Genomic DNA, 243793 nt, shown 5'->3' with positions numbered 1-243793 from the left:
TACAAAGATCCTTTCAACCTCCCGCTCACCCTGGCAGTGCACTGGCCTGTTTGGAGCAGAATACACATTTTCCTCACTCTTGTTTGAGTGGTAGCATTTGCTGTTGGCCCCTGTGGTGTGTTTTGTGGCTTTAGTTCAAGGCCACTGTGGAGTGGGAGGTAGCACAGTGGATTGTTAGCACAGGTGAAACATAGAACTTGGGTTCAAAGAGAGAGGCATAGAGAATTTAAAAATGCATATTTCATATTTTATTTTGTAATTTATGGTTGAGTAAAAAAAAAAAAAAGATAAATTAACACCCAGGTGCATTTTAAAGAAATACCAAACAGAGCAAAACTGCTTTGAGCTGTTGTACTTGCTGATGAACTTTCACTTGACTGATACCTGAAAAACCAGGAACTGCAATGTGACACATGATCCACACTTTAGCAGGTACCACAGCAACACAAGCAAACAGCAGAATCCTTCTGAACAGTGTAGCAGTGTTACAAAAACAATCCTTAGTGTTCTGATATCCCTCTGATAGAGCTTCTACCCTGAACAAACCAAACTCTGCAGATTACAAACTCTGGAGCTGGTCAAAAAAGGGATCTTTTGCTGCACTTAAACTGCTTTTGGACTGTTGTGCTGTGGTGTTAACTACACTGTCTTTTCATGAGTGTTCATCAGCTTTAAACCCTGAGTGCTTCTGAGTTGGTGTTAATTCCTGAGCCAAGAAAATTAAGGCACAAGATAATTTTAACTAATTTTGTTGCACTGGTTTTTCTTGTTTTGTTTGGTTTTAACAGAAAATGGTCAGGACTAAAATTCACACCACAGCCTTTTTTGTTTTAAAGCTAAGATCAGTCATCCCAAACTTCCTTTTAGTTCCCCATGGAAATCTGAAGTATGACCTTTTATTTCAATGGAAAACAGGTCATCTTGCTGCTGTCCTGAAAGCTGTCAGCATCTCTCATCTCAGTTAATCAACCAGGACCTGGCAGCTTTCCTCTTGCATTGAAATTGTATTCTTTTATTAAAGTGTTACTCGAGTTAGGCATGAGGTACCCACCTCTGCTACTGCTTCTCTCCTGAGCTACAGCAAAGGCCTGAGCACAATGCAGAAATAACTCAGTAGCCAAGGATTACTTTTCTGTCCAAAGAAAAGTGATGGTATCATTCTTCACTGACTTGATTCAAAACAGTGAATTGTTAGCAGCACCATCAAGTTAAAAAGCTGTGAGGAAGCTACTCAGGGCATCACGAAGTACAGGTTAATTATCTCATAAGCTTAACTGGGTGTCTTACAGCTCTTTCTCATGAACATTAACAGTATTAAGCCTTAAGTCTTTGTGGAAAGCATTAAGTTGAGGCATGTGGACAAAATAAAATTTGCTTTTGACTCTCTAAATGTTTACTCAAATATTTCTCTTACATGCCTGATGCTACTGCAGTTCTCACAGTCAGAACTAGGCTGAAAAAAGGCCACAGGAATTACACTGGTCCTGGCTGGTTTTATCTGTAATTGCTGCTGTTCCCTAGCAGCAAAAAGCGAGGGAGACCTTGGAGAAGAGAAGTGAACACGAATACTCACACTAATCTTGCATTTCTTCTGGAGAGATGTGAATGCACTTAACAAAAGGAAACAGATTTAGAGATACTTTGCTCAGTCTGAAAATCAGCTCTGCTGGCTGGATTCTTGCTTTTAACAGTGTTATTTATATTTTAAAAATAACGCTGACTCTCCTTGAAATGTAATTTGCAGATGAACAGGTTGTGGAGCAGGCTGCCTAGTCCATGATGTATAAAAGTTCAGTGCAAGGAAACAGCAGCCATTGCATTAGCAAAGCTTTACCCAGCAACCTGCCAGGTGTGTTGGCACACTGGGACTAGACAGGCTCACTGTTCTTGTGAAAATAGATTTTCTCCCATGCAGTGAGGTGGCGTGAACAGAAGAATCTCCAGAGATTGTGGATTATCCCTTGGTCAAAGGGGTTCTCCAGCTCAGAGTGCCGCAGGTAGGAGATGCGGTGGTGTGACATGAACTCCCAGGTCGTGGTGTTGCATGAGATCAGGTACAGGTGGGAAACAAGCAGCAGCAGGACCATAATGGTGAATATGAATATCAGAAGGAAGCACACAAGGAGGAAAATGTTGTGCTGCAGCCACTCCCGAGATTGTTCAAAGTAGAGGCCTGACCTTTCAATTCAAACAGAAATAAATCTGCAGTTCACAGAATCACCAGGTTGGAAGAGACCTCTAAGATCATTGAGCCCAACCCATGCCCTAACACCTCAACTAAACCATGGCACTGAGTGCCACATCCAATCTTTTCTTAAACACATTCAGGGATGGTGATTCCACCACCCCCCTGGGCAGACAATTCCAGTACTTCACCACTCTTTACATGAAAAACTTTTTCCTAATATCCAACCTGTATTTCCCTTGGCGCAGCTTAAGACTGTGTCCTCTCGTTCTGTAAGCTGCTGCCTGGAGAAAGATACCAACCCCACCTGGCTACAGCCACCTTTCAGGGAGTTGTAGAGAGTGATAAGGTCACTCCTGAGTCTCCTTTTCTCCAGGCTAAACAATCCCAGCTCCCTCAGCTGTTCCTCATTGGGCTTGTGTTCCAAGGCCCTCACCAGCCTTGTTGCCCTCCTCCGGATGAGTTTGAGCATCTCCACGTCCTTCCCGAACTGAGGGGCCCAGAACTGGACACAGCACTCGAGGTGTGGCCTCACCAGTGCCGAGTACAGGGGAAGAATGACCTCCCTGGTCCTGCTGGTCACACTCTTCCTGATCCAAGCCAGGTGCCACTGGCCTTCTTGGCCACCTGGGCACACTGCTGGCTCACGTTCAATCGGCTGCCAACAAGTACCCCCAGGTCCCCAGGTTTCATAAACTAAACAAACCTGATGACACATTTAAGTTTGATTCATAACTAATGAGCTGCTGATAATCCTCTACTACAGAGAGTTAATATACTATGAAGTCCTGAGAGAGTGCGCCATAGGGATTGGAATCTAAGTTTAGAAGATGCTGGTTCCCCTGACAGCTGTGAGACACAATCAGCCTGGGTTAACTCCTCTCTTGAACAGCTGGAACCCTGTTGGAGTTTCCAGCACTTGAATGTGTAAACAAAGATCATGTTACAGTGACTGAAGCAAAATGAACAATGAAATCCAAATTATCAGATTCTGCTCAAGATTAGGGGGCTCCAGGATGCAAGAGAGGGTCCAAAGCCAGTCCAACCACTGCTATGTTCTCTGCCAGCCTGAGGAGCACCACAACTTTCAGCAATCTCAGAGGTCCAAATGCCATCTCCCAGCCTTACCAAGCAACATGACCTCCCCACAGCAGAACCACAAGCTGCACGCTCAAGTAGACTATGAAGAGGGGGTGATTCCTTTCTCCTACACAGTTCTCAAGCCAGGGGCAGTGATGGTCGTAGCGCCGCACGCAGTGCTGGCACAGCTGGCAGTGCCTGGCTCGCATGGGTTGCTGCAAAACACAATCAGAAAAAGAATAAACTGGCTATAGTTCATGGCTGTCCCACTCCTGTTTGGTAGAAGAGAACATCATGCAAATCTGTCTTTCTCCACAATACTGTCCCTAAAACACTCCCTTGTGAGACAACAACACATCAATATTGCTAAGACAAATCAAAGGGATTGTGATTCTCCTGGTCAAGACCCCAATGGATGGGAATCAAATTAAGTGACTCTCCCACACTCCTCTTATCTACACATTTTCTTTATTATCTACCTATTACAGGAAGTCCAGTGTGCCAAGGAGGGAGACAAAGCCAATCAGTGTAGTCAGGAAAGCATGAGCACAGCATTGAGGTGAAAAACTAGGACCACTACTATCAAACAGAGTGGGCAGGGATGGGATGTTTTTTGGGGATGCACAGAGAAGTGCCTCTATGTGAGTACAAGATACTTGCACAGAAAACAGCTCAACTGCCAGGCACAGAGAAGGTGAAAGACCTGGCTGAGAAAAGTAGTGCTTCCTAGGATTTGTCCCCTGCAGTGTATAAATGCTTTGCCAGCTTTTCCTCTTGCAATAAGCTCATTCCTCCTGATAAATACTCTTCAGGAATTTATGGAAGCTGGGGTAATGCTTAATTTCATTAAACTGATAAGGATCACTCTGAAACCAAGCCTTTCTAGGCTTTAGGCAAACTGTTTTAAGAGCTAATTTCATTGCTGTAATTTTTTCTTCATGGTGTCTTTTATCATTCAGGCCAATGTTTTGTTGTTTTAAGGCCTCTGAACAAGTTCACAGCAATGAGCAGTTCCCACATGTCACACTCAGCTGCCTTTCTGACTATGAAGGTATTTTCAAAATAACTTCTTTGACAGTACTGCAAGGTCTGGCTGACATGGCAATAAGAATATGGAATACAATCTTCCCGTGGCAAAAAAAGATTCTTGTTTCTATAAGCCAGCAGGAACTTGTTTCAGCCTTGGAAAACTGGCCTATGTGCCAGTGTCTATCACTACTACTTGTGTAGCTACACAATCTGCCCTGCCTCCTCTGAGCAGCAATGACAGACGAGAAAAACACCAGCAACAGCAGCTGAACAACAATATAAGCTTTCAAATCACTCATCCCTTCCTCTTCCAGCGTGTTCTGGATGCCCACCTTCACCAGGCAGTAACCACAGCGCCGCAGCTTAATGTCACCTGGAATCTGAGGGATCACCACACCTTGTCCTTTATCCTCACTTTCCTACAAAAAAGAGAAAGGGAGGGACTGAGGAGAGTTCCTGGGCTGCTGTCTCGGCATGACTGAGCCATCCTGCTGCATCCTTTTACTTGACAGTTACACAGTGCTTGTTATCTCTATCATTAGGAAGGTTAAAGAAAATAATTCCTTAGAATTCCTACAGAAGCTGCAGACAGTTATGGTACAGTGAGAGAGAAAAAGTTACTGTAACCCTCCAAAGAATGTTTGCACAGAGGCAGAAATAACTGTGGACAAGATACACTCTGGGACAAAACCAAGGTTACACTTCACTTCTCAACACAGTAACAATGTCTTTTCAGTACGAGCAGTGCTACTTGGTCATACACAGCCAACACTGACATTAATGATGGATGACTAAGATTGATAATGCTATTGTCCTACACAGTCTGTAAGGCAGTGAACCTCAAACTTAACTATCAGTTACTGAAACTTTGCATCTCCATTTACTTCACTGTAACTTGTTTGGGGACGTGTCCTCTGAGAGGGCAACAAATCTATAAAGAGTTCAATAAATAGAGTTGCAGAGAGCACTGTCTGCCAAGCCTGCCCTTCAGTTCGGGGCTTTTTTTTGCACTTGTACCACTTATCAGTGGTTATCATAAAATAGGTCATGTATACATTCCACAGGGCATTGCAGCCCCTGCTCTAGGAGAGGACTTGGGCTCAAATGGCACAGTCACGTACAAGGGCAGTGTGGTGTGAAAGGCACATTTAAAGCCTGTAAACCCTACTGCTATTACAAAATACCAGTGTGAGACAGTCTGTCCTCATCTCCAACGGTGTGTGCATGTGTCCTTCATGCCATCACAACAGAAACTGTGTCAGACTGCTCTTATCTACCAGAGTGGAAAAAGTAGAAAAGCCTATGGACTTTACAGCTACTCCACTTTGTTCTATTCATGAAGGGATTTACCTTCACTTCCTCTTCAGGCTTAACAAAACCCGGATCCATGAGAGACACCTTGAAGTACAGCAGGACCGAGCATAAAACCAGCAAAACGAAGATCAGCGGCTGCAGCAGCTCCCCGCGCTCCTCTTGCTTGTGCAGATCTGAAAGGTACCCAAAAAAGATAGAGAGCAGCAGCTCCTTGTGAAGAATCTGGGATTTTTCTCTCTGGCCTCAGCAAAAGGGTCCCAAATCTATGAAGAGCAAACGGGGAAAGACCAGGCGGAGAAAGAGCGCGGGGCGAGAGAGGAGAGGCTGAGAAAGGGCTCCCCAGACCCCCCCAGCCCTCGGGGCACCCCCGGGCCGCGGCCGGGCGCGGATCGCCCGTGTCCCGCAGGGGCCGCCCGGCCCGGCCGCGATCCCCATCCTCCGCCTGCCCCGGGGGCGGAGCGGCCCCGGCCCGGCCCCGGCCGCCCCCTCCCCGCCTCACCCGTGCGGTGCAGGAGGAGCCCGAGCGCCACGGCCGCGCTGAGGGCTGTGTGTGCCGCCCGCACCCAGCGCCCGCCGGGGCCCATCGCCGGCCGGCTTCACCGGCGGAGCCCGGAAGGCCTCCGGGCAGCGGTGGCAGGGCCGGACGGGACACGGGCAGCGCCCCGAGGCGGGGCCAAGGCTGCCCGGCCCTGCGGGGGAGGCTCCGCGGGGATGTGCGACTCGCTTCGCTTCCAGGCGCGGTTCTGCTGTCTCGGGCTCGGCACACGCCGTGAACCGGGGTCACCCGGCTCCTTTCGTCCCCCACAGCGCCCCGGCTTTGTTGTGCCCTGCGAGTCGGCCCTGCGGGGCCTTTCCCCGAGGAGTGTTTTTTCCCTGAGCCCTTCCCGTGTGTCCTCCCTCCCTCGCCCCGGGCTCTGGAGCGCAGGGCTGGGCAACCTGTCCAGAGCCTCCGTTACACCGGGGCAGACACTGCTGGGTGCACGGAGCATGGAAGGGTCTGGCAGTGATGGATCAGGCAGCAGATGCCGTTCAAAGGCTCCTCGAGGCGGTTCCCGAGGCGCTGCACTGCGTTAACTCTGCTCTCGCCTACGTGGTTATTCCATGGGTGGGTTTCCATCCCCCGGGAAGAACCGCAGAGAGGCTGTGCCTGGCTGGAAGCAGCTACACGGCCCCGTTAACCAAACAGAACGTGGAGAATGTCTGACACAACTCGAGGAGGGATTTGATCTGGTTGGGATGTCTGCAGTCAAGAGGCTCCTGGCTGGGTGAGGTCGCTGAACTCCCCCGAGGGCTGCCGAGGGAAGCAGGTGTGTATAAATTCTTCTCAGCTGGAACAGACACCTAAAAGCAATTGAATTGCACCTGAGATGCGTTTTTCTCTCTTGCTAACAATAAAAAAAGCCAAGGTGACTACAGCACATATCTGTTTACACTCTGAGTGTCTAAGGGAGATGAATGTCATCACAGGTCTGTAAAAGTTCCAAAATCAGTGCTTTCTCTTTTAACTCCTTTCAGTTTTAACATAGATATACCTTGCTGCTTTTGTAACCTTCTTTCCCAATAAAAGTTTGGAGAGAAGTATCATATTCTTTATAAGTTTACCCTCCAGCACCTGACAAGTAGTTGATTTCTTGGTATTGTTTGCCCACAAATTGATTATTTTAGTCTCTTCGCATAAGTCCACCTGCTGATGCCAGGAAAGCACCTGGTTGTGTGCTTAAATGGTTTACCTGAGACAGCTGGGTTGAAATGTTAATAAAAATTGTATACTAGATTTCCAGCAATCATTCAAACCCTCTTGGTTTTGTTTTTTTTTTTAATTCTAGGTAAATGCAAAGCCTATGGCTCTCTTTCCTCAGACACCTCAGCCTGTACTGGTGCTTGAAAAAAGGTAGGTAGTGTCTTTCCTTCTTCACAGAGAGGTGTAAATTTTAAAGCTTAATGAAAGAAATTTGGGTAGTAATAATATTATTCACCTGAAAGTAGAAACATTTTGATGTTCTAGAATAATCTTTCCTAAGGAATGTATTCTTAACTCTCTTTGTGATTAAAACAAATTGGTGCATGTTACTCTTTTTATCTTCTCCTTCAGCTTTGAAACCAGTCTTGCAGAGATCAGAGTTTATATCTTTCTCAAGGGTTTCAGCCTCAGTGACTGGTTGAAATTAGGCTCAGTTCCAGAAAGTCTCTACTAGCAAGTTTCTGAGCGGAATATCTTGCTTCCTATGGCATTCCAGCTAGGGACCCCGTGCTGCTGGAAGGCTGAGGTATCTCTCTGTACAACAGGGCATGTTCTCACAGGCAGTTCCATTTCATACAAATGCTCGTCCCATCCTGTTCACCTTGCTCCTTTAGACTCCTCAGTGACCACTGAATTAACTGGCACTGAGCCCTTCCAGGACCAGGGTCTTAAGAAGAAAGTCACACTGGCCTTAAAGCAGATTGGCTTTTCTTAAGTGCTCAGATCCTGCCCCTTACAAAGCCCAGGCTGTGGAGTGTGACCTGCAGATACATTACTGAGTTCAGAGCAATCTTGGCACTCAAATATTTTTTCTCCTCTTGCACAGGAGGATTTTTTTCTCCTCTTGCACAATTTCCTAATAGTGCTCTCTTCCTCCACAGCTTTTTTCTGCTGACAAGCAGTATTGTATCTTTTGGAGTGATGAAAGGCAAAGGCACTGAATGGCATCATCAACATGTGGTAGCTCCTTTCATTTTTAATTAAATATGTGACAGCCAGTGGACCAGTAATGTACCTAAATAAACCACATTCACAGAACAAAGGAAGAAGACACTCTTGAGCGCTAGGTTTAATACACAGCAGGTATCCAACGGATACAACAGAAAAGTTAATTCATTCAGAATTTTAAGGAAGCAACAGTTGTGCATTTTGATTTTTTTGCTCAGTTTCACCAGGTACAAACATTTGAACCAGGCCTCAGCATCAGGCAGGTCCATGGACAGAGTAAAAGGAGACACTTGCTCATTATAACTGAGGGTATTTTCATTGCAAAACAAGGAAATACATATTTAGTTAGCTTAAAAACCTTTTTTAAAACAAGAAAAGAGTTACAGAGAGAATCAGTGACAATTATGTGAAATCAAAACAGTCTGCTAAAGCAGAAGTGTTTCAGTTCAGCAGAATATCTCCCTCATTTCCTTAAGTGCTCTCTTCTCCTTCAGCCCCCATGTTGCTTTTCATCCATTCCTGATGACTACTGCCCTCTGTGCTTCACACACATGGTTGTTGTGGAGACCAGCTGTTTCCCTACTTTTAATTCTGTTTTTCCAGCACAAGTTGTCCTCTAACACCTGAGCTGTGGCAGACTCCTCCCTAAACAGTCTCAAGGAAATGTCTTTTCTATGGATAGTGCCTGACTGCAGTGCCCTCTAGCTCTTGCCCTACTGGAAATTAATTGCCTTCTTCAGGTAATGAGAGGGAATTGACTCACAGCTCCAAGACTTTTCTTCCCACTCATCTTTTGCAGAGACCAGAGTGACAGCAGCAGAAGCCCAGCCACGGTGACAAGCTGGGTAGGATTCAGTGCTGAAGAGAATAATTTCAGTAGGAAGGTGCAGGGAAATAGCAGCCATGGTGCAGATGAATTATCTGCAGTGTTCTGATTGCCACAAATATCAGTGCTAAACTTTCTTGGCTTGGTCTAGATGAGAAAGTCTGGTGCTGCTGGGTGTAAAACACCATCCAAGTAGATGCCAATCCTTATGAGCAATTCCTCCCACAGATCTTGTAAAATGGAAGCACTGGTGGGAAGTTGCTCACCAATTTGCTCTTATCTGCTCCAGAGAACATGGGCACCTAGCACTGCTGGGTCACTGAAAAGGGCCACTGAAGGACAGGGCAGCCTCCAGCCAGGAAGGAAACCACGCACAGTTCAGGTAGAGGGTTCCTTTGTTGGCACAGTCTCTGCAGGGAGCTACTGAGTTGCATTCATGCTTTGTTTGCCAAGCTTTGGAATATTAAAGGAAATGTAGTAGTGAAAACATGAAGAGTCTGAGTGGGCCAACAGCTACTGAGCACAAGGAGCCCCTCTGCAATATCCTTACACGCTATGAACTTCTCTCCAGCTGGATTTTCATTTGAAAAATAGAACCCCATTCTGGTTTTCTGAGCAGGGCTGGTCACTGGCTGTATAATTTTCTGTGGAGTTGAAGTTTCCTGGCTTGTTCCTTTGATCCAGCAAAGCTGGAAGGCCTGAGGGATGCATTTCAGGGTATCCAACTTCCCCTTTTACATTAAACCGTCATAAAAAATCTGCCACTTTGCCCTCCCCTCCTTTGCAGAGCATTGATACAGTATCTGCAGGCCTGTTCTGTCCTCAGCTCTGATCTATGGCACCAGTTAAATCCTTGCCACCAAAAAGTGCTTTGCAGGTCATGCATTATGCCTGTTGTTTCAGTTAGGGAAACTGAGGCCCAAACTAGTTTCAAACTTCCAGTTACAGGAATTCTTGGATTGTGCTCAGAGGATACTTTTCCCTCTTTGCTCCTTACTGAAGGGAAAATGTTATTTTTCAGCTCACAAAATCTTGAAGACACTAAAGCTTGTAGGCAAAGCTCATGTTACTCTAACAGAGATGTTATTCCTTTTAATGTGCTGCCTCAGGCATTTACTTTGCTGGTGGCCTGACTCAAAATCTTATGTGAGGCTTTCTGCAACAGCCTGGTTACAGTTCCCTCTTTCCCCTGGGATTGGTGACAGATTTCAGCAAGCTGAGCTTTTCTGGCAGCCTGGCCTTGTTCCATTCATCTCCTTATTGCTGGGAAATTGAAATCTTTTTATCCTGGTTCAGGCTGAGGTACAGCTTGCTGAGGGTCTGTGAGCAGTGAGGACAGAGGTGTGAAACACCTTTACAGTGTGAAACAGCTTTGATGCAGTGTAGATCTTGTTAGTCTGGGATGCAGCAGGTGAGACTCCAGTAACTGCTCAACTTGTGGAAGCACTGGTTTGGAAAACCCAAACCTTTGGGGCCTCAAGGCAGATAAAACCAAGTCATTGGTTGTTCACTAGCCTTGATGTAGTTGTGCCAAAATCTCAGAGTAGAGCCCAGCTGCTTGGCTTGGATTGCAGTGAGAGGCTGGGATCTGCTCCAGCTGAGATGGGAGTTCCTCAGCTCCACTGTCTCCCCAGCATAGCAGCTGCTTTCTGGGGACAAGGGTTTCTGATACCTCACATCTGTGATGTGGCCCCTTCTGCTCTACTCCCACCTTGCCAACACAGTCAAAATCTTGAGTGCTTTTTGTCAGGTGGTTAAAGATTTTAGTGGCAGGAGCTTTCACTACATGGGCATTGGAAAGGAAGCAGACACGGTGAGTGGCACTGCCACATGAAACAACTTCCCAAGGACAACAGCACTAAATGGGGAATTAAAGAACAAAGCCTGACTCCCCTAACAACCAAGGCTGTATTTGCAGCCCCTCTTAGTTTTGCATCTAGAAGGAAGATTAGCAAATGTTACACAGAAAACAGATCTTGAAATAAGCTTCCCTATCTCAAAGCTCATAGGGACACAAATTCTTGGGAAACAGGAATAAGTGAGAGAGAAAAATACATTTCAAATGACTGCAAAAAAGTATAATTTGTCAAGTTTTTCAAATCTTATGAAAACAATTTAAAAGTGACACAAAAATATATATAAGTTTGAAAAATACTTAAAAGAAAAAAGTACAGATCTCACAATACCAAAACAAATGACGTATGGTTAAAAAGAAAAAAAAAAAGACATTGAATAACACCGTATTGGCAGTAAAAGTAAACCTCTCCAGGCAGTTGTGTTCTGTCAGTTAAAGTGTCAGTTTGTGGATCAAGGATCCGTCTCTAACATGTTCACAAGGACGACATGAACTCTGTGCATTAGCAGAGCCTCATAGCAGCGACTCAAATCCGAGAGCAAAGTGTACGAGGGAAGAGAGCAGCGAGTTACTGTGCTCTGAGGCCTGAAGTGTCCCAGCCTGCATGGCCATGGGCTCATCTGCCCTCTACCAGGCACAAAATCTTTTCTGAATCCCTTCTAAGGGAAGATTTGTGAATTGTCAAAGAACTGTGGTGAGCAGTGGGCTACGATATGGACAGCTGTGCTGTTGAGTGCCTGGCTGTGAGGCAAGCCTTGGCCTTCAGCTTCTTGAGCCATTCCAGGTTACAGGTGAAGACGAGCTCAGCAGGACTCTCACCTGTGTCACACAGACTGGAGTAATGCTGCTGATGGGAGTGGGACTGCACTGCTAAGTGCTTCTGGGAGTCAGATAGAAATAGGGCCTTCTGCTTCCAAGAAAAAGGGGAAGATGTTGGGGTGGAACAAAAGGTGCTATTTCCTGGGACTGGCTGGAGACTCCCCACCTCCAACTCCAGCAGTTGTGCTGCAGTGAGCTTCCTGTGAAGGGAGATTATGATGCTACTGAGCACACCTTGTGATGACACTGAGAGAGCAGAACAGCTCCAGTCTCTTCCTGGGACTTGCACAAGGGGGTACAGCTGCTCTGGACTAGGGCCTAGCAGAGTACATTATGCAGAGGGAAATACTCTGATTGGCTTTGTAGCCCTTCCCCACAAAATAGAACACAACTAAAAAAGGTGGTGAAGGACTGGAATGCAGGTGTGTAGCCCTTTGTGAACAAACCTTGTGCCTTGCTGAACAGGCTCCCTTTGAGAGAGAAGCTGTGTGGCCAAGAACGTGTAACTGGTTTTACTGGTCACCCCATACCTTCTGAGGCTGGGTGGGCTGGCAGATCCTACTGTACTGCCAATGGGGACAAAACAGACCTCTTGAATTTATTGGGAATGTCTTACTTCCAAATGACCCACACAGAATTAGCAGTGCTTCCATTAATGTGAGCCTTCTATTAAAAAGCCCTTAAAGGAGTGAATTAGCTTGAAAGGTCTTCTCTAGTTTCTCCATTTATACATCTCACTAAAAGGTCAGTTCTTTTGGTCTGTCTCTCTTGTCCCCCAACCTCTCTAACCAAATAAATAACTCATCACTGCCTGTCACCCCACTGAGCAGCCAGTGCTGATTCAGGACTGGTGTTCTTGCAGACATCTCAGGACCTCATGCAGTACAGCAAAAGGGAATTTTCTAAAAAGTAGGAAATAGACATGTCACACTAGTGATCACACAACTAGGTCTTCAAGCTCATGGTCATTTGAGGCTCTCTGTGTGGTCTAAAATAAAAAGGTTAAAAGATACATAATGTAGTTGTCTTTGTTTTTTGTTTTCTTTTTATACAGAAATCATACACACGGAACTTCAACCTGAAACTTCATAACAAAAAAGTCCACTAAGTTAAGGAAAGCATTTTGTTGTGCAAAAAGTCCCTCCCCCCTCCCCTATTCACCTTCATCTACTGAGGGTCTCACACACACACATAAAGTTTCCTTCCAACGGGCGAGTTGGTAAGAAAGAGTCCTCCCTATGTACAGTGAGTTAGAGAGAAGCTGGATACAGTGCTGGCAAGAGGCATTGGGTGATTGCCTCTATCTGGAAGTGTCCATGTTCTCCTCCTTAAAGTTACTGCAGTGCTCTATAACTTTCCTATGGATAAAACAAGGACAAGGAGAGACGGTTTAGTTTAAAGCTTATTGCATCTCAGCTGTGAGACAGTAAGGTAAGAACTGTTCCAGAGTTGATTTCTGTGTAACTGTGTCCTGTTTGTATCTGAGACACAAACTGTGTCAAAACCAGTAAACTCCACAAACCAGTTTGGAATGTCAAGTTATGGTAGTGCACATCCAGTGCATATTCATTCAATAGTGCACATTCATCACCCCCATATTCAAAACCTTGGATGCCTTTAAATCCTACCAGGAAACCCATGAATACAAATGTTTGTCCTTCACTGTGCTGTCGCCTGTCGCATCCCACGCACTGTGTGTGACTGTGACTGTCTTCTGCAGGCTCCACTCCCCTGCAGCATTTAGCAGCCCTTCAGCTGTGGGAATACCTGCTGCCCACTCACCAGGTACGTATTCCCTGATCTCTACCTCTCTCTTCTATTCATTCTGCAGGTATGAAATTACAGCTCTCACTTTGCCAATGATCAGAAACTGCAGCTGGCTTTTACAGCTCTGAAAGGATGACTCCAAAGAAAGGTGTCATTGCGAGGGTGATGGACTCTACCTTCTGAAAAATGCTCTCATTTTAACTGTGCAGTTGGCACTTCAGTGACAGGCCAGTATGATTCTGAAGACAGGGAGCCCACCCAAGTACAGGGAAAAGTGATATTGGCTTAAGAACTGCAATTAGCCATGTGGCTCCCTTGCTCAACAAGCCAATCTACAACCCAGTTGCCTGGTAATGATCTGTGTGTACTGACCACCTATAAACATCTCTAGTCTTCTGTTTTCATCCTCTTTTTCCTCTGCTTCTCCTGTGTTCACTTCATACCTCTCATACACATCACTACAGGCCTTGCTTTGCTTCCTCTTCACGTGGAAGAATTAAAAACTAAACTAAGGGTAAAATGAGAGTTTGTGAGTTTTGTGCACTGGTGTCCTACCGGGCCATTTCCTTGGTCTCTTGTCGTGCTGAGGCCATTTTAATCATGTCCTTCAGGAGAGGAATTCCACCTTCTTTGATCAGCAGTGGGCAGTACTTGTCAGCTGCAGAGAAATGAATAAAGCAGGTCCTTGTGAACCCTCACAACAGTGGTACAAAGGGTGCCAGGAGAGGAAGGAGAAGGATCAGGACAGTGAAGGAATTTCCTACACACCAAGTCTAATTACCTTTGTTTGGCTGTGCTGCCTGGACATTTCTGAATCATTCAAAGAAGGTTTTCTCTACCTACATCGTTTATCTGGGAAGGCTTTTTCTGCTGACAGCCTCAGGTCCACTCCCTCAACTTCCACAGTGCAGGGAATATGATTTCAAAAAGAGAACTTACGGTAGACAGAGACCAGGTTATAGAGTGCCCAGGTGGCCCAGTGCTGGCTGACTGGGGAGATCCCTTGTGGAAGAAGTCGAAGGATTGGTTCAAATGACCTGCACAGAAATATTACAGAAGTTGTTAAAAATCTGAGAGCTAATTCTTTCAGCACCTTTGCCACTCACAGCAATACAAACTCTCTGCTCATACGTACCACAGCAGTAAATCCATTGGCACGTCAAAGATTTTGGCACCAAGGCTAAGTCTGTGTCCCAGGGCAGTGCTGGCAGGATTACAGACCCCACCACTTCAGCACACGCTCCCCAGAGAAATAGCTGCAATGAAGGCAACTGAGCCCAGGAACTGATTTCCATCCTCCATTAGGCATTTCCTCACAAGAGTTGAGATCCAGCAGCACTGGATGAGTTTGAGGAGGGACAAAGCCAAACCATACCCAGGCAAAGCTGGCTGCACATGTGCAAGGGTTGCTATGTTTCCTCTGACAACAATACTACACTGTCTATACTGTAAACAGGCACTGGAATGCCAGTTCTGGATCCCTGCCAAGCACTAAGGGAATTCTGAGTACCTGATACCCTCCTACAGGAAGGGGTTTAGAGGATTCCAGCAGTTGTATTAGCCTTTGAAGGGATTTCTAAGTGTCTAAATATGCCCCAGAGACGAGTGAAAGCATGTGACTTTGGGAAGCAAACAGACTTAAAAGGACAGACTGCAAAGGACAGCAGTATCAGAGGAAAATGCTCCGGCAGTCCCAGACAGATCATGGTTTTCCTGAGCTACTCAATTTCAGCAGAAACATACAGGAGAAATTCTGCTGGGCTGCCAAACTTCTCCCATAGGAATTGTCATGTAAGGTGTCTAATTTCAGCATCTTATGTAACATGTTTCAAAGGAAGATGTAAAACCCTCACTAAAGAGTATGTCCCTGAGGATGTTTCTCCTTCACTCTGAACAGAGTCTTCATACTGGGCTCTCTCTCTTCCTTTCTCTCTGTTGGTGTTTCATTCCTATGACAATCCTGGCTCCTGGGTGAGTGGGCCAAACTTTTCCATTCCTCACCTGTAATTGATATTTCTCCTGGAGTTGATATCCCAGCTCTGGATGGCTGCCCACATCCTCTTCACAACCTCCTCTCTGTGAGGCTCACAGATCCCCCAGGCCTCTGGACCATCAAACATGATATGGGAGAGCACTCCACAGGCATTATAAGACACCTCAATCCCATCAGCTTTGCTCTCCAGGAGGTTGCTGCCAAGAGAGAAGAGATCACTTAGAGCTGCTGATGCAGGAAAGATTCACAAGTCTCCAGGTGGTTCAGGAGACGAGATCAGAGCCCAGCTGGTCGCCAGCCAGGCACTCACCTGAACACACTGATGAACTGGGAGGTCATGAGCTGTGGGCGGAGCTCCTTCACCTCTGCCACATTGCCCAGGAGGCCCAGCATGTTGCGGTGTAGCTCCTGTTTCTCTGGGAACTCCTGGCCAGGCAAGGAACAGGGTTATGCACAGGTAGGACTGTGGTGATGCTGAGAACAAGCAGCCCTGGGAAAAGGCTGTACAGTGCATCTAGACAAGCTCAGTAATTTTGGGTAGTCAGCAATGGCTCCTTGGCAGGTGCCAAATGGTGCTAAAGGTATGTGCGAAAAGAGAGGATCAAAACCAGGCCCACTGTGCACTGCTGCTCTGCTTGAGGGGGCTGAGCAAAGATGGGGAAAGGGGAAGATGTGTTCACTGTAAGTTTCTCTGTTCTACTGGCTGGGTGGAATGATGTGAGAAAGAAGAACTTGCACGAGCTTTTACTTTCCTGTTTGTGCAATGTAGGAAGTAATGCTTGGAGAGGAGTAGAGCCAGGGATGCTGCCCAGGCACCTGCATCTCCACTGCTCCTGTCAGCATCTCTCCAGAGACAGACACTTACTTTCAAGCACTCCAAGAACAGTTTCATGCCACTGTAGTTAAGGAACATCTCGCAGTTATCTGGGGTCTCATCAGTGATGTTCCAGAGGGCACTCCAGGAGAACTCCATCACCTGATCACACTATAGGGAAAGGGACAGAATCAGAGCTATGCTAATGCAGGAGCCTGGTGCAAACCAATCACCTGTTTCCTCTCTGGCATCACCCTAGATGACTTCAGAGGTAAGAAAACCTTGTTCACTTACAACTTGTCAGTAAGTGGGTTTTTTGTTTAATATTTTTGCTTCCTTGTCACATTCCCCTGCCCTCACCCCGGGACAAGAAATTCTACAGTGTCAGCTGAGATGTCTTGTGTTTGTTAGAGAAGCTGAGCTGGCAGTCTGGGCTGATCTCCATGCCTAAGTCAGACTGAAGAAAAAATACTCTATGTATATGGTTTTTTTGGGAAACACTCACCGTTTTATCAGCCAACTTCTTCTGAATCAACTTTAGCATTGTCTGTGGACAAAGAAAGAGGAAGAGTGAAAAACAGTTCAAAAGTCATGGAGCTAAAACTTAACCAGCCCTGTAGTATCACAGCAGTTATGGCCAATTTTGATCTTTTGCAGAGAACCTACTTGGTATCTCTTTCTCTAAACCAGTGGGACTGGGTTATGTTCCAAGTTGCAAGTATTCACAGAGCTGAACTATGCCACAGTCCCTGAGATGTTGAGTTTGCAGTTGAGTCAGTTTTCATCTGTATGACAAGGTCTGGGATGTGGCATAACTGCACCAAAACAACAGCCTCTGCAGTTCGTGGAAAAGATGAGGGATATGGATTGAGTTGGGAAGCTGATGCAAACTTGGGGAGAAGGAGGAGCCAGTCACAAGGTGGCACCAGATCTGGAAATAACCCGATGTGGTGAGGTCAGGTGTAAGGTTACAGTGCCTTTCTGCCCTCACACCAGCCTGTCTCTGTGATCATAACTTCCAGTGTTGGTAAGCCAGTAAAGGGGTAGGTTCCAGGAGAGGTCAGCAGGGACGCTGGTTCCCTCCAGTGATATTGAGAGGTTGGATCATGGCTGGAGGCATCTCATGGACAGCTGCAAGGGAATTGTACCAGCCTGGGTTATGGATAAGTAGACACCTTGGGACCATACCAACCATGACAAACCCCATCTTGCCCACAGCTTCTTTGTGGTCGTTGTCCACCTGGCAGACCAGGGCATTGCAGAGGTGTACAGCGATGCGCTGGATGGACTCGTCCTGCCGGCTCTGGTTGAGAATGTTCAGCAGCAGCTCGTTCACTCGGCGGTACTGGAACTCCAGCTCCTCGGGAATGCTGAAGTTACACAGTGTCAGGCAGCAGTTCCGCTGTACCTGGGTCAAAAGGAAGCAAACATGGGCCAAGTGGCTACAAAATCACAGACCCCGCCACCTCATGTTTCCTTGCTGCTTGGTATTGAAACCATCTTCTTGCCTGATTGAGATTTCTGTTACCCTCTGATCTAGTGCTGTACTTTAGCCATGCTTCATGACTGTCACCCCAGCCTCATAAGGCCACCCAATTACCCAGGGCCCATTGCTTTCCGAGCCAGTTCCTCGCTGCCTCTGGGCTCTCTACACAGCTGATGTCCAGTACAGAGATTTGAGATGTTTCTTTCCATTGACTCAATACCCCCTTTACCCACAATTTCACCTCACAGTCAGTGCTGGGTGTCTGTGTGTCACATACACCCTTTGACCACTGTCCATGGATAAAAAGGAGCACCTTGCATCGAATCCTCATTGCTGAGTGGAGGCCAGGAGCAGACCTGGGCAGTAACTCCTCTGCCTTGTTTAACTCCCTGCAGGCAGAGGAAACCCAAATGCTGACACCAGGGAAAGAGGACTATGGGAACCAAAGGAGCCTGGGCTGCTCTTACTGTGACCTCCTGGTAGGACTCCATGCCGTTCAGCACCACCTGGATGACCTGGCGCCGCAGCTTCACGCTCTGCTCCATGCGGTACTCGGAGTTGGTCAAGTAGAACAGTGCCGCGCTGCCCGTCACCTGGATGTTTTTGTCATCCTTGTGGCACTTGAGGGCTGTGATCACCAGCTGCAGAGAAGCAACAGGGAGCTTTAGTGCCACAGACTCGCTGCTAATTCTTGGAGCGACTGTTAGAAGCCCACAAGGAATGTGTGGCCCAGGCATTGCAGGAACGTGCTTAGGAAATGAAGGTACCCAGTTGCACTGCGCTACAGGAAGTTTCTCTGGAATGGCCTGATACAGTGTCCCAGGGTGGAAAAAAGGACTGGAAGTGTAAAATTCCCCTTGTCAGGGTGAAGCCAAGGCTTACCTGGAGGGCTCTCAGCAGCTGGCTGCAGCGCTCGATGCGGGCAATGTCGAAAAGCAGGTTGATGGCCCGGGAAGTGATTTCCGGCCGGTGCTCAGTGTAAGCCTCAATAGCATTCAGGACTTGCTCTTCGTTCTTGTCTCCACTCACCTGGCGTGGAGGAGCAAAAAGAGTCAGGGGAGAAATTATAAAGGAGGAAAACCAACTTGAGAAGGAAACGCTGAGAGGTCGAAGGGTATACCTTCCCTCTGCCCTGAGAGTAGTTTCAGCCCAGGATGGGACAGAGGTTGAGTCACTTTTCAGTCCAGAGGGATGAGAAAAGGCATCTTTGGGGCAGGAGGATGCTATTCAAAAGTAGAACTCCTACTGTCTTAAATCCTTTTCTGTAGTCACAGACATCCTTCAGGCAGGATGATTTCTCCATGCTTTTCTCCAAGAGGCATGTTTTTCAACCCTTATAAAAACTACGTGGGGTACAGGTCTTGCTTTCTGGCATTATGAAGTAGTTATTGAAAGGTCAGAGCTCAGGTGTCACACCCAAGACCCAAAGAACTCCACTCTACTGGCAGCCAGTATTTTCATGTTCTTTCAACTTCTAACAAGTTCCTACTGCCAATATTCCTGCAGCCTCCTTACCTTGTAGGCTGGAATATGGGTCAGGCGGCAGAGGGATGTTTCAAAAAGGCCCAAGAACTGGAGTGGTCGTTTCAGACCCCGGAAGGGAGCAATGCTGCTCTTTGCTGGCTCAATGCTGGGGTGAAAAAACAAGAGATTGCTCATGTTGGTACCATGTTTCTCCAGGTGTCTCCTGCCACAAAGATGGCTGTCAGCCCTCCATTCACTCTGACTGTGCTGTTTCATACCCAGAGAAGTAAAAGCTACACTTCATTTTATACCAGTCAGCTGCTTATGAACATAACTCTAAATATTCATCCCAGGGATCGTGAGTGAAAGGTGAATGTGTTGAATGGAACCAGCAGTAAGAATTCCTGCAGACAGGATGCAGCTTGCCCAGGTAAAATTTGTCCTGGAAATTCACTAGCTGGGGTGAAAATTTCCTCTTAAAGGGATGTGTTTCACTCATCCAATGTATTTGCAATGTGACAGACAGGCTAAATCTGCTTCTGTGAGCATGCAGGAACACTGTTTTTGCTGCCATGTTCCTTGTTGACCAAGAGCCAGTGCATTTTTACCAGCTCTGGTGAAAAGGAGCCAGTACTGTCTCATTCCTGTGCTTCTGTTCAGTAAGTGCTTTATAGGAAGGGCAGAGTTCTTGGCTGATCTGGAAAACCAGACCTCCAGGTATGCCTCTACTGAGGGGGCACCAGGATTTCCAAGAGTTGATCTGCCCATTATCCAGGTCAAATCTGAAAACAGGCCTTTAGATTCCAAGTTCCTAAAACACTCAGCCCTCCTATGAATGCTATTGTATTGACTCAGTGTATAAATGTTCTGTCAGAAGAGTCTGCATCTCAGCAAGGGTAAGAATATTTTGTGTAGGAAATGTGTAAGGCTTTGGAGTCCTTTCAGAAAAAACTCCTGCAGGAGATCCCTGGGAGAATGTGTGTGGAAAAGAACTGAAATATGATATGCATGGCAGGCAGATGGGATGAATTCTTTATTACTCTTACAAGTCCTTACATGTGTTGCATACAGCAATCACAGCTGATTCTCACACCAGTCTTTACTGTCAGGGGAAGCTGGCAGGAGTTGTATCCTGCTTTTTAGTACTAATTAGACCTACAGAATTTGGGAACTTAGAAGAGGGAACTGTTCTTAATTCATCTTTGACTGATCTATCCCTCCAAACAGACCTCAGTAATTGCTGTTCCCTTACCTTGTCTGGCCCATCTTCTCCTCCATGCTGGGGATAGTGCAGTTCTCCAGCATGGTGTGCCCTGAGATGTCAAGCGAAGTGAGGTTCACCAGGTTTTCCACAAACAAGTTTAGAACCCGCCGGGTCAGCTTGAACTTGTAATAACTGGACAGATGGTCTCGGGAGATATCCAGGTGCCTGCAGGTGATAGAGAGCATCTCACAGCCTGGAAAGCATTAGCTGGGGCTTCTGCCTCCCTACCAGAGCCAAGTGTGATTATTATTTATCATTATTTCCTTCCCAAGATACAGGAATGTGGTTCTGTAGGCTCTGGCAGCAGCAGCTGGCCCTGTGTTCAACCAAAGCACACAGGTATCTGGGAGAGGGCTACTTGGAATGGACCACAGTGAATCATCTAGCCACACATCACAAAGGAAATTGCTCCAGGCTCAGAAACTGCCTTTTCCAAACTCCATCCCAGCAGCCACCTGAGCATTTCTACCTGGAGATTAAGATGCACCAGAGGATCTGTGCATCCCCAGGAACGTATCTTGCCTCATCCCACAAATTAAGTTACACAGGTTTTTGTCTGCCTCCCCAGTCTTATAATTTTTCTACCCCAGGCTATTACATTATCCTGATTTCTTTCAGGTCTTTAAATGCTTAAGCTTTGGGGAAATCTTGCTGCTAGAGGAGTGGTGGGACAAACCAACCAGCCATCGTGTGCAGGTGGGGTCCATTACAGGGCAGAGAGACTTTGCTGGCTCTTGCCTAAGACTGGAGCCAACATCCCACTCATTAAAGTGTCTTCTACCTGTTGCACACCAAGTGGGGCGATGGGGTCATGTGTGTTGTTTTTTGTTTCTCCAATGGGAAGTTTCTGCTAAGTGGTGTCTTCTTACAAGCAAAATTCAGGCTGGCTTTAGACATGTCAGTTATGTACAGTGAGTCAATGAGTGAGCCTGTTCACAGGAAGGTTTATAAGCTGAACCCAGCAGTGGGTGCCTCTTTGGTAGCAGGCAAGAAGACCATTCCTGAAAGACCTTTCCCTATCAGAACAGATCTGCTGACCTGAGCTTGCGAAGCTGTGCGATCACTTGGATGTGCTCCTCAGAAAGGTCCATGTTGTAAAGCACTAAGGAAACCAGACTGTCCTTCCACTGGGTCAGGAATCCCACATCATTCAGCTGGATCCCAGAAAGGTCAAGAGCTGCAAGGGAGGCCAAGGGCCGCAGCAGTGTCTCCACGTTTACCCCCTCGATCAGGCGGCCCAGGTTCAGGAAGCGCAGGCGGCTGAAGCCTTCAAAAGTGAAGTCCTTGACCAAGACCTGGCGAGTGGGGTTCACCAGGCAGTCGTCCTCACAGCCCCCAGGGTTCTCCTCCTCGTAGAAGATATTGCAGCAGCCAAAGAGGCTCAGGGAGATCAGTGTGTGGCTGAAGCTCACCAAGGTTTGCAGGCTCTTGGCTGTCAGCTTCTCACAGTTAGTCAGGTAGAGCTCAATAAGATCCTGAAAAAAGGGAAATCAAGGTTAGAGATATTTCACAGGTAAAGTGCCCACCCTGTTTGCTCCACACCTCCCACTGGGACAGCCTGAGACCATGTATCACCCAACTTGACCAGTCCTATGTCATTCCCAACAGTGGCTTTGGGAGCTGAGAAGGGAGAAGCTGAGGTTAGTCCAAAGAAAGCTTGGACAGTGAAGGATGGAGCCTTGGGAATCTCTGTGTGTCTGGGATTCTAGCTGGTGCCCATGCAGCAGTGCTGCTATGTGATGTGGCAGTTGTCAGTGCAACACCACCTGCTTCCTGATGGCCTCCAGGTCCTGGTCCTGCACAATGTGTTCCCGCAGGTGGATCCGAGCTAGCCTGGTGCTCCGTGGGTCTGAGAAGAGGGTGAAGAAGCTCTCATGGGGTTCAAAGATGCTGTCTGTCTTCACCAGCTCCACGTACCTGTGTGGGGCAATGGTGTTAGCACAGCACAGGCTCAGCCACAGCTCTGGCACCCGCACTGGTGACAAGGAAATGTGACCAAGGTGTGAGCACACAGCAAACCCCCCCCCCAATCACCCAGATCAGCTTTTGGGGTAAAGGAAGTCACCCACCTCTTCTGGCACAGAACTAACAATCCCTAGGAAAATCTTGGGCAAAGATTAGTGCAAGACTCTGTGTGTGGCAAGCACAGACTCCAGGATTTTTTTCACTAGCTGTTTAAACTTAGTAATGTGATTTTTTTTTTTTTTTCATTTTTCAGAAAATTAGCTGGCCAAAATTCTCTGCCAGACTTTGTGGGCACAAGTTCAGCCGAGAGAGACTGTGACAGCCAAATTACATAAATCCCTGGAGACAGGTTGCTTTATAAAACTATGGGAGCAGCAGCCTTAAAATGTAACACCTGTTAGCACTCTGTGCTCTTATTTCTCTGCTTGGAGAGAGTGTTGTAATACTTCAGTGGTGGGAAATGGGAAGGCTTCTTTGTTGCTCGCTGACATTCTAGGAAGAAGCAGTGACTGTTTCACTCTGGTTTTACTCTTTTAGTTTCCCTTTTAACAGGATCTCGTTGAGCTCTGACTAACTTGGAAAGGGTGATTACCACAGAAATTAGAATGATTGCAGTACAAAAGGGAACACCTCCTTCTGAAGTTCATGCAAACCCTTATTTGCCAGTATGATCAACTGGAAAAACAGAGCCCTATGAATTCTTCCCCATAATTCTTTTTGGAGAACTATACTCCCACTTCTCTGAGCTCCCAGCTCCTTCCCAAACCAGGCCTGAAACGTACTCGTTGACAAGTTTGTCACAGATCTCGCTTGGCAGGAAGATGTCGGGATGGAGCCGGAGTGTTTCGTTGTCCAGGAGGTAGCAGAGAGTCCCCTCCAGGTTGCGAAGGCAGTAATCGGTGCACAAGGTCATCAGTGACTCGGGACTGTCGGATGCCATTTTGAGGGAAATTACGGGAAGGAGAAGAGCAGAAGGAAGCTTTTGATGCAGGAGATCCTTCCCTCAAATGAAGTTCTGGGATGAAGCTATGGGGCCATCAGGACAGCTATAAGCAGAGGGGAAAAAAGATGCATTGAGAAAAGCACAACTGCAAGTGTCCCACGAAGCTGCCACACCAGCAGGATGTTTGTTGTATTTACAGCCCATCACTTGCTGACCTCAAAAGGACCTGCAGCACTTTGGCCTCTCTGGCAGTGTGCCTTTAATTCCTTGGTATTCCCACTCTAAGGGGATACTGTGGGAATGAGTTAGTGTGTTGTGTTTGGAAATGAGGCTACACAGCAAAATGCTTCCTCATTGCAGGGTTATCTGGCTGACAAAGGCCCTCAGAAAGGGAAGTGGCAGAAGCCACATTGCTTGGTTTCCTTCAGAGCAGGTTGGATAAACCCGCAGAACATTTATTGTCAACTTAATCCTTTGTATGGCACCAGTGGGATCTGTGGCCCTGTATTTCCTGCCTGCAATTTTCTTTGCCAACGTTCCAAGTCAAGTTTAATTTTCAAGCTCCATGTTTCTCTGTAGTGCCAAGCCAGAAGCTTCATGCAAGTCCTTGAACTAGAGCGTGAAGTGGATCAGAAGCCAGAGGGAAACACATGGACTGGCCTGGGATCCATTTGAGTGCAGTGTAACGCAAGGACTGTGACTGTGCTGGACACCTCTCCATCCAGCTCACCCTCACGATCCCAAATCTGTCACAAAGGAGTACAAGTGACTAAACTGGAAAAAGGCGAGGTGCTTTTCCCCTTCTTCATTTTGGGAACAGGATAAAGGATGGGTGAGGCAGACAACTGGCGGAAGCTATCCCTGTTTTCTGATTTGAAATGATCTGACTGCTCTGGTATCAAGACTTGCTCACTGGGGCCTTGAAGGGTTACCAGAAGAGTCGGCTTGAAGACCAACAATTACATTTCACTTTCAAAGGGTCAAATCACATAAGCAAACCAAAACTTTTCTACATATTTCCACAGACACAAAAAAATTGTGTTGAAATGTTTATTTATTATATAAAACCTCTATCTTATCAATAAGTCTGTCCCTGCTGGCCCTGAGAACACTGGTGCTGTGGAGGTAGTTGTTATTCTCTGCACTACAGCTGAGCAGCCGTTGCTGGAGAAGTTGTTGCAAAATGTCCTTAACCATATTCCGTTTCTGATCTTTATCCTGCAGCTGCAAATAGCAGGACACCTGTGTGTCACCAGCTCTCTGCTTCTCTAAAGCCTCTGCTGCTCTTTCTTTCATTCCTATGGTATCAGTACAAGAGAGGAGAGTTTAACTCCCATTCCTCAGCTTAATCACTCTAAAAGCTAATGCTGAGGTAAAAACCCCTAAAACCTCAGCAATCATAAAAATTATACTTTAAACTCTCTCCAATCATGGTGTTAAGGGTGTAACTTGCTCTTTTGGTCACAGAGTGCTGAGCTGGGAGTCACAAGAACATCTCAATAGTGCCACAATAGTTCCTTTGCGGTGCATGTGGTCCAGTCAATGAAAATTGAGGGTTTTCAGCTTTGATAAAGGAGGAGGTCCACAATCCACAATTCTCTCCTTTGGAGTTAAGTAAGGTGAGAAGACTGAAATGGGCCACTGAGTGTATTGTCTCACTGGCTGGGAGGTCCTGGCAAATGGAATGCAGGTGGGAGGAAGCTGTCCTGTGTCTGCTTTGGAGATAAATCGGCCTCACCTCCAGAACAAGTCCCTCTCGCAGATTTTGCCTGAAGGTTGCTGGAGAGAATCTTTCCCGAAAGGCAAGATTGACAGGAAGATCTGAACCAGCTGGGAAGCATGTTCTGCTGTCCCTACCAGTTCCCCTGTGCCATCAGACAGGAGGTCCCTGCAGCCAGTGTTCTTCCACTGTTTACTACTGAGGCCCAGAGAACTCGAAAACAAATTCCCATTGACAATCTGTTGTCACGTGCAGCTGGAAACGGCCAGTGCTTGGGACTTGTCCAAGCAGCTCAGAGCACCAGAGGGCAAGGACTGCCTTCCTGTGGCTCTCTGACAAGCCTCTGTTCCCTCTCTGCTGAGACCAGCACAATGCTGCCAGTTGATCTCAGCCCTGAAGAAATCAGCTGCCCTTTAACTTCTGAGCTCCCTGTGATCCACCAACACAATCCCATGCAGAAGTTTAATATCAAGAATGGTTAAACTGTCCCAGTGAAATAAGACCAGAAAAGTTTTCATCCTCCTGATTTATTACAGGTATCTGAGCAGCTGCTGTGACCTTTTGTCCAGGACACAAGCTGGCCTCTCCCTCCTTAGACTGAAGACATGACACCTTGGCAGCAGAGAGGGAAGTAAGAGTGTCAATAGCTGCCCTGAGCAATACTGTCTCTAGTTATAACCTTGGCGTGTGACACAAAGAAATGAGAGGCTGAAAAATCATTAACATTTGTCTAATTGTTCTCCTCAGGAAGCTTCACACAAGCTTCAGGATCAAGCTGCCTAGTGACGGCCACCAGTGCTTTTCCAGCAAAGAGCTACCTGGTGCCATGTGGGTTTTGGTAGAGTTAAAGACAGATGCATGAAAGATGCTGAAAATTCAAGAGCAAGAATTGAAAAGTGACCAGAACTTCAGCTGCCAGTATTTTTTCCAGTTATTTCTCTGACAGATTTGCCTCCATCTTAGTGCACCCAAGGAATTAAGTTCCTCAGAGCCTTGAGAGCAGGCGCACAAAAGCCCTTTCTGTGGGCACCCAGCCCTCTCTGTGCAGTAACAGCAACCTCCTGCCATCCACGGACCCAAAACCAGATGCAGTACAGGCAGCTCTACTTACCCCATTCCCAGCATCCAGGACCCACCAGCCTCTTTGCAAATATTGCTCATTTCCAGGCTGCATATGCATTGTTACAGCATTCCAGGCTGCACTGGCATGTGAGGCTCGGGACCTCTCCTGGCACTTCTGGGGCCACCAGTGCCAATATCCTCTCTCTTGGACTTCAGACTGATCATCTCTCCCAGCCTCTCTCCAGGCAGTGCCCAGAGCCAAGCCTGACTCACCGTGCCTCCATGCCAACCACGTAACGTTTATGCTGTTGCTACAAAAATGATTGGCAAAGCTGACTTTTCCAGCATCAGGGACTCATCCAAGGAGAGGGAAAACAATATGCACTGCCACGAGCTGATTACAGTGACTTCAGAATTATAAATGTAATGTAAATGCAGAGTTTGGCACTCTATGCAGGGTTACACTCTGAAGGGAAACTGCACTGTCACTTTAGCTGGCATCTTGCAGCTGCAAATCACTGTGACTTTATTAATTGATGGGTCATGGCTGCCTGTGTGGGGACACACCATCCCTTCTTACACTAGGGAAAGTGAAGTAGGAGGAGATCGAGCTACACTCTGTCCCAGCAAACTCCCAACCCTGTCAACCAGCCAGGACTGACATCGTAAGTGAGACAGCTCGCACTCGCCGGGGAATGTGTTCATCTTTGTATCTGCCTGCAGTAAAGATGCTTCTTCAGCTCACTGAATTACATCATGGATTTTCATTCCACAGGTCACCTGCCCAAGAAGACTATCTAGAGCCCTTGGTCACGGCTCCCTGGTCGCTGGGGCTCCATCAGCCCGCGATGGTCTCTATCAACCCCGCGGGCAGCGCTGGCCCCGAACGCGAGCCCTCCCTCGTCCCCCAGGCACTCAGAGGTCACCTCGCCGGGCAGCGCCGGAGCTGCTGCCGCGGCCCGGAGCCCTGCTCGGCGGGGCCCGGCTGCTCCTGGCCGTCCCCGGGAGGGGATGGGGACTGCGCCGGGGGCACCGTCCGGCACTGCCGGGGGCGGCGGTTCCTCCCCCCGCCCGGGCGGGCAGGCCCGGTGCCCCCGGGTCGGGCTGGGGAGGGGGGCACCGGTACTCACCTGGCGCCATGGGGGACTGGTCCTGGCTGGTCCCGGCTCCCCGGGGCGGGCCGGGGTCCGCGTCCTGCTCGGGCCCGCTCCCCCCGCCGCGGCCTCCGCTGTCAACAAACCCGCCGTCACTTCCTCCCCCCGCGCCGGAAGCGCCACCGAGTCCTTCCCCGGAAACACCGGCCCGGCCGGAACGCTCGGTCAGCGGGGACCCGGCGGGGACGGGGACGTTCCGTGACGTCACAAGGCCGTGACGCCACGCGGCGGAGGCACTGACGTCACTGCGGGGGGCAGAGCTTGGCCGCGGCGTCCCGGCAGGGCCTCCCCGGGAAGGTGCGCGCAGCCCGGCCCGTCCCTCGCTCAGGGGCCGCGGCTGCCGGCACCGCACAGCCAGGGTCCCACCGCGCCCCCTCACTGAGGGGCGCCATTCCCGCGAGCCCCGCTCACGGCTGCCATAGGCACGGGCTAGAGCGTACCCGGGACAGCGCGACCACCCCGGGAGTCTCCTCAGTGCTTGGGGGACCGGCTGCTCCAGCCCGCGGGGTCTCTCCTGGCGCTCGGTGCCTGGGGAGGGACCCACGCCGTGTCCCGGGGGGCGCGGGGAGCAGGAACAGGGCAGGGAGCGGGCCCGCGGGGCTCCAGGAGCGCCCTGAGGCGGTGAGGGGGCGGAGCTTACCGGGCAGGGGCGGGGCTTAGCGGAGAGCGAGCGCCGCGGGGGCGGGGCCGTGTGGCCACGCCCTCGGGGGCGGGCCCGGCGGTGCGGGCGGGCCCGGGGCGGGGCCCGTCCCGCATCCCCCTTCCCTGGGCAGCGTTTCCAGCCGGAGTGTTTATGCGGCGCGCGGGGAAGGGGCGTCGGGGCCGCCATGTCGCGGCTGCACCAGAGCAGGTCGGTGTTGGGGTCTGTGTAGGAACTGTGGTCTTTCCCCTCCCCACCTTGCCGGGGTTCCGCTGGGCGGGGTGGGGGCTCTCGAGAATCGGGGGCTCTGAGGGGTTGCGGGCTCTGGAGGGTCTCAGGTTGCCCGTACCAACCCTGATGACGCCCGCGGCTTCGCTCCCCTCAGGATCGCGGACTTCCAGGAGGTGCTTGGAGAACCCACGGTGGCTCTGACCAAGCTCCGCGAGCTGTGCTTCAGTGGTGAGTTCCGCGGGGACCGGCCCCAGGCTGGGGAAGGGGCTGCGGGCACGGCGGTGCCCCGGGCTGGTGACACGGGGGGTCCCCGTGGGAGACACTGTGGATAATCCCGGCAGCGTCCCAGGGGAAACTTCATGCCCCTCGGGGAGGAAAAATGTTGCCAGGCCTGTTCGTGAGGTGACATCAGCAACCCGCGGTGAGAGATGGGCTAACGTGGTTATTTCTTTGCCTGGTATTCCACAGGAATTCCCTTTGATGGTGGGCTGCGCTGCCTGTGCTGGAAGGTGGGTTTTGCTTGGGGTGCTTTTCTTTCTTGCGAGTGATGCTTTGGGTTGGTTAAGTACACGTAGCATTGTTTTTTGGTGCTTAAAGTTGTAAACAAACAAACAATAAATCCAGAGCTTAAAGGGCACTAGAAGTCAGCAGTAATTTGTGGAGATCAGCATTTTGGATGTGAACAGCGTCAGTTTTAAGCTAGCAGTGCATTTCTGTCAGGTTAGCTATTGATCAGTCCTACAAATAGTTCTGTATTGAAAGCCAGTCCCTGAAATATTCCTGACTGTTGCTTGGCAAAGTACTCGGCTTTCTGGAGAAACCTCCCAGTATTTTCCAAAAGTCAGTTCGAGCCACTGTGTTTGCTTTGCTCATCTTGCAGGTGTAACAGCTCATTGAATACTAATTCCTGTTCACCTGTTTCCTGTGCAGATACTCCTGAACTACCTCCCTTTAGAGAAAGCCTTATGGAGCTCTTTGCTGAAGAAACAGAGGTGAGGATGTTGGTACTTGTCCATTTATTTCTAAAGATATCTGCAGAAAAGGAGAATAGTCTCTAAATAATTAAGTACGTTCATAAAATAAATTGTTCTTGTGTGGAATGTGCTGTTCTCACAGCTGCCTAGTAGATTGACCCCTTCAGTTACACTGAAGAGAAAATCAGATGCCTTCTGGCTGAGCAGGGTGGGACAGAGAGATCTGTTTGAACTCTGTGTGCTCACCTTGACCTTATCTTCCTCATTGCAAATTCCTCTTTTCTTCTTTAAGGGATCTGTATTCCCAGTTCCTGAAAGAAATGATTATCCAGCCTGGGATCGCCAAAGCCAACCTGGGTGTTTCAAGGGAAGATGTGACCCTAGAAGATCATGTAAGTGTTGTTAAGCCTTTGTGCTGCAGAAAATTCCTTGGGGATTTTTCTGGCCCCCTGAGCTACTCCTGGCTCTGTTCCCAACTGTTCTGCCCTGCCAGAGGGAAGGATGGTTCCCAGGTGCCAGCCTGCCACTTTTGTCTTGGTAGCCTTGAGCGTGAATTATTGACAAAGCACCAATAGCTCTGTAGAGAGCTGTTTCCAGCTGTGCACTTTCCTTCTCCTGCCTTTTGGGACTACCTGCCTGGGCTGTGGGTCTCGTAGGGAAAGGGAAAGGCTCACAAGAGGTAGCTGGAGCTGTGAGATGCTCCCCTGGGAAGTAGGGTCCATGAGTGCATTTGGAGCAGGCTGTTGAGCAGAGGATAGAAAAGAGGCAGGAGAGTCAGGCTGGACTGTGGTATGGAAGGCAGGAGAGCTGATTATTTCTAGTAATGCTTCTGGGTTGTTATGGCAAGCCTGCATGCCTTGGTTTTCTTCTTCTGTGAAAGTGCTTTTAGGAGTGTGTGTGTGGGAGGAGTGAGTGAAGTAACTGATCAGAAGAGACTGTAAAATGATACAGCTGCTCCCATGACCATTCTGAGCGTTCACTCCCCTGCAGTCACCTGCCCCACTGTGATCTCTGGAGCCTTGGTGGTGTAAAACTGGCATGTCTGTAAAGCCACACAGGCAGGTCACAATGATCTTTGAATCCCTTGGAATGTAGCTTGTTGTTTTTTCTTGGTTAGTTGTTAACTTTGTGTGGATCTTGGTGTGGAGAGAAGAATGTGTGTGTGTAGGGGGGAGTTAAGTTTATCATATTGGGAAACTGGTCTGATACAGCATAGGTTGTAGTTCATGGAATACACTTTTTTTTTTTCCTGGGTGGTGCTTAATCAGCCATCAAAGTACTGGGTGGGTGGATAACTCTTACTGCAAGTCCAAATACCATATCCACGTTTGGAGCTGTAATCAGGAATCTTGTTAACAGAGGACAAAATACCTGATTTGGGAACAAATTCTTGAAGAGACAAATGAAAAGGGATTGAAAATGTGAGAGAAAAAATGACCCTGATGTGCTCAGATTGTGCTGGTAGCAGAGTGACAGCAGAAATGTTAAATCACTGTATGTTTACTGAGGATTTTAATATGTGTGAAAGACACTTGTTCCGTTTCTGTTGTTTCTCTCTTTAGCCCCTCAATCCAAATCCAGACAGTCGGTGGAACACTTACTTCAAGGATAATGAAGTGCTCCTCCAGATAGACAAAGATGTCAGGTGTGTGAGGCAGAACGACTCAGATTTCTGAACCCAAGAGGTTTGGTCAACAAATTGTACTTTGAAAACGAAGTTTAATATTAAACTGAGCCTCCCACTCGACATGGGGTATGTACTTCCTTCTTGTTCCTGATTTCCTTCTGTGTCCATCCTAGGAGGCTGTACCCTGACATGGCGTTTTTCCAGCGCCGCACAGATTATCCCTGCCTGTTAATCCTGGACCCCCAGAACGAGTTTGAGACACTGCGCAGACGGGTGGAGCAGACCACGCTCAAGTCGCAGACGGTGGCACGAAACCGCAGTGGGGTGACAAATGTGAGCTCTGGGCTGGGGCTGTCCTTGTCACAGGGCAGGGCCTTGGATTGGGAAGGGGAAGGGTGATTCTTGGACTGTCTCTGTTTCTCTTTCTGCCTGTGCGGTGGAATTCAGGAAACACCCCAGCAGATACTGAGCATTCTTGGGGCTGGACATTGTAGAAGCAGTTGAAGTGCCTGACAGACTGTAGGGAGTTATAGGTGCATTTAATTTTAAGGATTGTTTTTACCTGACTTCTGGTAGAATTTGGAGTCACAAGTGATTTTGTGCTTGACATACGCCTTCCTGTACGGGAACAAAACCCTGAAGAGTTAATTTACCATGAATTTATTACAAATTTCCATTGTCCTCCAGAACTGGATTTCAAACCTGGAATTAGGAGAAGAGCTGAGTATCTGTTCAAATGTGTTGTCTCTTTCCCCTTTCATGAGTGTTACAGCACATGTGCTGTTGGGGAAGGTGGCTTCTTCCACAACCATCAGTATCCTTCCCTCGTAATACTAAAGAAGTGGAACTGCTGTGGTTTTTGCTGTGTGAGATCATGTGGTACAATGATTCAGAGGGAACTGTCTGTTGCTGCACAGACTTTTTTCTTCACGGACAGCCAGCACCAGGACTTCCTTGCCTGTGTGCTCCCAGAGTTGCTTGTCTTGGTTTATGTGGTATAAACAGCCCAGATCTTTTGGGGGGGCCTATGTGTGTTAAAAGCCAACCTTGGCACATGTGCTAAAGGATCTGTGCCAGTTGGTTATCCTGATTCAGCCTTGTTTTCCAGGTGAGCTCCCCTCTTAAAAGCACCTCCAGCTCTCTGAGCGAGTACGAAGTTCTGCCCAATGGCTGCGAAGCTCACTGGGAAGTGGTGGAGCGGATCCTGTTCATCTATGCCAAGCTGAACCCCGGGATAGCCTATGTCCAGGGCATGAATGAAATTGTGGGGCCTCTTTACTACACCTTTGCTACAGACCCTAACAGCGAATGGAAAGGTGAGGGGGCCTTTTGGCTGCTCAGCAGTGGCTGTGGTACTGCGAGTTCTCTGCATGGCATGAGGAGTTTTGGGGAATTGGTAGGAGCTGAATGGGCTTCAAGTGGTGAGGACATGAAAAGTGAGGATTTTTGAGCAATTGTTGTTTGTTTAACTTAAAATCCCCTTAGAAGCTCTTGTTTCTCTGTGCTATATAGAAAAGAATGGAAAGGGAGGACTTTGCCTGTTGCTTCTGCTTCACAGTTCTGAGGGTGTGTGGTGGTGGCAGCTTATGTTGCTGGGCACAGATAACTGTTTTGTGACTTCATGTCATGAAGACCTTGTGTTGCACACAGGGTCAGTATCTCCAGTGGCTCTGTAGATGTTTCTGTTAAAAAAAAAAAAAAAAAGAAAAAAGAGTTTGTCTAGCCTTAACCCAGACCAAGCAAGCCAAGATCTGGTGGGACCTACTCCTTAAATCTAATACAGCAACTAGATTATGGAGCAAGGACAGTTTTACAGCTCTGTGCCTCTGTCAGTGATGCTTCCTCTATTCCCCCATGTTCTTACTTTCCCCAGAACATGCTGAAGCAGACACGTTTTTCTGCTTTACCAATCTAATGGCTGAAATTCGGGACAACTTCATTAAGAGCCTGGATGATTCTCAGTGTGGTATTACCTACAAAATGGAGAAGGTGTACTCCACCCTGAAGGAGAAAGATGTGGAGCTGTATTTGAAACTGGTGAGGAGCCAGGTGTTTCTCTGGGTCTTGGGTTGGATGCAAGGAGTGGCTTAACAGTGCATGTGAATGTCAGTTTTGTTAAACTGTGCTTAAGGAGAACACAGAGAGTGTATGAAGGGCTTTGCTTGTGGGGCAGAGAGACTCTTATCTGTGAGCTGAAACAGCCTCTCCTTGGAGTGAGCCCAGAGCAAGCTGACACAGCAAGGCTTCCTCCCCTGCCTGGCTCTGAAAGCAAACTATGGTTGTTGCATAGCTGCCAGCTGGGACTCTGAAGGGACTTGGCCACGATCCTTGGTCACCTGCATAGCTGGAGCTAGAGTCTTTACTGTCTTGTAGTCATCAGGCAAAACACAGGTTTTGCTGTAGAGCTTTTCAGCATCCCAGGTTACAGAAATTGTTTCTGCCTTTAAGAGCAAAACAAAAAGCATCCCCCACGCTGCACACACACACTTCTATTGCCACTGGGTGCCCTGACATCACTGACTTAAACTGCGTGAGCTCATTCCAAAGGAAAAATGAAATCAAGTGAGCTGGATGATCCCACCGGCCAAATTATACTGTTCCACTTCATCCAAAGGTTTTCAAGTGCTTTGGGTTTGTGTGAGTTTTGTAGAACATGTAGAAGGCAGCTTTCATTGCAAACATCTTCAGTCTTATAGTCCATTTGGTGTGAAAGTCCAAGGAGACTTTGGAAGGGAAAGCAATTCTTGTTACTGCAACCTTGACCAAATCACACTGTGATCTCTTTCCGTCTAGAAAAGTCAGGATATGTTTCTTTTATAATCCAAAAGATGGTTTGTCAGCACAGTGACAGAGCCCACAGTGTTGGCTGGTAGTGGGGAGAAAAACTGCTTAATGTTTGGCTGGCAGGAAATGGTCTTGGCTGTGCAGCAGCTGGTCCTTATGAATATCAGCAGAATCCTGAACTTGTCTGACCTTGAATAAACTTATGCTACCTTGGATTTAACATCAGAAAACAGGAAAGGTTCAAGTTAAAGGTGCTTATAGCATGTTTTACTGACCATCAGTGTGAACTCTATTCCATCTTTGTTTCTCTTTGTGAATAGCAAACCTTTTGATAAATACAAGGGTTCTGGAAAGGAGAGGAAATCCTGACAAACAGTGCCTGTGCTAGCGGGGGATGGCTGCAGCTTTGCAGATAAAATGCTGTTCAAACGGGAACTTTAAAATTACTTGGCAGGTTTAACGGAACACAGATAGTGCCTTTAGGGGGAAAAGCTTCCTTTACTCCCTGTTGTGGACAGAGGAGCATTTTCTGGCTTGGCTGTAGGGGTGGAGTGTGGGTGCACTGAAAATCTCTCGGTCGAGGTTGAATGGGAGAGTCTCCAAAGGATGCAGGGGTTTTCCGGCTGCTGCAAGATGAGCTTGGAGCTTAGAGCAGTGTCGGGGAGGAGACGGGGATGGAAACAGGGGGTGCATCTCTTGCCTGTAGGGAACTGGCCAGGAGCACGTATTCATTGTTTGCCTGGTGCCTGTCTGACAGCAAGAACAGAACATCAAACCCCAGTTCTTTGCCTTCCGCTGGCTGACGTTGCTCTTGTCCCAAGAGTTCCTGCTGCCAGATGTCATCCGTATCTGGGACTCCCTCTTTGCTGATGACAAGCGCTTCGATTTCCTCCTGCTCGTCTGTTGTGCCATGTTGACGTAAGTACACACATAGCCTTCCTCTTCTTCTCTTCCATGGATCCAGGAGTCTTCTATAGGCATGTGTTAGGGCATCTGGTGAAGAGGTTACAGATTTTAAAGTTTCTTCCTAAAGAGTCAAAAGTAGCTGGAATAATTTCCATCTTTCAGACTCATCCGGGATCAGTTGCTGGAAGGAGACTTCACTCTGAACATGAGGCTGCTACAGGTAAGAATTAAATAGAGTGGGCACAGAGAGCAATTGGAAAAGTCTTAAAATAGTACTGTGAGAGAGGATGACAGTATGTGAGAGGGTGGGAGGGTATGCCTGGTTCAAGACAAGTACCACATTTGTGATGTTTGCATGCAGGAAAATCTGCAGGGATTTTACAGCACCCTCATTACTGGAAGTGGGAGTCTTTTGGACATGCATCCTTTTTACCCTACAGAGAAATTATCATAGATTGGAGGTTTCTAACGTTCCTTTGGTTTGCAAAAAAAATGGAATAATTTCAAGCAAAGATGTGAAACCTTTTGTAACACTGCTGAATTTTTTTGCCAGAGGGTTCTGTTTAGTTCTGAGATCTGTGAGAGCCTCAGGTTGGAAACGTCTGCACTGCACAGTTGGATATCTCATGTTCTGCCAGTTCCTGTTTTGGGCTTTGCAAGATACGGGTTTTGATAAGGCTCTCTGGCATGAGGAGAGCCCTGTGGCAGGCCAGTTTACTGTGCCCTTGGAGAACAAAGTGAAAAAAAACCAACAACAAACCCTCTGGAAGGGTATTGAGTTTTGATCAGTTACAAAACAGGAAACTGTAGCTGTTAAAGGAGTAACTGAACATGGCATTGTGTTATAATAGGCCAAGAATGTTGTTTTCAAGGTTTGCCTTGCTTAAGCAAAACAATCTGGATCAAGAATGCTGGGAAAGTCACTGAAATCCCTTTGTTTCTTTGCCATAGGATTATCCTATCTCTGATGTTCATCTAATTTTGAAGAAGGCAAAGGAACTTCAAGATTCCAAATAGTCCATGGGCCTAACAAAAGGTGTCCAAGAACTGTGTGGCAGTGGATCCCAGGAGATGGCCCCTTGCAGTGTGATGCACTAAAGCTCCTACTGGTCTCTGCAAGGCTTCAGGTTTTGTTTGGGCTACTGGCCACCTTGAAGACTTCCTTCTACTCTATTTATTAGGTCAAGGACTGATTACTTCCCCATCTACTTGGGTCGCGCACTCCAGATTTTTCCACATCTCAAATGCCTCTCTGCTGCCAAAAGCAGTTCTTTGTATCTTTTTTTAATGACTTTGAGTTTGGGGAGAAAGAAACCTTCTGTCTGCATATCCCAGAAGGGATGGACTCCTGTATCATGGAAGTAACACACGGAGGAACTTCTGGTAGGGAAAGGACAGACTTAAGTCCAGTGAATTTTGGTGGGTGAGGATAGAAGGATCTTCCTCCTGTGAACAGAATGTATTCCAGTGAAGTCACATTCTGCCATTCGGGTAGTTTCTCCTCCCTCGTGTCTGCACTTTGCCATCCCTGAGGTGTGTGAAAAAGAAGAAGATTGCATCAGTTTCTGGTGAAGGTCACCTGGCAGTTTGCACTCCTTTGACTGGGAAAGAGTCTTGGGAAGCTGAGGTGGGAGGACACCGTGACAGCTGCTGGCTTTGTGCACTCAAACTGCCTGAATCCAGAACCGCCTTATCAGCGAGGTCTTCTTGAAAGCAAGACTGTGGTGGTTTTAATCCCCCAGGGAAGTGTAGTTCCAAGTCCAGCCTTAGTACGCACAGCCTTAGAGCAGGATTGTTACTGCAGGGAGGCCTCACGCTGCTTTCCTGGCTCTGAACTGGAGCATATCCAGCTACAATCAGGATTCTGAAACAAAAGAAATGGATACCTAATCATGTTCAGTGAAGACAGATGTATTTAGGGGCTTATACAGGTACAGAACTGGAGTTTTCTGCCTCAGTGGCTTAAATAATACTACTCACATTAAGGTCTGGTCACAGTAACCTTGCTATTGTCTCACAGTACTTCTTGTCAGAAAGAGACAGTTCTGATCTGCAGTAAGAGTCCTTCTCTAGCACAGTCCAGCAGACATACAAGCATCTGTCATGAGCTGACTGCTAGGGCTGATCCACAGTTCTGTCCTGGTCCTGTTGGAGTCACAGTCCTGAGCTGGACACTTGTTCCTCCTGAGAGGGAAACTGCTGCACTTCAGATACAGTCGAGTGGGTTCAGGTGAACAGGGACTGAGACAAACCACAGGGAGAACTGCTGACCTGCCACAGTGTTGAGCTGAGCAGAAACCCTAATCCTCAGAGGGAGAAACTGCTAGCACCCAGGTGCTTGTGTGGTGCAGAAGCTCTTGAGTGAACACTAATCCAACGTGCTTTTCCCTTTCTTTCTTTGCTGTGCTGGCTCACCTCTGCTGTTGGACGCTGCAGTTTTTGGTATTTATGAGTGTTGATTTGTTAAAGGTCAGTCAGTCTTTGTAAGACCTGCTTAAGCTGCTGCTGGCCTAGACTTGCCCTAGCAGGAGGGATGCTGGCAGCCTTCAGCTTTTTTTTACTGGTGTTATTTTCTTCACTGAAGGCCTTCACAGGCTGCTGTAATTCTCAGCAAGGTGTGTGGGGAGATGGCAGGACATGTTGGTACATGTACCCATGTTCTTATTGGCAATCCCAAGCAATCTCTGCCTCTTGAGAAGGTGCTCAAGTGCCACTTGTGCAGCCACATGTTGCTGCTGTGTTGCAAGAGCAATTGAAGGTTTAAAGCAATCTGTAATTTATACCTGTGGCAACAGTATCCCTCTCTGCTGCAACCTTTCCTTGAGGGTAAAGTTTTCCTCCAAGAAAAATGGAACAGGTAGACCAGGACAGCAGTGTGATGAAGCATCCTGGCTGCTCTAGCGACTGGATGGATGTTCTTTCTGAGCTGTTCCAGGTGGTCTTATGTCTCAGCTCTTGGGTACTTGCACTAGGGAGGCTGTTGGCCAGACCTCGTGTGGTCAAACAGTCACCTGGGAGGTTCTCTACAAACGTAGAACCAGAGGGTCACACTCCTAGGCAGAATTGTACCTGTTCCAAGCGTTTCTGCCTCAGAACTGCTATAAATACTGCTGTAGTTTTCCCATTCCATGCACAAACTCTGCTCTCATCTCCCTGAATATCTGTGCTGGGCTGTTCATTCTGGGTTCCCCTGGCAGGTGCAGGCTTTCCTTATGCTGGAATTTCTCACTGGCAACAGGACCATCCATGAGTGTTCCTGCTCTGAGCAGCAGCTGGAAGTCTCCTTAAAGTAACCTGAGGAGGCAGCAGGCAAATCAGAATGAAAGCATTAATTGGAGATGAACTTCTGCACATTTTCAGCATAGCTTTGGGCCCTGAGGGTGACCTTCCCCGCTTGGAGAAGGCATAGGGGAGGTGGCAGTACAGGTGTCATGCTGTCTTCTCCCTTCCTAGGTGTCCAAGGGCTCATGTTATGTCACCTTGCTTCAGGGGGTGACAGTGAATGCTTCTGAAAGGACTCTGCAGTGGTTTAAAGAGATGCAATGAGAGATTTGGCTGCTGGGAAGGATCTCTGGGATAAATTCTGTAGCCTTATCCAAACTATGGCTGCCAGACCTATTGAGTTCTTTGGTGAGAGCTTGCAACAACTTTGAAACATCCAGACAGGCTGTTCCATACATAAAAAGCTGTTTTATATTCCTGCTTATTTCCTTCCTGTGTGGTAGAGATTCTGTCCTGCTGTTTAAAGGAGTGGTACTTTTCATTGTCTTGGGACATCCATTTCTTTATTCTAAGACTTTCTCCTTTCTTTAAGAGCAAAACCAGATTTTTTAAGGGGGCAAAAGAAAGTCTTAACCTTTTACCAGCTTTTGAATCTCCTCATGTTTCCCTTGGCTTCATTCCTTGAAGGCTTTTGGTGATTTAATTTTGTTGTTCTTGAAGTGAGATGGTACTTAACTGATGTTTCCTTGCTCGTGTGGCCAAGTAACACCTGCTCCAGCCTTGAGATGTTTCCACTTCTGGTTTCTTATAATCCTTGCGAGAACAGCGAGGTTGGCTGAAAGAGCTGATCTTTGGGGTGAGAGGTGTTAGTCTGGGCTGCCTTGGGGACCCATTATCTCACAAGGAACAGGGGATGTTTAAATGGCTCTTACCATGTGTTCCTCCTAGGCAGGACTACTGCCAGGCAGGGGACAGGGAAATCACCTTCAGCTGGGAGGGAAAACAGGACACTCCTGGTGTGTGGGAAGAGATGAGCCTTCCCTGGGGAGGAGTGGTCTGCTCTACCTGCACCTCGCTGGAGTTCAAGCTTCGAGGAACTTTGTGGCTTTGCCAATGGGGTGGATCAAGTTGGTGGTGGTGGTGGCGGCGGCCACGCAGGAGACTGATTCTGAGTTTGAATTTTGTGACCTAACCTAGAATTATTTGCACTTTGGCATTGAGTAGAATGAAGGCCAGAAGTTGTTTTAGGGGAGTCTGGGGTGTTTGGGAATCAGAGGCTGTTTTCCCTTAAGGAATGTCAGTGACTGTTTTAGCTGTTCGGAGCAGTCTTCTAAAATGCCCTTTCCCAAAGAAAGGAACAGATAACACTTTTCCCCCCCACTTTATTTGGGAAGGATTGCCAGAAAAGGGTGTAGTGAACACTTCATCACTCTAAAACTCCTTCTTTTATGCTTCTTTTTAAAAACACTATTCTTATAACGTTTCCTTTAACTAAACGGATGTCTGTGCAAACCTCTCCTGTTGGTGTGATTCGGAGTTGGGGCTGCTCCAGGTTCCAGCTGCAGTGTCCATAGGTGTGAGAGCAGCACAGCGAGCTGCAGAGAGCCCTGGAGAACCAGCCTGGCTTCCACCGCCATCTCCCTTCGGCGATGGTTTTGCTTTGCCTTCCCCCGGTGCGGGAGCTGTGCCTTTTCCCCAGGAATACCTCGCACCGGTGCCACCGCACCTGCGAGCGCTCTCGGTGGCGGTGGGAGCGCGCGTCCCCCCGCCTCGCTGACCGCTCTGTCCTTCTGCCCCGTGTCCCGAGCCGCCCTCTCGGCCGCGGGGCCGCTCCGGTCCCGCCGTTCCCGAGGGAGCGATCCCCGCTCCCGGTGCGGCCCGGGATCGCGGTGTGCCCGCCGCTCGCCCTGTGCGCGCTCTCCCTTAAAGCGGCGATGCCGCCGGAGCAGCGCGCCCGCCCGAGGCTCAGCCGCGGCCCGTTTAAGGCCGTGCCGGGCCCCAGGGTCGCACGGCCATGCTGCGGGCCCGGTGGGTGCTGCCGCTGGGGGTGGGCGCGGGGCTGGGGGCGGCTCTGGGCCGCCGGGAGCACCGGGACCAAGGCGATGCGGCCGAGGGGCTGCTGGGCCGCTTGCCCGTGCTGCCCGCCGTGGGAGCGGCCAGCCTGCCCGCGCCGCCGGGCTCGGGGCGCACCGAGCTGAGCAAGTACGGGCTGCCCGGGTTGGCGCAGCTGCGGAGCCGCGAGTCCTACGTGCTGTGCTACGACCCGCGGAGCCGCAGCGCGCTCTGGGTCATCGAGCAGCTCAACCGGGACACGCTCAGCGGCGCTTCGGACCGCGCCGCCTGCGACTTCCAGGAGGACGACTCGGTGCACGAGTATCACCGCGCCACCAACGCCGACTACCGCGGCAGCGGCTTCGACCGCGGGCACCTGGCTGCTGCCGCCAACCACAGGTGGAGCCAGAAGGCCATGCGGGACACGTTCTACCTGAGCAACATCGCCCCGCAGGTACGGCTCGAGGCCTGCGGGGAAGCCGGAGCTGCCCGCCTTCAAGGGCAGACGCTGCTCCCTGCGGGAAACCACCCGGGAGCGTCGCTGTGTTTGTGCCTGCAGCAGTTCAGGCAGAGAGGGGCCAAAGTCAGTCGGGGGTGCTGATTCCTCCTGAATTTGACAACAGAAATCCTGCAAATGCACCGCCTGTATGTGTCTCTCAAACCATGAAAGAGACCCCGTTCAGTGCAGCTCCTGTCAGGAGCAGGTAGACAAACACTTGCAAAAAAATTGTGGCCTGAGGCAATGGGTTCCGTCCTGGGCATACAAACCAGGCCATCACAGGTCCCAAAGCAGAGGTGATAGTGGAGATCTTGTGTGGAAAGTGCTTGGGGCTCTGTGAGATGTGTTACAGAAAAGGCAGGTGGTGTTACTCTGAACAGTGAGGGAATACCCCAGCAACTGACTACTGGTTGTTTTTCTAGAATCCTCATTTAAACCAGAATGCCTGGAATAACCTTGAGAAGTACTGCAGAAGCTTGGCAAAAAACAACAGGAATGTCTATGTCTGCACAGGACCCCTCTTCCTGCCCAGGTAAACACGAGGGCTGAGCTGGACTGGCACCCAAAAGATGTGTTGTGCTGGCAAAGGAAAACAGGCTGAGGTGCTCCCAGACAGGAGAGATCTGCTAAGGGCCCTCTCAGTAGGTAAGACCAGCTGAGCATAGAGGTTCTGTGGAAAGGTACCTTCTTAGGATTAGTTTACGTATTTCCCATCCAGATGGTTATTTCATGAGTAAAGTGGGTTTCTTGAGCTACAGCATAACCAGGTTGTTTTTGTTTGCAGTCCTTAACAATTTAGTAGATAGGAGATTACCAGATTAGACTGCAAACCCCATCCCTGCAGAATAAAGCTTTCAGGTTCAATGTCATGGACTACTTTTCCACTTAAGGACATGACTTCATTTTCAAAGATCGCCATGTAGCAGCTCTGTCTCATGTTGAGATCTCTTCAGCAGCAGGAAATAGTTTGGTAAGCAGGGAGGGGATTTGGGAGCAGCCCCAATGCACCCTGTCACATAGCCTCTGCTCCAGCCATGTTTTACAGCTCTGCTGCAGGAGCAGAGCTGCTGCCTGCTGTGGGTGGGGGCTCAGGGGGTGTTGGAGGACTGAGGGGGTAGAGTGACACCAAACTAGGAGATAACCTGGGATGTTGCTGTTGGTGCAGGATGGAGGCCGATGGGAAGATGTATGTGAAGTACCAGGTGATTGGGAAGAACAATGTGGCTGTCCCCACCCATTTCTTCAAGGTGCTCATCTTGGAAAAGGAGAGTGGGGAGATTGAGTTGCGCTCCTATGTTATGCCCAATAGCCCTGTGGATGATAAAATCCCCCTGGAACGGTTCCTGGTTCCCATCGAGAGCATCGAGCGAGCCTCAGGGCTCCTCTTTGTCCCAAACATCCTCAAGAGAACAAGCAACTTGAAAGCCATCACAGCTGGAAAGCACTGAACCCTGACTAGACAAATCCAGGTAACCCCTGGCAAGGGACTGGCAGTCACCTGCAGAATCACAGTTCCTTGTGCAGTTGTAAATGTGGAAATTAAGAATGAAACGTGTGCTTTTCTCTACCCTCCCCCTTGTGGTGTCTGAAACACAGACACACAACGGAGTCTCCAGGGGGGTCCTGCAGGAGCCTCAGGGCCACCTGACACTGTAGCAACTCTCTAGGATTTGCCCCTAATCCTCTGCTGCCTTGGAGTTGTGTGAGGCTCATGCAGGCACAAAGTGAAGTCACTGTTGCTGTTTAGCAGGGAAGGAGAGGAGCAAGATGGGTGCTACGGGAGAAGTTCCTGCCTTCCTGTGGCCAAAGAATTGTATGATGTTTTCTTTCAGAAGATGCTTTTAGCAGTAAAGCTTTGAGCACACACAGTATTGGTTGGTTGTTTCTTATCTGCTCTCACCAAAGCTCTAAGTATCTCAGCAGGAGGAAGGGAGGATGGAGCCAACTTTTCCAGCTGCTTTCCTGTCTGAGCTCACTGCAGGCAGAGCTTAAAGCATCACAGATGGAGACAAACTGTAATGAGATGATGTGTTTTAGTGCTGAGGGCCAGCTGAAGCTCCAGCCCTTCCTGCTGTTGGGAGGGATGAAGCCTCGAAGAGGGGCTGGGGGAAGTCAGGCTGAGGCAGGAACAGGTTCTTGACATAAGGATTAAGTTCTGACTTTCTTTCAGTCTGAAGGCCACATCGCTCCAGAGGCACCAATTGTGCCTAGAACAAGACACACCTGGAGTTCACAGCAACTGAGGTTCCATACTGCTTTATTCCCACCCCAAATGTCTGAGCTGCTGAGACCAAGTCTGTTGTCCAGCTTGTCCCAGCTGCTGGGAAGCAGCAACCAGTGCTTGGCTGGACCATGCAGGCAGGAGGGCACAGACTTGCTGCTCCCAGCAGCAGTGAATGCCTGGTTGGGCAGTGCTGCCAGCTTCAGTCACACTGTGCCTTGGTCCCACCAGGCTCCTGGAGTGACTTGCCCAGCATCCTACATTTGAAGAGCTGCCTCCCCAAGGGCAAGGTCAGTGTTTTCCCTTCCCTCAGCTGTCTCTGGGTGTCTTCACAGCCTCCTCAATGTGGGGTCTCAGCGCAGACAGAGAGATCAGCAGTGCTTCCTGCAGCAAAGCCAAGCCAGTCAGACCACACCTGGGCCTTGTGTGTCACTGCCACAGGCAGACACCCAGCACTGCCCTGTGCACACCCAGCACCATCAGCCCTACCTCTGTCCGGATGGTTCTGCTGCCTTGGCTGGGACACGTGTTCAGGTAGAAGTCAAACAAGACACTTGGGTCAGTGACCTCCAGGTTTGGGTCCACATCAACCCCAGCTTCCAAGCCTTCAAGGCCTCCAAATACAACAAGGGCATGCCTGGGGAGAGCACAAGGACAGGGTTGAGAGGGAGACTGTCTAGGTCTGTGTCCAAGCTCCTGTGTGCTGCTGAAGCATGGAGCTGTGTCCCTACCAGAGCCCCACCGCACTTGGCCAATGTGACAGTCCCTGCTACCAACTCCAGAGAAACAGGGAAAGAACTGGCCTTGTCCTGGGGTATTTCCCCTGTTCTGCTGCCTGCAACAGCCTCACTGGGAGCTCTGAGTGGGGCCAAGCAGGCAGGACACAAACCTGAAGGAGGGGAGAGTGACCTGGTCCACAGAGCTGCCCCGCTCTGAGGTCCCAATAGAGAGATCGTAGCCTTCCTTGAACGGGCACTCAGAAAAGACCGCACCTGGAAAACAGAGTTCGGGGTTACTACTGCCATTCCTCACCCCTGTGCCTTCTGGACAGGCTAAAACACTCCATGGTTGAGTGGTGGCAGCAGAAGGAGTTGCTTTCAGTGCCACAAGTGTATCTGGAGACAGAATGATTCCTCTTTCCCACATAATTCCCTTGCTGCAAGTCTCCCACACCCTTTTCCTCAAAGCTCAAGATAGGTGCCAGGAAACCACCTCCTAATAGCTTACAGTCTTCCTACGAGGTCCAGTCAACCAGAAGACAGGAAAAGAATTTTCCAGGGCTCTTGAACTCAAATGCCACTGGCGGCTCTGATGTGAATGAGTGGGATGTAGTTATCATGGAAATGGAGAAGAGCGCCAACTCATCTCTTGCTGCTGTGCAGCCATTTGGAGCAATGGGTGAGTGGAGGTACAGGGCAGAGTCCTGGAGGGTGACTGCAGTGATTCATGCCTCGCTTCAGCCCTAAAATTTGACTGCCACATGGCTGCTGGCTGCGTGTGTAAGCTGCCCGTCAGACACAGAGATTTCTAGGAAAGAGCTGTGTGCAGCCAGTAGGCCTGAGACTGGAAGCCCAGGCAGAGAATCCCAGCAGATACTCACTCAAGCAGGAGGCCAGGCGGACGCTGTAACCCCAGTACAAGCCTGAGACTGTCCGAGGGTGGTGCGAGGACACCACGGTGCCTTTGCGCGCTTTGGCTTCTGAAAGAAAGCAGAGAGGTTTAACAGCCCCTGTGCTCTGGTGAGATTTGACCAGCCACAGACAGCTCCGTGTTCTCCAGGAACAGGGCACTGACTTGGTGTGCAACATCACCCTCCCTTTTTCCAGAATGTGAAAAAGTATTCTGGAAGTTCTGTGAGTTCTGGAAAGCATGTGTGAGTGTGTTTGGGCTGTTTATTGCTGGTCAAAGAGCTGCCAGTTCTTTCCAGTTATCAAGAGAGGCATGGTAAGGTAAGGGTGTTACTAAATTTGTGTGTGAAGTGAAGGGAACATGCAGAGGTGCTGGGTACATTCAAACCTGTCATATGGAAGGACCTGCTCCTGCAGGACTGAAGTTTACAGGTGCTACTGGAACCATGGATTACCTGGATTCTGGGGCTCCTCCAGGCGCACGGTGACTCGCAGACCGGGGTTCAGCTGTCTGTCAATCTGCACCTCCTGCAGTGACAGTCACCATCAGCACCAGAGATTCTGGAAGGGCTGGGGAAGGCAGGGAAGGAAGGGAATCCTTTGAGGAAGTGGGGGTCTATTCTGGCCTGGAGCTGGAATGAGGAGCTCTGTGGCTCAGGGGCTTGGTCATTAGTCTGAAGCTTATTTTGCTACTCAAAGGTTCAGCTGCAGCAGTAAAGCAATTATGTGCTGGAATGGGCAGGGCGTGCCAGGGGCTTGGGAAGCCACAAACACTGCAAAGTCAGAAGGAACAAGACAGCAACAGCCTTAAACCCCCACTGGCCCACTGCAGCCTTCAGAAACCCAGCAGTGCCCACCCTGCCTGCTTCAAATCTGCCAGAGAGACAAGGGAAATTGTTGGAGCATCTATGGGTAACACACACCTTCCTCATCCCACAGTTAACAAAAGAGCCTCTGCCTGGCTTCGTTGGCCGGTCCAGCACAATGCCCTCCCGGTACTCCGAGTCCTCGTCCACCCGCATGTGGTGGGGGCTGTCCAGGGGGTTGAGCAGCCCTAGAACAGCACAGAGCAAAGAGGTGCTGAGGGGAAAACATAGGTGCAGGTGTTGCCATGCTCCTTCCCTCTCAGGTCCAGCGCTGAAGTGGGGAAAAGTCCTTGTTGTCCCACACATAACGAGCCAGAGCTCAGGAAGGAGAGAGACAACTGGATCTTACCTGCAAACTGCAGATCCTCATGTTTTGGAAAAAAGGATTTCCTCAAGTACCTGTTGCCAGAGAAAGGTGAAATGTGAAAAAGTATTTTTATGGAATCTGTATTTCAATTCTAGCCCTGTTCTGACTCAAAGCAGCTGAGTATAGAGAAAAGCAAACTTACTGAGGGCACTCCAAGTACTGCAGGATCCGAGCCAGCTGCACACAAGCCTTGCCTTTCCTCCCAATTCCTTCAAAATCCCCTTCCACACTCCTGAAAATGAAAGCAAGCAGCTTGTGAACTTGCCATGAGCTTGGTCAGGTCTCCAGAAGACCAAGCCTTGCTTCTTAACCTGACAATAGCAGCACATCCCTCCAGTCTAATCCTTGTAAAAGGGCTGCTCCAGAGGCAGTCTGTTAGTTCCAAGGATGACTTGTTATCTCCATAAGCCAAGTATCTTTTTCAGTTTTGTTTTTTGGTCTTTATGTATTAATGTGACCTGGCAGGTGGATGCTACTGAGCTGGATGCTGCAGGATTGCATGGCTTGGCCAGTTAACTCAGGTACAGGTCCAAGTGAAAAACTGAAGGATAGGAAAGCATCTTCTGTAAGGATACAGGAGTGTCCTGTCCCTCCACAGCAAGGTTTAAGGGTACAGGAGAACTTGGCCTCCTGTTGCTTTGTCAACCCCATGCTGGGATAAATGATCCGAGCTGCCAGGGCAGTTAAGTCAACATCTTTTTCCCTGTGGTACAGTGGTCCCCATAATCCTGGCACTGGGGAGAGGTACATGCAGTTTGTTCTGGCTTTAGCTTAATAAAAGAGTGAAGGAACAGAAAGCTGAGAGGAAATACTGTGCAGAACAAGATAGCTCTTCCTTCAGAGAATCACAGAATGGCCTGGGTTGGAAGGGAACTTAAAAAATCATCTTGTTCCACCCCCTGCCACGCAGGGACACCTTCCACTATCCCAGGTTGCTCCAAGCCCCGTCCAACCTGGCCTTGGACACTTCCAGGGACGGTGCAGCCACAGCTTCTCTGGGCACCCTGTGCCAGGGCCTCACTGCCCCCACAGGGAGGAATTCCTTCCTAAAATCTAATCTAAGCATGCTCTCCTTCAGTCTTATCCATACTTCACATCCTCTCCATGCTCGTCGAAGACCACGATCTCATCCACGCAGAAGATGGCGCAGGCCCGGGCGATCTGTCCCGCCAGGTACGTGCGCAGCTCCAGGGACTGCGCGTTGTTCAGGATGGAGCCGGGCAGAGCCACGCTCAGTGTGTGGTGACGGCCTGGGGAGCAGAGACATGAGAGAGAGCCGCGGCCTCATAGCTGATGTACAGCGTCACATTTACTGCTTCAGCTGCACTCGTGGTGGGGGAAAAGCAACCCCTGTTTCTTAGATTTAATCACAGGTTTTCTCTTAAAGAAAGATCTCTCATGCAGTGATTGCTGCACCATGTTCGTGCCTGTTTGGGCATGTGGACCGATCCATATCGGATCGATGAAGTAACACCTTTCCTACCGACAGGAACACTGACTGCCTTTTAACAGCCAGGTTTTCTAGCACCTTCCCCCCAGGTCTCCCCACCGAGTCACAGCGGCATCACCTCTGTCTTCCTTCTGCTCCTTCTGCTTCTGGGCTTCTTGTTCTGCCAGCTCCCGCATCCGCTGTTTCTCCAGTTTCTTTAGCAGCTTCACTTCCTTCCATTTCTTCTTCTCTGCTTTCCCTGGGACGGAGAACAGCGCCTGGCGTTAAACACCGCGCAGTGACCGCCCAGCCCCCGCGTGTGCCCGGCCTTCCTTACTCTCCTGCTTCCAGCGCCGCCAGTCCACCTTCCTGTCCTCAACCTGCGGGGGACAGCGCGCGTTACCGCCGGGCTCCCCTCAGAGCCGGACCCGAGGCACCCCCGGGCCCGCCGCCCACCTGCGCGCCCTTGCACCGCTTCCCCACGCCGCTCTCCGCGTCCGCCATCTTCCCCGCGCCGCGGCCGCGCCCCGCGCTGCTGATTGGCCGGAGGGCGCGAGCGCCGCCCGCGGGGGGGAGCGGCCCCCGGTCAGGCGCTCGGTGCTCGGTGCTCTGCGCTCCGGTCGCTCTGTGCTCAGTGCTCCGTGCTCCGTGCTCGGTTCTCTGTGCTCCGGTCGCTCGGCGCTCTGCGCTCCGGTCGCTCTGTGCTCAGTGCTCCGTGCTCGGTTCTCTGTGCTCCGGTCGCTCGGTGCTCTGTGCTCGGTGCTTGGCACTCCGGTCGCTCTGTGCTCGGTGCTCTGCGCTCCGGTCGCTCTGCGCTCTGGTCGCTCGGCGTTCTGTGCTCTGTGCTCGGCGCTCTGTGCTCCGGTCGCTCTGCGCTCCGGTCGCTCGGCGCTCTGTGCTCTGCGCTCCGGTCGCTCGGTGCTCGGTGCTCTGCGCTCCGGTCGCTCGGCGCTCTGTGCTCGGTGCTCTGTGCTCCGGTCGCTCTGTGCTCGGTGCTCTGCGCTCCGGTCGCTCGGTGCTCTGTGCTCCGGTCGCTCTGTGCTCGGTGCTCTGCGCTCCGGTCGCTCGGTGCTCGGCGCTCCGGTCGCTCGGTGCTCGGCGCTCCGGTCGCTCGGTGCTCGGTGCTCCGGTCGCTCGGTGCTCGGCGCTCCGGTCGCTCGGTGCTCGGTGCTCCGGTCGCTCGGTGCTCGGCGCTCCGGTCGCTCGGCGCTCTGCGCTCCGGTCGCTCTGTGCTCGGTGCTCTGTGCTCCGGTCGTTCTGTGCTCGGTGCTCTGCGCTCCGGTCGCTCGGCGCTCTGTGCTCTGCGCTCCGGTCGCTCGGCGCTCTGCGCTCCGGTCACTCTGTGCTCGGTGCTCTGCGCTCCGGTCGCTCTGTGCTCGGTGCTCTGTGCTCGGTGCTCTGCGCTCGGTTCTCTGCGCTCGGTGCTCCGGTCGCTCGGCGCTCGGTGCTCTGTGCTCGGTGCTCTGCGCTCCGGTCGCTCGGCTCTCTCTCCGTTCCGGCAATTGTGAGTCTCGCCGTGTTTGGCACACATATATCGGTGCAAAAGCGCTTTCAGCAGCGCCCTCACCCACCCAGACTGTGCAAGCAGGTGAGGTGGGACACCAGGGAAGGCAGGTGGGGGTTTGCCTCCTTCCCTCTCTCCCTCCTTCCTGCTGGCACATGCAGCTCTGCCTCCAAGGGGATTGGTACCGCCAGATGCAGCCCAATGTGGAAAACCTGCAGAGGTCTCCCCACCAGCCTGAGACAAGCAGCCACTGCCTCAGGATCCAGCACAGGTGAGGCAGCTCTCAAGGAGAGCTCCATCAGTCCTGCAGTCATTACAGAGACAGTTACTCTTCCATGATTGCAGTAAATCCACTTTAATAATTTAACTGCTACAAATACTCATTACAGTCTGTTGCATTGACTCCCACATGGTTGATGATGGTGGTTTACACTCTTATCTAGGCTGAAATCGACACTGATGCAAGAATTACCTCTTCAGCACCGCTCATGTTACCCCACCAGCCCAGTGGATGGGAGGTTCTGGTGGTCACCCACAGCAGGAGCAGCCAAGGCTACGGTGCCTGTCCTCCCCTGCCACTGTGTTCACTTGTCAAAGGCCTGAAGGTTTTGCTCTGCAGCCGGGACAATGCTGCCAAGCCCTGAAAAAGTCCCAAGAGTAATTTGGAAGGTTTGACAATAGCCAGGCTACTGGTGAAAGCCTGTTTCCTGGGGGGAAACCAATTGTGTGGTCATCTTCCCCAGAGATGCACAGAAAAAAATAGTGGGAAAATAGTTTATGATGGGAAATGTAATTTCACTGGGTTTATTATAGTTAGGATCATAGAGTCACCTTACTGATGGCTGGTGATACTGTCCAGTCCTGTGGGAATGTGAGTGCCAGTGGAAATGCTGCCCTGAGTGGGGATGTGGAGCAAGACAAGCCATACTAACCCTCCAGCACAGCCTTAAAGGTAGGTCCTGAAACACCTTTTCAGAATTTGGTGGTGAGACAGACCCCAGGAGCCATCCTTACCTTGTGTGTTGCTGGACACATCCCAGAACTGATTAGCAGAGTCTTTACTTGTAAGAAATGTCAAATACTGTCAGTGCACACAAAGTCTCATTTCTTGCAATCATTTCACAGTGACTGAAAGTGTCCCCCAGGCCCTGGGCCTGGAAAAACTTAACCATTTGTCTGACAGAAAATGTTGTTGAAAGCACAGAAGTAAGAACATATCAAAGTTTGTAGACAAGTGAAGAAGAGCAGTCAGGGCAGATGAGGATCAAGGAGAGTCTGGTTCTCTCTCCAGTGTATTCAGGAGCTGGTTTTCTCCTGCTTCCATTTTTGCAATATGTCATTTGCTGCCTTCAGTGTAGCTTCCTCCTAAAAAATACCACAGGTTTGGTCAGTGGGTCTCAGCCAAATCCCATTTCCCTTCACTGCAGCCATTGTTGGTACAAAAGTCCTGTTCTCATTCCTGAGCATTGCAGGTTCAGTGTGAGACAGGCACAGCCACTGGGCAGCTAAAGGGACACCTAGAAAGTCCCTGCCTTGGCCAAGAAATGTAGGATGCTGATAGGACAAAGTTTAGGGTGGCCCTGGCACACCTGCTGCTCCAGCTCAGCTCGTGGGTCTGCAGGAGAGGTTGCTCCAGCTGCAACGCCATGATTGGGCTCCAATACCCAAAGCATCCTGCATTTCTTCTTGGCATTTCTCTCATTAAACCAGCCCTGATTATTACTCCCAACCTTGCCTTCCTTTGTGCTGCCATGTATCTCACCTTTGCAAAGCAGAACCGGATGAAATTGGTGTAGTTGTTCTTGTGGGCTTCGCTGTAGAAAGCGGAGAGCGGGATGGCAGCAAGTCCCTGGGAAGAGGAAGCATGTAGAGCAGAGGTTTCTGCTCTGGGGCTGGCCTGCAGCCTGCTGTGTCCCAGTGTGGGTGAACTCCACACCCCCCAACCATGAGCTTGGGTGGGCACAGCCAGCACAGTGGGTACAAACCCACCCAGGGCAAAGGCAGCAGGAAGAGCCAGACCCATTTACCTTGTTCTTGACCATCCACTTTGCAAATCTGTAGTCGTAGGGCTCATCTGAGTTGGGGACTTCGGGGACATCAGATTCTGGAGGGGAAGCGCAGCAGGACAGAGGCTGGGGCAGCTGCCAGGTGCCTTAGCTGAGTCCCAAACCCACATCCTTGCAGCTTGGATGGAGAACATGCAGTCCATCCCTGCTTTGATGATGATTTATGCAGGTTCCTGTCCCTGCCAGTAGTACCACACCCAGCCCACCTAGGCAGGACTGCAGGTGACTCACTGAACTGGGAGATGTCTGCCACCAGGAAGTAGGTGCCCTCAGGGATGATGGGTTTCATCCCCACACCATCCAGGCTCTGGACCAGCCAGTCTCTCTTCTGCTGCAGCTCCTTGGGCAGCTGGACAAAGTAGCTCTCTGGTTTTCCATAGAGCATGAGCTCCCTCTGGAAACCCTGAGCCACAGCCTCCTGTAAGGAGAGAGGAGCCAGTGCCCAGTGGGAAGATGGTCAGGGGTTTCTTGGGAACTGAAGTTCCTGCAATTCACAGAGCTCTCTGCCTCCAGCCCCTCCAAACTGCCCCTTAGATTTGTCAATGCAAGATAAGGAATATACCCCAGGCAGGCTGGACACTCCCCTTTCTCCCTGATATGGGGCAACTGTAGACAGAGAGGAAGGAGCCTCTCCAGGGAAAATCACTTGTGTGTGCCTTTCAGGTCAGCTGTGAGCAAGAGGACCATCCCTTACCCCTGCTCTGGGGGTTTGGGAATTGCAGGGCCAGGTGCAGGGAGCTGCCTTACCTGAGCAATTGTGGCACAGTGGTACACTGAGTTCTGGTGCACAGTACGGAGGTGCTGCAGCAGCCTGTTGGGTCCCACAACCCAGCCCACCTGTGGCCAGGAGAGGAGGAGGAAGGTGGTGAGTCTCTGGGTACCTGCTCAGGCTCCCCTTTCTTTGCCTGTGCTGGTTTCATTGTATTTTCCAGACAGAACTTCTATAAAGCACCTTTGGTACTTTCAGACCCTGAGGCTCAAAGCTGAGCATGGCCACAGTGTCCCTGGTGCTGTGCTATGGCAAAGGGGCAGGGATGGGGACAGAACGAGGTGCCACATGGGGTATTCACCTTCCATCCAGTGGCACTGAAGGTCTTCCCAGCACTCCCGATGATCACCGTGCGGTCCCACATCCCTTGTAAGCTGGCTGGCAATGAAAGGAGAGAAATCCCAATGGCAGAGCTCAGCATGCTCCTTTCTGGGCTGCATTAATGGCACGTGGGAGCTCTCTGCCCACTATAATCCATGGTGATCTCTTGTGTTCACAGCACATCTTTCACCTGGATGAGCCTCAAAGCACATCCCAAGCAGGCAGCCAGGTTTCTCAAGAGGATCTTCTTTTAATTAAACATTTTCACAGGCATGTACTCAGCCCCAGGGGCTCCCGCAGATGCCAAGCACCATCACCCTGCATCAAGGTGATGGCATGTTACTGCAACTGGAAGAACAGGCTAAAATCGTGTTGAAATGTATTTCCTGAAACTATAGACACTCAGAAAACTGTGGCTTTACAAAGCATGGGAAAACCATCAGTTTCGCTGGAGCCAAGGGGCTTTTTGTTCTAGATCTCCTCTCTGACTGCTCTGAAGTCAGGGCTTCTGTTTAGGACCTGGTTTGGAGGTTGAGATTGAAGCACAACAAAACACTTCCAGTGGGGATTCATGCCTAGTACAGCTGTGCATGCAGGCAGCCCCTGGGATTTCCAGCGGGTGCCAGTGAAATCCCCATTCCCAGCCCCGAGCAGCCCCCAGCCCGGCCCTGCCTGTACCGATGCGGATGTGCTGCTTCCCGTCGTAGACCAGCCACTCGTACACCTCGTCGCTGATGCACAGCACGTCGTGCTTCACACACAGCTCTGCAATCAGCCCCAGCTCCCCACGGCTGAACACCTGCAGCAGGCACAGAGTGCAGCACAGATACAGCATGGGCATTTCTGAGCCCCTGCCTGTCCCTGCTTGTCCCTGAAGGTTGTGTATCCTCCTGGCACCATCTCCCATGCCAGGGTGGGCAGGAGCTGGCTGCAGTGGTCTAAGAGGGCAAAAGCACTGCTGGCACAAAAGGCTTAAAAACACCAGGCGACTGAGCACAGCGTGTGGTGCCCCCACAACACCCACTTCCCTCGTGTGCAAGGAAAGTTGAGTCACTGCTGCACTGCAAATGTGGCTGCAGCACCCCAGCAGCTTCCAGGGCCCAGCATGGCCAGCGGTGTTACCTTGCCCAGAGGGTTGTTGGGTGAGTTCAGGACGATGGCTTTTGTCCGTTCACTGAATTTAGAAGCCAGTTCAGCTGGGTCCAGCTGCCAGTCTGCACTAGACATCAATTTTCCATCTTTTGGAGGATTCTAGAGAGAACACAGGGGAATCTTGATTTGCTTTGCTACCTCTGCACTTTCCTTACCACTCACCTCCTTGCTGACTGTGCTGTGACTCTTCCCTTCTCCACCCACTCACCGGTCTCAAAGGGACAAACACAGGTGTCCCACCAGCCATTTTCACCATTGGCTCATAGCAGTCGAAGAAGGGCTCAATGATTATCACCTGGAAGAAAGGGACATGTCAGCATCCTCCTGGTCGTGCTCAGACCTTCCCTGAGGAGTGCAGAGAGCAATGGGAGGGATAGGACATTTTAATCCCTTAATTACTGTAATGGAGAACCTGCATTGCCTGTGGGGAGTGTCAGGAAGGACACCACCACTCAGGACAAAGGGTCCTTTTGCTTTATGCAGAAATGAAGCAGTGCTCTGCAGCAGATTTCTTCCTTTGGAAGCTCAAGTACTGCAGAATGGGGATAAAACTGGTTTTGCTTTGGAAAAGGACAATGAAAACCAGCCTGCTTAAATCTTGGCTTACCTCATCACCTTCATCCACTAAAGCCTGGAAGCAGCAGAACAGGGCCTGGTATGCCCCCACAGTCACCATCACATTGGTCATAGGATCCACGTCTCGTCCAAGCAGCTTCTCGAAAAACTGGGCTAGGACCTTCACCAGAGGTGGGTGGCCCTGTGGGGTGAGAGGAGGGTGGGAACTGAGTTGCACAAGACTCCTAAACCAAGGACAAACCCCTGGAAGGGGGCTGGGAAGCCAAGAGCCCTGTGAGACATCTTCCAGCCCAGCTGCTTCAAACATCCCAGTAAAGCAGGGAGTTACAGCCCTGGGAACAGTGGGCATGGGTCGAGGCTGGATGTGTTTTGCCTCATGTTTTTTTCTATTTATTGCTGCCTGATGAGCTCTGAAGCAGTCAGGGCTGATGGATGTGAGGGGGTAGTGCTGGGGAGGGAGATCTGTCCACGCACAAAGGCACGGGTGTACTGGTGCAGCATGTGGTTCCCCCCGCCGAGGGCTCTCGTGAATGCCTCTGTCAGAAAGTCTGGTGCAGGGAAGTCGGGGAAGCCCTGGCCCAGGTTCACCTTGGAGTAGGTAGCAGCCAGTTTTACAAACTCCACCCTGGAGAGAAGGGAAAGAAAAGCACTTTCAGAGGGTCTGGGCAGTGTGCTGGCACTGGGTCTGCTCGCAGCATCCCTTTGGAAGGGAGTGGGGTTGGTGTCCCTCCTGCAGAGCCATCCTGCTGCTCACAGGCAGGCAGGACCAAGCACAGGTCATTTCAGACCTGTTGCAATTAAACCAAGGGTGATGAACTATTGCACTGGGGGAATGGTTTTAATTTATTCTCCCAGGAAACAGCTCCTGTGGTCAGTGTGTAGTCACAGCTGAAAGCCTGTGGTGTTTCTGATCACACTGGACTGAGCAGAAGGGGACTTGGAGGTTTTCAAGTTCATACCAGCTCTGCAAAATTTAGCAACTAGACACTGTGAAGGCCTCTGCAGAGGGCAAGGTGGGCTGAACTCGCTGCTCATCTCAAACCTAACAAGAGGAAGCTCACTGGCAGTTTGTAGCTTGAACCCAGGCACAGCACGGAACTTGGGGAAAGACCATTTAAATCTCTTCTTCCAACATGCAACTTTCCCAATGCCACATTGTGTCTGGCAGGATGGGAATGGCATTTGCAGCAGCCCTTCACCTGCCTCTCTGCTTGCAGTGCCCCAGGGTGAGCCTGGAGCAGGTGCCAGGCTGCAGCCAGTGTGCAGCAAACACTTGGCTCAGATTTGGGTGCCACTGGGATCATTTGGGTGGATGAGTCAGAGGGAGGGTGATGCTTCTGCCTGCCTGGTATTGCAAAATACCTGATACAGCATAAAGTGAGAGCAGCAGGTACAGAACTGACTCAGGGTAAAGTCTTCCAGGACAACTTGCTCTGTTGTGCTTCCTGAACATATACAAAGCAGTCAAGGGAAACTTCTGCTCTGTGCTGTGTGGCTGCTGTGGTTTCAATCTGATTTTAGGATCCCTAAAACCACATCTACCACCTGGGTAAACCAGATATTCTTTTAACTCACCAGATATTTTTATCTATTCCCTCCAGCCTCCGAGCTTGCACTGGCCTGGACATTTTTGCCTGCAGAGAGAAAGAAAGCGAGTTTGAAGCTTTTACTCATGAGGCCACAAAGGGGCTGTGGCCTCCCTAGGGAAGTTTTTCCCAACAGAAGGTGTGCCTTTCACTATTGTTTCATGGGCTGTTCCTGACTGACCTTAGAGCAGTAATGCTGTTGCAGTGGTTTCTGCTTTCACTTACAAGTTTCAACAAGAATTGGGAAAAGAGATGAACAAAAGAAGCTTTTGTACACTCACTAGGGAGGTGGCAATGCCTTAAACCTGTTGGGATTAGTCATGGGGTCAAGGTCAGCCAGGCTGTAACACCCAGGCCAAGGACCCCAGACCGTAGGCTTTTACCTGCCATAACCTCTCCATCTTCATGGGAAAGACCTTTTTACTCTACAAGCCATGAAATGGCCCCTTCTCCTAGAAGAACAAACTATTTTATTCCATGCTGCTCTATGAAATAGCAGAAGTAGATACTCTTCTGTCCCAATGAAGCGCTTGGTGAGGGGGCTTGCTCTAGATGCTATAAAATGTGCAGGGTTTTGTATTTCAAGTTCATGTCAAACCCAAGAAGTAACTAGGTACAGGCAAGAGAGAGACCAGCCCAGAGGTCAGTGTGATGTACAGAGACACTGAGGTACCATGCCGTGAGTGCTTTGCAATTTCCATGTACATCATGGCTCAGAGGAGTGCAAAGAAAGACAGTAGGAAACATTGAATGCAAAACCCTCCTTCCAGATGGATAAGCATAGTGGGAGAAAGTTAGATATGCTTGATGGGGAATTCATCATGAAGATGATGGAAAGTGGCAGAGGCAGAGTTTAATAACTCAGCAGTGCAGGAAAAAGGTACCCAGACAGGGAAGGGGCTGGAAACTGGAGACAAATGATGCTCAGTGCACCATGAAGAGCCAGCGTGGGGGCATGAGGAGGGCAGCCCTAAAGCAATGAGTCAAGAAAACCATTGTCACCACAGCAAATAAAATACATTTGAACTGAAACAAGGAAGGCATATGAAAGCAGCTGAGGTGAGATGGAGAGCTGGGGTGTGAGGGGTCTGTGCTCTGCTGTGCCAGGATGGTGGGGGGGATACCAGGTAAGCCTCCTCCCAACACTCAGCTGCAGCAGGAACTCCCCACTTGCCTGCTCCCCTCTGCTGTTCCCACAGCACTGCACCTGAATTTGGGTAGTGCCCCAAGGATATTTTGTGCTGAGGTCCTTAGATTTTATACAGCTTCAGGCCTTACCGGGGATCTTTGCAAACACCCTGTTGAGGAGCCAGAGCCCTGTGCTTCAGAGGGCACCAGGTGGACTCTGGTCCACCGTGGTGCCAGGCAGGCAGCCAAGGGCAAGCAGAAGTCACTGGCTCCAGGGCAGCCTCTCTCCTCTCCCTCAGCCCAGCTTTGCTCTTTTTGCACAAGCTCATGGCTGTTACAGTCACAAGACCTGGTGCCTGAGCTGATTTGGGTGGGAGCAGAAGGATTTGTGGCTTGGGAAATAAAAGATAGCTGGAGGTGAAATATTAACAGCTCCAGTGCTGTTCTTGCAAGGTGAGGCTGCTGCAGGCCACAGGCCAGAGAATTTAACAGATGAACAAGTGTCATGGGGATTGGTGGGAAGAAGGTGCCTCAAGCCTTTAAATTCCCAGTTCTGAGGAAAGGCCTTGTCTGCTTCAGGAACAGAAATAACAACTATTTTCTTTTTCTGATGGCCCCTCCATCCCATCGTATCCTCAGCCTGCGTGTGATGCTGCCATGGAGAGCAACACAGGCTCAGGACCATGCAGACCTCAAATCTGTTTCAGCCTGTTCTGGTCCCCAGACAGAAGGATGTGTTTCTCCAGGTGCAGTTTGCCTGGCAGCCACACAGGAGAGCTGAATGCCAATGCAGAAGACTTGGCATCCATGATCTTCCACCACTGACTCTGGTGTCTGTGCGTGACTGCCTTGCTCTGCATGTGGGGATCTCTGAGTGGGATGCTGATATTTTCCAAGTACTTTACAAGCCAAGAGGCTATAGTAGAGACCATCAGATGAAGCAACCCCACAAACAAGGAGCCTTCTCCTCTGTGAAGGATATCCTTTAAACAGGCTCCCTGGAAATAAGCAGGCACAGAGGAAGTTGCACCAAAGTCGCTTTTCCTGACGTGCTCTGTCTGCTCTTGCTGCCAAGGTGAGTGGCCCTGGGCAGGCTGCCAGCCAGGAACAGTCCCACTGGGCATTCCATACCTCTCTGGAGCACGATCTATGTCCAATGCTGCTGTCCCTCTCCAGCAAGAAGTGACGCAGGGATGGTCCTGCTCTCCTGAGCATGCCACGGCTCCTGCTGTCTCACTCCTATAGGCACAGACCTGCAATTCCCCGGAGACAAAGGAGAGGGCTGAGACAACCCTTGAGGGCTCAAGGGTTAAAGAAAACGTGTACCTGGGATGGGGCAGGTCCAGACCCAAAGTGGAGGTTGTTCTGCCACAGAGAGGAAAAGGCAAAATAAGCTGCTTTGTGTGTTGTCACTGCAATGTCCAGCAGTGCTCGGGCTGTACTTTGTGCCCATGACACACAGAATCAGGATCACAAGGGCAACCATGACTTCTGCCTCCTCTCTCCCAATCCACGCTTCCCCCACTTTCCTCTGCCCCGAGGAGAGTGGTATGGACACCAGCAAGAGGGCATCCTCTGGGAATTTGGTACTCAGCATCAGCTCCCCATCCAGTGTCATTGATCCCAGGTAAGTCTTGCCTCTACCCTTCCTCCCTTGCAGCACCTTTACCTTCCTGGCCCATACGGAGAATCTCTGGCCTCTCAGCTGCTGCAGCTCTGATTTAGTCACAAGTTTTATTCCAATTAACAGGATGTCACCTTCTATCTCTAAAGTGATTTTGGTGATTATCTTTCCTTCAAGGCCCCAAACAAATTAATTTCTGTGCCTAAAATGCAGCCTCTTCCTTCGCCTCAGGTTTCTTCAACTATTCTAATGTTTAAGCATCACTTAAACATTCAGTATTTAAGCTAAAATAAGTGACTCTTTTGTTAGGTACTTGAGATAAAAGCAATGAGGCTGGAGGATGCATGGACCTTTATTACGACCAGCCATGAATTAATTTACCCATGTGCCAAAAAAATTAATTAAAACAGGTTTGAGGCTGACCAGCCCACAGATAAGCTCTCAGTACTCCTGAGGGCACTGTCCACGCTTACATGCAGGATGTGAGTCCCCAGTGTCTGCATTTTTTGTTATTTCTAAAATAAGTGCAAAGCAGCTGCCAGCTGAGACCAGTGGGGTTTTACATCTTTTTGCCAAGTGGGAAAAAATAGCACAACGTATGGAAAAATGGGAAGCCAGAGCATCATATTGCTCATGACTGTGAAATCTCCACCTTGTGCTCGCATGACACTGAGATGTGGGGGGACATTGCTTTGAGATGCAAAGCAAAGGAGTCCTGGAATGAGGGGACCTACCCTGCAGGGGACAGAATCAAAGTGTGGCAGTAAAAAAGGCTTTATCAGATAGCAGCAAACTACAGAGCTGTGTAAGAGCTCTGCACAGGGCTGGGGGCAGCACCAGGGAGCAGCCGACCGGGACACCGCTCACTCTGGAAGGGTGCACTGGACCGAGCAGAGGATTTTGGAGGTGACAGCCGGAAGGTCACCTCGGGGACCGGTCACTCACCGCCTCCAGCCCGCGGGTCGCAGCCGTCTCCTCCATGCCGGTGCTCCCCAAGCCCCCACTTGGCAGCTCGGGGGTGCACCCGGGAGGCTTTGGGGACACGGGTGTCCCTGGATGTGCCCCAGGAGGGGTGCAGGACCAGGGCGGGTGCAGGGCGAGAGCAGCAGCAGCGCCAGCAGGAGCTGACACTGGGGAAAAAGCAGCTGCCAGAGGGAGAGCGGGGACAAAACCAACTTACATCGAGCTGGGCCGCGCTGCTTTACGCTGCAAGGGCAGGCACAGCCGCCCAGGCTGCCCTGGCACGCATTCTGCTTTCTCCGCCCGAAAGGCTTCATCTGCGGCTGGGACTTCCTGGGAGGAGTCGCAGAGGCCGCAGGAAGGCAGGATTGGAGCTACAACGCTGGTGGGGAAAAGCGTACCGGGCAAGGCTCTGTGGGCTCCGAGGGCTTTGGCTGCCTGGGGAAGTATCCCAGCTTGTTGTTCAGGTGGAAGCTCATGCTGGCATAACTATAGCGGCATAATTTTTGTGGTTTGGCTGTAAATACTTTAGCACGGCAAGGGCAGGGAATTTCCTTTTGAGTGAAGCCTTCGGTCGTTTTGAAAAATGAATTTTTAAGTCAAAATCCTCCCAAAAATTTAATCCTGCAGACTTAATACAATTAGAGAAGGGATGTGGTGTAAGGTCTATCAGAGGGTAAAGGCCTCCTGCCACGACACAACCTAAAGCAGATCCTGCAGCACTGCCCGACCCCTGGGCTGTGGGTGGGCAGGGATAGCAGATTTCAGTGCGGGGATGCCGGAGCTGAACTCCCCATCAGTGTTTGAGAGCTGACAGTAGCTGCAGTGAGGTGTTGAGAGAAAATCGCCCTCTCTTACTCTTCTTTCTGTGACAGGGCTTTACCTGCACCGATGAGTCAGGTCGTGTAGGTCTCCTGAGTGAGTAATTTCTGTCTCCCTTTCACAGCAGGAAAAAGTGAGCCATGGGGAAAGGAAGCGGATGCATCTGCTATACCAGAGATTCCCGATCCCAAACCGACATCCCTCAGGCATCCCTGAGGTGATTAAGCAGGAGGGAATGTCTGTGCAGGGAGAAGAAAACTCTGGTTTCTAAATTTCTTTTAAACTCAAACACTGAAACAAACAGATGGAAAGAAAACTTGGTTCTGTAAGAATGTTCACATCACATCCTGAGCCATCGAATGGCTCAGTGGCATTTTTTCCTGTGTTTTCTTTGCCCTGTCCTCCACCAGCCTTGTGCCTTCCCTGGTTGTTGCTTGCCCCTGAACTGAGCTCGTTTGATTAGATATATTAGCAAAAAGCCAGTTTGGCAGAAGAGTGGCCAATTTTCTGTCGGGTCCCTGAGTTGAACTGGCTCAAGGAAAAAGAGATGTGGGCAGGGAGGAGCAGGGAGAAAAAGGGATGGACATAAGCCCTCACCTTCTCTGTCAGGATTTATACTTTATACTGGTCCAACAGTATCATGAAACTTCACCTCAATGCCCTCTTGAAATTCAGCAGAAATTTCTGGCTGAGGTCAGTGATGTAAAGGACACATCTGACCTTGTACTTTTTACTGTAAAACTCAAGGAAAGTTACAATCCTCTTTTTCTTCAGGTCATTTTAATTTAATAAGTGCATCTGGACATGTACAATTCTTAATTAGCGTTGAGTTAAAAAAAAAAAAAATAGCTGATAAGAGTCTACAGCACTGTGTCCTGGCACTGGGATCCCAGCTCCTCTGGTACAGGTCCTGTGCCTGTGCCTGCAGGAAGTTGCCAACACTTACAATATTCCTAGAAAGCCACAGACACACTTATTTTACTGTTACAGACATTACTGGTGTATACAAGTTAAAATTGGCTGCGCTTAACTACTCAGAACCGCTTCCTGTACACTAATAAAATTACAACGAATGTCTTTGAAACATGCTTTGTGAATTTAAAAAGAAATTATGCTGCCCAGTGTCTTCCATTGCGTCAGACAAGTAAAAAAAAAAAAAAAACAACCCAATGAATCACTTTTTTCAGGCACCACAAAGTTCCCAGCAGCTGAAGGCGCTCGGCTCCGGCTGCAGATGGGGCAGCCCCTCTAATCCTGGCGCCATTTTGAGCGCTGCCCGGCAGCAAGATGGCGCCGCCGCCCTCACTGCCCCCCGTTCCCGCCCACTCCCCTACGGAGCGCGCCCTGCACAAAGATGGCGCCGCGCCGGTGCCGCCGTGCCCGCCCCCAAGATGGCGGCGGGACGGGGCGATGGTGGCAGTGCCGCCCGGGTGAGGTCAGATCCGGGGCGGGGCTGCTGCGGGCAGGGCGGACAAAAGGCGCCGGAGCGGCGTGAGGGAGGGTGGGGGCCGTGGGCAGGTGGGTTTCTTCCACGTCCGCGGCGGGCAGGTGGGTGTGCCGCACTCCCCTCATGGCACGGGCGGGCTGTGGAGACGTGTCCCACCGTGGGGCGGCGTCCCGGAGGCAATGGGGTGGGATGCCGGGTCGGGGGGGTCGGCTGGGGGGGCTCGGGAGCGGCGAGCGGAAAGGATTTGCTGAGTAATTCGGCAGCAGTTCGATTCCTCCGTGTCCCGCCGTCCCTGCCCTCACACCGCCCGGGGCAGGGGACTGCTCGCCCCGGCTGTGGGGCGAGGCAGGGCCGGGGTGTGCGCAGTGTCCCCCCAGCGAGGGGAGGGCGCCGCTGTTTGTTACCTGCGGACGGAAGCGCGGTGCGGTTTATTTATGTCTCCCGGAGGATGTTCCCGTCTGTGTCCGGAAAGCTGCGGTGGAGTAGCGGGGGCTGGTGCCGAGGTGTGCTGGGTTGGGGCTGGTGCCCATTGCCTGGAGCGGGGAGAAGGTCAGAGAGTCCTCTCCCAGTGCTGCCTTTGCGGCACTGTGGTACGGCTAAAATGCAATAGCTTTGGTTTCCAGGGTGTTGCTTCAAAATCTGTCAGCCCGAGTGGTAACTTTGGGACCAAGGGGAATGTATCCTCGGACATCTTCAGCATGATGGGGTTGGACTTTCTCCTACTGATGTCTGTTCTTTTTCATTTCCCTCTGTTGTTGACACAATGCTCTCGGATGTTCTGCAGTCCTCTCCTACATGGCTGAGAGACTGGGTGCTTGAGAGATCCCTCCAAGGATCTGCTCCCTCGCCTCTTTTCCCATGCCCCGTGCTGACATGCAGGACACAAGGAAAAAAACTAGCCCTGTTGTAATTTTTGTTGATGGTGCTAAACTGCTGCCACTTCAAGAAGGTCCATGTTGTGAGGGAAGGGGGCAGTTGCTTGAATCTGGAGTGGATCACATAGAAGTGCGATCTATGCTTTCTGATACTCTTGATGGTAACATTTAAAGTGAACCAGGCTTTTCAGATTAGAAAATAGGCAGTAATGTCATCCCTTTCTTAATCTGACAATAATTTGTTATTCTGTCTCTACCTGTGTAGGCTTAGCTATGATATTAGTATTCAGCCTCTCTTTTGGCTGGGTCTGCAACACCTGCTTTTTGGTAACTTCTGTTAGAAAAACAGATGCTGGAAATTCCTTCCTGCTTAAAGTTTTACTCGGTTCCTAGTGTTCTTGCCATCTTTCTAGGTATCAGCATGTCTCTTTCTGGCACCCAGTGATCCTCTGAGTTGTTCGTTGCTTCTTAGATACTGCTTACTGAGCTTTTACATGTCTCTCTGTGAACTCGATCCCCTCTTTTTTGCTGATAATCTGTGTTTCCTTTCAGGGAAGCTGTTCCCATGGCTTGTGGGGAGTGCAGCGCTTCAGCACTCACTTGGGATCCAGCACGTAGGAATATCAGCCACTTCCAGCACAGAGAACTGACGTGCAGATAGCAGAACTCTGCTACAAGGTGAGGGCTCTGGGCCAGCTCTGAGTGGTCAAGAAAAAAAAAAGATCAGGGTCCTGCTTAACCATAGATGCAAAGTGGAGCACATGAGATAATTGACATGGAGGAAAGGTGGTTGGTCAGAGGGTGGTATGGGGAGAGTGGTGGTATTTAATTGTGGTGGTGTTAATTAAATTCTGGGAGCCCTTAGGCAGCTTGGAGATGACAAAGGAACTGAGCCTTGTCCAAAGTAGAATATAACTGTATATAGTCACCCATAAAACCAACTCCTGGCCGCATAAACCCTGACTTATTACTGCACTTAACAGTAAATACAGAGGCTGCCCACTAAATATTTTGGTGACTGCTGCCTAAAAGGAGTCCAGCTGAAAAATAGGAAGAGCTGTTTGGTTTGGTGGGTGCCCTCCCTTTCCTGTGGGGTAATGTTTGTCCTCCTGTATAGGCGTCTCCAGGCAGCTTTTCCCAGTGCACTCACCAGTCACCTGTGTGGGTGTCAGTTAGGCAACGACAGAAACTAGTTGCAGGAATCTCTCAGCTTCCTTGGTTCTGCACTGGGACAGTGATTAAAGGGATTGCACAATTCTGTGCCCAGCTTCATGATGGGAAATTCTGTCTAGCTTGGCTGTGTTCTGAGCAGGGATGTGCAGTGTGTTGATTCCAGAATAAAAGAAACCCTTAAGGCTTGTCTGGTGTTCAGGCAGTTCACTGACTTTTTTATTTTTATTTTTTTTTGCTAATCTTGTCATAGTATTTGGAAACCCTTTTAATTCTTGTAGGTCAAAGACAATGTGCATAAATATTTCCTTAAAGCGTGCCAGAAGCCATGTGTTAAAAGATAATGTTTCCATGCTTGAGATGTGAGTGCCTGAAGCCTTCCAGTGGTGACTTTCTGAAGCTGGTTACATTCTAGTAACTGCTGCAGGCAGTCAGAGAGATGGTCTGTGGTTTGGGGTTCCCTGATGCTATTTTTTAAAAATTTTAAATAAGCAGTGGAGGTCACATGTATCAAATTATTGCGGTATGATTAGAGCAGCCTTTTTAGAAGCTTTCATGTGCTTCTCCCACATGCTAAAGAAGGATTTTGTTCAGTAGAGTACTTCAGCAGCAAGCCTTTTTGTGTTGAACTGAGCTTAACTGGTATCTCAGAAAATAGAGATGCACTATGTGGTGAGTGGTGCTGGAAAAGGGTTTTTTAGGATTTTTGTGTGGGGCTCATTAAGGTGAGGAGTGGTGTGCGCAGCTGTTGTTTTGATAATGGTTAAAATTCAAGTCTTCAGCTGCAGTGTAGTGAGTCTCCTTTACACATTTTTACTAGTGTTTTCAAATCCAGCCTCAGTTTAGGCTATGCACACTAATACTGAACAGGCATTCCACAGTCTACATGTTTTGAAGAGTGTATCTTGAATGCTTCCAAACAGCTTTTTTCCTTAAACAGCTGATGTGGTGCATGTGTCTTGTATTGCAACTGGAAATCCAGTTCCTGTAGCTGGGTTATATCTGCCCTTCCTGCTGCTGTGAAACTGCTTTTGAAACTAAAAGCTATTCAGTCCTGACCCCCCCCCCCCCCACCACTGAAGTAACAGTGCTGCCTTCACTTTGTGTACCAAACATTGTTAACGTCTGCTATAAAATTACCTTTGCAGTTCACAAAGATCCTCTGGTCACTGCTGCTCCTGTAGCTTCAGCCTACTTCTGTGCACAGTAAAGGTGTGTGCTGGACTAGTTAACAGGTTCTCCTTTAAAGTTGTGGTTTTATCAGACCTTGATGATGAGGGGTGAGGTGGTCTGTTCTTTATTAATATAGTCAGAAAATGTTCTGAGCTGGAAGTCATAGTCACAGTTTTGGAGCTGGTAGTCCTGAGGGCAAGGCCTGTAGGGTATAGGGAATTTGAAATATGAAGAGGTACTTGGTCCTCTTTGCTCAGACTGGGGCAAAATAGTCATGTGCTGATAGTTGATGTCTTAATTGTCTTGCATTGCTCTTGTCTGTGTTGTCTTTCATCCTGACTGGCTCATCTCTTGGAGCTTGAAAATTGCTGTGGCAACACCCATGGATTTGTGCATGTTGAGACAGTCTGTCAGCAATGAATTAAGTTATCCTTGCTTTTACTCACTTTGAATTTAGTGTTGATTTCTTATCTATTAGTTATGCCAAAACTCTGTCTACCCTTCCTACTGAGAACAGCTGGTTCCTCCAGCTCTCAGTGCTGGATTTAAGTGCTGAAGAGCCCTCTGCTGCATCTGGTGAGGTGCTTGGAACTGTTCTGGTTTTCTTGAGTAGTTACTAGCAGAATTAATTCAATCCCTTGTGTTAGGCAGCACAAGGGAGTGCTTCATTGTGTCCTGTTGGAAGAAGCCTTTTCCAAGACAGCTCCAGTGCCCTGTCCTTGAAACATCTTTGTTATGGCCGAGAGAAAATTAATTTTGGATAGGAAGCCTGTGGCCACATACATTCATAATTTATAAGCTGACACAGCCGTTTTGCTCTGGTTTACATCAGTGTTGCAAGTCATCTGATGGCACTTAAGTTTACAACACCAGCAGACAGTCCCTGCCCCAAGGGTCAGTGATGCTGGTAACTGCAGACTGTGCTCAGTTCTGTGCAGCTAGGGCAAAACACTGTCAGGTGGCAGAGAATGTGGCAGGCCAAGCCAAGTCCAGCATGGATTGTTCTTTTAGTGCAGCTGTTCTTCTCTGTACTTGTCAGGACACACGTGGTTGTGTGATGGTAAACAGGAGCTGTTGCACTCGACTGTTAAGACTGACAGTCTTGCATCTGACAGGAAAAGTCAACTAATGGGTAGCTGTAAAGATGATAAAATACTAACCACAGTGTAGGTGGATTATTCTTTTTAATAAACTTCAGTGAAGACAATGTGATGCAGTGGGTTCACTTCATCCTGCTGTGTCTTGTGGCTTGGGTGGGGCTGAACATTGTGAAAACCGCCTTACCCTGCTCTCAGTGTTGGGTTCACTGCCTGTTCCACTGAGAGGAGTGTAAGTTCTGGCACCTGCTGTTCCACCACTCTGCTTGTCTAAATGATAAATAACCCTTTTAACTTGACATAGAATCATAGAGTGGTTTGGGTTGGAAGGGATCTTAAAGATCACCCAGTGATCGTGTTCACTTCTCTGCCTCAGAAGATGTTTTGTCCCACAGGACGAATTTATCTTTTTAAAGCAGAAGGGGCCTGATATAGGTTTAACAGTTACTTAGGGCTTTGGCATCTGGCTTCACTGCTGTTTGTTCTAAACAGCAGAGGACAAAACAACCTGAGTTGTTCCATCTCATGTCTTGGGCTTTTCCAGTTGATCACGTGGCTGTCCTTGAGCTTAGAAGGTTTTCTGGGGGGTGCCTGAAAGCAGCTCTGTTTTCAGCCTCCTTTTTTTTTCCCCCTCTTAATTCTGGACCTAATAAACATGGGGGAGGTGACACATAAATTCCCAGTCCCATTTCTGCCCAGTAAGCTCTTGCATTTCCTGATTTTTGAACAAAGAGCTCTGTGTCATGTCCTTCTTTAGGATTTCAGGTGGCAGCATGCTGGGGAGGGAAGCTCTGTTGTGTTGAAAACTTACTGTAACATGTTGTAGCTTGTCAATAATCAGGGCTGTAGTCTTGAAAGCATCAAGGCTTTTATTTCCTTTATCCACCTCTGATGCTGTCAGCACCTGAACAACTCTGTCTTTCTCTGGGCTTCTGAGAGGTAAGAAATTCTGTCAGCAGGGTTTGACTTGTGCTTTGCAGTCCACAATCTTAAAATTAAGTCAACTGGTAATTAAAAATGTGTAGAGAAAACTAAAGGGTTGCAAGATTCAACATAAAATTCATCCACGTCTACTTACCCAGAACTGTTTTGTGAGACTGATTCACTTGAAAGCTGCACGTGACTGAAGGTGAGGATTTTCTTCAAATCAGGGAGGTTTGTGCATTCCTGTGTGTGTCCTGAGGTTGTGCATGTAAGTGCTCTTTGGCCACTAGCTTTGTTAATAACAGAATGGCCAACAGAAAAGAGGAGGAAAGAGGAGGCTGGATGAAGTATTCAGCAATGATGAGTCAAGCTGACAAACTGGCCAGTGAAACAGAACAGTGATGTTGTTTCTGTTCACTCTGTCCTGAGCTGGATGTACTGGCCAACAGCTGCAGGCAGGAATTTGAAGCACTGTTCAGCTAGGTGTCTGTTGACAATAGGTCAGTCTTCAGTTTTTTAGATTAAAGGGTTTTGGATAGAGGAATTGTCCAAATCAGAGAATAGCTACTCTGTTAATACGTGTGGTTTGTGGGAAGCATTCATGCTCTGCCAGCCTTTAAGAAGGTACTTGCTGCTTTTATGATGTCTGTCAGCCAGATACGTTTAATCTTGTTTCTGACTGGTTTTGCTGTGTAGGTGTGGCTTGCTCAGAATGTCCCTGTTATTCCAACGTGAGTGATTATCTTTCTCCTCCAGGTGTGTCTGGTAAAACATAGGATTAATACTTGGTGATGCTTATGGTTGGCTGAAGGCTGGGTAGGTTTGGCAGGCAGGTTATATAAGTCTGAAACTGCTGTTCCTTCTCTTGGATCAGCCAGTTCAGCATTAGTGGGGAGGCTGTAAGTTTGTGCCCAGCAGGCTGAGGCAGGATGCAAACCTGGATCCAGGTGAATTTGCAGACCCTGAAGAGGTATGTAGTAGCCAAACATGGCATGTGTAAGTATTTCAGGAACATATTTATGTAGGCTGGATTGATCCTGTTGTATGCTTTAGCATACAGATCTTTTACTGAACAATCTCAGATGTTGCTGATCTAAACTGTCCTGAGGTGGTTCTATATTGGATATAGAAAAGCTCAAAGTAGTGTTGCTTGATGTAGCTGAAACCCTCCAATCTAAAGTCATTTCTGAGGGGGCAGGGGCTGAGGGACTGCTCAGGGACTCTGTCGTGGCAAGGAAAGCTCTGTGGAATGCAAAACTTGAAACATCTTTGAGACAGCCACTTGTAAGATTTCTCCCCTTTCACTCCCTCCCAAAGCCTGTGTATTTAATTTTACCCTTGGAAAACTTGCTTTCTTATGTGTCTGATAAGTTGACAGGAGTTTAGACAGAGAAGTTTTATGTATCAGCTTATGCAAGTTTATTGAAGTCAACTTGTCCTTAAACTTAAGCGCTCTTTCAAAATCTCGGTATTGATGACTTCCATGGGGCAGAGGTAACTACACTGCAAGTAAATTGTCTGTTCCTGAGCTCTAACTGGAAGGTTCTGCAGTTTGAAGTATATATGATGGAGCTTGGATCCTACTTCACCAACACTGCTGTGACACTGAACTTCCTTTTCCATAGCTGTTCCTGTCCATAAACTCAGTCACTCAGTCCAGGTGTTCTGTGCTCAGCCCTTGGTGAGGCTGCGTGATTGGCAAATAAAGCTTCTCCACAGTGAATACTTTGCTGCTGACAAAGCATCCTGGAATCCAACTCTTAAAAAGAGCCGAAGCTTGAAATCTCCCATCTGCTGGTCCTGTGGATCTTGGTCTGCTCTTGGTCACAAGGGAGGTAACTTTATTTCTGGCCAACTCCCTTCATGCAAGGATTGCTCCCAGTCCTATGCCAGAATAATACCCTCCATGTAAATCCCTCTGTTCTACTGCCCATGTTGGGAGAGTCGGTGTTCCAGCTACCTGCGTGTTTTCTTCCTGTGGAGTGGTGGAAATCCCAGTCCTTGTGGGAAGAATCCTTCTGTGCATGGGAGAATCAAGTGACAAAGATGACCCCTGAGAATTTGAGTTTTAGTCTGCTGTTGTCATCACCCCAGCAGCAAAACTGCTCTAATCCAGCATGGAGAACGTTGCAACAAGAATTGTGTTCTAAAATGATTACAAGATGGAGTTCACAAAACGAAGATGACATTTGATGACATTGTAGAAACATCAGGAATTAGAATTGGATTTCATGCATAGGGAATCTGGGTGAAGAGGGATGTGACTTTCCCCATCTACTTTCTCAAGTTTTTGCTGGGTACTTTTCCCTTTTACTGCAGATGCTGGGAATAAGGTTAGATACGACATAGCCAATTCCAGCTCCTGCAAAGGTGGCCCCTAGTTTTATTGTTCCTCTTTGGGACTTGAATGGGGTCTCCACTGCTGCCAGAAGTGGGAATTTGCTGTGAATGTTCTTTTCTTCCTCTAGTGCTCCTGTCATTGTTCCTGGAAGGCAGGAGATTTCCTGCTCCACCCTGTTAATTGCTGACACTGAAATGTAATAGATTCTCTTGGGATGCTCATGGTTTTTTTTTTTTTTTTTTAGCTGTCTCGTAAGTTCACAGTGTAAAGGGGATTTCCTACACTGTGTAACTGGTAAGCAGAATTAGGGAGCCAGCTGTGCTAATTTCTTTTTGGTTTCCTTCCTACTTACCCTGAGCTACAAATCAAAGTGAGTACAAGGTTCATTTCTTGTGAGAAAAACTTAGGCGTTTTCTGGATTGAGCAAAATGAGTAAACCCAGCACTACAACTCTAGTCTGCAAATGTCATGAGACTCCAATTCCTGAAAGGAGATCATCCCAGTTTCATAAGCCTACTATGAAGTGTCTGATATTTCCTACAAGTTTCTCTCCCAAGAGGGATGAAGGAGGAAGCAGGAAGGATCTTTGAGGAGAAGTGATATCTAGTCAAGAGGAAAGAGATAAACGTATTTTTTTCCCTTGATAAGGAGTAGAAGGAGTAAGTTCTTTCATGAATAGCTGTTTAACTGCTGGATTCATTTCAGCTGTTCTGGTGTGTAAGAGAGCTTCTGTACCCCGCTTTATCCTGGAATTATTATTTCTGTAGTATGTACAGACAGCTCTTCCCAAATGTATTCTCGCACATGGGCTCTCTCCCCCCTGAGGCAGATGTATTCCGAGGAGGAAGCTGAAATACCTTGCCTAGGGCTTGCAGCACGGTAGTCACAGGGCTGGGAAGCAGGCTCTGAACGCCTTGTCAGTCTTCTCTGGCTGCTCAGGTGCTGTGCAGAAGAGGTTCAGCTTTGTCTGCTCCCTCCCGTGTGGATGTGCAATACTCCTGCTCTGTTCAGTGCAGTTGCTTCTGCAGCTGCTTCTGCAGTCCTGCAGAGTATTTTTTCCCTCTAACAGTGCTCTCGATGGCTCTTTTCATCCCTTGTTTGTGACTTTACTAGTTGATCATTAATAGATTTGCTGTTCCTTGTTTTACTGAGTTTCTAGCACAGGTAATGCCACTTTCTCTCAAAATTGCCCACTCAAAAAAAAAAAGTGGCATTTCCCCAGTCTCTTTTGCGATGGACTAACGTAGTGTTGGATCTGGATTAGATCAGGAATGGTTTTCATCTATCAATCTACCACCTGTAGTTGCTTGAAACCTTCCCAAGTAGCACTGAGCCAAAGCTGTCATTAGACCATTTATTGTTGTAAACAGCAAACCAAAGAATAGCGCTCTGTATTTAATGTCTCTAGGGAATGTGGTGCTTTTTGAGTTCATGTTAGGAATGGCTTTCTTTGCAGTTCAGTGATGGAAGTCCATTTTAAGTAAAAACTTGAATTCTACCAAAGCGGGTGGTGTGGGCACCCCCCTTGTCACAGAAAGCTTTGTCCCAGCCAGTGATACTGAGCTTTCAGCCCCCCCAGGACTTGTTGGACTGTCTGCACAAATGAAATCTTACAGCTTGGGGTAACACGATTGAATTTTTGTTTTCTCCTTTATACTTGAATTGTGTGAGTTTCAAAGTGACTGAAAGATTAGTGCTTGTCCTGTTCCCGAACTTTGCTAGAAAGATGCTGTGGTATTACTGCTTTTTCACCATCATTAGAATGAGTTACAGTGACTTCATATTCTTCTGTGTTACCTGTCAAATAGGGGAGTTTTGTGAGCTCCATTATCCATGGATCAGTCAGGCTTCAGGGCTTTCTATGGCTTGTTGAAGAGCATGCTCAAAGTTTCATCTGGAAGTCTGAAGGACATAACAAGCATTGCCATCAGGCCTGTGCTTCCCAGAACCTTTTGGTTTCCTTTGTGACACTTAAATCCCAGCTGAGATGAACTGTAGGTGGGAGTGGCTGGTCAGAGCAGAAAATTCTTCGAAATATGTTTCCCCCTTCCTCTGTTTTTCAAGTAAGTAAGGCAACAAACCCAGCTGCTACAGCATTTCAGTACTCAATTTATCAGATGGCAAGTAGCTAATCTTTCCTTGGAGAGTTTACACAAAGGAAGGAAGCCAAAGTTACTTACTTGGAAAAGTCATGATACTGAGCAATGTTTCTTCTCTTTTCCAGCTTGCTTAATGAATGTCATAATGAGTTGCATCAATGAAGTGGTTATGGGAAATACAACTGTATTGTACGTAGATCTTTTTCCTTGCCCCTTCAATCTGAGAACCAGCCATATGCAGAATTTTTATGTAGAAGCAGTAACAAAACAATGATAAATAGGCTCTGTATGTAGATTTTATCACTTCTAATGGTGCTGGCAAACTCCTTCATCCCTGAAATAAAATCCCTAGATAAAACAGTAAATTTCCAAATAGTGGTCTGGTCAAGGGAGTTAAGTCTGCCCTGTGATCTTTCTTTAAGTGTATCTTGCCCTACAGACTGCTAACAGTAAGTACCAGTTCTGAGGTTTTGTGACAATTTGTTTGTCAGGGAAGGCTGAACAAACTTCATTGCCTGGGCCATAGCCAATGACTCACAGGCAGCCTCATTCATTTTTCTCAGTTACTTGAAATTGCGTCTCAGCTAATTCCAGTCTTGCTATACCAGCACTTAATATGTGTTTTCTCCTGCCCTCTTGAAGAGCATAACAAAACCCTTTAAGCTGTTTCTGGTTTTCTTCCAGGTGAATCATGATTCCAGTCACTGAGCTGCGCTACTTTGCTGATACTCAGCCAGCCTATCGCATCCTGAAGCCGTGGTGGGACGTCTTCACGGATTACATTTCCATAGTGATGCTGATGATCGCCGTGTTTGGAGGAACGCTTCAGGTCACCCAGGACAAAATGATTTGTTTGCCCTGTAAATGGGTTACCAAAGACTCTTGCAATGACTCTGTCAGGGGATGGACAGCGGCAGCCCCGGAGCGTACCTACTACAACACTAGTCTCGTTCCCTCTGCTGATTCCGGGCCTACAGGGATCCGATATGATCTGGACCGGCACCAGTACAACTATGTGGATGCGGTGTGTTACGAGAACCGTCTTCACTGGTTTGCCAAGTATTTTCCTTATCTAGTGCTGCTACATACCCTCATATTTCTGGCTTGTAGCAACTTCTGGTTCAAGTTCCCAAGGACCAGCTCCAAGCTAGAGCATTTTGTGTCTATTTTGCTCAAGTGTTTTGACTCTCCATGGACAACGAGAGCGTTGTCTGAGACAGTGGTGGAAGAGAGTGATACCAAACCAGCATTTGGAAAAATGAATGGCTCCATGGACAAGAAATCCTCCACGGTCAGTGAGGATGTGGAAGCCACTGTTCCCATGCTGCAGAGGACAAAGTCTCGAATTGAGCAAGGGATTGTGGACAGGTCTGAGACTGGTGTCTTGGACAAAAAGGAAGGTGAGCAGGCCAAAGCACTCTTTGAGAAAGTGAAAAAGTTTCGTACTCATGTGGAAGAGGGAGACATAGTTTATCGCCTGTACATGAGACAGACCATAATCAAAGTAATCAAGTTCATTCTCATCATATGCTATACTGTGTACTATGTCAACAACATAACATTTGATGTGGACTGTAAAGTGGACATTGAGAGCTTGACTGGCTACAGAATGTACCGCTGTGCTCATCCTTTGGCCACTCTGTTCAAAATCTTGGCGTCTTTCTACATCAGTCTGGTGATTTTCTATGGTTTGATCTGCATGTACACGCTGTGGTGGATGTTGAGGCGGTCACTCAAGAAATACTCCTTTGAGTCCATCCGGGAGGAGAGCAGTTACAGTGACATTCCTGATGTGAAAAATGACTTTGCTTTTATGCTCCATCTGATTGATCAGTACGACCCCCTCTACTCCAAGCGCTTTGCTGTCTTTCTGTCAGAGGTGAGTGAGAACAAATTGCGGCAGCTGAACCTCAACAATGAGTGGACTTTGGAGAAACTACGCCAGAGGATCACCAAAAACTCTCAGGATAAGCTGGAATTGCATCTTTTCATGCTGAGTGGCATTCCTGACACAGTATTTGACCTCATTGAATTGGAGGTCTTGAAGCTGGAGCTTATCCCTGATGTCACTATTCCCCCCAGCATTGCCCAGCTCACCAGCCTTAAGGAACTGTGGCTCTACCACACAGCTGCCAAAATTGAGGCTCCAGCCCTTGCCTTTTTGAGGGAGAATTTGAAATCTCTCCACATCAAGTTCACAGACATTAAGGAGATTCCTCTTTGGATTTATAGCCTGAAGACACTAGAGGAGCTTCACCTGACAGGGAATTTGAGCGCTGAAAATAACCGGTACATTGTGATAGATGGACTGAGGGAGCTGAAGAGGCTGAAGGTGTTGAGGATGAAGAGTAACCTCACCAAGCTGCCACAGGTGGTGACAGATGTTGGTGTGCATCTTCAGAAGCTTTCCATCAACAATGAGGGCACCAAGCTCATTGTCCTCAACAGCCTTAAGAAGATGGTCAACCTGACAGAGCTTGAGCTGATCCGGTGTGACTTGGAACGCATTCCTCACTCTATCTTTAGTCTCCACAATCTGCAGGAAATAGACCTGAAGGACAACAACCTAAAGACCATTGAGGAAATCATCAGCTTCCAGCACCTACATCGTCTCACTTGCCTTAAATTGTGGTACAACCACATTGCCTACATCCCCATGCAGATAGGCAACCTGACCAACTTAGAACGCCTTTACCTGAACCGTAACAAGATAGAAAAGATCCCTACCCAGCTCTTCTATTGCCGAAAACTTCGGTACTTGGATCTCAGCCACAACAACTTAACTTTCATACCACCAGATGTTGGACTTCTTCAAAACCTGCAGAATCTGGCTGTGACAGCCAACAGGGTAAGTGAGCAAAGAGCTGAGTTGCTGTGTGAGGAAATAGCACTGGCACGTCTGTTATCTGTGTGATTAAATGTGCTACAATGGTCTGTGGATACGACTGGCACTGCTTTTGTATCTCGCTGAAGGGTTTATCTAAGGCAAGCCTGTCTTCCAAGAGCCCTTGTTCTGTTGCATTTCTTCTCTTAATGGTGAGACTGCTTCCAAGTGTCGGTTGGAGGCTGTTTAGAAACTCTGCAAGTCAGTTGTTTCTCTGCAGTTGGAAGCATGTAGTCTCTAGATTGACATTGATTTTGGGCTTAAAATGGAGATCTGAGAAACTGTAGTCTTAATCTAAAACCATGTGCTTAAACCTGTCTACTTCAGACATGTATGTACACTATGGGAGCAGCCATGTGGGGAATGCACGTCTGTGGCTTACAGCTTTCCTTAGAGTACTTTGCATTTGCAGGGAGTACTCCATAGTTTCGTCTTGTAAACATGTACTTTTTGTTTCAGTCTTAAGTGCAGGGCAGATTACAGAGGATGACCAAGTGTGCTCTGCTGCTTGGTTACCATAAGATGTTTCTTGGCTTGTGTTGGAGGGTGTTTATTTGCTTAAAGCAAACTATACCCATGTCAGGTTTTCTGTTCCTTTATTTAAGACTAAGGAGACTTCGTTTACCATGTCTGGCAAAGTTGAGACTTTCATTCATTCTGTCTACTAATTCCTGTGAGACTCTCTTTTTCCCTTTATTATCGCCTAAAGTTGAAAGAGCCTCTAACATAAGTACAAATTGCAAACAGACATAATTAGGTGCTTCTGGGTTCTTCTGGGACCAAGCAGAATTGTCCTGGAGCAGTGCTAGTTTTCACTGTCATATATCAAGGTCCTTCCTGCTATTGGCAAGATCTGTTCCTGGCTGAACACTGCCAGTTTGCTTGTGAGAGACACAGAGCAACTTGAGTGTGGTTTGGCTTTTCACAGAAGTGCTCTCAAATCAAGTATTTAATTGCTAATGCATTTCAGTATTAGGGTTCCTAAAACTCCAGCCACATTTTGAGGTTAGTGTCTGAAAGCTTGTTGTGCCTCTGCAGCATAGGGGCAGACAAGGGGCAGTTGTTCAGCAATTCCAGCTGAACAGCTGCTCACTGGGGTTTCCTGGCACTGGATGGTTGTGTGTCTGTTTGTGTGGGTGGCTGAAGCTCTGGTAAACTTTGTGGTATGTTACTGTTCAGAACTCAGATAATTCTGCACCGTTTGCCTTCTGGCAGCCTTCCTAGCACAGCTTCCCAAGGGTTAATCTGCAGTGTATCCTCTGCAGTTTTGGGGTGGAGCATTTCTTGGATGAGAGGAGTTAGAGGCAGCTCCATTTTCTGCAGCACAGTGTGGCACCACCCATTTCTCTCTGGAAAAAAAGCCCCATGCAACAGGAAAGATGGAGCAGCCTTTGCTCCGGTGTGTTCAGAAACAAAAGGTGATGAGGACCCAATGGAACAGCCAACCTGTTTGTGTCCTCTGCTGGTACCTGGGCAAGCCAGAATTACACTGGGGCTCTGACAGCCTGGTTACTCCCAGTAAATGGTGACAGCAAGAAACACAAGGACTGGTAGACTGGCACTTCCCAAGGCCAGGAATTATCTCAAATGTCCTCTCGTAGCTCAGCAGTCTTAGTAAATAGAGGCTTCTGGAGCTGGCTGGCACTACTGTCCCGTTCTGGAAAGCAGGCTGTTATAACACATTGCTTCCTTCCTAAACCAATACTTGTCCCTCAAATAACTCTATTATTTTCAAGAGTCTGTGATCATATGTTGCTATTTGCAAAGCACTCCAGTACCAGTAACAATGACTGCATTCAGTTGTCTCTAATTGGTCGGGTTTCATCTTGGCTTTTCCTTAGACTCCTCCTCATTCGGAATGGATTGCAGGCTAATTTAGCCATGAATGATACATAGTTTGAGTTTTAGAAAGGTCGTGTTTGCTTTTAAAGGCAATGATAGCCTCCAAGCTGAGACTTTGTATTAAGGGGAGACTCCGGAGTTGCTACATTTGGTTTCTAGCCTAGTGTTCGCTAAACCTTAGCCATGGAATGAAATTCTTTGGGAGGACTGGACTATTACAAGGATTTGCTAGAAATAAGCCTTATTAAATTAATGATTCATGGTTACCTGAAGGTGGTGCTGGGAAAGCTAACAGCTGGTGGCTTCATTTCTTGTTGTTGTTGTTGTTTTATTTTGGCACTGTAAAAAAACCCCTATGACTTGGAGCCTAGAAAGTCTTTGCAATGTTTCACAGCCCTACAGAAATGATGGAAGAAGATTCCCAGTTCTCAGGGCCTGGAGGTTGTACCCATGTCGCCTCTGCTCGTCTTACAGCCAAACTAGAAGTCCTGTGTAAATCCAGTCTTTGTTCAGTATAATGTCAACTGTAGAATGGCTTCTTAAAGCAAAGGAACTAAGATCCAATGACAAAGTAAAGGATTTGGGATGGAAAGAAGCCAATACAGATGGAAGCATGTGACAGCACAGGCCAGCTGTGAGCAGGTTTCTGGTCCTCTAATTCTGGCCTTGGAGACAATATCTGTTTTAGCCACCATCACTGGTGATCTCTTGTAACTAGTGCAGTGGAATCCATAAAATCATGGTGCTGGAAGCACCCAAAGCAGTAAGCTCAGAAAGCAGGAACTCGCTCAAGGGAGAAGTGGATGATTAAAAACAGTGACTCTAAACCTTGGAGCTTCGTGTTGGCTTGTCAGTCACTTGTGAACGTGTCTCCGTGTTTGCTGGTGACCTTCCCTATGATTGGTTTCTTTTTTTCAGATTGAAAGTCTCCCACCAGAGCTGTTCCAATGCAGGAAGCTGAGAACCTTGAACCTGGGAAACAACGTGCTGCAGTCACTGCCCTCCCGGGTGGGAGAGCTGACGAATCTGTCACAGATCGAGCTGCGAGGGAACCGCCTGGAGTGCCTGCCTGTGGAGCTGGGAGAGTGCCCGCTGCTGAAACGCAGTGGGCTCGTGGTGGAGGAGGACCTGTTCAACACCCTGCCCTTGGAAGTCAAAGAGCGCCTGTGGAGGGCAGACAAAGAGCAAGCTTGAACCCCCCGAGAAAAGGGAAAAGCCTCTTATCAACTAGAAGGAAGCAAAAGGCCATTTCAGTCCCCTTTCACCCAGATGCTCCCCTTTCTCCACTCCGATCACTATCAGACTGGCCAAGGAGTCCTTGACAAACATGACTCTGAATGAGTCAGCTTCTTGCCTCAGATGCAGGATGGGGGAGGCTTGGGATCAGGATGAGGATCAAGACAGATTAATTGGCCTCTGAGCAGGGCCTGGGGGGATTTAGAGGTGTTGCTGTTCTTCCAGACAGGACTTGGGGTGAGGTGGATGGTGCTGGAGAGAAGAAAAGATGTTTGGAGGAGAAAATGAATGTGGGGATTGCTGCATTGCTCCTAATAGGGCTTATATGTGTCAGGGAGTGAGGGAGTCCAGTGTCCTGCAAGCAAAGATCAAGACGAGGAAACCTCTTGAACCTCCATCTCTGTGACACCTGGTACTGCTCCCCTCTGACTCAGATTCAGTCAGTGAGGCCCCAGATTGGGGTAGGATAGGACACAGACAGCTGATTTTATCTAGATGCTGGCATTAGGATTTGGGAGATAAACATCTCGCAGCTGCTTGAAGGCAGAATTTTTTTTTTTTTTTTTACTAATTTTCTTTCCCCTTTGCACACTCCCCACCTTCTCCTCTGCTCCTGGAGAAGGAACCAAACTATCTGCTCCGTTAAGATTGCACTACTGTAATGGTTTCAAGTCACTTGTTTGGGTGAGTAGATCACAGCATCCTTCTCCAGCTGGTGTCCTGGAGGCACTAACTGACACAATTCCAGAGCTTTAGCCTGTTCTGAAATGGATGGTTATAGTGTAAGTGGGAGATCTGGATAAAAAGCAGTTGGACTGTCTATCTGCTTTCTCAGAAGCATCGAGTTGCTTCAGGATCTGGCTTTTAGTTCCAAGCTACTTTTGAATTGCTGGTATTTTGTTGCATATCAAGTAGGAATGTACAACTGGCCAGTGTGTCAGGGGCTCTCATGGGGTTGGAGAGGAAATTTGGGTTTCCTCTGTATATCTTGTCCCCCATCCTGCCTTCCCTTGTTAAATTAAGTTGTTCAATGCTCTGCCAGTGTTTTTCATGGATGCAGTCTAGAGAGCTGCTTGATTGTTCTCTTCTGTTGTTGCCCTCACTTTAAAAGCTGTCAGTTCCTGTTACACCTCTTGACCTAAATAAGAGGCTAATGCTCATTGAATCTGGTGCTGGAAAAGAAACCTTGTCCTCCTGTTTTTTCCCCTTTTCATTCCTTTGGTGTTAAGGAGGAGAATGAGAATCCTCTGTGGACTGAGCTCTTCTGGCTTCCTGGAACAGAGCAGCCTTTACTGAAACAAGTTTGACCTGTTTGGCAGTATTTGACAAAAACCCCTCAACCTTCTGGGCTGGCAGAGGTAGATAATGTGTAACAGTTACTGATAATCATGTCCTTAAGGTGGGGTGGTTAAGATGCCTCCAGGACACAAAGGTCTGTGCTTTTCCATCAGAAGGAAGAGGAGGCTCCTGGACCTACAGGTCCTGGTTGTAACACTCTGCATCAGATCAACAGGTCAGCTCCAAGGTGCAGCGCTGCAAGCTGGGGCATGAGAAGTTTGGAGGCCTCCCATGTGTACAAAGGGGGAAGCTACATCCAGCTCCAGAGTGATTCCTGACAAGCTGCCAGCAAGTGCCCTGGCTTAGTGGATTGTGGTGATCCCATGGATGTTGGGGCAATAAGACACAGTGTGGCTCTCTTCATCAGATGTAAGATATGAAATATATATATATATATTAAATATGCTGAAACCATGAACAATGTTAACTGGACTCTGGATTTATTGATGTTCAGATGCTTAAATAAAGCTACATTAAAATCAGGAGATCTGTTTATAAAACTGCTTTTAAGAAAAATGTAAATCTTGCTTCCCTTATTATTATGGAAAGTCTATTCATAATGAAAAGTCTAAACAGTCCAGGGTATAATATAATTAAATCTCCATCTGGGAGACAACGTACTGTAAAAGCTTTTCTGGCTTCTAATAGGGTTAGTGTCTTAAAATTGTGTTAGAGCTGGGGCCACAGCTAAAAGGATGAGGAAGGACTATGCTGATTGGATTGTATTTGTATCTGCCCGAGCATTTTGGATCACAGAAAGGACAGAAATTGCTAGGTGGGCTTTGCTTCTTGAGTAAAGCAGGAATGGCTTCAGGCTTAGCTACAGAAATGCTGTTTTCCAGTCAGTTCCCTGTTGTGGATGTGGGGCCTGTTTGGATGGTGAAGGCAACTTTTTTCCTTAGTCTGTGCTAAAAGATAGCACTGGAGAGTAATGGCCACTGAATGGAGACTTGGATGCTATTCAAGAATGTTTGCTATTCAGGGCCACTGGGTGACTTTTATTACACATGTATTTTAGACTAGGCAGGGATGAAAGGGCAAAGCATCTCCTGGCAGTTTCACCTGGCTCGCAGGAGCAGTGAGATTCCTCCAGGATGTCTAGATTGGAGATGAGTGCTTTGACTCTTGATTCTAGGTGTGGTCTTAGTTATACAACCTAAACTTTGCACAGCTGAGTTAGAGTTTCTATAAGCAGCTCCTGAACGTGTGCTGCAGTGCTTCTAGAAGCTTGCAAGCCTCCTGAACAGCTCTGTGTCCCAGCAGGATGGGTGAACAGCCAGGTTTTGCCGAAGGGGAGGGACTGCCTCCAATTCCTGATCAAGTCACAGTGCTGTGCTCCTGCTGCTTCCTGACTAGAGACTGCCCTGGGTCTGAGGTGTGCAAAGCAATTGTAAGACGAACTGGTATTGTTCATGCATGAAAATGCCAGCTTTGTGCTGCTTTTGCAATTGTCCAAGCTTAACTCTTTCGGTTATGGCTGCTGGGGCTTGAGGGCTCCCTGTGTGGCAAAATGGGGATGAGCAGTCTGATAACGTTTTGTACCAGAAACAGAGGTGGCGCAAATACATTGTCACTCAGAAAGATGGCAATATGTATTATTTACTTCTGATACGTGCTGCTTGGTCTCCCTTTTGATTCCAGAGTGTATGATGAGATGGAAAAAGCTTTAAAACATCCAAGAATAGGATCTAGACCACGAGTCCTGAACATGTTTATGACAGAGGACTGCTGCAAAACTCAACCCCATAGCAGAGCGAGTCACTCACTTCCCAAACTTTTCTGGATTGCTCATTCTGTGAGGGATGACCCTTACATCAACAATCCTTCCTCACTTGCAAGTATTCAATCCATGAATATTCTGTATTTTCCTTTAAGTTTCCATCAGACTGAAGCTTAGGGGGTTTATTTCTGACACAGATCTGTGCATTCACAAAAAGCATTCAGTTTAAGCAGACAGTCACTACCCTGGTCAGTGTCTTGTTCTCCTGATAGGCTTTTCAAAACAGTAGCAAACCAGATTATTTATTAGCTGCTAAACCATACAGCAACTTGAATTAAACCCACCTGTTTCCTTAATAGCACTTCTGAGCTGAACAAGTTCTTGGAGATCACAAGGACACTCGTCCCATGTTAGGATTGAAGGTTAGTGACATGCACTTTACCTTTCCTGCTAAATACCCCAAAAAGTGATAAGTTGCAATTAGTTATTTTGAACCAGCTGAAAGGCAAGGAATACCAAGCCTATTAAATGTGTAAAATTGTGCTGTACTCTGACACTATGCACTGGAATGTTAGCTGAAATTGTTCTGTGTTTCAGATTGCTTTCTGATTTTATTATTTGATTTCCAGTTAATTCAGCACCTGGAAGTAATTTACTCTGTCAGTCTGAGTGGTTAAATAGCTGTTACAGGTAACTTTCATGATGTGCTGTTCTTTCATATTAATTGTCACTTCTTTTTAATATCCTACCTCATTTTTTATTTTTTCTTATTACCATTCATACACTCCATTTAGCTCACTCCATTTTAATTAAAGTTCTTGGTGTTCATTACCGTAAATAGTATTAAGTGGTTTTCTGTTGCTGAACCACATGAAGTCCTCTTCTTCCTTTTTTTTTTTTTTTCCTCCTCTTTAACAATTGATTTTAGGAATTTTGAGAACAATAACACATCTTTTACAGAGGATGAGTTGTTTGGAAAAAAGTTTCAAATTGTATTGATTCCTAGGCTGTGACATTGTTTCCTTTTCTTATCTTTTTTCCTGCTTCAGAATGGAACTCAGATGGTTTGAGTTCTTCGGATTTTTAACCTTTTTTTTTAAAGTCATCGTTCAGGGGAGGAGTAACTGTTTTCCCCCTCATCAATAGCTGTGATTTCTCTAGAGATCTGTTAATGTAACATCTCCCCAGAGGCACTTGCTCCCTGGAGTGTATTTGTAGCAGTGCCTGCCTGAAGCCAACTCCTCCCTTGGATTCTTTTTCTTTCAACGGTATAGAGATTTCTTAACTTCTGGGGTGACTTCTCACTGCCAGACAATATTGTCATACTGTTCTGAAAGTCACCTAAGGTAAGGCTTTGGGGATGCTGACTTAGTAAAATTACTGCTTAAACTTCACTTTTTAAATTTGTCTTCCATTTTAACCCTACTGTTTGGCCACAGTGGATAATGTCCTTTTCCTGAGCATGTGCCAAAACCGAGTGAGTTTTCTGTCCTACCTCATTCTAACTGTGTATGAAGCACAACTGGAATGGGGCAGGATTGTTAAAGTTTGATTCAGACCCTTCTCTCTCCAGTGGGTTAATATTCTACTGCTTTGGGAGTACGAAACCCTTCAGAAATCTCATCTCTAAAATCCAGTTTCAGAAGTAGCAGCACTTGAATTCCGGACCCCAAGGCAAAGGTGAACTTCATGTGAGTTCACACAAAGGCTTAGTTTAGGATTCCTGGTATTTCCCATCCCTTCCTCCCTCTGTTTCCTTTAAAGGAATTTTATTGGACAATGGAAGAATTTTTCTGGAGGAAACTTAATGAGAAGGGGGGCTACTAAGCCTGAGTCATCTTTACAGCTGACAGATGTGTCCATTTCCATAAGTCACCACTCATGGCTTAAACATGGTTCACTCCCTAATTGCACGAGGAGGGCTGTGGTTTGGCATTGGGACCTGTGACTTGGTGTAACATTTCAGAATCATGACATTCACTTTGTACATGGGATTGTTTGGGCAGCTGAGCAACAGCACCTTTTTCCCCGTGAGCACTGAAGGCTGCTCGTTTGCTCTGAAAGACTTGTACGATTGGACACTTTACCAGAATAAAAGTTTTAATTTGCATTTGCTTTCTATGTCTGCTTTCTTTGGTGTTTCCTGTGTATAAAGGCATTCAGCCTTCCATGATGTCACTTTTCAAAAGACAGATGTTAATAATTCCAGCTATTGTGTGGGGTTATTGGGTTGTTTTACTCATTACACAAGTCCTTGTGGATTATGACAATCCTTTCTGAATTAAGTAGATATACAGAGAAAGGGGTGCTGCTCTGTGACAAGCTGGGGCTGTGTCATGGATTTCATTATCACTTCAACAAGTGTCTGAAACAGTTTCTGTTGCTGAATTTAAGGCTGTTGGAGCTACAGAAGTCCAGTTGTGTTTTCAAACTGCATACATGTCACCCCTTCCATAGGAAAGGGATAGGGAGTGAAGGTGATGGAGACAACTGCCTGTTGCCATAGGCATTGTCTTCAGACTGGTAAATTATTTCAGTTACCTGCCTTCCCCATGGGCTCCTTAACTGGAAATGCTGGCAGATAGTGTCTTTCCCAATTCATGATATGTTACAGAGAATCAGCCTGTGACCTGCGAAGAAAAGCTGAGTTTCTGTGCAGTTCTTTTACTGTGTAGAAAGGTGTTTTCTTGTGTTTTGCCTTCCCTCATTTCCTTTGTCCTTGACTATTTGACCACAGTGACACTGGCCCCACTGCAGACAGAGAACGTAAACAGGCTTTGAAACAGGCGAGTGGGAGTCTATAGTGTTGATTATTGATGAGTTTTAATTAAATGCAGGACTGAACCAAGAAAGGAGAGGACAAAATGCCCCTTGTCATCTAAGGCTCACCTGGACCTCAGCTTCTTTTGGCAAGGATTTACCTGGTCTTCAAGGAGCTGAGGAAATTATGCTTCCTTTGCTCCTTGTTTCTCATTAAATATTCTGTCACTTGTTGCTGATCATATCCAAGACTTCAGGAGAAGTGAGGTGGTCCAGTGGAAATTTTTCCTCTGTGATAACCCTGGCAGCTCCACAGCAGCAGTTTTGGTGAGAGTGCTGAGCTGCTTGAGCTTGCTTGGCCCCAAATAGCTTCAATAGGAACCCTTACTGAGGAGGAAATTGGGATAATCGTGCCAGTCCAAAAGGCATTTGAAACACTTGATCTGTACCTTTCCTACAGACATGGGATGGGCTTTGGCAGCCTCCAATGGAGTTTGCCAGAAGTTTTCTTGCAGAGCTGGCAGAAGAAAATGTTAAGGGTCTGCAAAAAGAGCTCTTGGAGGGGGAGGAAGGGAAAGAAAAGGAGCCATTTCTCAGTTTTGTCTAAGTACTGTCAACCTTTCTATGTAAACTTACTGAGAGAGAAGGCTTTACAATGGTGACATCCTTCTCTTTGACTTTTTTTGGGCAGTGTGTGGCCAGAGTGGTTTTCCTCTTGCTGGAAAGGTCTTTCTGAGCCTCAAAATAGGGGCGTGGCTGGAGTGGCAAAGAACAGAAGGATTCCTAATATGGAAAGCTTCTGGAACCAGGATGGGTTTTATCTCCTGGTAGTTGCTGCATTGTTTGCTGTGATCTGCTGTTTATATTGCTCAAAACATTCCATGGAACAGGAAAACTGTGGTTTGCTGTTGTGGCATGAATCAAAACAGCCTCTGGAGTCATCGTGTGTGCGTAAGGTGGGGAGTGGAGAAGGTGACGTGATAAATTGCTGGAAAAAACCACCGTGTCTGGGAATGTGAAGGGCATGACACGACAGTGACGGAGAGGGACTAAGGAGTGGCGTGGGAGTGTTTTCCAGGAGTATTTCTCCAGGATTACTGCCTCCTGGGAAGGGGTGAGGTGGGTCACATGATCAACGTGCAGGCAACAGCCTACAGCATGTTTTTTTCCCCACTGGTCACACATCTTCCTTAAAAATATTTCCACTCCATCAGTTGGTGAGAGACTGTTAAGAAGAAGAAGAAGGAACTACTGGAATATGTTTTTGGGCTTTGCAACATTGGAGACTGATTATTTTTTTTTTTCCCCCTCCTCCAGGTTTGGAGCCCAGTGATTAAAGTCGCTGGCAAAATTTAGCTTTTTCAACTACTGAATTCACATCCTCCTGTATACAGGGAAAAGCCTGAAAATAAGTTAATCCCGTAATTTCCTCTTTATTAAAAAAAAAAAAAAGGTGCAGAGTTGCTAGGATGTAAACACTTTTCTGTGAGCATTTTGCATTCCTTCCTTTTGTTGAATTTTCCTTTGGCTGGGTGAGTGATGCGGGAACCCACCCCCATGGCGTTATTTTTGTGGAGTGCTGCTGCATGGGTGTTTTCAGTGTTTCCTGTAGGAGCCAAACACATTTTCTTCTAGAGAGAAAAACCTTCCCCAGGGATTCCCGATGGGAGGAATGTGTTGGCTGGGAGCGCCACCGCTGGGCTGGCAACTGTTCCTCCCTCTCTGCCTTTTAGACCTACTTCCTGCAGTTTTGCTCTCTGGTTTGAACTTCGGGTGGATTTGGCTTTACTTATTTGTAAATATTACATGGACTTCTGGAACTGCAGGAGAGTGAACCGAGCAAGTGAAGGTGTAAATTACCAAAAACCAGCTGTGAACAAAAATAGCACAAGTATTCTTTATGGGCTGTACCAAACCCTCAGCAAAAGCTCTTTACCACCCTTTAGTCTGTTTGTCAGCTCCTGGGTTGTGGAGCCCTTTCAGGGGATATGCTGAAGTGCTGGCAGGACTCACTGACTGAGCAAAAAGGGCTCTGTAAGATCCTGAATCAGTTCTTTTAATTTGTTCTAAGACATCTTGATCTTTTATTCACACTTGCATCTTATTTTACCCCTGCCCTTATTTACCCCTGTGATTACCAGTTTAACTGCCCTATTTTTAAATCTGGGTTGTTAATTAAATGTGATTCCTCTTTGGAACTAAAACGTTCATCAAGTTTGTGATTGCACTTGAGCAGAAAATCTTTGTGTGCTTTATTACCACCAAGAGCCAAAGCAAAACTGTGCAGCCCTGAATGTCCCTGCCAGGAACAAAGAGCTGGTGATGGGGACAAAAAGCTCTGGAGCTGTGCAAGAGTCCAACTGTCCAGCACTGGCTTTTTTCACATGCTGGGACAAGGATCACGTGGAGAGGCGGAGTCAGCCCTGCAGAGCCCGGGTGGCATCGTGGTGTTGGTGGTGGGATCTGGGGAGCTTCTGCCCCAATGGCATCCATAACCCAGCATCAGATCCAGAAGGTAAGGAGCTGGTGGCCGGGGTGGGAGCGTGTCCAGAGTGCAGGCAGGTGACGCTGTGTGTAAGATACAGTCGCTGCTAGTTAACCTGTCAGCAGGTCTAGCAAAGATCTGCTTTACAAACACTTTATATTCTCCTCAGCTTCTTGTATTACGTTAATTTTAGTGTGTGAGTGTCGTGGCTACAAACTCTTCTGGGGGCAGCTTGTCCCACAGAGCTCTTGGAGGGGTTTCTCCCGTGCCCCTTCTGTCTGTGCTGCTTGGCTCTCATCCCTGAACTCGAAATCTTCCTGGCAAAGGATAATCTCCAGGGTATTCTATATAAAGAAACTGAGTTCACTGCCAACAGAGTTCATTTTGTAAAGGATTGTGTAGTGAACTGTGAGAAATCACCCAGGGATTTTTTTCCTTAGAGAGAACAAAGCTTTTCAGCTTGTAGAGGAATCTCACTCTGATTTGGCACACAGGTATGACTGCCCTGTTCGGTTACTGGCCTTGGTACTTTAATAGCTTCTGGTTACAGGTCTTAGTTAAGATATCCTTGAACCACAAAAGGCTCTAGTGATGAGCTCTTTGCTTTGTGTAGACTGAGGGATTGAGATAGATTGTTCTTAACTGTTTGGAATTTCAGCCTCTTAATGACTATTTTGCAACAGAAACCCCTCCTCAAATTAAAAGTTAAGAACACGCTGCCTGGCTGCAGAGCTGGAGCTGGGATGCTTCTCAGCCCGTAAAGGGCCAGAACTGTTTTCTCTTGCTTTGTGCTACTTCCCCCGAGGACTCTGGGGAAGAGCAGTCACCCCGTCTCTTCCAGTTCCACGAGGATGGCTTCCTTGTCCTGGAGCAGTTTTTCAGTGCAGAGGAGTGTGAGAGCATGAGGACCCAGATCCAGAGAATCGTTGCGGAGATGGAAGTGCCGCCACACTGCCGCACCACGTTCTCCACCAGGGAGGAGGAGCAGCTCCAGGCGCAGGTACCGAGAAGGGCAGGGCTGCCCCCGTTGGAGTCCTGGAAGGAGGAAGGGAAAAGGCGAATTGCTGATCAGGGTTCACTCTGGGGGAACATGACTCTTTCTCCTAACTGAACATAACACCGGGAGAGGAATTTGCTCTCCAACTTTCTGCAAATGTTTGCTGGGGTCTTATCAAGAGTCTTATCAGTGCGTGGCTCTGCCGTGCTTTCAACCCCCAGTAGCCACAAGCAGCTCTCACAGATCACTTTGTACATGTTCTGCAGACAGAAAACTGGTTATTTTCCAGGCAGCCAGCAAAAGAAAAGCAAGGATAACCTCTGTGTGAGAGGTTCTTGTAAAGCCCTGATCAGCACCAAGACATGTAGTGTTGTGGAAAGCCTTTTTATGAGTGATTTTTCACTGTGTTTTGTTTATGCTGCGGCTTGGTGGGAAAAAGATGCAGGTGAGTGTTAATGCTTTGCTTGAAGGTTCATTTTTGTTTTTACAAGGATGCTATTGTTACTGGGCTCTTATCCCTGGCAGGGCAGCTCGGATTATTTCCTAACCAGTGGAGACAAGATTAGATTCTTCTTTGAGAAAGGTGTTTTGGATGAGAAAGGTAAGCCCTGGCCTGAGCTAGCCACACAGAGGGGATGGGAAAAGGCTGAGTGAGGGATCAGGGGCCACTTTCCAGCTTAAGGAATGATTCCTACTTTGCAAACAATGTTAAATTATGATTTTGTTTTCTAGGTAACTTTCTAATTCCAAAGGAGAAGTCTGTCAGCAAGATTGGCCATGGTATGTTTAAAGGATGGGGTTTGGAGAGGGATGGACAAAAGCGATGTGGTTTTCAGACACGAGGATTTCTCCAGACCTACTCACTGTACATAACTGTCTCTGCAATTCTCTCCATACTGCCCCTCACTCTCTGCTCTCAAAGGACTTTATCTTCTGTTCCAATCCTTTTCAAAAACACCTTCTGAGAGGTTTTTCAGCAATGAATAGCTCAGAGTCACTGACATGTGAAAGTTTGGACTTCAGCCCTTGGCTCTTTTATGTAAGAAGTTTGCTCTAAAAATTTACCACCTGAGACTGGTGACATTCAGTACAGACCAAACTCTCTCCTGTATCCTGTGCTGTGTTGGGTTGGCGATGTTGAAGCTACCCTCCCTCCTGTGGTGTCACCAGCACCTTTTCTTTACCCTTAGTGGTTTCAGTTTGACCTATTTCCTCTCTCCCAGTTCCTGGACTTGCATTTTGATCCCTTTTGTTTTCAAACAGTACATGGAAAATGAGAGCAGGATTCCCCGCACCTGCAAATGTGGACTTTGTTCAGACTAAACTTTACTACGGTTGGAAATTCAGTACTAAGAGCTCTTGTTCTTTGGTTTTCTCAGAGAAACACTCTCCCCTTCCCAGGCCCGCTGCCACTCTGTCACACTTCAGCTTTTCCTCAGGGGAAGTGAAAACAACTGTAGATCCCTGCTGACCCAGCAATTTAACAATTCAAAAGCCTTCTCTAGTCTTATTTTCTGTAATTACTCATTTTGGTCAAGTCTCATCCCTTGCTCGAGAGCAGCTCCTGCTGGAGCTAGGCGTGTGTCGTTGTGGCATGATCAGCATGAGCTGGAAGCACAACTCTGAATCTTTGCTTTGTGGAGTTGTCAGAGTTGGGTTGTAGCAAGTGTCTGCACAAACACTGACCTGCTGGCTGGTGCTCTCTCAAGGGCACTAAAGATGAGCTCTAGCTCCTTTTTGCAGTACTTCACTTTTCTGGTAGGTCTTAAGAGGTGAGTTTTTAAAGGATGCATTCACCCATATGCCTCAGGGTCATGTGTAGTGGTTGTCATTTGTGTAATATAATATTGAATCACATAATATTCCATTTTGTTCACTGTTACACACTGGCTTTAATATATGTGCAGTTTGTGGCCAGGGAGTGATTATATTTATAGTCTTTAATAATGACTGTACAACCTATAAGTGTCCTATCACCTTAGGTGTGATAAGCCACATTTATCCATCTTGGGAGGGATGAAAATTTCTGCCTGCAATTTATCCTGCTTGGCTGTGGTGTCTGCAGCTCATCACTGAGAGCTGCCACGTTCCCTTTTCTTCCTGAAATCTTCCATCTGAGCCTTTTCTTTGCCCTTAGCTCTACATGCTTATGATCCTGTCTTCAAGCAAATCACCCACTCCCCCAAGGTGCAGGTGAGCTGTTACTCCTTCCTAGAATAATGGTGTGGGGGAAAAAAAAAATTGCAGAGTAGTTAATTAGTTTTCTTATGCTCCCAGGGGGAGTCATTTTGTCAGTGAAAGGAAATTTAAAGATCTTCAAAGAGTAATGTTAAATATTGTGCAGAAGACATAAATCTTGGAAAATTTTCTTGCAGGAACTGGGAAGAAAACTAGGCCTTGAGAGACCAGTAGTTGTGCAGAGCATGTATATCTTCAAGGTACAGTAATTCAAGTTGTCTTGTCACTCAAGAAATAAGACCCTGATAGGTGAGAAGCTGTGAAACTCTTCACACATCACTTTTTTTTCTTTGCAGCAACCTGGCATTGGTGGTGAAGGTGAGATTTGTGTTATCTCTATATCACACTGCAGATAATGCTCCTTTAGGAAAGGAATATTACCAAGGAAAAGGCTCAGAATCAGACTTAAACCTGTGAATTTAGTGGTCCAAACCTTCTTAAAATAATCTTTGAAATCCCCATTTTTTCAGAAAAGTTTCTACATCATATGCAGCTTGAACAAAGAGCTGTTTTTACATTTGCAGTAGGCTGAAAGGTGGTATTTTTATGTAAGATTTAATGTGTGTGATAGGTGGATGGGCAGGGGAGGGCTCTGAGTCAGGGGGATGCAACCCTGAAGTCCTTCTAGAGGAACTGAATCCCATTAAAGACCCCAATGACAGTCTCTCCTTGCAGTAACACCACACCAGGATGCCACCTTCCTGCACACGGAGCCTCTGGGCAGGATCCTGGGGTTCTGGATCGCCCTGGAAGATGCCACACAGGAGAATGGCTGTTTGTGGTTCATCCCTGGCTCTCACACCAGTAAGAGCACGTGTGTGACCACTGCTGGTCACCAGCACAGTTCTGCTTTTCCCCACCTCTAGAGCACACAGGGTGGCTTTAAACTTTTGCTCACCTGAAGAGTCCCTCAGTGAGTGTAATCAGATTTTAAGCCACTCGATCCTCAAATCCTGGAGCCGGCTGTACTCATATAATAGTTTATGCTCCTATAGAAAGCACAAATGGACCCAAGGTTGGCTTTGCATAAGTGTGTGACTATTTGTGTTCCTAAGGGTCTGTTGCAATGCACAGAAGGGGCCAGAAAGGCAAACAAAATGCAGCTGTTTTATCTGTTTCTGCCACAGCTGGAAAATCCTAAATCTCTACTTAATGAAAAAGACCCCACCCTAATTACTAAGGAAAGTGTGAATATAGTAATAATAAAGTTCCTATCATTGCCAAGAGAAATCACTGATATTGTTCCTTTTTTGCTGTGCAGAATGTAGCCAGGGGTTTAATTTTTGTGTGTTTGCTTTTTCTGTGGATTTGCAGATGGGATTACCCGGAGGATGGTCCGTGCAGCTTCAGGTGCCTCAACATGTGTAGAGTTTGTAGGGTCAGAGCCAGCCTACGAGGACAAGCAGTTCATACCTCTGCCTATAAGTAAAGGTACAAACAGCCCCAAACGGGGCACTTCACAGCTCAGGAAAACACAAGGGAGCTAAAATCATATTTTAACCCTTGCACCTTCCCTTCCACTGGAAAGGCAGAGCTCATCTTTTGGAAAACAGCAGTCCAGGTGATTCTTTCCCACAGGTGGACTCATACTCATCCATGGCGAGGTTGTCCATAAGAGTGAACTCAACAGCTCGGAGTCTTCTCGCCATGTGTTCACCTTCCACGTGATGGAAGCCAAAGGCACCACCTGGAGCAAAGAGAACTGGTAAGGTCGTGATCCTCACGAGTGGCTGAGGAAATTGAAGCCTTTCCAATGTACTACTCAGGATAACTGTTGGGGGTCTTGCCTGTCACAGTTTGTTGGTAGTGCCTCAGTTGGCATTGGTTTCATACCTGCAGAGCTGGAACAGCCTCTGAAGTTTTGTTTTTACCTCTTCTTTACTCTCTAGGCTCCAGCCAACTCCTGAACTGCCTTTTCCATCGCTCTACACTTGAAGTTAGTGACTGGCTTGTGGAGTCAATAGCTGATCAATATTCCTTCCTGATTGTTCATTCACAGTCTCTTTAAACACAGCCTTCACTAGATCAGCTCTTAATGTTCATTTATCCTCCTCCTCAAAACCAGGACCATTATCACAGCCCAAAACCCGCAGTAGACAGAAGCTTCTACTGCAGCAGGAGCCCTGCCAGTATGAGAGTAGTCACCCAGTCCTTTTGGTAAGGAAACACCTTCAGCCTTGAAAACAAACCAGTTAAGACCATTGCACCTTGACTGTAACCACTTCCCAAGTATTTCTCCTTGCAGATACTCAGTATTTTCTTGTGTTTAAGAGCTTAAGTGCATTTCTTGGCTGGTTGATTCCAGCAATGCAGGTGAACATGTTGTGGGGAGAAGCTTGATTTTCACCTCTAGGTTTCTGTCCTGTTGTTGGAATAACAGTGATTTCAAACAGCCTTGTTTGAAGCAGAAGGTCTGCTTTTTATAGTCAATCTTCTAAATACTCCTGACAGACTGTAGCTGAGTGTTTTATCTCTGGGTGTGTTGATTAAAAATATGACAATTCTTAAAGATTCATATTGAAATGATAGAAACAAAGAACCTCAATCAAACTCTTTACACTTAAATAAAAAGATAGAAATTCTCCTTTTCATCTCCATCATCTTTTCTTTGAGGAAGACACAGTGTGACCTTCTCCCAACAGATGGGGACAGTGCTAAATTGTCTTATGAGCAGTTGGAACTCTCAATATGCACAAGAACAATTTCTATCCCCAAAACCTCACCAAACCCAAACAAACTTACAGCCAGGAATGTTTGGAAATGCAAGCTACATCCCAGGCAAGCTCCAGCCTGCATCCTCAACTGAACAGAAACTGTGTAGGTGTGATTTCACCAGCACTGGTGCAGTGGCAGCCCTGAGACAGGAGCCCAGTGCCTCCAGTGCAGGAATTGCATCAGAGTAACCCTAAGGCTGCTGAGGGCTGTGGCAGAGTGAACCCAAGTCTTACTAATTCATCCCTTTCAAAAGTAAATTGGGGAGCTGGGTCATGGCAACAGCAGGAACACTAAATGCAAAGTTTCTGCATTCAAAAACTGCCTTTTCTGCAGTTTGTTTGAAAGTTGGAAGAAGGGTGGAAGGAAAGCAATTTTTTCTACCTCTGGTGCAATTTATGACATCAGTGGTGAAGGCTGTGGCTTGTGACAGAAGCAACTCAAGTGTTGTCTGTGTCTTTCCATGAGAGGAGTTAATAATTTAGAATTCTGCTGAGGAGGGATAGTTTGTCCTGACTTGCACCACTACCTGCAGTGTGCAAAGCCATCTACTTCAAGTGCCTAAATAAAATTTAAAAAGCTGAATTGATTGGCAGGATTTCCTGTTAAACGTGAAGGTAACAGCCCAGCAGTTACTGAGTCTGGTTTCCTACAGAGTATCTGACAATTTACTGTGTTAGGAACCAGCTCTGGCCAACTTTGGCATCCTCAGGAAAAGCCATATCCCAGGAGCCCTTCCCAGGCAGGGTGATGAATTGGGCAATGCTACCTCTCAGCTATTCCAGTCCTGGCTTGTTGCAGGGACACACAATATTGGATTCTGGAGCCAATTCTGCTGACCCAGAGACTAGTTTCACTCCACCCTGGTCTTATGTTTCCTCCCAAGACATGGTCTCAGAGCTACAGGGCTGCAGGACAGTGTTGTGTAAGGTACCTTGGACTTCCCCCAAACTGTTCCCAAAAGTGAATTAAAAAAGGGTCAGAAGTGAACTGCATGATGCAAACTAGAATCCTGGGATGACAATCTCCTGCTTGGACCCATCCCTGGAGACAGGAAGAGGCAGGGAGGACACTTGTGTTTTGTTCTAATGGACACTTGGCAAACCAGTGAGAAGAGACTGTTGATACAGAAGGGTTTCATACATAAAAATGGGTTTTTTGGCCACAAAATGGTAGCTGTAATTTTAATTAAATGGATGTAACTCAGTGGCTTTAGTTAGTTTGTTCATAGAAGCATTTTTATAAATTATCTGGCTGAAAAAATGTGAAAAGTAGGAAAGTGCAATAGTAGAAAATTTTATTGACTTCAACAGATTTTCTGCTTTCAGGATTAATGTGTAATTAGTTTTAGCTGTGACTTTGCTTAATTTTCCCCCCATATTCATTCCAAATTAATTTAGAGATTAAATCTTAAGAAAGATAAAACATTTTTCTTGCTGAAGCAAACTTCAGGGCAAAAAATTCATTGTTCTTATTAGTATGGTCTGGATTGAGCAGTGTCTGACATTCCCAAACCTTCACCACCCACCCTGTATAAACTCAGCTGTGACAGATTTTGGAGTCGTGTTTGTGCATCGTGGTGTGGTTTTGGCTCTTGCTGATGAGGACTGGACACAGCTGGACACTTGTACCTGGTTCCTGTGCCCACCCTCGTTATCAAACATGCTTTACATTGTGCTTATACAGAAATGAGAGCTCACACATCAAACACAAGATGCAGGACTCATTACAGAAAACAAGGTGCAGTACAGAGGTAGCAACATCTGAGAGATTTGCTTGTTTATTTTTTCCTCTCTAATTGACTTACCTCTTCTTCCTCTGCTTCCCTTGGGCACCCAGAAGAAACTTAAATTGGATTAAACACAAGTGCTGTTTTTATCAGTCATGTTTGTTGCTGCTAGAACATAAATCTGGCTATTTTCAACGGGGGTAAAAACAAGACCAAATCAAAACCTTTATTTTAAGTAAGTCTTTTTCATTCCTATTCTCAACAATTGTCTCTGCTGTACCAAAAGATAAGCTTTGAGCTTTCATTACAGTGCATTTTCTAGTACCACTTTTCTCTAGGAAGGGAGAAAACTGTTCCTGGAAATGCTTCTATGCCATGAGCATGATCTGGAGGTAGAGAGGCAACAGCAGATTATCAATTTGGGTAGTGTAAGCTTCCAAAAGAGAAACCAAACTCACAGATGCCAGAATCCAGGCATAGCTGGAGTTCAGATTCACACTGCTGTCAAAGATCAGGATGAGAGCCACAGCAATAATCTGAGCAAAAATAGCTGTCATTGTCCCTTCAAAGGTCTTCTTTGTTCCTGGCCATTTGATTTCCCCCATTGTACTGCCGAATACAGAGGCAATGGTGTCTCCTACCCCTACTGCCAACACCCCAGAGTAGGGGACCAGTGCTCCTGCCCCAGGCAAGGTGCCTTTAGGAGCACAAGATCTAGGAAACAACCACACTGGGAGAGACATGCCAAGGAGGAGATAAATATGAGTCAAGATTAGAGGTCCACTGTCTCTTTCATCCAAGAAGAGAGAGAGCAAATGCCTCAGGGTTTGTCCAAAGGGTTTGATCCTGAAGTACCGAACGTACTCTAAGAAGATGAACGCTGCCAGACACAGCACTGCAGCAACGTAGAGGAGCTGGCGGTCATAAATTAGTCCAGGAACATAAGTAGCTACAACAATGAAATGGAAATATTTCCTGGTTATAGTTGAGGCCTGGTGTTTTTTAGATTCAGATGATCTCTTGGCGTTCTGGTAGAAAACCACACCACATGCTGAGGCAGCCAAGAAAGTCCAATACACAAGAAGGTAAAGTCTTGTCTGTGTCTGAAACAGAAACTGGAGCAGCCAGAACAAAGGGTTCCTCTGGATCAGTCGGTACAGCCAAGGCATGATGACCCCTAAGCCTAACACTGCTGTCATCATGTGGAAAAACATGGAGGAGATCCACGTGCCCGAATCCAAGAAAATGAAGAGCACAGTGAAAAAAAGACCAAGAAGAACAACTCCGACAACTGCTACCAGAAGGAAGAAGTCAATGGGATCCCCTCTGCCCTCAATTACATTCAGTGAGCGTTTAATGAGCTGATTGAGAACAAAACTTACACCTCCAAGAACCAGCAGCGCTTCTCCAGGAGTAAAACATCGAGGCAACAAGTACAGCAAGATCATACTGAGGTAGACAAAAATGAGCAGCACTTCTAGAACCTCTATCACTTCAGAGACAGTCAAAGAATGTTTCATGGTGTAGATAATTATGCTGCCAGCAATACCAGTCACGATGCAAGTGTTGGTTGGCACAGGTTTGGTGATGCCAACTGCTAAGATGGACAGGAAGAGAGCGAGCAGCATTCCCGTGGAAGCCACAACAACGCCGAAGCGCTCGAAGTACACGATGCCGGCGGCCCTGCAGCGCTCCTTCATCACCACCCCCAGCAGGGGGATCACCATGCTGGCGGGCAGGAGGCCGCTGTTCGCCGCCCCCCGGAACTGGAACACGGCCCCGCCCAGCTGCAGCAGCCGGTCCCATTTGAACTGGACGTAGAAGGCCTGGACAGCCAAAGCGACGGCGCACCAGGAGAAGCGGTCCCACACCACCGCGTGCACCGACAGCACCACGGTGAACACCAGCAGCGACTCCACCAGCACTGCTTTGTTTAACATGATTCCAGCCCAGCGTGCCTCAAGCTTGCAGGATCTCAGGACTCCCACTGTGCTCAGCTGTCCATTAAGAATTCCCTTCCATACTACTGCAATTCCTATTAAAAAAAAAAAAAAAACAAACAAACAATTAAAGCAACTACTCGGACAGTTAAAGTGTTTGTGCACCTATTTTGTTCTTAAACTCAATTTAAACTGATAGTTATGTGCCCATTGCTAATGTCAACACACAGATGATTTAAAAAAACCAAACCAGTGCGGTGAGCCAATCCTGCTCTTCACTTCCTCTGAATGAAGGCTCACAGCCCACTGACAGCTGCCCTGCAAACCAAACTTTCCTTGAAACGTTTGGACTGGAAGATACGGAGTTGAAATAACCAGCAGCAGGCATATTTACTCTGTTAGGTTAAATCTCATTTATCTTCTTCAAATTGTGGGCATTGACAACATTGTGCAATTCTCACCAGCATTTATTGCTTTCTGGCAACCTTGATTTCTCTATGGATATGTAATTTGATAATCAGCCATGTGTAAGCCTCTGCCATTACACTGGTACTTCTTCTGGGGTCTTTGAAGGTCTCAGGTTCTTTATTTCTGTTGGAAATATTATGGCTGATCCAGTTGTGAAACAGTGGCTTACTTCATCCTTTCTGGTCCACCCTTAAGCTCATTAGCAGGAAACTCTGATTAAATTCTGCTCCCCAAGTCTCATTGCCAATATCTACACCAGCTCCCTCATGGAAGGCCAGAAGTTTATTTAAAGTTCTCTTTTGGGTTTTCAGCCAGTGTTGAATGGTGACACCAGATTACAAAGCTGACAAAGTAATAGCAATATTACTGAGGAACTATTACAGTTTGTAGTGTCAAACTTCCTTAGACTGTGTGTCTGCAGTGCTTAGATATTTATGACTTTGTACTGAAAACTTAATTATTAATAGATTGCTTTCTGGCATCCTTATTCATATAGCCTGAAATACATGATTGCCAAACAGCTTCATGACATGCACTGTTGCTACACAGCTCCATCAGGCCAAGTGTAATCTTTTGTCATCACAATTAATTTTTAAACAGGAGAAGAATTAATCATACAGTCAATAAAACAGAACTGGTCTGGGCAATAGCTACCTCCAACCAATAATGGTTTTGGGGTCCTACTCTTTGCTGTTTCTGAGCACTGGGGAGGGGGAAACCTAAGGCTTATTTGAGAAGAGGCAGAGTAAATGTCACCTGCCAACCAAAGACAGAGTCCTCCTACTCAGTCTGGCAACGTTAAGGTTCCACCCCAGCTCCTATATCAATGGCACATGACAGCTTCCCCGCCAGGCTGCCTGGCTGCAAGGCTAGGCAGAATTTCACCCCGGGTGAGGTTTCTCATGCAGCAGTTCTGAATGTTTAGACCTGACAATTTGCAACGCGAAATATTTCACTGCTGAATTATTTCGTTTTCTTGTGCCTGCCGCAATCCCCTCCTCCACACCTTCTTTCAGGTAATGTGAAGCTCCTCGGCACTGCCGCTCTCCCATCACCGAACGGTACCCGTCAGCCCCCGGTTCAAGCCAGACACAGCGTTTTCCGCCCGTTTCGAGATCCGCATCCCCGTTGCTCTGGGCAGGGAAGCGTCCCACTGACGTGCTGCCAAACATCCGGTAGTCCTCGCCTCGCCCCCGCCTGCTCCCTCTCTTCCCCACGTCCCCGCAGCGCTGTGGACTCCCCTCAACCCGCGGGCTGCCCGCGCCGTGCCCTTCCACGCTCCTCGCCGCCGCCTCCTCCTCTCCCACCCAGCCAGCCGCGACACCCACAACGCAGCCTCCGCTACTGGGGACCACATCCGCCCGCGGGAGGTGTCGAAGGCGGTCCCGGCCGATTGCCGATTCCAGCGCGAAGCTGCGGCCCCGCCCCCGGGAGCCCAACGCGCACCCACCTCGCAGGACGCCTCCATCTTGCCCCGCCGCGTGTCACATGACCCACGCGGGGGCGTGGTCGGGGGCGTGCCGCGTGCCGCACCACGTGACGCCGGCGTGGGCGGGGAGGTGGGGGCCGGGGTCACGTGAGAGCGGAGCGAAGATGGCGGCGGGCGGGCTGAGCGCGAGGTGCGGGGCTGCGGCCGCTGGGGCGGAGGGAACGTGGGGGCAACGCGGGGGCGGCCCCGCTCTTGCTGCGGGCGGACCCCGCTCCGCGGGACCGGGGGCCGAGAGGGGCTGGCGGGGAGGGGGCGCAGCGCCTGGCCGGGAGGGTTTAACTGCGGCGGGGCGCGCGCCGGTCTGGCCCCGCCCCCGCCTCGCGCGCGGAGCGAGGCCCCGCCCCCCCTCGCTGAGGGACCCTCAGGGACCCTCGTCCCCAAAGACCGGAGTGAGAAGCGGCTGTCGGGGATTTTGTGGTTGTTTTATTCTGTCGTACGAGATGAGAGGCTGGGCAGGACTCCGTAGGAGCCGTTGCTTTGGCGGGGCCGGGGATTTGATGTGCGCTCACTTCGCGGAGGTGCCTGACAGACGCTCAGCCCTTCCCCGAGGACGGCTGCACCTCCCGCGTGGCTCTTGCAGGCGTACAAGTCAAAATACACACGTGGAGCTGTGTAACGGAAGCGATTCAATGAATCCCATGTTCAGTGATCATCTAACTTCGGTGGTTTCGTTTCTCCAGAGCACGTTTTTGTCATTTATTATGCCGCTTTTATGCTCTGGTGTCTGTGTAAAGATGGTGCAGTTTTTCACTTCACACAGTTTTATGCTCGGCTTAGAGTGGAGGATGAAACTGATGGAAGAATTTGTTTGAAGGAGAGCTTTGAATGTAACAGTACAATACTGCTTTATGCTTTCATTAAGTTTCTTCTTAGGAGCCTTAAATGTTCAAATAGCAAAATCAAATTGAGCTGGTAGCCTGGTATCAATGTGAAGCTTTGGTATGAATTCACAGGTCTTGCTGTGTCAGTTGTCACCCTCTTCTGGATTTTTCTTTGGTTTTTCTAGGACATCTGAAACTCATTAGATAAAAGCTAATGTTCCTTAAATCATTTTTCTTGCATTGCAGTGTCGTTTGCTGCAAGTTAATTGCGGGTTTGAAAAGTGTAAGCTAAATGGAATCCTGGAATAACGTTGATGATTAAAATACTCTCCACCTTTTCCTTGTGTTTACAGGAGCAGCAGAGAATTATGGACGATTCTGCTGGGCAGATCAGCTTTAAGAGAGCCAGTAAGTTCATGTCCTGGTGAGCAGGTTTGGCCATCACTTATTTGGCTTCGTGGCCAAATACATCATTTCTACATCTCTTTGAATATTAGTGAAAATAGGTTTTGCTGCTCTTCCTTCTTTCTTAGTGTGATTTTTGTTCCCATATCTCTGCTCCTTGTTTGTTCTTCCGCTGCTTGTTTACAGCTGCTGCATGAGCTGCCTGGAAGGGTGTATGGAAAAGGTGGTTCCTCTTCTGGAGTGGCCACCTGTGTTGCTGCCTGGGGTGCCCTGGGGTGTTCATGTGTGGTACAACTGCTGTTTTATTTTGAGGGATGGAGCCTGTGCTTTCAAGAATTTGCCCAGAGGTTGGGAATCCAAATGTTTCTAAACCTGGTCCATTGCCTCCCTTTTTCCCACCCTCCCTAGGATTAGGGAATGCAGCTCACTGCCCTGTTCAGTACTGCATCTGGAATCACACCTGTCTTGTGTTGTTCCTGCCTCTTTGTGGTGGTGGAATTTCTTTGCTTTGCTTAAGTTTTAACAGACCTGATACTTGGTAATGCACTTTGAGGAGTCTGTTCAGGGGTGTTTGGTTCTGTTTTAGGCCCAGATTGCTGCAGAGTTGAACAAGCACTGGCAGAGGCTGTTAGAGGGACTGTCGTACTACAAACCACCAAGGTACAGTCACTGCCTGATTTTAGAAATGATTCTCTAATGTGGAGTTTTGTTGTAAGTAAAGAAAGGTTACAGAATATTGTTGTATGAAATATTGACAGGTCACTAAGGAAAAAGCAAATGTTCAGTTTAAACTGATAAAACTGAGAACTTTGAAATTATACCTGTTCTTTCCTTGAGACTGCTGCATTTTTAATGACTAAAATTTCTTTTTACTTTAGTACGACTTCAGCAGAAAAAATTAAAGCTGATAAGGATGTAGCTGCTCCACTAAAAGAGTTGGGTCTGAGGGTCAGCAAGTTTTTGGTGAGTGAAGCTGCTCTTGCATTATTTTTTATCCCTGGAATGGATTGTTATTGGGATTCTGGTATTGAAGCAATCTTCTTGATGTTGAGTAGAGGGAAACTTAAGGTCTTGTCTGTTCAAAATAATCTAAAGGATGTTGGAGTACATGTTGAGGCTCTAGGTCAAACTTCCAAAGTGATGAGTAACTTTGAGATGCTGTGGTTTTCCTGGTCCTTTGCAGCAGCAGCCACCTACTCCTGCTCTGAGTTGGGTTCTTCCAGGACAGCTGCTCAGCTAAAAAACTGATGTCCCTTAAATCAGTTGCTGTGTTTGACAGTCCTCTCAGTTTACCTGCAAGGTTCTGCTTCTTTAGGCCACAAGTTTAGAGTTCAATGACTGGTGGTACCTTTATTTAAATGACTGATGGTCCTTTATCTGAAGTTAAACTGCAGCTCAGTGACATTAAAGCCTGTGTATTGGGCTTTAAAAGAAGTGCTGATTAATACATGTGCCTGGTGCAAAAATATTCTTTTGGCATGTTATTTGTTTTGAAGATAAGAGCTGCTTGAGTATTTGGAGAGAATCTCAGTCTTTAATGAATTCAGTTGCCTTTTATTAATTTCAGATCATTTCTCTTTCTTCTGTTCAGGGTCTGGATGAAGAGCAGAGTGTGCAGTTGTTACAGTCTTATCTTCAAGAGGATTACAGAGGAACAAGAGACTCCCTGAAGGTCCATAGCTCCCATTTATGTTCTATTTACTCCACATCTTTCCTTAGTATCAGTTGTTTTTTGATGCAAATGTGAATTCGAATCCTGACTGGGAAATGGCTTTGTAGCTTTTCTTCTCTGAAGCTGCATCCAGGCTTATCTGTTCCTTCTTGGTTCTCTGCAGGAACTCAGCTCCCCTTTCTGTCACAGGAATACAGGAAAGCTACAGATTTGTGAATGAGAGCTGAGCTGAAAAATAAATATGTAGTTAAAAATGAGTGTTTTGGCTTTGTGCTTTTGGAATCTGTCTTTCCAAATGAACTGGAAAGAAAAATTGTCTTTTATTTGTTTCAGTCATTTTGTGAACATAAATTTTGTCAGTAGGTATTTCTCCAGTAGCTATTTATTTTGTTGTATTTTGTTTACAGACAGTTCTTCAGGACGAAAGGCAGAGTCAAGCTTTGATGCTGAAGGTTAGTCATTTCCATTTGTATTTTCTGTGGAAAAGATCTGTTGGCAGCAAACCCACCTTATTTCTGTGGAATATCTTGAAATAATTGAAGTATTCCTTCGTATAAAGGATGGCTTTTAGAAGGTGCTTCTGAAATTGAGGGATGTGCATGTAGATGTGAACGGTGCTAGTAATTGCTACAGAAATGAAATCTTAGGCTTGATATCGGGGAATTTAGCTGGGTAGATGTACACTGTCTTATTTTCCAAAACTTACAGGTTTGTGTGTCACTGTCTGACTTGACAAGATTGATGATTGTTTCTGACAGAGGGTAATAGGGTCTTTTTGCTTTTCTTTTCCACATTTTCCCACTTAACAGTGTAATTGTAGACCTGTTGTTATGGCAATGCTTGACTGAGTTCTGTAATGTTAATTAAGTGTTGGGTTTTTTTCCCCCAAATTCAAAACTGCTCAGTTGAAACTCCATCTGTAGTAACTCTGTATTCCTGTGGTGAAGGCCTTGGCGGTGGATGGGAGTTGGACACTGTCCCAGGTTGGTATTGATGGCACTTTACATTCACAGCTCGCTGACTACTACTATGAGGAGAGGATCTGCATCCTGCGCTGCGTCCTCCACCTGCTCACGTATTTCCAGGATGAGAGACACCCTTACACAGTGAGTACAGGATGTGGTGTCATTGAAATAGGCTAAATATGGAAGCTCATTCCCTACCTGTGTAAAAAGCCCACGAGTGTGCATGTGAGAAGTTCATGGACTTGTTTGTTTCTTTAAGGCACAGTACTTCCAGTGTGTTGAAAAGTTGGACAAGGAACTCCTTCCGAATTACCGCAAACAGTTTGAAGCGCTGTACAAAGCAGAAGCTCCCACGTGGGAAACGCATGGAAATCTCATGGTATTTTGTTTCTTACTATTATTTATCAGGCTTATAAAGTCTTTCCTTACATGTAGTGTATTGGAAAATACATCTGTGCAGATGCAGTTAAACAGGATGTTTCTCCTGGTCCAAGAAACTTAAAATTTGTTTTCTCTCTAACAGAACACACTTTTGCTCAGAGACAGAGAGTTTTGTGAAACTTATGGTTCCTTGTAATAAATCTGTGGAGAGCACTCGGCCAGCAGGGCCATTTATGTGTAGTTGTTCATGAACTCTGTGTACTTAGAGTGGCTTCCCTTGGCATTGACTCAATTGTTGGCTACACAAGCTGTTGAAATGCCTCCACACTTCTCAGTTTCTGACTGCTTTGGCTGCCCTGTGAGCTTCAATATGTGATGGTGGAACTTTCCTTTGTGCAGACAGAACGTCAGGTTTCCCGGTGGTTTGTGCAGTGCCTTCGGGAACAGTCCATGCTCCTGGAAGTCATCTTCCTCTACTATGCATACTTTGAAATGGCACCTGAGGAGCTTGTGGCGTTTGCAAAGATGTTCAAAGAGCAGGGATTTGGCACGAGACAGACCAACAGACATTTAGTAGATGAGAGCATGGATCACCTCGTGGATCGTATTGGGTAAGTGTTGTGTGTGTTTGTGAAGTGGGTACAGAGCAAAACAATTGCTTTTCTCAGGAAAAAATGCATTTATAAGTATGTCTTTGTTGTTCTGCATGGGCCATGACTCGAAGGGGGAATGAAAATCCTGCCATACATCCTGGTGGCAGAGAGTTATAAAGATGGAAAAGCTATTCAAATTTCAGTGACCCTTTTTTGTCTGTTCAACCAGAAAAGGTAGTTCTGAAGGTTGTAATTTGTCCTCTACCAGCATTTCAAGACAAAATTTGGATTACGTGCTGTTAATTTCTTGTAATTTCTTATTGCTTCAAAGAAAGATGGACAAAGCAAACGAAAGGTTGCTTTTTGACCACTTATAGTTTAAAAAAAGCCTTCCCTGAATTCTCGAATAAGGTTTCTGACCTACTTGTTTTTATTCTTTTACTGCTTGTAGCTACTTTAGTGCTCTTATTCTGGTGGAAGGCATGGAAATTGACTCCCTCCATGAGCGTGCTTTGGATGACAGGACGGAGGAGCACAAGTTGGCCAACAGTCAGCACATCCACCAGGTAAAACATTGGCAGAGTAACCAACCCTTTCTCAGGCCTAACAGTGCAGAACTTCCTGTGATTAGCCAGGCACTGCTGTGTCTGTAAACTTCTGGTCCTTGGGCTTGTTGGCCAAGTGTAGGAACTGGCATCCACATACCATGAGAAGGACACGATCAGCTATGTGCTTGTTGAGTATGGATTACTCTCAGATCTCAGTTATTTTGCTTTTGATTTGTCTCTGTGCAGGAGATGGACAATCAGCTGCTGCAGTTAGGGGATGTCTCACATCATGCTCCGGTGCTTTTGGCCTGGGCTCTGCTCCGTCACACCATAAACCCAGAGGAGTCCACAAACATCATCAGGAGGATGGGCAGCACTGCTATCCAGCTGAACGTCTTCCAGTATCTGACAAAGCTGCTGCGATCCCTCAGCAGTGGGGGCAAGAATGTGAGTTTCTTAGATTGTACATAGAAGCTTTTGAAGGTCTGACTGCTCCTGATGTAAAGCTGTGATGGGAAGCAGATGACTGAACCAATGTTCTTTTTAAACATGCAGTAAAGCATGTACTATCATCTTAAATTTCAGTGAGGATCAGAAATCAAGTTGGAATGAAACAGATTTTTATGTCCAGAGAATTAAGAAAAGCTTCGTAAAGCAAGGAACTACATCTCTCTTGAGCAGAATAGACTGCAGTTAATCACGTTTTTTGATTTGCCTCCATCAGTGTAATTGCCATTGTGGATCTTGAGTACTGGATGATTTAACTGCACTATTCTCTGCATATGGTTTCATTAGACAACATGGTGTATTAGGGTAAACTGCTTTGTAGACAGAAGCCAGTGAAAGCAAATCCTTTTGATTCCTAGAAGTGTTGAGTGCTTCTTTTTTTATTTTGATGGTCTGCAAGGCATTTCTGTGATAATAGTTATGTCAAGACTTCTCCTTTCAGTGAAATACTTCATATTAATGTGGAGCTTAACTAATGACTGCTCCCTATTTTGCTTCTCCTTTGCAGCAAGGATATATGAAAAGGGCAGTTACTTAGTGTGTAAAACAGACTGAGTAGAGTTACAGCATGTTTGTAGTTCATAGTCTTTCCCATAACAGCCTTGTGTACTCTTCCTTTGCAGTGTACTGCCAGCACAGCTTGTATGTGTATTTATGGACTTCTTTCCTTTGTCCTGACATCACTGGAATTGCATACATTGGGCAATCAGCAAGTAAGCATCCAAGGCACTTTGCATCTGTTACATAATTTAAAATAACCTGTCATAACTGATGCTAATTGCCTATTAAATTGTAATCCTGCATTTCAGACTGCAAGCTTTATGTGGCTTAGGTAGACCCAAATGAGTGATTTGCTGGTTTTCCTACTGCATGTACACCATGCAAACCTAGTAAACACCTTTACAGACTGGCAGATAATGAAAGTAATGAAAGAGCACATCATACCTTTGAAATCCTATGGGTATGAAACGAATTGTTGATCTGTTAGTCCCAAAACAATGGAAATAATACAAACTCCATTTCTGAGTTGGACTGGACAGCTTACAGCCTTCTGCAGATATGGACACCTTTGTTGTGGCCAGTTCGTTCATGATGAGGAGCATGGCTTTAGGTTGTGGTCTGGGAGTGAGTGTGTTGGTGTGTTTTGGCTCCAGGAGGTAGTTACATCTTGGTGGGTAAACATGGAAACTTAAATTCCAAAGATGTGGCAGAATTTGGTTGGGACGAAATCCCCCTGTGTAAAGTAGCTTTGATTTTTTCCATCCTATCATCCTTTGTAGGATATAATTGATGCTGCATGTGAAGTTCTGGCAGCTTCCAGCATTCCTCAGCTCTTCTGGAAGACGGTGAGTGTGTTTGCAACTTGTTTGACCTACCTTGTTTATAACTAAGACCTGATAAAAGTTTCTCTTTTAGGAAAGGATTAGGTTGGTTGTAATTAGTGAGTTGGTTTCTAGGAGGGCCTGAGGAGCAAATATTCATTTGCATCTATCTTTGATTTACTTTTGCCCTTTCCTGCCTTTTAGGTACAGCCTTGGCTTTACTCTTGAAAAGGATACTGGAGCGAGTTTTAATATAGGTGATAGTTGAAAGCAGGGCTGGGGCTGCAAGGATTGAACTAACTGCTGGCAAAAGCATTGTGCTTATTTTTTGTTGTCACAGAATTAGGGTGATATGTAATGCCTTACAGTCTTACTTCTTGCCTTATACTTGCAGACTGCCTCATGCTTTAGTCTGTGCCAGTGTGATCTCCAGTCACTGGAGTGATACTTTTATGCATGATTAATGTTAAATGTACAGTTTCAAAAGGAACTGTAACCTTATGCTATACTGAGACCCTTCTAGCTTTTCTTTTTAGTAATAAGACATTCGTTTCCACCACCAGGAACCTACTGCAGGTCTGGGTATTATCCTGGACAGTGTTTGTGGGATGTTCCCCCATCTTCTCACTCCTCTCCTTCAGCTGCTTCAAGCCCTTGTGTCTGATAAATCTACTGCAAAAAAGGTACAGAATCTCTCTTGGTGTTTGGGAGATGATTTATTTCAAGACAGGGATGACATGTTCTGTGATTCTTTCTTTCCATTACATGTGCTTATCTCAACTGCAGTCTTAGGTAACAGACATTAAGCTTTTGTCTAAGAACAGTGGACAGGGCTCCTTCAGAGTTGTGTGCTGTTGCAGGACGCTGTTTTCTGGCTTCTAGAAAAGTTTTCAACTTCAGTGGTTGAAGATTAAGATGCTGACTAATTTTTAGGGGATACTTACCTGATTCATTAGATGAGACTTGTCTGAACAGGTGGGCTGTGTAATAATGTTTTGGTAGGGTTGATGTATTAGAAAAATACTGTACACTTCAAGAAAACTTTCCTGTTCCTGGAAATGACCTGGTTGATAAATTTTTAAGAAGCTCTGGCTCTTCAGCTGTGTTGTTGAAGCTCTCTCTGATGCAGGTGTACAGTTTCCTGGATAAAATGTCCTTCTATATTGAACTGTACAAGCACAAACCTCCAGATGTGATCTCCCATGAGGACGGCACACTGTGGCGGAGGCAGGCTCCAAAGCTCCTCTATCCTCTTGGTAAGGAAGCTGCACTTCACCTTTTCTTACTGAAATGCTTTGGGAAATTTAGCTCTTTCTTTACCTGCCTTCTAACTTATGGATAAGTTTGTGACTTTATTTCACCTTCTTCTTCAATCTTTAGGACTAGGTCAAACAAATCTACGGATACCTCAGGGAACAGTGGGCCAAGTGATGCTGGATGATCGGGCTTATTTGGTACGGTGGGAGTATTCCTACAGCAGCTGGACTCTGTTCACCTGTGAGATTGAGATGCTGCTCCATGTTGTGTCAACAGCAGGTGAGACAGGCTGGGACTGTAAAAAGAACAAATAATTATAAATTGGTGTCAATTTGAGTTTAGTAGTAGGACTGAAAAGCTCTGAGTACTTCCGAAAGAGCATGGAATAGTTTCTCAGAAACCTGATGATGGTGATTATTATTATTCTGTAAAATTCACTGCAAAAGGCCAAGAGCATGTAGTGAAATAAGATACATTTTAGATGAGGAAGAAGTTGAGATAGATAAACAGATGTTTTTTAGTATGGGAGATGGATGGTTTTGAATCATGAAGATATGTGGTAAGATAAATGTGCATTGTTCCAGCTTGATTACTGCTGAAGTATGATTTTGCATTCTGATGTTTGGTTTTCTTGACCCAGATGTGATTCAGCATTGCCAGAGGGTCAAGCCCATAATTGATCTGGTTCATAAAGTGATCAGCACTGATGTATCAATAGCAGATTGTCTTCTGCCAATCACATCACGAATCTACATGCTCCTGCAGAGGTGAGTCACTGACAGCAGAGGTTCCTAAAGCAGATAGAGTGACCTGGAGGAATAGCTGATTACTTATTTTGCCAAGAGCTTTACAAGATGTGTGTCAGTACTTGAACTCCCCAAGACTGGTGTTCAGCTCTCAAAACTGTTCTGGTTACACATAGTTTAATGTTTTGATGCAGCAGAATGGCCCCTCTTCTACTTCTTTCCTGAAAGGTGTGCAATTTTATCAATTTAAAGGCAGTTTTGATTAGTAGTTGTATTTATGTGGAAGGGTGATAAAGCTTAGCATAAGAGCAGTAACTCCCAGGTTTTAAAACAGTTGTGCTTGCTAACTCCTCCCAGAGTTAACTGCCTGGGAATTGATGTTCAGCTGTATAGTTTTTGTTTGCTGTGACAACCTGCCGTCTTGCCAGCCTTGCTCTGGCAATAAATTGATCTGACTCAGGTGTGAGGGGGAGGTGGCAAGTCTAGATTGAAAGTGCGGACTCTGGGGTCTGTATTTATTTGCTTAAATTTTATATATGTGTACTTCAGTGAGAGGGAAAGAAGCTTTTTTGATTAAAAAACCAGACTAGACCGCAGGTGGCAGTGCTTTTCATGCATTCTGTTTCTCCTTTGTAGGCTAACAACTGTAATCTCTCCCCCTGTGGATGTTATTGCTTCTTGTGTCAATTGCTTGACAGTCCTGGCTGCTCGGATGCCAGCCAAGGTGAGGAAAGGACCTGCTGGTGAGAACTGGTACATTTATATGTAAATGAGAAGGAGTATCTGTACCTCTTCTCTTGCAGGTTTGGACTGACCTTCACCACACAGGGTTCTTGCCGTTTGTTGCCAATCCACTGTCCAGTATGAATCACATGATTAGGTATTCATGTTCCCCACCCCATTTTTTTTTGCCTAACCTATTCATAACATGCGATAAGAACTTTTTGCCAGTGTGCAATCTCTGCACTTGACATCTCTCACTCATGTCAAAATCCTGCTATTCATGTGATGAACCCTCTTGCTCATTTCACAGTGCAGAGGGAATGAATGCTGGGGGCTATGGAAACCTATTGATGAGCATGGAACAGCCCCAAGGCGAGTACAGTGTTACCATCTCCTTCCTGAACCTGGTAACAACTCTCGTCCGGGTGAGTGCTTCTGGAATGCTCTGATGTGACACCAGCTCTGAGCTGTTGTAATTGGGAAGTGAAATACAGCCCTGTCTGAGATCAATCTCTCTCAGTAATCTTTGCTTGACACTCCTTTCTGCACTGCTGTTTGTGCTTTCTCTGATCTGATTCTTACAGAAAACCATTTTGAGTCATCTCAAATGACTAGAAAAGATTAGAAATTGCTTGTACATCTGTGTCCCCGTGTTCTGTGGTTTTCTCACACTTCAAAGACCATAAGGAGTATCTTCCTCCAAAAGTTTTCTTGTCCTCCTGCTGATTAAATAATATTTCTGTTTCTCCTAGGGACAACTTGGTAGCACCCAAAGCCAAGGCCTGGTGCCCTGCATTGTGTTTGTTCTGAAGGAAATGTTACCAAATTACCACAAATGGAGATACAACTCTCATGGAGTGAGAGAGAAAATCGGTAAGAATGTTAAAAGGGGGAGTGGGAGGAGAAGGGAGTAAAAGGGATCACCTGCCTTCTGTTTTCTAGCAGCCATTTGGGATTTGCATTGTACATCTGATATTGTTAGATGCTGTGATTTGTTTGAAAATATTAGGAACGAGGCAACAGTTTTCAAAAACTGAGTAGTCCATTTCATCTCTCTTTTAGGGTGCCTAATTCTGCAGCTGATCCATGCTATACTGAACTTATGCCCTGAAATGGATCCTCGCAGCAGGTAAGACAGGTGAGAGGTCTCAGACCTGCAGTAGCCTGGTTTACAGTGCAGGAATCACTGTCATTTTGTTTCAGTTTTTGAATTCAAACAAGTAGGAGGGAGCTGGCATAGCTGTGTAGCGCTGGTTTCAGCTCTTTGCTGCATTACTGAGTACAGGAAGGGTAGAAAAGATTAGGGACAGAGCAAATCACATCACTTCTGGTAAAAAAAAAGAAAAGAGTACATAGATTTCCTGGGATACACTGCCATCCACTTGCCTATTTGGTGTACTCTGGTGAAAGTAGAAGGGAAAGTAAAGGAAGGGTTAGTGGGGATGTAGAAATGAAGAGGTTACTTTGTGGTAGTTTTCTAAGTGCGGTGTGGCAAAATGCCACAAGTGCACCTGGTGACACTGACCTGTGTTTGTGTCACAGCAATGCCCCCAGCCTGCAGTCCTTGTGTATCTTCAGCCTGGCCAACACGGAGGCAGGGCAAGCTGTCATTAACATCATGGGAATTGGGGTGGACACCATTGACATGGTAATGGCCTCCCAGTCCAGCAGGTGAGTGGGGTGTGGCTGTTTGGGCAGCTTCTGTGTGCTGGCTCTGAGTGAAAATGTCTTGTAACGCCGATGGAGTTTCCTTGTTAAATGTTGTGCAAATAATAAATGTTGATTGTGAACACAGTTCCTTACTTTGGTTTCTCTTTGGAAGCAGTGACGAGTCCCAAGGCCAAGGGCAGCTGCTGATCCAGACAGTTAAGCTGGCGTTCTCCGTTACCAACAACGTCATCCGCCTCAAGCCCCCCTCCAGCGTGGTGTCTCCCCTGGAGCAGGCACTCACTCAGCATGGTGGGTACTGCTCCCTGGGGCAGCCTGGGCTTCTGGGTGATCTGCAAATGGCACTGTGTGTCTCATCACAAACACGAGTTAAGGTTTCCAGGTTACAAAAAGTGGTTGCTACTGATGGGGGAAGGCCTCTTCTCCCTCCTCTAAGGCATTCTTCCCCTCTGGGACAGCTTTTAAAGGATTAATCAAACATGGCTTATTGTTTGCTGTTTTGTAATGGGATTAGTGTAATTACAGAATATACTAAATCAGCTGCTGTTAGTGCCTCTGGCTGGACCCATACCGTGTTCTTTTGGGAGACCAACTTAGTTCTCATCTTCTGCTGTGGAAATCATTATTTGGTAAATAGTTACATCTTGTTGCTGTTTCTTCTCTTTGATTTTATTTGTGTTCTCTCCAGGTGCTCATGGAAACAACCTTATTGCTGTCTTGGCCAAATACATCTACCACAAGCATGATCCTGCTCTTCCACGCCTGGCCATCCAGCTGCTCAAACGACTGGCTACAGTAAGATAAGACACACCAGTGCTCCTTTGCTTCTCCCCTTGGGATTGATTCCAATTTTCTCAAGATAATTTTCTCAGGCTTTTTTCTATCAGGGAGCTTAGTGCAAGTCAGTTGAAGCAGGGTGGACTGACAGCTGTAAGTTAGGGCACATGAAAAATCATCTAAAGGGTCCTTTAGTTTTTTAATGTGGTCTTCTGCTGTTTCAGAAGTCACTCAGCACTCGCTGAGAGGCATCCCATGAGTGGGGTTTTTTCTGCAAAATATTTGCACCTCCAGTTGTTCTCTTCCCAATTTTTTAGCAACTTTCACAAGTCACAGTCTTAAATACAATTCCTAGACCTTCCTATCTGGAACTTTAACATCTTACTGAGAAGAGGGTCCTATTTAAGTTTTTATCGGGACCTTTCAACTTTTAGACTTCTGTACTTAGTAAAAGTAGACTTTAGACTTACAAAGCCTTTTGTACTTGCTCTTTTTGTCTGCTAAACATCTGAGTATTTATAGTTTTCTTAAAGCATATAAATCCAGATCTGAGCTTACCTTTTTCAAGAAGTGTAATTCCCAAACTGTTTTTTTTCTTTGTCCTTTATATTTCTTTTGTAACCTGAGAGAAGTAGGTGAGGATAGAGCAGAATTGCTGAAGAGCAATACTTGGATCACTTGTCACATTTCTTCTTGCTTAATGACAACTTACTTTGATATGTTCGTAGATTCAATATTAAATATTTTTGAGTTTCAATACAATACAATCACCTTTTATGTAGAATTAAGCATTCTCTAGAGCATGTTTATTTTTCCCTCTGATGTTTGTCTCCATGGGCAGGTTGCTCCCATGTCCGTGTACGCCTGCCTGGGCAGTGATGCTGCTGCCATCCGCGACGCCTTCCTCACGCACCTGCAGAGCAAGATCGAGGACATGCGCATCAAGGTCATGATCCTGGAGTTCCTCACAGTTGCAGTGGAGACTCAACCTGGGCTCATTGAACTGTTCCTGAACTTGGAAGTGAAGGATGGCAGTGATGGGTCGAAGGTACAATAGCAGATACTTGCCTGAGGACTCACTCGCCTTTTTTTGCATATTACAGCACTGGATGCTAAAATCTGATAGTTCTTACTTGTAACCTGATGTGCTTAATGTAAAGATAAATGCAGGTTGTGCTTGTATTTAATGGATGTGGTGTATCCCAGCTTCACTTTTCCCTGTAACCAAAGAGAAACTTTCCCCAGTGTTTCAAGGCAGATACTGAGTTAGCAAAAGAACATCTGCTGAGACCAAGGGTGCCTGTGACCTGCTCTCTTCACTCTGTGTGCTGTTCTCTAAGTGACCTTAAAACACTCGTTCGTGACATTGTGGCAATGAGAAAGCTAAAGATTTGGGTACAATGGACAATATAATTCTCCAGCATTATAACCACTTGTAACCTCTTGTCTCCTTTTGCTTTAGGAATTCAGCTTAGGGGAGTGGAGTTGCCTCCAAGTGGTGTTAGAGCTGATTGACTCCAAACAGCAGGAGAGGTACTGGTGCCCTCCCCTCCTGCACCGCGCTGCCATCGCCTTCCTGCACGCGCTGTGGCAGGACCGTCGTGACAGCGCCATGCTCGTGCTAAGGACAAAGTGAGTTGGTGTTCCTCAACAAGGCATTTTCCTTCCTCTTTTCCAAGACATTCTTTCTGTGGTTTGTCAGGCTTTTCAGGAACATTTCCATTTTAGTCAACGTGTGCCCTGGTGAGGGTATGCATTGTGTGGGCTTTGAGTGTGGAAGATGAGAAGCCCCAGTGTGTCAGAAGCAAATATATTTCTGTTTCTTTAATACAAAGCTAAATAAACTTATATTTACCAAAGCATATTTTCTACGTTTGGAACACTCAAAATGCTGCTAGGCATGTGACATGAGGGAGATAACTGATACTACTTTTGTTCATATCTTTTAGGCCAAAGTTCTGGGAAAATTTAACTAATCCCCTCTTTGGGACCCTTCCTCCGCCTTCTGAATCGTCAGAGGTGAGTTACATCCAAACAAAATGAAGGGATTTATGTATTTCTCAGAAAAGGTTTCTAAGTGATGTGTGTGGCTGTTCCCTCTGCTTGCAGCTTCCTAAAAGGACTGTGACCAAGTGGGTTAAACACAGGCAGGAGGTGAAGTGAATGTTGTCTGGCTTTTCAGAGATTGGGCAGCCATGAACTGTCTTTTGAAATTCTCTGCTATTTATTCACATACGAAACAAAAACAGCTATGTGGCAGCTGTGGTAACACTCACTGTGGAAGGTGTGCTGTCTGAAATGTATCTATATTGTGGACTCAGGCTGACTGGTATTATGGAGGAATTGATTAGGTTCTTGTTCTTCCTTTCTGTGCGAGTTTTTCTCTTCGTTCTGAAAGCCCTGTGTTCTCACTGAAGAGCTTGAACTCTGAGCACAGTATTCTGTCCTTATTGTCACCTATCTGTGGACAAAATGACATAACTATTCCTATTGTGGGAGAAATAAGTCTCCTGTGGAACTGGAGTATCAGCCATCCCAAGTGGATGGGTAGGGATAAATCAGAATTTCACTCACGCTATAGAGCTCAGATTTTTTTTTTTTTAATTGCTTGGGATTTTTTTGTCTTCATAGCTCAGTGTCTTGGATACCTGTGCCTTAATAATGAAAATCATCTGCTTGGAGATCTACTATGTTGTCAAGTGAGTCTTTGGTAGTCTCCCCTTCATCCCTGTACTTTTTAGCTGTCGCAGTTGTGTGTGTTAACTCTTGATACACCATGTGGGCTTTGATGGGCAAAGCACATGTAATCCTGGGAAAATCTGGGAGTGATTCACGAGCACATTACAAACATTCATTTGAGATTCTTGCAATGTCCAATTGCAGAAAGATATTACAATCCTTCTGCAGCCTTTAGGTGAGAATGTATCAGTATTTTCCTTGTATCCTGGAATAAGAATATACAGTATTTATTAAAACTAATTGTCAACTAAGCCAAGTAAACCTGCAGTGAATGAATCACATTTAGTAATTTTCTCCTACTTGATTTGTTTTCCTGAACATAACAGCTGTTTCCTATGTTGAAAAGTCAGGATTAACTAAAATCTCTGTTTAAAAAAAAAAATTATAGATTTTCTTCAGGATTCATACTGTTCCTTCATATTTGATACAAAAAGTGGGATTCCCTGCACAGGTCTAATATGTGGAATAGCCTTCCTTGCAAACTGTGTCCTTGGCTTTCCTCCCTGAATCATAGAAGTGTATTTTCTGACCCAAGACTAAATGAAGATAACTTCTCCTCTTGATTTGGTCAGGGGCTCGCTGGATCAGTCCCTGAAAGACACGCTGAAGAATTTCTCCACCAAAAAGCGCTTTGCCTACTGGTCAGAGTACGTGAAGTCCCTGGCACAGCACGTGGCAGAGACCGAGGGCACCAGCTGTGCCTCCATCACCGAGTATCAGATGCTCATCTCGGCCTGGAGGATGCTGCTCATCATCTCCACAAGCCATGTAAGGGCTGCCTCTTATCTTCCATGAGAGTTTGAAGTGAACTTTTTGAATAATACAATATCAACAGCTTCCTAGGCCAGCTAAGCAGACTTCACTGGTTTTTTTCTTTCAGTTTTGTTGTGTGTGTGAACACAGTGCAGGTTGGCACGAGCATGGTGCAAGAGATTAGAGTGGGTGATACTTTGCTGTTTGATCAAAATGAGCATATTGTTCTCTCAGCAGAGGAGGGAGGTAGTAAATATTTTTTAGAGGGACTCTAAGTAATTCTGTAATCCTGACAAGCTTTTCCTGTGTCAAGTGAGGCAGGGATGCACCATTGGAGAATTAGTCATTACCAGCTTCTTGTTGATGGTTAATGTAGGACTAAAATGATTTCTGTAAAACTCAGCAACTATAAAATTTGATGGATTCATAAAATAACAAAACAGTAAACGGATTTTAGGCTTCTTAGAAGATGCATCTTTTGTTGTGCTGATTGATCTTTATCTTTGTGGATTTAGGCAGATATCATGCATCTGACCGATTCTGCAGTTCATCAGCAGTTGTTTCTGGATGTGCTAAATGGCACCAAGGTTTTGGTAGGTGTTGCTTCCTATCAGTTCTTTTCATTTCCTAATTGCTTATCTTCTTTGCACTGTGAGGGGTTCTATTTCTGCAGATGCTTGTGATCATAGATTTTTTAGATCCTGTGAAATTGGGCTGAAACAAAGTCTTTCTCCCTGAACTGATGAGCTGCTTAAACCTTTATTTTGTATGTGTCATTCTTGTCATCACTGCGAGGGTCCTGGCTCTGGTCCCCTCAGTTCTGCTGAACAAACCTGGTCATTTGGTGGTGGTGCTTGGGCTGAGCATTTCTGAAGTGTTTTTACATGTGTCTGTTCCAGCTGTAACTCTTGCTGTATTTCTCCTTAGCTCCAAGTTCCCATGTCAGTGTCCTGTCTGCAGCTGGGGTCTATGCTGTGTACCCTTCTTCTGATCCTGCTCAAGCAGTGGAAAAGGTAGGTATTTTGTTTAGATAATTGTTAGTCACTGCTAGAAATAAAAACTTGGGAGATCACGTTTAAATAAAAATTTGGGAGATTATGTTGAAGTGTTTTGCTTCTAGGGTGAATCCCTTAGTGGTCTGGGGAGAGAACTGAATCATTGAATTCTCTTTTGGGATGTCAAATGTCTCTTGGTTGTTGCTGAAACTGTAAGAAGTCTCTAGTAGCAATACAGTTTATTTGGTTTCCTGCTTGCTAGTGAAAAGTACCAAAAGAGCTTTTGTGATAGCTAGCCCTGCTTTCTCACTCTCATTCTCACAATGAAGGGAAAATGCATTCTCTCATTCTGTGGAATGTCTTTAGTGAGATCCAGGTGGTGACTTAAATTTTACTTTGAAGAATTGCTTTTACTTTTGGGGGTCATATAACTTATGATCCACACAGCTCATTCAAGACAATATATTTATTGAGGGATCTTGTCTAATCTGAAGAGCTCTCCCTTTTTGTTGTCAGCGAGTTGGGTTCTGTGGATAAAATCATAAACTCCTTGACGCAGATTCTGGAGGGAGTACTACAGGCAGATCAGCAGATGATGGAGAAAACCAAAGCCAAAGTGTTCTCAGCTCTTATCACTGTTCTGCAAATGAAGGAGATGAAAGGTGAGGTGGTGCATGTGCAGGTGTCGAGGTGCCAGGTTGCCAGGTCTGAACACACCTTACACCCAACACGTGCAAGATAAACACGTGTGTGGTGCTGGTAGTAGTGCAGGGTGCTGAATGTAGTCACCAGCCTGTGGGACTTCTCTCCTTTTTTCTTCCTTTCTTTAGCTGGTTTTGAAAAGAGATGAGGTTTATCATTTGTTCACTCTATGTCCATGTCTTCCCTTCTCTTGTCTTTTCCTGACAATAACCTCTGTTTGATCAGTTTGGTTCCTGCGTGTTTTTGGAAACAGCTCAGTGTATGGTGGAGAGACACCTAAATCAGGCTCTCTCAGAGTGACTGTAGAGCTTAGATTCTGACATGGGTTTCTAGTTAGAGATAACAAAAGACCCAAGCATGAGAAAGGGTACATTTTGTTAAAAACCACAGAGACCAGTCTGGTCACTACTCCTGTCCCTTGTGGGGCATCTGGCATTGCAGTGGAATCTCGGCAGTATTTCTCTGTACAGCACATGCAAAGGCCACTGGGATTAAAAGTGTGTCAGGTTACTTGTCTTATTTTCCTTGTCCCACTGCTTTGGCTCTGCAAGCCTGTTATGTTTTGAAAAATAGAAAGTGGAGGGTTGGTTTGGTTTTAATTGTTTTCTTTGCTGTTGAATTTGAGTTTCTAGTCATGCTGGTAAAAGGTGGTGCAATTTATTATAATGGTTTTGATAAGAATGTAGTATTTATATGGACTCACAGACCATAGACTACACCCAATCTGCTTGGGCTGGTACCAGCAGTCTGGAGCAATGGGTGGGAATTGCTGTGGTGGAATAATCTGTCCATAGTAGTGCTTGATTTGTGCTTTGACATGTCATGAATTTATATGACTTCTTGGTAAAACTACATGTTTTTGTTATCCAGATGAATATAATCCTTTATTATATCCTCCTAGACTTAAACATCTAACTTAGTCACAGTTCCTCCCATTGTTTTGTAGCTTTTGAAATGAGAACAGAATAAATGCTAATTCCAAGAAATGTGGCTCAGTGATGTTATCAGTTAAACTGGAAACCTGAGTACAAGGACTGTGTGTTAACTGGTGTCTGTTGTGCATGTCACAGTGAATGACATCCCCCAGTACCCCCAGCTGGTGCTGAGTGTGTGTGAGACTCTCCAGGATGAGGTCATTGCACTTTTGGACCAGACTCGGCACAGCCTGACCTTGGGAGATGCTGCAGATGACAAGGACAGTATGGAGACTGATGATGCCTCCCGAGTGAAGCACAAAGACCAGCGAGATGGGGTAAAGGACCCGTTCCTCTGCCCTGCAGCCTTGTCTCTTCTCTCTAGACAAAAGTTTCATGATGCTTGGAACAACTTTCCCTTGTAGCCTGCTGCCTTCAAAGGAAGTTTTAGCAGTTTCTATTTCAGAATTACTCGATGTTTTTTTGGCTCACATCAGTCTGGCAATTGGCTGTTGCTGCCTCTCCTTCAGATGTGTCCTAAAAAACATTGTCATGAGTGCTGATACAGCCAAGAGGTGTACAGAGTATAATGTGAGGGATACCAGGAGCCTTCATTCATGGTTCTGAGAATGATTGAACTTTAGATTGTGTTAGTAAGTGCTTTTGAGATTTTTCTTGGTACGACCCTGTACCTACCTACCTTTCCTTGTCACTGTAGGTGTGTGTTCTGGGTCTGCACCTGGCTAAGGAGCTCTGTGAAGTGGATGAAGATGGAGACTGCTGGCTGCAGATTACTAGGAAAGTCCCTGTGCTTCCTACCATCTTTGCTGCACTGGAGATCAGCCTGAGAGTTAAACAAAACCTGCACTTCACAGAGGCCTCATTACATTTGCTGCTGACCTTAGCAAGGACTCAGCAGGTGAGAGATGCAGAGAAGTGAGAGCACATAGCTGTACACTTTAAATAAGAAAAGTGTGTCTCATTTTATATCTCATTATCCAGTCTGTGATGCAGCTGCATGATAAGCTGTAGATAAAGGGGTATTTTTTGGAGGCTGGAAAGCAGCAGGTCCTGTATGTACACCTGCTTAATGTGTCTTGTTCTCTATAGTGGGATGTCTGGGAAAAGCTGAGCCAGCCAGGCAGACCTGTCATTTAGAGCAGGCACCTTCACTCAGTGGATTCTGCAATGCAAATACCCCCTTGTTAAACAGCATTGGGTGTTGGAACCTGCTTCTTCATTAGTTTTAATAAAGTGTTATTTATCTATTACAAATTCAACTTGTGTGGGGCTTTAGGTGAAAACAAGGTTATTCCAAAGCCCTTTGCAAAGATAATGTACATACCAGAGGAGGTGATAAATGGAATTCTGAGTACAGTTATGCAGGCTAGATTTTGCTTTTCTTGATGTTGAACTTTTGACAACATAGAAGTGTGTGTAGATAAAAGTTCTGTGAAAGGGTGGTGACAGTGCAAAGGACAGAAATATCTACTGCAACACAAGTCTCTTCAGTCCCTGAGAGCAGAGGCACAGATTCCAACAGTAGTCTGTTCTTGTAGGGAGCAGCAGCAATGGCTGGAGCTGGTGTCACCCAGAGTGTCTGCCTGCCCCTCCTGAGCGTGTACCAGCTCAGCACAAACGGAACCATTCAGGTGGGTGCTGCTTCCTTCATTCCAGCTGGGAATGCACCCAGAGAGCTTCCCATGCCCTCACAGGCTGTGGCTGGAGCAATGCCCTCCCAGGGTGGGAGGACAGCAGCCACCCCTAGAGACTGGAGACTGCCAGATTGGTGTGGAGGGAACAAAAGTCGCTTATTTCTCTGTGTGATTTGTTCAGACATCTGCTTCATCCCGGAAGTCCCTGGATGCCCCCTCCTGGCCCGGGGTCTATCGCCTCTCCATGTCCCTGATGGAACGTCTTCTCAAAACACTGAGATACAACTTCCTGACAGAAGCACTGGACTTTGTGGGTGTCCATCAAGAGAGGATCCTTCAGGTGTGCCACGAACTGCCTCTGTGCTTCACTTGGCTCATGTGTTCCAACAGCAGTGGAAATGATTCAGAAAGGGCAGAAGCATTGAAAAGTCACTCCTGCCTTGGGAAAGGTTACAGTGGAGATAATTGTGAGAGGAGGATGGCATGTTATCCCATCTGTCCCTTATCTGTCATGGTCCTGATTTACTTCTCTCTCCTTCCCAGTGCCTGAATGCAGTACGGACCGTGCAGAGCTTGGCCTGTCTGGAAGAGGCTGATCATACTGTTGGCTTCATTCTTCAACTCTCAAATTTCACAAAGGAGTGGCATTTCCACCTGCCACAACTTATGAGGGACATGCAGGTAGGAATAAGGATATTGCTGTGGATAATACATTGCCTTGGAGTGCAGAGATTTGGATGTCTTCAGAGAAAATGGCACTATATCACTTTTTTATTACCATTCCTTTAATGGGAATTACAGCTGAGGTTATTTAACTGCCCATTCTGTCACTACCTTGTCTCGAGTGAGGAAATATAACTGTTGGGAGAGAGAGAAGTAGTGTTGCTTGGAAAAGTAAACTTGGGGAATAGAGTGGCTTGCTTTCAGTTCTTAGTGCCAGGTGATTTCAAGAAAATACTGGGAAATTAAGAGACTTCATGGATCCTTTATGATCACAGTAGATGTGAGCTGTGTTTGGATTTTCTAGTTTCCAGCAGTGGTAGTGAATAGATGGGGTTTGAGCTTTTATGAGATTTCTCCCTGTCTTTATTTCTTTCAGGTGAATCTGTGTTACCTGTGCCAGGCCTGTACCTCCCTCCTGCACAGCCGCAAAATGCTCCAGCACTACCTACAGGTGAGTGTCCTACACCAAACTTCTAAGTTGTGTTGCATGCCTGTGCTCCCTGTTAGAAGGGAGCATTATTAAGTATCAAGGGTCTTGGATATTGAATGGATTATTGATAGTCCTCGTGGTGATTATTGACACCCATTAACAGTTAGGATTTGCATTTTTTAATGGCGAAAAAAAAAATAGTGCAAAGAGTAGTCTGGACTCTGAAAACCTCTGGACTATGTAAAGCCAGTCCTAGATAACCAGCAGCCTGTGCTGAATGGTGCTGTTGTCATAAGGAGGCTGCATTGCTGTAGGACTCTGGAGTGCCATTAATTAAGCCACTGTTGACCTGGTGTCCTTGATTTGATTTAATTTGTTAAAGGCAGATAGTTCTTGTTCTTGGGACACCTTTAGATGAATGAGGTGGAGATGATGCATTGCTGCTGCAGTGTTCCTTCTGCATGGCTCAGACTTGGTCTGTTGATCATTCTTTTTCCGGAGTGTGGAATCTAAACATTCTTTGCAGCTGCCTCCCTGCAATGCAGTGTCTCCCCAGCCCACACCAACTGTAGATTCCCAGCAGGTGACAGACTTTGGGTGCCTTATTTCCTCATTCTCTTTGTTCACAGCATATTTTTTTTGTCAAAACACTTGTCTTAGTGCAAAATAATCGTCTCTGTATTCAAGACCTTCTCTTTTCTTTCTCCACAGACAAAAAATGGCGATTCCCTTCCATCCAGTGTGACTCCCCGTGTGCAGCGTAATCCGCAGGCCTCCTCCAAACACCCCAGCCCCGAGTCAGAGGCAGCAGAGCAGAAGGCCCTGCTCACAGTGCAGTACAGCCTCCTCAAAATCCTCAGCAAATCTCTTGCTGCCCTGCGCCATTTCACCCCTGATGTCTGCCAGATCCTCCTTGACCAGGTGGGGAGAGAGGAGAGGTGCTGCTCTCCAAAGGGAAGAGTTTCCAGCATTTCCAGGGATATTCTGGGTCTGTGTGTCCTGATACAGTGACCCCACTGTATACCTGTCTGCTGTTCTGCACAGAGCAGGAAGGCAGGAGACAAGGAATTTGCCTTGGGAATGTGGCACTGCACAGTGTGAAGGGAAGACTTGGCTGAGCTTTTGTGTGATCTACACAAGGCTGTGTATGTGTGACCTTAACGGAGCAAACAATAACTTAGTTGGTTTGTACCTTCAGTACATTCTTTAGGAAAAATCCTCTTGTCATCCGCCCATGGTGGTGTGACCCAGTGCCTGGTTTCTAGGTTCAGAAAAAGAAGGTTTAGTCCTTGATTCTGGCAGCATCCTGCTGCTAACTGCTGGATAGGGCATGTCCTTCTGTGCTTCTGGGGGCAGCCAGTACCTTGGTGTGCCAGTGATGGCAGCTGTGTGAGGAGAGCCATACAGTCTGATTGTGCCGTGCTGTACAGGACATTTTACTGCTCCAGCTGTACACTTGGGATTTGGGAAATTACCACAGTTCTTCTATTTCTCCATATGAAAAGCATGATAAGGGACTGGGTATTCCTGTTCCTATGGCAACACCATACTCATGGCTTCCAGGGTCTCACTCCTCTTTCTGTTCCTCCATAGTCGCTGGACCTTGCTGAGTACAACGTGCTCTTTGTCTTGAGTTTCACCACACCAGCCTTTGATTCGGACGTTGCACCTTCCTTTGGGACCCTGCTTGCCACAGTCAACGTGGCCCTGAACATGCTGGGAGAGGTACTGGCCCTATCTGTGACTGGGAGCACAGCAGTTGCAGTGATCTCAGAGAGCTCATTCAACTGATACTTGGAAGAGCATGAGTAGTTCTTTTCTATCTCCTGTCTCTAATGCCTGTCTTTTTTTCTCTCTAAGATGGATAAGAAGAAGGAACCTTTCCCTCAGGCTGCAGGGCTAAATATGCAAGAGGGAACCAAAACCCTCAAGTAAGTTTCTAGTTACTTGATGTAGTTACAGCCAAGCAGCAGAAGTCAGAGCTCCTCAGATCAGAACTGAGGTGTAGAGGCATTTGTGTGTCTTTGTTACATCCCTTGTGCATAAAGTCCTTCAATAACTACTTGACCTGGAAACCAGAGTGTGCTGACCTTTTTGGCTCCTGCTGATTTGTGTTTCTTTGCACAGGTCTCTGCTCATGTTTACAATGGAAAACTGTTTCTACCTGCTCATCTCCCAGGCTGTTCGGTACCTGCGGGACCCGGCTGTGCACCCCCGGGATAAGCAGCGGATGAAGCAGGAGCTCAGCTCGGAGCTGGTGAGCACCTTGTGCTGTCCTCTCACGGTTCAGTGTGTCTCATCTGTGGCTGCCCATTTCCCAGCATGACTGAACAGCCTTGGGCTGCTCATACTGGCACATTCCTGTGCCACAGCCCCTGGTTTGGGGTGGGAGAGGGCGTGTGGTGGAACGACGTTGACTTGTTACACACTCTAATTTCAGAGTACGCTGCTCTCCAGCCTGTCCCGTTACTTTCGCCGGGGTGGTCCCTCTTCACCTGCCAGCGGGGTCCTTCCCTCTCCTCAAGGAAAGTCTGCCTCCAAGCTGGGTCCAGAGGGGCAGGAGCCCTTGTTTCAGCTCGTGCAGGCCTTTGTCCGGCATGTGCAGAGATAGATCCTGTCCTGGCCCTGCCTCCCTTGTCAGGACTTGCAGCGGAACAATTCACGTCCACCACAGAAGGCATCACCTTCGGCAGAGCTGTAATGAGGACTGGGAAGGGAGGGAGGCCAAGTGTGGGCAGTGGTGTCACCTGAGCAGTGAGATCCCATGGAACTCTCGCCCCCCAGGAGCAGAGTGAATGTAAGGAGAGCCCAGCTGGCTCTCCGGTGACCAGCCCGCGTGCACAGTCTGCTCACTCTGTCTGCCAGAGCATCCTGGCTGCATACAAGCACTGAGCAGTCAAAACCTTTATTTTTATAGCTTGTACCTCAGCTGGGGAAGTTGTGGCTGGATGGAGAGAGGAGACACATTCTGCTGGGCATTAACTCTGCTCCTAACACAAGGTGCAATCTGCATCTCCCACATGGATTCCAGCTAAGGCACACCCAAGGGATCAGCCAGCAATTCAGAGACCATCTTTCTACTGCTATTTTTGTACTGAATGGTTCAAGGCACGATGGTGTATGTGTGCTCATGCCTTCCCTTCACCCTGCAGTCTGTGTGTTGTGTGTGTTTCTGAAGAGCAAGCCTCACTTAAGGTTTTTACGTCAAAATTCCATTGCTCCAGTCTTGCAGTTTTTTGTAACTGTGCCCTATTTATACTGATATTAAAACCTTTATAGACAGCAGCTGTGTTCATGGGTTTGTGTTGGACACAGCAGCACCAATTCTGCAGTGTCTGGGTAGTAGTTCTGCTGAGCTGAAGTCCCAGCTAATGCTGTGACTTCTGAGTGACAATCCAGAGACTGTCTGAAATTACTGTAATTAAAGGCTGATTCCCTGAGTTCCCCACACCCACTGCCTTTCTCTTACTCTCCTGTTGGGGAACTTGTAGGAGGTTTGAAATGAGCAGCACTATAAAATATTCCTCAAGGATGATTCCCCTGCACATGGTGATGAGGGCCCTGCACAGGAATCGCTGTCTGCAGTGAAGGTGGATCATGTGGTGTAGCTCTAGATCAACAAACTTTAAGGTTCTGAGGCTCAGTGTGTAGTAAGGACAGTAAGAGAAAGTCAGTAATTGTTGCTTAAAATACAGCTGGAAATCTAGACAGACTTACCTAAGGTAAATCAAATTTCAGCGTAGCTGTGAGCTATTAACCTACCAGTTCTTTCCTAAAGAGACACTTGATTGCTTTACCAGCCAGAACCTTTTTAGTTTCAATGGTTTTAAGAGACTAGAGCTAGAAAATGAGGTTATCTTGGTTTGAGGTTGTTTGGGCTTTTTTACCTTGTAAGCTTAAGTGCTGGCAATATCCTCGTACATTTGTTTGATCTAATGTCATGTGCCCTGAGGGCTTTGGAGAGATTTGAACCGGCTGGAGTAAAGTCTTAAAGTAGAAGGGAGAGGGGCTTGTGAGGTGGTGTGACAGTCCTAAACCCAGTGGTGTTTCGCTGGGGCAGCCTCTAACCAGAAACACTTCGTGCTATGGGGGAACTGGGTGTGACCATGGAGAGTTGAAGGTGAACAATGTGCAGAGACAGCAAATGGATGAGAGGCACCATGGGGAGAGGAAGCAAGGCTGGAGCTGCTCCATCTAAGTCAGTTCAGTTACAGCAGAGGCTGGTACTTGACAGCTCTGGTTGGGATCTTTCCTTTTTGTTATGGCTTTGGAAGTTACAGTGTGCTCATCACTGTATTGGTGTTCAACAAGAACAGATTCTTCTAGATGTTTATTCAAGCACGAGAGTGAGTTGGTGCTTGGCAGGAGCCCTTGGTGCCAGACAGCAAAAGCAGTGGGTGCTGTTGGTTATGTGTATTTTAGAGCTACAGCAGCACTTCAGTCCTGAGTTGTACCTGTCCCTGTCCCTCGGGCACAGAGGGGATCCAGCCAAGGGGGGTTCCCCTGACATCTGCAAAGGAGCAGCACAAGTGTCACCTTCTGTACAGAGTCAGGAGTAGCAATGGATTTTCCACGTGCTTTCTTTTCTACTGCAGAGGGAACAGAGTGCTGGTGCCAGGAAGAGAATTCCTTCTGGCTGCTCTGAGGCCATTTTCTGCTTCATTAAGCTGCTGCTGTTTTTCCTAAAACAGTTTTTCCTCTTTAATGTACCAAGGAGAAGAATAGCAGGGGAACAGGAATGTCACTGGCCTGAGGGAAAATATACATGCTGGAAGGGAAATAGGCAGGAGTGGATCTTTAATTGATCAGGACTATGGGAGTGGTAATCCTGGCAATTTTAAAACCAACTAGAATGGGAACATCATTTGATTTCCCTGTTCTCCTTAACTAGAACAGCTAAACATTATTGCTGCACTACAGAGCATTTCAACAGCTGCTTTTCCCAGGAGTTCCTTCCAAGCTGGGTGTTAGGGACACGACTTTATGATTTTAGATTAGCAGCAGATCTAGTTTCCATAACAACTAAAAAAGTCTGTTAGATCTAGAATAGCACTTGGGTCTCTCAGCAGCTGAAGTCATGCTGCTGCTCTATTTTTGCTTCAGGTGCAGGAAGAGCTGTTGTTTCTCAGAGCCCCTGAAGCTGTAGTACAACTGAGATGCATCAGCTGGGAAAGGAACCACAAGGCTCTCACAGTGTGTTGGGAGTGTCAGGTGGGACAGGAAGGATGAGCAGCTTTGTTTTGCTTTTAACCCCAGCTTCCAAGCCTAGAGTAGCAGGAGGGCACTGCTTTCACCTGAGCTGCTCCCTTTGTCTCCCTGCTTGTCTCCACAGCCCTGTGGCTGGGGAGCAAGGACAGCCCTGAGCCCACAGAAGATGCTGAGGCAGGAGGTCAGGCAGTTTGTTTATTGGCAAATAAGTGCTGAAACCCATGAGCCCCACAACCACAGGTGCTCAGTGCCCGTTACATTAGAATGGTCACGATACCTTTGGGGAAAGTGCAAAAGATCAATAAACAAGCAAAGTTAGTTCTGACATACCCAGGGGAAGGTTGTGAACAGAGAGCTTGGTGCAGGTGAGTTTCTCTTCCATCCAGCTTGAGTGGAAAACTCATGATACATCAAGTGGAAGTCCTTTAAGTGAGCTCTAGCTAGGAGTTCATTCCGGAGTGAGCGGGCACACACACCTGAGCTAAACCAACCCATCCCTCCAGGACAGCCTGGGTCATGGTGTGTGTATGGCCAAGAACAGCTCTGTGTTGGGGGTCACAGCAGGTGGGACTGTCCCTTTCTGCACTAGGATGCACCAAGTCTGTTCACTGCTGACATGGGAGGGGAAACATTCATTAAATCAGTGATTCAGGGTGGAAATAAAGTCAGGCTAAAACATGCCTGGACAGACACACTGAAAGAAAAGCCTGGACAATAACACAGGGAGCAAAGCTTGTAAAAAGGCTTGTAAACTTTGCAGTCCAAGAGCAATTTCCCAGAGGAAATGCAAGCGAGATGCATGGTCCCTTGCACGAGGTTTGGGGTTAGGCCCTACGGTAGCAGGGTGGTTTCCACAAAGAAATCTTCCAGCTTCAGGGGACAGGGGTAGGTGGGAGCCTCCAGGCCCCAGGATGGTGAGTGTGGCTCTTGGCCAGCCGTGCACTGCTGGTCTCCCACGGGTGAGCAGGGTGGGTGGGTTTAACAGGCTCCTAAATCTCAGCTGCAGCCTTCTTGCTTTATGTGCTGGGACATGTCAGAGAGGGTGTGCAGGACACTTCCCTACTGGAGTGCTCGATGGTTGGACTTGGGCAATTCTGCTGCTGGAGAAGAGAGGAGGGGAGGGGCAGACAGGCACTAACCCACACCAGACATGAGGGAAGTGTAACTGGTGAGCAGCTGCTGAGGGACACAGCTCGCTCGCCCTGGGAAAGCCACTGTGAGGAACAAGACTGGGGCAGGGAAGGGAAAAAGTAATCAAGGAATCTTGTGCCATCAGGACTAACCTCAAAGCAGGCTGCACTGGTAGGTAACAAATTCAGTCTTGGGTGCCATCAGCCCTTTCCCAAAACCTCACCATAACAGTTTTCCCACTTCTTTCCCATAATTCCCATATTAGCAATGGAGTGTTGACCCTGAAGAGAGCAATGGTCTCGGATGAGGAAATCCGCATTAGAAGTGCCAGATGAGGGATGCATTCTGCTTGTACATTCTTCTTCCTTAACATTTAACTTAACAGTTCCAAATAAGTGACAGGAACTTTCCCTTTCTGGTTCCCTCTTTCCCCTATGAGCCAGTCTGGATCCATGCCTGGCAGGCTGTACACAGTGATCATCTGGGGAGAGAAGACAGCACATTAGACAGGACCTTACTCTGCAGACAGAGCCAAGAAATTAAGTCAGATGGGGACTGAAAGAACAGTAATTCCTGAAGTTCATTTAGCAGGCATCAGTGCCCTTTCCCTGGAGCTATCTGCAGCTTTAACACCAGATCTATGGAAAACTGCCCAGTGATGTCCCTGTTGCTTTTTCATTCTCCAAAGTGACTCAAGGTACTTCTACATGTTGCTTTGTCATCCCTTCTGAATATAGAAGTTCAGTCTAGAGAACAGAAGAGTTTCCAACGTGCTGATTTTTCTTTTTTTCTCAGCATGATTAGAGCAGGCCTCCAGCCAACAGCTTATCCTATGGCTCTGGATAAGGCAGCTGTATTTGAGGGTCACAGTGAAGATACTGAGTATTGGAGTATTTTATTTTGGGCTCCAACAGGAACTGAGGAGTTATTTGAGTGATATTAAATAGTAAATGGCAGTGAGCACAAGCTCACTGCAACTCAGCAGATACTGGTATCCAGGTAAAGACTCTATTATTTCATAAAGCAGGTTTTAGGGGCAGGAAAAGGAACCAAAGTCCTTGTTGGGCACACCACAGGCTGCTGGGCAGTTATAGCCAAATCCAACACTCAGGAAAGCCACCAACCTCATCTGCAAGAAGTGCCAGCTCGGTGCTGTCAGCCGCTTCGTAGTCGTAGAGGACTCTGGCCCTGCGTGTCCCACTGGCAGGAGGCTTGACTTCGCTGGGGTTTAGCACACCCTCTGCTACGGTGTTGGGCACCCCAACAATTGTGGGCACCACTGGAATTGTAGGCACAGCAGGGAGCGTGGCAGCAGCAACAGCTGGAGGAGAGGTAGCGGCTGCGGGAGATGCGGATTCCGCGTTGCCTACGAATGTGCCTGAAAATCTTGCACAGGAGAGAAAAGCACAGTTCAGTGAGGCTCCAGCCTGAGGAACCACGAGCTCTTCCTTTCAGCAGTTGCACTGCAGAGATGATGCTCGAGAATTGCAGCCTACATACCCAGCTGTAACATACCCACACGGCCCTTCATGTGGGGAAATACCCTCAGTTCTCAGGTGAGACTGTGCAGCAAGTGACACTTGTCTGCCTGTTTTGACTCCAGTGCCTGTTTCAACAACTTGCAGAGTACCAGACTGACATGTGACACTGCAGAGGGGGCTGGACAGGTACTGCTCTCGGCTCTGTGTGACTGGGTCCATTGTGCTGTGTCCTTGCCCTGCTCTCACACGGTCTGTGTTACCCGTTCTGCCTGCTAATTCTTCAGCAAAGGGATGGGCATTGCTGCTGTTGAACTGGATGCCACAGCTGGAGGCTCCCAGCCCTTACAGGCTCTCTAGAGAGAGACAGTAATGGAGCTCAGGCTCAGTTATCTAAGGGGGTACAGCTCTGGCCCTGGCAGTGATCACACAGAGATCCCAGAGTCACTGGGGGGAGGAGAGCCCTCAGAGATCATCCTGGCCAATATCATACTTACATTTCTCCTTTGGAGCTGCAGGCATGGAAAAAGAACAGAACAGGAGTGTGAGTGATCACATAGAGGCAACAGCCCCTCCTGGGTCAGGCCTGTGCTGGTGTGACACTACCAGACAGAACATCCCAGCCCACCCCACCCCACAGGATGTGCAGCCAGCAGCACGGAATATGGAATCTGGGATTTGTTACTGCTGCAGCAGAGCATGCTCAGGCTCATTGCTTGGCAACAGGAATTTGAGTCTCGTGTGATCTAACTAATTTAGAGGAAGAATGTTCAAACTCCTGTGGCCATCGTGCTTTGAGAGGAATGTAAAAAGCCAATGGCAACGCCTGCTCCAAATGCATCACCACCACCAGGACTGGTCACCACTCTGTAAACTCAGAAGCTCTGTCAGAGTTGTGAGGGCACTTTATAACTTCTGCCCAACATTGATGTGGGAGGGGGAAGGAGCCCTGAGCTGGGGGTAAGGAGACCAACAACCCTCAGAGAAGTAAAAGCAGTCTCTTGTCTTACCTGCCCAGTTGCTTCTGCAGGTCCAGCATGAACTGGTAGCACTGAGCATAGTAGTTGGTCTGAGACTCTACAAACTCGTGGAGACAGCGAAGATGATTCACCTGGAGGGAAAAGGACCATCAGCTTGACTGAGTTTGGTTACAAGGCACAGAAACTCTTGCTGCAGCTACTACCCCCTTGAGGTACCCCAAATTTACCACCTCTTCTACCTCTATTCCACATGCAGGACTCTATAATCCTCTTGGCAGGAGCCAAAAGTCTCTGTAGTCCCTTTCACCCCCAGGTGCCCAGGAGGACTCACGTGTGTGCTGCTGATCCCCTCCAGCAGCAGCCGGGTCACCTCTGCTTGGCGGTCGAACTCGGTCTGGGTGAGCCTCAGCTCGTGCTCCGCCTGCAAACAGGATGGGGGCTCAGGCAGCACAGGGCAGGAGCCCTGTTCTGTCTCTGCAGCCCTCTACCTTCACACCCCCTCTTTGGCAGCAAGACACAGGTGCTGCAGGATCCACGTGCAGCTGTGACACTGAGCAGCAGGCACAAGAGACCCTGGGTTGGGATCCCAGAGACCTCTGGCTGCATTTCAGCTTAATTCCTTCTTAATCCTACACTGGGTCACTGCAGGTGATGGAATGGCAGCTCAAAACTGATGCATCAAGCAGGGAAGCTCCTTTGTTAATCCTGAGCTATGTGGAAAGCCAGTCCCATGCCAGCTCCTGTCCCTTTAGTCCCCTCTTTCTGCACCTGCACGCATAGGAATGTCACAGCCTCCCTAGGCTTCTCTCTGGAAGAGCAGTAGATTCCTTTTTATCACCCCAGAACAAAGGCTGAGGCCAGGCAGTATTTACCAAACTGCTGCTGCTAATTAAATCTGCAATGGAGATGAACATCCCAATCCAACTTCTACCCAACAGTCTCCTTTGGGGCTAGTTACTGATTCTGAGCTAGGAGGAATTAAACACTGGTGAATAGCAGGCAGCTCCACAGCAGGCTTTGGGAATCCAGAGACAGACTCACACTGGAGACCCATCTCTCCCCCACCACCAAACAGTGCATTTACACTGGGGCAGTTTCTGGCAGTACCAGAATACCCAGGTGGATCCTGGTAAGGAATTCTCCAGAAGTGCTGGAGCAGCCAAGTGTTCTGGTGCCAGCTCTCCCCTCCTGCTGATGGAAAGGGGTGACAAGCAGGCCCACGTGTTCTCTCCAGCATGCAGTATTCCTCAACACCTTAATTCCTTAATTCCTTAACAGTGCTGGAGTCCTCTTGGGATGTGCTGTGGCTGGTCACAGAAGAGCAACACCCACTCAGCTCCAGCTCACTGGAAAGAGAACCCTTTCCCCTCCTCCAGGAGCGTGCAGCTCAGAGAGCTGCCCTGGTGCACGGGTTCCTTTCACTGCTTTGGGAATGCCCTGACCATTCTGGCCCAGGACTGACATGTCTGGAATTGAGCCCAGAGGGCTGATCCAGCCCGGCTGACAGTCTCAGAGCAGAGGCCACATCACTGGTGACCCCAGAGGAGACCCAGTATTCTCAGCAGGACAAGCTGGAGGTGCTGCTGGGGCCAGCACAGCTCTCTACCAGTGTAGAGCCAGGCTACAACAAAGAAATGCTCTGACTGTCTTTTAATCAGATTTGTCTATTTTAAGCTGCAACTCAACTGATCTATTTTCTTGCATCCTCTGTATGAAGGGGATTATTTAAAGGAGAAGGGGGAATGTAACAGGAAATACCAGTGCAATGCCTTCAAAACACCAAGTGATTCTTGCTCCCATGAACTGAGACTCCAGTATTCAGAACTATTTAAACTTGTGCCAGGCAGATGCAGCTCCATTTGGTGCTGCCTGGGATTTGCCTCTCCCTGCCAACTCTGAGCAGTTGCAGGATGTAGTTTCCTATAAAGCCAGAGCTGGATGGTGACCTGGGAGGCCCCTTCCAGTCTTGTGCTTCTCCAAGACATGGAGAACTTCAATATTTACTTACATACTTCGGTCTACCCAAGCAGAACAACCCAAAGAGAGAGGATAGAGGAACAGATCTTTGCATGCTCATAGCTAACTGTAGCCAGCTTGTTTGGTTGAGGGACTGAAGGATTTAAAGAACAGGAAGAGCTGGTTTGGGAACAGCCAGTCCATTCTGCAGATGCCTTTGGAATAAGGCAGCAACAGGCTGCTGTCATGCACAGCACACAGAACTTCTGCCACTCTGCACTTCAGGCTTCACGGCAATGCCTGCTGGGGGTGTTCAAGGTGTGAAAGGAACAGGATCCCAAAAGGTGTCTCTGGAAGTTCCCTGATGTGCTGGAGCTCCACAGAGAGCTCACCTTGGTCTCAGCCCTCCATCCACCTTCATGGACAAGTCACACTTCCCTTCCAGAGCCTCCATGGATCAGAAGGGTAAGTGCAGCTCACCCAGAGAGAATCAACTCCATGAGGCTTCAAACCTCCCTCCACCCTACCCCCGACCGAGCTGTTCCCTGCAGCAGCTGGGGCTGGGCACAGGAAATACTCTGTCCTTGCTCCAGCTCTGTGTAGAGCCAGCTGGATGGATTAGGCCAGGGGCTACCAGAGGCACACGGAGGATCAGAGCCTTGGCCACAGGAGCAGAGCTGGATCACACCTCAAGCATCACCTCTGCTCCTGTCACACAGTGCAGTGTTCTGAGCCTCCTTTTACCACACGCAGACACGCCTGGATGCCAGGGAAGTGTCTCCCACCAGGGACAGCCAACGGGCCCATGGCTCATCCCAAGCCGCTGTCATTGCACTGAACCACACAGAGGGATCAGGGCTGGGGCACACAACAGCAGCAGCCCCTGATCCTCCCCTGCCTGCGAGCAGGAAGGGCTCCACAGCACCCCTGTCCCCTGAACACCCCCAGAAGGTTTGAGCACAATTCCAGCTGGATACTTACTTTTTCCACCTCGTCGCTCCAAAGCTGTAGGGGCCACAGAGCAACAGGAAAGGAGATCAGTGTTGGAGACGTCGCGAAGCACTCGGCATTAACACCAACAGGCAAGGGTGCTCCATGGACAGCAGGCCAACTCCAGGGACAAGCCAGCCCTTCACCCAGCAGCAGCTGCCAGATCTATACCCCTTCCCCTCATTCCTGCACCCTCGAGCTCAGTTTCACAATGGGAGAGCAAGTTCATGCCACCAGAGCCAGCAGCACGCCAGCTCTGCTCCCTGCCAGGGCTGCTACAGCCGTTGCATTCCACAGGCTCCAGGAAAAAAAAGATTAACAGCAGAGTCCTCTGCACAGCAAGGCTCACTTCACTGAAGCTGCAGAGGTTGGTGTTGAAGGACAGCCCTTCTTTTAGGATTGTGGAGAGGCAAGTGAGCTTTTTGAGCTCAGGCTGCACAGAGGCCAGTGTTCCTCACCCATGGTCCAGAGAGCTCAGATTAGTGGGATAATCCACCCAGCCTGAAGTGCCAACAGGCCTGTTTAGCCACAGCAAGGAGGAAGCAGGGGCTGGCTGCTGCCTCTGAGCCAGGCAAAACATCACACGACTCCTTCCTACTCTCCTTCCCCACAGGGGCAGACTTGGACACCTCCAGCTGCTTGTGGGATCTGGCTTCAGGACATGAAACAATGAACAGAAGTCACACACAGCAATGGCAAAGGGAGAGAGGAGGCAGAAAAACACATTGATCCTTCCCAGAGGTCCTTGGCTTGGCCTTTACTCAGCAGCCAACTACTGCCTCAGTCCTGGCAATGTGAAATCCCCCTGGATCTGGGAGCACAGCAGCCTGCCTGCAACACCCACACCAGTGGGGCCAGGGGCATGACCCCTGTGGAGCTCAGCTTCACCACCCAGGGTCACCTCTGCAGGTCAGGGAAGGTCACCAGACACAGCTGAATTTGCACTGGGGGCGCCTGTGCTGGATGTGGGTGTCAGAGGGAGAACAGGCTCTGTTTGGACCAGGCTCTCCCAGCTGAGCTTTGCTCACCAACTGTCCTCAGGTGGGCTGTGGGAGCCCCAGGTGCAGAGAGACTTCAGCAGCCAATATAAGGAGCACCTGTAGGCCCTGCCTGTACTGGGGAGGGGTTGAAGCAGGAAGGTGTTTTGCCAGGTTCCTGGGATTGCTGCCTGCTCTGTGGTCTGTAGCCTGACTGGCATCTCTTACTTCAGTGGAATTATTGTACTGGTCTGGGTGCTGAGGTGGGTGTTTTCTTCGACTTCTATGGGGATGTTTTGTTACTGCAAATCAGGAACTGGTTGGAGTAAGGCCTGGCCAGTTTCAGCCATGTGTGGGGACATGAGTCCCTTTCCCTTCTAAGAGCTCCTGCTCTGGAAGGTGGTGGTGGAAGCATCCTGTAGGAAGCTGAGAAGCAGCTCCTGAACTGCTTCTCTGGCACAAGGCCTTTGCCAGCACACCCCCGTGTTTTTGGAGCATGGTTTACCATAGGAGCAAGGGGAAGCTTTCCCTCTGATCCCAGGCCTTCCTACTCAGACACTGTGGACAGTACTTAAGCCACATCAGGCCCATTTATCAGTGTAGCACCCATTGAATTTGTAGCCAGATTTGTTTCTCTTCTGTTGCCTTTGCTGTGCCACCTCCAGGTCTGGTCCTGTGGTGTTCTGGGACAGTCCAGCTTTGCCCAGATCTGTCCTTGGGCTAAGACTCAGTGTAGCTCCTTTTTGGACAGCTCTGAGAGCAGAAAAGGCCATGATCTGCTATTGTCTTCCTGCACCCCAGCTCAAGCCAGAGGAATCCTCTTTAAGGTACTCAATATGTTTTTTCTTGGAATCATTCCTAGGGGTACACTGCGTGGCAGGGTCTGAGAGAAAGGAATATTTAGGCTTGCACAGCCCACATACACCTTCTTACACAAAAACAAAAGGTCAGTGTGGGAGAGAGGAGAAATGGCTCCTCAGCCTCCAACTCATACAAAACAAGGGAGGTGCTTTTTTTCTTGGATTTAATTCCATCTGAGCCCTCCTGTCATGGAAGGGGAAAAAAATAAAAGCACCGTGTTATCCACCTCTCCAAAAACCAACAACGTAAATTTAGAATCCAAATCAGAGCCCTGCTGAGGGCGTGTGGTCCAGGAGAGAGCTGACCTGTTTGCTCACCTGTAAGACAAAGCTGTTACCTTGGGCATAACCAACCCCTCCCTCCAGAAAGGAGCCGAGCTCAAGAGCGAGGTGAGCAGCAGCCACTGCTCTGCACTGTCAGTGCACACTAAGAAGTAGCACAAGGACTCTGGCCTGGAAAAAAAGCAGAGCAACAGGATGAAGAGCTCCTACCTTGCTGCAGTGCCTGACTCCTTGGGATGAATGCTGGGATTAGAGAGCTTGCAGCAAAGCAGCTGCCTGTTCAGAGCTGGGGAGCAGCCTGGGCTCAGCTTGTGTTTTGCTAATTAGAGATGTAAACTGTAATTCAGGTCACCCTTGCCAGTGCAGCTGGAGTTCAGGTAGCCCTTTACCCACCGACTGCAGCCTCTGAAAGAGCTTTGGAAGCCACAAGGCCTGACACTGGTTGGGCCAGCACACTTCCCACAGGCACTTCTGGTAGGAGGCCCTGCTGTGCAATCATCAAACTCGATCGGGGTCAGTGCTGGCTGCTCTCCCAGAGCCCTGCTCTTGCTGCCCAGTGCCACCAGCACTAGCAGAGCCTGATGAGGGAGCACTGAACTAGGCACAGATGTCCCAGGCTAGACACTTGTTGGCTAAAAATCTTCACAAAATCTGTTCTCCTGTTATGTTTCTGTATGTGGCACCTGCTCCCCAGAGCAGCTTTGCAATAGAGCAGAAGCAGATCAAGGTACTCTCTGGTGAGGGCTGCACGTGTCCAACTGGGTGTCTGGGCACTCCACAAGATGCCAATGCACATTGTTCAAATGCTTGTCTTCAGGTGTGCTTTAGCCCTGGGGAACAGTCAGGATACCCATGTCTATTCAGAGGCAGCGAAAGCCCAGTTTCTCTCCTCTGGGTCTCCTAGAGCTTAACTGCAGTCTCTGGGAACAGACCTTCCCAAGGGAAAAGCCAGAGCCACAAGCTGGCTCTGAGCTGCACTAGGAGACAGGAGAACTGAGCAGTTGCTGCAGCATCATCAGTATCAGCTTCTGCAGGACTCTCATCACTGAGTCTGGGACCGATGGAAATCATTTTCTAGGTATTGTGCAAAGCTATTTCTGATCCCAGCATCACTCTCCAAGGTCAGGACAGATCGCCCTAGGAACTAACACTGATGCTGTCAGCTCAGACACACCTCTGTCTCCAAATGGGATGGGTTTCCCATTAACCAAATCCACCGTGTTTCCATAGTGTTTTTTGTTTCTGAGAAGGCCGGGCTGTCCTTTTCCATATCTGCAGATTCCACTCCCCAGCACTTCCACTCCCAGATTATTCTATTAGCAGGCATCAGTGTTGTTCTGAATGCTAGTTAGGAAGCAAGATGATCAGTTTTCAACATTTTAACGAGAAATGTGACATTGTGCAATGGGGAGCCATGAACACAGCATGGGAAGTCAAGTGCTTGGCCACATCCACTCAGTGCAACAGAGTGGAGATGCAGTGGGCTGTTCATCCACCCCAGGCACATCTGGCTGTGGAACAGCTGCCAACACAATGAAACAGTAAAAAATGACTTCTGTTTGCAGAACAGAAAAGTCTGCACTGTTATTGACACTGGTGGCAGGGAGATTCCTCCATCTTTGATTCTCTTGACCAGCTACAAAGCCTCTGACACCACGGTACAGATCAGGCAGTCACATGTGTGACGCTGCCACTGTACAGCTGGAACCATCCAGAAAGGCCACTCCTGGAGGTTTGTTCCTCTCAACTGCTCCACTAGCAATAAAAACCCATCTGAAGATCCCCACTAGAAATGTGGAAGAGGGCTGGCAGGGAAACTGGTTTGGAAAGCAAACCCAGCTGCAAAGGGCCAGACCCTGAGCAGGCACCCGCATGGGGGTGATGTGAATCCTCAAGGCCGAGTCAGAGGAACCCTGGGCAGCCCATGTCACATTAAAATGTTGAAAACAGCAGAGCACTAGGTCTGAGTTTACATCAGGTACAGAGAAGGGCAGGAGGAGGCAGTATCTGGGAGGAGGTGATCTTACCGCTGATGCGCTGGCGGAGAGCACGTAATTACGAGGTCTGGTTTCCTGAAAGTCAGGCACAGCCTGGGGGGGAATAGAGTGTCATGTACAAGGCACCAGAGGAGTCAACAGGAGTCACTGGGCGATGGGTGGAACAAGAGACCAGTGGCTTTTTTCCTGCCTGTGCTGGGAGCATTGCTCGGATTCTGATGAGAGGCAGGAGGGAGGTCTCCCGACGTCTCAGCAGTGGCACGTGGAGGCCAGGCTTGTGCAGTCACACCTGATACTCGAACAGCAGACACTCCTGCTGTTAGAAACTCTGCCTGTACTTACAGCTATCAGCTCATAGAGCACAATCCCAAGGGCATTCCCATTCCCTTACAGCCAGCAGGTTGCTCTTGTTGTATTAGCTCAGTTCCGTGGGCAGGACCTTCCTTCCCCTTGTCTCCTGCCTACAGTCACTGTACAGGGCCTTGCCCTTAAGGCAGGAGGATTTACCAGCACTGGAGCACCCCTTCCACAGTGCCTTCTACTGCTCTCACTCTCTCCAAGCCATGTTTCCTCCAAATGGAGCCAGATCTGCTGTTTTCAGGAAGGAACATGGCTTAGCCAAGCCAGGTAGAGCCAAAGGCAGTGTAGGAGTTTTCATCCCAGAGGTGAGGAAACCTCCAAGCCACATTCTCCACAGCTAAACTTCTGCCCTGGGGCAGGAAGACTTGAGCACTCTGGAGTCCAGTTTCCTCATTGGAAGTGCAACGGATTCAGTCCACTCCCACACAGTTATGGGCTCATTAACCACCACATAACGTGGTGCTTTTATTCAGTTAAGATCAGGCCTCCTCCTGGTATGGCCTTTGGCTGTAGAACCACCTGAAGAGACAAACTGAGCTGCCTGACATCAGGAATCCTCCTGGCCAGCCCTTACTGCACAGTAGCTGCTGTGCAGGGCTGGCACAGTCATGCTGGATCCCAGCTCTGGCATTAATCCCCTCAGGCCCCTCATTCTCTCTCCCAGGTTAATCTCTCTGTAGTCACCCAGATCCACTTATACACACTGACCCACTTTGCTGGGCCCCGAGCAGCCAGCTGGAATGAGTGACCAGTGTGTGGACGAGCAGTCAGGCAGTCCCAACAGTTTTTTTTTTTTTTTTCCATACCATTTAGGAGTTTTAGGGATGGCTGGAGGAAGGAATAAGGAGGAGCAATTCCTATTACAAGTTAAACCTGAGTATAGGGAGAAAAGTGCACCAGTGAGGTTTGAGGCCAGCAAAGCAAGTAGGCTGGACTCCTCCCTGTGGGGAGGAAGGATGTTTCACAGAAATAGCTGCTTATGCTTTTTGTTTTTTAAAGATCAAGAGCAACTGAAGAAACCTCTCCTCCCATTCCCTGGTCTCCAGGGAGTCCCAAAACTAGTCACAGCACATGGGATGAAGGAGGCAAGCTTCTCTTCTGTGCATGGAGAAGTTGTATTTGCAAGCAGTGGTCAAAAGGGACCCACCTCCCTCCCTCTTCCAGTCTGGTAATGGGGAAAAGGGGCAGAACAGCACCACAACCAGATCATCCTGCCTGTCATTGTCTCTGGGCTGCCCTTCCAGAGAGGGACTGGCCACCCAACCCCACCTCCTCCTGCCTGCAGCTGGAGGAGCCCGAGGGGGTCTTTAGGGGAGCCCCTGTCTCTCTTGAGCACTGCTTGCAGGCAGCGTGGATGGACCCGAGGGATGCTCCAGAGGGGCTGCAGGCAGGTCCCTGACACTCCCATCCTTCTGGAGCACCTTCCCCAGGCAGCCACAGCCCTGATCACGCTCAGAACATGCTGCAGGGCCAGTCCCAACGGGACAAAGAAGATATGAATTTTCTTTTTAAAAATGGGAGAGACAATGAGAGGTGTTAAAGAAAAAAAAAAAATCACAGCACTGTTAGCACAGTCAATACTCACATCTCCCTCACACTGAGCAAATTACAAAGAAACAAAACAAAAAGGTTAGTAAACAAAACAGCATCAACAGGAAGGACAAAGCACAGAGTCTGTGGGAAAGGCACAAGCCCAGGTACTCCACAGCAGCTCACGGGTCTGGGCAGCAGCACTCAGAGGGGCATCACGAGACAGAAGCTGTGGGAACACAGATTTGCAGTACAGAGGGGAAGAGCAGCAAGAGAGAGGTGAGCTGGGAGAGCTGGGATACTTCAGCTCGGATGGGGAGGTGTGACACAGGACTCCAGGCACGTTACAGGGAATGCTGCGATCTAGATGAGGTGTCCAGAGCAGAGGAAGCAGCTCTCCCCGGTGCTGAGAGCTTCCACCTTGTCATCCAGCAGCCAGGGAGGCACCCAGAGACCAGGGACCCCACCTTTAAACTGAGCTGGCTGAGAGATGGGTCCCCACAGCAGCAGCTGAATTTGCTCTGCTGTTGCCATCAGTGTTTCAGCCACTCTGCTGCTTTGAAGCTTGGCCTGGAGACAACACCCTGGAAAGCCTGGATCGGCTCTGCACCTGCCTGGGGCACCCCAAAAGTTCCAGTGGGAAACAAAGTTTTTCTTTTCCAGCTACAGGGGAGTCCCTCAACCAAGGGTGTGTGTGTATGTGAGAGGCCTTGGGATCATCTCCTGTAGGAAGCAAGGTAAAGAGGGTGGAAAGGGAGGAAGCACAGGAGGTATCTCAATTCCTGCTCTGATCTGAGCTTAAAGATAAAGCAAGGGCCACCAGTTCCCCCTGAGACTGGGGGCACTGACCCCTCTGGAAGGGGAATGTGGGATTCCTGAAGTTACTTTCAGAGGATCTGGGGGACCTGACTGATTAGAGGAGGCTTTTTTAAAAGGGGCAGCTACTACTGCTGTTCACAGCTGTCCTGTGTAGCTCTGAGCACTCTGTCAGACCTGCTGATGGAGGCTGCAGAGCTTAGCACAGCTTCCCCATCTGCCATGGATGTAATTGGAGCTGGAGGAAAGGGAAAACACCTGGGAACTGGCTACCCAGGGAGAGACAAGGCCAGAGGCCCAGCTGGCAGATGGTTAGAAACAGACTCATAGCAGGGCTGCTGGGCTGGTATCCCAGTGCATCCCAGAGACTGACTGACAAGGACAGTCTGATTCTGACTTGCACACATTTGCCACTTGAGCTCCTGGCCCCAAGGCAGAAGCAGAACTTGGCAGGTCCTTGTGCCAACAGCCAGAGCTCTATAGGATGACAACCAGCTCCAACCAGGCCCTCCAGGGAACCCATCAGTGCCCAAGGTGATGAATTTCCCAAAGCCAGAGGGCAAGACAAACCTGTAACCAGAGCACCATGAACTGAGTGAGCAGAGAGGCTCAGAAATGGACCTTGTAGCCAGTCGGACCCTGGCCACCCCTTACCTGCTCCCACAGCACTCCTGCCTGGGAGCTGGCAGAATCCTAACTAGTCTGACAGGCTGGGACTGCTGCAGAGCTCCAGCAGCTTTTCCCTCGTGCACCTCTCAGCTCAGCTCTCTCTTGGCTTGGCTTGAGATCCCCAGTGAAAAGCAAGTCCTCAGAAGATGCAGCCTTATAGTTACTAGCACAACTCATCCAGCAACCCTGATCAGTCAGGAGGCAGGAGCCTGGGTCAAGTGCAAGTTTCCAGACTCCAGAAGCTCAGAACTGTTTGCTTCAACAACTCCAAGGGAGGACATCTCAGAAACAGGCACATGGCTCCTGCTCCCAGTTCCCTTCCATCCCAGATGAGGAATTGCCCCACCCATGCCTGCCAGAGACAGGACACAGCAGGGTAACCTAATTTTTGACGATGTGAGCCAAGCCCTGGGGCCAGAAGGACGGGGAGGGAAATGAGGGGAGGAGTTACCGCTGCTTTTGCCTCGGCAGCTTTGGCCTTCTTCAACCTGGCTTTGCAGGCGTCCAGGTCCAGGCGTCGGTTCTGCAGGATCCTCCGCTCTTTCTGGAAGGGACAGGAGATGGGTGAGAGCAGATTGCTTAGAAGCAGGGTTGAGGAGGGGACATGGTATCACCTAGGAATCAAATCTATTTCTTTATCAAAACATGCCAGGGAGAAAGAACCCGTTGCTATGCTCATCTCCTTAGCAGGAGTTTTGGGGCTGGTTGCCAGGGATACAGGATAACCTCCTGAAAACAGGGCAGCCTGTGATGGGTGGTGCCCACAAGCTGCAGGAGTGGGGAAAGGAGTTACTTTCCTCATGCACATCAGCTGGCAATCCTTCTCTGTCAGAGGGGGAACCTGAGCAGATCTAGGGTTGGTGTTCCCTCATCCTTGCATTCTTTAAGGGGAGAGGTACGGAGTCATCCTTTGTCACAAGGAAAGATAAGGGGTTCTCTTAGCACTGTTTCTCTCTCCCCCTGCCCTCCTTGTCTCCAGGGTCGTGACAAGCTTCCCCTTCCCTGCCACCACACTTACAGAGATGGTTCTCCAATCCCCTTCCAGGAAGTTGCGCAGAGGGGTCAGGAAGTTGATGGAGGCAGAGTGGATGAATTCCCGTTCTGCTGCACCCAAGCGCCTCTGAGTCTCTCCAACTTTTATCAAAGTCTTTCCTGCAACAACGGGAACCTTCAGCTCCAGGAGAAACCAATTACCACGTGTTGCCTCCAGCCAACTCACCCAGAGCTTCCAGACTCCCATGCTGGGGGACACAGGCACAGCAGTGCCTGGCCTGAGCAAAGTCCCACACCAGCTCCAGCCATACCCACTCTGCTGTTGGCCTGAGGCGTCTTTTCACTGCTCCCAGGGCACCTCTGATCTTATCTATCTGCTGAGGCACTTATGGCACTGATGTATTTTACTGCTCTACCTGCTTGCGCAGAATGATCCTTCTTTGCCTCATAAAACAGAGGCACAGGAACAGAGCAGCAAATTAAAAAGCACCAGAGCAGAAAACATGAGTTGATTAGACAGTGTTGGCTATAGATGCAGTTACAGCTGCTCTGGCTGTAACAGGACTCACTATTGAACAACTATTGATTTGGAGAGCAGGAACAGAGCTCATGGCAGGAGCAAGGACAGCTGGAAGTGAAGGCTGTGTCTCTGTGTAGGTCTGCTGCTTAAAGAAACCCAAAATTCCCCCAGGAAGGGACAACTGTGAGAATTTAAAGAGCAGAAAGATGCTCTGTGTGGTCAAGAAGGAGCCTGCTGCATTCATCTCAATGCAAGTATTAGGGATATTCTCTTGGGAAGGGATGGATTCCCAGGACTTCTTCATTAGCCAGGCTGACTTACCATAAGGTGTCCCTGGCCCAAAGTCATTGGCTGCCTCTGTCATGTACTGTGCCAGCAGCTCCCCATTGGTGACCCGGGAAGGCACCTTCCGGTCAAGCTTCTCGTACAGGAATTCTTCTACTCTGGCACCTGGAACGAGGAGACCAGGGAGGCTGGAAGAGAGTCCCTGAGCTGGGATTCATGATAGCCCACCCCACGCAGTCCTCAGTGATGCACTGGACAGCAGGCACCAGTGCCAGGAGCAGGTGTCCCTGCCCCAGCGCACTGCCAGGCTCTGAGCTGCTCTCAGCTGCACAGCGAAGAAGGACAGGCCCTGCAAAGACACCAAGCCCCACAAACTCTACAGGGCTCTCTGCCAGAGGCCATGTCTTTCACCACTGAGTTGCAAGTGACATTTGTCCTTCAAGCCTTAGGAGAAGCTGCACTTACTCGGGTTTGGCTGTAGCAGAACTTCAGTCTGACGCAAGATCTTCTCTGTCCAGTTCTTTGTGCAGTCTGCCCTGGCCAGAAGGTTTTCAAAGTGGGCATCAAGTTCAGTCTTCTCAGCCTGGCCCAGCTTTTCTTCAGTAAACTGCAGGAAGAAGGCAGTCATTAGGTCTGTTCTCCCAAAGCAAATTTAGTGTTATAGAGCTAATAAGGGACAGTGAAGCTGCTTTTGTCTTGTGTATTTACCTTAGAACAGAGCTAAAAACCCTTCAAGATGTCATTCTTTGTTCCCAGGCATCTTTCAGGGGAAGAGGGCAAATTTTTTGCCCAAGAGTAGAACAAACATCAACCTAAAAATAGACTCCAGGTTTGAGAGGTGTTCCAGAATAAGTAACTTTTAATAAGGTCTAGTATGAAAATACTCCAGTTGTGAGGGATCTATTTAAATATGCACATGCCTTCCACTGCTTCATGCAGAACAGCAACAGACATCCTTCACATGAGGGAAGGTGCTGAATCCCTTCATATCCTCCTGACCAACTCTGTGTCCTGCAAACCCAAGGGGTTGGGAATGCCACTACCACCTCAAGCTGGGAGACTCAGGATTTAGATAAAACCACTTCCAGCACGTGACTGTTCTTCTGGGACACCCTCTGAAGCAGGGAATTGAAATATAACACTGTTCAACTCTTCTCAGCACTCAGATTCATACTGGCAATGGACAATCCCTCCCTCTGCAATTCCTTTTAAGTTTAAAATTAGCAGCAGGAAGAATTGGGCTGTGCAAGTCTCCAGTGTTTTCATACTGCACAGTGACATCTGACCAGGTTTGTCAGTCTGGAGATGCATCATCAGATGGCCTGGACACCCTCCATTGCTTCTTTGAGGGATTTCTGAGAGAAGAGCCCATTCCCCTCTCATCCCATCCCCATTTCCCACGTGCTCCTTTCAGTGAAGTTGGCCAACTTCAGTGTATTTTTAAGCACAATTTCCTGCTCTTGACAGAACCAGCATCTTGTTGGATCATGCTAAAAGACCCTTTGGTCAGCTGTGCCATTTGGGATCCTACAGAGGCTCCAGTTGTCCTTTAACCCTTGTTAATGGTCTCTGATGCTACTGCTGCACTATCAGGACATGGTACTGTGCAATACTGGCCAAAGATTAAAAGATGCCAAAGATTAAAGCCTGGCTAAAGCTCTTAGCTGAAATGCAGCTCCTGTCTGATCTACTGCTGGTACCTTCTCCTCTCTGCTTCCCTACACCAGAGCTCAGCTCTAGATAGGCTAAAATGTCCCTTCCATGGGGTCTTGCTCTGATGTCTGCTGCCCTTCCTGAAAGGCTTCCTGGCCAGCTCTGTTCCTTTCCCATCCAGCACAATGCTGGGAACAAAGTGAGATAAGGAGAGCCCAGAGCAGGAGCAAACAGCCCTTGGAGTCCTGTTACCAGATGTCTGAGATATACAAGCCCTCCAGGTATGTTTACACAGCGACCTGTTTAGCACGATTCGAGCTCCAGCCAGTGGAGTGCCTTGCCAGAGGCAGGTGGTGACAGATTCTGAGCTGCAGGGACAGGACAGTCACACTGTCCCCCGAAGCCCATTGGGGACAGAGGACCAGGGATGACTTTGCTGTTCTGTCCCCTGCACCAGCAGCCCCTGGTTACTGGCACATAATTTTAACTGGGTTTTGCCATGGTCCCCCATGCCATTTCTGGACAATGGGTAAAAGCAGATTCAAGGTGAGAGAGTGTTCGTATTGTTTGATTTCTTTGGGGGGGTCACACATGGCTCTCAGCAGCTGAGGCTGCTTTCCTCTGTCACTGCTGGGAGCCCAGAGCTGTTTTCAGACTCTGCCAGGCTGGGCTGAGTCACTGCCATGCAGCAAACTGGGACTTCCCAGGTATTTGGCACCAATTCTTGAGTCATCTGTTTAAGATCTTTCCTAAACAAGCCAAGACTCTTTGATGCAAAGATAAGTCTCTCTCATCCCCCTTTCCCAGACAGCATTCTGAGACCTCATCTCACTTTCAAGTCCAGCTCTTTTTCCTGCAGTTTAGGCTTATCCTGCACCAGCAGCTACCCTGGAGCTGTCAAATCTAAACCCAGTTTCTTATCAGCTGAATTGAGTCAGCTTCTTACAGCATTGCTGCAGTGCCAGATCACTGCTGAAGCCCTCCAGCATCTCCACAGCACTACTGCCACTGTCCTGAACCATTCCAGCTCTGGGGCCCTTTGCTTTATTAACAAGTGGCATCTTTGGCATCACTGTCCTCTGTGGCTGTTTTGTGTAACCCAGTGCAGGGGTCACAGCTCAGCACTCGCCAGGACTCAGAAACAATTCTTATCTCAAGTCAGGCAATAAAGCTGTTTGTCTTGCAACAAGGCTGAGGGCAGCACCAGGATCACAGCAAGCCTGGGGGCTATGCCAGAAGGGGAGGATGGGCAGGAATCTCAGTCACAGCCCGTGGCTCCAAAGGGTCAGGCCAGAAAACAATCTCTTATTCAGGCTTCCTTTCAGGGTTGGAAAGCAGGGCAGGAAGGTCGGGAAGCAGGTGCAAGGCATGGAAGGCTGTGACTCCACTGACACTTAACTCACTCAGTGTCTCCCTGACCCCTGCCCAGGAGCTGGGTGTGCTGAACCCAGCCCAGGCACAGCCTCGGGGGGCTGGTGCCTCACTGCAGGGGCTGCACTGGGTGCTATTGCTGCCCAGTGTTACCTCCTCCTCCCTGTGCACAGGGAGTCACTGATCCAGCTCCATTTGACCTCTAATGTGACTTTTCAGACCTATCAGAGAGCCCACCCGACTTCACAGCAGTAGTGGGGATGTGCCATGAAGTGTAGGGAGAGCAGGACCACCTCCTGCAGGAGCAGCCTGCCATGAGATCAGATGGAGCTTCTCCTGGAAGCACAGCCAGTGCAGGAGATTACAGGTGAGTTACACTGACCTACGAGCTGGCTCGTTTTTTTGTCTGGTGCAAGTGGAAATCTGAGATTTTAGGTGACAACAGGTCTCAGCTGCTGATCCCTTCTTACCTGGCTGCCCAGTGAAAAGAAGGGTAGAAGAACAGCAGTTTATGAATTTGGCTACTCAAGCACTTCAGGCAGAACTCCTCTGTAAAGGATTTCTATTCCTGAGAATTTGTTTTCATAACAGAGAAATTTGGTTGAAAAGATTTCACTGTGACACCAAGAGATGCAGAACAAATGAATTGATCATACCCTCAAGCCTCCTGACTGTAAAAAGACAGATTTTGAGTATTTTATATTTTGCTGTTCCCAGACTAGCAGCACTGCTGTCTTTCACAACAGATTGCCACAAACAGGAGTGATATTTGGTTTTATCAAGTTGATTTACAGGCTTGGTGCAGATCCCCGGGGAGGAAGGCAGGGCTGGCAAAGCACAGGCAGTTGCAGCGTTGAGAAAGAACCTCCAGCTCCTCCATCCTGCCATGGCAGAGCTACTGCTTGTTTTCTAGAACCTGAGGACTGGGTCAATAGCCCTGAACCAATTCCCAGATCTGCATCCTGGGATTGTGAGCCAGGTCACAGTGCTGAGAGGCTGCTCATCCTTGCAGCTGACCCGGCTGCTTAATAATGCAGGGCAGCCTTTTGTCAGTGCCACTCTCGCTCTCCAGGAAGTGCTGCATTCCAGGTCATCAATAATTCAGCCAAAGGTTGGGTTTCCTCTGGGAGTCTTGGCTGAACAGCAGGAACCAGAGATGCTTTATCAGGGCCCAGGTGGGCAAACAGGGTGACCCAGCAGGAGAGCAGGACTTGGGCCACAGGCCCAAAAGGAGCATGGATGTGCTGGACTACAGCTAGGGCAGCTGCCCTAAGCATTCACAGCTCGGGGAAAAGCCCCTTCCCCCAAGAGAGTTGGCAGACACACATCTGGGATGTCAGGGGGGTTGGCAAGTAGTGCTGAGCTGCAGGGGCCCCCCTGCACTACAGGTACAGATCAAACAGGCCTGTGACTAAATGCCATCAGAGTTAGGCTGTAAAATAGCCCATGGTATTTCCTTTGCTGAAAGCATCAGCACCTTCCTCTCCTTAAAAGTGAGGGGAATAAAATCCCAGTATAATAAAAGCCCAGGCCTGTATGCTGTGATCTCTAACAGGGTGGCTGCAGCGCCCTTGCAGAGGATCTGGTGGCAGAGTTCAGGCCCTTGTACCACTTGCAGGGTCCCCATTTTATCCAACTGGATGTTACTTATGACTTTCCACTTTAAATTACAATGATCAAACCAGAGCCAGGAGATTTAAACCAGGAATAGTCTCCTGTACCTGCCAGTAGATTTAGGCTGTTGGGTTTTTCAAAGCCTCCAAATAGCTCAAAATGCCCAAAACACAGTAACATTTGCTCTTTTTGATCAGAGGCACAACACAATAGGTTGAGCAAATCTGGCTCCCTCTTTGTACAGTGTTGCAGTAAGAAAGAAGCTACAGCCACTCAGCATCTGAAAACTACCTGATTTTCAGCAACTCTGGACCAGATACAGAGTCTGCTCCAAGTATTTGGTCACCAGGAGTCAGGAAAGCCAGGCTGGGAGCCAAGTGAAACTGTGCTAGAGGACAGAAGGAAGTCATTAACAGGGACAGCTTGGTTAACTCATGAGCAAGGCATCTAGGAGAGGAAAAAAAAACCACTGTTGTGGTGGGTTAAGCTTGGCTGGACATGAGGTGCCACCAAATCTCTCTATCACTTCCCTCCTCAGCAGAACAGGGGGGGTGAAAATAAGATGGAAAAACCTCATGGTGAAAGATAAAGGCAGTTTAATGAAGAAAAAGTTGTGCATGGAAGCAAAGGAAGCAAAAAAATTTTCCTGTCTCCTTCCCATCTGCAAGTGATGTGTGACCACTTCCCGGGAAGCTGGGCCTCAGTACATGGCATGGTTACCCCAAAAGACAAATGTGCTCTATAATAATGTCCCCCCTCCTCCTCTCTCTTAGGTTTTATTGCTCTGCAATGTCCTATGGTATGCAATATCCCTTTGGGCAGCTTGGGTCAGGTGTCCCTACCAAGACCTTGTCCTTTCCTTGGGTCACCTTCTGCTCTCTGAACTTTTAAAGTGTGAACACCAGTAAGGTCAGCAAGCAGAGGGTTTATTTTATCTACTAATGATAAAAGTCTATTTTATCACCAGAATTCAGGGAGCTGGGGGAGTCTGTCTGCAGGAGCTTCAAGAGAGAGTAAGTCAGCCTCTAGCTGTTCTAGTAATGACATTAGTGGGGGGATAAGCACCCAAAAGCTGTACTCACACTTAGGCATTTTCACCCAGAGCCTGTTTACATCAGAACTGACAAAAGACAGACACCTACAATTATTTCCAGACCTCTCTGAAAGAGCCTGCCTTGCAGCCTATCTAGAACAGAGACATCCAGTGTGTGGCCACACAGCTTCCACTGGCCAAGGTTTGGGATCAGACCCACTCATTGATAACGGGAAGGTGCATCTGATCAAAGGGAGAGGCCCTCCTTCAAGTGAAGATGAAGAGCGACCTGTTTGGAATCTGTCTGCAGGTGCCACATCCCCTCAGAGAATACTGATCTGATGGCTGCAACTGGTAGTGCAAGTGTCAATACAGGCCATGCTCAGGTGAGATGCTGAATCCTACACAAGCTCTATATCCTTGCAGCTGCCCCAGCCTAGAAGCTTGTTCCCCACTCCCAGGGTAGCAGAGCTGTCCACTACTTTCCTACCCCACCTTTACTGTCTGCTCTGCTTTTCTGGAGGAGCCCTGTGACTGATGCCTGAGCGAGGAAGAGCCATGTAAAGGCAGCAGTGGGTTTGAGCTGTTTTGATTGGGTTGTTTTTGTCATGAGGAGCCTAGTCCAAAATCCTTCTTCCAGCACCTATGTTGGGTTGTATTTGACAGGTTTCAAATCAGCTCCTGCCCTGAGCCAGCCCAGAGGTGTTGTGCTGACCATGCCCTGTCTCCTTTCCCCCGGCTGAGCCCCAATTCCAGTTTGAGTGAAGCTCCTGTGTGTTGGTCAGACAGCTCTGCCAGACAGCAGGAGCTAATGCTGTCTGAGTGGAACAGCACATAATGGCCAGTCCATTTATCTCCAGTTGCTGCAGTTCCAGTAAAACATCCCTTTGTTAAATGCCTGGAGCTGGAGAAAGCATCTCCAAATGCTACAGAAAACAGCTTTTTCTAGACAGCTTATTCCCGTCCGAGAAGATCTGCAGTGCTAAAGAGTGCTACAAACCCAGCCCTTACTGCCCACAGCAGACCTCAGCTGTCACTGGCGGCTCTCGGGGGAGAAAGGGCAGGGCTCACCCACACCAGGAGTCTGTGAGGACCCAAAAAGGCTGAATTCCCCCAGCAGTGACACCTCATGAGGTGGTTTTCAGCCTCAGAGATCTCTTTCCTTCCAGTTCCCCCTCCTTACACACCTGCTCACTGTCCACAAGTGCCAGTGCTCATTTGATTTCAAGAAATTACTACTGTAATTAGGCATATGAATATTCATGTACGAGACAGTGGAGTAGGTGTAGCAAGCAGAAGCCACGATTTATAAACGCCTCCTTGCTCTGGAATCACCGTGTGCAGACACTGTTCCCAGGCCTGTCTCCTTCCTACGCCTTGGAGCTAAAAAACACTTACCAGAGACTTACAATAAGGCTTCTAAACACAAGATTTCTTTCTAGCATTTCTTCTGCATCCAAGGTCATTTGCATGAGAACGGCATCTTTAGGCCTTCCATCTGCTCCTTATTTTGCACCTGTAGTTAATATCTCTCTTTTTCATAACATATGACTCACTGGCACGGCTACAGGAGCTGGTATCTGCTTACAGGAGACCAGTTCTCAATAGAGCCAGAATTACTCCCCTGCACAGAAGGTCTGGAACAAGGCAGCTCTGCTGTTTGTTTACCAGCCCCCACACAATAGGTAGAGCAAGAAGCCCAGTCCCAGAGTCTGGGCTTCACTTTCCAGGCAGGATCCCAACCAGTTCTGACCTGCCTCTCTCCTCTCCTGCTCAAACAAGAGCAATATTCCAGTTCTTATGCCCAAGAAATGAACACACTCAGCAGCCCCATCTCACCACCTGCTGCACATCTGCTGCACACGTGTACCCAAATTTCTTCACAGCTCCAGGGGGGTCAGTTCATCCCCAAGAAGCTCCTGATTGCAAGTTGTGAATATCAGAATATTCTGAGGACCCGCAAGGATCATCAAAGTACAACTGGCCCTGCTCAGAAACAGCCCAAAGAATCCCCCCTGTGCCTGAGAGCATTGTCCAAATGCTTCTTGAGCTCTATAGCCCTTGGGACTGTGACCACTGCCCTGGGGAGCCTGTTCAGTGCCCCACCACCCTCTGGGGGAAGAACCTTTTCCTAATACTCAACCTCACCCCACCTCGACTCAGCTCCAGACATTTCCTCGCATGGTCCTGATGCCTCAGCAACCCCATGAGACCTGACCTGCTCACTCTCAGCAGCTCATCCCATCCCTTGAACATCCCAGTGTCTTCCCAGGCCCTGCTCCTCCCGAGGGGCTGAAGCGCAGACCAGGTGCAAGGCACCTCCACCACCCCTCCCCAGCGACAGGGACCATTCCACAGAATCCCAGAATGACTGGGATTGGAAGGGACCTCTGGACATCATCCCATCCAATCTCCTTGCGAAGGCAGGGTCACCTGGAGCAGGTGACACAGGAGCGTGTCCAGCCGGGTTTGGAATGTCTCCAGGGTGGGAGACTCCATGCTCTCCCTGGGCACCCGTTCCAGAGCTCTGCACCCCTTCCCGCTGGGTCTGGGTACGGACAAAGCAGCCGTGTGCCAGCACCTTTGTTTCTTTAAGAGCAGCAAACCCCAGGCACGAATGTCTCCCCGCACTCCCCTCCCCATCCCGAGCACCATCCCCGCGGCTCTTCCCTTGGGACCTTCCCCGGCACCCCCGAGCTCCCGAGGTGATGCATCTGCGGGTGATGCTCCGGGGGCTGCGGCTCAGGCAGACGGACCCACCCAGCTCCGATCTCCTTCTCCAGCCTCCCCCGGGCCGGGCAAACCCCCCTGGCTCCTCCGGGGCCTGGCTCCGCGGATCCCCCGCGCCTCCCGCCCCGCGGCCTCCGGGCGATGCCGCTGCCGTGGCGACAAGCCCCGCCTCACCTGCATGGCGCGGGAGAAGAAGACCCCCGCGTCCGACGCCAGCTTCTTCACGTTGAACTCCATGGCGGCCCCGGAGCCGCCCCGGCCGCGCCGCGCCCCCGCTGTCACCGCGCCCGCCGCTCCGCCGCCTTTTATAGCGCCGGGTGACGCCCGCTCCGCGCCTCTTAAAAGGGCTGCGACTTCTTACGGGCCCGTGCGCCTCGGCAGCGCCCCGGCGGACGGGGGCGCGGATGGCGGGCGCGGCCCCTTTAAGCGCGGCGGCGGCTGCGGGGGGAGCTGTCAGCGCCCGCCAATAGAAACTCGCGCCGCGCTCCCCGCCCCTTCCCTTCCCCTCTCCGCCGCCCGCGCCGCCTCATCCCCGAGCCGGGCGCGTTCCGATTGGCGCGGCGGCGGGCGGCTCTCCTCTCTGATTGGCTGAGATGGGAGAGGGGGCGGGGTCTCCGCGCGGCCCGGCCCCTGCGCGGGGCGGGCTGCGGCGCGGGGGAAGGAGACGCTGCCCTTCCGCGGCCATGGCGCGCGGCGCGGGGACAGGGCGCCGAGCGGGGCCGCGCGCCCCCCCCGCCGCGGTGAGTGGTGCCGCCCGCGCCCGCTCGCGGGGGCCGGGCCCGCCGGCCCGCACCATCGTTAGTGGGGGGGGGGGGGGGGGGGAAGGAGGGGGAAGCGCCGAGCCGGGGACCCCCGGCTGAATCCGGTCATGGGGGTGGGGGGTACAGAGGGTGCGGGGGTGGCGGGGATGCCCCCGGGGTGAGCGAGTGCAGGGGCCCGGGGATGCCGGAGGGGTGCGAGGCACCTGAGGGCGCAGGGGGGATGCTCAGGGATGCGGGGGATGTCGGGGGTGCGGGGATGCTCCGGGGCTGCGGGGGGTGCGGGAGCCCTGCGTGCTGCAGTGCAGGTGCGGGGGGTCCCGTGGGACGCTCGCCGCCGGGCCGGTGGGTTTAAGCCCCGGCGCCGGCTGCCCACGGCGGGCAGGGCTGGGGGGAGATGCCCGGACAGAGGGGCTGCCTTGGTACGTCTGGCGCCTGTACTCCCTATCCCGGTATGGTAACCCCTAGGCTGTTTTCCGTGCCCAAAATTCCTTGCACTTTGCTCATCTCTGCTGCGGCCAGGACGTTGTGTTTAACCTTGTGGGGAGAGCCCATGGCCGGTGTCCGGTCCGTGCGGGCTCCCGGTGCCCGGAGAACATTCCGTCGGTGCTCCCGGGGCAGTGGGTGCGGGGCTCTGTCACACGCCGGTGCCTTCTGCCGCTCTGTCCTTGACGGGAGCACATCCCTCCTGCCCAGAGCACATCCCTCCTGCCCAGCCCCGCTAGCAAAGCTCCGAGGGAGCTCAGGCAGCATGGAAATCTCCTGGGAGAACCCCCTTTGGTTGGTGGCTCTTGAGCAAGGCTGTGATGCACAGACAGTTGTGTGAAAGCAGAGTTTTGGCATTGAAAACGTGTGTATGGTTATTTGGGATAATTGGGGCTTTTTTATATTGGGACTGCAAAGAAAATTCCTCCAGCCATGTGCTGGCAGTTCTGGTACATGTAGAAATTTCTGGGAGCTGCTAAATCTGAGGGTGCTGCTGCCATAGAGCAGTTTGGGAATCTGTCCCCGTGGTTGGTAGGACAAGCAAAGGAATTGCTGCTGCTGGTGAGAAGATGTTTTGTATTCGCTGTTCCAAGTGACCTGGTGTGTGTTTTGTGAAGTGCACTGCAAGGAGGAGCAGGGCGTGTGTTCCCCTCACTCACCCGATTTTTCCCCTCTTCCCGCAGGAGGATTGTTGGATGGAGGCCAATTCCAGGACTCTGAGCCACATGTCAGAGAAAAGTTGGGTTCTTTTGTGAGCAGCTCACACAGCATCTACAAGTGCCCTTCCCCGTGGCGGCTCCTGAAGGTGCCGAGGTCCTCGTGCAGACATGGCATTTAGGAGGACAGAGGGAATGTCCATCATGCAGGCCTTGGCAATGACCGTGGCAGAGATCCCCGTGTTTGTTTACACGACGTTTGGGCAGGTACAAGGAGCGGGAAAGGTCTTCCTGTCACATTCCTGGGGCTGGCTCTGCGGGGTTGTCTGCGTGAGATGGAGGCACAATTGGGGTGGTGCTGGGGGACCTGGGCAGTTTGAGGGATTGGAGGAATTTCAGGGGGAGTTCGGGGTGGTGGAAGAGACTTGTTCTGAGTGGGCTTGGAGAGGAGAGAAAAGCGCTTCCCACATTCCTCCCTGGGAGAACACCCAGGTTCAATCTTTCTCTTCATCAAAGGCGCTATAAAAAGACTTGTCTTTCAAAGAAGAGTAATACGTTCCCCACTTGTAGTGATGCAGCACTTGGAGCAATAAAGCTCAGCTTCACGCCAGGGCTTCAGAGCTGAATTTGGGTAACCTGGATTGCATCTGTCCCAGGCTGTGTGCAGATTTTGCAGTGTTTTTTGGCAATGAGGATTGAGACCAAGTTCTCCAGGTCCTGTCAAAATGATGCTTCACAGTCTCTCTGTTGCTATGTCTTAGTTGTGTAGCAGGGGGCCTGTTTTGTAGATAGGAGGGTAAAGCCAACGTGTTTCATGTTTAACACAGGTTTTAAATTTTTTTTTTTAAAAAAGGCAATGGAATTGGTTTTTCATTGTTGCTCTTCCATTTCTTTTGTGTTTAAAGTCTGTCTTCTCTCAGCTGCGACTCTCTCCAGGCCTGCGCAAGGTGCTGTTTGCCACAGCTCTGGGGACGGTTGCCTTGGCTCTTGCAGCTCATCAGCTGAAGCGGCGGCGCCGCCGAAAGAAACAAATTGCTCCGGACAAGTGTGGCTTTAAACCGGGAGGGATCACAGTGCCCATCCTGCCAACCAGGAGGGTCTCCTCTGTGAAGAAAGGTTGGCCTTACAAAAAGGGAAAAATCCCCAAAGAGGATTTTTTGTACGGGGAGGGATGGGAAGGCGGGGGGAGAGGAAAGCACAGCCATTGGTGTAGTGCTTCAATGGGGAATGAAGTGGGAATTCTGAAGTGCAGTGCCATGAGCACAGGCTTTGGGGAGCAAAGGGAGACAACTCTGAGCTCACAGTCCTCGGGAAGAAAAGGTGTCCTGAGGTTTTCCCTGAGGTTTGCATTCCCATCCCCTTTCCTGCAGGCAGCCTGTGGACAATTACCACGCTGCCCAGTAATGACCAGGGCACGCAGTGACCTGGTTCTGCATTGATCTCGTGACGTCAGTGCGGGTCCTGTGCTCTGCTCAGGGGAGGGGAGGGTGGCCTGGGCCAGGCTGGGGAGTTGGGAGTGTCCATCCAGCTCTGCGGTGACTCCCAGCTTCCTCACCTGCTTGTACTGATTTTAGGGGTAAGACTGACCCAGGCTCTCAGCAAAGCACTTTAGGGATTAAGCATTTGTTTGGTGAAATGTATGAAAATCAAGGGAGCAGTGTCTGTGTTCTGCCTGCCCTGAGGGAAGGTGGAGGAGTTTTTGCTTGATTGTTTCCACTTGTCTCTTGCTGTCCATAAGCAGTGAATTCATTCCTCAGCCTCAGATCCTCACTGACACCAGCTTTCTTAGGCTCAGAGCAAAGCAGAGCAGACAGGAGATCTGTGGCTTATTTCTAGGTGTTGGATGCTGCTTTGCCCATTCACAGTCACACTGGACAGGGTGATGTTCCCCTCCCTATTCCCTGCTGCAGTCACCTGGGCCTAAAATCCTGTTTTTGTGTGACCTTCCCAACTGCAGGATACTCCAGCAGGAGAGTCCAGAGCCCTGGCAGCAAGAGCAATGACACGCTCAGCGGGATTTCCTCCATTGAGCCCAGCAAACATTCCAGTTCCTCCCACAGCCTTGCCTCGGTAAGGACCTTGTTGGCAGGGCTGGGAGATGTCAGTGCATGTACCTGTCACGAGATCACCAAGTCCTTGGGCTTGTACTGGCTCATGGAGAATGCCAAAGCCTCTGGAGCAGAACAGGTTGCACTGTAATTGTAGGGCGGGTTCTGATATTAGCCTTGCACTGAGTGTCTGGAGTTCCCTGCAAACAGCAATTTTTTGTGGCCAAGAGCTCCAGGATTCCTTGGCCAATTCTTTGGCCGAGGAGGAGCTGCAGGAGGGATTTCCCTGTGGGACATGGCCATGGTTCCTTGGAGCTGTCTGTGACCCTCTCAAGGAGTTAGGCTGGGTTGTTTCTGGGTCCCACAGCCATGGAGAGCTTGTTTGCTTCCCTCCATGGTGGGGGTTTGGGTGGCCCAGCAGCCTCTCCCTTCTGTGCTGGGGCTGCTCACAGCTTGCTTTGTTCTTAAAACCAAATTAACTCAAATTAGCTACTAAAATCTGATGGCTCTGTTCAGGAAACAGCACAGGTTGAGAACACAGCCCAGTCACTCTGCCTCCTCCAAAGCCAAAAAGCAGCCTATCAGTACTGGTAATTCAGGCTTAACCAGGCAGGAGAAGCCATCAGTGCTTATATCCACCTTTTGTGAGACCAAAACTGGAAGCATATGTGGCTTCAAGACCTGTTTCACATCCCCATGGCCCAGAGCCTCATGTTCTGTTGGAGCAGGGGGGCACAGATGAACCTCTGTGAGTGGCTGCAAAGTCCTCCCTCGTCATCACCCAGGCTCAGAGGCTGCTTGGCAATGCTGGGGAAAGGAGAGGGAAAAATCATCCCTTCGAAGGGAGCTGTTGGGTGCCAGGACCCCACAGCACATGCTGGTGTTGCTGGTTTTAGTACAGCTAAAGCACCAGAAGTTGCCAAAATCCGTGCTGGCCAAAGTGTGTCTCCAGCAGGCGGCAGTGCCTGCACGGCGCTGGGCACGGCACAGCATTCCCTGGGGAGCTGGGGTGTGATGGGATGTGACCGTGAGCACCAAGCTGTGTCCAGCTCTGGCCTCTTTCCCCCCACAGGGACTCGCATCCACGTAATTCCCCCATGGCTTCTCAGTTCACACAGATGCTATCCAGGTTTTGTAACACTGAAATTCTGTTTCTCTTTAAATAAAAAGCAATCCGTGAATGCCTTTTCCCACTGCTGGTGCCTAGGTGGGGATATCCCCACGGACAGGCATCTGTTTCTGTACAGATGAGCTGACCCTGTACTTACAGTTTTCATATTACTTGGTGGAAAAACAAGTGATCCTTTGCACAGCTGCAGGTTTGCCTGTGCTCTCCTTTGCTTCCTGGGCTCCTCTTTGCTATCCAGTAAGTAAATTGGCAGCAGTGAGCTGATGATTTGCAGTTCTGGATCTCAAGGTGATTTATTAACATCCCACAGGGATTGATCAATGGAGGCAGGGCAGGAATTCATCTGTCAGCTGATTGTTGTAGCTTGTTTTTGGTACCAAGCTCATGTTTGGACATCCTTCTCTAAGCCACAGGAAAATGCTAGTCACTGATAGTGTTGAATCCAGCACTTTACTGGGTCAGACTTTAGAAGACATTGATACCTTGGTGTGAAACTGGACAAAGCTGACACTGCTGTGTGGATTGTTGAGCTCAGCCCTCCGAGGAGAGGGTCTGGTTACAAAGAGAAGAGTGAGGATTCCCCTTGCCCTCTGGGGAATCCTCAGCTGTATTTCTTCTGGGAAACTGTTTCTTTTGTTTGGACTGTGCTTTCTTCCTTGCCACTTCCAGTGTTTTTTGTATAGGCAGCTGGGGCTGACATGAGCTTTCCATCAAAATCCTGGTGCCTTTGTAGTGATTGCTTTGGACCTTTCGTGGGCTGTTTCCTCCATCAGTGCTCTCCTTGTAGTCCTTATCAATACAGGGGAGCACAGGGCAAACATGGGGAAGAAAAATGCCTTTTTGCTGAAGTTTAACTGGTGTTTGTTTGATCTTAGTTTGTTTGATCTTGAGAGAATTTAAATGCATTTGGTGCCCTCTGCTCCCTTCCTGCAGATGGTAGCAGTCAACTCCTCAAGTCCAATACCCCCAGGGATGTGGGAGGCCCAGGCAATGGGAGATGCTGGAGCCATTGGTGATTCCAGTGCAGAAAGCCTCTATGTTCAAGGTAAGCAGGCACAAGGTCATTCCCCTGGGGGGGTTGTTTATCACTGTGAGAGCAAGAAGGGTGTGAGAATTGACACAGAGCATCAGCACTCAATGTAGAACTCTAACAGAAAGTTCCCTTCCATTCTCAGCCTAAACTCAAATAAAAATCCCATCTTCTCTTAAAAAAAAAAAAAAGATCTTTTTTGTCAGTGAATAATTTACTTCCAAAATACTGTTCTTGAGCACAGGCTCTTCTTGTGCAGAGAACAGTACTTTGAATGTAACATGGATAATGTTCTAACCAGTTTGGGGATGTTCTCCTTCTAATCCAAAATAAACCATATTTAAACAGGAAAGAAAGGGAATATGTTTATTCTTTCAGCTGGGGAGGGATTTCCCTCTTTGCTGGATTGTCTGAGTGAGCAAAGACTCATCCTGTATCTCTTTGTTCCTGAGTGCCTTGGAACTCTCAAAGGTTTTGGTCGTGTTTCCAGGCATGGAGCTGTTTGAGGAGGCCCTGCAGAAATGGGAACAGGCACTGAGCATCAGACAAAGGGACAGTGCTTGTACCAGCACCCCTGTGCCCTGGGACAGCAGGAAGCAGCAAGAAAGCATGTCTGAGAACCTTTCAGAGGTAGGTCCCCACATGCTGAAAGGCCAGCCTGGGTGCTGGAAGCAGTAAACAGTGGGAGGTTAAAAGGAGAGCAAATTAAGGGCAGAGACAGGCCAGACTCTGTTTAAGAGCTGTCTGTATCTGCAGCTTCCTTATGCAATGGAAGTGGGTGTTTTTAATTTCTTTCTCTTTTTAATATGTCTCGCCCCCTCATTCCCCAGCTTTTCTACCCACCTTCCAGCCTTGTGTCACTCACTGTCACACGTGTCCTCCCGTGGCACAGCCTGTGGTGAGAAAAGGCTGTGATGAATGCAGCACAGCTTTGGCTGGCAGTGTTGTCTCTGTAACTTTTTAATGCATTTGAAAATGGAGATCTTGATGGTCACCGTCCCTTCTGGGAACTGGGTGGAGAGCAGAGCCCAGCTGTGTGTGTGTGGATGAGGAAAGCAGTGGTAACTTGGTAGGAGCTGAGTGTGGCCCTGGTCCCTGCAGGGAGATGTGTACCTCACTCAGCCTGCAGCTACAGAAGCCAGGATTTTAGGACAGCCCTTTGCTGTCTGAGACTTGAGGACTATGCAGGGAAGACCTGTGTTAAAGGAGATCTAAACTAGAATGGCTCAGTGACAGCCACAAAGCTAAAAAACCTGCTGTAACTCAGGGCTGTGAAAGGAGCTGAACTCCCAACTCTCCAGGAGTTCTCACTGGGAAGAAGTGTTCCCAGCCTTTTGTAAACAGTCTGGTGTAGTAAGTATGTGGGACATTTGTCTTTTGTGCTGGATAATATTTATCCAAGTAAAATCTGGATTCTGTTGTTGTTGGCTCTCCTTGAAGAGCCCTGTAGTGTTTCTAAAACTGCCTTAAGACCAGTTGATTCATTATGAAAATAGATTTTGTGCTTCTTGTTAATGCTTCTGTCTTCCGGGTGAGATACTCATGCAAACATAGGGGCATGAAGGCAAGATGCCATTCAAGTCTTATTTTCCCCACACCTTTTTTTTTTTTTCCTCCATCCTCCTGTGTTGCTTACAGCAAACTTTGCTTATACCCAGCACCTTAATCTAAATACTGTTATCCAGTTCTGGATATCCTGTTATATTCAACACAGGTTTCGTGATGCTATTTCTCCTGGAAATGAGGCTAAAGTCAAAAGGCAAGAGAATTAAGTGGTGTAGAACTTATTAAAATACCTGTTTTTCTGGGTGGCAGGTTAAAGTTCTTGAGTTCTTTCTTCCTTTTTTAAGAGGAAAACAAAATTGTGAAGCTCAAAAGCCAGAGGGTTTGAGTAGGCTGTGTGGAAGCTTCCCTCTCCGTGCATTATTAGCTGCATTGTAGGATTAACGACTCCTCTCTCTTTTTATTTTTAATCATTTAATCTGCAAACTGAAAATCCCATTTTCACTGAATTTTTCCTCCCATATTTGTGCTGTCCAATCTGTCTGTGCCCAGCTGGCTAACTAAGGGTGGCATTTATGTGTGTTCCAGGAGGAGTCCCAGAAAAGGGAGTTTGCTGAGAAGCTGGAGTCCCTCTTGCACCGAGCCTACCACCTCCAGGAAGAGTTTGGCTCCTCGCTCCCGTCGGACAGCGTGCTGCTGGATCTGGGTAGGGCATCTGACTACAGTAAAATGCCAGTTTCCTGCCTGGTTTTATGTCTTTTCTGTAAGCCAAGTAAAGGAGGAGTGACAAAGTGCGAGTGGAAGAGAGCACAGGAGCTGAGAGGAATGTTGGTCCGTGAACTCCAACACGTGTGGCTTCTTTCTCTCCTCCAGAGAAGACTTTAATGCTTCCCTTGGCGGACGGATCGTTGCGGCTGCGGACGGATGATGAGGACAGCTCGGCTTCGGAGGATTCCTTCTTCTCTGCAGCAGAGGTGACTGAAGTGTCAGCTGTGTGTCACAGCCCAGTGGCTTGGAGGGAAGGCACAAAGTCAGCAGAGCCAAACGCATCTTGGGAGAGGAAGATGATCAAACAGAGAGCAACAGCCTCAGGCTGGGAGGCTCATGATGGATGTTAGGAAAAGCTTTTTAATGAGGGGGATGGTGCAGGCTTTTCCAACCAGCACTTCATGTCATCTTCTTATCTACTGTAGAAAACATGCCATAACAGCTAGGAAAGTGCTGTTATCTAATGTAAGGTGGCTTGGTAGTGTAAATTTTATGGATCATTGGCTATGTCAGAGCTGAGACAGCTTTTGGTGGAAAAAGAAATATCTTTGCATGAAACAGTTGTCACTGACAAACTTTGCTAGCTGAAGATTCTCTGAAGAAGGCCTACCTTGCTTGTGTGCAGTCTCTTGTGTATTTGCAAATATTTAATGAGCTCATTTTTTTCTTCCCACGTCTCTTGTTACCTCTACAGCTCTTTGATTCTCTCCCCTTTGAGGAAATGCCATTCCACCTCTCCAAGCCAGTGGCAGCGTACGAAGAAGCTCTGCAGCTGGTGAAAGAAGGGAAGGTTGCGTGCCGGACGCTGAGGTGAAGAGGCAGCTGGAGCTGTGGGATCTTGTGTCCCCTGCGGCACTGTGAACACATCATTTGCCTTTGAGCAGCCCCATAACCAGAAAAACCCTTTGGGGTCATAAAATCACAGCATCCTTCCTGCTGGGGTTTGGCCTTCCCAGGGAATTAGCCCCAGATTTTAGGGACTCACATGTTAAGAAAGAGTAATTGTCCCAGGAAGTTAGTGATAGGAAGTGTGACTGTTCTGGGAGGCTGGCATAGTCCTGTACCAGCCTGGCAGAGGTCCTCTGTTCCCCCAGGGAGCTGGATAAAGAGAAAGTGACTGTTCCTTTCTCCTATGCACAAACTGGGAATTTAGTTTTGTGGTTAGTTGGTAGGAGCACCAACATCAGGAGAACTGGAATTTACGCAATTCTTCCCCTTTCCCTCTAGGACAGAGCTCCTTGGCTGCTACAGTGACCAGGATTTCCTGGCGAAGCTGCATTGTGTCAGGCAGGCATTCCAGGTGAGACTGGCTCCAGGCTCCCAGGTTTCCATGGCACATGGCTGCCAGCAGCACGTTCCTGGAGAGCGCAGTTTTGTTTCCTAGATTCCAGCTTGTTAAAGGTTAATGACACTGGTGTGTGCAGCATTGCACTGCTTCATGTCCCGTCCTTTTTTTTTCTTCCAATTCAGAATTTGAGGGTGTGTAGGTCCTCACAGGAGACATCTGTGTTCCCTTTGCAGGAGCTGCTGGAGGATGAAAGCAATCAGCTGTTTTTTGGGGAGGTTGGGAAGCAGATGGTGATAGGACTGATGACAAAAGCTGAAAAGGTAGGAAGTTTATGTAACAACTAAGCTGTGTCTTGAGTACAGGGACACTTGTTCCCCCATCCCACCCCAGAGTTTGTCCAGTATGTTGGAAGAAGAAAACTTCATCTGAGTGCTGGTGACTACTGTGATGTTGATGTCAGCTCAAATCTGAGTAGTCAAACTTCTGTTTTGTTCCTCTGCTCTCCCAGAATCCCAAAGCTTTCCTGGAAAGCTACGAGGAGATGCTGCGTTATGCCCTGAAGCAAGAGACCTGGCCGACCACTCAGCAGGAGCTGGAGGGAAGAGGGGTTGGTAAAGACATTATCTTTACAGAGTTGCAGAGGAGTTGGAAGATATTTCTTGCCCAGAGAGGTTGTGGAATTCCCATCCGTGGAAGTGCTCAAGGCCAGGCTGGAAGGGGCTTGAAGCAACCTGGTCTAGTAGAAGGTGTCCCTGCCCATGACAGGGGGTGGAACTGGATGGTTTTAAAGTCCCTTACAAGCCAAACCACTGTGATTCTATTATAATGAAAATGTAGGAATGGCCCAGGAGTGAAAGAGCTGCTGGTGAAATAAGATTACATTGACTTCAGCTTGTTACATTTTGTTGCTTCTAACCAAAAAAGCCTGTCTCTTTAAAACCCGTTCCCTTTATAGACTGTTCTGCTCCCTGACAGGTGGTGTGCATGAGCTTCTTTGATATTGTGCTGGACTTCATCCTCATGGATGCTTTTGAGGATCTGGAGAACCCTCCCTCCTCCGTGCTGGCTGTGCTGCGCAACCGCTGGCTGTCCGACAGCTTCAAGGAGACGGTGCGTGAGATGGGGAGTGCTGGTGTGAGATCAGTGCCAAGGCCAGAAAAGAGCATAACCTCATCTTTCCTGGTTCAGCTGAATTCTCTCTTTATCAATGCCACGCTTTCCTGAAGCTCTAAACAACAGTCTTCTTGTGCATGGAAATTGTTTACAGGAAAGCTTTCCTTATTTTGAAAGCATCTGGTCGGCAACCAGACTTATGGCTCTAGGGGCCTTTATCAGTGATGCCATGGAGATGTTAAAAGATGACAGCACCTATTTTTATGAATGAGAATAAAAGGGTCAAAATACAGGGAAAAATATGTGGGTTTTAGCACATGGCCATTCATTCTGGCAGTACCTCAGCAGACACTGAAGCTGAAATTGCAAAGCTTTCCTTTAGTCCTGCCCCCAGTTGTATTTTTAAGACTGATTAGTTTGATAGACTGAGAATAAAATGGCACTTTGTAACAGCTGCCTGCTTACAGGGGATTGTGGGCTGTTGGGCAACTATGTCAGATCATATTAACAATCTTCAGAAACCCTTTGGCTTCTCTGGAATGGATCTGAAGTGGCTAAATCTGCTTCCAGTTCACTTCAATTTTGTCATTTTAGAGTTGTTGGCACAAAAGGGCGACTGCTTTGATGTTTTGATGACAATGTGTTGGTAAACTTTGGGTTTTTTTAAGTAATCCCAGTAGCTAATGGGCTCTCTCTGTTAATTGTAGGCTCTAGCAACTGCTTGCTGGTCAGTTCTGAAAGCAAAAAGGAGGCTTCTGATGGTAAGCAAAATTAATCCAAAGGGAAATAATCTAATGTATTTGAGGCTGAAAAGAGGACACATAGATCTTGACAAAGTATGAAGTCTTAAGTGGTAGAAGACTGAACAGAGTCACGTTCTTTGTGATGCTTTAGAGCCCTGGGGTCCTGTGGTCACTGCTCCAGTGCTATGCCAGTATTTTACTGAATCAATCTGAGTTTATTCTCCCTTATTCTCTTAATGTGAGGATTCAAATGACAGTGTTGCCTGTCTGGTATTCCCTCTCCCTGCTCACAATACTGTAGGAGTGGCTGCTGATCCCAAGCAACAAGGGACTGCTCCTGAATTGTATTTTCCTTGCTGGCACCAAACGGAATGGTTCAGGCACTGCTCTGCTCCCTGATGCTGATGCTAATTAGCCATTACTTGATGAGTTTCACTTAAATCTGTGACTTCCTAAAGTATCACAGCAGACGAGTTTATGGAGCTGGGGAACAGGAAGCCACAACTTTACAACCCCAGTTCTGCCACAGAGTCTGTGGCCTCTGGCAAGTTTTCAGCTCAGTCCCAACAGCCAGCTGGTATGACGGGGTTTGGCTCCTGAGATGGCACAGAGAGAAATGAGAGCACTAGAAGCTCTACTGGTGCTGTCATGCAGTAGCTCTGCCTTGGATATTTGCATGTCCTTTCCTGGCTTGGTCAGCAAATTATAAATAGAGGCTATAAAGGCTGGCTGGTGATTGCTTTTCATTTTCTTCTGTTCATTTTCCTCTTGAAATAGCAGCTTAGAAACATGAAGATACAAAGCTCTAGTCATCCTTCAAGGGATCTGAAAGATAAATGTAGTTTTGCAGGAGGAGATGTTCCAAATAGCTCTTAACTTCAGTTACTGAAGCTTTCTGGCAGGGAAGTTGGTGGCTGATTTGGAATAAGCTGCTAATTCTGTCTGAGAATGAAGACCATCTAATTCTGTTCTTCCCTGTGGCAGGTACCAGATGGCTTTATCTCTCATTTCTACTCCGTATCGGAGCATGTCAGTCCTGTTCTAGCCTTTGGTTTTCTGGGGCCCAAGCAGCAGCTATCCGAAGTCTGCAGCTTCTTCAAGGTAAGGTGGCTTTTCTGTACCTCATCTGTGTGGGACTCCTGTCTGCTGGCTTAAAGCTGCTGCTATGTGCCCTTGGTGGCTGGTACCAGCAGGTGAAGGAATGTGACTGTAAACCTTCCTTTTTTTGCAGCACCAGATCGTCCAATATTTGAAGGACATGTTTGACTTCGACAATGTGAGGTACACGACGGTGCAGTTGCTGGCAGAGGACATTTTGCAGCTGTCGCGGCGGCGCAGCGAGATCCTCTTAGGATACCTGGGTACCGAGACTTCCCCAGAGATGAACGGCATGCTTCCTGGCGTAACCGAGCCGCTGAAGGAGGAGCTCATCTGATGTCAGCAGAGGAAAACGCTTTTGTACAGGGACCTTTTCCTCCCAGAGATGGATAAAACTACCTGCAAAGTGCAGCGGTGGCAGCAAGACTACATGAAGACACAGCAATCTGGCGGGACCTTCTGCTTTTTGTAGCCAGTAGTGTTTGCTGGGATGGATCCAGGACCACTTGCCAGCTTATGGTTTGAATTTCTCCTTTGTTCCACCTTCCTGTTCTTCTTATTACTATTACTTTCAATGTCTTATATATACATCGTGTCCTGAACTGCCCGGGCCCAGATTTTTGCCCAATTCTCTTGAATAGGGCAATGTATGTACCTGTTTTGCCTGTGTGTTTTCTGGGAGGTAAATCCCCGACATTTACGATTGTGCGTGGGAACAGGAATATCATTGGGAAATTCTCCACTTGACCATTACCTTCTCAAGGAAGCTTTGCTTGCTTTGGGATTTTTGTTACTGTTCTGCTCTGCTGTGTTCCTACAGACATTAATTACTGCTAATTTTTACCCTAAGTGTGTTAACACATGTAATGTGACTAGCAAAGATTTCTTTCCTGGGGAGGAAGAAACAGTTCTGTAAAGCACTGAAGTAAAATGCAGACTTCTGTAAGCAGTCTGAAGCTCTAGGGGAATTGGTCTGTTCCCTTGGTGTTGCTGCTCTTTGGAGACCAGATGATGACGAGCTCTGTGTCCTGGTCATCCTTGCTTAGGAGGTTGCTGAGGTCTGTGTTTGCCCCTAAGGCAAGTTAGTGTGAGGAGGGGAGGGATTTGCATCCTGCCTGTGTTTGCACAAAGTCTTTGGCATCCATCAAAGTGCCTTGCTGGATTTCAGAATGAGACAGCAGCAGCTTTTGCTGGGTCGGAGGTGTGGGGTGTGTACAAGCAGAGGGAAAGGGTAATAACATGGTGCTTATTGCTGTTATGCACAGGGTAGCGAGAGGTGTAGATGTTGGATGTGAGGTTATGTGTGCGGATAGTTGGAGAGCTGGGATCAAGCTTCTAGAGAGGAAATGACTCTTTACCGTCTGTCAGTCCTAAGAAATACAACATAATTTTGGGTAATGATCAAATGTGTGTATATGGTAGTGCTTCTCAAATGCTGGGATCCTGACTGCCCAGCAAGCACCTGGAATCTGGCTCCTCTGGGATGTGAGCTGAGTTGGATACTCGTGTAGGACAGCAGCAGTGGAGTGTGCTGAACTAGAGAGTCATAAAAATCACAGAATAATAGAATATGCTGAGTTGGAAGGGACCCATCGGGATTGAGTCCAACTTCTGGCTCTGCATAGGGCACCCCAACATTCCCACCATATGCTGAGAGAGTTGCCCAAACTTCTTGAACTCTGTCAGGCTTGGTGCTGTGACCACTTCCCTGGGGAGCCTGTTCAGTGCCCAACCACCCTCTGGGTAGAAAACCTTTTCCTGATATCCAACCTAAACCTCTCCCAACTCAGCGTCATGCCATTGACTTGAGGCAGTCCTGGCTTTTGTGTGAGGTTTGCAATGATTTGCTGAGTCCTCTGTGAGTACAGCGCCACAGATGAAGGTTGAGATCCAGCCTGTGCCTTCTTCTGTTTCAGTCCACATATAAGTCCAAGTCCCACCCTCGGAATGAGGAGGTCTTCAGGACTTCCACAAAAACATGAGCTTCACTGTTTTTGTTCCAGACTGATTAGTTACCCCTTGTGTCTGTTCTGGGTGAAAGACATGAGGCTTATCTGGACGTATTTTTGCAAGTGGAAAAAAATATGTAAGAATCTGGAATTTCCATATGAGTGGAAAATCAGTCCGTGGGCTTGGAGAATACAAATGCTTTCTTCCTCTTCAGATATCTATTGTGGATTCTGCTGGTAAAAGCAGGAAGGAAGTAAACAGAGAAAAAAAGTAAACAGGAGGACATAAAAGGAGCAGATAAATGTGCTGTGCCATGTGCTCTAGGGTCACCCTCCCTGAGCAGGGAGGTGGGACCAGGTGACCCACTGTGGTCCCTTCCAACCTGACCCATTCTGTGGCTCTCTGATTCCTTGAAATGCTCCTGAGATGTTTGCAGGGGGGTGCGTGTAGAGCACAGTAACATCTGGTGCTCTGTAAGCACATCAGACTGATGTGGCTTATCCTGGAAACCAGATTAATGCAATAAACAGGACCAACGCTGAGGCAGAAATTAGGAGCAGCTGCCCCAAGTGAGGCTGCATGGAATAAACTGTTATGAGAAGGATTTAAGAGACAGCAGTTGAAACTAGGAAAGGTCTCTGAGGTGTCTTGCTCCTGGCAGTGTGCAGGAAGAGAAGAAATGGAGGATGTTGTATTAGCATGTCACACCTGCTACATGTAAACTGTGATTCGAAAGTATGGTATATTCTGAAAGCAAGTTACTTTGCCAAAAAGATAATGTTGATAGTGCTTTGTGCTCTTGTATGGCTGGTTTAGAAGAAAGTCACTTCAGCAGCTTTTGTATAGTGATTAAAAAGATGCTAAAATATGAAGATTAACGTAATGAGATGGACTGTAATTCTAAACAATCAGTGCTGTTAAATTCTCATTTTTAGTGTTGTTTTATGTGTATTTATTTACTATTTTGAGTGTCTTTTGGCCTCAGTGCTTGGGCAGCCTGCCTGTTTTGTGTACAGACAAGAACACTGGCCGCTAACTTTGAGCTTTTGCATCCTTCTGGGAGAGGGTACTGAAACAGGGTCCCCCTGAAGCGAACACTAACTTGCACTGTGGCTTTTTAAGCAGAGGAATTGTAAATTCCTAATCAATCAAATGAAGAAAGACTGTTTTATTACAGCCTGATGCTTTTCCTTAGCCCTTATTGCAAGTAGGTTACACAGCCCTCCCAGTGAAGGTAAAGAGGAATTGGCCTCGGGAACATCTGCAGCTTCTTGAAAGTCGAGTTCTCTGCCTTTGCCCACCAGCAGTGACTTAGTCCTGCACCAGCCAAGGATGTTTGCCGGGACAAACTGGTTTTATCTTTACTGGGATGGATGTTAAACTTCTCTACATCTCCCCCTCATTTCCTTGCTGCTCTTTGTCCCTCCCCAATCCCAGTGTAGCTCAAGAGGAAAGGCAGAAAGGTGTCTGCAGCCTCTGAAGGGAACTGCAAGGATCAGCGGGTTCACAGGAGTTGTTCCTGTGGAAGAAGCTCTCCCTGGCCTGAGCAGTGCTGTCAGGGACCTGCTGTGTTCAACTCCTTTGGATGCAGCCCTTGGGTTGCAGGGCCCAGCCCAAAAGGTGACTCTCATACTCACCTGTATTGCAGGGAAGAGTTAAAGGGTATGATGGAACACCTGCCTGCCCTCTGGCTTCCTGAGATCCCTAGAAAATCCCTTCCCCCACCTACTGTGTTTAACAAAGGAAATTCTTCAGTATTAATAGCAGCTGAGATGTGTATTTGGGTAGAATCCCTTGAGATGAGACATTCACCTTTTTTTATGATGAACCCTTATTCTCAAGGGGTTAAATCATCCTGGGCTGACACTTGCAAGATTTTAACACTGATGGGGATTTAAAGTGGCTTAGCAGCCATGAAGTAAAATCCCTCAATAGTGTCTGATGCTTAAACAGAATTTAAAATATGCATGACTTTCATTTTTTATGTGGAGGTTGTAACAAGCGCAGTACTTTAGTATGTATGTAGAGACCATGCCAAATTGCTCTAGGAGGGTCTTTATGATCTTTAAGCACAGTAATAAAATTATGAGGAAAAATCTGCCTTGTATCTACAAAATCAGTGTGGCTTTGAAGAGCATGACTTGTGTTGTCTCATACAGGGAGGTGGGAAAGCAGGATTTTATTTATCCCTCTTCAGTAGAACATTCCTCTGCCATATCTGAAACTAATGAATGTAAACTTGTGCCTATTTTTTTCTTGATTTCTTAAAGGTGTAAAAATCTGTTCTTGATTTGCTCCTATCTTTTTCTTTGCAGCTGATTTTTAAAAAATATCTTTAATCTTAGGATGTGGGCATTACAAGTAAAATAAAACTTTCCTTCATGATTGTGGGTTTTGTTCCTGAATTTCCTGGTGAAACGTGGTAGAAACTCAGTCTTTGGTTTCTGATTTAGGTGACAGTTGTGGTGGCACCTCTGCTTCTAGTGATGGTGTCAAACTAGGCTTGCTGTTCCTAGGGCCAGAATGATGAACTTGAAAGGTTTAAATGTAAAGTTAAAGGGTTTAATTGCATGGGGAGTCTTCCTGGGTCTACTGACAAGTCCACAGATGAAGTGGGCTATAAAATAAACAAAACAACTCCTTGTACTTTGAATCATGGTTGGAAACTGTGGGGTTTAATTTTTCAGATTTTTCTGTGGTGGTTTGGCTGTGTTGGAGTGTGGTGTGAGGAGGCTGTGATGAAGTGATAACAGAAAATCCCAGTGAGGAGCAGAATCTCTTACACATTGTCCAAGTTCTTGTAGCACTTACCAGCTTCCCAAACTCTGTGAGAGAAACCCAGACTAAAGCCTGCGGGTTGGTATCAGAGCTGCCTATCTGCTGAGCAAGGCGAGAAAATCATCTTCTTGTTCTTCTGAAACAACTATAGTGGATTTAAATAGTTTCATTTTCAGATGATAGAGAAACCAGACTGAATCAGATAGGCTGTTTCTTCCACAGTGATTAAAATTTCATTCTTATGCTTAAAAATAAAAAAAGTAAAAACTAGTCTCTGTTAGCATTAATGCAAGCCTGTCATGAACTCTGATGTATGCAAATAAAATATTCGTGGATAGGAAAATTTTTGTCTCACGCCACACCCTGATCATTAGTTGAGAGAGTTAAAAGGAGTTTATCTCAGTTTCCATGGAGTCAGACTCCACACTCATTACAGCTCCAGAGCAGCTTTGTGCTTTCTTGTGCTGAGGCACAGAGCAAAGGCTGCTCCATGTATTGACACTTTTTTCTCCTGTTCAGGAAGGAGTGGGTGAATACAGCAATGAAGCCCACAATTTTCAGTACTTGTCATGGTACATAGATCAAATGTAATCCACTCTGCCAGCATAACTCTACATTCAATAGCTTGGAAAGGAGGAGATTTATTTAACTTGAATAATGAAAGCAGTAAATCACTCATGCTCCCTCATAGCAGTCTTGTGCGATGAACTGAGCTCCTGCAGTAAATATTTGCTCTTTCTTTCCAAATAATAAGACTTTAATGCTATTTTTCTTCTTGAAATGCCAGGGAGAATGTCAGCTATGAAGAGCTTGTTGAAATTAATGGGATGTAATCGTAATTGAAGCAGGTATATTACAACTGCAGGAAAAGGAGTTTCCTCCTTTTTTGAAATCTTAATTTATGGGATAGAAATCCTGATCCGTGTGCTTTCCTGACACCACTTAAAGGCAACTTCATGCCTGTGTTGATCACTTCTTGCGGGGCTCTTGCCTATTTATTTTTCTGTAAGTTTAATTTTTTTATACTGAATTAACTTTGGTTGGTTGGTCTGAAGGTGGATTTGCCTTCTGAAAGCTTTTCTGTGCAATGCTTTTCCTCAGGCTCCCCAGGTAAGTCTTATTTCTGGGGTCGCATATGGGAACATTCCTTTGGCTTTGTCTTCAAAGTGGGTGATTTTAGTAGTTAAAGGTATTTGGGGGTGAAAAAAAAGTATCACCTGGACCAGGTGTTGCCTGGCATTTGCAGAATCTTTACAGGATTTTCTGCCAGGACTTAAGGAAGAAATTGTTCCCTGTGAGGGTGGTGAGGCCCTGGCACAGGCTGCTCAGAGGAGCTGTGGCTGCCCCATCCCTGGAAGTGTCCAAGGCCAGGTTGGGCGGGGCTTGGAGCAGCCTGGGATAGTGGAAGGTGTCCCTGCCCATGGCAGGGGGTGGAACGAGATGACCTTTGAAGTCCCTTCTCAAACAAACCATTCCGAGATTCGATTACTTTATTCCAGGCTTTTATTTTCACGTATGCATGTCCACACGGGAGCTGCTCGTCCTTTACAGAGGTGGTTCCTAAGTGTTATTTAAAAAAATCCAAATGTGCATTTTCAACGGGGCTTGGATGTTACCAGTGAATCACTCCTGTGTGGGGCAAATAGAAATGTGCGCGGGCTAGTGCAGTGATGCTGTGATATAGAGCTGAATGTAGTAATACCCTTTTGAAATGAACGATTCTCATTTAAATGCACATATTTTTATGGATTTCGGTGGTTGTTTTTTTTTTTTTTCAACAGCTACTGGGGCGGCTGGGGGGTGTGAGGGCAGCACCACAGCGGGAACCCGCGGGCTCTCCCCAGCGGGGTGTGAGGATATGAGGGAAGCCTGGGCTGTTCCCGCCGGGGTGTGAGGGGAACCTGGAGCAGGTCGCGCCGGGGCGTAAGGATGTGAGGGGAGCTTGGGCCGTTCTCGCCGGGGCCTGAGGGGAACCCAGCCCGGCCATTTTCCCGCCGAGCCCCCGCCTCACCGCCCCGCGCCCGCCGCGCCAGCGCCGCCGCTGATTGGCTGAGAACTGGCGCCAGGGCGAGCTGCTGATTGGCCCATCCGCACGGCACCTCTGGCCAATGATGAAACGTCTTGCCGCCCGCCTTTCCTCCGACTGGCTGTGCCGCTCTCTGTGCCCACCCACTACCGGGCTGCGGTGCCGGCAGCCGATTGGCTGAGGCGCTCCCCGGGCTGGATGTTTAATTGGGCGGTGCTGGGCCGCCCGGCGCCTCACCTGCCGCGCGCTACCATTGGCCCGCCGCTCCCCGCGCCCCCGCCCATTGGCCGCACCGCCCCTCGAGAGCGTCCCGATTGGCCGTAGCGGCCCGGCCCGGTATCCGGGTAAGATGGCCGCAGTCGGGGAGTGCTCGCTGCCCGCGCCGTGGCGGCCGGTCTCCCTCACTCACGTCGAGTATCCCGCAGGTAACTCTCCGCTTCGCCGCCGCCGGGTCTCCCCGCCGCGCCTCCGCCCGTCGCGGGGCCCTTCCCGCCGCCCTGCGGCGCCGCCGAGGGCCGGGCTGGCGGCTGCCAAATAGTGAGCCATTGAGCAGCAGTGCTGAGGCGGCGGGGCGCGCGTGCGTGCTGGGGGCGGCGAGGCGCTCTGCCAGATGCTGAGCCGCGGCGGGAGCGGCGCTGCGCATGCGCGGTGGGGGCTCCGGGTTGGGGTGCTGCGGGGGGGGGGGACGGGGAAGGGGTCCGGGAATGGGGAGGGGAGCGGGTCCTTCCCGGGGGTCCCGGGGCCGCCCGGCCCTCCATTGCCGCCCTGCCCGCTCCACACCGCAGCCTCGCCTCCCCTGCAGCCCTCTGGCCATGTGTGGTCGCCGCCGGCCTCGAGGCGTGGGTCCCACCCACGGTGTGCAGCTCCCCGCCGCTTCCCCAGCAGCGTGCTGGGGTTGGTGTCACCTCCCTGCTCCGTGTGCTGGGGGTCTGGCTTGGCGTGTCACCGTGCCGGCGGACTCTGGGGCCCCTCGTGGCACCCCAGGGAGCGGGGATGTGGCAGGGTGGCCATGTCCCCGGGGTGCGCTCGGCTGCCACGGGAGTTCGGTGACTGTGCTGGGAGTGGAGGTGGCAGGGTGTCCCTGTCTCAGGCGGGTCTAGTGGCTTTTCTGGGAGCACTTTGGTCAGTCAGCGCCGAGGGAAATGCCCCGAGGACTCCAGTCGCGGGGTGTTTCGTGGCTCAGCTCTTGGCAAGGTGGGTTTGGGTCCTGGCAGCGTTGAGAAGCAATAGGTGCCTGAGTGCAGGATGGGCTGTTCCAGCTGGGACGGATATGATCCACAGAAGTCCTGCACACCAGCAGCCCGACCCAGGTGGAATGAATTCCTGGATCTGCCAGTGTGTGAGAGCAAATAGATCTGTGTTCAGCTGGCAGATGTCTAAACTGTGTCCCATCAGTATCTGTGGTCCTTTGGAGCTCCTCTGGGTGTTTTGTGCTGTACTGGGTTTGGGTGCTTGTTATAATCAGAGATAATAGAAAAATGAAGTGTCGGAGTGTTAGTATTAACCATTTGCGCAAAATCCAAATCTTGTCTAAACACTATTCTCAATATTTCCAGTTCTCCTAGCAAGCCCCCTATTTGCCATGAAGTGTTGCTGTATGTCCTGCCTGTTTCAATAGCTGGATTTTAGTTCCTGATGAAAGCTCCTCTCAGTAGTGCAATTCCTAAAGCTTTTAAAGTGCTTAGGGATCTTCTGGATTGAAAGTGCCGATTTAGCTAGGAGGCTTGAAATGTGACAACACTGAAAAAATATCTGGCACTGGAGGTATGTTATTTCTTGGCCCTCCCCCTTATGGCTGTTTCATGGTTTTCTGTGATGCTTTATGTGAAATACTGGCATTTCCTTTTCTGTCTTGCATTTTCCTCCACACGGTAAGCTCTTCTGCCATTCCACTTCTCAAATATATTAATGTGACAGTTTGGGAGAGATGGGGAATAATCTTGCCAGTAGTACTGATATATTCATTTTTGTATCTTATCTCTTTATCTGAACCTGGGAGTATACACAGAGCGTCCTGTGCTCCAGTTGTTGGATTGGTTTGGGAAATGGTGGTGGAAATTGCTGCACAAGGGTTATCTGTCAGATCTTGAACAATGTGACATAACCTGATTATTTTCTCTCTGTGTTGAGAGCCCTTAAACAGGCAAAGGGAGGAGATGATTGTGTGAAGGGGTAAATCACTACCCAGCTTAGGGTTGTATATGGAGGGGATGGGCACTGTGTTTATCTTGGATAAAACATCTATTTATTAAAGCCTTTAAAGTGGAGATAAAGGACTAAAACAGTAAAACAGCCAGAGGTATGAGTTTGTTAATTTATTTTCATAGACTCATTTAGGTTGGAGAAGCCCCTGACATCACAGAGTCCAGCTGTTCCCCCAGCACTGCCAAGGCCACCACTAAACCACGTCTTCAAGTGCCACATTTCCACAGCTTTTAAGTCCCTCCAGGCATGGGGAGTCCACCACTGCCCTGGGCAGCCCTGTGCCAGGGCTGGACAGCACTTTCTGTCAAGAAGCTTTTCCTAATATCCAAGTTAGATGTCCCCTGGTAAAACTTGTGACTGTTTCCCCTCCTCCTGTCCCTGTTCCCTGGGAGCAGAGCCTGACCTGCCTCTGGCTGTACACTCCTGTCCAGGAGTTGTGCAGAGCCAGAAGGTCCCCCCGAGTGTCCTTTTTGCTCTGGGCTGAGCCCCTCCAGCTCCTTCAGCCACTTTGGATGCTCCAGACCCTTCCCCAGCTTCGTTCCCTTCTCTGGATATGCTCCAGCCCCTCAATGTCCCTCTTGTTGTGAGGGGCACAAAACTGACCCCAGATTTGAGGTGGGGCCTTAGCAGTGTCCAGCTGCTGATGGTGTCATCGGTGAACTGTCTGAAAGTGCACTCGATCTCCTTGTCCAGATCATTAATAAAGATATGAAACAGAACCTGCCCCAGAACTGAGCCTTGGGGAACACCTCTGGTGCCCAGCTGCAGCTGGATTTAGCTCCATGCCAATCTCGGCCTGTACAGGTTTTTTACCCCAAAAACAGAGCACCCATCAAAGCCATGGGTGCTCTCCAGGAGGGTGCTGTGGGAAGCGGTGTCAAAGGCTTTACTAAGTCAAGGTAGACAACATTTTGGTTTAAAAAACCGACTTGCAGTAAGATGGTAGGTCTGATGCTTTTACCTGGATTTGGGGAAAGTGCTCTTAACTTTATTTAGAAAGCTGTTTACGTTCAGCCTGTGCACATCTAAAGTCCAGGTCCATAAAGCTTCTAGATAATGTATATTTATAAAGTAGTGATGTTGGCAGCGTGCTCAGCACAGTGGAGTTAATGCAGCCTTGTGCTGCTGAGAGGGGTCGGAATGAGAAATAGATCCTGCTTTTACCAACATCAATTATTAAGCTGTCTTGGCATGTCATGCACTGCTCCGTGGCAAACAGCTTCGTCTCTTGGCTGATCCCAGAGGCTGCTGAGCCACTGTGGCAACTGCCTCTGGAAATCTCACATCTTTAAAGATTTCCAGTGCAGAACTGCTGCCACCCCAGCTTGCATCTGCCACGGGTGACAGTCCCACTCTCTGGGACCGGGTCAAAAGCTGTCACTGCTGATTTATGCCTGGCAGACAAAGCCTGGATTTGGGCTTCTTCTAATTGTGAAGGGGAGAGGTGTCTCCAGAAGGGTGCTCCCTGTCCTGATCTAATGTTTCCTTATCAATAGTGGTACATCAAATCCATCTGTAGTTGCTTGTGTGGCTGCACAGCTCTCCTGGGCTTTCTGTGATGTCCACTTAGAGCAAATAAATGAGAAACAGCAGATGAACACTGTGGTAATCAACTGCAGACTGGTCTGAGGAATGGAATCTTGGAGACCTGACTGAAATACTACCCACAGGGAATGCTAGGCTTAAACATAGGGAGAAAAAAAACCAGCCATGGCAGTGCTGCCTGGGTGTGCTGAAGCACGCTTCTGCAGAGGACAGCCTGTAAAAATATCATCCTGATGGTGCTTTCAGAATTTTTTGATCCTAGAGCATTTCATATTAGCAGTTCTGCTTTGGTGAGACCAAGGAATGATCTGGCATAGTGTGAGGTTGCTGGCAGGTAGGCAGGAATAATCCTTCTTCCCTATGTCCTTCCAGTAATGAGCTGGTGATTGCATCAGGACTGTTAAGTCCTTTGATGGATGTATAAAAGCTGTATGTCTAATTGCTCTTTGAATCCATTTCCGCTTTGGATCTCACAGTATCTTTGGCACTGAGCTTTGTAGCTTAATGTGGTTGTTGTTTCTTTTCTGTTTTTAAGTCTACTGCTCAGTAGTTTCATCAAACACTCTCTCATGTGCAGTGAGAGGCAGCAATTGTTTGCTGTCAATTTCTCCATATAATTCATGACTTTATAGAACTGTTGTATCATCTGTTTTCCTTTTTCAGCTGAAAATCTGATTTATTTGATGTTTTCTGAATGGCTACTGTCACATACTTATCTTTGTCCCCATTCTATTTGCCTTTTCTGTGTGTACTCTCCCATTTTAGCTGGTGACACCAGAATTGCATAATAAATTTTTGTAGTGCTGTAACAGTATCTTCTGTTGAGCTTTTTAAAACGTTCTTCTTGCCTTTTTGACTGCTGCAGAGCACTGGATGCTCCTCTGAAGGTATTGGCACAGACTAAGTGTGAGGGTTTTTGTTTGATAACAACTGAACTAAATCCTGTCATGTCATGAGTATAATTAGGGTTGTTTTTTCCCGTATGCATTGCTTTGCATGGGATGACTTTGTGCTCCTCTTCAGGGACTTCCTGTCTGTAGGGTGAGTTTCACTGGAGAAACACTGAGTTCCTGGTTTGTTTGGGTTTTTTATTATTATTTGGAGAAAAGAAAGAAAACTTCCTCTCTTTGGTGCAGCTGGGATTCTTAGAGCTCTGAGACTTTCTGGACCTCCTCACACGGGACAAATTCTTTGAGGAGAAACCTGGTGTGCCAGACCTTTTCTCTGCAAAATGACAGAAAATATTCCCATTTTCCCAGTTTCTCCAGGATGTTTCCTACAGCCAGGCAGAGTTGGAGGGACATGTGTGCAGAATCATTCTGTGGGTGAAGAGGTTCAAAGGTGCTGGTGCTGTGTCTGTGTTTTGGCTTGGCAGTTCTTGTTGCTGTTCAGTGTCAGCACATGCAGCTCCTATAGGAATGTTTGTTCTGATAACCCTCCTGTGATTTTGTGCAGTGGGAACTCACAAGTCAGGGCTCATTCCAAGAGCTAAGCAATATCTCTTGGAAGAAGCAGATCCCACTCTTGTTTGGCTGCTTTAATGCAGGGTTTATGTTTAATCTCCCTGCAAAAGTTATGTCTGATTCCTGCCTTTATGCCATAATTTAAAGCCTCCTGCAGATATTTTTGCTGTCCCACAGCTCGTGTTATGGAGATATGCACAAGCAGAGGAAATGACTCTTTTATATCATGAATATTTAGTGATGAATATGCCCATGACACACGTACACTGCATGTTGTCTGTTCAAATTGCACACATGGACTTAGCCAAGAACACACAACCAGCGGCAGTGCCACAAATAGATCCTTCAATAGGAAGTGGCGGTGGCAAAGCTCAGTCTTGTGGTAGGATGTGGTTGGGGGCTGTTGATTCACATTTTTACATCCTATACAGGTTAAGTAGATGTGGTGAAGCTCAGATATTTCCACTGACAGGATGCTGGGTAAAATGTTGAATTGGAGCAGAAGTAGATGCTGAATGAAGGCTGAAAAAAATAGTGTGTGTCTGAGCTATGTATAGTGCTGCACGTACTTATCTCTTGGCTGCCCAAAAATGAGGTAGCTGCATCCTTTATTTTTGCTTTTTGAGCTCCAAATAATGTCCAGGGAAAGCTGGACTTCCAAAAAGCAGAATTTAAAACTAAATGAAACCCAAGATGTATATTAAGTAGAGTCTCCTTTTGCATTTTTGCAGAGATTTTTGTCTCTCTTCCTACTGGTCGGAGGAACTGCTTTAAAATTCCCAACTTTAGTAAATTAAAGGAAAATTAATTTTTCTAAAAAAAGGGACGGGTGCTGCTTGCTAGATCTGGCTGGACTTTCAACTGTGGCTCTCCTGCACGTCTCCTTTCCCTGGGAATAAGTCTCGGAGTGCACTGGAGCGTGAGAGGAGACAGGAGTGACAGAAGTAATCACGCTCCAAGGCCCCTGGAGCACTGCGCGCTGAGCAGCGCTGGCCTTTTCTCTCAGAGCTCACTTTGCCTCCTCCACTGGGGATTTCCAGTCCTTTCAGGGCTGCTTTAGTCACTGCAGCTCTGCCTTGAGCTGCTGATCCAGCGGGTCTGTTTGTGATGGCATTAGTGTGTTCCTGGGGCAGCTCCAGTGCTGCCTTCAGCTAGTGCCCAGCTGTTTATTTGCCTCCTCCCGTAGAAGAAGTGGCTTCAGAATGTGACTCTGTTTAATTGCCATTAGCCACGGGAACATGAAGTATTATTAGGGATATCTGCTCTGTTTTAAATGGACAGCTAAAATATTTGAGGAGCTTTTATGTTAAGATTGAGTAAAGAGCTCGGTGCCTGTAGGCACATCTGGGAGTGATGGTGTCTGGTTCCCCACTCAGGTGTGGGTTGTGTGCCTGTGAAGTCGGAGTGATTTGATTGATTTGGAATGTTATCACGTAACATAACAGAGGATTTTGAGTTTGCTACTGCTGATCCTATTTAAATTAAAAGACTACTTGCTTAAGTACCTTTTCACCATCTGCACAAGAAATAGAACCCCCTGAGAAGATAAATAATCTGGTTTGGTTTCTGCTTGACAAAATTATGGCTTTTCGTCTGGAAGTGCTAAGCCTTTATGTACCGTGGATTAACAGAGTGAATGATCTGAAACATGGTGATCTCTTGATGATGAGCTCTCTTCATTTGGTAATGCTGGAATTGAGACTATTGGAAAGTATTCCTAAGGCTTTCAGGATAGTTTAATTGTCTCTTGACAAGGTGGCTTGTCTCATGAATTCCCTCATCATTGATGACAAAATTCATTTTGTTGAGAGTTTGTGATTTATGTAAAACCATAAGGGGCTTGACTCTCTATTGCCAGGTAACTGGTACTGTTACTTACTTCCCCTTTACGTTACCATAATCCATTGCTTTGATAGCATTTGGAACACACCTGATGCAAGACAAACCTGCCATATGGAGCAAGAAAAGTTTCAAATTCGGAGTATTTCAACGCTTTTCAAGTTAAAACCAAAGTAGAACCTCACTTCAGTGGAAACCCAGTGTACTTGGGGGTTTTGTCCTCCAAATCTTCTCATTTCACCTAACTCCTGCTAATAATCCTTGCTGATGATGTTGCTGGTTCCCAAATTTAACTCAGAGTTTGGAATTCCAGAGGCTTCCATGCACTATGCCTGATGTAACCCCAACTATGTGGCAATAACAACAGCAGCATGAACTTTGTTGTAAAGGGGCAATAACTTCTTTTTCATCAGTTCCAGCACTCAGAGGCTGAGGTTAAAGTCCTTTTCACCACGTGCTGCTTTGAAATGTGGGTGTGTGGGCTGGGGAGACTCAGTATCTTGCAGTGGAATTGATCTAGGAATGAGTCCAGTGCTCAGCCTTGCAGAGGCATCCTGTTTCCTTTTGAGAGGAGGGAAGGAGGACAAATTTATGTGGGGGCTGATCCTTTTGTGCTCAGTGATGGGATGGAGAGAGTCTGGTCTCTGAGAACCAATACAAAAACTACCCATCTCTTCTGTTGCTCCCGGGTTCATACAGCGAGTTTGTGGGGACTTCTGTATTTAAAGAGTCTCTGGCAGACAGTTCTTGCTCTTCTGATATGAATTGGTGATCTTGGAGCAAAATTACTCTGATAATTTTTTGTTTCCTTGGAATCTGTGCTGACATCTTTTCTCCAAATACTTCTGTATGTGTCTCTTTTCTGGGAACAGAGGCAAGAGAAACTTGGATCAAAATGCACAGCTGCTCCTTACTGTTGCTGCTCACTTCTGTGTCTGTTGTAGTTCAGGATAAAGGTTTTGAGGGACCTTGTGACCTCTCTGAGGTCCCATTGCTACTGCCTGATTCTCGCTGGGGAATAACTAGACTGTTAATTATTTGGGTTGGAGGCCCAAATCCCCTTCTGTGTGCTACAAGTGGGCTACTTATTAAAAATGCAGAGCCTCCTTTATTTCCCTGACATCTCCTGCTATGTTTAGCTATTTATTTCCTTCCCATTTTGTTAATGCTAGTGTTCGTGCAGACACATGGTGAGACAGATTAGGAAGCTGATCCAGCTGAAAACTAACCCATTTTAGTGAGGGAGTGGGAAAGGATTTGTTTGGGGATTGTTTGATGGCACAGAGAGGAAATAGGAACGAGGGGAAGGGAAAGATGCTGCCTCTTTTACAGCAGCCTGTGCTTATGTTGGATTAAAGTGGCTTTGGGCCCACACCCATGGTTATTGTTGTAAATTGGGTGGCAGTAATCTCTGCTGAATGGTTCCAGGCTCCTTTCATCCCTGATTTTGAACCCGCTTGGAAGCACTGCTGTCTCCCTGCCTCGGCTCCTCTGTCACTGGAACAGGGGGACTTGGCTGCAGTGCTGAGTTTGCCCCTCTGCTCTGTGCTCCAGGTCTCTGACTGACCCACGCTGTGGTGGCAGGCAAGTACCTGTGAAGTTCAAACTGATTGGTTTCTCTTGTTTGTTTCCCCAGGTGATTTCTCTGGCCAGCTTTTAGCTTATTTGAGTCTTGGTCCAATATTCATTATTGTTGGCTTTGTAACACTCATCATATTCAAGAGAGAGCTTCACACGGTGAGTCCTTCTCTCCCTTCCCAGCCTCTCCTTATGACAAAATTCTTTTCCTTTGTCACCTGGGGCTCCTGTATTCACACTTCTTTTTCTCTCTATAAGGAGCAAGCTTAGGAAAGGCATCTTCCTGTCAGGGAACAGCAGGAGACACTTAGCACCTGTACGAGGTTAAAAGGCTGCTCAGCCTTTGCCGACTTCTCTGTTACTCTGTGCTGCGTTTTGGACATTATCTGTCCAGAACCATCAAGGGAGATGTCTGAGGAAGTACAGAATGCTGTTGCAGAGTAGGGAACACTCCCAAGATCCAGGAGGATCATAGCACTGGGCAGCATATGCAGGAAATGATGTGTGTAACACAGGAGGATGCACTTTCTTTGAACTCCTGAGGCAGAAAAGGGGTTAAAAAATAAAACCTACAGCTTTCCAAGGGAGTGTATCTGTCTTTAAGGGCTGCTTTTCAAATGTGAGTTGAATACCAGGGGCAGAAGAGACTTATTTCTGTCCAAATTCTTACAATGCTTTCTATCTGCTCTGCCAGGTAGTTGGGAATCAGTGTCATGGATCAACTCCCTATAGGTCGTATAAACCTCTAGTAACATTTGCCCTCAGTAAACAGATAAAACAGGAGCCACTGAAAGGATTTTGACAGCACATTTCAAATGTAGGGCCACAGGGTCCTGGGAAGCAGTGGCCCAAGGGACCTGGGAATAGGGCTTTTAACTAGGAAAGGCAGCTGTTTGCTTTTGGTAACTCAAAGGTTTTGTGTTGGCCCAAAAGAGAGACCAAGCCAGAGTAACTATTGCACGGGTTTATAGGTTTCTGAATACAGGAACTTGTTTGGTGTTGGTAATGAGACAAGTGTTGAGATTGATTCCCAGATCTTCATGTGGGAGATCACCACTGGGCTGGAGAGAGATACTGGCTGACTTGCAGCAGCCTGATCTGTGGCTCAGGATGTGGAGTGAAAATTTGCTTCATCACGTGGAATGGGACTGAGTGTTAAGGAGGCAGAGTGTCATCACCAGCTGGGAATTTGATCACAGCAGCAGGACTAATTTAGGGGAGGTGTATGAACTGTGGAGTTGAAGAGTAAAAATAAGTGCTGCCAGGTCTGGCTTAGCTCAGAATGTGAATTCATCTTAGACTGAAGACAGCAGCTTCAAGATGAAAATACTCATAGAGGGAAAGGCCAGAAAGCCTAAAAAGTCACCTTTGTTTTAAACTATTTACCCAAATAGCAGTGTCTGCACTCCCCCTGTTGGTCATTGGGAAAAGCCAATTCCCGAAAACCTGCCCTATTGAAAAGGTCACTTTCTGCACTTGCTGGTGCAAGGTGCTGGCAGAAGTGCCCTACTGTGTCATTTTTGTCTTTCTGTGTATCAGCTGCTGAAAAGCTGCATATACACAATGTGTTGCCAAATAGAAAGTGAGCTGAAAAGAAATGCTTTCCTTCCTCAGGTATAGAATTTGGAAGCCGTTGGTTTTAACTCTAGTAGTGAAAAAAGAAAATTAGAAACATAATGTTTGGGGTTTTGTCAACAGAGAGAGAGAGCCTGGTAAGTAGATGGATCTTTTAGAGGGGGTGACACAGCTGTCTTGCCTTCACAGATCTCTTTCTTGGGAGGGCTGGTGTTCAACGAGGGAGTGAACTGGTTAATAAAAAATGTAATCCGGGAGCCTCGGCCATGCGAAGGTAGGGTATGGACCATGAGTGTGGTGGTGTCAGGGGAGTTTTGGGTGGAATGCTGACTGTGGGGGGTTAGAGGGGTTTTCCCCCTTTGCCTCATGTTGACTGTGGATGTTTGGGTGTAAAAAGGCTGGCAGAGCCACCTGAGCAGGGACGCGTCCTGTGAGCTCTGTGCGTGCTCCAGCAGCGTGGTCTGGCTTCACATCTGGAATGTTCCATCTGCTGACTATACCTTGATCATATTCTTTCTTCTTCTCTTCCCAGAAGCCCATTCAACAGTGACCACAAAATATGGGATGCCGTCCAGCCACTCCCAATTCATGTGGTTTTTCTCTGTCTATTCCTTTCTGTTCCTTTATTTAAGGTAAAAATTCCAGGTCAGGTTATGGCTGTTAATATGTTGAAACACCTGAAATGGGTGGCTCCCTTGCTGGGTGCCACTTGAGTGGGATAATGGAATTAAATCTGAGGACCTGCGCAATTTATTGTGGCTTGGGTGGGATTGGAGCATGTCTGTCTCAATCTGAATGTAGGGCTGGAGTTACCATGGCTGAAAACTGGAGTGTGTGAGTGGGCTTCCTTTTACCTGTCAGAGTAAAGGTCTCCCAATTTTCTTTTCCTAAGCTGTGATGTTGCCCCAGTGTGAGGGAAGAGGTGGGGGATAGGGAGGAGAAATGAAGAGCTCCTTTCTCATTTTTTCTCAGTTTCAGTGGAGTTATCTACAGTCTTTTGGGTAATACCAGCTGTCCACTTGCATGACTTTTTAGTTCACCTCCCTTACCAAGGACTGGGTTTACCTGCTGTACTTTAACAAAATTCTTGCTGGGGCATGGCTTTGTCTTGTGGCTGTATGTGTGGAGTAAGACAAAACTCACAGTTCCTCCTGGCTCTGTGGGCAATGGAGGGACTCTGATGTCTTGGCTCCCTGTTGCATATGCTCAGCACATGCCTCTCACATCAGTGTGAGCATCCTGCCTTCCATCACAGCAATCCCTGTTCACAGCTGGAGAGACACACGTGTGGTTTCCTGGCTGCTCTTTAACTGCTGCCAGTGGGACAGATTGCTGCTGGGATGGGATTGAGCTGCCCGTGACCCCACTGGAGTAGAGCTTTCCTAGGGTTTCAGAGGGAGAGAGAGGTCAGGACTTTTCAGTTCCCTGCCCTGTGCTAATGGCTCTCCATCTCTTTCAGAATGCACCAAACAAACAATGCGAGGTTTCTGGATTTACTATGGCGACATGTGCTGTCCATCTGCCTCGTCACAGTGGCTTTGCTAGTCTCATATAGTAGGTATGGAGCAACTGTTTGTCTTCTGCTCTCATACAGCCCCGTGGCCTGTCCCAGCCAGCCACCCTGGCATTCTTTATCCTGCCTTTCCCACCTGATTCTCCGCTGGGCTGTACGAGTCAGAGCTTTGTAGAAGCGTTGCCATGAGACCCAATAAACAAAGGTGCTATGTGTGTGGTGCTTCACAGAAGCATTTGTAAAACCCCAAACCAGCTGAGCTTGTGCCAGTTCCCCATGGGCTCCACTGCCATGCTCCAGCCTTGCTGCCTCGCCCTTTCCAGCACTGATCATGGAAGCATTGCCCCGTGCCTTGGCACACCAGCATCTGCGGCATGTGGATCGCTACAGTTGATCAGTCCCATTGTTTTGCTTGAGCATTAGTTAATCAAAACATTTATAGCTGTTTGGCTTGCAAGGTTTAGTTGTATTAAGATGAATAAAGAAAATGGAACTTTGATCATGCATTTTTTTTCTCTTTAGTAGATTAAATGTAAAGTGAGCTCCAGTGATTGGAAAAACAGACAAATTCAAGCTAGAAATAGGGTCACATTTTCCACAGGAAAGTAATTACCTGTTGGCACAGTTGACTGTGCACTACAGCTGATTACTTGCTACTAATTATTTTAAAATTCTGACAGGACAAATTTGTCAGAGGTATATGGTCTAATTAAAACAAAATTAGAGGAAATCAAGTGGCCTGTGTTAGACAGAGGGTCAGATAAGATGATCAGAATGATATATGGGCGAAAAGAATTTTGATCGTAGCTTATGCACACATATAACAGGCCAACAGTGCAGCTCTGAGTGGCTGCAGTCACAGTGAGCACACTGGTCATGCAGCCTCTGTGCCTGTCAGATTGGAGAGCAGCAAAATCACAAAAAAAAAATGCTGTCCATGTTCTTAAAAGCCTTTAAGCCCCAGCTTTGGTGGCCTGGAGGGGACTTGTCCTGTTACGGCCTTTGGAAAAAGTCTCTTGTGGGAACTAACAGTATTGGTTCTTCAGCTGATCCAAAGATGGATGAAGGAGAATGTGGAGGGTTATTGAGTTAAGCTCAGACTAGAAGACCTCCAAGTTGAAACTGCTGTAGCAGGGAAGAATTTTTCCTAGTTTCTTCCCCCCACTATTTTTGCCAGCTTTTTACTGAAAAAAGACACCCACTTTTAACATCTGGAGGGTAATTTGCTCACACCGTCTGTGGGTCCAGTGACACCTCAGCTCCTGAGTCTTTCCTCCTGTTGTTTTAAGCCTGTCTGGTGACTCTTCTCTTCCACTGCAGGGTTTATTTGCTTTACCACACCTGGAGCCAAGTCCTATATGGAGGTGTGGCAGGAAGCATCATGGCCATAGCCTGGTTTGCCTTCACACAAGAGATCCTAACTCCCCTCTTCCCGAGGATAGCTTCGTGGTAAATCTCTTTATTCTGTGGAGGTTTGTTATGGATGTTGGAAATGAGAATTCCTGGGCTCTGTCCCAGTTTTGCATACTGGCTGTTGTGTAACCTACTTTGTTCCTCCATGTTTTCTTGTGCATGCATATATACAAAGGATGACGTGTCCTTGATAAGGGTAGGGAAGAGGGAATTCGATCAACTGCTACATTTTGTAAAGCCCTACTAAAGCTGTGAGGTGTGGCAGAGTGCTGGAGGAGCTTTGCAAGATGAACAGCAGATCTTTCTTAATGAATGTCTAATGACCTAGTAAAATTGCAGAGCCATTTACATGCAATATAGTCTGGAAATATTGTATAAGGAAAGAAGAATAAGTTTTTGATTAAATATAACAAAGAATCCTTTTCCCAGCCCGAAGTGATAAAATAGTACTGTTAACTAGAGCAGGTTTTGTGCTTTTTTTTTTTTTTTTTTTAAATCAAAATTGCAGTGGAGAAAGTCTAATTATTTCCCCCTTTCCACCACATTGTCTGTTTTCAGGCCAATTTCAGAGTTCTTTTTAATCCGAGATACCAGCCTCATTCCTAACATCCTGTGGTTTGAATACACAGTCACGAGAGCAGAAGCAAGGTAAGTTCTGTTGGGAGTGGAGGAGCGGTTGCTGCTCTGACCTTTTGGATGCAGTTATTAAATAATTTTCTGATATGTAGCTGATAATTTTCAGCTGCTGTGGGTAGAATAGCTTGGAGGAAAGAAACAGCAAGTTGTTAATGGCTGCACCTGAAAGGTGAGTGTGGAGAGGAAGTGATCCAAGAATTTAATCTCATTTAAGTAGCATTTCAGCTCCCTGGCCTGTGGTTTTTGCAAGCAGTTGTTTATAATCTTGTGTCCACATGTGAGCTTGTGTACACTGAAGATGGGGTGGATGTTCTGGAAGCGTGGAGAGTGGGAAGGGCTGATCTGCCTGGTGGGTATGGCACAGGCACTTCAGTTTTGTGTGCCTTACTTTAATCCTGCTGTATTTCCCCCCTGGTTTGTTGCAGCCTCCTGGGATGGGGTTGGGGTTGCCGTGTCACCTGTGCCTGTGTTGCCTTGCAGGAACAGACAGCGCAAGCTGGGTACGAAGCTCCAGTGACCGGGAACGTGGGGACCAGGGCGCGTTTTAATGGAGACAGACAAGAGCAGAGACCTGGGAGCAGCAAGGAGCCTTTTAACAGACGGACCAAAGGAACAGGCAGGGACCATACCCAAAACCTGAAAGCCTTTGCTCTGCTTTAGCAGCTAAGCTGGATGCTCCCTGATGCATGTGGGACCGTGCAGGAGTAGAAACTCATTTTGAACACAGATGCACATGGTTGGATGTACCATCGTGTCTACGTCAGGGGAGGGGGGAGAAAATGCCTGGTGTCGTGTTCGGGGGAGGGAAAACCAAAAATGAATCCTTTCTGTGACTTTTTTTTTCAGCATGAAATATACACACTATTTATTTATTTTTTTAAATGGAACTATTGTTTATAAGGTGGGTGAGGCATTGATTGTGTGTTTTGTTTTTTTTGCCTTTTTTTTTTTTTTTTTTTTTGTTTGGGTTTGTTTTTTTTTTTTTTTTGGAAGAAGATGACAAAACTAATCTCAAGTTGATCATGTTTAATTAGGGCTTTTAATTCTTACAAACTTCTTAGGAGGGAGGGGAACTAGGATGGGGTGACCTAGACAGAAGGGAGAGGAAGACTTTCCTTTCTGCAGTCAGTCTGGGAGATCAAAATCAATTCCAACTGTACTTTGTACAGACAGAAAGACAGACTATAAATATCTGATTTTTAACACTAGTGACAGTTCTGCAGGGAAGCCTGCACTGATACCAATTAAGGGGAGTGTGTGTGTAAAACAAAGGAAAAACACAAATATACTGACTCTTATTTTTTTTCCACTGCTGCTCCTGTTGTGTAATTAGCAAGAGTGTCCTTCTCAGAATCTCTTCTAGGTGGCAAGATTATCATACATATCTCACATTTATTCCATCTCTTCCTTTATACTTTTATTACCTCAGGGTTGCTGTGATCTGTACAGCTTTTGTTGTACTGAGTGTGCTGAGGGCACTGGGAAGCCCATTGGTTATAAGCAGTGCTGTGTTCCAGTAAGAGTCAGCCCAAAGCCTTACAAAATTCAGTTGCTGGTCTCTGTCTTAAGCACTGGATTTTTTTTTTTTTTCTGTAAAGCTTAAGGGAGGGATTTTTAAGAATGAACACAGTGACAACCACAAATGAACAACAAGGCAAATGACTAATAACTAGCTCAGCTGCTCTCTGAATTATTCCTTGAAGAGTCCTGTTAGACTCCATCTGTGAGCTCCAAGTAGCAGAGGCTCTTGCCAGTTATCACAGTAGCTTGGTTGGGGTTCTGCAGCTATAACCTTGAATGCTGAACTCCTACAAGCAAATTTTGCTTTCCATCCTTCTTCCATTCTGATTCTCCGTCTGGCCAGTGGCGCTCTGGATGCTGTGTCTCTGTGGGAGTGTGCCTGCCATCTCTGTGTGCTGGTGATGCCTACGACCTCTGTGACCCATGAGTTGACCTGGCAAGGGCTATACTCGAAGTGCTTCAGGGCTGTGCATGGACACTTTCTGTATTTCTAGTATATAATGCAGCAGTTCAAGTGTAACTACAGAGAAGTATTTATTCAAAGCACAATTGACTTGAACTTTCACAGATAAAGGACAGCTTCTGAACTGGCTCAAAGGTCATCGGTGTGCCTTCGATGCAGTCATGAGCAGAGGTAAAATGACTGTCACATCTCAGTCTTGCTGCCTGTTTTACTATCTCCACTTTAATCAGACTCCTGCATTATAAAGCTGCTTGAAATGAGTTTTTTTTCTGTTCATCTTGGTTTTGTTTTTTTTTTTTTTAAGTTTTCATGTGTGCCTGTTGCTATAGGAGTTTGTGTGTTTGTGTGGAGTGGGAGCTGCTGTTGGACACCCAGAGTGTTAACTGTAGAAAGTGATCCCGATCCAGGAGATCAGGAATAAAGGCTGTTTAAATTTGTGTTTAAATAGCTATGGGTAGTAAATTAACTGTTTTCAGTTGTTACAGCAAGTATAGGTACACATTTTTAAAGAACTGTTTAGTACTTGCATAACATGAGCAATCCTGTAACATCTGAAGGACCTAAGCACTGGATCTGCTTTGAAGGTGCATCATAATAAAGAGGCATCTTGCAGCTTTCACAAGGACATTTGATCTGACTTAGACCAGCTCTGTTGGGATGAGAGAGGACATCAGACAGGTCCCGTGACATGGTGGTACCATGTGTTTCAGTTTGAAAACTGGTACTGATCACTGACATCTTGTAAAACCATTCATTTTATCTTTATATCTCTTGTAAGGGAACTTACAAAGCCAGAAGAGAGATCACACCTCTCTTCCCCAAGGCTGCTGAAAGAGTGGATTTTTTTCAGGAGTGGCTTAGCACTTCCCCAGCCTCTCGAGCTGTTATGACAGAATGCTGGAAAAAAGAAATATGGAAACACCTATTGAGCATAGGGAAGAGGGTTCATCTCCTCATGGAGAGCAGTGCAGTGTAAAAAGCTGTTCCATTTCATGTTGGTTTCAAACCCAAGCTTCCTACAGTAATTCTTAGGAGTGAGGGAGAGGATGAAGAGCTCTTGTAAGACACTGTAATAAACTCTCCTCTGTTCTCTGTGAGTTGTTTGTAATCTGCATCTTCTGCCTACTTTTGCTGTACCTTTTCAGAAACCTTTGCAATACTTGATATACAGTAGAAATTCCTTAGTGATTCCATGGATTTTCTTAACTAAATGGTGCTGTGCAGGAAAAAGATTTGAGCTCTGCCTTATTATCCTATACTTGTATGAAGTCTCCTGCCACTAGTTTTCTGAAATGGAGTATTTTCTTTGGAATATGTGGCTTTGCAAGCAGATGCTTTCCCTTCCTCCCCTGTACTCAAGGGGGCTGGATGGAGATGTGACAATAAAAGGAAGGTGACAGAATGCTGTGGTTCACTGTTCTTGCTGTTCCCACACAAACATCCTCCCAATAAGGGCAGTTATATAACTTCTGCAGTTCAAAGAATTTTAAGCCTTTTTGTAGCATTTATCTGTTTATTGTGTCTCAGTTTATTCAATGAACGTTTCCAAACTTTGCATGACATGGATCCCACCACCCAACAGTACTTAACACAGCTAACCAGCAAAACATGCAACACTACCAGGCTGTGTCAAAAATTGCACTCATACCCCAAGAGTTATCTGAATATTTTCAGTCTGTGAATTTCTGAAATAATTTATTCCAAATCAGTAGTTCTTCTGGAGCTTTAGTTTCTTCTACTTAATGTGCCTTTAAGACAATGGACATCTCTTGATAAAACAATCAGAAACAAGGAGAACAGTATTCAGTAAGTCAACACTGAAAAAATCTAGAAGATACGAACCAGAAGGACATCACATTTTAGAACTTGTACCACAAGAAAAGACTTTTAAAAGGAAAAAAAACTTGTAATGATTTTAGTGTCCTTTCAAGCACTTTAAAAATCAGCCTCATTCATCTGAATTTCAGCTCTGTGTATCAGTAAGGATGCATTAAGTGGTTTATGAATCTCGTATCTCTTTCAGTGTGACAGTCTGCTCCTTGCAGCTGTATGCTGCTGAAGCTAGTGGGATATCCAGATTTAGATCCAGAATAGGTCAATCCCATCTTCTGAGGTACAGTCTTCAGCAGCACATGCTTATGCTTAATCTTTAATAGGCACTTTGCTTTGAGAGCCTTCCCCTTTGAGACAGAAGTGGAAAAGGGCCAGTCTCAAATACTTCAGTGGCACTACTTGTGCTTGAAGGCATTGCAGACATGGAAAAATAACTCATCCTCTGGCAACAGAGGCTGATTCAGTATGGGGGGAGGATTACTTTGGCAAAAGGAATATTTTTTCCATGTAAAAGGCTCCATAAATCCAGATGTTATTCCAGTAAGGTTTGTTCTTGTCTGTAGTATTTACACAATCACTTAGAGTTTGATAATACTGAGTATCCTCTTGCAGTTTTCAGTCTCATTGATACAGAGGAGTCACCAGACCAGGGGTTTCTGCTTGCAGGTTTGTAGTGCTCCTATTCATGTTTTTAGGCTGTCTCACTCCATTCAAGATTCTTCTAAAAGATCAACTAAATCCATGTAGATGATGTGAAAGTGGCAGTTCATACAATCACTGGCTGTGCAGGTGAGTTTCAGTTAAATTTTCCTCTTTTAAGGTTTGTTAGTAGGTATGAGATAGAAGCTTTGAAATAACATCCTTTCAGGAAAAAAAAAAAAACGCCAAAGCATTGGCTTGTATCTTTTGAGAGACAAATTAGAATGATTTCTTCTTCTTTAAACAGCTTTAGTGCAAATTTCTTCATATATGTTCATCAAGGCACTTTGATCATGTCCCTTGCAATTATTTTCCTCTTAACAAAACAGGCCATCACACTCCTAATGCTTCTTGTTTATGGTGATGTCCCAGCAGACACATCTTGAAGGGTGTGAAATTTAAATACAGAATTCCTACTGCAGAAATAGCACTACAATTCCTTATTACCATACGGTTTTACTAAATAAAAGTGTAGTCAGGAGCTTGGGTTCTGACAGATTGGTTGGAAGTACATACTATGCTACCATTGTATGTTAATGTTTATATATAATCTTTTACTGTCTCAAGTTTGTCAACTGAACATGAAAACAGGATCATGAGATCATTCTCTCACACAATAAAGCTGGCACGAATTGGAGTAATATTTCAGTAAGAAATAACTCCTCAGAGGGGCAGAAAAGGTGCTGTGCTGTTACTGCAGGAACAGTGGCTGCCACCATGCAGAAACACCTACAGGGTCCATGTGTACTCAGCTTTCTTCCTGTTTTTCAAGATTTCCTGCCTTGTTGAAGCAGAGTGATGTGAAAGAAGGGTGATTCTGCAGCTGTTTTTCCTTTGGCTTTTACAAGATTTTAACTGTGGGCCAGGAATGGAAGTATGTTCTAGAGTTCCTGATCAGAAACATCCTTATTTGTCCACAGCTCAGGCATAACGTTGTGCACAAAAAGGCTGTTTCTGAAAGCAAGGTATAAAATCACATTGGGTTAATGTGTGTATCCTGAAGGACATCAGGCATGTGGCCTTCTGGTTAGTAAACAGAGTCAGCATCTTTTTCTTTTCCTCAGCTCCAAAGAAAGGTACCATGGAGCAAGTGTACTGCCAAATGCATAGGAAATCCCTTCCCATCTCTGCAGATGTGAAGGTACATAAAGCCAAAGCTGGCAAAACTTGCGTGAGGAGAGTTTTGTAGAAGCTTTATGGGGAAAAAGCTTTAGGCTGAGCTGGAAGATCAATGGTAGGACCATGGCAGGAAGCTTAACAAAAAGCCCAGTGCAAGAACAACAACAAAAATAACCTGAAACAGTAAAAATCACCTTAGTTTGTAGCACATCATATTCTATTGTTAAGAGGGTCAGTGTAAGAAAAAGGAGATCCCAGTATCCTGAACAAGGGGAAGGGAACATTCCTGTAAAGCCTGTACTGGCTGGAGTGCCTGGGATAAGTAGTGCAGTGTGCTCTAACGAGACTGGATCTGCTCTGGCTTAACTTCCTTCTCCCCTTGCTGAAGTTCAGTGATGAAGTTTTGCTGGAGCAGTAGAAAAATCTTCAGTCAAGTTTGGAAGATGTTCTTCAGGAGATGAAACCAGGAAAAAGACTTGGTCTTACAGTAGTTCTGTCATACAATAAACATTCCCTGCTTTTCCTGGACAAGAACTACCTTCCTCACCAAATGGATTTAGATACTGGTAAGGACTGTGCTTTCTGTATTCCCTTACAGTAATTTTCATAAAAGTCATATTTGAGTCCTCTTTGAGGACAGGAAGGTGCACTTTGCATTGATGGGAGAGGCCCTGTCAGTTCTGCTTTGGTTGAGACTGTTTCCTCTCACTACAGCAGTCTGATATCTGCGGGGTGACTATTCTGTAACATCTTGCTGAAAACAAATGCTAGATATCTTCTTAGGTTCCAGGGCAAGCTGTTCTCTCAATCATTTTCTGAGGAACTGGGAGCTTCAGTGCATCAGGGATAGCCCGTTTAACTGGGGGGTTTCCCTCTTACAGTTTGGATTTGGGAGCTGCCTGGAGCAAGAACCTCATGTCTAGCAGTGCTTTCTCAAGATAATGTGCCATGCGGGCTGCGTTTGTGTCAGCACAGCTATTGAAGGCTGAAACTGCAAAGTTGATGTGTTCCTCCATAGGGTTGTAACAGACTCCATAGCCATCTGGAACCACGGGACCAAAACACATCACACAATCTGTCTTGGCTGGGACCTGTGGAGACAATGTGATTAAAACCTGCTGACCAGTCAGAGAAAAATGAAGCTACCAAATGCAAACAGCTCTGTCAACAGAGGAAACTCATCTCATTAAACTGCTCCAGAAGGGCCTTTGGTCAGCCTCACCTCCCACCACACACGAGCTGGATCCTACCATTTAGCAGCAATGTGTTTTCCTCTGCATTTGCAAAGGAGTGCTTCTCCCCAGGGTAAGCTTGTAGTAAGTCACAAGTAGACTTATTCAGTAAGAATCAGAGCACAGCACTTAATACAAAGCTGTTCTGGCTGCTGACTTCATTGATCTCACTTGGATTTAGACACCAAACGCTCTTGGTGATCCTAGCTTCGGTTATGTTAGTGTTCTACATGTCTGTGAGGGACTGTGGCAGCTGTAAGATCAGATCTGTAGCTTTGCGGGATTGGCAGCAAGCTTACAAATTTCTGACCCCAATGTAGATGAGTTTCTAACAGAAAGGAACTGAAGAGAAATGTGGAGAAGGAAGGCATGAAAAGAAACAGCACTGCTGGCTCAGATGAGTTGTACCTGGCTGGTTGAGAGATTGAAGTGCATTGCAACAGCATAGGCTGTGTCCATGAAGAGCTCGGGCATGCTCACCAGGTCCTCGATTGCCTGGAGCTTCAGTCCCAAGAGGTGCCGGTCTATTGCATTGCCCCGTATGGCCTGGAGGGAAGGGAGGATGGACAGATGAAAGCCAGGCCAGCAGCAAGTGAGCAAAACTATTTCTTTGGGTTAAAGAAAAGAACACTTCTAAAAAGTCTCTAAATGTTTAAAGTTAGAAGGAAACTAGATCTTGCCTTTAAGACCAGTAGTCTTGTTCATAAGGACTGTGAAATTAAACATACCAGCAGAAACAATCATCTTACAGTTCCTGCCCGTGGACTCCCTCTGGTTTAAGCGCTCGCCGTTCAACTTTGGCATTTATCAGCAACAATGATGGTAAGAAATGAAGCTATTTTAGTATTTGATTCTTTCCGTTAGGCCAGTCACAAGGGACACTTAACACACCAGCTAGAGAGGATTCAGTCTGTGGCTGTAGAGCACTGTCAGATCAGAGTCAGACCTTTGCAACACTAATAGCCGCACTGCTTTGTCAGAAGCAAAAGGTGTTAAGGTCTTGTCTTTCCCAGAACTCTCATTTGCTGGGTAAACCCCCAAGCCTGGCTGCAGAGAGGACACTCACCATGTCTGTGTATTCCCTGTGGGCCTGTGTGGCTCTCCTCAGCAGGTCTGCTTTCTCCTGGTCCTGAGAACACACAGATCTGTTTAGGTTTTTTTGCTGAATGGAGAACCTAATTTTGGCTGTTCTCTAGGATGGAGGACATTTCTGCCTTGTGTGTGCATGAAACTAATATTTACTAGAATTAATTTTTACATCATTTTGTTTGTCAGCATTACTTCATTCTGAATGGAGTTCATCCATCAGTAGCAGAACTTAGTTTGAGTAGCTGAACAGACTTACAGGGGACTTTTTGGTGGGCTAAGAAACAGCCACATGATGTTTCCCAGGCTTTCAGTACATGTGAAGGAAAAGTTAAATTAAACCCCTGATGTGTAAAGATACTGCAAGCTATGGTATAGTTGAATATGGGGTGCAGTCCTCCATAGCTGAAACCAGATGACACAGGGTTAGCCAAATAAGTTTTTTCTGGATTCCTCTTACTCCACTTCTTTGAGATCCTCACCGATTTGTCAGGGCTGTCCATGGATTGCACAAACTTGAGGGAGTCCACAGAGGTGGAGCGAATGGTGTCGGTGCGGCCCAGGCGGAACATCCTCAGTGACGCGCTCTCGTACGTGGCACAGGCATGGCCATACATCCTGGGACAGGGAGGAGAAAGCCACACAAGTGAGTCTGCGCTGGAAAAGCCTTGTCTGTGCCACCTTTATCAAGCTCATGTGTTTGAGTCTGTCAGTGAGGAGGCTGAGGAATGACCTATGGGTGGTCTTACCTGAAGTATGCCAGCTGCAAGGCCAGCTGGATAAAAGCATCAGGGCTTATCTTCTCTGACTTGGGGAAACCTTTCCCAAACTGATGAAAGACCATGACTTTGATATCCAGATCTTCAACCATTCTACAAGGAAAGAAAGAGGAACTGTTCCTTTGCTTGTTGCTCATTCTTGTAACACAGAGGAATGGATTTGCTTTCACAAGGCTCAGAGGGAACAGACCATCTGGATCTGACCTATGCAGGGACAGAGAGCTCCAGCACACGTGGATCTCTTTGGGCAGCACCACAGAGGTAAGAATTCTTGGCCACTGCTGAAAAACTTCACTAGGTTAGATGGTCATGTGTGTGTTCATGCTCCAGTATTCTTAGCTGGATCCAGTACAGCCTTGCTCTTTCTCAGCAAATGGGATGAATAAGTAATAACCAGGTCAGCACCTCTGACCTTATTCCTGGCAGTGCTTTTCAGCTCAGCTTAATGCTGTTGACCCCAGAAGTCACCAGGAAAACTCCCTGGCTGCAGTGGGGAAAGCCTCATTTAAACCACTGGCATGCTCCAAAGGGGGGCATGAATTACTCTTTCGGTCACCCACCCAGCTCTCCACTGCTTCATACTCACATGTTGAGGTTTTGCTTTGCCTTCTCTATGTCGTTCTTGATTTCTGGGGTGATGTTAAACCGCAGCTTTTTGGGCATTGGCAGAGGAACCATGGAGGATTTGACCACCTCCTCAGGTTTCTTCCTGCACAGAGAAATGGTTCTGTTTGACCAGACCTTTGGCATGAGGCTCAGCTAGGAATGCCAGAGCATAGAAATGCACAGGAGATCTTCCCTAACGGTGACACTGGTCACAGCCCGACAAACCCCTCACAGTGCCAATAAGGGATCTCCAACGCTGAGGAAAAGCAGGGGCAGGACTCACGTGAACTCCACAATGTGATCCAGAAGAGAAACGATGGGTGGGCCTTCGGAGGGAGCATGCTCATATACGAGACCACAGGAGCCATCTTCAGCAATGATGAACTGGGAGAGAAGCACGAGAGGACAGCGTTGAAGACAGGCAGTGTGTGAGGCACGAGATACCCGGAGAGACCTCAGTGTCTCCCTGTCTGTATCAGAGCCTGTCCTTGCACACCGAAAGGTCTCCTTTAGCAGGACAGCAGTGGAAGCCTTTCAGGAGGTGCAGAAGATCTGAGAGCACTGTTAAGAGTTCTGCAAAATTCCCTGGGTAAGGGTGTGCCTGACATATTGGTGTGCTCAGTGCTTTGGCGATACAGAGGTTCAATGGTTCTGATTTACTGAGATGCACTCACAGTACAGGAGTAACATCACCACATGCTGGCTTACCCATTCTTTTCAATCAGCTGCAACATCTGAACTTTATCCCACTGGTGAAGAGTTCCAAATAGGAACAAACCAGCTGAAAACACTATGAAGAGTTCAGCAGGTACAAGGAGAGTCCTCTAAAGCACCATTGCTACAATCTGCAAGCCAGGATATACCAACTAATGAAGGAAAAGCTCCAACAGCAGCTGCTATTGAAGGATCTTGACAAGACTGAATGGAGAAGAGATCAGAGGGATGCTGTGGGGTGGCAGTTGCATGTTTCAAAATACAAAACAAAATGCCATTGGGCAGCTTCTGGCAGAACCAGGAAAAGTGACAAGCCTGGAGGAGATCCAAGGAACAGACCTCCCATCGTTTGGGCTGCCTCCGAGCAGAGGAGGCATTGTTCACCGCAGGCAGAAAATTGATTTGTAAGGAACACAAAGACCTGCTGCACTGAATAAACTTGGGCAGAGGCAGAAAAGAAACAAGTCCCTGAGGCAGCAATGAATGCTGGTGACTGCAGGGGGAACCACAGGATCTCATGCTGTCAGACACCACTCCTTGTCTCCCTTGTTTTTCCACTCTCTTGACATGAGAACCTTGCCTGCAAAAGGTTCCTGGGATTTTTTTTGACTTTTTACTCTCAGGAAACATTTCCAGAGCCATCTCTTCAGCACCTTTAGAGCATTAGCTCTTACCTGCAGGGTTTTGTCGAACCATCGGTTGCCGCTGTTCAAGCGGCTGCCGCCACCGTGCAGCATCTGCGCGGCCACGCGGCTTTTGTAGATGTCCTCGGACACCCGGGGCATGGGGGCATCCAGGCACACGGTGCAGATGCTCTTCTCAATCGCACGCACGGATTCCTTGTTGGTCTTATCTGTGAGAGAAATGAACCACGAGTAAGAGAGGGAGTTGTGTCATTGGAAGGAGATTGAAATTTGAAAGAGTGGGTTTGAAGGATGCAGTGTTGGGTTCCCACTGTACCTCACTGGGGGTGTCCAGAGCTATTAAAATTGCAGCCAGCTGGGTTGTTACAGGTGTGAACATGCTGCATTCACCCTCCTTTTTTCACTTTTCTTACATCCTCTCCATTGCAAGGCAACAAACTCTGGGATTTCACTACACTTCACACTTTGAATCTGTACCTTCCAACCCAAAAATTACAATAGATTGTAATGATTGTTTCTTTAAGGTGGAAAGCTCATGTTATGTGTCCAAAACAAGCTTCCAGAGGAAAGAACTGAGCAGAGCACAGTGGTGAGGTTTGTTGTTCAAGGATCTGCAGTGTTTATTAACACTTGTGTATTAGGGGCTCTACAGACCTTTCAGGAGGTTGTTGTAGGCTTTTGCCCAGCTGTTTCGGTGATTGGTGGTGAGGATCCCAATAGGTTCTTTGTTTGTTTGGAGGGAGGTGTTCCAAATCTTCTCCAGCTGAATGAAGAGCTGGTCAGCAGTAAGGGGAGATCCATCACTGTTGTAAACATCCAGCTCAAAGAACTGAAGGTGAGAAGAGCAGGCAAAGACAGAGACAGAACATGAGAGATCATTATTGTCCAACCCCAGAAACCAGGAACAGCTACTTTGAGAAGGTAAGACCTGGCCTAAGAACTTAGCTTGCAAGACCTTTGAAGGATGCTCAGAATTGAGAGACCCAAGTCCAGCTTCCCTTGCAGGGCATAAATACAGTCCTGGTTTTATGAAGCCATAGTAACAAGGGCCAATGAGGAATTCCTGTTTCTGAGACTAAGCTGCAGTGGGAGTGTTTGTTATCCAATTTCCTCTTTCAGTTTCCAGTTGCAGACATGATCTTTGGGAGACAGGAATTGCAGGGACAAGAAACAGCAGAAGACAGCATTTTTCTGCCTCTAGTCTGTTGCTTACCCATGTCAATTCTGTAGCTAGGCAAAGGGGATAAAGGGAGCAGGAACAAATCCCTGGTGAGGCAAAGCTTGTGGGCAGAGACTTTGTTATTCCCTTCCCTCTGGATAACAGCTAGTGAAAGGGACAGCTGCATCTCAACAAATCTTGAAAGCCCAGCAGCTCCCCTACCTGGAAGTTGTGAACCACTGTGATGTGCCTGGACTGCTTTTTGCCTTTGGCATAGTTGACAATGGAGTCCCGCTTGGGCCCGGGAATGCGGCAGGAGGAGAGGATCTGGTAGTACTGGTTCATGCAGAGGGGCTTCCCACCCATGTACTCCACTGGAAGGGTCTCACTGGAGACACAGCAAAGTAAGGAGGAAGGAGAGAGAAAACAGATCAGTGTGAGCAGGCCTGTGCTCCCCACATGGGGCACAGGCTCAGCCCTATAGCTGCACGCACTCCCTCCCTCGCACAAAACCTAAAGGTGTTGGTGGCATAAAAAAGGGGCTGTCCTTCCCCATTCCTATCAGCTTTCTTAGTACGGGCTACAAAAAATGTCTGTTTGCTGGCCTTTCATTTGGGAAGGGGAAAAAACTGTCCTTTCTGTGACACCAGAGAATCAGATCTCTGGACCTACTCTATGGCTGTAGGGCTGAGTGACGAGTGTCTGATGTGCTGCTGTGACTCACGAACTAGGCAGCGGCTCAATCACTCGCTTCTGCAGTCATATTCCAACTACCCTGAACCTTGTCTGACTGTTGGTGTTGGTAAGCATATTTTTGGACCTTAAATAAGGCATGTCCAGCAGAGATTTGCTGGTGACCAAAAGAAAAAGGGTAAGAGAGGAACAAATTTCTCTAGAGCTCATCCCATCTAGCTGGGAGATGAGAAACACCAGGAACCCAAAATTAGAGACTCAAATTCCTGCTGCCTGAGCTGTAGCTTGTCCTGTGAGCAAACAGAAGTGCAAAGCTCCATGGGACTGTCAGTTGTGCTTGCTCCCTCCAAGCACGTTTCAGATGCCAATGAAAGCATTAAAGTAAACAATGTGAAGATGGAAGAGTAAGTTTGCTTTTTTCCAGTGGAGGGGACTGTGACAGTGAGCAGTGCTGGCCATTACAGTATCTCTCTTCAAATATGTGCCGTCATCTCTTGCCTTTCTACGTGGAAGGGAGATTTATGGACAAGGCTCAGCCTCTCTCTGACAGTAAGGAAGCTGTGTGAGCTGTCAGGAGGGTCAGTAACTCACTTGTCAATCATGGACTTGAAATCCAGGATACCCTCGATCAGCTTGGCAGCAAACCTGGAAAAATACCAAAGGTAGCAAGCTGAGATCAAGCACAGACTGTCTGGGGCTGAGGGACGAGCTGAGGAGGATTAGCAGAGCTGTTCTCTGCTCCTCAGAAAGCTCAGCCTTTCTGCCAAGCCCCCATTGTGCCCATCTCTGGTTCAATGATACAGCCACTCTGGGCTGTGATTTGAGATTGCTGGATAGTCCTACCATGTGGCACTTTCTTTTTTAATGTGTCTTACTCTACAGCCAAGGAATTCTGGACAGCTTGCAAGAAAGCAGGATTCAGTCATGCAGTAATGACCCTCTAACAGCAGCGTTTGCTACTGATGTGTTACGATTTTATCACATCTGAGTTCTGATTCTCGGCATTAAAACAGCACCAAGAGAAGGGGATTTCTGCCCTTCCCTGGCCAGGGGCCACCTTGGAGTGTCAAGCCAAGATGCAGCTGTTTCTCCCTGCATTCAAGACACCACTGCTGACTGAGTTCCTACCCCAGTGAACATCCTGCTGCTAACACAACTCCAGAGAACCTTCCTCTGGCATCGGGTGCTTGGAAACAAAGGCAGATGTGCCACATGTGGACACTGAGGTGTTGTGCTTACCAAGATCAACTCAAACACTGCCAATGCCAGCTCCCAGCAGGGTTGTGACAAGCCACATCAAACTGCTTATCTGGGAGTGACAGATCAGCCTTCTCTGACATGGGAGGTCTCACCTCTCCATGAAGGAGGCAGGAGGCCACTGGGACAGGAGGTTGTGGTTGGCTGAGTTGTGGTGCCAGCATTCGGCATTTGCAGGCAGTGTCCTTTAGATTAGCTCAGCCTACCCATCCCTAGGAAAGATCAGTGGGCACAACTCCAGGAACCTAAGGGTTCTGTTTAATGAGACATTCTGCAAAGCAGTTTTCAATGAAAATTTCTCAGCGTTATTGCAGAACCTGAGGGAAACACCAGTGAGAGAGCCATTTCCAGAGAATGAACAGCCTGGAGTTTGGGCTCAAGGAGATGGGAGAGGTTGGTCAACTTGCTTTCAGCCAGCAGTTTTGACAGGTTAAGGAGTAGAAAAGCACCAATTCCCAAATTTGCTTTCTGCTTTTGGAAGCTTTAATTTCAAGCTGCACTGTCAAACTTCTTTGTGCAGCCACAGACTACCCAAACACACATTCAGATTGTATTTCACACAGGAGCCCACATTTTTATGCAACTGATGAATTCCACTGGTTGGGCACTGGCAGTTCTCCAGATTATTTGGAAAACTTAAGAGTCAATAATATGACAGCTTTCAAAGACGTTTGTGTACTCTTGCACTGTCATAAGGCTTATCCTCTGCTGAGGTGTATCAGACAGTGGGAGGGAGGATTTGTTCCCAGCCTCACTGATCCCCTGGTACTTTTAGTCTGCCAGGGCAGTGCTGACTGGTAACTGTGGCAAAGGTAACTGTGTAAAGGTCAGTGCTAAAGTTTTGCAGGTGGATTCACCACACTCCTAGCAGTGGTTAAAAATTAAAGGGAGCCCACGAGGACAAGAGGGCATGGCAGGGTCTGATTTCAAGGAAAAGCTCACAGTGGGAAGGCTGGTCACTGTGAAGTTTCCCAAACCATAAATCACAAGTGAAATGACACAATAGGGGACAGTCCCTGTCAAGCTCCCCCATCCCTATAAACTAGCAAACTCCAGAGGCATTTCTGGGTGATCTCCTTTACATGCCTGGGCTACTTTTTATGTCTCCTTTAACTGCACATACAATCATAGTGCTTCCAGTACATCCTCACAATGTCTCCAGCCAGTGATGGGACCATTTTGCAGTGAAGATCTGTGCTTGAGCAAAGACCTAAATGTAGTTTTTCAGTCCCTGTTTAATACCTGAACCACTGGACTCTTTCTCTCCTGATTAAATATTTATAGTCTGGTGCAACCAGGAGTTTTCTTACAGCACAGACAGCTCAGACCTGGGGACCACATAGTAATTACTCTTTCCCAATCTGCCTTAATACCCTCATCCCTGTTCAGCACAGAAAGCTCATCCCACCTATAACCTAAGGGAAGGTAGAAAAGGACTTTACCTGAGCTGACCTTGTCGATCCAGAAAATCCTGCTTAGGTAAAACCACGCCTGGGCTGGAGTGGACCACAACTGGCAGGCGATATTCCAGGTAAGCTGTCTTCAGCCACCAGTCTGAGAGCTGGGATGGAGAAAGAAAACGTGCAGGGAACTGCTGCTGTCCAACCCAAGCGTGGCTGATGGGTCTCAGCATCCTTCCCCCAGTTCTGTCCCACACTTTGCAAACAAAGTGTGTGGGGTTTGTGCTATGCACATGGAAGGGGAGAGGAGGATTTGAGCAAGGCATGGGGGGCTTTTGGTGCAGGGCTTGAGCAGAGGGTTTCCTTCAACTTCTTGGGGCAGCTGTGTGATGCAGACAGGTTCAAGGCTTCAGCAGCCACAGGCAGGGCCAGTGACTCCCTGTTCTGCCATAATCTCTCTGCTCACCCAAGTCCTGGTGTGGAGTTTGCACAGCTTGGGGAGATCAGCAGCAAACTGGTCACGAAGGTGATGCCATTAAAGCACAGGTGCCCAGTGGATGCAGCTAGGACAGGGGAGAGGTGCACATCAGCCCTCCACCCTCCCTAATCGGAGCTGGGGACAGAGCCCTGACCTACCCAGTTCTCTGTTTTCCTGGCTCTTCTCTCCAGGCCTTTCTGCAGCCTCTCCCCAACGCCTCCCGGCTTGCGGAACTCAGCCACCAGCTCCTGTGTGTGGCTCAGCTCCTCGGGGCTGATGATGGGCTGCAGGGCCAGCAGGTACCGATCCAGTGTCTGCTGGAGTGGTGGCACGGGCAGGTGGGGCAGTGCTTCCTGGTGGAGCTGGAATCTGCCCGGGATCTTGTCTAGAGCTGTCGGCTTCAGCAGGCCACAGGGCCTGGCCTGCAAAGCACAGAGAAAATGTCGAGACAAAACTTTCCCCGAGGTAGCAAACAACCTGGATCCAGGAGTCTCCATCCCAGCCTCTCTGTGGGCACATGGGTGTCCCAGCCTGGGAGCAGAGCACAGCTGTGTGCTGGAGAGGGTGCAGGACATCCAGGAAAGCTGCGAAAGAGAAACTCCATCTCCCAAGATACCAATTCTCAGCTCCTCAGAGAAATAGCTGCTGGGATAATGACACACGTCCCCACTCTCTGGACACCTTCCAGCTGAGAGTCTCCATGTGATGGACAAATTCAAACTCTCCCATCCCATGGTAAGTGGGAAGAAAGTTGTGAAAGAAATAAGCATCTTATGTACTATCAGAAACTTTCATTATTTCTTACAACAGCATAAGGCTAAAAAGTTAAGCAGAATCCTTGTGCCAAACCAAACTACCCTTCTGGCTTTGAGGAGGCAGAATCTAGCTAAGTTTGGGGCAGGATTAAAATGCCTCTTCTCTGCCTGTTCAGGAAACTGGGGCTGACGCCAACAGGCTCCTGGCATCCAGTCAGGTCACATGGGAGCAAAAGCCTTAGAAAGTACCAACCACCTCCCTGGCTGGAGAAATAAAACAGAGCAAACCCAAGTGCTCGCCCGGAAGTCAACTCACCAGTTTTCCCCAAAAAGAGTAACAACATCCTTTTGAATGAACAGGGTTGGACATTCTTCAACTTGAAGATGTTTCAATATTACTCTCAAGGTTTCTAGTTCCCTCTGCACCTCCCTCTCCAATGGATCTACTGAATCAGACACTCCTGCAGGACTCTGGACTTTGCATTGTCAGTGTACTGAGGATGCAAAGCCACTGAGAACATTCCCTTTGACTTCCAAAGCAGTGAGAAAATAGCTGTCCCCATACCTCCTCCCATCAGTTAAGCACACAGAAGAAAGAGCTAAATCTACAAGGTGACAAAGCCCCCCACAGAAACTGCCCTGTGCTCTTTGTGGAACCTAGCAAGAGCTGTGAGATTGAGGTTTGGAGAAGGAATGAGAAAAACAACAGGAGGAGGAATTTTTGAAGCATGAAAAAAGAGTGGGACTGGGAAGAAGAGAAGGGTGTTGATCACAGCAGCGTGGGCATACTGTACCTTCTCTGCTTGCTTCTGCTTCCTATCCATGGCTGGTAGGACAGAAAAGACCGTAAACCTCTCCCTCGGCCTGTCTGGGTCTCCTCTTCCACCTGACAATGTGCTGCCCGTGCAGGGCGTCACCTCATTAGCCAACTGCCACATGACTGCTCCGATCAGAGGGCTCAAGGGCTGGCACTTACGAGCCCGTTGGTTTGCGACAACTGCCCTGAAGGTGCCTCTCTGAGCAGCCCTGACTGTCAGTGGCTCTGAACAGTGGTGCTGATCAATACCTGGGCAGAGCCTCTCTCTGATTAAGCTCTGGGCTCCAGCCAGGGCAGAAGTGCTGGGGGAGGTGCTGGGGATGTTGTTCCCTCAGCCTTTGCCAGGACCACAAAACTACCATGGCTGTTGGGAGAGACACCTGGATATAAGGCAGGAGAGACCCCAGTTTATGTCCTGGAGATGGCACCATGGGCAGTATCTCAACTGCCCTCACTCCCCATGCATGTGTGGTCATTATTGCAAGCTGAGACTTTGGGGAGTTCTGGGTTGTTAACTCTTAAAAAAAAATCAACCAAAAAGTAACTCCACAGCAGGGCAATAAGAGTGCCATGCAGTCACAAGGAATCTCAACCCCTCCTTCGTGTCTGTCTAATGAATTGAGGGGTAGATGAGTGCAGTCTGCATAGGTTGAATAGAGTATGATGATTCCAAACAAACAGCTGTAGATTTTCTATGGCGTAACAATGAAAATCCAAAAACAAACTCAGGGAAGCCACTGAATGTTAAAATGTGGAATGCATTTTTATCTTCCCTCTTTGCTGTCCCCTGCTTGTTTGGTTTGCAGTTAAACTCAACGATTTGGTAGGAGGAGGAACAGTGATCTGAGCCGAGGAGGCAGCTGACAGCAAACAGAGGGAACAGCCTGCCCCTCCCCACAAGCAGCAGGAAGACGAACACCAGTGGAGCAGGGTGTGCAGAGAGGGCCAGCCCATGGGCTGGCATCGCTGCCGAGCCACGTTCCCACACAGCAAAGGACCTTTTCCAGAGCCTGCAAAGCTGGTGGGAAAGGAAATCCACCTCACGGGGAGCAGGAGGAATTTCATAGCTGATTCTCAGCACAGCCACAGCATTGAGTGTTAGGATGTCAGAGGTTTGTCTTTTATTTTTAAATCAGAAGCTGGAGTACCCCTTAAGCCCAGAGACAACTGGCTCTGCCTGCTCCCTCAGTAACTCTGGGAATGGATCCACACTGTAGTTGCTGTCCTGCTGCTCTGTCTCCTCCTCTCAGGACCTGTAAGGGACTGCTCCCAGTGAGCAGCTCCCAAGCCTGACAGGGATCTGACAGCTCTGCCGTGTGTGCAGGATGGGCACGTTGGGAGCCAACGATGCAGTCTGCCTGGGCTTCCCTGGCCCCTCCCTGTCCAGCAGCCACCTTTCTGCTGTGCAGCCCCAACTGGACATCTCAGTACAAGAAAGACAAGGTACTGCTGGAGAGGGTCCAGCAGAGGACATAAAGATAATTACGGGACTTGAGCATCTCTCATATGAGGAGACTGAGAGACTGTGGGAGTTGAGCCTGTTTAACTTGAAGAGGAGGCTGAGAGGGAATCTCAATGCATATAAATATCACCAAGGTGGGTGTCAAGACGGTTGTGCCAGACTCTCTTCAGTGGTGCCCAGTGACAAGAGGGGCAGCAATGGCCATAAACTAAAAACACAGGAAGTCTGCCCTCAACATGTGGAATAACTTTTTTACCTTGGGGATGGCAGAGCACTGTGCTCAGGGAGGGCGTGGAGTCTCCCTCTCTGGAGATATTCCAAACCCACCTGGACACGTTTCTGTGTCACCTGCTCCAGGTGACCCCTGGCAGGGGGGGTTGGACTGCGTGATCTCCAGAGATCCCTTCCAAACGTAACAATTTGGGACTCTGTCATCTCCATCCCGGACAGCTTCAGCGCGCACGCTGCCGCCAGGCACGGGAGGACACCAGCGGGCCTGGGGGACTGACTTCGGCAGGGTCCCTGCCCCGCTCCCGGGGAAGGTGACACCGAGCCCATCCGAACCACTCGCCCGCCCGTCCCTGACCGGGGACCCGGGCTTGTGCCCCAGGCTGGGGCGCGGGGCCGCACACGACAGTGGCACCGCCGGGAGCCACCGCCTGCCCTGCCCCAGCTGAAGGTCCCGCACGGACCCGGGCCTGCCCTCCCGCCCTGTGCCCCGCCCGGCGCAGGGACCCTCGACCCGCTCGGCCGCCACCTCACGCCCCGTCCCCGGCCGGTCCTGGCGGAGCCGCCCCTCCCGATGTCGCTCTTACCGCAGCCCTGGCCACCCAGGCGAGCATGGCCCCGCGCCCCGGACCCCGGACCCCGGGCCCGTCGCAAGGACACCCCGGCCGCACCGGGCGCCGCCGCTCCGCCGCTCCACCGCCCCGGGGCGGGGCCGCCCCGCCGCCATCCTGGAGTAGGGCGAAGCCCGCCCTGCCATCTTTGAGAAGGGCAGAGTGATGCTTTAAGCGGAGGGCGCGCCGCGACCGGTGTCGGAGCCGTATTACAGCCCCTTTCTCCGCTGCCTTCTCCCGGGGGCGGTGAGGAGGGTCCTCCCGCTCGCCTCTCCGCGCCTCCGCTCCCTCCGCGCTCCCGTCCCGCCGCTGTGCGGGCAGCGGAGGCCGCGCCCTGCACAAACATGGCGGCGTGGGCACGACGGTGGCCGGCAGGAGCCGCTCCGCCGTGCGGCAGCCCCGGGAACGACGGGCCCGCGCGGCGTGCCCTGCTCAAAGATGGCCGCCGGCGGCTTCGGCGTGCGTGGAGGTGGGAGGTGAGGGGCGGCCGGGCCGGGCTGCGGGAAGATGGCAGAGAGCGAGCGGCGGGCAGGTGAGGGGCGGCCCGGGGGTTCCGGGAACCGCGGGGCTGTGGGCTGCGCTCTGGGCCTCTCAGGGGCGTGCTCGGGGCCGGGGAGCTCCAGCGCAGGGCCCCGCGCTCCGGGGGTGCGGGGCCGAGGGCGCCGGGCCTGGGCTGCGGGGGGGGGGGCGGTGGCAGCAGCGCCCGGCCCGCAGAGAGGATGGGAGGGGGCTGTCTGCTGAGGGTGTGGAGGGCCTGGGGCCCCGAGTCTCGGCACCACCCCAGAGCGAGGTGGGTGGTCGGGACTGGGCCTCTGGATGCGGGATCCCTGTGAGCCCCAGCCTGGTTTTGTGACTGGTTCTCGTGCTGAGCTGGGTGGCTTTTGGCGCTCTAGAAGGTCGGGGCTTGACTCCCCCTCCCCACACCATGACATTAGCCTGAAAGTGTCCCCTCTGGGCAAGCTGCTTCTCGTTATAAAGCTGACCCGCCGCGCTCCCGTCTCTATCACACCAGTAGATTTGGACTCCTATGTATTCATCCCAGAATACTGTAACTCCTGCAGCCCTCACTGTTTCCTTCCTTGAGTATTCCTGGTCTCCTCACCAAGAGGAGTTGCACAAAGTGTGGGTCAGAAGCATTGATGGCTGAGAAACAAACGCAGAGGAATGAAAGTAGTTCTGTTAAGGGCAAACACCCAGATCAGGACACTGCCCTGGGATTTATGTGTCACCTGCACTTGTCGTGATCATGGACATGTCAGTGTTTGCCTTTTCACATCACTGCTTGGGAGTTTATCATTGTTTTCATGTTATAAACTCTTAAAAGCAGAGCTCCGTTGTTATGGTGCTAGTCGCTGTGAGTTGTGTGCTGAATTTTCAGAAGAGAGACACACCTGTCTGTCATTTAATTTCATCACGTGCTGTTCCTCTCATGCTGGAAGTTTTGGTGTAACTATTGCAGGAATGAGCTGAACATCACAACATCCAGGCCAGGAAATGAGGTTGAATTTATTCTGTGCATGGGGAATGTGAAAGGCAGAGAAGTCAAATGACTGTCAAAGGTTGTATGACAAATCTGTAGCAGACTCTGTGTGGTTCTTGGGACTTTGGATTCTGTTTAATCTGATCTGCCTGCTAGAGAGCACTGTGGAAAAGGCTGCTGATGCTTCTGGATGGTGTTTTCTCTGTAAATGCAGCTGATGATATTTTAAGGAGTTGGAGTTTGGTGGTATTTGTTAGGGAGACAGTGCCTGAACTGGCTGGGTTGTGGAGAGCAGTTGCTGGAGTGTGTCAGGACAGCTGGTGCTGAATAAGTGACTGCAGATTTTCTGCGATTAAAAAGGTGGACTGAGTGACTCTGACAGGATTCATAAATTGACATTAGTGCCCAGGTTCCTTGACATTGCTCTCTGCACTGCCTCTTGCTATTTAAAGTTGCACTTACAGCAGCATAATACAAATTACTTTAAATCTCTTGGAGCTTTTGTGGTTCTGCAGGTTGGGACCTGGGTTCTGTTGCTGGGGCGAAGAGCCCCTCTAGTTCATTAGCAACTCACATTTGCATTAAATATTGCATCCTGGGCTCTGAGAGAGCTTTGAAATTAAATGATCTTCACAGTTTCCACATGAAAGAGGCTGTGTCCCATCATCCCCCAAGCCCTGGTGCTGCCTGGACCAGGGCTATGGCTCTGGGCTGCATTTGCTGCACTGCTCCAGCTTGTCCATGCAGGAATTATCCTTTCTAGAGGAATGAAGGTCAGGCTTAACACCTAAAAACAAGGCAGAGTTAGTTTGTAGGAGAGCTCAGTGCTTCAGCATGACCTGAGGCTTGGCTGCACTAGACAGAAATAATTAAACTGGCTGGATGTTGCCTTTGTTATCTCCTGCACCAGTCTCTCTGTCTGAATGGAAAATGCATCTTTAACAATGAAAACAGACATACTGCTTCTTTCTGAAGGCTTGCAGTGTCCTTAGGAGGATGTTATCCATGGATTGGGTGGATGTTGGTGAGGAGGACTTGGTGAGATTACTGCCCAGCTGGGATGGATTTGTGTGCTTTGTATCTCCTGAGAAACAAATGTTCATTTTTAAGAAAGAAAAATAGAGGATTTCTCCTTCTCCAGTGCCTGTGTCTTACCTCTCTTTTGCATCTCCCAGGTGCCTCTGAGGAGGTGGCTCCTCCTGTCCAGCAATGCTTCATGGTCCCCAAAAAGGAGATAAATGTGGTTTCTGACATGGCCAAGTGGAAGCGATCTCAGGTACGGCTCTGGGGACAGGGAAGACTGGCAAGTGCTGCTGATCTTTTGGTGGCAGCCAGGTCTGGCCTGGGAACAGCCAGGAAGTAAAGGAGGTTTGGGGAAAGAATGGGAAATAATTGAATTTGTGTTTTAAAGCAGAAGAGTTGGTGCTCGTTTGTAGGAAAATTACTTGGCGCTAATGATTACTGTTCCCTCCCAACAAGTTGGATGAGCAGCTGGTGACTGTTTCATTCTACCTAGCCTGTACTTTATAACCAAACTAGATTTACCCAGCCCTGTTTGAGCTCACCTTAAACATGGTTCTGCTGCCTGGCCCTGGTAGCACCAGCCTGGGCTGGCTCCTTCCCACTGTGCTGTTCTGGAAAGGACTCTAGAGCCGAGCCTTTCAATTTCCCAGATAATTTTTGTTTACAGCCTTTGTGGAGCTGGTGGAACAAGTAGGTTATTCCCTCTCTGCCTTTGAGGGATTGGGGTGTTGGCCCAGACCTGTCCCACCTCTTAGGAGCAAATTCTTGCTTGATGACTGACGTGAGATGTCTTGAGAGAAGCTGAGGTTATAGCCAGGTGTCAAGCAAACCTCTGGGTGCAGCTTCCAATTTAAGTCTCCTGGGTTTAAAGGTGTTGCACCTGGTCAGGATTTCGATGCAGGGAGGGAGAAGTGGCATTCTGCTGCTGTGGAGCTGCACTGGAGATGATGCATCCAAAGCAACAAATTTAAAGAGAGGAGGAGTGAGGAGCCTGGGCTGTCTCCCACTTCCCTATCATGTGTGAGCACGGGGGAAGAGTCTGAGGGCAAAAGGGAAGATAACAGCACAGGTCTGGGAGGAGCAGTGCAGAGCAGGGTGCCTGGGCACAGCCGAGACTCTGCAGAATTGAGGAGTTTGAATTTGACCTGATAGGAGTTGAGGGAATGATTTTGGGGTCAGTGTGAGCATTTTTAGGATTCTCCTTTCTGTAATTTTCGCAGCGATGCAATCGCCACCTGCCTTCTGCTGCCAGGGCTGCCAAAAAGAGCAGTAACTTCACAGCAAGCCCTGCACTCCTGAGTGTCTCCAAGGAAGCAGTGTTGTGTATTGGGAAAGGTTCTCTTGGGGTGCAGGATGCTCCTGTGCTGTGTTTTGTGCTCAGACAGAGCCTGGGCTCTCACTGAAGCTCTGCGGTCTCACTGTGTTCACAGGCATACGCAGACTACATGGGCTTCATCCTCACTCTGAACGAAGGCGTCAGGGGCAAGAAGCTGACCTGTGAATACAAAGTTTCAGAGGTAGGAGAAGAGTTTGGATCCTCTTGTTACTCCTTTCCTGCCTTTTTTTTTTTTTTTTTTTTTTTTTTTTTTTTTTGGCTCTACAGTGAGTATTTTGTGGGTGAGGAATGAATTGGTAGCTTATCTGGGAGCCAAGGGAGAATGAATGTGGTTGGGTTATGGTTGGGGATGCAAATGTCAGGGTGCCATCTTCCCACTGGATGCAGAGACTCTGGATGTGCTTGGTGGACAGGAAATTGAGCAAGTGGGCAGAAGCTGGTGGGGAACCAGTGATGCTTTGAAGATGTGATATTCCCTCCTGCTTGCAGGCAAAAGGCTGGGATGTCTGTACCATTCCTGTTCCCCAAGTGGTTTTTCTGTAGGAAAATCTGTGGGCAAACCACTTCTCTTCCTGTCCCTCCTCGTTGCTCAGACTGTGTTAGCGGCACCGATCTCCTCAGCCCAGGCTGTAGCTACACTGTGCAAGCTCTGGTTTGACAGTTGTGATCTCAGGGTGTGTCACTGGCTGTACCTGCCCTGCCCAGGGTCGTGCTAAAGGTCCCAGGGGCTGCAGAGCTCACAGGGGTGGGTGCTGGGTTGGGCTGAGAGATTGCAGCTGGGCTGGGAGATTTAAACTGTGGGGCAGGATCGCCCCTTCCAAGGTGTTAAGCAGAAAGCGCCTGGTTTTTCCCTTGCATGAATATGGGTGTCACTTGTCTCTGCCTGCTGCCATAGCCAATTTTAATGGCTGTTCACCTTCTCAGAGCACAGTGAGATCACTTGGAGCCAGAGGGAAAGGGCAGGCACCCTCAGTGGTGTCACTGCTGCCCTGAGGGTTCTCTGGGTGCTGCCAATCCACAGAGCACACACTGGCCACCAGCTTTGCTTCCTTGTTGCACACTAGATCCCCCTCCCTTGTTGCACACTGGATCCCCCTCCCTTGTTCTGCGCTGCAATGAAGAGATTCTTGGGTACATTTTTACTGATCGGGGTTGTGCAAGAAAGCTGAGAGTGGTATATAAAGATCTAGGCAAAATGGGCAGCAGACTGGGCCCTGTGTTTATAGCTTCGTTCTGATGTGGGAAGGCAGCTGATGACGGTGTTTAATCCAGTCTTCATGTTTGAAGTACTGTGTTAAGTCCAGCCGTCCCTTCTAGGAGCCAGTGTGTGAATGAGAATCTCCCCTGTAGTTCATGGAGGGGATCAGGGATAATGAGTCTCTCCCTAACAGGCTTTGTGCTCCCTTTTTGTTCCTTGCATTTCACCTTTGCGTTTTGTCTTTGTCATGATCTCGCTTGTTCCCAACCATTCACAGAGCACTTCTAGGGAAACAGAGCATTAAAAATGAATAAAACAAAGGGGGGGGAGGAACCCAACCCTCTTCGACAAGCCCTTTGAGCTGTCAGGAGAAGCTGTACCAGGGCTGTGCCTGCAGAAGAGCCCTCTTGGAGTGAATGTTTTCCATCCATGGTCCCAGTCCAAGTAACAAACAAGAGACACAATCCCAACTGCCTGGGAAGTAGCAGGGAACAAATCTCATTCCCCACACACTGAGGAGAGCAGAAGCCTGTGACTTGAGGCACAGGTGGAGCATCCCCAGGGTTGTCTTGTTGATGAGGTTGCTTGTTCACATAGGCTCCTTTGTAGATCAAACTGCTTATCTGTGCTTTTAAAGGCTCAGCCCCTCGTGGCCTCTTCTTGCATCTCTGCCCGGCTTTCTTCTCTTTTGCTGTACCTGCTGCCGATGTGCTTTTGTGCCATCCCATCTTCCTCCCTGATCAAATGCCAGGGGCACCTTCCTTTGGCAAATGACCTCCTGGAATCCTTTCTGCTGAATGCATATCCTCTCTGTGACTTACTGGTATTGCTTTGCCATGGAATAAAAAATGGAAGTATGGTCTGCTCTGCTTTGAAAGAGACAGCTTAGTGATTTCCAGAGAGTGTGTGTCGATACCAACCTTTCTGCTGGAGCAGGAGCTGGATCCTGTGGGGGCTGAGCCCCCTTGGAGACTTGCTGAGCTTGCGCTGCTGCTACTGACACGTTGCGTGGAGCTGTCCAGGGTTTGCTGGAGGCATCTGACAGGCTCTGATAGCAGACTCTGGCGCAGACACTGTGTCTGGCACAAGGTTGTGTGAGTGATAGGCTGTGACCTGCCTTCCCCTCCTAGAGGGAGTGCTTTCCATGTGGAGATCCATCAGCGACTGCTGGGGCTGCAGTCTGGGGCAGTGACTTGGATCAGAGGAGCAGTGCAGTGAGGAGGAGGAGGTTAATTTTGGCCATGCAAGGAGCAGATCTTCCCTTCAAACAGCCCAATGCACTGGGGGAAACTGGTCAATCTTGTGGCTTTGCTCTGCTTCCAGGAAGGAAGTGGAGGAAGCAGCAAATGCTGATTTTAGCAGCTCCCCATTCTGACAGGACCTGAGGAGCCAGGAGGGGGAGAGTTGGTTCCCATGGGCAGCTTTGGCTGCTGTGATGCCTCCTCAGCACCTCTGTCTGCCTGGCCCCTGCTCTTGAGAGCTGCTGACAGGTCTCTGCTCTGTAGGAAACCCTGTGGTTTGCCTTTGGGACTGGTGGCAGACTCAGGGTCAAGGAGATGCAAAATCAGCACAACAAGAAGAGCAAGGAGAGCAGGGGGGAGGCTGTCCTTGCTTTGATCACTGGAAAGGTAAAGCAAAAATAGAGCTTAAAAACCCAGCCAGGCAAAACAGGCTGCAGTGGTGTGCTGATGGCTGTGTTCCCATAAGCTCCTTTCTCCCCCACAGGGGTCGGCCCTGGATGTACAGGCTTCCTCTGCTGGACAATGGGAAGCTGCTTCTTTTAGTTACCCCCTTTTCAAAGGGCCTTGAGCCCAAAATGAGCCGCATCTCTTTAATTATTTATTGGTGTGGCTGAGCTGGCAGCTGGGTCCTGCTCTCCCGTGTTCAGTGGGGCTGGGCTTTTAATCCCTTTAAAACCAGCGAGTGGGGAAGGGGAGGTTGGACTCTCTGCTCCCCAGGGAAGGAGCTGGTCCGTGCCAGCCATTTATCCAGGCAGCACCGAGTGCTCGTGGAGAGGGTTTGAAATACGGTGGCTGCTCATAATGAGCTGCTGGTGCCGGCGGATAAATCACCAGCACGATTTAATTATTTAATGCAACCCAGTGCTGGGGATGCTGTTGCTTAATTGGAGGGGAATGCAATAGCCAGGAAGGAGTAGGGCTGAGTCCAAACCTGGCCCAGTGCAATGGGAATGTGTTTGTTTTTTACGGTGTTTTGGGAGCAGGGAGCTGGAGCAGAGGGGGCTGTGCTGCTTTGGTCCACATGCATCTGGGGCACTGGCCTGTTAGTGCCTCCAGGGCCACCCAGAGCTTTAGGCCATCTCGTCCCTTGGCTTTTTTGTGTTCTCGGTGTGCTCAGGTCTTGTCCCAGTCTCTTGTCTGCCTCAGTGGCCAAATGTCGAGTTCCTGGGGTGGGAGGATCCCTCTCCTGCTTGTTCCCACCATGTCCTTGGGGTGGCACCTCAGGAGTCACTGTTTGTGGGAGGCTGTGTCCGCCATGAGACCCTTCCTCCCAGCAGCAACCTGCAGCTGGTTCAGTGGCAGCACAGCTCTGCCATGCCTGGCTCTGCCCACCTCCTTCAAGTGGCACTTCAAGGGCTGGAAACTTGCTGGGCTCTGCTGTTTCCTTGTCCTCCCGACAGCAGCGTGAAGAATTGAACCACAGCCCAGGAGACCAGCCAGCTTCACACGGTCGATGCCTCCAGCAAAGTCAAACCAGCCGCCGCTTCTGCTGTCCTCTTTGTCCCCTTGAAGGAGGAATCCCCTCCCGAGACAGAGGAGCCTACATTGCCTGGGGCCTGGCCAGCTGCTGTGGCGGCTGACAGCTCTCCAGCTGCTTGGAGTCAGGCAAGGAGGATCCCAGAGCCTCTGGCAGGCTTGACCAGTTGTCAGCAGAGCCTCCTGAAACTGTCTGGAGCTGCTAAAAGTGCTGCCTGTGGTGTTGCCTCATGGTACGGGGGTTGTAGGTGTTCCCCAGCCATTTGGGCCAGGCAGGGAGAGGGTGTGCACTGGCCAGCCCTGGTCTGACAGCACAGCTGGAGACATTGTGCTATGTCACCTGCTGCACCTCTTTTCTCTTTCTTCATGGCCACTCTCATACATCCTACATGGGTCCCTCACTTCCAGCACTGGGTGTGAGAAACATCGCTGTGGTCTTGCTGTTGTTGCTGTCTTTCCATCAGCTTTGTGTTTGAATTGAGACATTTCTCTGAGAGCTTCTCATTCCTACTCTGATGAGAGCACTGATGGGCAAACCAGGCTGCCTCTTCCCCTGGATAGGTTGTGTTTTGCCACATGCAGTGGGTGTCCCTGGGCTGGAGCTGCCTGGTGGTCTGGCTGGTAGGAGTTTGAAGCAACAGGAATCATGCTGAGAGGGTTGACTTGCTGTACAAATGTGTCGTGGTTTAACAGCATCTGCTGCTAATCCTGGCTACTGAGAGACACTTAGGGAGGGCCTTTAAATCACATCATCAGCCACTGGTGAGGATGCATAGCACTGTATACATGCTATTCTTTATCCTGTGGGGAAGGCAGGACCCTTAAGATATAGAGCCTGAGTTATATGTTGGAGGTCCCCGAATTGTGTAGCACTTCCCTGCCTCTCAATCCTGTGAGGGCTGTTCTACAGCTGGGAGCTTGCTGTGGCTCTTCTCCAAGAGATTTTGGAGCATGGTGCTGTTACAGCTCATGAAAGACTGTGTGGGTGACTGGGGCTCAGTCTGCCTCAGGCTGGTCTTTGTACTGGACTGATCTCCTGCAGGGAAGAATGGTTTTTCTGTCCCCTCTGCATTTTGAGGAGGGTTGGCACAGCCCATTTCCACGTGCCCTCTTGGGAAGAATGGTGTGGGCTTTAATGACTCCCATCAAGGGGAGAGATGTTGGAGACTGAGGGACTGCTGTTTTACATCACTGTGACCCCTCACCCTCTTGCTCTCTGTAGCCCATTGAAAAGCTGGTGGCTCTGCTGAACACCCTTGACAGATGGATTGATGAAACCCCACCAGTGGATCAACCTTCTCGCTTTGGGAACAAAGCCTTCAGGACCTGGTACGCCAAACTGGACCAGGTGAGTAGTGTTACCTGCAGCTCCCACAGAAGGGCAGTGTGCCCAGCAGGGGTGGGAGAATGGCTCTGTCACTGTGTGGCAGCCAAGCAGCTCACAGAGGAATTGCTCGGATAAGCCTTGAAGGATCCACCTCTTGATATGCATCGTTTGCCCCTGACTTGGTGCTGTCTTTTCCTCTTGTGAGAGCATATGGGCCATGTAAATGCTCTTGGCTGGGTCTCCAAGTTCTGGATGAGCTACAAGGGCTGTCCAAGCCCAAGGAATTCCTTTGCTTTGTAACTGCCCACTGTGTCACAAAATGAGAGAAAGACTGGGGAAAACTGCTCGAATTCCTTCAGCTCAGAGCACTTGCCCTGCACCAAGCTCTGTGGGTGGCACAGCCCCAAGTCCCCACAGCAGTGGCCTTGCAGCTGCTCTGCTGCTCTAGTGGTGCTTTCATCCTGGAGATGGCTCAGTGGGTAACTGGGTCAATGTACGTGGGTGACGAGGCTTTTCTGTCTTACAGGATGTGCGTGGCCTGAATAGGTCTCAGGACAAGCTCTCCCTGACTTGTTCCATCTCTGGAGATGACTTCTCCAACAGGAGAATTTGCTCGTCTCTCGTGCTGCCTCTGGGCATTGCAGAGCACCATTGCAGCCCTCACTCTGTGACAGCATCTGAGCACAGGGTGCCTTGTCCCTGGGGACGGTGACAGGTGCTCATTTGGGGGAGTCTTTTATGTCTTTCAGGAGGCGGAAAAGTTGGTGTCAGCAGTGATTCCCAAGCATTTGGCTGATGCTGCCCCAGAAGTGGCTGTGTACCTGAAGGAATCTGTGGGCAACTCTACCCGCATTGACTACGGCACAGGTACCTGGGCTTGCACACTGGCCGAGGCTGGGTTTGTCAGGAAGGGACCCTTTGGAGTCGGGTGCTGTATTTATTTAAGTATATCATTACCACTATTTTTAGTGCCAGCTTGAAATGAACACCTTCCTTCTAGGGCTCCCTCACCCCTCTGCCCTGTGTGGGCTGTGACTGAGAGCTGGGGCTGGGAGCTGTGCTAGAGCTGTGACACCCTTTCACATCTCATCCAAGGAAATGGGAACCAAGCTGTTCTGGGATGAGCTGTAGGACCTGCTTCACTGCATGCAGCAGTCCTGCAGCAGGCAGTTTAAAGGGATAAAATATACTGGCTTGAATTGGAACTAGAGTGAGAAACATGTTCATGTTCAGTGGAAGGTGTCCCTAGAGGGACATCATAATGGCCTGGTGGTCCCTAGAAGGGAATCACTGCTTAGAGAGGGACTTGAAATTGGAAGGTAGAAGCACCTGAGGAGATACTGAATTGCAGGTTGAAGTAACCACACAGGCTTCAGTGAGAACTAAATACAGAATTGTCTATGTGCTCTGCTCCTCTCTGGAGGATAGGTGTGTCCTCACCAAAAGGCAGGAGAGCAGGATGCTGTGAGTGTAAGGAAACATGACTTTGGACTTGGGCAGGGAGAGGAAGAGGAGGCCATGGGTAAAGGCTTTAAAGGATTGGAGGCTGTGCAGTGCTGGCTGCGGCTCACTGGCACCAGGGGGAGATGTTGTCCTTGGAAAGGGACTCGATGGATGGGGTTTGGTCAGCTCAGAGAAGGAAATTCAACCTCTCCTCCCATCCCGTGTGGCCCAAGCCAGGGGCCCGTGTCCCAGCTCACGGTGTCCAGACTATGGGTGCATTTTGTTCCTACACCAGCAGCTGCACCTGCCCATTGTGTAGAGCTGCTGATCTTGTACTCTCCCTTCTTCCACAGTCCTTCCCACTAAAACACGTTTCTGGGTTTGCTGTTTGTTTCTTTTCCTTGCTGTTTGCTGGAGGACCAAGCTGTAGAGGCTCAGCCTGAGATCCCAGTACCTTCTGGGACAGACTGTTCTGGCAGTGTCATGGGATCTACATCCTTCTGACTCGGAGATATTTTTGAAGCAGGAGGAAATTTGTTTGCTTGCAGATGTGAGGTTTTCTTGCATCCCCTGAGCAGATGACTCTGCAGTGCTCCACTTCCCCTGCTGTGGCAAGCTCCTGGGAAAGTCCCTGCCTTGCTCCCAGCATGCCCAGTTGGAGCTGTTTTTCCTTAAGAACTTCTTCTTTTCTCAAAGTTCGTGATCACCTTATGAAGGTCTAGAAGGTATAATTTGGGTGAGTGCTGCAGGGGGATGAAATATTGTCGGCTCATGGCATTAACAGTGACAACAGGGTTGAGAGCAGACTGTGACTGCTGTGATTTCTGAAAAGCTGTTGTGGTGCCCACAGAAAGGTTGTCCTGGGGGCCAGAGACAGCTGTGTCATGTCTCTTTGTGTCTTTTAACTCCAGGGCACGAAGCTGCATTTGCAGCCTTTCTCTGCTGCCTCTGCAAAATCGGTGTGCTCAGAGTGGATGACCAGATGGCCATTGTCTTCAAAGTGTTTAACAGGTGAGGTAATGGGAGGAGAAGGGCTGGAAGTATTGGGCAGTTTGGGGGGAAGGGTAGAATGGGAAAGCTGAAGACAATTTTAGACAAAATTAGGAGCAGATGTACTTTTTAATGGACTGTACACTGACCCGTTATAACTGTCTCCAAAAGAGGTGATGGCCCCTTGTCTGCCAGAGGCAGAGTGTCCTTCTGGAAAGTTACTTTAGTGGAGCACAAGTTACTGAGCTCTGTGGGTGAGGCTCTGTGCTTTGTGATAGACAGGAATATCTGATCTAACATCTCTTCAGGCATCATAAACAAAATCTATGCAACTGGCAGGCCTCCACTGCTCCTCTACATGTGTTTCCAGCCCAGGAGGTAGAGTTGATAGTGATGAAACTGGTGGAATGGGTGTTTGGAGTCTGGAGATCTAATCCCAGCCATATCACTGTTTGGTGGCATGGAAACAATTTCCTTCGATAGTACTTCCAGCTTTAATTTTCCACCTGAAAAGTGGAAGTAGTGATTGCCATAAGGCAGAAAACTCTGCTCTTTTGGAAGTTGGTGAAGGGATGTGAAGTGTCAGTGTTTTCACATAACAGTGGGGATGAGGAAAGATCTGCACCAACATAAGACATTGCAGATGAAATAAACTCCTGCCACTGGATTTCTCTGTGCGTTTGGTGTGAGGTACCAGCAGGCTGCTTTCTATGGCAAAGGAGCTGAATATATATTCTGTGAACTCTGCTGCATGTGGGGGTCCTGCTTACAAGTGATAAAGTTGTGTCCTTTCCCAGACAGACTGTTCTTGTCCTCACATAAGTCAAAGACAGGAGAAGACCTTGCCTTAATGCTTCCTCTTCTCTTTGGTCTCAGGTACCTGGAAGTGATGCGAAAACTGCAGAAGACCTACAGGATGGAACCTGCTGGCAGCCAGGGCGTGTGGGGCTTGGATGACTTCCAATTCCTGCCTTTCATATGGGGCAGTTCCCAGCTGATAGGTACTAATAAAAATCTTCTTGTGTCCCAGGTTGCCCTTTTCCCCATCTGTCTAGGTTCTAAAGAGGATGGGACTTGGTGCTGACTTTTAAATTCAAATATGTCAGATTTGTGTATAATACAGCAGGAGAGTTTGGAGCTTGGATTTTTTTTTTTTTACCTCAGCTTTCCAAATAAAGCTGGTTGGGAGATGGAAGACTTCCTTGTATAGTACTTCTGTCTTTATTGCAATGACTGCAACGAAGCTTTTTAAAAGGAGAGTCTTGGTTTTGGTGCTAAAAAGTGCAATTTCTGCTCTGGGGAGTTTTGTACCTGCAGAGGCACTGGAGTGGGAGATGAGATAGAAGGGAGCAACTCTGTGCTGCCTTTTAAAGAGTTCTGATGGGAGGATTGTGTTTGTGGGGCAGGACAACACCTGGTTGAACTTGGTCTCAGGAGGGATTTGCCATACAGGTTACTTCCTATTGTCTCTTACTCTTTTTAGACCATCCAAGTCTGGAACCTCGGCACTTTGTTGATGAGAAGGTGGTAAATGAAAACCATAAGGACTTCATGTTCCTGGAGTGCATCCTCTTCATTACAGAGGTGAGGAATGGAAGCTTTGTCCCATAGGGACGTTCTCTTGACATTAGATACTTGGTTCTGGCGGTGGTTTTCTCTTCCTCCTTTGCCTGTTTGTTTGCTCTCGTGGAACTGTGCAGATGAACCATTGTTGCATGGCTGAGGTGTTCTCCTTGAATGAGCTGAGACAGGGATGTTGAGAGGAAAGTGTAATTGAGCTGGATGGGCTGTGGGTTGTAGTTGAAGGGAGCTGTAACAAGTGCAAACAAATAACCTTGGATCATCACTTGGATCAGTCAGTGGGAGCTTGGATGGAGAAGAGTGTTTCCTGCAGATACACTAGGAAGATGAAGTAGGAGCTGCAAAATGACTGGGCTTGCCAAGACAACCTCCCTTCCCTGCAGCCCTCGGGTGCTGCCTGGCAGCCCTGGGCTTCCCCTTGCTTAGGGCAGGCTCCCAAACTCCTGTGCTGCTCTGTCTCCTCCAGCTTCTACCGAAAGAGTTGCCCATTAAATGCACCTTATTTACAAGTGACCTAGAGCAGAGGTGGTGCTGAGATTCATTCAGCTGGCAGCGCTCTCAGGACTGTTTCTGCTCAGGCACTGCAGGACCCTTGCGAGAGGGGCAGGTGATCCTCAGCTCGTTGGCAGCCATGGGCTGCTTCTCAGTGAGGGAGCTCATGGCTTACTGCTGTCAGCATCAGTGGAGGATTTGGCCGTGTTTCTCCCAGTTCCCTCACTGCACAGTCTGGACAGGGAGAGCAAGAGCTACCCGCTCTGTTGTGGTGAGGGATTTCTTGTCTCTGGCAAGAGGGAGTTGATGGGATTAATTTTGAAGGACAGAGTGCGGTTCTTCCCCTTTGTTCTGTTCGCTTTCCCCCTCCTCGCCTGTCTAGTTTAGTGATTAGATGAGAAGGGAGGTTACAGACTATGAACTTAGCCTTTCATGTAGGAAATCTTCATAGGAGCCTTTGGCCCAAACCCCAGGAGGTGCTGGGTCGAGTCCTGCTGAATCTGGTAGGGTTTGTTGGTACTCAGCACCTCACAGGGTTTAACCCTTAATGCCAAGATAAATCATACCATGGATAGCAAAGAGGTGCTGGTGGAAGAGATCAAGATGAGGACAGGAAATCAGGAGCCAAGAGGGTCAAAGATTTATTTTAGTTTAGGCCTCTGTAATATCCAGACAGTGCACTGACCTGTTAAAAACATACATCTCTTGAAATGTGTGTAGAAGATTCTGCAGCTCCCAGTTGACAGGTGAAGTTTAAAATACCCAGCACCATCCTGCTGCTTCTGCCTGCAGAAAGTCAGATTTTTAGTAGGCTTTTCAAATAAGTGATTTGAGTTCCTTTTTCGAGCATTTGTTGTGGGTCATGGAATTCGGTGTTTCTTCCGAGTTCCCCAGTGCCACCTGGTGGCAAGGAGCCCTCTTGGCCCTCCTGCCGTGAGCTGAAAAGGACGGCAGCAACCTGCATTACCAAATCTATGGTATATTCAATGCATCTCCGTGCGGGTACTGCTTCATTTTTTAAAGATTTTCCTTTTAAAACTTGGGGTTTTTCCGTCCCAAGCGCCCAGGAAGGCCATGACTGCCACTAGGGGGGGCGAGGCAGCCTCAGTGCCCTCCAAATGCTTTCTCTCCAAAAACAACAACAAAACGAAATAGCAGGGAAAAAAGATAGAAGGGATTAAAGACTTTGATAAATGAACGATATTATTTTCTTCTGAGCTTGTCGTCTAGAAACAGCTCTCCTTTAAAGGTGTTAAACATGTAACAAACACCACAACAGTTCCTTGGTGGGTCTGGTACATTTTACCAACATGAGAGCAGGTTTTGTTTCAGACTATAACTGAGAAAGGTTGTTTTCTGTCAACTGAGAGAATATGCTCTTGAGCAGATACTGCTCTCAGCCCCCAGGTGATGTTTCAGGAATATGAATATACGCTGTTGTGGTGTTTGCCACGTGTGTATTTAAACCCCAGGCTCTTAAAGCAGCAGCAAGATGATGTCCAGGCTGAACCCACCACAGCATCCTCCTCAGAGCAGTGCCCAGGCACGGCACTGAATCTTGCATGAGCTGACCTGATGTTGGAAAATCTGCAGGGTGGGTTTGGACCTGAACACGTGGCTCTGGAACAGGGTGAGGATTGCAGAGCTGGCTGGGACTCGAACTGTTCCCCTACTGCTGCCTTTGCCTGCCAAAGGGGTGTGTGGGGTACCTGAAGGTGTGAGGATGAGGAGGGTTTGGGAGCACAGGGGCTGTGGAGGGCAGTGATGCAGGGCTGCCTGTGTGTGTGCAGAAGAGGGGAGCTGGGTACACCCCAGCTGTTGTGGGGGATCGGGGCACTTGCCCAGATGCTCCTCCGAGAGCTTAGGGCAGGCAGCAGGAATTTCAAGCTTCAATCTGGCTTCTAAATTTGGGAAGGGAGGGCTCAGGTTTCTGCTGGAAGGGAAGGAGCTGACAGGAAAGCACGGCCTCAGCCGTCCCCCTCCCCCCTGCACTGACAGAGGAACCATTTACAAAAGGCCGATTCTCTTGGGAACCGAGAGGCAGGAACGCCGCGTCTGTGAGTAATTTCCTGCTCAATATGGCTGCTCTGACTCACTCCGTTCCCCTGGGGTCACTGCGGGACTGCAGCGCGCTTGCCGCCTCTCGCTCTCCCCCCCAGCTCTCCCTCTTCGCCCTTTGTGGCTGGAAGGAGATGATTTTTTTTTGTTCCCCTTCTCATCCCTCTTATTTTTCCCACCCCAGCTTGAAACCATAGCCAAGCCATCCCTCGATGGGTGTCCTGGGTGAGGAGGGTCACAGTGGTGGCTGTGCCAGGCACGAGCGTGGGACTGACCAGCTGTGCCTGCCTCCTCTGTGCTCTCTGGCTTGGGAAGGGCAGAAGAGTGGGGTGGTGGTGGCTGATGCCAGCTGTGGCCCTGTGAAGGGCAGTGGTGCTGGGGGAAGGTTTGGCTTCAAAACCCAGGCAGCCAAACCTCCTGTGTGGAGAGGGGAGGCTCTGATGGAGCTGCCTGGCTCGGAGCTCCCTGGCAGCCACTGCTTTGGGTGCCCGCCGATGCCAAGTCCTGTGCTGGGTAACGCGCTGGGACTGCCAGGGAGCGCCGTGCTTTGTGTGTGTGCACATTTCATCTCGTACCCATGAGGGAAGCGTGTGGCGGAGGGGACAGGGAGCAGCTCATCCGTCATCCCTCAGCTCACGGGAACCTCCGAGGGGAAGTGGAGATGCACCCGCGCTCTCCCGGCACCAGGCACAGCTGCAGACCCACTTCCCCCGCTGCTCCAACCCCAAGGCCAGTGGGTTTTGAAGCACATCATCCTCCAAGCAGTGGGGTTTTTGGGTCCCCCCACCCTCTCCCTCTCTTTCTTTCTCTGCTGCAGGCTGGTGTCGCACAGGCATTGCAGAAAAGCAGCAGCATTTTCCCAAAGCAGATTGATTGGCCTTGCTTGCTTGTTTAGTGGGCATGGAGGTTGTTTTGGAGGCACTTTTCCCACCCTCTCTCCAGGCCTGTGCGTGCACAGAGGGAAGGGGTTAGTTGTTCGAGCCCCAAGTCGGGAATGAGAGTCCAAGAGATTCCTCTCTCCCCACGCTCCTCTTTAGCGTGAGCTTCGGCCTTGTGGTTTCTGATGTCATGGGAACTTTGCTCAGTCAGAGTGGCTGTGTTGTATTTCTTTTTCTCCCTAAGGGTCTGTTTTTGTTCATGGAGGAGAAGGAGAGACAGCTGCCCAGGGAATCTACATGTAACTGCCCCTGATTGCAGCTTCCCTCTTGCCCTCCCTTCTCCAAACTCCTCACCCTGGGAGGAGAAACAGTGGAGTATAAAAAAAAATTTAAAAAACCATTTAAGGCGTCTGCTGCAAGCCAGCAGCTCACAGCTCAGGAGCTAGTTTGGGGAGCGTGTCCCCTCCTGCTTCCCCTAGAGCCCTCCTCAGCTAGAGGCAGGTGTGGAGTGGGCTGTGGACACAGAGCTGCTGCCAACCTGCACTGCCCTCTGTATTCAGGGAAGGCAGCGACGGTTGTCGCTGCTGCTTGTTGTTGATCTGAATGGGGAGTGAGTCATTTTCTTGGAAAGCCCAGCAGTGTTGCACTGGGAGGTTTCTGGGTAGAATAGGAACAGCGTTGAGCCAAGCTCTACTCGGGGGGAGGACAGGACTTATGTGGGGCTTTTTTAATACAGTCATTAAAAGAGAGGTGTGCAGAGGGAGGTCTGATTAGGAAAGCGTGGCAGGAAGAGGCTTAATTTTATCAGGGAAGGAGGGGAGCTGGATTGCCACGGTTTCATATGATGTGGCCACAGCGGGAGGGAGCATGGAGGGAGGGAGGGAAGACGCAGTGAGGTGGCTGGTGCGTGGGTCACTGGGCTTGGTGGGAATGTTTGCTTGGAGAGAGTGTGAGCGTGAGTCACTGCTGGTGCATGAGCTTCCTGGCTGGCCTGGCTCCCTCAGCCCTGTGCTTGGGTCTCTTTCAGATGAAGACAGGCCCCTTTGCTGAGCACTCCAACCAGCTCTGGAACATCAGTGCCGTGGCCTCCTGGTCCAAGGTCAACCAGGGCCTCATCCGCATGTACAAGGCAGAGGTGAGTGCCGTGGGCAGGGGGAGGCTGCTCAGCCACACACCTCCTCTCTTCCACAGTACCATGGGTCAGCTCTTGTGTTGCTCCAGGTGTGGGGATCCCATCACAGCTATTTGTTACTTCTTGCTGACTGTGGCTTGGGAGCCCTTGGCCATTCAGGTGCTGCTGGCTAGAAGGAAGCTCCTGCCTCGTGTTTGCCCCAAAACCAATCCCAAAGTGGCCATTCCTTGCAAACATGACTTTTGCCAGGTCTTGTGTTACCGTAGTGCAAGTGCAGATCTCCAAATTAGGGCCAATGTCTTGACCGGCTTGTTCTTCTGGTCCACCACTATTTTACCAGCTAGAGGGAACTTATTTTAAATTACCATCCCATGTTTCAAGAGCCCCAGAGCAGGCTGAATGCTTCTTACTGATTTACCCTTTCTACAAGCCCCATCTGTGCCGTGTGCCAACCCAGCAAGGCCACAGCCACCTCCCTGGTTTGGCAGCCCTCCACCCACCAGCTCTGCTGGCGCTGCCCCAGGCTTTCCTGGCGAACCCTGACCTGGAGAACTGGGCAGTTTTGGCTCTCCCTTATCTTCCTTCCTGCTGAAGCTAACCCTGGATTTGAGGAAGCAGGACAGGAACCGTCACATCTGGGAGTCCGGAGGGAATGGTGCTGGCTCTGCAGGACGCACTGGCTGCACTAAAGCACTGGAGGAGCAGGGATGGTGCAACTCCCTCCTGGCACCGAGGGAGACCGGTGGTGCCTGAAGGAGTTAATCCCACACCCTGCAGTGCTGCTGGTGTCAGCCGTGCTCCTGTTGGGAGCTGGGACAAGCTCCTGTTGCTGGGACACACAGGCTCTGCAGACAGCTCTGCTCAGGCCCAGTGCACAAAGGGGTTAACTGTGCCGAGCGGCCGCTCCCTCCCCCAGCCCTTCCTCTGCACTGCACATCCTGTGTTTAGGTTCCAGGCCACATACCTCTCTAATCTGTGAGGTGTCACTCCCAGGCCCACTGGCTCCTTCCGCCCCCAGCTCACCCCCAGCTCAGTTTTCCTCCCAGCCTCCAAAGAGGAGAAGTGGGGCTGGGGGCCGACCCCCTTGCCTGGCTGCTCCTGGGAGGGGTGCTCTGGGCTGCTCCTTGGAGAGAGGGGTGTCCCTGGGCTGCAGCTCCATCACAGGGGCTGGAGACACTGCCTGCTGAAAAACCCTCAGCTGGAGGCTAAGGTATGAGAGCTGAGGGGTCTGAAGGGAGGACCAGAGCACTGTGAATGCCTTTAAAGTGAAACATGAGTCTTCTAAAACCTAGAGCTTCAGTGTGGTCTGCTGCTGCCTCAACAGCCCTGCCGTAGTCCTTCCTTTCCTTTGGATCAGTTCCTTCACAAGCTGGGTACTCCCCTGGCATCCCACATTCCCCAGCATGTTCAGGTGCTCCTGCCTGGTGCCCCACATGCTCTGTGCCATGGTTGCTCCCACCTGTTTGTGGCTGGAGGAGCTTGGCAGTGATGAGCCCACAGTGCAGTGCACACATTCACTGATGTTTTGGGGCTGCCATGTGCTGGCAGATCTACCTATCCCCTGGCTGGAGACAGCACAGCTCAGGGATCCTCTAGAGACTGAGACATTCTTTGGCTCTTCTGCGTGCACCCAAGACATGATCTTTTCTAAAGGCCTTAATCTGTTTTGAGTAGCAAAAATTTTCTGTGTGAAAATGCTGGATCCAGTACTGGTAGGTTTCTAGAAATATCTGTGAGGTAGCTGTGTCAAAGGGAGAATGCAAAAACTGCTGGGAAGGGTAATGACTTCTATTTTTAGGCTAAAGTGTAAAAAACATTGAGTCGACCAAAGAACTTTAAATTTATTTTTTTGCCTCAAATAATATTTGTAGGTCTTAAAGGACTAATCATAAAAACATGATCCTTGTGCAGTGTTGTCCTCTCCTGGCATGGCATGGCCTGGCATGGAAGCTGTGTTCACCCGGATGGGCAGAGGAGAGGGGGCACTCCTGCTTAGGAGTCCTCAGGGTTCTTTACAATAGATACATCTTTAGATATAATCTGTTCTGGGGAGTTTTCTACCCTGCTTCTTGCTCAGCCAGTTCCTGCCTGTCTTGGGAGATGATGGGGGTGTGGATGTGCACATGGCAGCATGGCTGGGCAGAGCTTTCAGTTATGGTGTGCCTGGCCCTGCAGGTTACACCAACATTTGCAACTAGAGGATCTCTTTGGCTGATTTTTTGGGAATGATGCAAGGTTAGGAGTCACTGAACCCTCATCCTTTGCAAACTGAATCCATCTGGGTGTCTTAGGCCAGGTACAAACCTTGTCTCTTTTCTGCTGGCTCCCAGCGTATTTCTGCTCTCTGTGTAGCCTTCACCAATGCAGTCTTTCTGGAATCAACCACTGCCAGCATTAGCAGAAGAGAAGTCAGCAACACCCATCAAGTGCTGACATGGGTCTTTGTCCAGCTCAAGGCAGGCAGCTTCTGTGGCAGAGCCTGGGGCATGTGATGGCAAAGAGAGGGAAGGTTTGGGGTTGTGGTGTCACTTTGTCTAACTGGCGAAGGTGAGAGCAAGATTTCAGGTTTTATTTGTTTTCCCCTCCCTTCTCCCTGCCCTACTGATCACCCATTGCAATTAGATCAGGTGAAATCAGACACTCATCTGGAGGCTCCAGCTCTGTGACACGCCTGGGGAGGCTGGAAAGCGCTGGGTGCTGGACGGCGCCGACCGGGATTGAGTGGAGGCAGCAGCAGAGGACGGGGTCACTTGCTGGAAACAGACCAGGAGAAATCCCACTTGGTGGGAGTGGGGCAGCCCCCAGACCTAGTTCATTTAAAAAGCACTCCAAAGGCTTTATCTCTTCTCTGTCTCCTCTATGGGGTGACTTTAAACAGCCGACAGAAAGCTCACATTTGTCTATGTGTCCAGGAGCTGTGGTCTGGACCAGGCACTCCAGGGTGGATGAGCAGTAGACTGAAGACAATGTGTCTTCAGCTCTGTGTGTTTATGAAATCCTGAATGTGTCTATTTATAATATAATGGGTGAAGACGTGTTTGCTTGAAAGTCCAAGGTCTTTTCTTATTCTCTCCATCAAAGGCAAGTGAAGAAGTTGACAGAATGGTGTGGTTAAAGTAGCAGCCTTGATGTTTTTCCCCTGAGCCTGCTTTTGAGTCTCCTGACCTTTCCTTCTCTGCAGTCAGTCAGGAAATACTTTCCATTGTAACTAATCTAGTTCCAGTTCCATCTTTAAAGGTTGGAGTTGGTGCATGAATCTGCTCCCCAGTTGAGTCCCAAGCAGACCTTCAGTGTGATCAAGATGGTAGCAAGAAGAAATAAACCTGAAATTGAGCTAGTGTTAGATACAGTTTCATCCACAGCTGATGCAAGGAGGGCCCTGTCGCTTGGTACATTTGATAATCCAGTAAACTCGTGCCAGTCCTTCTGGATATAGGAGAAGTTTCTCTGCTTGTCTCTTCTTGAGCTGGCGATGTGTTACATGGAATGGATACCTATTCTTCCCACTGGTGGTAAGGTTTCTTCACCTGGAGCCCAAACCAGTCTGGTCTTCCATGGGACTCCTTGGAGCTAATTGGGCTGACATTTCTAGCTGTCAGCATCTCCAGTGTTCATTTCTCTCTGCTCTCCCCTCATGTCCCTGTTACCCAGCCCTGCTTCCTCTGAGAGTTTGTGTAAGTGGTTGTGTGGAGAGACGGCAGCAGCTCTGAGCATTAGGAAGCTTTGAAGGTGACGTGGCCTGATGCTCTCAGGATTTACTTCTCCTTGGTGCCCTGCTGTGGAGATTTGTGGGTTCTGCCTGGCTATTACTCCCCAGGAATGGATACAGCCGTGTTGTGCTTTCACCACCTCCAAACTGGTTTGGCTCCAGTGTGCTTGGAACCAGTTGCCTGACCTTTGGCTCCAAAGGGATTACTGCAGGCCTGGGCTTCTGAGCACAAATCCTCCCGCTTGCCTGTGACGACAGCACGAGGGCAGGGTGCCTGTGCCCGAGTCCTGCCTTGGGGTGAGAGCTGTCTGCAGCACACAGCTTCCTCCCCAGCCCCAGAGTCTCCCCTTGCTGCAGCGAGTCCAGTTTGGCCCCATGGAGAGTGCAAGACTCCTTCCTGGAGAGAGTTGTAACCACGTTGTGGTTGGCAAACACGCACTGCTGAGGTCTCTGTGATGGAGTTGAGCCTGCTCTGTGTCCTCTGTGAGGTTTGGGCAGTCTGTGTCGGCAGTGACTCAAAAACCAGAGTTCTGAGTGGCTCTGCCAGGTGAGTGCTGGCAAACTCTGACGTGGTTATGGACCACAGTCCCTGACCTTCCTGCCATTGGGCTGGTGAGTGGAAGGGGCTGTGCCCTTGGAGCCCTGCTCACTGCACACTGAGCTCGGGTGTAGCTGCAGGAAGTAGCTCTGAGCTAATCTGCCTTGTAGTGGACCTGTATGACTGACCTGTGATCCATTCCTCTGCAATGGGAGGTGAGAATTTCAGGGCTGAGGGGTTGTTGGAAATAGGATCATATCTTAAACTATGGCAGCAAAATCACTGGTGCTTGTCCATCAAAGACGTCTGGAATGCAGTTTGGGCAGTGCCTTGCAGCTGCCGAATGGTGCCTCAAACCCAGAGTGTGGGCACTGGCCTGGGGGACAGAGTCTCTCTGCCCAGGGGGATTCTGCAGTTCTCAATGTTTGTAGGGTGAAGCTCTTCAAAGAGATCAGTTTGAGCAAGGAGAGTGGTGAGGGAGAAAGCTGCTGACATAGACATGCTGCTTCTGCTCATGCTCCAGGCCTGAATTTCAGTAAGAAAAAGACTCTGGCTGAAGGGAAAGGGATGGGGTTATGAATTGCTACTGGCCTGAGAAGCCTGATTGGAATGTGGGGAGGGGGGGAGACATGGGGCTGATCCTCTGCCTTCGTCTGAGCTGAGTGGCCCTGAACTCACTGTCTCCTGACCCTGTGGGCAGGATGCGGCTCTGGCTATGTGTGTAAGGTGGAAATGTCTCCTGAATTCACCTCTCTTTATCTCCCCTCCTGCAGTGCCTGGAGAAGTTTCCTGTGATCCAGCACTTTAAGTTCGGCAGCCTGCTCCCCATCCAGCCTGTGACATCTTAAGGAGACCGCAGGAGGAGTCGAGGCAGCGGAGGCACAGCGCAGTGCTCTTCCTCCTCCCCTCACCCCCTCCTCACCACCCAGCCCATCCATTCCTGCACATCCTCATTGGCAACCACAGATCCAAAGCACTCGCCGGCCTGGCACGGGAGATGGGACCTGGAGCAGCTCCTCCTGCACGTCCTCACCCTGGGGATGTCTCGCCAGCGGCTGAGCCGGGGCCGTGCTGCTCCGCTGTGCCGCATCTGCATGACTGCCGGGCATGGGGATGGGTTTGAGCAGGGGCTGCCCTGCAGCAAAGGCCCTCTGCTTTCTTCCCGAGAGAAAGGGGTGTGGAGGGGAGGAAGGCACGTGTGTATGTGTTGGGCAGTGGTAACTGCAATTTCCCTTTTGAATTTCATTGGAGTTTCCTGTTGCTGTTTGTTTTGGGAAGCCACTGCACGGGGTGAGGTGTGAGCCTGTGCGTGTCTTTATCAGCCGGCTCTTGCCTGCACAGGAGGTCTGAAATGGGAAAAGGGAGTTGTAGGGAATGTCTGTGGGTTGTGGAAGCCCAGGGTATGTCTCTCCCTTTTTCTGGGTGAGGAAAGCACCCTTCCTCCACCTCTTCTGCAAGGTTTCCTGGGTCTTCCTTTCCCACTAGGGCCTCTTCTCTCGGGTGAAACTGGGAACCTTCTGGGCTGTGGGGGTCTGAGCTGGCTCTGGAGCTGGAGACAAGGTCCCTGGAGGGACCCAGCTCTGTGGGAACAGCTATGCAAAGACACTGCTTGGGCTCCCTCTAAACTGGCACAAACCCTGACACATTCACACACATCCGTACCTGGGTCCAACCTGCCCTCTGCACTCCCTGTGCTTTGCTGTCCTGGGGCTGGGCTGGCCTCAGTGGCACAAGGCGACAGTGGTTGCTCCTGCTTGGTCATAAATTGTAGTGACAGCCCCATAGCAAAGGAATTTCCTCACGAAGCAGCACTATCCGCAGCTCTTCAAGGGGGACATCCCTGGAGCACAGGCAGCATGAGGGGGCAGCATGCGGCTTCTCATGCATTTATATACTCGTGCTGGAAACAAAAAGCATAAATAGCCCAGGACAGCAGGTTATACCTGGAGAAAGCTCTTTCCCTTTTTCCTTCCCTGCTGGTGTTGCTGTGCTGGATCTCAGGTAGAGGGACCACACTTGCAATGCCACCAGCAGCAGCGTGTTGAAGGCAGGTAGTCTGGATCACACCAGCAGCATCACTGGAGGGCAGAAAGGGCTGGTGCTTGTTTTGAGAAGAGCTGTCTGTCCATAGGTCTTGTCCAAGGTGGTGCACAGCTTTGCAGCTGCAGTGGGGATGTTTCTTCTTGGGGTTCCCAGGCTGGGTGTGGCAGGGACATGGCTCTGGACTGGTGTTTGCTGGGGATCAGGAGCAGCAGGAATCCTTCCTCTGGCACTCCTGCAGACCATGGAGGGGCTGCCCCCAGCCACGCTGCTCAGCTTTTGCTGCTGCACTGCTTTACTGCTGGGGTGGGGGGAAGAAACCTGGTTGTGATTTTTTTTTTTTTAAATTATTTTTAACAGACCCACTCATTCCATCTTACAAAGGTTCTTGCAGGCAGTCAGGGGAAGGAGAGTAAGAAAAGAGTCTAAGTTATGAGGTGGTGAATTGTCCACAGAGCTGAAGCAGAGCTTCCTGTCACTACAGCTGTCCTGTCTGCTCCTGGCTTGGCCCTGGGCAGGAGGTGGGGGACAAGGAGCCTTTGACCTGCCTGAAACAACACTATAAACTTGTATTTTAAATGAAAATGGAAGACTGGGGTTAAGTCTTCTTTTACTCCTAAGTGGGATGTGTTTTGTCTTGGCTTTCCAAATGGATCCACTCCTGGAATGTTGCTGGAAATCTGTGTGCTTGCTGGGACTTGATGAGTCCATCTTCAGTGGAGCAGCCCGTGCCTGGAGCAGAGACTCACAGTGTCTCCACCTGTGTCCCCTCACATTGCTGTGCCTTTTGGCAGGTGTCCCCATGCTTTAAATGACTCTGCAGCATCTGGCCAGCAATGGCTGAGCAAAAGCATCTGGTTTTCTTTATCTGCCCAAGGGTTGGGAAAACATCTCTCCAGGTCGTCTTGTGGAAATGAGGCTTCCATGCAAAAGGATGGGTGAAAGTTCTGACATTGATACATGGGAGGGACTCCAGGAATGTGGAATACAGCACCAAAATAGGGTGGAGAGGTGCTTCCTTCCCCTGCAGCTGCAGCATTGCTCCTTGGGACAGTGTCTCTGGGCTTGGGACCTGTGGAGGCGGAGGGAGGAGGCTCACGCACAGCTCTGTGTTTGTTGCTTGCCCAGATCTGCACATCTGTCCTGCTGGAGATTTTGGGATGTCAGTTCTCATTTGAGTCTTATCAGCCTGCTTGGGATGTGCCCCCATCACGTGGCAGCCACTTGCTTTGCCTTCCTCTTGCTCCCAGTGACATCCCCCAGGGGCTCAGCTCCTCTGCCCACGCGCATGGCAGCACCCAGAGCTGCTCTGTGTCTGAAGCAGCACTTCCCACCTCCCCCTGTGTTGTAGGTTTAATTAAAGTTTCTGTGTTTTGCACTGGTGACTGTGTTGGTCTCTCTCAGACTGGGTTTGCTCCTGCTTTGGGAGCAGAGCCAGCAAAGCCAAGGGCCGGAGCCTTCGGCACAGGGAAGAGGCCTTGTGGAGGCACTTGCCATGTCGGTGGTTGACCTCATGCTTGCACCAAATTTGATTCATTATTTAACTGCATGATCAACTCCATCCGGTCTGTCTTTGTGTCCTTCCAAGGTGTCTTTCTGTTTTATTGTATGGTTTATTTATTAACTTTTTTGCTGTGTCCACCCCCCATCCCAGCTGGGATTTGGCAGGTAGGTGATGTGCAAAGCCTGATCCCAGGCCAGCAAATACCTCTTGAAGGTCAGAGACTCTCATAACCAAAGGATGTTTGAGCCTTGTTTCTGAGGCAGGGTGAGAACTGCAACCTTTTTCTTCAGATGTTTTTCCTGTCCTGCTGTAGGAGCTGACTCAGGACTTCCAGCATCAGTGTAGTTCAGCAGCTTTGTTGGATTTATAATAGACCTCAATTAAATTAAACCTGGACCTTCTCACGAGTGGTTGGAGGTAGCGTAGCTGTGCTTAGCAAATGCTCCTTTTCTTGTCTCTGGGTTACATCTTCTCCATCAACACAGGCCAACTGTGTGAGCGCATGTTGCTAAAAGCGGCAGCAGTGTGGAGGGGTGGATGGTGAGCAGAAATGTCATCTTGGATCACAAATGTTTTCTTTGAAGGCACTTGAATTCGTCTTGAACGTGTCCCTTGGCGAACATGACGCGCAGTGAAGGGGAAGCAGACGTAGTGTGGGTTTCTGGCCATCTTCCCCCTCAGCCCACTGACCAAGCCATTTTTTTAAAAATTCAGTTTTCAGAGCTGGGTCTTTGGGGTTGCCATACGTAGGCCAGTTCGTGTTGCTGTTTAGCAGCTGTTGCCTTCGCACGGGGTGCGTTTCACGAATCGCCATCAGCCTTGCCCTGTCTCTTCTTTCACAGCCCTCCTTCATAAATGATTGCTCGTGGCAGCCAGTGATGGAGTAAGAGTTGAGTGAAGCAGCCTCATGTGGAGATAGAAGTAACAGAATAAAAAATAGAACTACTTAATGTCATTGTTGCTGTATTAACTTGTCCCTGGTGTGTGGCTCAGTTCCACTGTGCAGTGCTGGGATCCTGCGAGTGAATAAACAAAGCAGCCCCCACAGCAGGACCTGTAACATCTGAGCGGGCACTTGCCAAGATGAAGATGCACTTTGTACCCCAAGGACCTGGTGCTGAACCACACAAGAGCCCTGGACTCTGCACTGTGTCTGTGCAACGGCACTGGCTTCCTGAGAGAAGGAAGGAGGCAGAAATGGGTTGGAGAAGGTGAAACTGGTTGTTAATGATAACTGCTAAAGCAACCTGGACTCTACTGCTGCCAACATGCTGGTGGAAACCTTGTACGGTTGAGAAGAATCTTCTTGCTGCTTCAACAAGGACTCTCCTGGCTCAGATGTAGAATTTAACAGGGCTTTTGGAGGTCGTTTCATGCTCTAATAGCCAAGAGGACATATCTTCATCCTTTAACTTCACTTCCCCTTCGGTGGATGAGCACTCTGCCCATTGACATTGGAGAAACACCTTGAACATCCTGGGGACACACAGGGTCTTGTGAAATGGTGCCAAACTTCAAACTAGGATGAGCCAACTTGAAAAAGGGCTGTCTGCACATCAGATTCACATCAGCGAGGGCTGAACCGTGATGGGCATCATCAGCTTGGAGATGGGCTTGTTCTGAGGAGCACAAGGCTGTGAGCAGTTTTTGGAGGTTAGAAAAGGCCTTTTGGGGGTGGAGTGGTTGCTTCTGCTTGCTATAAAAAACCTGGGCTTGGGAATGTCTACATGGGCCAGCTCTATGCAGGGCATTAATGCATTTGTCGCTAAAATTGGAACGAATCCCTCCCCATGTTCCCAGTTGCAACTGTAACACGGATAATGAATAACATCCAAATCCCACATTAGAATTTGGGCTCCTTAATGCTTCGTGTGGTCACACCCATGGAAAAAAGAGTCCTCAGGAGAGGGGTCCTGTAGGAGTGGTGCTGCAGTGCCCCGACCCAGCGGGCACCAAGGTGTAGGGTTAAGTCCTCCTGAGCACATTTTTCTTCCTTTTAGAAAGTAGATTAAGGTTTTGCTGACCCTATAAATGGAGGAAAGGAGAGAGAGCAGAGGATCAGTTCTTTATTGCTTCTCCTGTGTTTTAAGGCACCTGGGAGAGATAAACGCAAGCAGACTGCACTGCACAAGTCAAGGTACCCAGATTTTCCATTTGGACAACATGAAATCCTCCCAGTTTTATGTGTGGAAATGTTGGGGTTTTTTTTTTTGAGATGGTGAAGTATGTGATGCTGGACACCAGCACCATGCTCTGACAGCTGTTGGGTAGACACAACACTTCGGGCTTCAAGTGCTGATGCTGCTAAAGGGTATCTGTGTTGTACTGTGGCTAAAAGAGCAAAGCATGACAATATTCCTAAGGCTTTATGTGTCCTATGATGATACAAACTGTAGAGAAATGACTGGTGTAGTGGTTAGAAGTTCCAGCTAGATTGTAAGATACCAGAGTGTATTCTTTTGTTGGGTACTGGCTGACCACTGGAGTGACTGCTCTGCAGAGGGCCTAACTTTTCCATGTTTAGAGCATATACCTTTAAAAATATTAGTTTAGGTATTACATACCCCCTTTGAAAAAATTCCCTTGTAGGCGAGAATAAAACTTACAAAAAGGCTGTTACAGAGATCATCAACTCTCTATTAGATAGCTTGGAATATGCTCTACTAGCACCAGAGTTTAGTCTTCTCCAAATTACTGTAGAGGATTTGACTGTATCTTGCTGATCCATCCACATTTTAATTTCCTCTGCACGGATACATATTGCAGGATGCTGGAAATCCCCAAGCCCACTGGAGCTGCAAGACTGGATATTTCATCCTGTAACACCAATAAAATGTTAATGCATACTAATAGCAACAGCAAAGGGGTTTATGGAGCGAGCTTGGAAGTATTTTATAATTGTTAGGGTATCTGTGTCACAGAGAATTTGGGGTTAGAGTCATCAAATATTGCACTTTGTCAACACAGGAAAAGAAAAACCCTCAAATATACCTCAAACCTACTATTTTTTATAATTAAAGGGGAAAGATGGGAGATGAATCCCCGGGGAGAGAGTGAAACATAAATTTCATACACATGAGAGAGCTACCACTGGTTGGGACGGATTAGGGATCTGTGAGTTCAGTTGCCTGCTCTACATGGAGCCCCACTGTGCCCTTACCTGAGGTCACTGCCTCCCTTTCCCACCTGGAGAGCAAGGATAAAAACACCGTCCTGCTGTACAAACCCGGTGAATCTGGGCACGAGGTGATGGAAATACACCAGTAAGATGAAATCCAGGGAGCTGGGCATGGGTTGGCTTCCAGCAGCTCCTTGTGTGTCCCCTCTGCCCAGCCTGGTGGTGTGGTCCTATTTACTGCAACCTGAGGTACCAAAACCAAGGAGAATTTGAAATTGGGATCAGAGGGACCAGGTTTCCTCCCTCTTGGAGCATTTCCATCTGCCAGTCTTTGGTTGCACTCCTTATCCTGCCTACCCCAATCACGCATCTGGGTGCTCTGGTCACTGCCTGTTGTTGTGGTGAGGATCATGGGACAAAGAAAGAAGATCACACCCTATCCAGAGCACCACGTGGGAATTGCTGATCCGCCCTGGCTGGCACTCGGCTCCCCTTCTCCTCCCACCAGATTGAAGCTTGTGGTCTCCATGGTCCATGAGCAGAAGGGGAAGAGCCTGGATGGCCACAGCACTGCTTGTTTTAATAGATGTGCTCCAAAACCTGAGGATTTTCCAGAGTCAACAGATTCCGAGCCCAGGTTTAAGCTGGAGGCACTGTCTGACCCTGCAGGCACCGACGGGCCAAGCTGAAAGATCTCTGGATGTAAGTGCTCCTGAAATAACCTAAGGCTGAATTAATCCAGTGGTAACTCCAGAGGGAGAAACTGGAGGCTCAATCCTCCCCCTCATCTCTCATGTGACTGAGCCGAGGTCACAGCACCACAGAGCCTGGGGTTTCCATGTCCCAGCTTCTGGGGCTTTTCAGCCATGTCCTTCCCTTCTGGTTCATGTGGGAGTGGAAGAGCCGGGATGGTCATGGTGCTGTGGGAACCACAAGCTGGGGGGAGATGGGTCATGGAAGAGAGCAGACACAGAGCCTGGATGTGGGGGTTCTCCTCTTGCCCTGAGAGTTCCCCAGACACCCTAGGTTCTACTTTACCCCTGTGCAGGGTCATCCCACATCCCAGCCTGAGTCCTGCTGGAATCTGTCTGCAGAGCTTCCCCTTGCCTCACACCAGCACAGGGCTGGTGAGGATGAAGCCTGTCCCTTTGCACGTATTTTGGGCTGGTGTTTTCTCTCCAGCACCAAAGCAAACAGAAGGGTGAGCTTCTGGAATGCCCTTCCCTGAGCTGTGCATCCAACCAGCCCTGGCTCTCTTCTGGGGGGGAGTTCATTGGAATATCCCCGAATCCTCAGCACTCTGCCAGGCGGGTAGTACCGGGCTGTGCTGGCAGCCGTGAGAGGAGGAGGAGGAGGAGGAGGAGGAGGAGGAAAAGGAGGAGGAGGAGGAGGAGGAGTGGGCATGGGCAGTGGTTGGTGTTTTGTTCATCCTCACCAGGGAGAAGAGGAGAAACAAAAGCAGGAGCAGTGCGGGGCACCGGGCTGGCTGGGTGAGGAGGAGACAAAAATAATTGTGCAGAATTTCATCGGGGAGCTTGAAAAAGGGCGATTTTGTGAGCAAACAGTCACCTCCCAGCACAGAACTTCCCTGTCTCCAATTTCAGAATTCCATTCACATCAACATCCACTTTCATGTTGCAAAACCTGGGGAAAAAGGGAGGGAAAAAAATGCAGCTTCACACGTTTCAATGCAAAAGTCTCATTTTGGTGAGGAAAAGAGAGAGAAAGCACTGCTTTGGGGGTTGTTTATTAGAAACCAAGCTCCCAGAATGGAAGTGTGGAAATAATCAGGGACCTGAGGCAGGTGGGGTTGCCCGAAAACTGCTCCTGTCTGTTGGGGTTAAGCCCAGTGGGGCCATGAAGTGTCTGCTGGAGCTTCCCACATGGGAAAGGTGGGAACAGGGGCACGGTACAGATGCTGTGCTCTGGTACGTAGGAGTCCTCATGAGTTTGGGACAACAGGTATGGAGGGAAAACATATGGATCTGGCCTGATAGGGTATCTGCCAGCCAGGCAAGAAGGGGCAGCTTCAGTCCCAGAAAAGGGAGGAGGATTGCAGGGAGTAGGAATGGTCTACAGAAGCATCATGGATGTGGGAGTTTCCCAGGGAAAACCCTTTTCCCTCCTCTGGGCAGAAGCACAGATGGGGTTAATGCCCTGCAGGTGTGGGGCAGGTGATTCTTCTCAGCTGGACCAGTCATGGGGCCAGGAGTGAGGATAAGAGCAGGCTTTGGTAGGGGCTTCCCCCCTCTGTGTTCTGCTCCTTTATCTATAGGATCTGGAGTCACTCAGTGTTTTCCCTGAGGAAAAGGAGCCAGGGCAGCTCTGCCTCTCCTCTGCCTCTGGGCTTGGCCATCTCCTTCACTCCATGCCAACCTCCGTGTGCTGTTTGGCATTGGCCAAGATCTTGGATTAAGCTCCTGCCTGCCTGGCATAGAAATCCCCGAGAGCAACTCTGCTGGAAATGTCTTTTGCCCTGAGGAGTGCTGGAGAAGCCCTCAGCCTCCAAGGGTGTTGGTCAGCAGTGCTGCAAAGCAGCTCCAGGTCTCTCTGCAGGTGACCAGGACTGTCACTGGCAGCGCAGCCCCCTCGCCCAGGACCAGCAGTGACACCAGGGGAGCCAGTGCCTAGGAGAGAAGGTGAGCCCACCACTGGCTTATGGATTTTGCTTGGCTGAGCTGTGTAAGTCCCAATGTGGAGGGGTTAGCAGCTGTTTTCCCCATTTCCCAGCTTGTGGGGGCAGCAGGTCCTTCTCTGCAGACCCCTCATTGTGTTGCTGTGATGGAAAGGTGGCTGAGGGGGTCTGTGCACCCGAGCTTTGCTGCAGGGCTCTGTCCAGCTTGTGTCTCTGGGGTGCCAGTAAACCCCCAAATCATTTGGCATCAGTGTGCTCTGAATGCTGAGGGAGGTTTTTTGCTTCTCCTGCTGTACAACCGAGCTCCTCGTGTGTCGATGGTGGTGGCAGAGTGTTGCTGAGATGGCTGCTCTGTGCTTAGTGGCTGCTGCTTCTGTGCAAAGTGCTTTTTACTCTAATTTTTCTATTGTGCTGTTTTTGCTGTTCGATGTGAGGGATAGCAGCTTCTGCCACACACAACAGCCTTCCCTTAACTTTCCCACTGCGTGCTGGTAAATCCAGGGCAGGCTTAACTCAAGGAGCAACATTAATCATCAAATCTATAAGCAGGATATAGAAAGGCCAAGTGTGAATAATTACTGCTCAGGTGCTAATTACCCAGGCCCAGACCAAACCCAACATATTAAACAGACCGCTAACAGCAGCAGCCTCTCGACCATGTTGCTGGGTCCCCCATTGCTCTCCTACTGCTCTCTCTGCAGGGGACTCCTACAAACATCTGCTAACACGTGCAGATCCCAAAATATTCTTCTGCTCATTCGTGTTTAAGCTGGGGAGATGAGATGGGAGGGATCTGACTCAAAATCAACAGATGGAAGGAAGGACAGATAGATCCTGCACTGAGTTCTGCAGAGCACAAAGTTGCTCTTCTGGGGATGGGCTGCTGGGACTGGATATGAGCTTGTTCTTGGCATTTGTGGTTTAGGAGGACATGGAGCTGCTCCAGCTGTGGGTCAGCACCTGGGAATTGGTGCTTGGCCCATGGTGTGAGGGTGGGTTTTCCTCGGGTGGGTGCCCAACCTCCCCCTGCGACCTGGGGATGAGCTGGGCTGGCAGTCTGGGAGATGAGAGGGTCAGTTCTCCATCACTGTGTCCTTCCTTGTCCCTCCTGGTGCGGACAGACCTGTTGGATGTGCAGTGACATCCTCCTCCAAGCTGAGCTGCCTCAGTGGCAAGAGGACTTGGCTGAACCGCTGGCTTTGGCACTGGGCTTGATCTATGACTCCCTAATGCCAGACCTGAGCCCTCCAAGTGCCCATGGGGTGCTGGTGGTGCAGGGCAGAGCACTGTGATGGGTGCTGGGTTTGTGCTGACCCTCTGCTGTTGGTGAGTCCAGCCCAGCCCTGCAGCCGCCTCTGCAATTGCTGCTGGGTCAGGGAAATCAAGCGAGATCTGGACCCTCCTGAGTTCTACAGGCAGCTGCCAGGTGCCTTCTGCCCTTCCTGCCCGCTCTGCTGAGGGCAGCTCTCTGGAAAAACAGGGTGGGCTCAGGCGCTGCTCCAGCCTCGGGTTGAATTTCTGCCTCTGTTACCGGAGGCAGCATCTCTGCCCGGGGTAGGGTGACTCTTCCCCCAGACCGACAGGGTTCCGTGTGGCGACATTGAGGATACCACAAGCACCGGATCTACTTGTGGAGAGCATTTTGCGCTGGGAAGGGAAAGCCACAGCTGTCTCGCAGCTGGCAGAGCGGGCGGTGCGTGCACAGAGCCGGGGCTCCCTCTGCCTTGGCACGGTGCAGGACTCCCCTCGCTCCCCTCACTCTCCCCGTCTCCCACCTCCCGCCGTTCTGTGCCAGCCACACTCCACCTGTCCCTTCCAGAGGACCCCTCCATGCCTTGTTCCTGCTCCAGGGCTGCCGGGCACAAAATGCTGGCGATGCTCGTTCACCCTCAGCCGGGAGAGCACTAAGGAGAGAGAGGATATGGAAGGATTTTTAGGGTCAAACTCTTCAGCATCAGCTAAAGGTCGGGCAGTCCTGGGGCACGCTGGACCGTGCTGGGGGCAGAGCTGGTGTGGGGACAGGCGCTGGCATGAGAGCAGAGCGCACGGCTGGGCCGGGGGGTGCGGCGGTGGCAGCTGAGCTCCCTCAGATTTTGGGTCCTCCACCCTGCTCCAGCCCATCTGTTCTGCATTTCTCACCGGAGCCAGGGACCGGAGGGGTTGGGGGGCGAGGTGGTGGGTTCCTACCGGGGTGTTGGGGGGGCACAGCCCCCTTCCCCGCAGCACCCAGGGGGTTCAGCCGACTTGTGAAGGGATCAAAACATTTTGTGCCTGGAAGACGAGGAGCGTGTGCGAGAGTGAGGATGGGCTTGTGTTGGGGGGTGCAACCTTCCCCTGTCACCTCCCTTCTAGCCTGAATGCTTCTGCCATCATGATTAATTTATCAGGTACTTATGAATATGCAGATGAGACTCTGGTTTCCAGGCTCTGCTTTCAGGAGAGGCTGTGATGGGCTTTCTGCTGCTGCCGCCTTCGTAAGAAGAGAAATGTCATGTACCAGCGTTTAAAATAAATAAATAACTGCGCCACCGAGAGCGTGTGAGTCTTCGCGGCTCCGCGGAGCTGTGGGATCTCCTCGTTCCTCAGTGACAGGGATTTTTGAGTGTCCCTGTGGCATATGCACCCCGACTCCCCCTCCCCGTGTGTGTACCGGTGATGCGGAGGCGTCTTTGCCAATTCCAGCCTTTGAAACCTTGAGTGAAGCCCCAGAAACTTCCACTGTGAAGGCGGGCGAGAGCTGGCTGCCCCCGGGAGAGGGGAGATTTGGAGGGATAGGTGCGCCTGGAGTGGTGGACTCCCGCAGGAACGGGGGTTTCTCCTGCTGATGGCCCCTTTATCACGGGAAACCCCGAGGTCTGGGAGATGGGAGGCGGTTCGGAAGAGTGATGAATGCGTGCATGTGGCTGTTGGGCTAAAGCGAGCTCTCCCCCGTCTGGCTGGGCTGCCTGGAGCAGGGGCTGTGGGAAAAGGATTTGGGTTTAAGATTCAGCAGCCGGCTGCGCTGACCTGTGGGCGTCCTCAGAAGCACCTGGGTTTTCAAACTTCCCCCAAACATCGTGTTGCAGCAGCCAGGGCTATGGATGCAGGAGCTGCTGCTTCTGCTAATCCCACTGCCGGGGCCCCTCTCCAGCCGTCTCCGTGCTGGGGAGCCTCGACTCCCGGGGCAAGGGAGCGGATGCAGCCGGTGGAGGCCCCGGGGGTCCCGGCCCAAGAGGCCGGGGCAGGGAAGGCGATCCTCGACGGCCCCATGGGTTAATTTCCCCGGGTCGAAGCATCGAGCTCTAGTCTCGCAGAGCGCTACTGCGCTCAGCAGTGCTCCCGCAGTGCCTCTGCGCCTGGGCAGGGGGTTACAGGGCTTATATTTTCAATTGTAATTTTTTTTGAGGGGAGGCTATTTGGAGGATCAGCAGCGGAGGGGAGCGGCGCTCAGCCCTGCGGCGTCCTGAGCAGGACAGGGCTGGCCCGGGGCAGCAGCACCGGGGGCTGGGGACAACGCGGCCTCCCCTGCCCCTTCCTCTGCCCCACGGTGGGGTCGGGGCCGCCCCCTCCCTCCCCGTTCCCCCGGCCCCGCGGGGCGCTGCGGGTCCCGCGGCGGGCGCCAGGGGGCGCTGCGGGCGCGGAGCGGGCGCGGGGCGCGGAGCGGGGGCGCAGCCGGGCCGGGGGCTCCGCGCTCCGGCTCCTCTGCGGCTGCGACCCCCTCCGCAACCCCTCCCCGCTCCGCAATCCCCTGGCTTCGGGCTCTCGGCCCGGGAGGAGGGAAGGTTGCGCTCCCGCGGTGATGCGCGGGGTTGGGAAGGGAGGTTTTGTCCATATGTTGATTTGGGGGGGTTCCCGAGGATGCTGGGGGTGCGGGGGCAGAGGGACGGCTCTATCTGCGGGATTTGCGCTGCATGCTAGAAACTGCGAGTTATGCTCAGAGTTAAAAGAAATAATAAATCTCCCCTCCTGAGGTGGCCGGGGGTTGTTGAGGGGGTGCGGAGCGGCCCCGGCTCGTTCCTGTGGGGTAAAGGAGGGGAGGAGAAAAACACACACACAAAAAGGGGGAAAAAAGGAAAACCCGCCCGCACCACCCAGCGGCCCCGCGCGGGGATAACAAACTCCAACTTAAAAAAAACTTCCGAGCGCGTCGGGGGGCGCGCAGGCGGCGGCGCTGCCCAGGTGCGGGTCGAGGCAGGGCCAGGGGGTCCTGGCTGCTCCCCCCGCCCCGGGGCGCGGGGAGGGGACCCGAGCCCCGGCCCCTTCCCCACCTGGGACTCGCTTTGAGCGGCACGGCCAGACCCAAGGGGGGGCTTTTGTTGCATCCTGGCAGCCGGGGAGGCTGCGGGTGTGTGTGTGGGGAGAGGGTGAATCGGGATGGTGTTGGGGAGGAGACAAAGGGGTTTTTCCGGGGCCGGGGGGTGTCGGAGTTTCGGCAAAGGCTCCCCGGTGCAGAGGGGAAGCGGTGGCTCAGGAGAGGGGCTTCAGCGGGCTGCGGGGTGAAGGAAAGCAAGGGCACAGCAACTTTATAATCGACTTTTTATTAAGATTATAAATTTAAACAAATCTGAACAGTTTTACCCGGTGATATACAATTCCATATGCACAAAAATACAGGCTTACAAACAAAGAAAAAGGAGCAGGAAAAAAAAAAAGAAGACCCCAACAGACCGTTTGGCAAAGCATCTTCAGTTACACACAGTGCTGATAGTGAAGTTGGGAGTGGGCAAAAAAAAAAGAGGGGGGACGACGACCAGAAAACCCACCTTTTTACAACAAAAGGTTTTTCTTTAAAAAAACAATGTAAAAAAAAAAATCAAGAGACTCTACAGGAGACAATCTCTTCACAAGACCAAACAATGCTGGTTTTATGATTGGGAAGGCTGAAACCAGAACAGTTAAGAAAAAAAAAAAAGGGGGGGGGGGGGGGAAGAAAAAAAAGAGTCAGACCCGACACACACACTGGAGACGTGAGTCGTGCTACACGGTTACCTGCGGCATCACAAGCACACACCGAGACGGAGGCTCCGGGCTGCCGGGGGTGGCTCGCCCCCTCCCCGGCATGGCGGGGCGCAGCCCGGAGGGACCCCCGGCCCCTGTTTTTCCCCTTCCCACCCTCCCCAAATTCAGCTCTCAGAACCCTCCAGCGCTCCCCTGGCACAAGCGGTGGGAAGAAGTCACATCGCACACATTTCTTCTGGGAGGAAAGTTGAAATGTTTTCATTTCTGCCCCTTTTTTTTTTTTTTTTTTCTCCTTTTCTTTTAAATATATAAAGAAACGCACAAAAGCGACGGGGCAGCAGCGGCTTTCCCCTGTCCGCACCCTGAAACGCGCCGAGCCGGGGGCGGCGGGACCCGCGGGGCGGCCCGGGGCGGGGAGCGGGGCCGGGGGCGCTCCCGCCGCGGGGTCCCGGGGCCGGTCCCGGCTCTCACGTGGCGCTACCGGCCGCCAGCACCGCGCCGTGAAGAGAACCCGAGCGGACACAAAGAGGATTATTTAAATAGGTGCTTCGTTGTTGTTTTTTTTTTGTTTTGTTTTCGTTTGTTTGTTTGTTTTTGTTGTTGATTTTTTCTCTCATCTCTGCAAAAATAAAGTCCCAAGATCTTAGATTTTTTTTTCTTTATTGTACAATTTATAAAACACTAGCGCGGCTCTGCCCTCCCGCCTCCCCTGCGCACCCCTCGGCACCCCCCCCTCCCCTCGCCCCAACCCCCCTCCCTGCCTTTGTTTCAGGGTCCCCCCTCCGGAGCCGCCGTCCCTCGGATCGCACCCCCGTTTTGTCAACGCCCCCCACACACCCCCTCTGCTCCCCCACTTTTCTCTAAAACGCGACGATGGCCCGAGTCCAGGCTCCCAGGCTCGCCAGCGCCTGCTTGCTGCACAGCTGCCCGTTGAGGGGCTGCTCCGAGTCCGCCTGCTGCCGGCTCACCAGCCCCGTGAAACCGGAGCCGAAGATGGAGATCAAGTTGGAGATGTTGGAAGAGTCCTGGGGGTGCTCGGCGCTGTACTCCTCGAAGCGGGCGCGTTTGGTGCACGGGGCGAAGGGGGGGCCGCCCGCCACCCCGCCTCCCCCCGGCTCCCCTTCCTCCACCCCCTCCTCTTCCTCCTCCTGCCCCGGGTAATACTTGCGCTTGGTGCCGGGCGCGGGCGGCGGGGAGGCGAGCCCCGGTGCCGGCTGGCAGCAGCAGGGGCACTGCGAGCAGCAGTCCTGGTGCAAGTACCCGTTCTCCACCGTGGTCACGACGTGAGTGTCCAAATCCAGCACCGTGGTGCGGCTGCTACAGTGCGGGGCCCCGCCGCTCCCGAAGTCACAGCCGGCGGCGTAGAGCAGCCCCGGGGCCGCGCTGCCGCCGCCACCGGGACCGGCGCTGCCGGCTGCCCGGTAGAAGCCCGGGGACGAGTCTCTGCAGGGCGCTCGCTGCAGCTCCGGGGGCGCCGCGCACACCGGCACCTCCAGCAGCTCCGCGCCGCCCCGCGCAGCCCCGCAGCTCCGCGCCTCGCGGTCCTGCGTGTCGGCGGGCAGCGGGAGTGCCGCCAGCTCCGGCGGGGCGGCGGCGGCGGGCGGTGGGCAGGCGGGCATGGCGAGGAGCGGGGCGCCGTCGGGGTAGTGCTGCTGGCGGCGGTAGAGCTCGGCGTAGCGCTCGCTCAGGTAGAGCTGCCGGGCGTTGCGGAGCACATAGGAGACGAGCAGGTTCTTGTGGAGCTTGATGCCGCCTCGCTGCGTGCGGGAGCTGTGGATCTTCCGCAGGGAAATACTGATCAAACTCTGCGCATCGAGGGTGCACTCCATCCTCCTCCGGCCCCTCAGCATCGGCTCTCGCCGCCCGCGCAGCCAGGCACCCCGGCCCGCATCCACACGGCAGCCGGGCGGGTGCGGAGGGTCGTAAGGAAGGAGGATAAAGAGGCGGGGGGGGCAGGGAATAAAGGGGAGGGGGGGAAGGGGAAAAGGGGGGACAGAGCCTGAGGTCGCTGGAGAAGGGGGGGAAATAGAGAGGGGTGTCTTCAGGGGGCGGCCCGCGGCGGGAGCAGCGCGGGCATCGCCGGGGGCTCCCGCTGCTGCCGCCGCCGCCGCCGCGCTCCGAGCACGGACGGCGCGGGCGGGCAGCGCCACCAGCGCCGCGCGCGCCCCCGCCCCGCCCTCCCGCGCGGCGCCGCCCCCCGCCCGCCCCTCCGCGCGCTCCCGCCCGCCCCGCCCACCCGCGCGCTGCCCCCCCCGCGCCCGCCCGTACCTGTCGCGCGGAGACACTGAACGCCCGCCCGCCCGGCCCCCGCCTTTTATACCGCTGCGCCGGCCCCTGGGCCCCGCCCCCCGGGGCCGGCGCCACCAATGGAAAGACGGCGGGCGGCTTGACGGGCGGACGGCGCCGCCAATAGGAGCGAGGCGGGCCCCTCGTGCCGTTCAAATGGTGTCAGGCGCGACGCGGCCCGTGAGGGCGGCGGGGGCTCCGCCGAGCCGGGCGGGGGCACCGGGGGCACCGGGAGTCCTGTCCGAGCGGCGGCGGGGCCGGGGCGCAGCCTCCCTGCGCCGCTCTCCTCGCACAGGTGAGCGAGGGGCGGTGCCGGCGCCGGTGGGCGGTCCCGAGCAGCCGCGGGGGCGGGGGCGCGTCACGCCCCGCCCCGTCCCGCCCTGTGACACCCCCGGGCGCGGCGTATTCTCAGCAGGACCCTCGGTGGTCCCGGCGCTCTCTGTGGATTTCATCTCAGGCGGTGCGGGGGGAATGCCCCGCTCCGCTTTGGGCTGTACTAGTCCCGGGAGTTCCCGGTTCGGTGCTGGCGGCATGCCAGCACTGCCGGCTCCCCCCGCGCCCCGACAGCCCTCGGCACGGACACCCCTTGTCTTGCCTGGAGAGCTCCGGCCATCACCCCGCGTTTGGAGGGGAGTCAGGGCTTTCCCCCGACGTGGGGGCAGGACCGTGTATCAGTCACTTCTCACAAAGTGCCCCAATCACACCTGGTTTTCCCCCAAAGTGAAAGCAGGACCGCGCTCGGGCTAATTATGGGCTAATTAGGGCCTCCCGTCCCGCCTCGGGACACACAGCAGTGTTGGCTTTGCAGGGCAGCGCGGCCCCTGCTCTTCCTCACAGAAGGGTGTGAGGGGAGGGGTCTGGGTTGGTCCCTATGGGGTTAGGGACTGCAGGGGCTCGGGGGTGGGTTTGGGGGATGCAGAGACTCAGGGGTGTCCCCACATTTTTTGCTTAAAAGCCACAGTCACCCAGTCACCCAACCACCGCGCCTGGGGAGCAGCAGCACCCGCGGAAGCTGGTGACACCGTAGAGCAGCAGCCCTTGTTCACCAGGTAAGAGCTGGGGAGCTCAGGGCAGAAGGCTGCAGGGAGAAGGGGCTGTGAGCTGCCAGGAAGGGGCTGCAGTGCTGGGGCAATGGGAGCTGCTTCTGAAACGGCATCTTCTGTAGAAAGCAGAAGGTAGGGGAGAGATGAGGGGGTTTCCCCACTGACTGCAGAGGGCCTCCAGGCTAGGTGCCTGCCTTGGGGTCACCCTGGCATGCATACCTTAGCAGCAGCTATGGGCAGCCTCATGCCTGTGTGTTGTGGGGAGCCCACTGGAAAGAAAGCCCCTGAAGCCCTTGCTCCTGCTGTGCAGCCCAAACGCCAAACCACAGGGGCAGTGACACAAGGTGATCACTGGGGTCATCAGCTCACTGCGCAAAACCTGGGCTCTATGGGGGGTTTTGAGGGGGATGCTTGGAGGCTTTTCTTGTTTCCTGGCCTGGCTGTATTCTGCTGGGCCAGCTTGACCATGTCCTCCACTCAAGGGAATGGGAGCAGGCCCAGCATCACCGAGGATTTTGTTCCTGTGGAAGGGTGGTTGGGGCAGCAGCTGGGCTGGGGCAGCTCATTTCTCCCTGAGGAGCAGCTGGCTAAGTCCTGCATGCTCATGGAACAACCTTCTCCACAATCTGCCTTCAGCCACGCAAACTGGGGTGAACGACACTCTGTGCATTCCCGAGCTCTGGTAGGATGCTCTTGTTCCTTGTTCATAATGCAAAAAGTGATCATTAACACCCTCCAAAGGGATGGCTGTAGCTCAAGGCAGTGGGTACAGGCAGCATTGGAGATGGGGGGGTTATGCTGTGTCCGTCCTCTCCTCCACCAGTCTCTCTCACTTGCAGTTCTCCCTGGCTGCAAGTTGGCTTTTCCAGGGCTGTGGCTGCACAGCAGCTGGGGGTCCAGGAGGTGATAACTGGAGCTGGTCTGTGCAGATACTATGGGGTGCAGCAGGACTGGGGTTTGGGCACATTGCATAGAGCAGTGCTGAGCTTTGGGTGCTTTGGTGGCTTGCGCCAGATCTTGCTGCTGCTCAGTGAGATCAAAGGCTCTGCCATCATGGGCTGTTGGGGTTGGTGCTTGTGGACTGAGCCCCAGCTGTAGCTCTGCAGCATTTTCTCTGTCCTCATGGGCACTGGGGAACCAGGGCAGCGAGCGCTGCTGCTGCCGCCAACCTGTGCCACATCCTCCACCCAGCGCAGGCAGTGATTTCTTCTCCTGCTCAGCTGGCATTTGCTGCTCTCTGGCCCATCTCCAGCTGTAGAACTCCAGCCTAGGTGGTCCAGGCTAAGAGCTTGAATTGCCCGTTGGCTGACTGTGATGGGGTGGCTTGGGCAGTGTGGATGGTGCCAGGCACAAAGCATTGCCCTGGCAGACACACTCTGCCTCGAGCTCCTGCTCACCTTCCTGCCTACAACTCAAGCATGGGCTCAGGACACTGCCCAGCGCTGGCCCTCTGCTTTTTAATCATCGAGTGGCCCTGCTGGCCTTGAGTTGGGGATTTCAGTGAAGGGTCAGATAGATTTTGCAGAGCTCTGCTTGCAGCAGTGCTGGCTTTAGGGAGGTGCAGAGGGTGGTGTATCCTCAGGGCTGGTTGGGCATTGTGGGGCAGTCCTGGATACAGGAGCTGCTGCTGTCTCTGGCTGTCAGAGAAGTGCCCTCTGCTGTAACTGCCTGAGAAGCTTCGTGGCACCAGGAAAACCCGAGAGCACAGCAGGAGCCTCTAGGAGATGAAGATGGAATTAAAACTTTAATCTTATTTAGACTCTGGGTAATTAATATAAAGGCTATAAAACGTGGGCCTGATCCTCGTGCTGACTGCCGGGCACCGTGCTGCGGCCGGCGGGGCTGTGGCAGCTGCAGGCTGGCTCTCCTCCCTGGCTGGCTCTCCTGGCAGGTGCCAATGTTTTGTTTGCAGACACGGTGGCTTTAATCCTGGAGCTGGGATGGGCTGTGCACTGCGAGAGCCACACTGCTTCAGTTTGGCCTGTGAACTCCAAAATCTCCCAGAGACAGGAATCTGGCTGATACCTGTCTTGGCACATGATTGCAAGTTCTGCTTTTCTAAAGAGGATAATGAGTTCTGTCCATTTTCTGGCTCTGCAGCAGCAAGGTGGGGCAGGATGGGTTTGGTGCTTGCCTTTCTCAGGAAAACCTGTGTGTCCTGTCCAGCATCCCTATTCCCTGGTGTTGGGGTTTGGGTGCCCTTTCCATGGGCAAGGGCCCTAAGAACCTTACTGCTGTAGCGGACAGTTCATGTAAAACCATCTTGGTTAAATGTAATTCCAGCTTTTACCTGGCTGGTTTTTATATGGTGAGAATCATTATTTCCCCAAAGAAGAAGAGGATGGGCCCAGGATTTGCTCTCTGAAGGGCTAAGCTACACATTTCCTGGTGTAGATGATGCTGGTCCTGGGGACTGCCTGTGATGTGGGCACTGTGAGGCTGCTCCTGGGCTGGGGATGGTGCAGCAGTACCACACCTGGTCCAGCCCTGCTGATGTCCTGGTGCCAGGACTGGTTTCGCAGCCATCGATCCTGCAGCGGGCTCCAGCAGCAAAACCTGGCGGTCCGCTGCTCTCAGCTGCAGAGTAAACAAGCTGGCAAGAGAAACCATTTTGCTTCAGCTAGTAGGAGAAACCCTTTTTAGGTAGCACTTCCAACTGGCAATGCTCTCCTTCATTAACCCCCTCCTTCCCTTTCCAATGAAACGTGAATTTGCAGCGATTGGAGATCAGGCGCTTGCCAGTGCAGCTTTGCCACCCAGAGCAACGAACACAGACGTGAATTTACTGCTTGATCTCATAATTTCAGTGCAATTAGACTGGCTGCTATAAAGCAATTTCCCCTTGAGCCTCGGAGTCCCGGGCCTGGGTAGTGCCCAGCTTTTCTCAGACAGGGAAAGGGAGGCCTTTGGGTATTGGCTGAAACACAAGGTTTTTTGGGTGCACCTGGAACTTGACTCCCTGGAGATGCGTCTATGAGCTGGAGCTGCGGGTGCCTGGCATGTCTGAAAAGGAGCCTGCTTTTCAGGCTTACTTATTACAAGTCAGGCACCCAAAGCTAGTGGGAAAACAAGCCAGAACAAGGTTTTCAGGCTGAGCTCTTGGAGCAGGGCTGGCCTCTGCCACCTTCTCCTCTGCGCTGGGCAGGCTTAATGTTGCCTGGCTCCCCAAGATGCTCCCCATCTTGGGGGGACTTGTAGGGCAGACCCACAGGTTCTGCTGCAGCGTGTGGGGAATGGGCCATGTCGGCTCTCAAAGCCAGCAGCCCTTGGAGAAGCGTAACCATCTGTATTGATTGAGCGGGCTGTGGGTAGGGCTGTCACCTCGCTGTTGTAGCTGTTAGCTCTTTCTCACAGCTTTGGTATCATAGTCAAATACTTTGTATAAAATCCTGGAGAAAAAGGGCTAGAAACCATACTGAAAAAGCATCCATATAATTATTTTTTCTCCATGCTCTTAGGCAGGGAGCTGTATAATGCCTCCCAAGCACGACAGTGGCACTGGGCATGGATGACATGCTCAGTATTTTGATTTGGTCTCCTCCTACCTAAATTCACCAACTCATTTCCTGTGTTCCTGGTACCCTGGGAACTGCTGTGCAGGGTATGGGTGCTTCCATAAGCTTCCCTGCCATTGGTTCATTGCCTCTTACTGCTGGGTGGCCAAGCACCTGTGCCCGACATGGTGCTTACAAACTCTCCTGGTGCCTTCTGTGCTCCTACCGTAGTGTTGGGAGGTCCCTTGGATGGGAATTGTATGATTCTTCTTTTGACTTATCCTGGAAGGGTGGAATTGAGGAGGTGATTGCTACCAGCTGATCCTCTCCACAATGGGCTCTGCTTATCCTGCTGCAAGGGGGCAAATGCTGGCTGTGTTGGCCAGCTGGTGTTGTGACCCAAAAGAGAAGGGGGTTTCTGTCTGTGCTGATGTGTTTTAGCCCATTGATGTCTTGCTGTGCCCACAGGTCAATCGGCAGTAGCAGATCTGTTCCTTGCTAGAGCTGAGGAGGGGAATGAGCTGCTGATGGTGTAAGCAGAGCTGTGGGTGTTCATGGAGAGGCTGCAGTGTCCTGGTTGGTCTTGGTGTGAGTTGCGTGGCTCACCTCATGCCCAGAGCTGCTTGTGTGATGCTCTGCATTGTAAAGCTCCTGGCACAGGCACTTCCCCATGTCTCTAACAAATCTGTCCAGCTGTGCTGATTGCTGTTGGTGCCTTGTCTCCTTATTTCTGGCATTTGAAGGCCATTGATTTCCTGCAAAACCACTGCAGAATGCTACAGCTGCTCAGGGCAAGCTCAGGAGCTGCCCTTTTTGGAAGAGGGGGTGAAGTTGGGGTCCACTCCTTCCAGTGAGCATTTCACACCTTGGACTGGGTGGTCCCCTGGGCCCTGCCAGCCAAGGAGCTCATTAAACCTCCCTAACAGACACGGCGCTCACCCTTCTTCTGGGGCCATGTGGGATCCTGGGAGTTCCTCTGACACTAGGGGGGAGAAAACAAGTCTGTGCTGGGGGACTCCCTTGACAGCTGGTGGTTCTCTGCAGCTGCTGTGGGGTCTTG

The 243793-nt window shown here is 49.1% G+C and overlaps 16 protein-coding genes and 2 long non-coding RNA genes across 39 annotated transcripts; 10 read left to right on the top strand and 8 right to left on the bottom strand.

Moving 5' to 3' along the window:
* Positions 1 to 265: 265 nt before the first annotated feature.
* On the bottom strand, positions 266 to 6275 carry ZDHHC12 (zinc finger DHHC-type palmitoyltransferase 12). Of its 2 annotated transcripts, XM_032131243.1 has the most exons (5): positions 6108 to 6275; positions 5645 to 5781; positions 4627 to 4713; positions 3314 to 3480; positions 266 to 2178 (listed from the first exon to the last, which is right to left on the bottom strand). In XM_032131243.1, exons 1-5 carry the CDS (start codon positions 6190 to 6192, stop codon positions 1869 to 1871), a joined length of 786 nt encoding a protein of 261 aa, XP_031987134.1. In that variant the 5' UTR covers positions 6193 to 6275; the 3' UTR covers positions 266 to 1868. The 2 variants fall into 2 exon arrangements, with proteins under 2 accessions (XP_031987134.1, XP_031987135.1); XM_032131244.1 differs by lacking the exon at positions 4627 to 4713.
* A 553-nt stretch (positions 6276 to 6828) lies between these two features.
* LOC116454525 lies at positions 6829 to 14072 on the top strand. Its single transcript, XR_004244128.1, has 3 exons — positions 6829 to 6915; positions 7435 to 7499; positions 13629 to 14072. It is a non-coding gene; the product is annotated as an uncharacterized LOC116454525 (long non-coding RNA).
* ZER1 (zyg-11 related cell cycle regulator) lies at positions 8311 to 28043 on the bottom strand. The gene is made up of 16 exons (XM_032131228.1): positions 27406 to 28043; positions 23333 to 23596; positions 22352 to 22502; positions 21624 to 22060; positions 20574 to 20750; positions 19373 to 19487; positions 18740 to 18886; positions 18325 to 18498; positions 17564 to 17779; positions 16877 to 16918; positions 16423 to 16542; positions 15868 to 15983; positions 15566 to 15754; positions 14504 to 14601; positions 14120 to 14222; positions 8311 to 13155 (listed from the first exon to the last, which is right to left on the bottom strand). Exons 2-16 carry the CDS (start codon positions 23488 to 23490, stop codon positions 13098 to 13100), a joined length of 2301 nt encoding a protein of 766 aa, XP_031987119.1. The 5' UTR covers positions 23491 to 23596; positions 27406 to 28043; the 3' UTR covers positions 8311 to 13097.
* Positions 28044 to 28170: 127 nt separating this feature from the next.
* TBC1D13 (TBC1 domain family member 13) lies at positions 28171 to 39313 on the top strand. The gene is made up of 12 exons (XM_032131235.1): positions 28171 to 28279; positions 28455 to 28528; positions 28769 to 28809; positions 29231 to 29292; positions 29567 to 29666; positions 30837 to 30919; positions 31075 to 31234; positions 32010 to 32217; positions 32775 to 32938; positions 34443 to 34603; positions 34754 to 34811; positions 35543 to 39313. The coding sequence occupies exons 1-12, from the start codon at positions 28257 to 28259 to the stop codon at positions 35606 to 35608; spliced, it is 1200 nt and encodes a 399-aa protein (XP_031987126.1). The 5' UTR covers positions 28171 to 28256; the 3' UTR covers positions 35609 to 39313.
* A 438-nt stretch (positions 39314 to 39751) lies between these two features.
* ENDOG (endonuclease G) lies at positions 39752 to 42235 on the top strand. The gene is made up of 3 exons (XM_032131242.1): positions 39752 to 40319; positions 40787 to 40896; positions 41530 to 42235. The coding sequence occupies exons 1-3, from the start codon at positions 39828 to 39830 to the stop codon at positions 41810 to 41812; spliced, it is 885 nt and encodes a 294-aa protein (XP_031987133.1). The 5' UTR covers positions 39752 to 39827; the 3' UTR covers positions 41813 to 42235.
* A 369-nt stretch (positions 42236 to 42604) lies between these two features.
* SPOUT1 (SPOUT domain containing methyltransferase 1) lies at positions 42605 to 47434 on the bottom strand. Its single transcript, XM_032131236.1, has 12 exons — positions 47332 to 47434; positions 47213 to 47255; positions 47015 to 47134; positions 46537 to 46696; positions 45589 to 45678; positions 45429 to 45478; positions 45137 to 45267; positions 44669 to 44741; positions 44186 to 44284; positions 43475 to 43577; positions 43075 to 43222; positions 42605 to 42969 (listed from the first exon to the last, which is right to left on the bottom strand). The coding sequence occupies exons 1-12, from the start codon at positions 47377 to 47379 to the stop codon at positions 42895 to 42897; spliced, it is 1140 nt and encodes a 379-aa protein (XP_031987127.1). The 5' UTR covers positions 47380 to 47434; the 3' UTR covers positions 42605 to 42894.
* A 1281-nt stretch (positions 47435 to 48715) lies between these two features.
* On the bottom strand, positions 48716 to 58915 carry KYAT1 (kynurenine aminotransferase 1). Of its 4 annotated transcripts, none has more exons than XM_032131231.1 (14): positions 58782 to 58915; positions 57109 to 57230; positions 54839 to 54897; positions 53738 to 53888; positions 53295 to 53444; positions 52896 to 52982; positions 52658 to 52786; positions 52214 to 52334; positions 51516 to 51592; positions 51193 to 51282; positions 50677 to 50863; positions 50407 to 50483; positions 50142 to 50228; positions 48716 to 49744 (listed from the first exon to the last, which is right to left on the bottom strand). In XM_032131231.1, the coding sequence occupies exons 2-14, from the start codon at positions 57190 to 57192 to the stop codon at positions 49676 to 49678; spliced, it is 1368 nt and encodes a 455-aa protein (XP_031987122.1). In that variant the 5' UTR covers positions 57193 to 57230; positions 58782 to 58915; the 3' UTR covers positions 48716 to 49675. The 4 variants fall into 4 exon arrangements, with proteins under 4 accessions (XP_031987122.1, XP_031987123.1, XP_031987124.1 ...); XM_032131232.1 differs by lacking the exon at positions 58782 to 58915 and adding an exon at positions 58547 to 58762; XM_032131233.1 differs by lacking the exon at positions 53738 to 53888 and having other exon boundaries at positions 58782 to 58911.
* Positions 54574 to 60467, top strand: LOC116454524. The gene is made up of 3 exons (XR_004244127.1): positions 54574 to 54988; positions 56617 to 57604; positions 59508 to 60467. It is a non-coding gene; the product is annotated as an uncharacterized LOC116454524 (long non-coding RNA).
* A 382-nt stretch (positions 60468 to 60849) lies between these two features.
* LRRC8A (leucine rich repeat containing 8 VRAC subunit A) lies at positions 60850 to 81639 on the top strand. Of its 3 annotated transcripts, none has more exons than XM_032131224.1 (4): positions 60850 to 60931; positions 62258 to 62383; positions 71194 to 73357; positions 76154 to 81639. In XM_032131224.1, exons 3-4 carry the CDS (start codon positions 71201 to 71203, stop codon positions 76427 to 76429), a joined length of 2433 nt encoding a protein of 810 aa, XP_031987115.1. In that variant the 5' UTR covers positions 60850 to 60931; positions 62258 to 62383; positions 71194 to 71200; the 3' UTR covers positions 76430 to 81639. The 3 variants fall into 3 exon arrangements, with proteins under 3 accessions (XP_031987115.1, XP_031987117.1, XP_031987118.1); XM_032131226.1 differs by having other exon boundaries at positions 60878 to 60901; XM_032131227.1 differs by lacking the exons at positions 60850 to 60931; positions 62258 to 62383 and adding an exon at positions 65986 to 66084.
* A 3026-nt stretch (positions 81640 to 84665) lies between these two features.
* Positions 84666 to 93691, top strand: PHYHD1 (phytanoyl-CoA dioxygenase domain containing 1). Of its 5 annotated transcripts, none has more exons than XM_032131239.1 (12): positions 84669 to 84804; positions 85616 to 85774; positions 86211 to 86216; positions 86297 to 86372; positions 86504 to 86551; positions 87909 to 87964; positions 88147 to 88209; positions 88306 to 88327; positions 88685 to 88813; positions 89324 to 89440; positions 89588 to 89714; positions 93563 to 93691. In XM_032131239.1, coding segments are annotated over exons 1-12 (837 nt in total). In that variant the 5' UTR covers positions 84669 to 84771; the 3' UTR covers positions 93564 to 93691. The 5 variants fall into 5 exon arrangements, with proteins under 5 accessions (XP_031987132.1, XP_031987130.1, XP_031987129.1 ...); XM_032131238.1 differs by lacking the exon at positions 93563 to 93691 and adding an exon at positions 89899 to 90598 and having other exon boundaries at positions 84672 to 84804; XM_032131240.1 differs by lacking the exons at positions 84669 to 84804; positions 93563 to 93691 and adding exons at positions 85169 to 85268; positions 89899 to 90598.
* DOLK (dolichol kinase) lies at positions 92002 to 96388 on the bottom strand. Of its 2 annotated transcripts, none has more exons than XM_032131230.1 (2): positions 96309 to 96388; positions 92002 to 94485 (listed from the first exon to the last, which is right to left on the bottom strand). In XM_032131230.1, exon 2 carries the CDS (start codon positions 94388 to 94390, stop codon positions 92819 to 92821), a length of 1572 nt encoding a protein of 523 aa, XP_031987121.1. In that variant the 5' UTR covers positions 94391 to 94485; positions 96309 to 96388; the 3' UTR covers positions 92002 to 92818. The 2 variants fall into 2 exon arrangements, with proteins under 2 accessions (XP_031987121.1, XP_031987120.1); XM_032131229.1 differs by lacking the exon at positions 96309 to 96388 and adding an exon at positions 95865 to 96125.
* A 41-nt stretch (positions 96389 to 96429) lies between these two features.
* On the top strand, positions 96430 to 120928 carry NUP188 (nucleoporin 188). The gene is made up of 44 exons (XM_032130883.1): positions 96430 to 96477; positions 97522 to 97576; positions 98160 to 98233; positions 98452 to 98536; positions 99165 to 99245; positions 99653 to 99697; positions 100259 to 100351; positions 100470 to 100589; positions 100991 to 101202; positions 101636 to 101750; positions 101979 to 102179; positions 102863 to 102952; positions 103520 to 103585; positions 104125 to 104244; positions 104691 to 104817; positions 104942 to 105097; positions 105459 to 105585; positions 106201 to 106288; positions 106368 to 106444; positions 106598 to 106712; positions 107040 to 107160; positions 107350 to 107416; positions 107830 to 107958; positions 108113 to 108246; positions 108644 to 108750; positions 109574 to 109780; positions 110195 to 110364; positions 110682 to 110751; positions 111364 to 111431; positions 112044 to 112239; positions 112740 to 112817; positions 113152 to 113237; positions 113736 to 113881; positions 114992 to 115173; positions 115554 to 115754; positions 116395 to 116487; positions 116672 to 116830; positions 117034 to 117171; positions 117590 to 117664; positions 118355 to 118564; positions 119237 to 119368; positions 119504 to 119574; positions 119771 to 119900; positions 120084 to 120928. Exons 1-44 carry the CDS (start codon positions 96452 to 96454, stop codon positions 120252 to 120254), a joined length of 5214 nt encoding a protein of 1737 aa, XP_031986774.1. The 5' UTR covers positions 96430 to 96451; the 3' UTR covers positions 120255 to 120928.
* A 2104-nt stretch (positions 120929 to 123032) lies between these two features.
* On the bottom strand, positions 123033 to 147381 carry SH3GLB2 (SH3 domain containing GRB2 like, endophilin B2). Of its 9 annotated transcripts, XM_032130789.1 has the most exons (13): positions 147251 to 147381; positions 139141 to 139282; positions 138712 to 138840; positions 137896 to 138029; positions 137329 to 137421; positions 135448 to 135459; positions 133533 to 133595; positions 129378 to 129401; positions 126772 to 126861; positions 126471 to 126571; positions 125958 to 125972; positions 125107 to 125368; positions 123033 to 124463 (listed from the first exon to the last, which is right to left on the bottom strand). In XM_032130789.1, exons 1-13 carry the CDS (start codon positions 147311 to 147313, stop codon positions 124356 to 124358), a joined length of 1236 nt encoding a protein of 411 aa, XP_031986680.1. In that variant the 5' UTR covers positions 147314 to 147381; the 3' UTR covers positions 123033 to 124355. The 9 variants fall into 9 exon arrangements, with proteins under 9 accessions (XP_031986680.1, XP_031986682.1, XP_031986684.1 ...); XM_032130791.1 differs by lacking the exon at positions 125958 to 125972; XM_032130793.1 differs by lacking the exon at positions 133533 to 133595.
* Positions 147382 to 147731: 350 nt separating this feature from the next.
* Positions 147732 to 164299, top strand: MIGA2 (mitoguardin 2). 2 transcript variants are annotated; one of them, XM_032130592.1, is made up of 16 exons: positions 147732 to 147816; positions 149004 to 149243; positions 149897 to 150092; positions 150934 to 151046; positions 153087 to 153198; positions 153674 to 153813; positions 155275 to 155392; positions 155560 to 155660; positions 156149 to 156264; positions 156682 to 156754; positions 156976 to 157062; positions 157251 to 157349; positions 157718 to 157852; positions 158563 to 158616; positions 159583 to 159699; positions 159830 to 164299. In XM_032130592.1, the coding sequence occupies exons 2-16, from the start codon at positions 149148 to 149150 to the stop codon at positions 160031 to 160033; spliced, it is 1761 nt and encodes a 586-aa protein (XP_031986483.1). In that variant the 5' UTR covers positions 147732 to 147816; positions 149004 to 149147; the 3' UTR covers positions 160034 to 164299. The 2 variants fall into 2 exon arrangements, with proteins under 2 accessions (XP_031986483.1, XP_031986482.1); XM_032130591.1 differs by having other exon boundaries at positions 149882 to 150092.
* Positions 164300 to 166761: 2462 nt separating this feature from the next.
* DOLPP1 (dolichyldiphosphatase 1) lies at positions 166762 to 182646 on the top strand. The gene is made up of 8 exons (XM_032130590.1): positions 166762 to 166875; positions 175139 to 175239; positions 176845 to 176929; positions 177188 to 177287; positions 178115 to 178213; positions 179489 to 179617; positions 180140 to 180229; positions 180698 to 182646. Exons 1-8 carry the CDS (start codon positions 166800 to 166802, stop codon positions 180732 to 180734), a joined length of 717 nt encoding a protein of 238 aa, XP_031986481.1. The 5' UTR covers positions 166762 to 166799; the 3' UTR covers positions 180735 to 182646.
* A 1054-nt stretch (positions 182647 to 183700) lies between these two features.
* CRAT (carnitine O-acetyltransferase) lies at positions 183701 to 200043 on the bottom strand. 2 transcript variants are annotated; one of them, XM_032130588.1, is made up of 15 exons: positions 199750 to 200043; positions 197450 to 197552; positions 196059 to 196322; positions 195465 to 195583; positions 193357 to 193410; positions 192295 to 192460; positions 191568 to 191742; positions 190944 to 191122; positions 189839 to 189939; positions 189536 to 189658; positions 188920 to 189042; positions 188653 to 188788; positions 188151 to 188229; positions 187493 to 187630; positions 183701 to 186943 (listed from the first exon to the last, which is right to left on the bottom strand). In XM_032130588.1, exons 1-15 carry the CDS (start codon positions 199917 to 199919, stop codon positions 186828 to 186830), a joined length of 2046 nt encoding a protein of 681 aa, XP_031986479.1. In that variant the 5' UTR covers positions 199920 to 200043; the 3' UTR covers positions 183701 to 186827. The 2 variants fall into 2 exon arrangements, with proteins under 2 accessions (XP_031986479.1, XP_031986478.1); XM_032130587.1 differs by having other exon boundaries at positions 183907 to 186943; positions 188151 to 188213; positions 199750 to 200040.
* Positions 200044 to 200218: 175 nt separating this feature from the next.
* PTPA (protein phosphatase 2 phosphatase activator) lies at positions 200219 to 227060 on the top strand. Its single transcript, XM_032130589.1, has 10 exons — positions 200219 to 200305; positions 202429 to 202529; positions 203707 to 203793; positions 208750 to 208875; positions 209604 to 209721; positions 211209 to 211308; positions 212164 to 212288; positions 212771 to 212871; positions 217324 to 217431; positions 222449 to 227060. Exons 1-10 carry the CDS (start codon positions 200281 to 200283, stop codon positions 222521 to 222523), a joined length of 966 nt encoding a protein of 321 aa, XP_031986480.1. The 5' UTR covers positions 200219 to 200280; the 3' UTR covers positions 222524 to 227060.
* An 8413-nt stretch (positions 227061 to 235473) lies between these two features.
* IER5L (immediate early response 5 like) lies at positions 235474 to 238034 on the bottom strand. Its single transcript, XM_032131025.1, has one exon. The coding sequence runs from the start codon at positions 237758 to 237760 to the stop codon at positions 236771 to 236773; it is 990 nt and encodes a 329-aa protein (XP_031986916.1). The 5' UTR covers positions 237761 to 238034; the 3' UTR covers positions 235474 to 236770.
* Between the last annotated feature and the right edge of the window lie 5759 nt (positions 238035 to 243793).

This window comes from Corvus moneduloides, chromosome 21, assembly GCF_009650955.1.
Source record: "Corvus moneduloides isolate bCorMon1 chromosome 21, bCorMon1.pri, whole genome shotgun sequence".
NCBI classification, from domain to species: domain Eukaryota; kingdom Metazoa; phylum Chordata; class Aves; order Passeriformes; family Corvidae; genus Corvus; species Corvus moneduloides.
The sequence above is the reverse complement of the archived record's forward strand: the minus strand, read 5'-3'. Positions and strand labels throughout refer to the sequence as shown.

Excerpts from the sequence above, each read along its gene's own strand:
- ZDHHC12 (XM_032131243.1), bottom strand. The coding sequence starts at position 6,192 with ATGGGCCCCGGCGGGCGCTGGGTGCGGGCGGCACACACAGCCCTCAGC. Across the intron at positions 5,782-6,107 it reads GCTCCTCCTGCACCGCACGG|ATCTGCACAAGCAAGAGGAG; the intron begins GTGAGGCGGGGA and ends GGTACCTTTCAG. Across the intron at positions 4,714-5,644 it reads AGCCTGAAGAGGAAGTGAAG|GAAAGTGAGGATAAAGGACA; the intron begins GTAAATCCCTTC and ends TCTTTTTTGTAG.
- ZER1 (XM_032131228.1), bottom strand. The coding sequence starts at position 23,490 with ATGGCATCCGACAGTCCCGAGTCACTGATGACCTTGTGCACCGATTAC. Across the intron at positions 18,499-18,739 it reads AGCTGCTGAGAGCCCTCCAG|CTGGTGATCACAGCCCTCAA; the intron begins GTAAGCCTTGGC and ends GCTTCTCTGCAG. Across the intron at positions 16,543-16,876 it reads AGAAGTTGGCTGATAAAACG|TGTGATCAGGTGATGGAGTT; the intron begins GTGAGTGTTTCC and ends CTTTCCCTATAG.
- TBC1D13 (XM_032131235.1), top strand. The coding sequence starts at position 28,257 with ATGTCGCGGCTGCACCAGAGCAG. Across the intron at positions 29,667-30,836 it reads ATGTGACCCTAGAAGATCAT|CCCCTCAATCCAAATCCAGA; the intron begins GTAAGTGTTGTT and ends TTCTCTCTTTAG. Across the intron at positions 34,604-34,753 it reads GTCTGTTGTGCCATGTTGAC|ACTCATCCGGGATCAGTTGC; the intron begins GTAAGTACACAC and ends TCCATCTTTCAG.
- ENDOG (XM_032131242.1), top strand. The coding sequence starts at position 39,828 with ATGCTGCGGGCCCGGTGGGTGCTGCCGCTGGGGGTGGGCGCGGGGCTG. Across the intron at positions 40,320-40,786 it reads TGAGCAACATCGCCCCGCAG|AATCCTCATTTAAACCAGAA; the intron begins GTACGGCTCGAG and ends TTGTTTTTCTAG. Across the intron at positions 40,897-41,529 it reads GGACCCCTCTTCCTGCCCAG|GATGGAGGCCGATGGGAAGA; the intron begins GTAAACACGAGG and ends CTGTTGGTGCAG.
- SPOUT1 (XM_032131236.1), bottom strand. The coding sequence starts at position 47,379 with ATGGCGGACGCGGAGAGCGGCGTGGGGAAGCGGTGCAAGGGCGCGCAG. Across the intron at positions 45,479-45,588 it reads CAGTACTTGGAGTGCCCTCA|GTACTTGAGGAAATCCTTTT; the intron begins GTAAGTTTGCTT and ends CTCTGGCAACAG. Across the intron at positions 43,578-44,185 it reads CCGCCTGGCCTCCTGCTTGA|GTGCGGTCTTTTCTGAGTGC; the intron begins GTGAGTATCTGC and ends TCTGTTTTCCAG.
- KYAT1 (XM_032131231.1), bottom strand. The coding sequence starts at position 57,192 with ATGCTCAGGAGAGCAGGACCATCCCTGCGTCACTTCTTGCTGGAGAGG. Across the intron at positions 52,335-52,657 it reads CCAACAACCCTCTGGGCAAG|GTGTTCAGCCGTGGGGAGCT; the intron begins GTAACACCGCTG and ends TGCCTGCTGCAG. Across the intron at positions 49,745-50,141 it reads TCCGGTTCTGCTTTGCAAAG|GAGGAAGCTACACTGAAGGC; the intron begins GTGAGATACATG and ends GGTATTTTTTAG.
- LRRC8A (XM_032131224.1), top strand. The coding sequence starts at position 71,201 with ATGATTCCAGTCACTGAGCTGCGCTACTTTGCTGATACTCAGCCAGCC. Across the intron at positions 73,358-76,153 it reads TGGCTGTGACAGCCAACAGG|ATTGAAAGTCTCCCACCAGA; the intron begins GTAAGTGAGCAA and ends TCTTTTTTTCAG.
- PHYHD1 (XM_032131238.1), top strand. The coding sequence starts at position 84,772 with ATGGCATCCATAACCCAGCATCAGATCCAGAAG. Across the intron at positions 86,373-86,503 it reads AGGTGTTTTGGATGAGAAAG|GTAACTTTCTAATTCCAAAG; the intron begins GTAAGCCCTGGC and ends TTTGTTTTCTAG. Across the intron at positions 88,328-88,684 it reads ACCTGGCATTGGTGGTGAAG|TAACACCACACCAGGATGCC; the intron begins GTGAGATTTGTG and ends CTCTCCTTGCAG.
- DOLK (XM_032131229.1), bottom strand. The coding sequence starts at position 96,030 with ATGTTTGGCAGCACGTCAGTGGGACGCTTCCCTGCCCAGAGCAACGGG. Across the intron at positions 94,486-95,864 it reads TTCACATTACCTGAAAGAAG|GAATTGCAGTAGTATGGAAG; the intron begins GTGTGGAGGAGG and ends TTTTTTTAATAG.
- NUP188 (XM_032130883.1), top strand. The coding sequence starts at position 96,452 with ATGGCGGCGGGCGGGCTGAGCGCGAG. Across the intron at positions 102,180-102,862 it reads TCAGCAGTGGGGGCAAGAAT|TGTACTGCCAGCACAGCTTG; the intron begins GTGAGTTTCTTA and ends CTTCCTTTGCAG. Across the intron at positions 105,586-106,200 it reads ATCTACATGCTCCTGCAGAG|GCTAACAACTGTAATCTCTC; the intron begins GTGAGTCACTGA and ends TCTCCTTTGTAG.
- SH3GLB2 (XM_032130789.1), bottom strand. The coding sequence starts at position 147,313 with ATGGAGTTCAACGTGAAGAAGCTGGCGTCGGACGCGGGGGTCTTCTTC. Across the intron at positions 138,030-138,711 it reads TGGGCCAGGGACACCTTATG|GAAAGACTTTGATAAAAGTT; the intron begins GTAAGTCAGCCT and ends CCGTTGTTGCAG. Across the intron at positions 137,422-137,895 it reads GGGATTGGAGAACCATCTCT|AAAGAGCGGAGGATCCTGCA; the intron begins GTAAGTGTGGTG and ends TGTCCCTTCCAG.
- MIGA2 (XM_032130591.1), top strand. The coding sequence starts at position 149,148 with ATGGCATTTAGGAGGACAGAGGGAATGTCCATCATGCAGGCCTTGGCA. Across the intron at positions 151,047-153,086 it reads CCTCCCACAGCCTTGCCTCG|ATGGTAGCAGTCAACTCCTC; the intron begins GTAAGGACCTTG and ends CCCTTCCTGCAG. Across the intron at positions 159,700-159,829 it reads AAGTCTGCAGCTTCTTCAAG|CACCAGATCGTCCAATATTT; the intron begins GTAAGGTGGCTT and ends CTTTTTTTGCAG.
- DOLPP1 (XM_032130590.1), top strand. The coding sequence starts at position 166,800 with ATGGCCGCAGTCGGGGAGTGCTCGCTGCCCGCGCCGTGGCGGCCGGTC. Across the intron at positions 178,214-179,488 it reads TTGCTAGTCTCATATAGTAG|GGTTTATTTGCTTTACCACA; the intron begins GTATGGAGCAAC and ends CTTCCACTGCAG. Across the intron at positions 180,230-180,697 it reads GTCACGAGAGCAGAAGCAAG|GAACAGACAGCGCAAGCTGG; the intron begins GTAAGTTCTGTT and ends GTTGCCTTGCAG.
- CRAT (XM_032130587.1), bottom strand. The coding sequence starts at position 199,919 with ATGGCAGGGCGGGCTTCGCCCTACTCCAGGATGGCGGCGGGGCGGCCC. Across the intron at positions 196,323-197,449 it reads AGCAGAAGCAAGCAGAGAAG|GCCAGGCCCTGTGGCCTGCT; the intron begins GTACAGTATGCC and ends TGTGCTTTGCAG. Across the intron at positions 187,631-188,150 it reads ACAGGGAATACACAGACATG|GCCATACGGGGCAATGCAAT; the intron begins GTGAGTGTCCTC and ends CCTTCCCTCCAG.
- PTPA (XM_032130589.1), top strand. The coding sequence starts at position 200,281 with ATGGCAGAGAGCGAGCGGCGGGCAG. Across the intron at positions 211,309-212,163 it reads GTCTTCAAAGTGTTTAACAG|GTACCTGGAAGTGATGCGAA; the intron begins GTGAGGTAATGG and ends CTTTGGTCTCAG. Across the intron at positions 212,289-212,770 it reads GGGCAGTTCCCAGCTGATAG|ACCATCCAAGTCTGGAACCT; the intron begins GTACTAATAAAA and ends TACTCTTTTTAG.
- IER5L (XM_032131025.1), bottom strand. The coding sequence starts at position 237,760 with ATGCTGAGGGGCCGGAGGAGGATGGAGTGCACCCTCGATGCGCAGAGT.